This window comes from Telopea speciosissima, chromosome 6 (genome assembly GCF_018873765.1).
Source record: "Telopea speciosissima isolate NSW1024214 ecotype Mountain lineage chromosome 6, Tspe_v1, whole genome shotgun sequence".
NCBI classification, from domain to species: Eukaryota; Viridiplantae; Streptophyta; class Magnoliopsida; order Proteales; family Proteaceae; genus Telopea; species Telopea speciosissima.
The window spans coordinates 45852406-46140763 of record NC_057921.1 but is presented as its reverse complement, the minus strand read 5'-3'; the positions used below and the strand labels follow the sequence as shown (position 1 = coordinate 46140763).

The 288358-nt window shown below is 39.2% G+C and overlaps 10 protein-coding genes and 1 long non-coding RNA gene across 16 annotated transcripts; 5 read left to right on the top strand and 6 right to left on the bottom strand.

Annotated features, from left to right (window-relative positions):
- Window positions 1-13120: 13120 nt before the first annotated feature.
- Window positions 13121-17021, top strand: LOC122664097. The gene is made up of 3 exons (XR_006333284.1): window positions 13121-13181; window positions 13398-13451; window positions 16971-17021. It is a non-coding gene; the product is annotated as an uncharacterized LOC122664097 (long non-coding RNA).
- Window positions 17022-17510: 489 nt separating this feature from the next.
- Window positions 17511-18046, top strand: LOC122665828. Its single transcript, XM_043861962.1, has 2 exons — window positions 17511-17519; window positions 17675-18046. Exons 1-2 carry the CDS (start codon window positions 17511-17513, stop codon window positions 18044-18046), a joined length of 381 nt encoding a protein of 126 aa, XP_043717897.1.
- A 9358-nt stretch (window positions 18047-27404) lies between these two features.
- On the top strand, window positions 27405-29272 carry LOC122665827. Its single transcript, XM_043861961.1, has 3 exons — window positions 27405-27538; window positions 27692-27778; window positions 29000-29272. The coding sequence occupies exons 1-3, from the start codon at window positions 27413-27415 to the stop codon at window positions 29270-29272; spliced, it is 486 nt and encodes a 161-aa protein (XP_043717896.1). The 5' UTR covers window positions 27405-27412.
- A 9842-nt stretch (window positions 29273-39114) lies between these two features.
- Window positions 39115-53196, bottom strand: LOC122664659 (plastid division protein CDP1, chloroplastic). 2 transcript variants are annotated; one of them, XR_006333367.1, is made up of 13 exons: window positions 52606-53196; window positions 47020-47133; window positions 46750-46887; window positions 46433-46537; window positions 46217-46339; window positions 45493-45861; window positions 44931-45026; window positions 44704-44823; window positions 43212-43277; window positions 42342-43124; window positions 41537-41727; window positions 39929-40136; window positions 39115-39413 (listed from the first exon to the last, which is right to left on the bottom strand). XR_006333367.1 is itself a non-coding variant. In XM_043860583.1 (12 exons), exons 1-12 carry the CDS (start codon window positions 52879-52881, stop codon window positions 40052-40054), a joined length of 2466 nt encoding a protein of 821 aa, XP_043716518.1. In that variant the 5' UTR covers window positions 52882-53196; the 3' UTR covers window positions 39115-40051. The 2 variants fall into 2 exon arrangements, 1 of the variants encoding a protein (XP_043716518.1); XM_043860583.1 differs by having other exon boundaries at window positions 39115-40136.
- Window positions 53197-73882: 20686 nt separating this feature from the next.
- Window positions 73883-140988, bottom strand: LOC122665826 (lysine-specific demethylase JMJ25-like). Its single transcript, XM_043861960.1, has 13 exons — window positions 139834-140988; window positions 139628-139743; window positions 105079-105178; window positions 104837-104978; window positions 104204-104267; window positions 103278-104112; window positions 97158-97487; window positions 93563-95092; window positions 91894-91966; window positions 91721-91806; window positions 82645-82764; window positions 80113-80174; window positions 73883-74158 (listed from the first exon to the last, which is right to left on the bottom strand). The coding sequence occupies exons 1-13, from the start codon at window positions 140986-140988 to the stop codon at window positions 74047-74049; spliced, it is 4725 nt and encodes a 1574-aa protein (XP_043717895.1). The 3' UTR covers window positions 73883-74046.
- Window positions 140989-154594: 13606 nt separating this feature from the next.
- On the top strand, window positions 154595-155354 carry LOC122665825 (vascular-related unknown protein 4-like). The gene is made up of 3 exons (XM_043861959.1): window positions 154595-154969; window positions 155058-155123; window positions 155238-155354. Exons 1-3 carry the CDS (start codon window positions 154595-154597, stop codon window positions 155352-155354), a joined length of 558 nt encoding a protein of 185 aa, XP_043717894.1.
- A 10052-nt stretch (window positions 155355-165406) lies between these two features.
- LOC122663882 (early nodulin-like protein 3) lies at window positions 165407-166472 on the bottom strand. The gene is made up of 2 exons (XM_043859548.1): window positions 166158-166472; window positions 165407-166057 (listed from the first exon to the last, which is right to left on the bottom strand). Exons 1-2 carry the CDS (start codon window positions 166366-166368, stop codon window positions 165627-165629), a joined length of 642 nt encoding a protein of 213 aa, XP_043715483.1. The 5' UTR covers window positions 166369-166472; the 3' UTR covers window positions 165407-165626.
- Window positions 166473-168703: 2231 nt separating this feature from the next.
- Window positions 168704-215762, bottom strand: LOC122664543 (prefoldin subunit 6-like). Its single transcript, XM_043860398.1, has 8 exons — window positions 215750-215762; window positions 206649-206654; window positions 201101-201110; window positions 189456-189562; window positions 189247-189317; window positions 189034-189158; window positions 188878-188938; window positions 168704-168887 (listed from the first exon to the last, which is right to left on the bottom strand). Exons 4-8 carry the CDS (start codon window positions 189538-189540, stop codon window positions 168831-168833), a joined length of 399 nt encoding a protein of 132 aa, XP_043716333.1. The 5' UTR covers window positions 189541-189562; window positions 201101-201110; window positions 206649-206654; window positions 215750-215762; the 3' UTR covers window positions 168704-168830.
- On the bottom strand, window positions 200448-210543 carry LOC122664542 (thiocyanate methyltransferase 1-like). 2 transcript variants are annotated; one of them, XM_043860396.1, is made up of 8 exons: window positions 210389-210541; window positions 206848-206978; window positions 206494-206580; window positions 205948-206048; window positions 205726-205825; window positions 201602-201648; window positions 201022-201100; window positions 200453-200544 (listed from the first exon to the last, which is right to left on the bottom strand). In XM_043860396.1, the coding sequence occupies exons 1-8, from the start codon at window positions 210504-210506 to the stop codon at window positions 200497-200499; spliced, it is 711 nt and encodes a 236-aa protein (XP_043716331.1). In that variant the 5' UTR covers window positions 210507-210541; the 3' UTR covers window positions 200453-200496. The 2 variants fall into 2 exon arrangements, with proteins under 2 accessions (XP_043716332.1, XP_043716331.1); XM_043860397.1 differs by lacking the exon at window positions 206494-206580 and having other exon boundaries at window positions 200448-200544; window positions 210389-210543.
- LOC122664541 (protein FAR1-RELATED SEQUENCE 5-like) lies at window positions 211299-218230 on the top strand. Of its 4 annotated transcripts, XM_043860393.1 has the most exons (7): window positions 211299-211480; window positions 213587-213662; window positions 214030-216439; window positions 216532-216618; window positions 216721-216831; window positions 217000-217082; window positions 217482-217551. In XM_043860393.1, exons 3-5 carry the CDS (start codon window positions 214034-214036, stop codon window positions 216796-216798), a joined length of 2571 nt encoding a protein of 856 aa, XP_043716328.1. In that variant the 5' UTR covers window positions 211299-211480; window positions 213587-213662; window positions 214030-214033; the 3' UTR covers window positions 216799-216831; window positions 217000-217082; window positions 217482-217551. The 4 variants fall into 4 exon arrangements, with proteins under 4 accessions (XP_043716328.1, XP_043716330.1, XP_043716327.1 ...); XM_043860395.1 differs by lacking the exons at window positions 211299-211480; window positions 217482-217551 and adding an exon at window positions 217960-218230 and having other exon boundaries at window positions 213422-213662; XM_043860392.1 differs by lacking the exons at window positions 211299-211480; window positions 217482-217551 and adding an exon at window positions 217850-218230 and having other exon boundaries at window positions 213422-213662.
- A 4018-nt stretch (window positions 218231-222248) lies between these two features.
- On the bottom strand, window positions 222249-271208 carry LOC122665823 (lysine-specific demethylase JMJ25-like). The gene is made up of 12 exons (XM_043861958.1): window positions 271078-271208; window positions 268739-268838; window positions 268502-268643; window positions 267874-267937; window positions 266948-267782; window positions 238286-238612; window positions 236392-236580; window positions 236092-236223; window positions 234714-234786; window positions 234541-234626; window positions 223575-223694; window positions 222249-222345 (listed from the first exon to the last, which is right to left on the bottom strand). The coding sequence occupies exons 1-12, from the start codon at window positions 271206-271208 to the stop codon at window positions 222280-222282; spliced, it is 2265 nt and encodes a 754-aa protein (XP_043717893.1). The 3' UTR covers window positions 222249-222279.
- Window positions 271209-288358: the final 17150 nt, after the last annotated feature.

The window sequence follows — 288358 nt, the reverse complement described above, 5'->3', positions numbered from 1 at the left end:
AGATCTATCATGAACTCCGTCTCACGATCCAGTGGCAACCATGTCAGGTCTTTCGGAAAGACGTCTGGAAAATCTTTCACCACATTTACCTCCTCTAGTGGTCTAACTTTCACTTCAGTGTCTACCACAGATGCCAGGTAACACTGATATCCCTTATCCAATAACTTCTGGACTTGGAGAGCAGAGATAATGGCCTTCTTGAGCTTCTCCCATCTAATGCCCTTGAACACGAATCCTTCACCTTCTTCTGGTTTAAATGGGATCTTCCTTTCTGAACAGGTTAGATTGGCCCCATGGGTGGATAGCCAATCCATACCCAAAATAACGTCGAAGTCCTTCATGTCCAGAACTATCAAACTTGCTTCTAGCCCGTGGTTACACAAACGTACAGGGCAAGGATCATAGATCATACTAAGTTCTACCTTACTACCCGTTGGTGTACTGACTACCAGGTTTTGGGCCATTTTCTTTGGGTTGATCGGGATTTTCATAGCAAAAGAAGGGCATATAAAAGAATGTGATGCCCCCGAATCAGACAACACATAGGCAGGTTGAGAACAAATAAAAATCATACTTCTAATAATGCTGGGATCAGCCTAGGCTTCCTCATTGGTGACAGAGTACACACGCCCTTGAGTTCTGTTGGCCGGGGAAGGGAGGAGAGAGTGAACGGCTGCCTTAGGAACTGCAGAAGATGGAGGGCCTATCATCCTGGGATGCGGGCAATCTCTGATCATATGCCCGGACTCCTTATAATTATAGCATATGAGGATCTGAGTTCCATAGTGAGGGTTTAGTGCGGGCTTGGGTGTTTGGGCTGCCTCAGGCCTGCGGTACCTGGTTGGGGATGCAGTAGAGTAAGACCCCCACTGAAATTTGCTGGATCCCTTGAAATTAGAAGAACCCATTGGCCTTTTGCCTGCTTATATAGCCCGATAGTTCTCTCTTTACTGGTCCTCTACGATTTGGCGGCCTGGACCACCTGTGCATAAGTAGGGTACTCATGCAACACCACAGAGGTACTGATACTGGGCCTAAGACCTTTCTCAAACTTTCTGACCTTGACATCATCAGGCTTCTGGTGTGCAGGTGTAAAGTAAAACAGTTCCTCGAACAGAACTCTACTTCTTATCTCGAAAGTTTTGGGGAAAGTAGTTCTTAAGAAATACTTCGGTGAACTGAGCTCATGTTGCATTTAGGTATGTTGCCCAAAAGTTTTCCTTGGAGGAGCGCAACCAAGCATCAGCCTCACCTCAGAACTGGAACACTGCACATCTTATCTTTTCAGTGTAGGTGCATTGAAGCACATCAAAAATCCTCTCTAGATCCCGGAACCAGTGGGCTGGGAGTAAAGTATCATTAGCTATCCGATCAAAGGTAGGAGGGCGATGCTTCTGAAACTTTTCTGAATGCTTGGAGGGATCCGTATAAGATAGTGCCGCTGCTGGGGCTTGTGGAACTTCTAGAATAGGAGGGGGAGTACCATGTACAGTACCAGCTGCGGGGACTGGTGAAGAAGGGGCCTCATGAAGTGCCCCCTCACCCTAATAATATCTTGTAGCTGAGTGGTCATGGTTTACATAAACGCGCATTGTTCCTATTACGCATTACTGTACTCTTGTTGTGCCTCGCGGTGCTCCTGTTGCATGGCACGTAACATGTTCCCCAACAACACGACAACATCCGCATTATTGCTGATAGGAGGAGGTGCCGGTAAAGTCGTGTCCAAAGCATCTTTGACACCTTCCCGAGGAGGGGAACACTTCATGCTTGAATGGGTGTTGACCATGGTGGATACCTATCCAGGTTGAAGACCGTTAGTGCATCTAAGCATTGGATAACTCCAGGGAAAGTGATCCATCTCATAGTTTGTGCACTTGTATGGTCGAGGAAATTTTAAACAGCGAAAATATTGTAAATGCTTCTGTAGGAGGTCGTTGTAGTATCAGTTGGGGTTACTAACAGAAGTTTATTTTCTCGTTACTATGTTCCGTTCTCTTATTATATTCTACTATTCTTGGCTTTCACACCTAGCTAGTCTTCTCCCTAGGTTTGCACACACTTCAGTTATTCTCTTGAAGTTTTTAACTTAGAACCTAGTTATGGAGAGTAAATCAAGTGCCTTCCGTTAGACTGTGACCAGTGCAGGGCATCACGCTCTGATACCACGCTGTCACGCCCCCATCTCGACAAGGAATAAAATATAATAAAGGGGTGACTAGGACGACATGTGTCATCTCAATAAGCTACCAGGATCACAAATACAGTGTCCTGATACACAGTCATTAACTAACATTGATACACATTAATATCAGAGTGCGGAAGATAGGGAATATAATATTCCAAAGATAAGGAAATACAAGCGGAAGCTTTTACCATAAAAGTTACATCAAGTGCCTTCCATCTTGTTGTAACTACAAAAAACTTTAAGTAAGACAGACAATGTTAATATAAGGCTCAAGGCCCCAAAAGACAAAATATAAAGGGACCAAGTCCCAGCCATTAGTATGCCCCGAAGGCACATTCATCATAAGGACATCCATCGTAGTGTTCCTCAGTTATCGCTTCTAGATCCTCAGTACCAATGTCATCGTAATCTGAGGACTGTACCTCAAGACCAGCGAGATAACCATCACCTACATCAACATCTAAAAAGGTGCGCACAAGGGGGGGTTAGCTCCACCGAACTAATGAGAGAGAAAAGGGGAATGCACAAACAACAATCACATAGTTACCATTGGTTCATGATGCATGCACATGTTAGATTCATTTTTTCCACCTAGCACATAAACTAAGTCAATGGTGTATGCTACTTGTGACAACTCGGGAGTCACTATGGGTCACTTATCTTATCGTCATAATGAAACCTCAATTGTCACTAGGGGGCCTACGTAGGTCGAAGCCACCAAAATCACCTAGTGGCAGACCCCGATAACCATTACTACCATGACTGGCCTCTCTCACACTCCACAGAATCCAGAGCTTTGGTTACCCAACACCTAAACCCCTGTTGGTAAGGGTCGTAGCATAAGGGAACAAAGATCCTAGCCACAGATATACTACATGCTAGTCCTTATTATCCCAAGAGGTATTCCGAGTGCATCAACGTCCCATTCGATCTATCACCCGGGTACCAGCATGGCACGACGCATACAGACTAATATGATAAGAAATAGAAGGTAATGTAAACATAACTGGGGTTTCAACACTGGTGCTTCCCGGCACCGTCACCCAATATAAGAAAGAATACATTTCGCAATCACATTCACATCAATCAATTAAATTTATATAATGCAAGTATGCAATTTGCTTAATAATGATACCAGTAACATGATAATAAATAATAGTATATTCAAACCCAACCAGTCACCCAGAACCCGCTCACCTTGGCTAAGATCTATTTGCTCGAAGGACTGCCGGTCCTCAAAAGGACTCCGATACGCTTCAACGGACAAGTTGTTAAAGCCTAGGGTTAATTAAACCAAGCGCAAACATTAATAGATATGTAAATGGCTATGGAGTCCAGGGGTATCCTTGGTTTAAGTTTTAAACCAAGGCGAAACTCAAATCTGGAAAGCCAATAGCAATGGTCGATTGGTGCTGGTCCATCCAATGGACCAGTGGCAATGGGCCAGTAGGGCAACAGCAACAAAATCAAGGAAGGGTTCATGGTCTCACACCAAGGGGGTCCCTAGGTACTGTTCTAAGTAATTCCCTATATTAAGGTCAGGTTTTTCAATCAAGGTTTATATTGCTTGATTGGACTGGTCTATCCAATGGACCAATGGCAATCAACCCAAAGTTCAAAATACAAGAACAGGATTGGAATGGCATGGTTCACAACATGGATCACACAAATGACTCTTAGCAAGATGTTCCAAACCTTGGGGTAGGTCAGAGGCAACACAAGTCCAAGATCCCTTAGTGGTCGATTGTCGGTCCATCCAATGGATCGCCAATGGACCGAGGATCCAGAAAATTGAAAGGGTTTATGGGTTCAACATAAGGCCAGCACAGGTTTACAGCCATGGGTTGACCAAGCTTGCATTTAGGCAAGGTTTTGGTAGTGGTATTGGTCAATCCAATAGACCGAATCAACCGACTGACAAAAAATTTATATGGTTTCAGTTTTGGCTTAGTTTTACAAATCCAAAGCTACAATTAAAGATCAAGAAGTATAGGTAGGTTACTTCTATGACAAATTTCATAGTCCAAAGGAAAAATCGAACATGCATGGGGGAAAAAGACTAATTCCATGGCTGCAACTAACATACATGATAGGTTCAAGTTCTAGAAATTAAAGAGAGCAAACAAAGAGAGGTTTTGGGCTTGCATACATGGGGGTTTGAGGTTCTAACTGTGGGATTAACATATAGGGAGCATGAGCTGCCATTGCTATTCACAATATCATTTTAACATCTGAATATTAATGTGTTTCATGTTCTGGAACCTTAGAGAAAAGGATTTACAGCAACAAATTGGGTTGCATCTTCATGGGTTTGGGTTCCTAAGCTCATAAATATGAAGGATTTAATATGGGGGCCAATAGATTGGTAAATCTATGGTTTAAACTTCAGAAAAGATACAAAACAGAACCAGTAAGAGTCCAAGAGAGGGGTAAATCATGGGGTTAGGGTAATACCTTGATGATTTCAAGCACAATAAAGGAATCCAAGCTTCCTTCCTTCCTATTCTCCTCTTCCTCTCCTTCTTTCTTTTCTCTTTTCTCTCCTCTCCCTCCAACGAAATGAATAGGGTTCTAATTCTGGAATTAATATGGTTTATATATGGGTATAAGACCTAGGGTCTATTTGGCTAGGTTAGTTTTAAAGAAAAACACATTTTATGGCCTATTCCTAAGCACTTAAGCCTATAAGTGGACCCCACATGGTCACATTGCAGGGGCAATATTCCCATGGGTCAAATTAGGTGCGGAGAGATGATTCGGGGTGCGAGACTCTGGGCCCCACACACCGGGTGTGAAATTTACACAAGACAATAACACTGGTCTATCGAAGTGGTTGATTCGAATTGGCCAGTAGTGTAACAGCAGTAAAATTTGGGTTTGAAATGGAATTCCAGATCACCTGGAAGTAGAATTGAACAATGGTTTCTTCTAATAAAATTAAGCTCTATGAATCTAGTTTCTAACAAAATTGGAATCAAAGAAAATGATGTTTGGAAGAAGAATTTATGCTATTTTAATTAAATAAGGGTCAATTTGCCAGAGTAGCAGCATTTGACCAGTGGGCTTACGTCCTTATCTCGACCCTTCTATCAAAGTTCCACAGGCTGGCCCGGACCTCCAGAATTATGAGAGGGTTGTAACAAGTAGTAAATAGGGTCAGTAGCTTACCCCTCGCCCGTCATGGTGTGTCCCCCATGACCCCAAAGAGTTTCCTCACAGTGATGCTAACTTCATCAAGAGACGAAGTGTCGATATGGCACGACACGGGGTGTTCCCTTCAGTACTCTTTGCTCTTAGGGCTTGTTCTGGGGGGATAGTCGGTGAAGTCGCCATCGACAAATTTCTCCCACTCCCGATTGAGAAACCTCTCCTTGATGGGCAAACCCGTGTCAAAGTCATTGATCTTGTAGCTGGGTTTGACCATCATCGAGAACAACTCACCAGAATACATGGCAGCACCATCTACATGTCACGAGGTTAGAGATAAACCATTAGAATCTCGGGTGTGGATGTAACAATAGGTAAGTGAAAGATTTGCCACAACGTGCTTTTATATAATAGTAGTATGATATATATATATGTATATTAAAACAGGATTGTGGGCCAGGCTCAATCCGAGGTCTCAACCTTGGCCTGGTCTGACCCTGATTCAAAGTCAAAAAATTTCAGCCCTAAACCGCCCTCAGAGCCAGGGTATCTCAGCCCAGGTCTTGTTCGGCCTCATGGCGGGCCAGGGCAAGTTCGGTCGACAAGGCCAAATTTGCACCCGTGAATAGAATACATGAAAAGTATTTATGATTAATTACCATATATTGGATTTAATAAATGTAAAACAAAAAAAATACAATTCATTATTGCTTCCTTCTACAAACTTCTTGTGTATATAAGTAGTCCACTAATTCTGTTGAATTGACCATGTAAAAAAGTTTTTCCAATTGACCATGGCTTTTTTTTGGGTGGTTACTGGTGTTTCAATGAGAAAAGGTTTGACGGATACCATCATACTGTTTCTTATAGTTATGTATCTTGTGGATTTGAAAAGCAATGGGGTAGAAGCAAAAAAGAAGGTGGATCAAGTTGAAGACGATTTGGAGCTGGAAAGACAACTCAAGATTCTAAATGTGCCTCCTCTCAAGACCATTAGAGTATGGTATACTTTTAGATCTCCATTGAAAATCCATGGATTTTTTATACACACTGTATTGAAGATCTTTGGGTGTTACAAAACTCTGTTTGGTTGATTAGAGCATTGGAATTGTGATCCTTCTCAGTTATTTATTTTTTCTTCTCCTCTTGTAGACAAAAGAGGGTGATATCCTTGACTGTGTTGAATTCTTCAAGCAACCTGCTTTTAGTCATCCATTGCTTAAAGATCACAAAATCCAGGTATGTCATTTCCTCTTTGATATAAATAAATAAAATATATATATATAGTGAGAGAGAGAGAACAAACGTTAATCAGTCGTGTAGCCCCTACACCAGCGTGGTAGCCAATGAAAGTGTGTAGAGAGGCATTGGTACGTGTCTAAGCATTGGATCCACACTAACTATGCGACCGGTTAGCGTTCTGTACAATGAAAGTGTTCATAGAGGCATTGGTTTAGATGCAATTTTTTATTTCATTTATTGGAGATAAAATCTCATGGCTGATCTCTTCACTAAATCTCTTGGGGAAGATTTATTTCAACCGAGATTTTATGGTTTTGAATAGTTTTGAATTTGATTTGCTTGGTTGTATAGATAAGGTCAAATTAGCTGTAAATAAACTTTCTCCAGTAGAATTCCTTAATTCTTTCATGTAGATAAGGTTGCCTTGCTGGCTTTCCTTGATTTCATTCTTTTGATTTGTATAAATATATCTCAATTTAATAAGACAATTATCCTTCTCCAAACAATTTGAATACCTTCTTAACAGGTTGAACTATCTTTTTGCACATAAAGGCATTGGTTTGTGTCTAAGCACCGGAATCATGTTAACCATGTGACCAGTTTTTTTTCCTATATATATCATACTATTATATAAAAGCACGTTGTGGCAAATCTTTCAGTTACCTATTCTAACCTTCATTCTTATCTAAAATTCTATTCTTCAAATCTTAATCTTTATCTGATTATTTCTTATAATTTCATAATCTTAGGTACCCTTTGTATTAATTACTGTTTTTAATTAATATTAATATTAATATTATTTATTATTATTTAAAGCAAATCTATCAATTACCGCTTTTATCCTTCATTCTTATCTAAAATTCTAATTTTCTATTCTTAATCTATAGGTCATTCCTTTTTATAATTTCATAATCTTAGGTACCTTTAGTATTAATTAGTGTTTTTAATTAGTGGCAAATCTTTCGGTTACCTATTCTACCCTTCATTCTTATCTAAATCTTTCTTATAATTTCATAATCTTAGGTACCCTTAATATTAATTACTGATTTTAATTAATATTAATATTTATATATTAATAATATTTATTATTATTTAAAGCAAATCTTTCAATTACCTCTTTTATCCTTCATTCTTATCTAAAATTTCAATTTTCTATTCTTAATCTATGGGTCATTCTTTTTTATAATTTCATAATCTTAGGTACCATTAATATTAATTAGTGTTTTTAATTAGTGGCAAATCTTTCAGTTACTTATTCTACCCTTCATTCTTATCTAAATCTTTCTTATAATTTCATAATCTTAGGTACCCTTAGTATTAATTACTATTTTTAATTAATATTAATATTAATATGTTAATAATATTTATTATTATTTAAAGCAAATCTTTCAATTACCTCTTTTATCCTTCATTCTTATCTAAAGTTTCAATTTTCTATTCTTAATCTATAGGTCATTCTTTTTTATAATTTCATAATCTTAGGTAACCCTAGTATTAATTATTGTTTTTAATTAGTGGCAAATCGTTCAGTTACCTATTCTACCCTTCATTCTTATCTAAAATTTCATTCTTCAAATCTTAATCTTTGTGTCATTCCTTCTTATAATTTCATAATCTTAGGTACCCTTAGTATTAATTACTATTTTTAATTAATATTAATATTAAAAATATTTATTATTATTTATAGAAAATCTTTCAATTACCACTTTTATCCTTCATTCTTATCTAAAATTTTAATTTTCTATTCTTAATCTATAGGTCATTCCTTTTTATAATTTCTTAATCTTGGGTATCCTTAGTATTAATAATTATTTTTAATTAATAATATTTATTATTATTTAAATTTAAAAATATTCATTTTTATGTTTGTTTTTAATTAAAATTCATGGTTTCAAAATTGAAAAAAATGGGAGAAAAAGTATATCTAAAACTATATCTATCTATATATATATATATATATATCTATCTATCTCTCTATCACTCTAACACTCTATCAGTCTATCACTGTTTACAACGTAACAAAGGTATACAAGTGCATATATTATTGAGTAAATTCTGATTTCATTAGTTCCACTCTCTAATATCTCTACTTCGAATTAGGGATGTAAATGGATATTCGTAAATCTGTATTCGATCCGTGTTCGTATCCGTTTAGGAAAATCCGAATTCGTCCGAAATTAATCGGATACGAATATGATAATCCCCCTATCCGACTGATTGTTATCCAATTCGTTTAGCAGTCCGACGGTAATAAAATATCTAAAATATAACTCTGTGTTTGTCTATCCTTTTAAGTTACCTTATTGGATTTTGTTATTTTATTTTTCTAAATTGATAAGTTAAGATAATGTGATTCTTTTTCTAGATTTGCTATTGGTTTATATATATATTTTTTTTTATGCAATGTGATACATGGAATTACATATCTATTAAAAAATCAAAAGTAAAAAACGTAAGATAATAAAAGACTAAGAAGAGTAGAAGAAATGGTAGTTATTGAACTCTCAAGTCTCAACCCTAACCCTCATCATAAAAACAGTAAGTATGTCAACGGATAGTCAAAAAATCGTATTCAATCCGTATTCATATCCATTTAGGAGAACCTGTATTCAAAAAATCACTATCCGAAAATTATCCGAATTAGTCCAAAAATCGATAGGATATTATCCGAATCCGTCCGAATATAATCGGATACGAATATGATAATACCACTGTCCGACCGAATTCGATCCATTTACATCCCTACTTAGAATCCACGTATGGTCACACGTGCATTCTTACTAGTATATAGATAGATAGATAGATAGATATGTATGTATGTATGTATGTATGTCTTACTTTTTTGCCCCTTGTTTTATTCCTAAAATTTATTTAAAGTAGTACTTAATTTAGAGTTAAAAAATGGCATTTAAAAAAAATTGAAAGTCATCTAATGCAGTTCCTATGTGAAATGGCAGATTTACCCTCATCGAGAAAAATTGCATTAATTTTATTTATAATAAGGCAAGGGAAAATTAATTGAAAGTGTCAAGTTCTAAATACATTAATAGAGGTGTTATTTCGAAACTCCCTATATATATTTCACCTTCTTCCCATAAATAATCAGGGCCACCTTCACGAACACATTTTTTAAAATTTCATTAATTCTTTATCTTGAAATGGAAGGAAGTAGATTACTTTTCAAAAGTATAACTTAAAATCATAGCAAATATACTAATCGGACTTTTTAAATAGATTTATTTGTACCCTTATCATATTATACCATTCAAATCCAAGAATTTTTGTGGAAAAGTAAAGTAAAATTTGATAGATATGTAATAATTTTTTAGTTAGTTACACAATCACAGTAATTGTCAAAAAAAAAATCATTTTATTTTATTTTAATATCATTTCCCTTCGTTTGACTTTAATTGCAACCACACGATTGTTGGAATACATCACAAGTTTCCATATCAGCATATCATTGTTGGGTCCATGTCATAACTCATAGTAGACCATAAAACCCTTTCACTCATCACATTTCAGCATAAAGTATGTGTCAAAACTGCTGTACAAAGTACACACTGATCAAAAGTACTAAAAGAAAATTAAATTGCATATAATAAAATAATATTTTTATAATTATTTGAAGGACAGTTTTCAACCACCCATAGAGGACGGTTCAACCACCTTCGTAGGGTTCACAAGCCCCTCGGGTTTTAGTATATTCTAAAATACCCTCCTGATATACATTCGCGCCCACTCACGCCCCTTAGTGAATGGGATTCCATTCACCCATGGGTGGAGGGAAACTCTATTCTTATTTGAAATTTGAACTAATCTTTCTGTTATTACCACTTATGTTAAAATGAAAGTTTCACCTAACATGTCACCAAATTTTTTTTTTTTTCATTATGATTTCTTACAGATGAAACCTAGTTTTTTCCCGAAAAGAGAGGCAAATAATACTTCGTCCGCAACTGAACCTTTGCAAATTATATTAAAGCACAAAAAATGTCCCCAAGGAACGGTTCCAATTCGAAGGACTACAAAAGAAGATCTTTTATGGGCTAGAGCTTTATCAAGAGAATTCTCTACTAATATGAGCCAAAGCAAGAGACACTTCCCTGGACAATTTGTAAGTAATAACTAACTTATATTTTGAATAATTCATGAATCAACTAAGACTTATCCTAACTAAATGGTTTCCTCTGCACTAATATTGTCTTGTCATTCAACTCTATTAAGAGACTTTACAATGTGGATTTTCCATAGATAAGCATGGCTAAGAAGATATTTCTTGATGGATGGTGTAGTTATATGATACATGTACAAGAGAGGGTGAAGAGAAAAAGAGAGAAGATAGAAGAGCTAAAAGAGAAAATAGAAATTTTGTTGTGACTTTACGATCGAAGCCGGACGTCCTGGCTTTGGTGAGAAAGCCTACCTCATCTCTTAAGAGCTATATTAGTAATTTCAAAGACTTCTTTATTCCTTTCCATGCTACCATTAAATAGGCAAAAAAATCAATGGTTACACAAGTAACACAACTACTACTAGTTTAGTTCTCATTCACATTACAAGTCTTTCCTACACCTCCATACACATTGCTTAAGTACTCCCCAATGCGACTCCTATATTTCCGCCTGCCCGTACTACCGTGTTTGCCCCACACACAAGCAAGGCGGAATGTACCGCCTTACCCCTGCCCGAGCGCCTTGCCAGAGTGGGGGTAAGGCGGTATTGTCCGTCACGCTTGTATGTGGGGGCGCACAACAGTACCGGGCAGGCAGAAGTAGAGGAGTCAGATCCAAGTACTCCCATTACCCCACGACACAACACTAGATTTAACTTATCTATAACTAGATAGCTAGATAACTAGATAATTAAACAAATAACCCATGCTAGCTAAAATACCCCACCTCACTAACATAACAGTCTTCAGGCCTATCAATCCATCCCCCTAAAATTGGTCTTGTCGTTGAGATCATTCATTGAAATTTGAATTGCCTTGGACTCTAGATCTTTCCATGTTGTTTCAGCCAGTGGTCTTCACTTGGCTTAATTGAGAAAGTCATGACCTCCTTTCTCAAAAGAGAAAATGTAGAAAATCCACTGGTGGCACCTGCTTGGGCTCTAATACCAGATGATACGTGCATGAAAGAGGACGAAAAAAAAAATAGAAAAATAAGAGATAAAATAGGGATTTTTTTTGTTGCTTTACGGACGAAGTTGGACATCTTGGCTTTGATGAGAAAGCCTACCTCATCTCTTAAGAGATAGATTAGGAATTTCAAAGATTTCTTTTTTCCTTTCCATGCTGCTATTAAATAGGCTAAGGAATCAGTGATTACAAATCTAGGTACTACTAGTTTAGTTTCCATTCACATTACAAGTCTTTCCCACACTTTTATATACATTGCTTAACTACTCCCACTACCCCATGACACAACACTAGATTTAACTTATTTACAACTTTTTTTTTTTTTTTTGTTAAAGATCAGCAATGTATTTAGATTGAAGTGAAAATGAAAATGTTCCATGAAGAACTACAAAACAGAAAAGACAACAACCAAAAAAGGCCAAAGCCCTACAAACACCTTAGGTGAACCTATAATAAGGCCTACCCATAGCATCCCAGCTTACATTACTTAACTACTCCCACTACCCCATGACTTATTTACAACTAGATAACTAGATAATTGAACAACTAACCCATGCTAACTAATTTACCCACCCCACTAACATCACAATTTCAGAGCCGTATCATTATACCATGTGAAGGGCTGATGTGACACTCAGACTATTGGACAAATACTAGATAGAGCATTTTATGGACTGTTTATATGTCAAATCTCATGGTTAACCCCAACCATTGGACCTGTCCCCTGGTGGGTTTTTCTCCCCTTGCATTTTTATCTTTCAAACCAATGGAAGGCTTCTATGACAAATTTAACCGTTGGATAAGGGTCATTAGGATTGGAAATTCACATGGCTCACCATGCTCTGATGCTGAAATTTACGAAGAGTTAAAGATGATGCGGCATCCTTACGTGTTTAGAAAATTTGGATTCTTGCTAAGCCACGATATGTAAAAAAACATATTCCAAAGGGTGCTCGTGTAGAGAACCTATACAACATTTGAAGCCTGTGATTGCCACCAACTTGTTTTAGGAATTGAGTCCCCCCACTTTTCTACATAAAAATTATTTTGAATTAATTAAAACTAATATTTCTACAAATTTCTCTTTTTATATAGTTTTTCCTCAAAATCAAATGTATCCAAGAAAAAGGAGCAAAAAAATGTTGGATTTTTTATAGCCTCCAATTAATGTGAAATAAGCACATGATCGGTAGCATAAACTTGTGTTTCTTTGAATTATGAAAATAGCAATCGATTGAATCTTTATTTCATCAATGCCAAATGTTTTTTTAACCACAAGAATTGATTATCATTCAGATTGCGGATATTAATTATGGGAAGAAAGACAGAGTAGTTCATGGAGCTTCTGCAGACATTAATGTATACAATCCAACTATAGAACCTTCTCAGTCTACAACTACTCAAATTTGGATTAATGGTGGTCCAAATGAAACCCCTAATTATATAATGGCTGGATGGACGGTATGTATATAACAATCTGGATTTATTCCCACAGTTGAATTTATGGTCTAGTCTACGAGAATTATCCCCACAGTTGAATTTATTGAACCCTCCATCAACACCCCTAAAAAAGGTTTTGCCTTTGTCTTTCAAAAGGGGTTGAGAGAGAGAGAGAGAGAGAGAGAGAGAGAGAGGTAATTGTTTTCTAACTTAAATTTTTACATTTGGCACAATCAGGTTAATCCAGGCTTATACGGTGATCACCTTACTCGGTTATTTACATTTTGGACGGTATGTTTCAAACCCTTGGGTTTTCTAATTTCTGTGAAACTAAACATGACTAGGGTTGGTACACATTATATCATAGTTATCAATTCATGGTCTCTTGCTACATGTTAGAAATTGATAGACTATAATAGGTGACTATGGTAGAGTATGTCATCTAATATGTTGAATTTTAGCCTAAAACAAACACAAAAAGTGGTCAAAAGTAAGTTTTTAAAGTACCATATTGTTACATGAATTTCATTTAACTTCAAGAATGAAATTATATTCTTGTTGTTAATAATCTTAAAGTTTTGTTAGACTAAGTTGTTCCCTATTGATGGCATTGCCGAAGGTGGAACTTCATAGTCGAAATTGTTTCTTGTATTCATCTATATATGCTTGGATGTAAACTTTGTATCTCATTTTTTATTCTAATTAAATTTGTGCTGACTTTTAGTTTTAAAAAAAAAAGCTACTAGTTTTGCATTGAAACTTGACTAATCAATTGGTTCCTCTATCATATGGCTTAGAATCCTCTGTGGATTCTTATCTAATGGAAATCGACGTAATCCATTATGACTGACTTCTTTTTATTTTTCTTGTTTCTTAAACTTCACACCTTGTCAGTCTCAACCAATGGGAGGTTATTCCAGTCATTTCTATGAGATCAAAATTCAAAGAGGATGGCAGTCATCACATGGACAGACACTTGACTACCAATGTATTTTGTCATATGACCATTTTTTTTTTTTTTGGGGGGGGGGGGAAATAAACTTTATTAAAGAAGCAAGAAGAAGGGGAGGGGGGAAAATATACAATGGAAAGGGGAAGGAGAGCCAATTACAAAAGCCTTACATGTAAACCTTAAAAAGACACAACATGTCTGCTTTAGCACAATCCGAATCCTTAGCCATAAAGATGATAAATCTGTGTCTTGACTTTGAACTCAATGGAGCACAAGATTTTATTAAAGGAATGAAAATTAGAAGTCCATCTGTGCTTTTTTCCTTTCTCACAAACTGTGATAGATCAAGGCACTAAACACCAGTTTAACAGCCAGATTATAGGGCGACTTACCCTTGAATTCCCGCTTGTCCAATTCCATTCACTTTCAAAAGAAGACAGAGGGATGTGGGAAGGCCAGTATTTCTGAGTCACACCTATCCAAATAGTTTTGGAGAACGAGCAACTTAAGAATAGGTGGTGAATATTTTTAGTAGCATTCCAACAAAAATAAAGTTAGGGAGACTAAGATTCCTATGCATAAGGAATTCCAGGGTCGGGAGAAAGTAAGATAGTGCATGCCAAGTGATGGAGCTATGCGCGCCTTGGAATGTGATGATTGAACCAAACCACTTTCCATCAAGGCACTCTATTCCTCTTATACTACATCACCACTACTAGGTGAGAGAACTTAGTGTTAGAGGTAGGGTTTCACACTACCAAATCACCACTACCAGAAAGTCTTCTAGGAATATGTTGCAACTAGTCCCAAGCAAAAATAAGATCTTGGGAAATAAGATGACCAGGGCACCGTAAATGATGATGGAGGATAAAAGAGCCATCTTATCAGATCCAGCATCATATCTAATCCTATCATCAAAGACTGAGAGGAGAACTCCACAAGCATGCCAAGTATAGAGCCAAAGCCTAGTAGAAAAGTCATCATCAATCTGGGAAATAATAGCACATTGAACAAGATGCCTAAGCTATAGCATTTTCCTCCAAGTCCAAGAAGCATTGAGGGAACACTTCACAATACATATTGAATCCCTTTTGAGATATTTATCATAAATCCATTGAACCCATAAGCCTTCTTTCTTCTTAGAAACTCTCCAGAGAAGTTTAATTAGCCCCCCCTTATTAACATCTTTAAATATTTTCAAACCAAGGCCACCCTCCCTCTTAGGAAGGAAAACAGAGGCCCAACTGATAGTATGTAGAAGTTTGTTGTTGTTACTGCCCTTCCATAAGAAAGCATTCATATTGGCCTCAATCTTGTTAATGATACAATTAGGGAGACCATAGATTCAGGTCCAATAGAGGTAGGAGGCTTGCTTAACAGCCCTAAACAACTCCAATCTACCTATAAAGGAAAGAAGTCGGCTCTTCCACAACTGGAGCCTCTTCTTGAGCCTAACTAAGATAGAGGAACAATATTGCAAGGAAAGCCTAGAGGAAATCAAAGGAAGACCCAAATAGGTAATCAGAAGTTGGCTGATCTAACAACCCATAATATTCATCAATTGTTCTTTAGCATTAGAGGAAACCCCAGAGATGAAAATAAGGGAATTTTGGGGATTAATTACCAACTCAGACATGTCTGCAAAGAGCTGCAGAGCACCATATTAGCTTGACAGGAAATTGAGGAGGCTTTAGAGAAAATGAATATATCATCAGTGTGAATCAAATGAGTCAACTTCAAGACTTTGCATTTAGGAATAGGAGAAAGCAGGTTCTGGTCCAGCTTCCATTTAAGACAATAGGATAGGCCATCCACTGGAAGAGTGAACAGCACGGGTGATATGGAACAACCTTGTCTAATGCCTCTCCGAGAGGGAAAGAATCCCACTGGGGCTCCATTCACCAAAACAGACATATGAAGAGTAGAAATGCAGATGTTTATCCAATAGATGAAAGAGGGGGGGGGACTGCATCTAATTTAAGGTCCTCAAAATTAAGTCCCAACTCAAAATATCAAAGGCCTTCTTTACATCAATTTTCATCATAGCGGGAAAGGGGGGGGGGGAGTTGGCTCTCCCATATCCTCTAGCAATCTGATCACAAAACAATATATTATCAACAATACTTCTACCAGGAATGAAAGCAGACTAATTCAAACTCATCGGATCACCAATGGTAGGCTTCATCGGGTTAGCAAGCACCTTAGCAATGAATTTATAAATTAAATTACTCAAGGAGATAGGCTTGGAGTCACTAACCATAGAGGCTTCATCAAACTTGGGAATAAGACTGATAAAGGAATGGTTAGTGCTGCTCAACTGGGATGGGTTGTAAAAGAAGCTTTTAATAGCTTTAACCCAAGACCTTTGATGATATCCCAAGAGGCTTTATAGAAACCCATGCTAAAGCAATCAGGTCATGGGGCCCTCTGCACTTTGTGGGAGCTGACAGCAAGGCAAATTTCTTCATCAGAAGGAATGGCGGCTAATGCACTTCTCTGCTCCCAAAAATTCTTTCAATAGAGATTAGGCATGTAGAGATTTTGGAAGTGTGCCAGAACTTCATGCTTAATGGCAATAGGATCATCAATGGAAACATCCACAGAAGTGGAGAGCTTGTAGATATAGTTGAAACTGAATCTAGACTTCATAGATCTGGAAAGAATGAAGTGTTGGCATCTCCCAAAGTAATCCATTTCTCTCTATATTTTTGTTTATAAAAGGACTCCTCCTGCAAAAGAAGAAGACCCAAACTTGAGATAGTTTGCCATATGGCATGTTATGTTTAGCAGTCCTCCCCTTCCAAGAATTTTTAATTATGTATTTATCTAATTGAATAAAAATATTTCAAAATTTACAGGGTGATAATTATCGGAATGGGTGCTTCAATACTCTTTGCATAGGTTTTGTACAAGTTCATACATCAATAACTCCAAGTAATAGTTTATATCCAGTTTCTACAGTTGATGGACCTCAATATGTGATCAAAGTCTGTGTTTATCAGGTATAACTTGCATTTTTTTTTTTTCTTCCTTTCATGTTTTAAATTGATATGAAAAAAAAAATTGGAAGTGATGTTTTCATCTCCTTTGTGGTCTGGGATATCAACCTTATATATTATGAAACCAAACCTCACACATAAAGGGTTAGACTAAGAGGATTTGGAAAAATTTTGGATGCAACCCAGGTTGTAGTCATGTTCCTACTGCCCCCAATCGTAGGTGCAAACTTGGAATAACACCTTTCCCTTTTGGGTTCACAAATACCCTCTTAGGTTTTAGCATTTTTCAAAATACCCTTCTGGATTTCAAATCGATGCCTACAATTGGGGCAGCAGGAACATAACTGTAACCCGGGCAGCGGTCAATTTTTGTTCCTAAGATTCACAATGCCACTATGAATGAGTAGAGTAAGAGACTTACATCGAAGTCCAAAGTCTTATGAATTATGTTTCCCACTTGGGAACATTAATAATCTTTTGATACTTTGGATCACATTTAGACCAATTTCACTACATTTTTTGGACTGACTAACTAGGTATTTATTTTGTTTTATCACTTGTAGGATAAAAATAGCGGGAACTGGTGGTTGGTCATTGGAAATAATAATGAACATGTTGGTTACTGGCCAAAGGACTTATTTACTTATTTAGCAGATGGTGCTAAAGGTGTTTCTTGGGGAGGGCTTGCAATGGCTGGTTCTGATGGTGTTAGCCCTCCAATGGGAAATGGTCGCTTTCCGCGTGAGCCATCTCCATGTTTTTTTAATAAGTTGGAGTTTGTGAATGCGGAATATTATATCGCACATCCTTCAAAGCCAGCAGACATAGAAGTGCGTGTGGATGGAAATCATTGCTATGATATAAGTTATAATGATTATGAACCTGATAAAGGAGATAGTTTCACATTTGGAGGAATTGGTGGCAAGTGTGACTAGTTTTTCCTTGGAACATATAATTTTCCCTTAGCTAGAAGAATTTTGTTTTTGTTAATTTTTATCATGAATAAAAGAATCTCTCTCTAAGTGTGTGTATGTGTTCATGTTATTTTCATGAATTAGGTAATGCAGAATCTTATCCCAATTTACTTTCTATTTTTTTTTTTAACTAAAGGTCAGCAGATGTTTGTATTAAAGAAATAAAATAAAGTTACAGATACAGTGTTCAACCAATATGTTGGAGAACATTCCTCACCTTTGGCATGGCCATCAATAGGGAAGCTCCACACTCAACATACAAGGATCTCCCCCAATCACCTAGAGAATCAATATCTCGGCCTTAAAGTTGCATCCCACCTCATCTCATTGACAATGAAATCTGGAGCAGCATCCCAGGTACTAGATATCCTTGTTAAAGCAGCCCTCTTCGCTAAAATATCTGCTACCCCATTAATCTCTCTGTAACAATGGGTTATCCTCCACCCCATATTTACAAGGTAGCCACTGTAAAACCTCCATCTCTGCTGGAATTCCCAAGGAAGCGAATTATTGTACTCTTTCTATTCACTCTATCTCAAAATTCCAACAATTTGTTTGTTAAACAAATACACAATAAAATAAATGGAGAATATAAGAAAAGAGGAGAGTGTACACACAAATTTATAGTGGTTCGACACGACCTACCGTCAACGTCCACTCCTAAACCCCTTATTGACTTGAAATTTCCGCACACAATGATCTCCTGATATCAACATACTCTCTTTGCAAGGTAGGAGAAACACATCACACAAGGATCAAGGCCTCAATACCCTTCACCTCACAACCACTAAAAAATATTACTCAATGGCTCAAAGGCCAAAACACAAACTACCTCTGTTATTGGCAGATTTGCAAGTTGTAGCTCAATATTTTGATCCCTTTGCTTAGTGACTCATACTCAATGTCTGATTTGATCTGCAAGTTTTAACTCTTATAGCCTCTTTGTGCAATGGTTCATTAGATTTTCAAGTTGAAGCACATAAGCAATGGAAGTACAAAGAGTTTGTTGTTGGTGAAGCTTGATTTGGTCCAGAAAGTGCAGTTGAGATCTTCGGAGGGCCGTTTCGGCCTCGAAATGACCTCGGAATGCCGAAAAATGTCTATTTTCATTTTTCTTCTACAAATCACCATTCTGGGCATTGTTTTTCTTAACGACTGGTATCAGACCTTCGGTTCAAGAAGCAGATCAAAGGTTTTTCGTATTTAGCTTGAGTGGGAGCGATGACAGAAGATGGAAAGACTAGGATTGAGAAGTTCAACGGTCAGAACTTTCAGTGGTGGAAGATGCAGATGGAAGACCTTCTTTTTTAGAAGGATTTGTATCAACTACTTGAAGGAAAGAAACCAGAGGCGATGAAGGAAGAAGAGTGGAAGATTCTTGATCGAAAAACGTTGTCGATGGTGAGGTTGTCGCTCACGTCACAGGTGGCCTTCAACATCACAAAGGAGACAACTACCGCCGGAGTGATGACCGCTCTAGCTAAGTTATATGAAAAACCCTCTGCTTTTAACAAAGTATTTCTTATGAAGAAATTGTTTAATATGACTATGTCTGATTCTGGATCTGTTGTTTATCATTTGAATGAGTTTAATATGGTCACTAGTCAATTGCAATCTGTAGATATTAATTTTGATGATGAGCTTAGGGCTTTGATGTTCTTGTGTTCTCTATCAGAAAGTTGGAACAACCTGGTTATGGCAGTGAGCAATACTATCACTGGAAATTTAATTTTCAATACATGATGTTGTCAGTCGCATATTGAGTGATGAGATGCGTAGAAATAGTTCTGAGGCAACCTCATCTGCTACTAGCCTGTCAGCAGAAACAAGAGGAAGACAAAAAGAAAAAGGAAGTGGCTCGAGTGGGAGAAAGTCCAAATCCAGAAGAAGATCACAGTTGAAAGGAAGAGAAAAAGGGAAAAATGATGGGAAGTTTAGGAAGTGTTGGAACTGCGGCAAACTGGGTCATTTGAAGAAAGATTGCTAGAAAGGGAATAACAAGGATGAAAAGGGCAAGCAATCAAATGAGAAAGAAGCAAACTTGGCTTCTACAAATGATCATGTATACAATGATTTATGTTTATCTGCATCAGTAGATGTTAAATCTAAAGTTTGGTTTATTGACTCTGAAGCATCCTTTCATTGTACTTCGCATAAGCAATATTTTTGTGATTATGTTCATAGTGATTTTGGACATGTCACTGTAGGAAATGGACAAATGTGTAAGATTGCAAGAAAAGGGATAATTTTTCTAAAATTTTCAAATGGTGGACACCTAAATTGAAAGAGGCACGACATGTCCCGGATTTGAAGAAGAACCTCATCTCGACAAAGAAGCTGGACAGTCAAGGGTACAGTGTTGGCTTTGGTAAGGGCCAATGGAAAATTACAAGGGGGTCTCTGATTGTGGCCAAGGGTAATTTGCATGGTACCTTGTATATGTTTACCGGTACTAATGATAAAACTGTTTCAGTAGCTTCTGCAGATGAGAATACCACACTCTGGCATCCTAGACTTGGGCAGTTGTGTGATATGAGCATGAAGAAGCTTCACTCAAGGAATCTATTGCCTGACCTGAAGAATATTGACTTTGAGTTCTGTGAATACTGTGTGAATGGAAAATAAAAGAGAGTCAATTTCCACAAAGGAGGAAGAGAAAAGAAATTGGAGAAGTTAGAACTAATTCATTTAGATGTTTGGGGAGCAGGTCAGGTAAAATCTTTTGGTGGTAAATCTTACTTTGTTTCGTTTATAGATGGCGTAACCAGAAAAACATGGGATTTTACTATCAAAAATAAATCTGATGTTTTTGATGTTTTCAAGGAATGGAAAGCCCTTGTAGAATCTAAAACAGAAAACAAAGTTAAGAGTCTTAAGATTGACAATGGTGGGGAGTGCAGTGATAGAGGTTTCAAAGAATACTGTGCCCTTAATGGAATAAGGAGATTGGAAAAAGTACCAAGGACACCACAAGAAAATGGAGTTACAGAAAGAATGAATAGAACCATCCTGGAACGTGCAAGGAGTATGAAGATCCATTCTGGATTGGCACTACAGTTCTGGGCAGTAGCTATTGACACAGTAGTGTTCTTGATCAGTAGAAGCCCATCTAGTGCATTAGATGGAGGTATTCCATAGGAGGCCTGGACTGAAAAACAGGTGAATTATTCTTTTCTGAAAACTTTTGGTTGCAATGCTTATGCTCTTGTTGATAAAGAAAATAGGCAGAAATTAGATTCTAAATCTGTTAAGTGAGCTTTTATTGGATATGGTGGAGATGCTTTTGGTTATCATTTATGGGATTATGAGCATAACAAAATCATCAGGAGTAGAAATGTTATATTCAATGAGAACTGCATGTACAAGAATAGGCAGCAACAGAAGGGAAAAGAAGAAACAGAATTCTTTGAACTTGATGAGACTATAGGTGAGACCATACCTAGTGCACAAGGACTGCCAGAAAGTTTGAATGATGAATCTGGAATCTCAGATGGTGAGTTTGAAGATTCAGATGGTGAGTCTGGGAGCAGAAACTATGATGATGATAATAATCATGATGGTCTTCAAGAGCAAGAATTAAAAACTCATGTTCTGAGAAGATCAGTAAGGACAATCAAACCTCCTAGAAGATATTCTCCTTCTTTGAAATTTATTTTGTATACTGATTCTGGTGAGCCAGAATGTTTTAGCGATGCAGGATAAGTCCAAGGTCAAGTGGGAGCAAGCTATGAAAGAAGAGCTGGACTCATTAAAGAAGAACAAGACTTGGAATCTGGTGAAGTTGCCAGCAGGAAAGAAAGCATTGCACAATAAATGGGTATATAGAGTGAAAAGTGAAGCTGAAGGAACAAAGAGGTACAAAGCAAGGTTTGTAGTAAAGGGGTTTGCACAAAAGAAAGGTAATGACTTTCAAGAAATTTTCTCCCCTGTTATTAAGATGACTTCAATCTGTATTCTGTTGAGCATTGTAGCTGTAGAAGATTTACATCTAGAGCAATTAGATGTTAAAACTGCATTTCTCCATGGAGATTTGAATGAAGAGATTTACATGCATCAACCTGAAGGACTTGAAGTGAAGGGCAAGGAGAAGGTGGTGTGTAAACTAAATAGGAGCCTGTATGGCCTCAAGCAAGCTCCAAGGTAATGGTATTTGAAATTTGACAAGTTTATGCAGGACAAGAAATTTGCAAGATATCAATTTGACCATTGTGTTTATTTTCAAAAGTTTAAAAATGGAGATTTTATTATTCTTGCATTGTATGTAGATGATATATTGGTTGTAGGAAATAACATGCAAAGAATAAGTGATCTCAAGAAAAATCTGTCCAAAGTCCTTGACATGAAGGATTTGGGTAAAGCAAAGCAGATCCTTGGCATGCAAATAAGGAGAGAGAAAAGAGAAGAAGTTGTGGCTATCCCAAGAAGAGTATGTGGAGAAAGTGTTGAAGAGATTCAACATGGACAAGGTAAAGCCAGTTACTACTCTGTTGGCCGCTCATTTCAAGCTTTCAAAGGATTTGTGTCCTTTTATAGTTGAGGAGAAAGAGTTCATGGCAAAAGTGCCATATTCATCAGTAGTTGGGAGCTTGATGTATGCAATGGTGAGTACAAGGCCTGACATTGCACATGCAGTGGGAGTTGTTAGTAGGTTTCTACAAAACCCAGGAAAGGAGCATTGGAAAGCAGTCCAGTGGATACTTAGGTATCTAAGAGGTATGTCCAACTACTGTTTATGCTTTGGTTGTACTAATGTTGATGTATAAGGCTTTGTTGATTTAGATCATTCAGGAGACAGAGATGGTGGAAGGAGTACTACAGGATATGTTTTCATTGTAGGTGGAACCGCAGTTAGCTGGATTTCTAAGCTACAGAAGGTGGTTGCTCTTTCAACCACAGAGGCAGAGTACGTTGCTGTAGCTGAAGCAAGTAATGAGATGACTTGGCTTCAGAAGTTTATGGAGGAGTTGGGTTGGGTGCAAGAGAATAGCATATTATGGAGTGACAGCCAAAATGCTATTCATCTCACAAGGAACTCAGCCTTTCATTCAAGGACAAAGCACATTCAGTTGAGGTATCACTTCATTCGGTCTATTTTGGAGGATAAGACCCAAGTTCCTAACAAGTGGAATGAGAGCCGGGGCATGGAAATTTTCATTTGGTCGAGGGTTCTCGGGGTTTGATCTCAGGCTCCACGTCAGCTCTCGCGTGGAGGGGGGGATCGGGATCTCAAGCTCCACGTGTTTGCCATCCGCGTGGAGGGGGAGATTGTTAGGATATCCACGCATAAGGCAAAGAAGAATAGTCTCAGTGTCCCACATCGGATATGAAAGAGGATGTGGATGGATTAATAGGTACTTGGGCACCCTCTCCTTAATGGCTATCCTAACAGAATTTTCATCTGATTTTTCCCTCCATCCCCTTTTAAAACTCAAACTAACAAATTTCACACAATTTTGAACAGTATGTTCCACATAAGACAGTGTTTTAAAGGGATGCCGTTTAATGGGAAACCTCGTTGTCCTAGCATTTTTGGATATTAAGGACGACCGAATGCATTAGGAATGTCTGTGATGGAAAAATGCTTAATCCTTTTATTTATTTATTTATTTATTTTTTAGAGAGGGTTTCTTACACGGACAGTGTAAGAATAAATCTTCACACTACAAGAGCAATCGGAGATTAGAAAATGGTATCATCCTTATGGGGCCCAGATGATCAGAATAGAAGAGAGAAATGTCACTGTGGGCCGCATATTTTATAACAATTGAGAGACATTCAAATATATACAACCCTCAAAGTCCATTTGAGGGATCTAAATACACTCTCATAACAAGTTCAAATTTATGAATATCCCAGATTTGGCACTGTAACACTTTAGCTCTTGCTTCTCACTCTCACTCTATGCTTTGGGTACTTAGATTACATGCCAAGTATGGTATAATGAAGTAATCCATAACCAAAGGAGGGGGAGGGGGGTGGGAAGCTACCCCCATCGTTGGAATGTTTCATCACATAAAAACAACCCCTAACAAAAGAAAAGAGGTTGGGATTTCCAGTGCGTCTCTGTTGTCACTCAGTTTTATGGATGTGTTGTTGCATCATCATCCATTCATCACATTTCAACCTAAACCCATTCTATTGTAACAAGATATTAAAAGCTTTGAAACTTTAAACTTTGTAATTTAGGATAGCTTCAGTTTAACCTTTGAAAATACTAGGGTAGGCTGGTGAGTCTTACAATTAAGATTGAACCCAAAACTTGATAAGTGGCTCCAAGTAGATGGCTTCCCCATCCAACTATGGGTTTGCCCAAAGAAACCACCAATGTAGCTCAAAAGGCCAATCATTGAACAGAGAAGGTTAAATATTTGGTTGGGTTATATATTTGTTGATATGTTCTTTTATCCATAGGAACTTAGATATTTAGCCAAACCCAGGAACAACTTTAAGTCGAATGAACAGTCCAAATGGAATCCATTTTCAGGTATCAATGTTGGATCCATTTTGCCCAAAGAGAATCCTTTTTGGAAGCCACCCACCAAACTTGGTTCAAAACTCCAATGATATTCGTATCTTTAATACGCCTCACCCCTAGACTCCCTCCTTTTTAGGCTTATAGCTATCATCCCAAGTTATATAATGAATTTTTCTCTCCAAGGACGGCCCAGACCACAAGAAAGTTGATAACATTGATTCTATTTTTTTTATTACATGCCCAGATAACCCAAATAATCCAAACCAATAAATGTATCCATGTTGAATAACAAAATTAATTAACTAAAGTTGGCTGGAAAAAGAGAGGAACCGTGATTTCCAACCTTCTAATCTCTTTCTAATCAAATCAAATAGAGGGGCACAATCACTAGCTTTCAGTTTCCTTGAGATCAAAGGAATTCCAAGATATTTTATAGGAAGGTGAGATTCAATAAATCTTTTTATCTGACCTAGGTTCTCACGAATCATATGATCCACCCCTCCAATAATGATAGAGGAGAAGATAGTGAGAGTATCCATCACCGCTGATATAGATTCATAATCTGTTCTACCAAATATCATCAAATCATCTGCAAATACCAAATGGGAGATCAATAAAGGCTTACATCTAGGGATAAGCAGGACCCTCCTATATTCAACTGTCTAATTCAACAACAGATAAACCTTTCATGGCAAGAGTGAATAAATAAGGGGAAAGAGGATCTCCATGTCTAATAACCTTCCTGCTAGCAAAATAATCTACTAGACTTTCATTCACAAGGATAGAAAACATAGGAGTCATCACACATTGTTTTACCCGCAAGATAAACCTCCCAGGAAATCCCATAGACTCCATCATATAGAAGAGATAGATCCAACTCAACGAGTCATACGCCTTATGAATATCAATTTTAAGGACGACCGAACGGGAGGAGTTATTGTTAGTAATCCCCCTGACGACATCATGACAAACCAGGATATTGTTGGCGATGGATCTACCTTTAATAAAGACAGATTGATTAGGAGAGACAAGGAAACCTACAACCTGCTGAATTCTATTGGCCAAGATCTTTGAAATGAACTTGTAGAGAAGATTTCACAACACAATAGATCTTGGAGAAATACTTCCTTGTTTTCACTACTAGCAGAAGGAAACTTGGTTGCGTTCTGTTTTGGAGCATTTAAGCAGGGGACCAATGGGAGGATCCCCATAAGTAATGGAAGTAGCCGCAATAAGAAAATGTGCATAGGTAGGTTCTATACCCTAATTGAGGTGGTGACTCTTTGTCAACTTTTAAGAGTTAGTCCCTTCAATGGATTCTTTGCCAAAATCCTGTTCTGAACATTTTCTGAATCAGTATAAATGGGCTTTAAACTCTCATTTGTAGTCTTGCCACTCTAGTTCCTCTTCTCTAACTGGGGAAGCATATACGGGAAAATGTTAAATAAGGACTCTAAAGTGATTTTGATGTTTTAAAGGAATGGGAATTTATATTGTAAATAAATAACTTCCGCATATCACATATAGGAAGATTTTCTTTCTTACTTTCTAGATTGAATACATGGTAAGTCGTATATGATTATTTACCATATATATGGTAAATAAATAACTTTCGCAGATTATATATGGAAGCTTTTCTTGCTTACTTGCTAGATAGAATATATTGTAAGTATATGATTATTTACCATATATGAAAAATAAATAACTTTCGCAGATTATATATGGAAGATTTTCTTGCTTACTTTCTAGATAGAAATATCAGGGCGGCAACTAGGGTTGGGTTGGGCCAAAATTTTTAAAATCCCATCCCAACCCTGAGTCTCCTTGGGTGGGCCCAAGCTCGGCCCACCCCTGACTCAGAGCTTGAAAAATCCAATCATGATCCACCCTTAGGGTCGGGCGACTCGGGCCAGGCTGATCCTGATTGGTCTTGATCATGGGGAGGGGGAAGGGAGAGATGCATGGGCTAGGTTGGCCGAGGAGAAAATGATCAAATTTACATAAAATAACACTATAATAAAATATATTATATCAGTTATTATCTTCATACCCTATCAAAAAAAAAAAGTTGCCATCTTCATATATACTATATTATATAACAAAATGTGTGTGACGTTTAAAGTTTTATATATATATGGGAAAAAGTTCTCTGTCCAGGAATGTGGCCTACGCCAGCACTCCCATGAGTCTATCCCTCTCCTCCCCATGTGAAAAGACATCTCTGCCTCCTTGTTTTAAGGAGGAGAGAGATAGACACATGGGAATGTTGGCGTAGGCCACACTCCCGTGCAGAAAACTGCTTCCCTATATATATACAAGAAAAAGATCTCTACTTGGTGGTGTTTCCTATGCCTTCTCACAGGGCACAATGAATTGACACTTATGCCCCCTGGATAGATACCCAAATGTGCTCCCCCATTAGCCCAGACGCTTGTGTAGATACCATGCGACCAAGTAGAGATCTTGTGGGCCAGGCTCACTATGAGGTTTCAACCTTGGCCTGGTCTGACCCCTCAAAGCCAGGGTATCTCAGCCCAGGCCTTGTTCAGGCTCAAGGCGGGCCAGGGCAGATTCGGTCAACAAGGTCAAACTTGCACCCCTGGATAGAATACATGAAAAGCATTTATGATTACTTACCATATATTGGATATAATAAATGTAAAACAAAAAAAAAATACAATTCATTATTGCTTCCTTCTACTAATTTCTTTTGTATATAAGTAGGCCACTGTATGTGTTGAATTGGGCATGTAAACAAGTGTTTCCAATTGACCATGACTTTTTTTGGGGTGGTTATTGGTGTTTCCATGAGAAAAGGTTTGACGGATACCATCATATTGTTTCTTATAGTTATGTATCTTGTAGATTTGAAAAGCAATGGGGTAGAAGCAAAAAAGAAGGGGGATCAAATTGAAGATGATTTGGAGCTGGAAAGGCAACTCAAGATTCTAAATGTGCCTCCTCTCAAGACCATTAGAGTAGGGTGTACTTTAGATCTCCATTGAAAATCCATGGATTTTTTATACACACTGTATTGAAGATCTTTTGATGTTACAAAGCTCTGTTTGGTTAACTAGAGCATTGGAATTTTGATCCTTCTCAGTTATTTATTTTTTCTTCTCTTCTTGCAGACAAAAGAGGGTGATATCCTTGATTGTGTTGATTTCTTCAAGCAACCTGCTTTTAGTCATCCATTGCTTAAAGATCACAAAATCCAGGTATGTCATTTCCTCTTTGATATAATTAAGTAATATATATATATATATATATATATATATATATATATATATATATATATATATGTATGTATGTATGTATGTATGTATGTATGTATGTATGTATATGTGTGTGTAATCTTGCTTTTTTGCCCCTTGTTTTATTCCTAAAATTTATTTAAAGTAGTACTTAATTTAGAGTTAAAAAATGGCATTTAAAAAAATTTAAAGTCATCTAATGCAGTTCCTATTTGAAATGACAGATTTACCCTCATCGAGAAAAATTGCATTAATTTTTTTTTATAATAAGACAAGGGGAAATTAAATGAAAATGTCAAATTCTAAATACATTAATAGTGGTGTTATTTTGACACTCCCTATATATATTTCACCTTCTTGCCACAAATAATCAGGGCCACCTTCACGGACACATTTTTGAAAATTTCATTAATTCATTATCTTGAAATGGAGGGAAGTAGATTACTTTTAAAAAGTAAAATAGAAATGCTAACTTAAAATCATAGCAAATATACTAGTTGGACTTTTTAAATAGATTTATTTGTACCCTTATCATATTATACCATTCAAATCCAAGAACTTTTGTGGAAAAGTAAAGTAAAATTGTAAAGTAAAATTTGATAGATATATAATAATTTTTTAATTAGTTACACAATCACTATATCATTTTATTTTATTTTAATATCATTTCCCTTCGTTTGATTTTAATTGCAACCACACAATTGTTGGAATATATCACTAGTTTCCATATCAGCATATCATTGTTGGGTCCATGTCATAACTCATAGTAGGCCATAAAACCCTTTCACTCATCACATTTCAGCATAAAGTTTCAAAACTGCTATACAAAGTACACACTGATCAAAAGAACTAAAAGAAAATTAAATTGCATTATAATAAAATAATATTTTATAATTATTTGAAGGACAGTTTTCCACCCACCCATAGAGGACGGTTCAACCACCATCGTAGGGTTCACAAGCCCCTCCTAGGGTTTTAGTATATTCTAAAATACCCTCCTGATACACATTCCCGCCCACTCATGCCCCTCAGTGAATGGGATTCCATTCACCATGGGTGGAGGGAAACTCTATTCTTATTTGAAATTTGAACTAATCTATCTGTTATTACCACTTATGTTAGAATGAAAGTTTGATCTAACATCTCAACAATTTTTTTTTTTTTTTTCATTATGATTTCTTACAGATGAAACCTAGTTTTTTCCCGAAAGGAGAGGCAAATAATACTTCGTCAGCAACTGAACCTTTGCAAATTATATTAAGGCGCGAAAAATGTCCCCAAGGAACAGTTCCAATTCGAAGGACTACAAAAGAAGATCTTTTATGGGCTAGAGCTTTATCAAGAGAATTCTCTACTAATATTAGCCAAAGCAAGAGACACATCCCTGGACAATTTGTAAGTAATAACCAACTTATAATGTCAATAATTCATGAATTAACTAAGACTTATCCTAGCTAAATGGTTTCCTCTACACTAATATTGTCTTGTCATTCAACTCTATTAAGAGACCTTACAATTTGGATTTTCCATAGATAAGCATGGCTAAGAAGATATTTCTTGATGGATGGTGTAGTTATATGATACATGCACAAGAGAGGGTGACGAGAAAAATAAGAGAAGATAGAAGAGATAAAAGAGAAAATATATAGAAATTTCGTTGTGACGTCCTGGCTTTGGTGAGAAAGCCTACCTCATCTCTTAAGAGCTATATTAGTAATTTCAAAGACTTCTTTATTCCTTTCCATGCTGCCATTAAATAGGCAGAGGAATCAATGGTTACACAACTACTACTACTATAGTTCTCATTCACATTACAAGTCTTTCCCACACCTCCATACACATTGCTTAAGGACTCCTTTCGACTCCTCTCTTCGCCTCGCCTGCACACACAAGAGGATGTACCGTCCTGCCCTAGCGGTGCGCCCCACACACAAGCACACGGCAATACCGGGCAAGCGGAAGTAGAGGAGTCGGATCCAAGCACTCCCACTACCCCACGACACAACACTACATTTATCTGATCTATAACTAGATAACTAGATAGTTAAACAAATAACCCATACTAGCTAAAATACCCCACCTCACTAACATAATAGTCTTAAGGCCTATCAATCCATCCCCCTAAAGGTCTTGTCGTTGAGATCATTCATTGAAATTTGAATTGCCTTGGAATCTAGATCCTTCCATGTTGCTTCAGCCAGTGGTCTTCTCTTGGCTTAATTGATAAAGTCACGACCTCCTTTCTCAAAAGAGAAAATGTAGAAAATCCACTGGTGGCACCTGTGGGCTCTAATACCAGATGATACATGCACGAAAGAGGACGAAGAAAAAAATAAAAAAATAAGAGAGAAAACAGGGATTTTTTTTGTTGCTTTATGGACGAAGTTGGACGTCTTGGCTTTGATGAGAAAGCCTACCTCATCTCTTAAGAGATAGATTAGGAATTTCAAAGATTTCTTTTTCTCTTTCCATGCTGCTATTAAATAGGCTAAGGAATCAGTGGTTACACAACTAGCTACTACCAGTTTAGTTTCCATTCACATTATAAGTCTTTCCCACACCTTTATATACATTGCTTAACTACTCCCACTACCCCACGACACAACACTAGATTTAACTTATTTACAACTAGATAACCAGATAATTGAACAACTAACCCATGCTAACTAATATACCCACCCCACTAACATGACAATTCATAACCGTATCATTATTGGACAAATACTAGATAGAGCTTGTTTTGGACTGTTTATATGTCAAATCTCATGGTTAAACCCAACCATTGAACTTTTCCCTTGGTGGGTTTTTTTCCCCTTGCATTTATATCTTTCAAACCAATGGAAGGCTTCTATGACAAATTTAACCGTTGGATAAGGGTCATTAGGATTGGAAATTCACATGGCTCACCATGCTCTTATGCTGAAATTTACGAAGAGTTAAAGATGAACCTATACAACATTGAAGCCTGTGATTGCCACCAACTTGTTTTAGGAATTGAGTCCCCCCACTTTTCTACATAAAAATTATTTTGAAATAATTAAAACTAATGTTTCTAGAAATTTCTCCTTTTATATAGTTTTTGTTCAAATCAAATGTATCCAGTTGAAAGGAGCAAAAAAATGTTGGATTTTTTATAGCCCCCGATTTATGTGAAATAAGCACATGATTGGTAGCATAAACTTATGTTTCTTTGAATTATGAAAATAGCAATCGATTGAATCTTTTTTTCATCAATGCCAAATGTTTTTTTAACCACAAGAATTGATTATCATTCAGATTGCGGATATTAATTATGGGAAGAAAGACAGAGTAGTTCATGGAGCTTCTGCAGACATTAATGTATACAATCCAACTGTAGAACTTTCTCAGTCTACAACTGCTCAAATTTGGATTAATGGTGGTCCAAATGAAACCCCTAATTATATAATGGCTGGATGGACGGTATGTATATGACAATCTGGATTTATTCAAGGTTTTATGGTCTATTCTACGAGAATTATCCCCACAGTTAAATTTACTGAACCCTCCATCACCACCCCGAAAAAAGGTTCAAAAGTAAGTTTTACATTTGGCAAAAGGGGTTGAGAGAGAGAGAGAGAGAGAGAGAGAGTAATTATTTTCTAACTTAAATTTTTACATTTGGCAACATCAGGTTTATCCAGGCTTATACGGTGATCACCTTACTCGGTTATTTACATTTTGGACGGTATGTTTCAAACCCTTGGGTTTTCTAATTTCTGTGAAACTAAACATGACAAGGGTTGGTACACATTATATCATAGTTATCAATTCATAGTCTCTTGCTACATGTTAGAAATTGAAAGACTATAATGGGTGACTATGGTAGAGTATGTCATCTTTTAGCCTAAAACAAACACAAAAAGTGATCAAAAGTAAGTTTTTAAAGTACCCTATTGTTAACTTCAAAAATGAAATTATATTTTTGTTGTTAATAAACTTAAAGTTTATTTACCAAAAAAATAATAATAATAAACTTAAAGTTTTGTTAGTCTAAGCTGTTCCCTGTTGATGGCATTGCCGAAGGTGGGGCTTCTTAGTCGAAATTGTTTCTTGTTTTCATCTATATATTCCTGGATGTAAACTTTGTATCTCCTTTTTTATTCTAATTAAATTTGTGCTGACTTTTAGTTTTAAATAAAAATAAAATAAAAAAACAACTACTTGTTTTGGATTGACACTTGACTAATCAATTGGTTCCTCTATTATATGGCTTAGAATCCTCTGTGGATTCTATCCAATGGAAATCGACGTAATCCATTATGATTGACTTCTTTTTAATTTTCTTGTTTCTAAAACATCACCCCTTGTCAGTCTCAACCAATGGGAGGTTATTCCAGTCATTTCTATGAGATCGAAATTCGAAGAGGATGGCAGTCATCACATGGACAGACACTTGACTACTAATGTATTTTGGCATATGACAATTTTTTTTTGGGGCGGGGGGGTAAATAAACTTTATTAAAGAAGCAAGAAGAAGGGGAGGGGGGAAAATATACAATGGAAAGGGGAAGGAGAGCCAACCCCAAACAAGAAGCAACCGAGGCCAATTACAAAAGCTTTACATGTACACCTTATGAAGACACAACATGTCTGATTTAGCACAATCCAAATCCTTAGCCTAAAGATGATAAATCTGTGTCTTGACTTCGAACTCAATGGAGCACAAGATTTGATTGAAGGAATGAAAATTAGAAGTCCATCCGCGCGTTTTTCCTTTCTCACCAACTGTGATAGATCAAGGCACTAACACCAGTTTAACAGCCAGATTACAGGGCGACTTACCCTTGAATTCCCGCTTGTCCAATTCCATTCACTTTCAAAAGAAGACAGAGGGGTGTGGGAAGGCCAATATTTATGAGTCACACCTATCCAAATAGCTTTGGAGAATGGGCAACTTAAGAATAGGTGGTGAATATTTTTAGTAGCATTCCGACAAAAATAAAGTTAGGGCGACTAAGATTCCTATGCATAAGGAATTCTAAGGTCAGGAGAGAGTAAGACAGTGCATACCAAGTGATGAAGCTATGTGCGCCTTGGAATGTGATGATTGAACCAAACCACTTTCCATCAAGGCACTCTATTCCTCTTATACCAAATTACCACTACCAGGTGAGAGAACTTATTGTTGGAGGTAGGGTTTCACACTACCAAATCACCACTACCAAAAGGTCTTCTAGGAATATGATGCAACTAGTCCCAAGCAAAAATAAGATCTTGGGAAACAAGATGACCAGGGCACCAAGCACCGTAAATGATGATGGTATACAAGAACCATCTTATCAGATCCAGCATCATATCTAATCCTGTCATCAAAGACTGAGAGGAGGACTCCACAAGGATGCCAATTATCGAGCCAAAGCCTAGTAGAAAAGCCATCATCAATCTGGGAAATAATAGCACATTGAACAAGATGCCTAAACTTTAGCATTTTCCTCCAAGTCCAAGAAGCACCAAGGGAACACTTCACAATACATATTGAACCCCTTTTGAGATATTTAGCATAAATCCATTGAACCCATAAGCCTTCTTTCTTCTTAGAGACTCTCTAGAGAAGTTTAATTAGCCCACCCTTATTAACATCTTTAAATATTTTCAAACCAAAGCCACCCTCCCTCTCAGGATGGAAAACAAAGGCCCAACTGATAGTATGTAGAAGTTTGTTGTTGTTACTGCCCTTCCATAAGAAAGCGCTCATATTGGCCTCAATCTTGTTAATGATACAATTTGGGAGAGCATAGATTTAGGTCCAATAGAGGTAGGAGGCTTGCTTAACAGCCCTAACCAACTACAATCTACCTATAAAGGAAAGAAGTCGGCTCTTCCACAACTGGAGCCTCTTCTTAAGCCTAACTAAGATAGAGGAACAATATTGCAAGGAAAGCCTAGAGGAAATCAAAGGAAGACCCAAATAGGTAATCCGAAGTTGGCTGATCTAACAACTCATAATATTCATCAATTGTTCTTTAGCATCAGAGGAAACCCTAGAGATGAAAATAAGGGAATTTTGGGGATTAATTACCAACTCAGACATGTCTGCAAAGAGCTGCAGAGCACCATAATAGCTTGACAATAAATTGAGAAGGCTTTAGAGAAAATAAATATATCATCGGTGTAAATCAAAGAGTCAACTTCAAGACTTTGCATTTTGGAATAGGAGCGAGCAGGTTCTAGTCCAGCTTCCATTTGAGACAATAGGATAGGCCCTCTACTGGAAGAGTGAACAGCAGGGGTGATAGGGAACAACCTTGTCTAATGCCTCTCAGAGAGGGAAAGAATCCCACTGGGGCTCCATTCACCAAAACAGACATATGAAGAGTAGAAATGCAGATGTTTATCCAGTAGATGAAAGGGGGGGGGGAACTGCATGTAATTTAAGGTCCTCAAAATTAAGTCCCAACTCAAAATATCAAAGGCCTTCTTTACGTCAATTTTCATCATAGTCGAACAGGGGGGGGAGTTGGCTCTCCCAAATCCTCTAGCAATCTCATCACAAAACAATATATTCTCAACAATACTTCTACCAGGAACGAAACCAGACTGATTCAAACTCATCAGATCACCAATGGTAGGCATCATCGGGTTAGCAAGCACCTTAGCAATGAATTTATAAATTAAATTACTCAAGGAGATAGGCCTGGAGTCACTAACCATAGAGGCTCCATCAAACTTGGGAATAAGACTAATAAAGGAATGGTTAATGCTGCTCAACTGGGATGGGTTGTAAAAGAAGAGTTTAATAGCTTTATCCTAAGACCTTTGATGATATCCCAATTATAGGCTTTATAGAAACTCATGCTAAAGCCATCAGGTCCTGGGGCCCTCTGCACTTTATGGGAGCTGATAGCAAGGCAAATTTCTTCATCAGAAGGAATGGCAGCTAATGCACTTCTCTGCTCCCAAAAATTCTCTCAATAGAGATAGGCATGTAGAGATTTTGGAAGTGTGCCAGAACTTCATGCTTAATAGCAATAGGATCATCAGTGGAAACATCCACAGAAGTGGAGAGCTTGTAGATATAGTTGAAGCTGAATCTAGGCTTCATAGATCTGTGAAAGAATGAAGTGTTGGCATCTCCCAAAGTAATCCATTTCTCTCTATATTTTTGTTTATAAAAGGACTCCTCCTGCAAAAGAAGAAGACCCAAACTTGAGATAGTTTGCCCTATGGCATGTTATGAGTGATGATGAGAAAATTTCATCTAATCATTTATGTTTACCAGTCTTCCCCTTCCCCTCCCTCCAAGAATTTTTAATTATGTATTTATCTAATTGAATAAAAATATTTCAAAATTTACAGGGTGATAATTATCGGAATGGGTGCTTCAATACTCTTTGCATAGGCTTTGTACAAGTTCATACATCAATAACTCCAAGTAATATTTTAAGTCCAGTTTCTACAATTGATGGACCTCAATATGTGATCAAAGTCTTTGTTTATCAGGTATAACTTGCATTTTTTTTTTTTTCTTCCTTTCATGTTTTAAATTGTTATGAAAAAAAAAATTGGTAGTGATGTTTTCATCTTCTTTGTGGCTTGGGATATCAACCTTATATGTTATGAAACCAAACCTCACAAAAAATTTTGGATGCAACCCGGGTTATAGCTATGTTCCTACTGCCCCCAATCGTAGGCGCAAACTTGGAATAACACCTTTCCCTTTTGGGTTCACAAATAACCTCTTAGGTTTTAGCATTTTTTAAAATACCCTTCTGGATTTCAAATCGACGCCTACAATTGGGGCAGCAGGAACATAACTGTAACCCGGGCAACAGTCAATTTTTGTTCCTAAGATTCACAATGACACTATAAATAAGTAGAGTAAGAGACTTACATTGAAGCCCAAAGTCTTATGAATTATGTTTCCCACTTGGGAACATTAATAATCTTTTGATACTTTGGATCACATTTAGACCAATTTCACTACTTTTTTTGGAATGACTAACTAGATATTTATTTTGTTTGATCACTTGTAGGATAGAAATAGCGGGAACTGGTGGTTGGTAATTGGAAATACTAATGAACATGTTGGTTATTGGCCAAGGTACATATTTACTTATTTAGCAAATGGTGCTAAAGGTGTTTCTTGGGGAGGGCTTGCAATGGCTAGTTCTTATGGTGTTAGCCCTCCAATGGGAAATGGTCGCCTTCCGCGTGAGCCATCTCCATGTTTTTTTAATAAGCTGGAGTTTGTGACTGACCAATATTATATGGCATATCCTTCAAGCCCAGCAGACATAGGAGTGCGTGTGGATGGAAAAAATTGCTATGATATAAGTTATAATGATTATGAACCTGATAAAGGAGATAGTTTCACATTTGGAGGACGTGGTGGCAAGTGTGATTAGTTTTTCCTTGGAACATATAATTTTCCCTTAGCTGGAAGAATTATGTTTTTGTTAATTTTTATCATGAATAAATGAATCTCTCTCTAAGTGTGTGTATGTGTTCATGTTATTTTCGAGAATTGGGTAATGCAGAATCTTATCCCAATTTGCTTTTTATTCACTTTTTCTCAAAACTCTAACAATTTGTTCGTTAAACAAATACACAATAAAATAAATGGAGAATATAAGAAAAGAAGAGAGAGTGTACACACAAATTTATAATGGTTCGACATGGCCTACCATCAACGTCCACTCCTAAACCCCTTATTGAATTGAATTTTCCGCATACAATGATCTCCTAATATCAACATACTCTCTTTGTAAGGTAAGAGAAACACATCACACAAGGATCAAGGCTTCATTACCCTTCACCTCACAATCGCTAAAAAATATTACTCAATGGCTCAAAGGCCAAAACACAAGCTACCTCTTTTATTGGAAGATTTGCTAGTCGTAACTCTATATTCTGATCCCTTTGCTTAGTGGCTCATACTCAATGTCTGATTTGATTTGCATGTTTTAACTCTTATAGCCTCTTTGTGCATGGTTCATTAGATTTGCAAGTTGAAGCACATAAGCAGTGGAAGCACAAAGAGTTTTCATATGATTTTGCCCTCCATCCCCTTTTGAAACTCAAGCTAACAAATTTCACACAATTTTGGACGGTATGTTTCAAATCCTTGAGTTTCCTAATTTCTATGAAACCATATGACAAGGGTTGATGACACATTATATCATAGTTACCAATTCATGGTCCCTTGCAAAATGGTAAAAATTTATAGACGATGATGAGTAACTATAGTAGAGTATGTCATCTAATATGTTGAATTTTAGCCTAAAAATGCACAAAAAGTAATGTAGACATTTCTGAAGAACTTTTGGATCGGTTGGACTGGTAGAAGTCCACCTAATTAGTTTGGAAGTACTTATTTGTCAACGCAACTTATGAGAGCTATAACTTTAGACTCTGGTAGAGTTATGGGAGCCATAGTACCATTTCGGAAACGTCAAATAGTGCTCATGGACCAATAGTTTGAGGGTCAAATTCCATTGTTTAAGGGGTCTACCTGGCCTCTTAAGTTTTGCACGCCATTTAGAAATTTTAGTTTCCCATTGTATTTTTTTTTTTTTTTTTTCTATATTAATTTGTTTTCCTGTTTTGTTTTAGGTTTCCTTTGGATACTCCATTGGCTGTGATTGAATGAAAACTCAGTCTTATTTAAAATAGAAAATTAGTACTCATATGTATTTCAGGCCTAGTCCAGTGTATAGTTCTAACTCTGGCCAGGTCGGGCTATTGATCTAGGTTGATATCAGCTTAGCCTGGACCTAAGAGACATGGCCTTAAGTTTTTCTGGACCTATGTCGGGTTGGGCTGTTTGGGCTGAATTCACGACTGGACTGATCAACCCAACACAAGCATCAACCCTAGCTCCACATAAGACACTGTTTTAAAGAGACGCCGTTTACTGAGAAACCTCGCCGTCCTAGCATTTTTGGGTATTAATGATGGCCGGATACATTAGCAATGTCTGATGGAAAAACTCCTAGTCCTTTTTTTTTTTTTGGAGAGAAAGAGGGTTTCTTACATGGACAGTGTAAGAATGAATCTGAACACTACAAGCAATTAAAGATTAGAAAATGGTATCATCCTTATGGGGCCCAGATGGTCAGAATAGGAGAGAGAAATGTTACCGTGGGCCCCATATTTGATAACAACTGAGAGACATTCGAATATATACAACCCTCAAAGTCGATTTGAGGGATCCACATACACTCTCATAGCAAATTCAAATTTATGAATATCCCAGATTTCGCACTGTAACAATTTAGCTCCTGCTTCTCACTCTCACTCTATACTTTGGGTACCTAGATTACATGCCGAGTATGGTATAATGTAGTAATCCATAACCAAAGAGGGGGGGGGGGGGAGAAGCTACCCCCAATCATTGGAATGTTTCATCACATAAAAACAACCCCTAACAAAAGAAAAGGGCTTGGGATTTACAATACATCTCTGTTACTTGGTTTTATGGATGTGTTGTTGCCATCATCATCCATTCATCAAGTTTCAACCTAAACCCATTTTATTGTAATATTTAAGATATAAAAAGCTTTGAAACTTCAAACTTTGTAATTTAGGATAGCTTCAGTTAAACCTTCGAAAATACTAGGGTAGGCTGGTGAGTTTTACTATTAAGATTGAACCCAAAACTTGATAAGTGGCCCCAGGTAGATGGCTTCCCCATCCAACTATGGGTTTGACCAAAGAAACCACCAATGTAGCTCAAAAGGCCAACCATTGCATAAAGAAGGTGAAATAGTTGGTTGGGCTATATATTTGTTGATCTGTTCTTCTTTGTCCTTAGGAACTTAAATTTTTCTTTATCATTAGAATCAACTTTTTGCCTCTTAGCATCCATTGATTCTACCCAGTTGTGTATTGCTGCTGGAAAGTTTTAGCATACTTTACCAGTCATGCCTGGCCCAAGAAAAATATCAGAACCTGGATTTTCTCCAAATGAACTTCCAAGTTATAAGCTCTTAATCTTCTCCAACTTCAAACCGCTTATCAGATTCCAAACTCAGTAGACAAGGACAAACAAACATATATGAGGGAACGATTTGGAAGGTAATGTCAACACTACTCTCATATTAGAGATAACAATGACTGAACGATATAAATCCAAAGTAAATTGGGAAAATTTTAAAAACAAAAAAAATTAAAAAACGGTGAAGGATATCCACTTGCTGCATAGTTTGGGTCGCCTCTTCAGTTGGGGATTGATCTGGATCAACTGCACAATAGTTAAAACCTTCATCATCTTCAGGTGAAACTGAGTCTTGATCAATGACAAGAAGTGCTTATTTGGATCCAAAACAGAAGACCTAGTCTGCTGGAAATTATCTAAAAGTCCAGGATACCAAACCAGAGATCTGGAAAATTATCAACAGTCAACGGTGTGGTTAATAAAACCTCAGCAAAGAATAATAATCAAGACAGTCATCACCAACATATGGCATAGACAAAACAGTGATTGAGCATGCAACTATACTTTTCTGCAATCTGCTGTCTCTGTAATGATCCAGGATGCAACAGGAACCTGTATTGTGGCAAAAGAACAGCCAGTTCAGCAGAAACTACAGAGGATGCCAGGGTGAAAGGGCTTCTGGTGGGTACGTAACTAGCTTTCTTGAAAAAAATGTGATAATGAACTGAGGGGGATGTTCATGAGCCTTTTCAGATTGCGAAGAAAGGAGAAACAGTATGGCACTTGCATCTTTTTCCTATAATGGTCAAACTTTTATGCAACATTCTGATGTAAGCTCATCCCGTACAAACCAAGCACAAAAACTAATCTTTCTTGTATGAACAGACATCAAATGAAAATTCTTCTATGGAATGACTAGGCCAGCAAGGGAGCCAGATGGACTTCTCTCATTCCCGTCCATTTAGGAACCTGTGATTTGTCCATCATAAACAAAGAAAATGTAGGTAATCCCATCCAAGGCAGATTCACATATCTGAGCTTTCTTTAGAAACTTTGTTCAAAAACACCACCTGATGATAAGAACCTCAACCACCACCAGATATGCCCCTGGAATGAGAAAATTTAACCAGGATGCGAAGAAAACTAATGCCACAGAGCAATAAATTGTGTTCCATCATATACACAGCTTCCAAGATGAAACAGAAACACTCTCTTATCCTTTGACTCAGAAGTTCCATGCCCCCAAGTATTCACAATAAAGCATAGTGATAACACAATAAATAAGGGAGCCGAGGGAACTAACTCTGCTGCTTAACAGTCATGTTCATGATTAGGATGAATCATCTTGTAGTTTGGATGTGGCATCTACAGAATTTCCATGAGCCATCGCATTGTCTTCTTAAAGCATAATGAATTTTGTATGTGCTGCAATAAAACCATTAAACAAAATAAATTGAACAGCTTCATACTCTCAAATAACCAAATCACAGCTTGCTCAAGCTTTATGTAGTTTATATGCCACAAATAGGGCATGAACCTCCTTCATCAACAAGATCCAAATGCTGGACCCACCTCAGACACATGCCCATTATTAATATAAGTGTATGATCCTTATTCTTCAGGAAATGGGACTCTTAATTCTAATTTAATCAAATGATTCTACTTTGAAGAGAGTTAAAGACAAAAATAGGCATCAATATCATGGCCTTAATTCCTCAAATGACTGCACTTTCATAGGGAGACAAAAACAGAAGGGAAAAGTGTGCATCACAAGCTTTTTCGAACTTTGACTTCGTCGCAAGGGAACAGTCAGGAATTCTGTGGTAAGTCTCTCTTTGTCTAGCAGCTACTTCTACCATATGAGGGGCTGATTTTGTGGTTCTAATCAATTGATACATCAGATATTCACTATATAGGTCATATATCAAATTTAGTGGTGCATCTCCAGTGTGAAACCTTTATTCCATAGTTGTCAGGCAATGCCTAGGTGCCTTGTTGGTGTCACCTTGACACCTTGGGTCACCTAGACACCGTGAAAACTATGCTTTACTTGGATACATAGCTAAATCCAATTTGGCTAAGACTTGACAGATGAAGGGGAAACGTGGACATTTCCATGGTTTACAAGCCAACCAGACATGGCAAAGAAACCCAAGAATAGCTTCCTTATCATCATCATTATTATTAGAAAATGGATTCTATATGTAGGTTTGCAATGTGCCATGTGGAAGCTTAGTAGGTGCTCAGATTTTGTGGACAAATGGCCCACATTCTACTCCATATGGTATAACAGTAGCATCACCACAAAAGGAGCTCACAATGTAGCAGAGTAAACCTTTTGAAAAAAAAATTCAATCCAAACCCTACTGGATCTTAAAATGGATTTGGTATTGGTAGGATTTGGAAAGTTCAAGGCTACTCTTTGTTTACTTTTATACCATATAAGCACGTTACCAAGTCTGGGTCCAGATAATTCGACAAAGATTTGACTTGCCTAGTTAAAACCGATTATTAAATTGTTTGATATTATGATCCCACCCCAGAGTAATGGATTTGGATAGGAGCAGATATCAGATCTCACCTCCTCCACTTTATGCTCTAGTTAAACAGGTAATAGTTGAGGAGGAAAAGTCCAGTCTATGGTGGGCCATACCATTGCATTGGTACACCAAACTTTACCTGTGCAAATCAAATGGATCCCACTGACGGTTGGAATAGCCACATCAGCCATCCCATCAACGGTTTCTAAGCCTTTTAAATGTCCCACTTAGAAAACCTTTTCCCCTTGCTGTACCATTCATAGAACCTATTTTTACTTCATTCACCTGTAATAATTTGGGTTCTTTGCCTGAGATTCATCAACAAGCTCCGCTGCTTCTTCAAGGAGAGCCTCGATTTCTGCCATCTCCCCACCAGTCCCATCCGGAAAAATGTCAGCCCTCAAGATAGACAAATGCAACAGAACGAATCTCCAATAACAAGACCTAGATTTTGCTGCATCAGCCAAATCCTGCCACTGCACACCATACATGCACATAAAAACATCAAACCATTTAAAAAGAAATAGGACAAACATCACATGGCCATTCATGTTGTCACATGTATGCGGAGGCAACATAGAACGGAATGATGAAACAGGACACCTTTGACCAATCAGGATCATGTTTTCAGCTTTCCCAACATCAATTCATAAGGAATCCCAGTAAGATGATTCTTACCATAGAAGATGCAGTTTCTTTTTCCTAGAATGTTCACTGTTTATAATTGATGTTTAACAGATGGTTAGCCAACTAACAGAATGGTAAACCTTTCCCCTTCACAGATACAACATTAAAGGTCAGTGGAAAATTAAGGTGGATAACAGATGGTTGGCCCACTCGCTTGAGTGGTATATAACGGCTTCATGGTCTGACCACCTCAATGAAAAATAGGGGCAAAAAAGGAGGGGAATTCTAATGGGCTGGTGAAGATTTACAATCACCAAGATATTTTGTTTATTCACCTGAGTAAACGCACTAATTCAACAAGGACTTCAGTGAGAAAGAAAATCTCACTGAAAAATAGGAAATGCAGAAAAGGGGGGAAGAAAAAAGTGGGTGAGAAATAGTTAATAATATTTTTTACATTCACCTGAGAGAGCATTGATTCAGCAAGGACCTCAGAGAGGCTCAGAATACTATGGCTGGGCCCAAGAGCTTCAGCTTTGAAGGCTTGCCATTGTTTAACTAGGGCTTCAGCTTCTTCAATGGGCATTGGTTTCTTGTTTTGTGCCTCATGTAAGGGACAAAGTTCATCAGCAGGCCATGAACTCTGAAAGGTTCCCCCACCAAAGGGATTCTTAAACTGATTCCTAAACATCAAGAACAGCTTTCCGAGTCTTCTGCCAATATTACTCCCATCAATACAGGCAGGACCTGCATGATGATCCAGAGAAGGATTTATGGTCCAAGAAAGGTAATTCATGTCCATCTTTGGTTTATTGGAGTTCCACCTAGACCCACTTCTGAAATGCCCAAACTGCATTCCGAACACTTTGAAGGTTGCAAACACAAAGCATCCTAATATCGTAGAAAACATGATCCTCGCAACCACATTATCTGAGACCCACCAGCTTTCCGAAACTTTCTTATGGTGTGATCCCAGGTTTCTCTTCAGTTGAACAGATGCAGTATTGCCTCCAGTAGCATTCTTGCTTCCCATTAACGAGCTCTCTGAGTTAGTCGGAGCCAATTGCTTTACTGCCAGACCCAGGTGTCGTGTATGGTTCAAATGTTGAAGAGGTTTTCCAGCAGTTATGGGATCAGGCGCAACAACAAAAGTTTTTCTATGGCTTCCACTAAGCATAGTTTGGGGAGTTCCTTTACTGTGCTTGCTTGTACCAAGTGACTTCTTTTCACCACCAAAAAAGTTGACCTGCAAAGATGATGCATATGTAAATCAGAATATAGTTTCCTGTCAAAGTTTCTCGTTTAGTTTCTGATCCACCATTGAATATCTCACCAAAGAAGGAGAGCAATCTCGTGTATCTGGAAACAGACCAAGTACAGCATCCTTCAGCCATATTTCCTGGTCAATTTCAGTAGGCCATCTGGCATAAGAAGATATCAACCTTAAGGAAAATATAAAATATTAAAATTGCAGTGAGTTTTACATTAAGATGAGGTCTAGCCCCAAAGAGGCACCTCAGAACTGATGAATGGAATATCACCATCTTTACCAAACACGATGGTCTTTTTCAAACAAGTAGTTTCAATTTTTTTTTGAGTTTTTGAGAGACGTGAAAAAGGGACTTGGGTAGAGTTGGAGCACCAATTTGAACCCCAGTATCCCTATGATTTTAGAGGAAAGTGTTGAATAAGCACTTAAGCCTTTTTTCTGTTTTTAATGGATGCCTTTTGAGTGAGTGAGCCTTGGCACAATGGTTAAGTTGAGCTAGGGCAACCTGTTGGTTGCAGGTTCGAAACTTGGAAATAGCCTCTCCTGCGAAGCAGGGGGTAAGGTTGCGTACATTTGCCCCTCCCAGAGCCTGCACTAGCGGGAGCCTCGTGCTCTGGGACACTTTTTTTTTTAATGGATGCCTTTTGGTCTTCACTTATTTGTGTTTGTACAAAATTATATACAGAAGAAATAGGTTACATATAACCAATGTGCCCAAGGATACGACTGGACAACTACAGACCAGGACCCTAATAAAATCAGTGACAGGTTTGCTTTTATCAATGGAGTGCTTACCAACCAGGATTATCACCGAATGAAAATTCCTTGCCACCTAATCAATCATTCACTTTTGGTAAGTCAGGCACTGGAGGGGTACAGAAGAAATGAGGAATTCAACAATTGACATCAGGCCAAAAAAAGTGTTATTCAGATAGTGCAGATCTTTTTGTCAAGTGTGACTAACAGAAAGGAGCTGTCATTGATTGATGACCTGTACAATGAATCATGCAATGAGTTGCACTTGAAGCAAGGTTATAAGATCCCATCATTCATGGTAAGGCACCAACATATACTTCACATTTTCTATTGCTTTCTAAGATTTACTACTTTATGCTGCTAAAGCACGTAAACTGCAAATAGTTACTGAACAGTCCACAGTAAATTTTTATGCATCTGGAAGCAACAAAGGAGATGCTAGAGTGATAGGAATGACAAGGTCTGAAATTCTATGGGGGTGAAGTAGTTCCAATCATGATTCAAAATTTCGGCGACCTATTTCGGTTTCAACATTGGTAGAAACGATATGGAATGGGAATTGAGAAGTCTTTTTCACCAAAATGGACCATATTTCGACCATTTAGGTGGTATATTTCAGTTTTGACCAGGGTTGAAATCCCAGTCAAACCCGAACTCTTGAACCTTGGGACCAATATTGCAGAGCTTAGCAAGAACCTTCCTGCAATAGATAGAAACATTTGTACCAAATGCATCTGGCTGAGCACAGAGATTTCAAGATTCCAATAACCAATGATTTGGGAAGTCATACACAACATACCAATGAGGGGTTCACAGTGCAACCATCTTTGATTTCTTTTCCCAGAACAAAATTTTGTGAAGCAGGACCTGAATTAATCTCAAGCTGCCGGAGCTTTTCAATAGCCTCGAACTCGTCTCCCTGTACACCCAATATTTAATTTCTAAATATTCTAATATAAAATTAGAATGCAAGATAAATAAGAAAAGAAAAAGGGGAGGCAGAGAGAGAGAGAGAGAGCAGTATACCTGCCCAAGAAGGAAAGAGCAAAGTGCTTCCTCAAATTTCAAATCAATACTTTCTGATGCTACTAAACACTCACAGATGGTCTTTGCTTTGTTGATCTATAAGGCGACAATACGAATAACATTAATAAGGAAAACATTAGTAAGGAATGCACAGTAACAAATATTATCTCAGGAATAATATGGAAAGTGAAAACCTCAGATTTTTCTTTTGAGCTTCACTTTTTGTTCTTCTTATATATTTAGGAAAGTATCTTTTTCAAAAAAATTAAAAAAAAAAAAAACTAAAAGACAATATGTGATTTAAGTTAAAAGTTTGCAAACCTAAATATTTGACTTTATATTACAAATGTCAAAATCTTTTGAAATTATTTACACCATCATTATGATATGTTTTAGAAAGGTTGACAGTTTCCGCTTAGATGTCCACTCTATTGCAATGGATAAAGAACTTTATTTTATTAAAAACTGCAACTGATATTGCTATATTTTTGAAAAAACTTGAAGATATTCATTACAAATATTAAGAAAACAAGCCAACAAGTCCAGGCATGAAAAAGAATACCAGCTCTGTTTGTTTGCTTGAAAACCCCACAGCAATATGAGCTATCATGGCCATGTAAAAGCAACTAAAGTCGACTACAACCCTTTGATTCTGTGACTCGAGTGATTTCTTGTTCTTGCGAATAGCAGCTACGTTGTCCCATAGAAGAAGATCTACTATTTCTGTAGCCATAAGCTTGTTCAGCGACTGGCTCAAAAAGCAAGGCCAATCTTGAACTCGACAGGCTGTCTCCACATCAAGGCCCTGCCTGAGCAATTCACGCAAGGCTGCAATTGCACCCCGTCTGCGTTCTGCATTTTCAGGTGTGTGAGGCATGCCTAGTAACTCCAATGTGCAAGCAGGTGCAAGCTCCTCCAAAGATTCTTCTATCTAAAACCATGGCCAACAAAATACTTTAAACAACAAATAAGTAGAGTGTGTGTACCAAACAATGGCATCCTATCTAGTGGATCTCTAAAGCAAACTGAAGTTGATAATGATCCTAACCATCAGACTGAAAGGATCATCCCATAATTTTTCGAACCAAAAGAATGAAACAGGCCAGACGATTAAAATCATCATCATCACCTCTGTGCAGCCACGGACCCCCAGATATTTCGACAGACAGCAATCTAAATGCCGCCTTAGAGTGTGTGCCAACCGCACATCACTAGTAAATTATTCCCCATTGGACAGGTGCAGAGAAGCATAGATTGGAGGCAAAAACAATAACAAGGGTTATTACCTGAGATAACAGTGGCATCTTCCCTAAAGAAATTTTGCTCCTGAGTAAGTACTGAGCACGAGCAAGGGCTTCAAATCCTTGGGATACTTTGTTTTTCTCGAAACCAATCTTAGCAATTGCACACTTCAAGAAAGTACCTACTATAAGAAAGGGGAGCATAACAAGACTCCAAGAAAAAATTAGTGCAAGCCATGATTTCTTGCTGATTTATCTCACCTCGGCTAGTGCCATAGACAGAAGCAAATCATGAATGTATGGCTTAGCATCTGGATGTTGAAGAGCTGCTCGGCCAATTTCTAGAACCAACTTTTCTTCTCCAACCTGGAATACAACCCAGATATGTGAATACCCAACTTAAAGAAAAAATTTTAGCATGTCAAACTGAGGCTGCCTGACCCATGAATCAAGTTAGGAAGATGCCAAAGCCAACCTAATGAAAACAATTCCTCTACACAAGCATACAAAATGAACTTGTCTAAACAACTAAAAAAATTTAGAAAAACTATATTCCCAGTGTAGACAGATAAGTATACCTCTTGGAGGAGACAAAGAGCACCAGGCAACCAAGCCCATGGAATTCTAAGCGAAGATTTAGGTGGGATCTTTTCCCTTGCATTACCAGCATACTCTGGTTCAAAAAGAAGCTTATCCCTCACATCCATTAAAAGGTCCTCCAAACCCAACATAGAAAACCAAAAAATATATATATATCAATATAAAAGCAGCTTTGTACATAAGGCAAGCACAAAAAAAATTGTATAAACTAAAATAAAACATTGAAATATGCAACATTTTCTATTTACCTGCCGAGATACAAGAACATCCAAGGTGTACCCTTCTTCAATCTCAGCACTTTTCAGATCCATTACTGACTTGACAATTTTGTCTTTCTCAGCTTTATCAGGTATCCCAATGATCTACAAAATCATTTGAAAATGACAAGGAATAAGTAGATCAATACAAACCAAATCAAAGAAAAATCATGAAAGAAAGGTAGACATATTTGCGCTATTGGTTAAAAACTTCTCCATTTCCAATCAATACACAACTAATTGCAGCAAAAATCTTAGATTGTCACCTCAAGTTGCTTCTATCGTACATGTATAGGATTGTGTCAGAATCCGACACAAGATCTCAGATACTATGAAAATCAAAAACGGGATTGGGGGACTGGGAGGAGTATATGGAATTTATTAATTTTAAATATTTTAAAATTATGTTTACATCTTTTGTATAACTGTATGAGCATATTACCAACGTCATGCTAGGGCATGCCCGCCAGAATAAGCAACATGCTACAGTATGACCTAGGTGTAGTGAAAAGTGAGCAAAAGCGTAGGAGGCAAGGGTTCTCGCACCGTGGACTAGTGTGGATAAAGAAGCTAGTCCAAAAGCATAGGATTAGATTATCATCTTAGAACATTGGATCTTTAACGGGTAAGAGTCTAGAATTGATAGATGTTATGAGGAGAAAAAGGATTAAGATAGCGTGTATTCAGAGACTAGATGGAAGGGTAAAAACCCTAAGGAGTTGGATGACTTTAAACTTTGGTATATGAGGGATAAAAGTAATAGAAGTGGAGTGGGCATAATAGTGGATAAAGATTTAAAGAATGACATGATAGATGTTAAAAGATTTGGAGATAGGATTATATCCATCAAGCTTGTGTTGGAGAAAGAGGTTGCTCATATAATTAACGCTTACACACCCCAAGTAGGATTGGATAAAAGTAGTAAGTTAAAATTTTGGCAACACACGGATGGATTAGTGCAAGGTTTAAGTAAAGGAGAAAAGATTATTATAAAGGTTATCTGAATGGACATTCTAGGAGAGATCGTAGAGGCTATAAAGGTGCACATGGAGGATATGGTTTTGGAGAGAGGAATGAGGGAATCTCAGTTTTAGATTTTGTTGTGGCTTATGATTTATCAATTGTAAACACTTACTTTAAAAAGAGAGGAGCATTTAATTACCTTCAAAAGTAGGAATCATAGTAGCCAAATAGATTTCTTCCAAAGGTTTGATAGATTGTTATGTAAGGACTGTAAGGTTATACCAGGGAAGAGTCTAAGCACACAATATAGATTAGAGGTCATGGATATGTTCCTCAATACGCAGAACCATAAGAAAGGTGAGCTTATCTAGGATAACGTAGTAGAGCTTAAAAGGAGATACCTTCAAATCATTTACTGATAAAGTGGTCTAACAAGGAAAGTGGTATTTTGAGGGAGCACTAATGCGATGTGGAACGAGATGGCTACTTGAGCTAAGAAGATTGCTAAAGATGTCCTAGGAGAATCGAAAGGAAAACGGCATTCCTCTAAGGAGAGTTGGTGGTGGGGTAATGAGGTTCAAGCAACCATTAAGACTAAGAAAGCTAGTTTTAAGCTATGGCAAAGGACGAAGGATATAGAGGATCTAAAAAGGTATAAATTTACCAGGAATGAAACTAAGAAGATAGTGGTAAAAGCAAGGACAAAGAAATATGAAGATCTTTATAACAATCTGAGCACAAAGGAAGGGAAAAAGCTATCCATAAATACCTAAAATCAGGGAAAGGAAGAGTAGAGAGATCTTGACCATGTTAAATGTATTAAAAGTGAAAATGATAAAGTACTAATAAGGGAAGAGGACATTAAGGAGAGACGGAAAGATTATTTCTACAACTTACAAAATAAGACATTTCGAATAATATACATCAAGACACCACATGCCGTAGATACATATATGAAAAATTAGGGTATCTGAAGTAAAACAAGCTTTGAGGATGAAAGTAGGCAAGACACCCTGCCCAGATGAGGTCCCAATAGAAGTTTGGAAGAGCCTAGGAATCTGTGGTTTATCTTGGCTAACCAAGTTGTTTAATAAGATTATGAACACAAGGAAAATACCAGATGGAAGAGAAGCATTGTGGTTCCGATTTACAAAAATAAAGAATTTTCAGAGCTGCAATGACTATAGAGGCATAAAACTAATGAGTCATACTATGAAATTATGGGAGAGGATTATTGAAACCCACTTAAGACAAGAAACTACTATTATGGAGAATCAATTTGGTTTATGCCAAGAAGATCTTTGACGAAAGCTAGTTATTTGCTTAGGAGACTCATCGAAAGATACAAAGATTGCAAGAAGGATCTTCATATGGTCTTTATTGACCTAGAAAAAGCTTAGGACAAAATCCCTAGAGAGTTAATCTGGCAAGTACTAGAGAAAAGAAGTATTTCAAGTAAATATATGGACACAATTAAAGATATGTATGATGGTGTGGTGACTAGTGTGAAAACTGTGGAAATTCAAGGTAGTGATTCCCAATTACAATTGATTAAATCAAGGATCAGCTTTAAGTCATAATTTGTTTGCGCTTATCATGAAAATTTTAACCAAAGACATTCAAGATGAGATTCCTTGATGTAGGCTTTTTGCTAATGATATTGTTTGGTGGATGAGACAAAAGCAAGGATTAATACCAAGTTGGAGTTATGGAGATCAATCTTGGAATCAAAAGGTTTTAAGATAAGTAAAACGAAGATGGAGTATATGGTGTGTAACTTTAGGTACACTAGGACGGATAATGAGGTGGTGAAAATTGATGAGGGAGATTTCGCAAAGTGATCATTTTTGGTATCTGGGTTCAATCATAAATAAAGAAGGTGATATAGAGATGATGTTTCACATAGAATTAAAATAGGATGGATGAAGTTGAGAAATGCGTCTGGAGTGTTGTGTGATCGACGTATTCCTCTAAAACTCAAAAGAAAATTTTATAGGACAGTCCAATGACCAGCTATAATGCATGGTGCGGAATGTCGGGCAATGAAGAAGCATCATTTAGATAAACTCAGTATCATGGAGATAAGGATGTTGAGATGGATGAGTGGCTAAACCAGGAAGAATAAAGTCAGGAATAATCATATTAGAAATGATTTGGGAGTAGGTCCAATACATGATAAGCTACGAGAAAGTCGTTTGAGGTGGCATGGCCACATTCAATGGAGGCCTTTGGATGCTCCAGTATAGAGGAGTAATTTGATTTAGATTGAAGGAACTAAAAGAGTTAGAGTCAGACCTAAAATGACCCTAGAAGAGGTGGTGAGGAAAGACATGCATAGCTTAGGCCTTGTATCAAGTATGATCTCAAATAGAGCTGATTGGAGGGAAAGGATCCATGTGGCCAACCCCATTTATTTGGGGTAAGGCTGAGTTGTTGTAGTTGTTGTATAACTTTATTAGTTAACTGCACTTGGTTGAAGTTTAAGGTTGATCTGAACCCTAGATAGGAAGTTAATGATAATGAATACCCTGCTGATTTGAGTTATGTTATTCTGCTTGTAGGTGGGATGGTGTAACCTAACTGTCGTTGGGTCTTATTCCATTAAATACCCTCTACCTGACTAAATGTCAGACAAGTATTTAACCATCCTTTCATGAATAAAAATTTTTATTAAAGCTATAGTAGACAGCCATGGAGCATAACTTTTAAACCAATAAGTGGGCAACTGTACAACAACAACAATGTTCACATGGGACAACCCAATCCGCAAGTTCAAGTTCCAAACAGACCAAAGAAATTCTCTCCCAGCCAGCACACCACTCCTTATTATAAGAGTCCACAAACAGAAAATCTGTCACAGAAAATCTCTGTAAACCTTCCTCCACTGAGTTTCTAGATCCGAGGCACCACCGGAAAGATATGATTTTCTGAATACAAAGAGAGGTCGCTATCCTAATTAGGTGCGCATATCTCTATAGCCCTCACTGGTGTGATGTGAACCATTCGTAACTGCAGCTGAATCTCCCATGATCAACTGCTCACTCTGAAAACCAAATGATAACCATGAACCAGTGACAACTCCTTTAAGTTTCTCTGGTATAGAACTCGCCACACCATTCAGTTCCGAGGAGAGAATAAAGTTCACCTCATGATCCCATAATACACCACCAATCCCAGCTGGTCTGAAACACCCCCATACTGCTTACATGAAAATTGAGGTTAATGGTTGTGGGAGATGGAGAAGTCAACTGATGAACCTGTCTGTCCACTAATGGTCCTTAGCTCATAGCACCGCATCTCCCATCAACACACCTAAAGGAATGCCATGAAGCAATGGAAAGGTCCAATGAAAGGCCCCACCATTGCAGTTTCACACAAATGCTGCAATGACCTTGTTGAAGTATCCAACCCAAAAGCTTAAGCTATTAGGTGGAGAGGCCCAACTGGTATATGAAGTCATCCAAGGTCCCAGAGTTAGCCAAGGAGAACATCCTGTTATTCTTCTCCTCCCAAATGCTTCACAATATGTCGTCAACGTATAACTCCATACTCCATAGAAACGACGTAAGGTCGAGAGTATCCAGGCAAAATGTCCAGAAAACACCAAACAACCAAAGGAAATGGGTCCATACCTCTCCCACAAATACTTGTAGGATGAAAAAGTGAGCAACCGTCTCTCCATACACCCAGCGTAAGTGTCCTGTTTAAGGGAGCAAAGTCCAGATATCCCTCCTCTTTCACAACATGACAATTGTGTTTACTTCTTCCAGCCCAATCTACTAAGTCAGCTAATAAAACACTCTAAATCCAAGTAGCGAACCTAACTAGCTTGATCATGAACTTGTTTGATATGCTTTATAAAATAATTAGAACCTAAAAAACAAAGGATCATCATTCCAAAGTTGAATCGATCTTTGAGAGATAGATTAATCCTCAAATAGTCTATCGCTCATCTCTTTTTCTTTTTCTTTTTTAACTTTTGCCGGAATTTGGACTTCCAAACCATCCCAAGCTTTCTCTGCTGCAAACCTATGTATCAGAATCAGGTATTCTCCTTGTAACACAATGTAAAAACAGACAAGACACTCCTTGTCCTTGCCTGACAATATCAGGATCCACATGAAACCAATGAGCAAAATATGATCCGGAGCACAAGTGAAATGGACCACACATGAAGGTGCAACAAAGGATATTTGTGCACATAGCCTAGAAAAAACCAATAGCATCTTTGAGTCTTCAATGAGCCACTGCCCAAGTTATCACATCACAATTCAATGGATTGTCTTAATGGTAGCATCAAACCTACAAAATCCTGTACTTATTCAGAACCACATTGAATATATCATTACACAGGTCTAGGGTGAGTAAACAATCTAATACTAATCAAGACTATTCCACATTGAACACCCACCAGCCCCCAATTATCTATTTAATTAACATGCCCTGCCAACCTTAATTTGACTGGCAACTTAATAGCTTATCAGACATTATAAAACTATCAAAAATTTGGTGACCTAGTTCTCGCAAACAAATCTAAAAGGAAGAAATTAAGATTAACAAACAGGACATTTATACCAAAGTTAAGCACGACAAATAGATAAAAGAATCACAAACCTGATAGCAAGTAACAGGGATTTCAACACCAGTCCTAATCTGATCATTCTCAACCGTCTGCAACTCGGTCATATTCAATCTGCCATGCCGGTTAACACCTCTATGCCTCGACCGGAGACCTTCGCGAAAAACCCCGTTTTGGAGTCTAGAGATGACACTTCCGGTGCCCGAAAGAGAGACAGAAACACCCAAATTCGAGTCTCTCTGCTCCTCGAGAGCGATACTGCGACAACCACAGAAGGAAGGGAGGCTCAGAGTCATATGGGTCAATGCCATGGCAGGAACGAAACCCTAACCTAATTGTGTTCATTCTACCAAGGGAACTACAGCCATTACAAGACAGCTTTGACTCAAAGATTAGAAATGAAGAGAGAATGGGAAGAACAAGGAAGAACTTGGCCCCATTGGATCACAAATTTGAGAATTCTGAGCTAATCGTTGATGGAAGAAAGTTCAATGTTAGTAGTTGAGTTTTCGAAAAAGAAATGTAGAACTCTCTTGACTTTTTCAGTGTTTCTTCAATAACCGTTAGCAGTGGGCCGTTTGCTTTCGAAAGGAGGAACTGTATAGCACATCGATATGTGGAGCACACTAAGGCTGTGTTTGTTTGCCAAGAGAACACGAGAGAGAATGTGCCAAATGTTCTGTGCCGGGCCGGAGGCTGCCCCAAGACACATGGGGTGGGCAAAATGACTGTCTTACCCCCCTACCTTAAATTGCGGAACTATCACCCCATGTGTCTAGGTGCAGCCTACGCTGCGGCATAGAGAACATTGACCCAAGAGTGGTTGTACGTGTGATTTTTTTTTATTTGGTGAATATGTATGAAATTAGGGTATAGGACATTGAAGTGGAAAAGAGTGGCTTCTGCCCCAGTGCGAGGGCCAATGAGAGTATGCATAGAAACATTAACAAGGATAGGATTTCCACCTTTCATGGGGTGTGGTGGTCATTTCGCTTTATACTATGTTTGAACACGTAAGTTACACTTTAATGTGCAATTGTTATCCTCTCAAGTGCGATGTACTGCCCAATGCACCTTTAAAGTACATCCATCACACTTGAAAGGATGAAAATCCCTCCAATGTGGGGATCTTTTTTATGCTCTCTCACATCCTAATCATGTAGTTAACGGTTTTACGCTGACATTCTCTCTCCTTTCTAAATATGTGTAACCGTGAGAAAATCCTCTCTCTTAATTGTATGAAGCAATTGTTTAACAAAATAAGTATGTGCGTATGTAAGGGAAAAGTTCTATTCCCAAGCCCGCCATTTTCTCAACAAACCAAGCAACAAGAAAGAATGGAAAAAAAAAAAACCAAAAAAAAAAAAAGGAAAAAAGTGATGCTTGCACATGCTATCCCACAAGTGCATAGAATGCAAACAAGACCTAAAGGTTCATTTCGTTAGAAGCAAAGAAACACTAATAAAGAACTTAATTTTATGCTCTCCCCCTTCTTTTTCACCTTTTTTCGATTCACCATCTTTTTGTCATAAGGGATTAATCCCTCCTCTAATATATGTAACTTCTGTTTTTTTATACGGCCAGGATTTCCCCCACCTCCCCCCCCCAACAAAAAAAACCTTGTAAATATCCCTATCCTTGCAATATAAGTTTTTTGGTACCCTAAAAAAAAAAAAACTTCCATTCGTTTCACTTTGGTTTTCCAATTTTGGATATGTCAGTTAAGGGTTAAAGAATGCTAACCGGTCGCGCTCTAGGCATGGCTCCAATGTCTGGGCACGATAACTGCCTAACTGCCTTGAAAATGACCACCTTGCCACATGAAAAGGTAGAAATCTTATGAGGTAGAACATTCATTTTCAAGGCGATTAGACGATTATGTGTCTAGGCGTGGGAGCTACGTCCAGAGTGCAACCGGTTGGATAGAGCTCCTCTCAAGCGCACTTGTGCTCCACATGGCGTGCAGCGCACATCGTGCAGCTAGGGAGCCTGGATCCACACCGCTGCACACTTCCCAATGCATTGGCATGTGGATCGAGGCCTCCTTAGCCGCACGATGTGTGCTGCACACCATGCCGCTCTGGAGAGGAGCTCAATCCGCAACCGGTTAGCGTTCCTTTTTCTGTCATTTAATTATCAAACTCAATGCCAAGTTGTTTTTTTTTTTTTTTTTTTTTTTTTTGGGGGGGGGTGGGGGAGGGTTAAGGAATCTGTGCGGACTATTATCCTCTCCAATTCTTAAAGTGTTGTAGTGCAGCAGTGCTAGGTGGAGATGTCGACACCTGGCAACTACCCATCCAACGGTCCATATCAATGAGCTCGGACAGTTGGATGCGGCAGCTGCCAGGTGTCGACATCTCCACCTACCACTGCTGCACTGCCACACTTTAAAGAATTGAAGAGGATAATTTTCCAATCAGTGCCTAGTGGAGTAAGATGCTAGATGTGGTTCATAGCTCCTGAATTCTTGTTTTAGCAATGTGGTATGCCAATTACACAAATCCGAATCAATGAATGTCAAGAGGATACTATACATTGGTGACGTGCTAAATTTGGGTCCTAATTCAATCGAATGACTCATTTTATATTGCAATTCATTTAAACTTTCAATGGTCCAAAATTCTTTCAAAGATTTGTGATTTTTCATCATTTTTCTTTGCTCATTTAAGTAGGAGAGTGGGACTTATTGTTGGATTTTATTGCATGTGACGTATGTGTCTATCAAATCTAATTTAATTTGATTAATTTAATTAAAGGAAAAGGAACGCTAACGGCTAATCGGTGTTGTGTGTGGGAAAATTATTGCCCCCAGCACTGGGGGCGGTCCAGTGGGCGTGTACCTAAGCTCAAACACAGTCCAACACGAAAAGACCGTCATATCCTTGGACCTTTCCACCTTTCCAAGGCGTGTGGCGGTCTTTACATATCGGGTTGTGTCTGGGCGTAGGTACATGCCCACATACAGCACCGGTTAGCGTTCTTTCTCCCATTAATTAATTATATTTCTCATATTTTGTACTTGTTGTAATTGTTATACTTTGTGCACCTAGAGTTGAAACAAGGCCGGATTGGGCTGGGCTTTTTAAAACCCCAACCCAACTCTGAGTCCTCTTAGCTCAGCCCAAGCCTAACCTAGCCCTGAGGCCGGGCTGAGATATCTAAGCCCAGGCGCAACCCTGTCGGGCTCAGCCCAACCCAACCAAGCCCTGATTGACCCTGATCAGGTCAGGCTGGGCCGGGTTAGCCTTGATTGGCCTTGCTTTTTTTTTTTTTTTTTTTTTTTTTGTCATTTGCGTCCAAAAAAATGGCACACATGATTAGTGCTACCAAGTTTTCGTGTCTTGCTGTTTTTGGACTAGAAACTTAAAATATTAAATACTTTCATTCAGAAAACTTTTGCACAACTTTCTTGATTCACAATACCCTTAATAAATAATATTTAGTTTGGTTCTTCTCTTTGTTCATCATAACTTGTTATTTTATGTGGGATACAAGAAACAAGGTGTTATTTGAAAAAGCAAAGGTTGATCCTTTCAAGACCATGTTTTTAATTAATCGTTGGCTTTCTGAGCTTAAGATTTCATCTTATGTTTCCATTCAAGATCCTAATATTTGTTTGGGGCGTATGTTTAGTCCTCAATTTGATGTTAACAAGTTACCTCACACTCACTTTTCTATTTTATTATGTGCAGGAATCTTTGAACCAGGTGTAGACTCATCAACCTGGGTTTTTTGCATCTTGATACAGGGACGTGTCCTTTTGGCAGTTGCAGGATATATGTCAGCGCACTATATTTTGGAGCCAAAGATAATAGCAATCATCAAAGGCATTGAGCAAGCAAACACAATGGATCTACATCTGAAGGAAATTTGGGTTTCAAACACGGACTTGCTCGGCTTGGTACCTCAACCTCTCAAGGATGCTTGGTCGCGGATTATTCACCCTTCATGTCTTAAACTGAAGACACTTGTTCAGGATGATACAATTGTTTTATTAAACAAGGCCAATTCTGTAATTTTTTGGTTGACCAATATTGCACATCAGGCAATTATAGGTCACAAGAATCTCCAGTACCCAAAGGATTGTGTATATTTTTCTTCTCTTTAATATAATATTTTCTTTTCATAAAAAAAAAAAAATTTTATTCATTTCATTATGTTAGACAACACAAGGCTGGGTCGAGTCGGGCTCAACCTGAGTTCTTAACCTTGGCCTGGCCCGACCCCGACCCCGGGCATAAAAATTTCAACCTAACCCACCCTCAAGGTTGATATCTAGTGCATGCTATGTTCGGGCTCAGGGTAGGTTCGGACTTTAGGGCCAAACCTACACCCCTATGTGCAACACTCCAAAAAGTATCACTTATTGTTTACAACTATGGCCAGACTTGGACACATCTAAGCATAGTGTACATGCACTAAAGAAATGGATTTACAGCTCGAGTGTGCGCATCCATCCTTGTTTTTCAAACAACACCTTGACCATGTGTCGACTTTTGGGGGTGCGTTGGACGGAGAGGATCCAGATCCAACTCTCTCTCCCTATATAAATCTATCCATCTACTAAGACTTGAATCCTCTCCAACGCGTCCAATACGCATCGAACGGCTGGAGCTGTCCTTGGGGCGCGTGCCAACCTGCCTAGCCATCCGATTCGCTAGACGCACTGGCGCTCCGGAGAGGATCTGAACACATCTAGTAATCGGCTCTTTTGTGTCTCTGCAAATCAGAAGTCCGAACACTAAAAGTCATTGCTGCAACTACCGGATTCTCTCTCTCTCTCTCTCTTATGCACATTTTCTTTCTAGAATTGAGCACAAACAAAATGGAACTTTTGAAGAGAGAGAGAGAGCTCAGAGAGTATGAAGGAGTAGAAATTAGGTATCCTCTTCCACCTTGGGCTCTCCTCCTTTGCTTCGTTTCTTCACTTGTCCGACCCTCCCACGATGATCTGATATTATGATCAATCGCCTGTTACACAAACCAAACTATCAGAGGGGAAGGTCCTTCCAGAGACACGCACATTAGAGCTACTTCCCAAAGAAGTTTCTTTCTGATCAGGTTTGTTGATGTCTACTTAAGTCTCTTATTTCAAGGTGGAAAAAAAATCCCTAAACCACCCCAAGGGGTCAACTCAGTTGGCAAAAGGCCAACTCCTCAAATAAGAGGTCATGAGTTCAAATCACCTTAGGGCCTACCCCATCCCCTATCCTTAATGGTGTCAACTAGTCCGATTCTGGGCTATTGATCCGGTTTTCTAGCGGTTTCGGCTCTAAGGTGTCAAGATCAGATCCGGACCAATTAGCTCACTGGTTCCAAATCTGAGATCCAGGACCATTATCTAATGGGTGGCCCGGTTCCAATTCCTAATTGGATCCAAACATGCCCTTGTTGAGTAGCCAAATGTAAAGCATTTTTCCCTTTGGAACTAGAAATCTCAAGCAAGCTAGAATCTTTCAAAAGCAATTCATTAACTACTGGTGTGTGTCCTCTATATGCAACAGATATGAGAGGGGTAGATTACTAGAATTTGAGGGGCCAAGTGTCCTGTTTAGTCTTGGGTCATGTTCTAATAGCAACTGGACAACAACTATATAATAAAAGTCACTTTAAATGTATGTTAAAATAGCAAAGATCATCTGTTAACATTTTAAAACAGAAAAAAATGGTGCAAGACAAGTTCAAGTGTATGCATTTCTTTCGATTCCAACGGTTCCTCAACGGTTTCGGGGACCAGACCAGATCCGGACCAATAAGCTATTGGGTGGGTTGGTTCCGATTCTTAGCGAGACGGTATCGGACCGGTTACTGGTTCCGGTCCAAAATTGACATCCCTACCTATCCCCCCCCCCCCCCCCCCTAGTAAAGCTCTCAAATTCCCAAAAAAAATTTAAAAAATCCCTCAACCTAATTGTGCTGATTTTTATTTATGGGTTACTTGTTTTCTTCCTGAGTTTTTTTTTTTTCGGTAAAACTGCTTATAACCAACCCGGTTACAACAGATTCTGTAACCTCTTTTTTCTAGCCCTTTCCTTCTTCTGTTGAATAATTTGAAATAGGGACAAACTAAATTATTTTACTTTTGATTCATAAGTCTTAGCTTAGATAAATGGTTCAATTTGAGCCAAAGCCATAAAACATGGATGGCTTGACTTTTAATTTGATCTATTATTGTTTTTTTTTATGCTAAAAGTCAACGGTACATATATATTTTTTTGGGGTACGAAGCGGTACGTACATATATTAATATAAAAGAGATATACAGATACATCTGAGCATATTTAAAGACGCATACCCAAAGACGTAAATAATATATTCTAAGTTATATAATATACTATAAGGGCAAGAGATCTCTGCTTGGTGGTACCTTGAGATGACGCCATTGCCCCTTGGGTAGATACCTAGGCGTGCTCACCCATTGCAGAGCGTAGGAAACACCACCAAGTAGAGATCTTTTTCCCTATAATATTATCTATAATATTGGTAGTCAAGTGTATGTGTGAGAGAGAGACAAAAGGGGAGAATGGAACATCTGCACGTACCAACAGGTGAACGTACATCTCAGAGCCAATCACATTTTAATTTTGTTTCCATAAAAACCCCTTATTCCCTTGTAAATGGCAAAAATAGGATAGGTGGTTGGCTCTCACATGTACGTTCTCCTGTTGGTACGTGCAAAGGAACCGAACTCACAAAAGGGAGGCTTTGTTTCTAATTTTCGTTAATTTTACCATTTTTATCCTTACTTTAGTAATAATTGTGCACATTCATTAATGGTACCAGCATAAATGGCCAAAAACTATTTTTTGCCATAATAGATTAATGGGTCTTGAGTCTTGACCCTATTATGGTTTTTTATATTATTTTGATTTCTTTTAAATAGAAATAAGGTCCAATACCAAAAATTTATAAAAATGTTTTTGTTAAAAAAAAAAAGAACAAAATAAAAATGATACGAAAGAGAGCCTAAGTGATATCCTTTGCTTATCAAAAACTCTTTTATAATAATCTTTTGCAGCAGTCCATTATAAAAATGTTTGTGCATCTTTTCTTGTTTTTTTCATTTTTTTTAAGGGAAGATTTACGAAACACCCCCTGAAAATGGGGCGATACTCAGATCACCCCCTCATATTTGAAAATACTCAAATCACCCCCTCTACACTAACAGTGTTAGTCTGCTGTTAGTTATTGTTGTAAAAGGACTATTTTAGCCTTGTACTAAAACTTTAGAATTAAATTTACAATACTACCCTTTCCTTCATCTTCAACCTAAAATACCCCACCCTTTCCTCTCTCTCTCCAGAGGTGGCAACCTCTCTTCTCCCTCACCGGCTAGTAGCCCCCCACCCCTCCTCTGCTCTGCAACTTGCCCTTCCCCAATCAGCCTCCTCTGCTCTTCAATTTACCCATTACTGTTTTACCCTTTATCAAAAAACCCCAAAAATCAAGTGTGGTGAAGAACTGAAATGTTTCACCTTCTCTAGCACCGGCACCAGAGCCGTGCCAATTGCAGCTCTAAGCTTCACCGCCTCCAAGCCTTGCCCTCTATCTCTGGGATCCATGGTGCCGCCGCCATCGCCCAGCGGAGCTTGATTGGTACATTAAGGGCAATGAAGGTGGAGAAGCCACTGGAAGAGCAAGCAATGGCTCTGGTTTTTGTCGGACGCTGATGAGGACAATGTACAGTCTCTTCCCCTTGTTATCGTCAGACCACACTTCAAGGTAGGAAAAATTTCTCTGGAATTTTTTCCTTGGGGTCTCACAACTCACCAGCTCACCCATGGTATCCCCCTTCTCACCCTCAGACAAATCTTCAGACATGTCTTCCGTAGCATCCCTCCGTCCCTGCTCCCGCTCCAATCTCCTGTTTGCTATTCGTTGTAAATCTTCCCATTCTAACTATTCAATCACCCCCACAAACAAACATTCTCAGACTTGGATTGAATTTTTATTATATTTTTTCACAGAAACAAACAATAAGAACAGTCTTTCTAATCATTTAATAAATAGGTAGAAATGGAGAGTTGTGAACCTGTTTCTTCTTGCGGGCGAGATGCCAAATTTGCCAACACATGTTCTCAAGCCTAGAGCTGCGTTCATGAGTGTTGTGGGTGGCAACGACCTTGATCCATGTACGATGGAGGTCTGTCTTATCAACCCCTGTGACCACTTCCTCCACAAAGTACTTGGTTGGGTTGAAGTGGCCTCTCTCACGCAGGTTAACCTGCGATGGCTTATTTTCCTCGATTGTCGAAGCCCCACTATGTAGAATTGCTTCCAAGTACCCATTAATCCACTCATTCCAGCCATTTTCCACAACCCAAAAGAATCAAATTATTTCCACAGAATTCGCCTGTAGTGTCACTATATTCAGAAAATGCTGGTTGCAGAAGAAAACACAAAATATTACATGAGCTTAGATGTCCAAGTATGTCTCTAATATGCAGAAAGAAAGACAGACAAGAAGAGAAAACCAATTCAAATTTGTACATTTATTTTTCTGTAGACTTGAATATGAAAATGCTTATTTCATTTGATTTGGTGGTTGCTGGTTGAAGCCCACGCCCCTGATTTCCTGAGTGACGATGAGACGGACAACAGTTTCGCCATGCTGGTTCCATGCTATGACCGTGGCCGGAGAGAGCTGGTGGAGGTCAACAGCCCCAAGACTTAGTTTTTGGGTGCAACTAAAAGCCATTTTTTGGATTACGAGGAAGAAGACCATGGCGACTCGTCTACTTGAGATTGAGTTGCAGGTCATGTGAGGAAAAAGATAGATTTTGGGGTTTTTAGATTAAAGGGTAAAATAGTAAATATATACAGGTCAAGGGCAGTTTAGGATTTTAAAAAAATATAACTAGTTGACTTCATCACTTAACTAACGGTAGGGACTAATATGAGTATAGGGCTCTAATGCAGGGGGTGATTTGAGTATTTTCAAATATGAGGGGGTGATCTGAGTATCGCCCCATTTTCAGGGGGTGTTTCATAAATTTCCCTTTTTTTTAACCAATAGAGGAGCTTTATTATACTATCTAAATCATGACTCAAACCAATACTCTTCTTGTATGGAACAAATGCATAGAATAATGCTAATCCTTTTCAGTAACGCAGCTTAATATTGAGCACACCTCATCAACAATATTAGGGCTTCAATAAATCAAGCATAGTAATAGAGTAGTGTTTCCTAGTTCGAGACAAAAATTGAATTGAATGGCAAGTTTTCAGCTTCAAACCTAGATCCAGTGTTACAATATGCTTTAGATCGTAGTCAAATCGCTGAAAATAAGGTCAAGGAATAGGGGGAGAAAAGAAAAGATGCTCACCAATGGAAAGCATAGAATTTTCTTCAAAATGCACTTTCTTAGAGTGATAATCTCATTCTTAAAGATTATTTTATTCAAATTGTTAGTACTGATAGAATAAAACTCATGCAGAACACTCATGAGGATCAATGAGCATACAAAATAAATCTAGAGGTGTTCTTAGCGTACCTGGATCCATGGCTGTGGAAGCCAAACTCTTGACGATCCCTATCGCACACGGACTGTGTTGGTCTGGTCTGCCCTCTTTCACTCAACTTTAGGTTTTCTCAGAGAGGTCACTTAATGGGCCAGTGATAACTATTTATAGTGGTGAGGGCAGGGACCAACCCTGCATAAAAACTAGGGTTTCCTTCCCATTAAGAAAATAATACTTTAGGTCCACACATAGTAACTGGACTCATACCATTAAGGCAGCTCTCATCAACACAACTAAACCAATTTTATTAAAAACAAAAGTGGAACTATGCAAGCCCACCTTATGAAAATCTTACAATCTCCCACTTAGGCTGCATATGTCACAAGTTTTGATTTTGAAAATCTTTTAAAATGACTCTCCAGTTTAGACAAACTAATTGTGGCCACAAAAGATAGTGTTGACTAGAGTACACTTTAAACCTGATGCCTTGGTCCGAATGAAACTACAAACACCCAATAGTGCAGATCGTCACATCTAAAGAGACATGGGACCTAACACGTCAAAGTGCTTATGGCCTCACCGACTTGGGCTGTACAGTATGAGAGTGTGGTATGAAAAATGCATGATATAATGATCAACATGCCAATTTTCAAATTGGTCCAGGCTCGAAAACCGAATGAGCCGCATAAGACAAATACTGGAGGTCTCATTTACCATAAGCGTCACCCAAACGTAAACTCTTCACATAAGGAAGCTCGTTGGGACTGGGTCCGAATGTCCCAACATACTAGTTCACTTCCTCAAGACCGAATGAGGCTCTTCTAGTGAACAAAATGTGCGTGTATTTACTGAAGGCCTCAGACACCATAGGAGATAAATACACCACATAGCCTCAAATATTTGAAGGAGGCAAATAATCAAGTGTACACAATAAAATCTGCATGCATTTACTTAATAACTGGATGTGCGTGTATTGACTGGAACCTCGTATACCGAATGAGGTAAATACACCACATATGACCTCAATTAATTCTCTATGAGGCAATTAATCAAGTGTATACACATAAACAAATGGTCATAATAAAGATGTATGTATATTCTCGAGAATAAAATGTCATAAAAAGACAAGAATCTGAAATCAGTTGCAACTGTATACATAAGCAAAACTCCCACTAATAAAATGCATCAAAAGAACTAACAAGTTCCATATTACTGTCATACTCCTGAAAACTTTTGGAGTCAGGTTCTTAGTGAGAGGATCAACAATCATATTATCTGTAGTAATGTACCCAACTGAGTTTTGTAACTCACATACTTTTTCTCTAACAAGGAAGCATAAATATCGAATTCTCTGAGTTAAAATCTCAGCCATAGAGCCTAAACAGTGACATCACAATAGGTCACAAAACTCTGCTTGCATAGAGAAAAACAGTCGGTGTCCGTAAGACACCCTCTTAACATATAACACCGTCTGTCATCCCAAACAGATATCCACATATGGTCTTTTAGGTCATCTTGGCAGTTACCTAATGTGCTACTCCAAGATTATAAAATAAGCAATATCAATCCATATGTATTCTTGAATTTACATTAAACTACCAACATTAGATGCACAAAGAGTATTATTCACTTAAGTTCATTGAGTGTTAGTAAATCTGTTTTCTTTCATAAGAGGTCTCTTGAAACAACCCAAGAAAACACATAGTTCTACTACGGTGAATCTTAATGCCTAAACATAAGAGGCTTCACCAAGATTTTCTTATCAAAAAAATTATTACTTGCAGCAAGAATATCATCACTATAAAATACAAGAAAATGTTATCTAACCCCACTGATCTTTAGATAAATATTGTCAAACTAAGATTACTGAACAATATACCATACAAGAAAACGTATTAAATATCTTATTTCCATTTAACTCGATTTGTATGACATGATTTATAATATCTATTCACAGAACACACTCACACTATTATAAGAACTGGGTGTAAGCAAAATAAAATTCATGTAAGTGTTCTTTAAAGCTCATCATAAACAATGAATCTTCTGTTTACAGGTATTAATGAGTTTCTGTTCCTTAGCACTCTCAACCAGAATGTTACTTTTCTTGATGGTCATGTCCATAATATATATTATGACTGTCAGACATAACCGATTTGACTCCTCCCACTTTTCATAAAGACCTTTATGTTTAATGGAACTATCAGCCAAAGGCTGGGGAGGTTTGTCAACTTTAAAATGGCAAAAACCATACTCACTGTAGCCACATAAAATATTAAAGAATCCGTTCCATTCCTTAAATTGGAACCATTCAAGATTTTGATAGAAGATAATTATGAACTTAAAATTGGTAAACATGATCACAAAAAATTTACTAAAACATAGAATATACAATAACTGAAGGCATATCAATATCCCAATAATATGACTGAAACTGATTAATTTAGACTTATTAATCAGATTTATCCTAGTTTTATTTTCAGTAACTGTAGGAAAATAGAAAGTGGGAAAAGATCCGGCGTCATCAGGGTCAGACCTGTGGTGGCAAGATCGCCCAACACGCAGTGGAATCTCTCACATGCAAGGCGAGACGCTTGCAACAACAGCACTCTAAAGATTCTATCACCTGTGGTGGCAAGACAAGAACCTCTAAAATAGTGAAGTCCAAAACGTCACCCTCACCCCATCAAGCGAAATCAACCAAATAATGACTCACCTGTGGTGACAAGAGCACATCATTCGCCATATGGTTTCCTTGACTGCAATCCATCTGAATAGTCAATGATGATCTCACAATCCAAATAACTAGCCCGCTGAGTGGAAGCGTAACCATTTAAATCATAAATCCCATAGACTTGGATTGCTACTGAATGCCCATTTTATTTCAATAATTTCCATCAATATTGCTTTTATCATAAAACACACATAGTCAATATATTACAGAAATGTCACATAAATTAGCATTTTCGTGACATTCAAAATTATCATAGGATGCCAACATCATGAATATGCTACATGCAATTCCACGTGACGAAATCGAATATCATAGACTGTATAACACCGATGAGTAAGTCAAAATACATTAAATTGGCTAAAAAATTCATGAAAGGCCAGTATAATGCATCCATCACCCATAGTAGGATAGAATTCTATCTTCCCATGGTGACACCATAATAAAACTTCATATAAAATCAAAAACTTGTTCACATTTTGAACTAAACAATCTTATTTGAATCTCTGTCTTAAACCAAAAGATCAAAACGGGTCAAAATAAAAAATAAAAAAAAATATACTGACAATGAGTCTACTGGTCCAAAAATCAACGGGTCGAATTATTGAGTCGACCCAACCAATCGGAATATGATGACAGAAAAACCAGTGCACAATAGCAGAATCAACAGGTCAATAGATTCATAATTACGTCATCGTAGAGGTTTCAAAATAATGATTGTAAATACAGAAAGTAATCCACAAATGTTTATTGATAAATATTTTCAAGACCAGAAATGATATATGAAACCAATCAACAAAAATAATTTCTAGAAAAGAAGCCAAACTCAATAATCATAAGGTTAAATATATAATTATTTCAATAAAATAAACTTAAAACCGTATGATTTCTGATTCACTTCCATAAATAATTTATGGTCAATCTATTTATAAGACTTTTCAAGTAGGTTTCAATAAAACTATGATGGAAGTATTTAATCCGTAACTTTATAAGCCCAAACTTATTACTTAAATAATTCAAAAACATCAATTCTATGCAGACATCATCATGTTCATCTTGTACGCAAATTTCAACAAATTAAAATTTCAATGTCTTCACATATTTATAGGATTGCCTAAAATAACTTTATGGAATATAAAATGATGGAACATGTGACAACAATATCCCCTCAATGGCAAATTTGTAAATATCAGACATTAAAGATTGTATTTTTCTAAATATCACCAATAACCAAAAACGCACATCACTGATTATAATACCACATGACAATACAAAATATCACGAGTTCCTTATGTATTATAACACACGTGTGATTTTATTTACCACCTTGTGACTTACTTAGATGTCACAACCTTAATGGCACTGAATCCATACATAGAATAGTCCAAAATATGATATTAGAAAAGTACATGTATGTGACATAATATGAGGAAAAATAAGACATAAATGATTAACCAAATAAACAACCAATATGCACTAAAATTTACTTTATGTATCCAAATAACACCTTAAAAAGGCCAAAGAGATACTTAATGAAGTCAAACGGACCCTTATGTGGGAGTTTGATTTAATGTCTCTCAAAATGAGAATATACTTTAACATGTTTCTGATACTGTATGGAATATTAAATTACCCTTGATCTAAATTTTATACTCCTTCTGGTCTAAGGTACTCTCATAATTCATGATAAAAACGGCTCAAAAATAGCTTAAAAAATAGCCTTAAAATAATTTTAAAAATCACTATTATTAAAACTGTTTCTAAAATAGAATTGTTTCCCTGAAGTAGAAGTGCATTAATGGTATTCTGAAGGAAAAATATTTCTCTGCAATATTTTTATGAATTATATCAACAAAAATTACTTCTGTAAATAGGATGAACCAAATCATTTTCTACAAATATTTCATAGCCTGAATTGAATAAAAAACAAATTAAATTGAGTCAAAATCAGAACAAAGTTCATAATTACATTGTCCCACTGGTCGAACCATACAACCGACTCAGAGTACATAATTCCATCCTCCCACCGGTTCGACCAATCAATTTGACAATATGATAAACATGGCATGAACCGATGATAAGCCTTTAACAAAAAAAATTAATACAGGCTTATATACTTATTACATATTTTCAAATTTAATGGACTTTATAATAATAATAAGCCACCAAAAGATCGAATGGACTCATTTTATTTCTGTTAAAAGTCTTCTTTAGGCATGTAACAAGTATAATAGAAAAATTTTCCAAGTGTTACCATGCATACTAGTTCTCTATTGTGCCAATTTGAAATATAACGAGGTACAAATCAAACACATAAGCGTGTTCCTGTTGAAACACCACAATGTACAAGCATTGTCTCATGGTAACAATAACAAAGAGTCAAGAGATTCGTACTGTATTATGGAACACAAGAGTATGAAACAATTAATATCTATATAAGGTGTTCCATCATGCCATTACTAGATCCAACAAGTAAATAATTTTCTATCATAATGGTAATCACAAAATCACATTATGTAAAAATTGAAAACATATAAAAAATTTCTAAGTATTAGAAGTTATATGTTCTCTATTGTGACAGTTCAGAACAGCACAGAATATAAACAAAAACAGAAAGGTAAACCAAACTTTTTTTTTTTTGTTGTTGTTTCTGTTTAAAAAAAAACGTTTTTTTGTTTCTGTTTCACCTATTTTTTGTTTTTGTTTCTAAAACAACAAAAAACAACCAACAACAAAACAATTTCTGTTTTTGTTTTTGTTTTTCTGTTTCATCTGCTTTTCCCTTTTTCTTTTTTTTTTTTAAGATTCTATTTTATAAACTAGAACCGAAACCGGGTCGAACCAAAACAAATCCGGAATAAGCCAGAGCCGAACCGGCCAAACCAAAATCGGTTTGGTCAACTCGTTGACTGGGTCAGTTGAACCGGATCGGGTAAAAAATGTGTTGACCATCCGGGTCGGGTTGTCGGGTCGACCCGACCTGGGTGCACGTTAGCACGGTTTGGTGGTGCACGATAGCAAACCCCTATCAACTTTATTAAACCTTTTGTTTTTTTTACTTTTGACTTTTGAAATTTTTTTTTTTAATAGTTTAATTGGGGGAATCAGATGGGGAATATTCCCCCATCTTCTTCCCTGAAACACACAGAAACAAAAGAAGGTTTTTTTTTTTTTTAAGAAAAGCATTCTGCCACCCCCATCGACGGCCAAAAAATGGACGTTGGAGACGAAAAATTTGCGGGCGAATGATTGGCAGTCTCCGACGAGTAATATCCCGGTGTCGGTTTGCCAAAAAAAAATATGAGATCACCATACCCAGATGCAAAACCGAGATTGTATTTTAGGGTTTCAAAAACAAATTGCCGCCGCCGATGGTGACCATAGCCGTGGCTCATGGTGCCAAAATTCCCGACGAAGGAAAGCCTTTCACTAGCGACCAAAAAACCCCAGCAACTGTGGCAGGTAAAACCCCCATCAGAAAACAAAGAAAACGGTTGCCAAAGGGGAAGAAAATGGGTTTTCAAGACAGCCACTGCCGCCCCTAGTGGTGGCCAAAACAGAGGGCCAGTGGCTCCTAAAAGCAGGCGAAGTACCATCACCCTCCAGCAAATATAACCCTGGCCTCAATAGCCGGTAAAAACTCCAATAGCCACAAAAAACTACCTCTACAAAAAAGCCACCTCTATAGGGCATTCTGGCAAGGCAAAACCAACTCTGCCAAAAATTTTTTTTTTTTTTTTTTAAAAAATATTCATTACCTTTTTTTCTTTTTTTTTTTGTTTTTACGGCTGCCAAAAAACAAAGAAAACACAGTCGATTGCTGAAACAATGAAGGGAGCGAGCAAAACTGCGGCCTTGGTTTCAACCATGGCCGATGCAATTTTTTTTTTTTTTGGTGTGTGTGTGTGATTGATCCATTCACATAACAACAAACCAATTAAAATTGTAGCGCCATTGATCACCCATGACCAAGCTCTGATACCATTGATAGAATAAAACTCATGCGGAACATTCATGGAGATCTATGAGCATACAAAATAAATCCAAAGGTGTTCTTGGCGTACCTGGATCCATGGCTGTAGAAGCCGAACTCTTGACGATCCCTATCGCACACGGACTGTGTTGGTCTGGTCTGCCCTCTTCCACTCAACTTTAGGTTTTCTCAGAGAGGTCACTTAATGGGCTAGTGCCAACTATTTATAGTGGTGAGGGCAGAGACTAACCCTGCATAAAAACTAGGGTTTCCATCCCATTAAGGAAACAATACTTTAGGTCCACACATAGTAACTGGACTCATACCATTAAAGCAGCTCTCATCAACACAACTAAACCGGTTTTATTAAAAACAAAAGTGGGACTATGCCAGCCCACCTTATGAAAATCTTACAAGCACATCTTCTATTCTTTTAAATTCATCCACTCTTATAAGTTAGTATCTTACATTATTTACAGAGATGGATTTTGATATGGAAGTAGTAGTGAAAGTAACTAGAGATGAGTAATGAAGAGTAAACAAACATCAAAGATTGAACAAATTGCATAAGAAAGAGAGAGAATGGATGATATCAATTATGCACTTGTTTCAGAAGAAGCTCAAGATTTAGAATATGAGATTTCATCAATCGGCAAAGACTTTGTTTCTAACGAACAAGCTTATGATTTTTATGATTCATATATGCGAACAATTGGTTTTAGCATCTGAATAGGCCGATCAGGAAAAATACAAAAAAGTATGGTGCGACGCAAAGCATTTGAATGTGTTGGGATGAATGTGCAACCACAAGAAGAACCCAAGCAAACAATCACACACAACGCAAGGAATTTATCATGGTTCGGCAAGATTGCCTACATCCACCCAAGAGAACCAGATATTTTTCATTATTTTCTGAAAAACTAGCTACACCACTCTCCCCCTTACAAAGTGTTCCCCATTGCTTGTGACCAAAGTTTTCCACACATTAAATAGGGAAACCTAAAACCCTAATCCCACACAATTACAATTCTACCGCCTGCATGTAATGGACCCAAAACCCTTCACAATTACAAATACAGATCATTTACAATTATGTGGACCCACAGAATATAAGACATACTCAACCCCAACAATCTTCACCTTGGCTTGGATTTTGCAAGCCACCCTGAAGAAGATCGCGCGATGATGTCGACTCTACAAACTCCGCCTTTGTCTCTGCCTATCCGCCATGCCCGAATCAAAATGGCCCATACCCCCACCCGGAGTTTCCTTGCCTAACCGCCATACCCAAACCGGCATGACCCACACCCCCACCTGGGGTGTCCTTGCATGTCCACCATGCCCAAATCGACATGGCCCACACCCCCACTCGGGGTATCCCGTACAACTCATTGTCACCACACGATGTGGTGAGGCTCCACCTCTCCTTCCGTTGCAGCCTGCTTCAAGAGATCATCGCCAGTTACCAAATCTGAAGTGAAAGACACCTACTTCTTTCCAGACCTACACTTTATTTCCTACACCACTTGCAACTTCTCTCCTCCACCTGTACCTCTTGCTTGAGTTCTTATAGGAGCTCCGCCTGTTTCAATACTCCCTGCAAGACTGTATAAATTATCAATCATCCGTCCCAGCATCACAACCATGGACCCCTCTTGAAACCCTGAGAACTCCACCTTCAGATGAGCATTGAAAACCTCTCGAATCCAGTGTTCCCAGTGAAATCAGATTCTTCCTTAGATCTGGCACATGTCTAACCCCATTTAAAGTTTGCACAACCTCATCAAACATGTGAATCGGTACAGTCCCAATCCTGAGAACCTTGGTTTCCGCATTATTTTTCATTTTGACTGGACCACTCTCAGATGCATGATATATAGCAAACTCACCCCTGACTGAACACATATGAAACGAACAATCAGAATTCAATCAGAAATATCCATACCTGATGATTTAGTGAGAATGATATCTCCATCATCACTCCACAACTCTCTTCCATGAACTAACAGTGGATGATTTACCTTTCTTCTCCTCCTCCTCTTTTCTATCCTCCTTACGTCTTGGACAACAAGCTATTTTGTGACCTTTAGACTTTGAACGACCAGTTTACTTGTTGAACTACTTGTTTCTCACTTCATCTACCTATACCCTGACCGCCACCTACAACCAAGGCACTACCCTCCTCTGATGTCCATCACTGTTATTTTTCCGTCATGTCTCATTCATCGGCAAAACAATAATAACCTCATCAAGTTTGAGAGTATCCTTTTGATTCCAATAGGAGAAGTGTCTTGTCCTCCTCTTCGATCTTCACATCAAGAGCCGACAATTCTATCAATATCCTGTTGAACTCATCCAAGTGGACTTCGCTCCCTCTAACAACCGAAGGCCATATAACTGTTTCTTCAAAAACAAATGATTTGTTAATGACCTAGACTTGTACCTGCTCTTTAGCTTTGCCCAGGACTTCCTCTGGATCCGCCAACCTGATGATCTCACGAAGAGTGTTATCCATAAAATATAATTGGATCGTACTGTTTGCTAAATCCCTCAACTCTTAACACTTATCTTCCCTCATCTTCTCTGACTTTTCTGATTTCTTCTTGAGAGCCTTGATTATCCCCTCCCACGTAGGAATATTTTCCACTCATTATTGCCACAAGGTGAAATCATTATGGCCATCGAAGCGTTCAATGGAGAAACTTGAACCTTTCTCCACACTCATCCTTCTCGAGAAGCACGCCTCTGATGGTCCCTCTATCCATTTCAGTGCTTGTAACCCCTCTTTTGCCCATTTCGGAGTTTTTCCCTACTCCCGCCTTGAAACCCACACCCTCTTTACCTTGTCCGCAATCCGGGTCGCTTGGATCCACCTTTCTAAACCCATTTTTACCCTCTCATACCTATATCTTTCCCCATAAATCCCATTAAGCCCACATGATGTTGTTATTTTGTCTAAGAATGGAGCAATAGGCTCCCAAAACTCTCGTGACGCCGTTACTCCACCCAATGTCTTAGTAGCAAAAGTCTCTTTTGTAACCGTTACTCCGCCCGAGTCTAAGTAACCCAAACCAATTCTATATAACTATTACTCTGTCCGACATGAGAGAGGCAAGCCGGCCAATCATTCGTCTCCACCTGAGCTAGGGGACATCCCGTAGCTCGCATTTCTTATGTTTTCATTACTTTATCGGTTATGCGTTCAAGTATATATTTCTATTTTCCCTTTTATTTCGGCACAATGTAGACTATTAAACCAGTCCGTTTAGTGTACATAGTACTTTTTAACTCATAAAAGTAACATACTTGTTTTTTTCTTTTCCTCATGTTTGATACATCATAATTAAGCATTGTATGTTGGTATAGGACATGTTACTACGGGAGAATGTTTAAAATCTAGCATCTAGTAGAAAGACCGGTTTGACTGGACAAGATGGGATGCTAATTAATACATTCCCCCTCTCGTAACATGACTACTTACCCAGACTCTCTAACTAGACTATATGGAATCACGCGTAACCCTTCCCCCTCACCAGGGATAGGGCTACCATTCATTGGGTCCTAGGCCCGAATCCTAGATAATGACTCCATTTTTAATACATGCATATCACGATCCCAAACCCCTTTTGTCGCAAAGAGACCCCAAAAACTAATTCGGACTACGGTATCCATACTAAGGTCAGTCTACAGCCAAAGGTGAGCACCGGGTGGTGGAGAGCCATGGGGCCATGTCGATCAGCACAGTTAGGTGATTACGAGTGGGATCAAGCATGGTGCGACATACCTTGATTGGGTAAGGAAGGCTAAAGCCGTTAGTTCTTTAGCCTACTATTGGGCTCTGAAACAAAGTTGTAAATGAGAGAATAATTCGACTTATCTAGAATGTCAGATGTCTTTCTTATGGGTAAATTACAGATCACCCCCTGATTTTCAATCGAAACTTAGATCGCCCCCTGGTTTTTGGAAAAATTGAAATCACCCCCTGGTTTAAACCCCAAAATGACAAATTAGTCTCTAACGTTAGCTTTATGCTATTAAGTGATGATGTCAGCTAGTTAAATAAATTTAAATCCCTAAACTACCTTTGACCAATGTTGAAGATGAAGGAAGGGTAGTATTATAAATTTAATTCTAATGTTTTAGTATAAAAGTAAAAATAGTCCTTTTACACCAATAACTAACAGCAGACTAACACAGTTACTGTAGAGGGGAACATTTGACTTTTTTCAAAAATCAAGGGGTGATCTATATTTTATCCCTTTCTTTTTTCTTTTTTTTTGGTAAAATTTACCCCTTTCTTATTTATAGAGGATTACAATTGATGTTTGTTAATAAAAGATGAATCACAATCCTTATCCTAACATTCATACAATGAATCTAGACATTCTCAACACTTTCTCAACCCTATAAACTTGAGCTTACTTAGAGATCTGAGCATACCGACACCTTACCCATTGGAATTCTCAGTCTCTCTCTCTCTCTTTCTCACTCCCAAGGGAGAGATATTTATGTACTACACCCTTATCTAGGTGGCGGTTCCCAAAAAATACCTTTTTTCTCTCCTCCAACCCCACGTGTTGTCAAGGACATTATAGGAAGAATCTCCCCACAAGTATAAAATCTGTGTACCTACACATACATTGCTGTATCATTGGTCCCATATTTTACAAATCAAAACATTTAAAATCCAGATTTTTCATTTTCGTATATTTTCCATTTGACCAACTTTTGAACTATTCCATTCACATTCAGAGCCGTTTTAAACTCGTCCATTCCGAACTTTTTCCCATACCCATTTAAACCAACTATGATCGAATCCTCTTTTGAAGAATGGAAAACTCCCATAATTGAGAGATCATTCAGACGCATAACGCACAATTTTTTCATGAAATCATCAGATCGTAATCTGGACATGCTGAACAGGTATTCCTTTCCAATATAATTTTAGGAACTGTTACATCTATACATTATAGTGTCAGCGTTACAAATCTATTTTCCACTGGTAGAAAAACAGGGAACAAAAGGCCCTCAACCCTTGCTGTTTCACACCCAGAAAAAAGTTATAACAGAAGATATGGAAGCCAGACATTCTACACAACAGAAACTTTGATATCCCAAACAAAGAGGAGAAGGAAATTCCGTGACCGACCTTTACATTTGATTTGGCCTAAAACAGATAAAAGCTAAAAAGAGAACCCATCATTTCCAAATCATCATTGATTATCTTCAATTCAGTTGGATCGGCTTCAAGTTTCACAAGATTCAGCAGTACAGTCCAGTTCTTTAAGCTTGTAAATCTGCAGTAGTAAGTCAAGCAGATGAAGCAGATGGTGATGCAAAATCTTCAGAAGGCCGTGATGGCTCTTGACTTAGTAGTTGCTTAGTTTCAAGCAGTGGATTCTCGCCCTCATCTGTTTCACACCTGAATGTATAAGCATTAAGACGAGTGAAATTTTAAATTACATACCTATCCATCAAAAGTTCTAGTGATATGAGTAATACCTGGAAAATATGTTCAAATCATTTATCTCATAAAAAACACATCCATACCGAAACAAATTTTCTGTTTTGGATCCCTATGAGTGCGGCCCACAATGGGAACACTAGTGCTCTGAAAAGGTCTAATTCACAATGCCCGTAGTTACAGAACCAAAGGGAACCCGCTCTCGACTCACAAAGTATAACTATGAAGCACAAAATTAGAACCTGCCTTGCCAGAAAGTGAAATATCCAAGAACTTTGAGTTGAAGAATCAAATTTAAAGTTGTCAAAGCAAAAGCTCCACGGACCTGCAATGGAGAAAACCCTCTATCCCTTGTTGAGGAGGACCATGGCCTACAGCTTCGAGTGGACACTCACAGTTCACAATCTCACTGCTCACTATGGAAGAGCAAAACCCTTTTAAGTCCTTAGCCATCCAATCTATTCCCCAAATGAGCAGAGAATTGCCACACAGAACAAGGGATAGGCATCTACTCCACCAGAAAATGGTGCAAGGCCTGATCCCATGTATGAGAATTAGCTGCGCTGATGTAGCTCGAAGTATGAAGAAGGAAAGGAGGAACAGCAGTATTCAGCCAGCCCTTGGTCCACTTTTGTGGGCCAGATTGAGGCCCACCAATATGATTTAATTAGATTTTCATGGAAGATTTTCTGGTGGGTTACAACTGTTAGCAGCTGGAGTATCTAGGGATCAGATCTATACACTTTAAGATCACAGCTCTTGTGCGGTGAAACAGCTAGTTACAATAATTTTAATTTATTTAGTCTTTACTTCAGTTATTAGGTTAATTAGATTTTAGTTACTAGATATTATTTAGATTTCAGTTGTTTTCCTTGCTTTTATTATTATGTTACTTGTTGTACCTAATTAAGAGACATGGAAAGATTTAGAGATTGCAAGAAAAACCTCCATATGATCTTTATTGACCTAGAAAAAGTTTATGACAGAGTCCCTACAGAGTTAATCCAGCAAGTACTAGAGAAGATAAGTGTTTCAAGTAAAATATTTGGACATAATTAAAGATATGTATGATGGTGCGGTGACAAGTGTAAGCACTGTGGGGGCCAAGGTGTGAATTCCCAATTACAATTGGGTTACATCAAGGATCAGCTTTAATTCCTTATTTGTTTGCGCTTATCATGGATGATTTAAGAAGAGACATTCAATATGGAGTTGATGGAGATCAACCTTGGAATCAAAAGGTTTTAAGACAAATAGAACGAAGACGGAATGTATGGTATGTAACTTTAGTTATACTAGGATGGATAATGAGGTGGTGAAAATTGATGAGGGAGATTCTGCGAAGTGATTATTTTAGGAATCCTGGCTCAATCATAAATAAAGAAGGTGATATAGAGGATGATGTTTCCAGAGAGTAAAAATAGAATGGATGAAGTGAAGATGTGTGTCTAGAGTGTTGTGTGATAGTCGTATTCCTTTAAAACTTAAAAGGATAATTTTATAGGATAGTCATACGACTGGGTATGATGTATGGTGCAGAATGTTGGGCAATTAAGAAATATCATATAGATAAACTCAATGTAGCGAAGATGAGGATGTTGAGATGGATGAGTGGCAAAACTAGGGACAAAGTAAGTAATGTAAAGCTAGGTTAGGGTTAACCCAGCTCCAATTAAACCCACAATAATTCACAGCAGACAACTGATATTAACCCCAACAGCAGGATACAAACCAAGCCCAATCAGGTAATGGGATTGAAATCAATATCGAGTGCAGGCCTAGGTATGCTCAGCAAACCTTCCAAGTAGGGGCTGATTTGAATGGCCAGAAACAAGACTACCAACAGACACCAAAATTAGAAAGTATAGATCAGTGTGTAGAAACCAAACCAGTCAATAGAACAGAACAAAACTCAGGTCGAGTGGTGTTGGTATAAAGGAGAAGCTATGCTGAAAGTTTCATTCAATTCTGATGGTGAGGTTGAGAGATATGGCAGATTCTGATGGACACAGCTAGAGTTATGGGATGGGAATGAAATTAGAAGGTTTGATGTTATGGAACAATCCAGCCAAAAGAATGGTCTGCAACAGGGATCGAGTAAGATGATTGGTGTTGTGATTTGGCACTCAAAGTCTCAACAGGTTCTGGTGGATACATGTGGAATTATGAGACTCGGAGCTCGTAGGAGCAGCACAGGGGTCTTCAATCGATAGGTCACAACAGGAACAGATCTGAACCTTGTTTGTTACTTGATTCTGATCTTCAAGAGGTCCTCACAGCACTTGCAAGGCAGCAACAATAAAGGGGATCGAACAGGGTAAAGAGAATAGGAAGATAAAATAAAGGGGGTATGGGGAATGGATCTCTCAGCCTGGGTTTCTCACCCACTGCTATCCCAGCTGTTGAAACAAGGAGGTTCTCCCATAATTCGATGGCAAGCATGGCCAGCAATTTTCTATCTCAAACTTGTGTTCCTTCCTTACAATAAGAGGCCTATTAATTGCTTAGGCAAGCTTACAATAAAAATAGAAACTTCTAAAATAGAAAGTAAGGAAAATAGAAACTACCAAATCCTAACTAAAATAGAAGGTACTAAAAATTAGAAGCTACTAAGGCTTTATAATCCAGCCTTCTAAAACAAAAAAATGTCACTAAAATAGAAACTAAGGAAATTAGCAACTAAGCAGTTGGGGAAGGGACTGGTCAAAGACCAGATCTTCTATCAAAATCATGGCCAACAAAGGTCCCTTCTAAAAGTCCAGCTGGCTGGCTCGAGCTGGTCTCCTTGGCTGGTTTGAACTGGTCCAAGCTAGGCTGACTCGAACCACCTTGGTTCTTCTTCTGGCCAGAATCTGCATCAGTAAGGAATGATCATATTAGAGCTGGTTTGGGAGTAGCTCTAATGCATGATAAGCCACGAGTAAGTTGTTAGAGGTGGCATGGCCATGTTCAATGGAAGTGATGTAGGACAAGTTTGGGATACCACATCTTTCATAACAATCAGTCCGATTCCAGCCAAACAAGTATGAATTATTAGGGTTTACAGGCTGCTGTAGTTAAAAGAAATAATGGAAGGGACTTAAGAAATGAAAATGGGGCTGGGAGAAATATGATAATTAAATAGGGATAGTTTGTTGGAGGCATAGAGTTTGAAAGAGAGGAGTGAATAGAAGAAGAAGAAGAAGGTAGAGAAGAAAGAAGATCATCTTGGCTTCACACCATCCAGAATTGCATAGAATCACTCATGCTTTCATTCCTTCCTTGCTTGCTTATCTTCCATCTCCAAGTACAGTCTTTTTAAACCCCAAAAAGACAAAAAAGAACCTAATAACTACTTTTCCAGCAATAACTACTCCCTAATAACAACTACTACAGCAATAACTCTCTAATAACACCCTTACAACATTAGTACACAACAATTCTGGCCCCAAAAAAAAATGCAACAACTTAATAAAAAGAACTACACATAATGCTGGTCATTTATGCATAATGAAGTGACTTGCGGCTGCATAAATCCTTGAGTGATGTCCTCATTAGGAAGCCTTTGGAAGCTCTAGTACAGAGGAGTGATTTGAATCAGGTTGAAGCAACTAAAAGAGCCAGGGGAAGACCTAAAATGACCTTAGGAGTAGTGAGGAAAGACAGGCATAGCTTAGGCCACGTTTCAGGTATTACCTCAAATAGAGCTGATTGGAGGATAAGGATCCATGTAGCCGATCCCATTTAGTTTGGATAAGGTTGAGTTGTTGTTGTTGTTGTGTTACTTGTTCTACAAGGCCCAACACCATGCGTGGGGTTTCTAATGTAGTCCTAGATTGGTAGGAGACCACCTAAGAGCCAATCAACAAGGATCTGTTATGAACAGGTGAATCGGGTAGGTCAATATAGGGTTTTTGGTGAAATTAGGGTTAGGGTTTGATGTATGGGTTACGCCAAGTTCAGATAGGGGACTCTATCAGTTAAGGTCCTACGATGTTTTGATGGATGGAAGTGTGTAAACTTGAATGGGCAGCGATTTAGGTTGTGGGGTTTCGAGTTTTGGAAAAGAGGAAAATAGGATCTAGGGTTTGGATCGATTATTCCTAGTGTAGGGAATGAAATTCAATTCAGGTATGGAGTGTTTCTGATGGTTGGATTCGTCTGTGAAGAATTTGAGTAATGGGACGATGTCCAGAAATAGGTGGGATGTTGTGGTCTGATGGTTAAGGTCCTAAGAATTTGATTTTTTTGTTTCCCCTCTTTCTAACCGATTATTTAGCATGCTACAATATATACCTTATATCATAAAAAATCAACATTAAGCCACATAAAAAAATCAACGTTAAGCCACATCAAGTTATCAAAAATCAAAATTGAGCCACATAAAAAATCAACATAGAACTAAAAGACTGCAGAACTGATTAAGCTAGCTATTGGAAGTTTGAAACAATCAAACTTTTTTGAACACTAATGGATTCGAAATTTTAGAAGTAAGGAATCACCTCACAGATCTCTGAAAACCACCAGATCACAGTCCAAAACAACAACCAGAAATAAATTAAAAAAATCACTGAAATTAGAACTGAAGGTAAAACAAAACCAAGAATAGTTTCTACTCTGTAACTCAACACAGAAGGGTCTGTCTAGCATGATATTTGGGGTTTGTATCACATATGAAAACCATACTCTAGACCAAAAACTCGTGTCAAATTATTCAGTTATGGTGAAGATCGAACTCGACAATTGGGACTACAAGTACCGCCCAGAAACAGAGAACAGAATAGTTTTAAAGAAAACTGAAACGAAAGAAGTCGCAGAGGAAGAAGTATAAGATTTAAAATAGAGCTCAAACCTTGTAGAAGAACCGAACTGCTTCAACTGAAGGAGAGAGAAGAAGATTTGAAGAGAAGAGAGAGATAAGCGAAGCTCATGATATCCATTGCTTTCAACCCAAAATAAATTTTCATTCCAAAAACTGAAATAGAGTTTGACTCAATCTTCAACTCAAAGTAAAACACACTCTACTCTAACTCTATCTACGACTCTACCAAAAGATAAATTAATAAAACAAAAAAAAAAAAAAAAAAAAAAAAAAAAAAAAAAAGACAAGTCCTAATTCCTACGCTTAACTACATCAGTTATGTTCTGGTCAAACCTTATTTGGTGTGCATGAATGCTGTCAAAATCGCTTTGAATGAAAATAATTTTTTAAACATCAAAACAAATGAATATTTTACCGCTCTTTTGGTTTTTAGCAATGTTTTAACATATTGAGATTTATGGAAATTTTAAATTTAAGAAAAACCCTAGCATTAGGAAATTGAAAATTTCACCTACCACTAAAAATTCAATTTTTTGTTCTTGAACTAGGAGGTTGACATTTTATCCTTTTGGAATTTGATTTTTTAACTATTTTTATTGGTTACCAAAAAGAGGGTTTTTGCTTATTTATGAATAATATCTTAAGTAAATGAAATAACAAACATTTACTGAAATGATATTTTGCATAAATAAGGGCTAAACTTGGATCGATACAACCAAGGCGACAGTCGCCTAGGCCCCCAAAAACCGGATTGAGCTCCTCTCCAGGGAGCATCCAGCCGTTGGGTTGTGCCGCACACATCCCCAGGCGTGCGCCGAGATGTGTGCGGCACAGCCCAACCTTGGATGCCCCCTGGGCACTCCCTGGGTGCTGAGCTCCCTGGAGAGGAGCCAGACCCCAAAAACCTGCCTGGACGCCTAGGCGACACCTTGACAACTATGTAGCTTATAACATGCTTTGCAGAAGCAACAGGGCATTTTATACAGCAACATTTTTTAAAATACTAAGGCTTTGCAGAACACACTGCTGGGAATCTTAACAATTGCCAAACATGTACAGTCAATATTATTCGCAGCAGAAAAAAGTATCACAAAAAACGTTAAATACTCACCCCGAATGCTTATCCAAATGCTTCACCACCTGGCTTATTGCATGGAGAGTCATCTTCTTTACCTGTTTCACCGAAGGAAAAAACAAGAATATGACCATAAAATGATACAACAAATGTAAATTCGTAGTTCCAGAAATAAATGTTGAAGCACCCATTTCAATTTGAAGTGGACTGTCAAAAGATTCTTTTTTTAGACCTCCATCGACAAAAAACTTATGCAATTTTTTTCTTGGGGAGGGAGTGGTGAAGTTGAAGCCTCCAGGGAAAACAGTTTTCAAATGCTAATGGTGGCATGGGAGGCACTCCACTTGCCAAAAGATAGGACAAAGTTTAATATACAAGGCCTTATTATGTGTCTGTATGAATGAGTATAAGGTGTTTGTGTATGAAAAAACAATAAACAAAACCCAACTTATATACCATGTTATATGTTTCAATATCCATTTTTACCCACTAAAAATAGAGATTTTGCGGGCTTTGGGAAAAATAATATCTTGTGAATTTATCCATCTGATTTGTGTAGGAACTGGAAAGTTATCTAATATAGCCCTGAGGTAAAAGCTCTGGCCTTAATACAGTATAGAGATACCTTCTGTTTCTTACTTTCTTCTTTGCAGGGTGTTTTATGCCCCTTATACTAAATTCTTTTCAACTTATCAAACTCCCCCCCCCCCCACCCCAAAAATAAAAAATTAAGAATTTGAAATAGACATAATACCTTAGAAATATTTTACTTTATGTGTTCTATAAATTACATAACCCAAACAGAGGAAGTACGTTGATGTAGTAGACAAACTGTTTGGCAAGCATTATGCTAGCCGCAAGCACAAGAAGAGGGCTGGTTCACTTCATCAATCAGTGAACCGACCCAATAGGCCATAGGGCCAACCAGCCTTGAGCTGGAAATTTTTCGGGTCTCTCAAACCCAATATTGTGGGGGGTATTTTGGTCTGTTTCTGTTGTCTTCTTCAAGTACATAAGCTGGCCGATGGGTTTGCTTCACAAGTGGGGACCACAAGACTTCAACACATGACAAGGAATCTAAAGTGGTGTCCACAAAGAGAGAGAGCCAGCTGCTGCACTTCTAGAAGGCTTGAAGATCTTAATTAGTTTCTATTTTAGATTTTAACAACTTAGCCAAGTAGACTTTCTATTTCAGTTTATTACTTGTAAAGCAAGTCTCAACCTTATCAGAGACTGTTATTTTATTTCTTTCGATTTTTTACTCAGCCATTGAGTCTATATAATTGTAATGGCTTTTAGAAGCCTCCCCCACGATTAATGAAGATGAATTGAGATTGCTTTTGTGAAACAATTGTCCTGGTGAGAGGATGGAGGGCTGAGAGAGCCGAAACCCTATCCCCCTTTATCTTCTATTTTATCTCCTTTCTTCTTCATTGCCTCTTCTATTCCCAATCGAGTACTACTTTCTCTGTTGTTTTGTGACTGCAATTGAATGCTGTTGCTGCATCTGTGAAGAACTAGAAGACCTCCCAACATCAACGAGACCTGCTGCATCCCTTTCTAGTTCTCTGCTGCTGCAATCAAAGGACTTGTTCTCAGCACCCTTTACTCCATCGACAGTGATATTTGGAGGACTGTTTCAGACCCCTAAGAGGCTACTCGATCCCAGTTTGAGACCCTGTTGCTGGCTGGATTGGTCTGCAGCACTTCCCTTCTAAATTTGAGTCCTACCTTCTATTTTCTACTCCAATTCAGATCTCCACTTCTGTCCATCAGAATTGGCCCAAACTTGGAGCAAGTATTCACCCCATCAAGACTAGCAGTCGATCAGCCTTGGAGTCCATTCCCACCGCTGGTTTGCTCAGAACTGATTACTTTCTAATTTTCAGCCTTTCCTTCTATTTTGAATTGTGGGATTGTTTTGGGGCTAGGTTAACCCTAATCTAGTCTTACATTGCATGTAGCCATAGTTGTCAAGGCATCGCTAGGCGTCCAGGCGCCTTGGACGCCTTGATTTTGGACACTCTCCAATGCTTTGGGTTGCCTAGACGCCATGCCTACTATGCATGTAGCTCACGGATGATGAAACACAGTGTGTCCATGTCAAAGAGGTCTGTATACTCTGTTAGAACTTGAAAGATTCATATGCATGCACATGTTTAAGCTTCAGGAAATTCTTATGGTGCCTGTTAACTGCTGATGTAGCAGCACTACCACTCAACAAGCAGGGGGAGAGGATAAGGGTAATGAACTAACCCTCAGCAGAAAGCAATATAATCAGTCTGTCTAACAATAATGGACAAAATAACAAGGAAAACATAACGCATCTGGAAAATCTTAACTTGTTTTATTCCATGTGGATCATCAATCAATTGGCAAAGTGCAGCATATGTGTCATTTCGCCAAATGTAAGGTAACTACATATATATTATGCTTTCTCTACCAATCATTCAACGCAATAACCTACTTTTCTATGAAATTCATGATAACATGACAAGCATGCAAAAGAATGGAAGGAGTTAAGGATGTAATACATAAATCTCTTAAAAAGACATCAGACTATAATACCTCAAGCTTGTCTTCTTTGGCCCTGTGACTCTGGGGAAGTAAACGAAATTCCTCTGTCAAGCGGACGCATTCATGGACATTTTCAGGTGAGACAAAGTCAAGCGCAACCTTTATGCATGACTGCAAGTGATACAGTAAGAGCATAAGATGCTACAATCATTTTATGCAATTTTTTGGTTGTGTGTGTGTGTGTGTGTGTGTGTGTGGGGGGGAGAGCTCAGCTCTATTTATCCTTATTGATGGCATCTTCCAATACAAGTAAAAAAAATTAAACTCCTTACGAGGTGACCTGCTTCCACAGCTTACAATTTTATCTCCAAGCTAAACATTACTTTCGTATACAATTATATATCTAGTATATCGTGTTGGTACTGTTGATCTTCTTATCCTTTTATTTTACAGCTTTGCTCCTGCCTACATAGTCTAGTCAGAAAACCTCTAACAATTTTCCTAAAATTATGCCGGGTAAAAGGAATGAAATGCATGCAACTTCAGTCACTTGTAGACTTGTAGTGATGCAGTAACACTATCATGCCTGGACCGATATGAGCAGATCTGGAAAACCAGGCCAAGGCAGAACCGACCCAACCCGAGTTTTTGCACCAACAAGGTTGGTAGGGGTTAATTAATTATACGGTGATATTTTAGTAATTGCATTTTATTTTGGTAGGAGTGAGCAACATAGGATGGTTGTAATAGGATTGAGTCCATACACTAATTTACTTTCCAATTCTGATTACGCGCTATATTAACAGTTTGTTTTCTTTTATATACGTAAGCAAGCATTAAACTAAAGAATAGAATGAATTGAAGATAGTTGAGTTGCTATGTAGTGTTGTGAGTGCCTACTGTCTGGCTGTATAGTTGAGTTGTTGTGCTGTGTTGCGAGAGCCTACTGCCTGGCTGTATCTCCTTTCCCCGTCTCTCTTATTCTCGTGTGCTGTTAATTTCCCTTCTTTTTTACCATTCTTCCAATCCAAAGGCTTCTTATCTCAGTGAATCTCTTCTGGTCCTCCTTCCCTGTCTCATCATTATCATCCCTTATTGCCTCTTCCCTGTTCTGTTACTTCCTATTTAGTGTCGAATGACAAATTTGTGGATTGAGAAACGAAGCATTGGAACTCAACAACTCCTTCGGAGTTTGAGTCCATACATTAGGGTGACGTAAACCATAGACTCCTAGACACAGATCAATGAAACAACCAACAATAGGTCAATGCAACATAACAACAACTCAGCCTTATCCCAACTACATGGGGTCAGTTACATAGATCCTTGCCTTCCAATCAGCTCTATTCGAGGTCATACTTAATCCAAGGCCAAAGCTATGCATGTCTTTCCTTACCACTTCTCCTAAGGTCATTTTAGATCTGCCCCTGGCTCTTTTCCTTCAAACCAAATCAAACCAGTCCTCCATACTAGAGCATCCAAAGGCCTCTGAGAACATGGCCATACCACCTCAAAAGACTTTCTCGTAACTTATCATGTATCAGAGCTACTCCCAAACCAGCTCTAATATGATCATTCCTTACTTTATCCTTCCTAGTTTTGCCACTCATCCATCTCAACATCATCATCTCCGCTACACTGAGTTTATCTATATGATGCTTCTCAACTTCCCACCATTTCGCACCATACATCATAGCCGGTCGTATTATTATCCTATAAAATTTTCCTTTTAAGTTTTAAAGGAAAATGCTGATCACACAACACACCAGACGCACCACTCCACTTCATCCATCCTATTTTAGTTCTCTGTGAAACATCATCCTCTATATCACCTTCTTTATTTATGATTGAGCCAAGATATCTAAAATAATCACTTTGCGGAATCCCCCTCTCATCTTTTCACCACCTCATTATCCGTCATAGTGTAACCAACATTACACACCATATACTCCGTCTTCGTTCTACTTATCTTAAAACCTTTTGATTCCAAGGTTGATCTCCATAACTCTAACTTGGCATTCATCCTTTCTTTTGTCTCATCCATCAAAACAATATCAATAGCAAAAAGCATACACCAAGGAACCTCATCTTGAATGTCTCTGGTTAAATCATCAATGATAAGCGCAAACAAATAAGGGCCTAAAGCTGATCTTCGATGTAACCCAATAGTAATCAAGAATTCCATACCTTGCCCCCCCCCCCCCTCAATAGTTCTTACACTTGTCATACCACCATCATACATATCTTTAATTATGTCCACATTTTAACTTGAAACACTTCTCTTATATTTGCCATATTAACTCTCGAGCAAGGTTTAAAATCTCATTTCGTATCGTTTTGGTATTTCGGTCAAAATATTGTATTTTTCTGGTAAATTTCAGTAAGTCATTTCGGTGGGTTTTAGGCCAAATTAAGGCTTGAAACTTCATGGAAACTCCTCTATTTTAGGCTATATAAACACATGTATATGTTCAAATTGTAAAAATAGTCACCCAAAGTGGTGTTTTGGATTTCACCCTTGATTGACAGTATATGGTCGAATCCTAATGTATAACTTAGTTAGACATAATAAATTAATAAACAATTTAAACAAGTAAATTCACTTGGAAACATAAAGTCAATGACTCATAACTTAAGTCATAATATTAAGTACAATAAGTCAATAACAAGATGACATCAATATCACAAATTCCCAATACAAGTCAAGTAGTCAGAAAGTGACTCAAATGTGTAATAATAATAATTACTCCGGTCCAATGGAGCCGACGTGCATTGTTTTCTGACTGTAGGACATATGAATGCCACGTCATAGTCTAGGAGAAGAAACGAGTGTAGTCATCCATAGTTGCCATGTAAACATCATCATCAACATGTTGAAGCTAACCTATCCTAGGATATGGGTCACCAAAGTGTGAAGAACCACGACTACCCACTGATCCACTGTGATATGACGGCTCTGGGAGCATGTACGAGTACGACTGGTGGGTTGGGTAAGAGAAGATGTCATCCACAAAAGACGATCCATTACGTCCCTATGAGTGGGAGTCGTACACAAAACTAGTAATGGATGGAGAAGAAATATGCTCCCCCCCCCCCCCCAAAGTCAACTGCCCATGGCCATAGTGGAAAGGCTTCACAGATGTGCTAAGAAGGTTCAATCTTGTGTTCTCCAAGTGCTTCCAGCAGAGATGCAACGAAGATTCGTAAAACAAACCAAAAATGAATGAAGAATGAAGAAATAGGACCAAAAACTCGAAAAACAGCAGTCTTGTGAACTCTCGGTCAAAATTTCGACCAAGAGTCACAAGACTTGGTCTTTTTATAAGCCGGGTTTGTAACATCTTGGCGATATTTTGGCGAAATGTTACAAAGGCTCGAAATCTCACGAGATGACCGAAATCTCGATCGAAATATTGCATTTTTTTTTCGTATCGAACTAGCATTTCGTTTTGAGAAGGTCGAGATACTAGAAATTCTCGAAATCTTGACCGAGATATAACGAGTTTTTGTACTATGCTCTCAAGGGACTCCGTCATAAGCTTTTTCTAGCTCAATAAAGACCACATGGAGATCCTTCTTGCAATCTCTAAATCCTTCCATAAGTCTCCTAATTAGGTAAATAGCTTCTTTCGTGGATCTTCCGAGCATAAAACCAAATTGGTTCTCTGCAATAGTAGTTTCTTGTCTCAAGTGGGTTTCAATAACCCGCTCCCATAATTTCATAGTATGACCCATTAGTTTTATGCCTCTATATTTATTGTAGCTCTGAATATCACCTTTATTTTCGTAAATCGGAACCACGATGCTTCTCCTACATTCATCTAGAATTTTCTTTGTGCTCATAATCTATTTGAACAGTTTGGTTAGCCAAGATAAACCAAAGATTCCTAAGCTCTTTCATACTTCTATTGGGATCTCATCATATGGGCCTTGTGCCTCGCCTACTTTCATCCTCCTTAAAGCTTCCTTTACTTCAAACACCCTAATTCTTCGTATATATCTACGATAAGTGGTGTCCTGGTGGATAATGCAATCTTCCGGAACCCTATTACTTGAAATGTCATCATTTAGTACGTTGTAGAAATAACCTTCCCATCTCTTCTTAATGTACTCATCTCTTATCAGTACTTTACCATCTTCACTTTTAATACATCTAACATGATCGAGATCTCTACTCTTCCTTTCCCTCGCTTTAGCTATCTTATAAATAGCCTTTTTTCATTCCTTTGTGCTCAGATTGTCATAAAGATCTTCATATTTCATCGCCCCGGCTTTTCCCACAATCTTCTTAAGTTCATTTCTGGCAAATTTATACGTTTTAGATCCTTTACATCCTTAGTCCTTAGCCATGTCTTAAAACTAGCTTTCTTAGTCATAATGGCTGTTTGAAACTAATCATCCCGCCACAAAATCTCTCTAGAGGAATGATGTTATGCTTTCAATTCGCCTAGGATATCTTTAACAACCTTCTTAATACAAGCAGTCATCTCATGCCATATTGTATTAGTGTCTCCCTCAAAGTCCCACTTTCCTTATTTAACCCCTTCATTAGTAAATAATGAACCATCAGCTCCCTTGTCCAATTCCTCTAGATTCACTCAAAAAAAAAAAACATTCCTCTAGCCCTCGGAAAATATACCATCTCCACATTTACAATCATGATAAGTGAAAATCATGTTTACCCTCCATCTTAGTGACATTTCAAGTATTCCTTTAAGCACCATCTATCCTAGGGCAAATAAACTACCTTTCTTATGATTTTGTGTAGTGCACATATCCATGACAACTAATCTATGTTGTGGTTAGCCGTATAACCATATAGTCCTTACAAAAAAATCTATCGGACCTTATCAATAGATTCTTTTTCGGGAGCGATTCATCCTTCCTGAACACAACATACAACTCTCCGTTGTACTGCGCTATCCAAGTGTGCTTGTTCCTCCCTTCTTCCTTACCATGGCTGGGCAAGTCTTTGTGAAATAACTCCAATGAAAAGAAAAAAGAAAGCGTTAAGAGACCCTCCTGGCCCAACCCTAGACAGTTAAGAAGAAATCTATTTGGCTACTATGATGTCCACTTTTGTAGGTAACCAAATGCTCCTCTATTTTAAAAGTAAGTATTTACAATGTATAAATCATAAGCCACAGCAAAATCTAAAATTGAGATCCCTTCTCATTCCTCACACCAAAACCATATCCTCCATGTATCATAGTTGTCAAGGCGCACAGGTGACCCAAGGCCGTGGAGGGGTGCCTAAGAGCTTAGGTGACAAGGCGATTGCCTACCTAACCAAGGCGCCCAATTTTATTTTTTATTCCCCCTTTTTCTAACATTATTTAGTATGCTACAATAAATACCTTATACCATAAAAATTAACATTAAGCCACATCAAATTATCAAAAATCAACCTCAAGTTAGGGTTGTAAATGGATAACCAAAAATCCGAATTTGATCCGCATCTGTATCCATTTAGGGGCATCCGTGTTCGATTAGAGATATCCGGAAAAAAATCCGAATACTCGATAAAAACCCGAATCCGAATACTTAATTATAAAAAATTAAGTAAATAACAATCTTGAGAGTTTTTTAAGATTCACCAAGTTCTAGAATATGAGGAGAAGAGAATCATGATCTAAAACTATGGATTGAGAGTGAATTGTATCCACTAGAGGGAGGAAGGTTCGGGTTACACAAGGCAGAGGTGTAAACGGATGGTCGAAAATCCGAATTCGATGCGCATCCGAATCCATCCGAATCCGTTTAGAGGTATCCGTATTCGACTAGGAAATATCCGAATCCGATTACATCCGAGCCGAATCTGATCCGATTACAGGCCTACCTTAAGTCACATAAGGTCATCAAAAAACAATATTAAGCCATATCAAGTCATCATAAAAAATCAGCATAGAACTAGAAGACAACAAAACTGAAGAAGCAAGCTATTGAAAGTTTGAAACAATCAAAACATACATTTGGTTTATACTGTTATTGGCATTGGTCATTGTCCTAGTATACCTAGTCTCACATTTGGTGTATACTGTTATTAGAAAATATGATATCATCTTTAAGTAATTAAATTGTTACCGATTTAGAGAAATGTTCTTGTTTTCTAAGAATTTTGACTGGCCAAATGATTTTATTTTTATATGAGACTTTTTTTATTAGGTAGAGCATAAAACTTTCTTTTTTTATTTGGTGTGTGCGACTATCAAAATCATCGTGACTGAAAATATTTTGTGTAGATACCAAAACAAATATTTTACCACTCTTTTGGTTTTTAGCAATGTTTTACCATATTAAGATTTACGGAATTTTTAAATTTGAGAAAAAAATCCCAATATTAGAAAGTTGAAAATTTCACCCATCGACGAAAAATCTAGTTTTTGTTCATGAACTGGGGGTTGACTTTTTATCCTTTTGGAATCTTATTTTTTAACTATTTTTATTGGATTCAAATATGGGGTATTTGCTATTTATGAATAATATCTTAAGTACTTACTTAATTGATATTTGACATAAATAAGGGCCAAACCTGGCCCGATCATAGTTATCAAGGCATCCAGGCTCCTTGGTCGCCTTGGACGCCTTGGTCCCCTTGTTTGTGTCACCTTGCTTTAGGACCCCTCCAGTGCCTTGCTCACCTTGCCGGCTTGATAACTATGGGTCCGATGCCACTAAGGCGACAGTCGCCTAGACCCCAACAAATGCGCCTGGACGCCTTGACAACTATGCCATGTACACCTAATTGCTAGGGCTGTAACTGGATAACTGAAAATCCTAATTCGATACGCAACCATATCGTTTATGGACATCTGTATTCATTTAGAGATATCCAGAAGAAAAAAAATTCGAATACTCTGATAAAAATCTGTCCGGAAAAAAATTCGAATACTTAATAATAAAAAATTAAGTAAATAATGATCTTGAGGATTTTTGAAGATTCAACAACTTCTAGAATATGAGGAAAAGAGAGTCATGATCAAAGAGAGAGATATGGATTGAGAGTGAATTGTATCCGCTAGGGGGAGGAAGGTCCAGGTTACACAAGGAAGAGATGTAAATGGATGATTGAAAATCCGAATTCAATCCTTACCCGAATCCGTTTAGAGGTATCCAAATTTGGTCAGGGAATATCCGGATCAGATCACATCCAATCCATTTACAAGCCTACTAATAGCCTCTATGATCTTTCCCAACATGTGTTCCCAATATAATAATCTTTTTTCCTTGACAAAAACCTTGCATTAATCCATCCATGTGTTCCCAAAATTGTAATTTACTACCTTCACCCAATCCTAGTCGAGGTGCGTATTCCCCAACACAAGCTTGATGGATATAATCTTATCTTTGATTTTTTTAACATCCACTATATCATTCTTTAAATGCTTATCCACTACTATGCCCACTCGATTTCTATTACTTTTGTCCCTCGTATACCAAAGTTTAAAGTTGCCCAACTCCTTAGCTTTTTCACTCTTTCATGAGTTCATCTAGTCTTTTGAATACAAGCTATGTTAATCGTTCTTCTCCTCATAACATCTATCAATTCTAGACTCTTACCTGTTAAAGATCCAATGTTCTAAGATTTCTAATTTAATCCTACGCTTTTGGACTAGTTCCCTTTTCCGCACTCATCCATGGTGCGAAAAGCCTTGCCTACTTGTCACCGCATATGTGCGCCGACGTGGCACGTAACTGAAAGGGGATGACCTAGCTAACCCTTGCTCACTTTTCACTACACCCGGGTCATAGTGTAGCGCATCGCTTATTCTGTCGGGGAACACCCTAGCATAACATTTAAAACACAAAGTTGGCTAGGTTTTTTTTTTTTTTTTGTTGTTGCCGGTTATCGACCTAACACACCAACCCTCCCCCTTTATCCGGGCATGAGACTGGCAGCAAACACTTGCGGTGAAGTCAATGACTAAACACTTATGATGTAATATTTTGAAATTTAATAATATTAAATGATTTTCCTCCATTTGTCACTTGCAATTGCATATTTTAATCGGTTTCACTATATTATGTATGTTAAAGTACTAAATAATGTAACATAGGATATCTTTGAGAATTATACAACAAAGTTGTCACAGCATCTAGGCGAACCAAGGCAATACCAACAACTCAACAAGTAAACCAAGTAGACCAAAGCGACAGTAGTTTTCCAGGTGGTCACCAAAGTGAGGCCTAGGCGACGCCTTGACAACTATGTTATACAAGCAAGGTATGGCGTACACTGCCAACCTATGGTACCCAAACAAACAATTTGTGTGTGATTTTAAACAAATCTAAAGGTTCAATTGTGTTTATGGATGCTTAATTAGGGTCCCCGCCACGTTTCAGCCCAAAATATGGTCATTTGACTATCGACATGGCCAAACGAAACCTGCTGGATTTCGGCCAAGTTATGATCGAAATCCAAATAATTTCGGTTTTAACCCCGACTTCTTTAACCTTGCTATTAAAGTGCTGCAAGGACAAGAAGTGTTTACCCTATTAAGATAGAACGTGCTTATTATCTACGAAGTAACACCAAATACTACCTCCAAATCAGAGAGGCATATGAAGTCCATGTGCAAATGGTAGCACCACTTTAGAGGACATAATCACTGATGGCCCACCGGAAACGTCAGGCAGGATACCTACTGTACTGCCAAATTAATTTATATTGGTGAGGACCAGTTCAATCACTTCAATGGTGCATCTTCACACATGTACGATTAACTGCTTTCCAATTTCATAACTACAGCATGAAAAAAATAAGAAAAATAGAATATATCACTTACATATAAAGTACAGCTAAATGATTCGTATTTTCTGAATATGCATGCCTCCCAAGCCTAAACTGGAAGATGATTCAGCATCCAAATCATATAATTTATGGGGAACTCTCAGTCCATCCATCTTAATTTCTACAAGAAAGAAGGGCCTAATAAAATGGGTCTTTTTCCCAAATGGCATTGCCATCAGCTTTAATTATTTGCTGTTTAATCAGAGTAGCTAACCTTCCACATATAGTCGAAATTAAAATATAAAAAGAAAATATAAACAATCATATTTACAATGACAATGTTCACCAATAGCAAAGAGCAATTCTTCAAAATAACACATAAAAATATGAACATACCTTAAGATTTCTAACTTGATGAGGACAACCTGCTGGAATAAATACAGCTTCTCCAAGTTTTTGCACAAACGTCCATGGTTCAATTCCTATAAAGAAAACTCGGGTATCTGAGATTGAAAACGATAAAAAACTGCATCTAGGCTGCACAAGTTCCAATGAGTTATAAAACAAACCAAATTCCTCTTTGAGCTTCCTTTTATGCTCTATGGTCAAGTAGAAACTCTGGTCATGAATGGGGTGAAAAACCTGTATCAAAAATTACGTTATCTTACAAATTAGTTGACAAGGATAAAAAGTTATGATGCTTAAATATTGATGAATCGATGATTATGGACAAATTTTGATGCATACAAATTACAAAAGTGGGCTTATTCTAGTGGAAATAAGCCTCTTGTTTGATTACATATAAGTTGAGCCTTTTGTCCAAGGGGTTTTGTTGCAATAGTCCACTGTATGGGTCTAACATATGGGTAGGAGTTAGGAATATGGAATTTATTAGTTACTTAAGTTGGGGTCTCACTTTTGTTTTCTTTTAAATTCTGTTATTATTTTTTATATTATCTTAAATGGATTAGATGAGACATTACATTTCCAGCCTATCTCAAATTCTTAGTGCAATCTTTTAGTAAAAGGGTTTTTGTTTTCTATTATTCTCTTTTAGACAAGGACATAAGGTTATCTGTATCAGTCCTTATGCAATATTATTTTCTGTAGCTTACACTATACATAGATCATAGAGGTGAAGGTGTCCTATGGCCCCCCGAAAATTTGAAGTAATATATTAGACGTGCAGGAGGGTGGACCTTGGTGCAACGGTAAAGGTTGCTCCATTGTAACCAAGTGGTCACAGGTTTGAGTTTGGAAACAGCCTCTCTGTCAAAGCAGGGGTAAGGCTGAATACATTAAGACCCTCCCCAGACCCTGCAGTGGCGGGAGCCTCGTGCATTGGGTACAACCTTTATTTTATATTAGTTCAACTTTCTGAAACTTTGCTGCTATGGAATCAGTAGTTGCTCCTGTGGATTCATTAGTGTAGACTAAGGTGGATTCCTTAGTAGAGTGTGGATTCTCTCCACAGGTTTTTGGTGGATTCCAAAACTACTGCGGATGACTTCCTGCTCTATTTATCCCTTCTATCTTTCTGTTCTACTTCTCTTATTCAAACAGGTCAGAGCAACCCTTCTACTACCCGTGATACCTTTGTTTAACATTCTACTCTGTTTATGTTTAATCATATTGCTGATTGTATTTACTTCTAATTTGCTACATCAATTTCTCTCATATTGCCTTCTGAAATTCTGTTCTCAGACCCGAGTTGTGTTAGTCGACTGGTACGTAGTAAATCTTCCCATTTTGCTATCAGAATTGGCTCAAATTATGCAGGCTGAATCTGTTACTGTAATAGAACCAACAATTTGAGTTTGGGTATGTTCCGCCTTTTCTGTCTTAATTTATCAAGTTTTCCCTAGCTCTGATTTATTTATCTGTCCTGTGATTTTGCTATATTGCCTATACTAGGCCTACGTAGGGCAGGATCTTGTTCCATTTTCTAAGATACTCCGCAGAATTGTTCCACCATTTCTAACCAGCACTCGACTAGAATTGTGTAGTTCTGATAATTCTAGCTTGTTATCTAAGATTCCTCCTTTTAGTTGTTCTGTTTACCGTAAGTGTGATCCTGTTCAGCCTAAACTCCTAGTAGAATTCTCTGGTTCGATTTCAGACTCCATTAGTTTTTTCTTATTCATGTTTTTTTTCTAAAACCATGTACATCAGTGGTAATCACCAATAACGCCTACATGAGATTCCCACACAGAAAGTTCAAACCAAATCCAACATTACCTGCTCTACAGGATTACAATGGATGTGTCTGAATTCCCTACTGTGCTTCCTGAGATAAGCTTCTAGCTTAGGGACATCTTGCCTTCGAAAAATGTCCCAAAGAGCACCCCCGTCTGCCGGTTCAGGCCCCTCTTTGATTCCATTGACTGCATGATGTATAGCTCTTCCATCATAAGTTTCGATATTGACGTCCGTCTTGATTTCAGCTTCACCTTTGGAACCAGGGGACTCTATCTTTTCCTTTGGTACATCAATTAAAGGTGCTGCATTAGTTAAAGCCTTGGCTTCAGAGATATATGCATCACTTTCTTCTTGTGTCCTGCTCCTTTTATATTCTTCATTAGCTCCAGTTTCCCCTTCATTCTGATGTTCTCTCAAAGCAATCTCAGTTTCCGGTCTCCTCAACTTATCACGCAAGTGAGAATGTGATTTACCCCCCTTCCTCTTTCTACCCCTGACACTTTTAGCCTTCTCCATGCTCTTACTGGTCTCCTTTGCAACATTACTGTCCACTTTCTCTTCCAATGGTGAACCAGAAACCACGTTTTCTTCATCTGCATTCTTCATGCTTTTTCGGGTGTCTTCTGCAACATCACTGTCCACTTTCTCTTCCAATGGCAAACCAGAAACCAAGGTTTTTCCATCCATTAAATTATGTCCCCCATTAAGTTTCGTTGTAAAAGCAGATGAACAAGAATCTGAATCTTTACCTCTATGTAACATGGTACCATCAAGTTCAACCTTCTCTTCATTTTTTCCTGCAAAAGCACAAGTATTCACTTTCATCTGTTCTTCAATCCCAGTTTGTTCATCATTCTTTTCAGATTTGACATTCACAATGCTATATTTATCTTTCTCATGAACTCTGAGATCCAGAAAATCGATTTTTGGCTTTACATCATGGCCTTCAACATACTCATCCTGAAGATCTAGGTTGCAACCAGGCAGGTCAATAGTTCCAGACAGCATTTGACACACATCAGATTTCACAATGGAAGGTTTTACCGGAGTCAGGCATCGCTCTTCAAGCCACTCTCCCTTGGACAAATGTGGACCATTCAAGCTATTACAGCCATTTTCTCCATCATTTGAATTAGCCACTTCAGTATCTATGCGATCTTGCTTGCTGCAGTCCTCTGCATTTATAAAACTACCGAGTTCATTTTCTTGTTCTCCATCTGCAACATTGGACATCTCAACATGATCTTCAACATTAAAGGAAGCAAGACATTCATTTTTCTCATCAAAACTACCATTGGGTTGTTTATTACCTCCAGGCAAGGGACAGGTAGTATTTGTCATCAAAATCTCAGACAGGTTTGAACTCTTTGTAGTAGGAATTCCACTTGAATTAGGATCAGCTAGTGCTGGAACAATTGACCGAAACTTCTCAACTTTTTTGTGTTTTGTGCGAGGTTGACCAAATATTTCTATTCGATCTTGAGCCCGGTGCTTCATTTTTAACTCTTTAATCTTAACAAGCTGCTCGTCACTCGGGACCACATCAGCAGTATGTGTCAAAACATTCACCTGAGTAAGAACACAACAGACTTTAAAAAGTTTCTTCCACAAGAAATAAACAACATTAAGAAATCTCTAAAGTTCACCACAACTTTGTTCCTTAACCCCGAAAAAAAAAAATTTGCAATCATAGTTGTCACGGCACCTAGGCTAACCAAGGCATTGGAGGGGGGGACTGGACGCAAGGCGACCAAAACACGCACTAAGCAACCAAGGCAACGTTAAGTACCGAGGCGCCTAGATGCCAAGGTGGTCATCTAAGCGACACCAAGGCAACGCCTTGGCAACTAAGATTGCAATTATACAATAAACAATTAAATTGATAGAGGTAAGAAAAAAATAGAAAACCAAAATATTAGGAAAAAAAAAAAAAAACTTGTAGAAACACTCTTTATAAAAAAAAATAGAATATTAAAGGACCAATTTATAACCCATATAATGAATATTTCAATTTCATAGTTGAGTTATTGAATGTTGTAATTAAATCTCCATAATGTCTTGCTCACTTCTAGATTTCCTCCTGTGTTTCCTGTAATATATCTCTCCAGGGTGAGGATCATAGTATAGGTGCATTACCATACAAACATTTATTTATATCGATCACCTCTTCTCCCATTTTTTTCAAAAAGTGGATACGAAGGATAGTTGTCATGGCCCCTAGGCAAACAAAGCAGTAGCTAGGCGCATAGGTTCTCGCCTAGGCAATGTTTTATTGAACAAGGCAGTACCATAGGAAAGAGGGCCACGGGTTTATATGTGACGTAAAGGACTCAATTTCCTCAGTTGTAAAAAAGAAAATGGGTTTATAGGTAAAATTCTATTTTTGATTTGTTTTCAAATACAATGATTAAAAGGATTTATTTGTACATAATTGATTTTGTAAGCTGATGAGTTTAGCCCGTTAGGACTTCGGCAGAGAAGAAACCGAGTTGCAGCGACCTAGTATTCTTCCTCTTGACACCATCTGAAGAAAAGATGAAGTCGTAGGATATCGGATGACACCTGAGCAGGTACAGCCCTGTTTTAAACCCCTTTTTCTTTGGGATTTCGGTTGTATTCGTGACCCATTCAAAATAAGCAGGACGCTTTGACTTTGATTAGCCAATAGAACGCAGAGGTGTTGTGCTCCTCTTCATTTGCTCTCATTAACAACCGCAAAGGCAAGCACAATTTCCAGTCCTATTTCTTGAGGGTTGGTGCCTTAAGGGTAAAGCAACTGAACGACTTAGCCTTCCCAAACCTGTGGATTGAAAACAACTAATTGCATTTTCTTGAAAGAAAAAAAAAAAAAATTTGTATATATAGTGGTATTGGACCCGCTCCTCATCTAAGGTACTGGCATTGAGAAACTACAGCCAAGGTGAACTTGAAGACAGTGTTTGGGCAGATTGCAGAAATACAGTCTTTGTCTTCATCCGCAAAAGTCTGTGTTTGCTGCTTCGTCAGGTAAGTAACTAGGTTCATTGTTAGCAGAAGAGGAATCAAAGTCGAGAAAGTCCAGATTATTACACTGCTTACTTACCTAACATATATGCTTCTACGCTTACTCACTTTCTTTGAAGACAAAGAGGATAGCGGTAAAGCAACAGAACGACTTGGCCTTCCCAAACTGCCGAGGAGATGCCTTGAAAACTATGCCAAGGAACCACTAAACCAACTGACCTACCACCAAAGGGTGGGAGGGACAAGGAGAAGCAAAGCAACATAGAAACAGGATGAACCTTGTCTCACAAATGAAAAAATGTGCATGAAAAGACTTGCAGCTAAGTCAGCACGACCAAGGAGACCCAAAAAACCACGAATTAGCAAGTCCGATTCTCTCAAAACTAATTAATCTGACTTATCCCCTTTCTTCACCCGGACCATCCAATCAAAATGGGTGATGAGATGATCAATAACATCAAATGGCACTAACTTTGGCTCAGAAGTTTAACTAGGAGGAGAACAAACTAAGATGGGCCTGAAGGATTAAATAGAAAAAGCATTCACTTCCTGCTCTCAGATTCTAGTGCAAGTTCAACACCAGAAAAGATAAATAAATAAGTCGTTAGAAATAAATAGAAACTGACCATACCGCATCAGACATGTCACAATGAAGCTTGGTAACCGAATCCCCACGACCTAGCTCTTCAGGAAATCCATAAGCAATATATGTCTTTGGCCCAAGGTCTGGCTTCAAGCACTTCTTGGGCAATTTTACAGCAAGATTAAGAATACCAAAGTTGGGATGGGTGTATTCTTGAAATGGTAAAGCACTGACAAATTCTGCACCATGCCTTGGTAACCGCTCCTGAAAAAAATCTGATGGGGGCCAGTCTTTCAGTTTCAAAATTGTAGGCCACAGGTTGTCATATGTTCGACCCTCTGTGTATCCCTTGAAAAATTGGTGAATATTGACTTCAAACTGCATATTATCATAAGGAATAATAAATAAGTGACATGACAAGACAGATTGGAACTCTTACAATTAACATCCAACAAAGACAAGTATATTCTTAAATTTGGACACATGAACCCCATGTCAAACCCATCTCAACATCCCACAGAATTATTCAAATGTAAACTAATATCAATCAAGCACAACACCAAAACTGTTAGTCCCTGTCATTGATGGCATTGCCGAAGGTGTCAGGGGCTTTCTTGGTTAGGTTGTAGCTGTCTTTTTTGTCTTCTGGAGTTTTTTTTCTTTGTAGTTTATTCTTTCTTTAATACAACTGATCTTTAGCGGAAAAAAAAAAATCAAGCACAACACCAAAACTGCTAATTGTCAGATTGCATACAATAGTTCTCAAGTCAGCTAATTTTTTCAGAGAACAACCTTATTCATACAAGATATATAGCTTATTTACATATGTAATTTCTACATTGCAGAGAGATGTAGAAAATTGTACCATATATTTGTACTCAAGGTTAAAAAATTTGGCCCTAATCTCAAAAATGAATATACTTTTTTTTTCTTTCTTTTTTTAGTATTTTGTATATAAGAGAGATATGTGCCTCATCAATCGGGAATACTTCCCACCGCCTGAATTAGGACCTGAAAGAATCCGGTGTACCGATTCTAAAGATGCGGATATGCATATCAGTGCTGAAGTACCAATTCCCATAACTCATTCATGTTGTTCTTCATTCACCCGTATTGTTCGTTCACGGGTCCATGACCACTTCAATATAGGTGGTCCGGTCGCCGATAAGATCTCAGAGATTGACCAGCTGGCTTTTTACGTCATAGTTGAACAAGGAATCTAAAAAAAGGAAGAATAGACTGAGTCAATGAAATGAAATCTTGGTTGATCTTCACTGAGAACTTGAGTAAGTAGTTCTTTTGGGGGTTTCTAGAACAAAATTTGGAAGTGAGAACCCCTTTCTTTATCTTTATTTGGTGCAACTACTTGATCGGGATGAGAGGAAACCTTCACGTCCGATTTTGAAGGGGGAAGATCCTATAGGAACATATCCCAATTTTTCAAAAACCCTACTTTCTTACGATTACGAGGTTCATCCGAGTATGAAATCCAATCCTGGAAATACAGCATCCCGCTTTTTTTTACTAACCAAGGCGAGCTGGTTAAATGTGTGGGACAGTGGGCTCATAGTGCCTGCTAGCACAGCTATGTAATGGAAGGAAAGAAGCCTAAATCAACCCCCTTCTTTCTTTTTATTCAAAAACACAAAAGCAGTACAAAGAGATTGGACTCATTCCGACTAGACCCACTGCCTTCCAGTTTTTACAATCCCTGAGAACGTTGCTTAAACCTTAGAGAACATAATCAGAAATTCCTTTTGCTCCATCTGGTTGCAAGTAAAAGGAAGGGAAGTGGAGTGAAATTGATTTAAAAAAGAAAAAGGAAGTGAAAAGGTTTAGTTTTGTAATTATGATTGTGTAACCTATTTAAAACTCTTCCCATATTTAGTAATTATATTTATCGGATGTAATATTTATTTTTTTTTTCAAATCAAAGGGATTTGGTTGCAAAGCAAACAAACTTTAATAACCATATTCGGAATATTTTGGAGTTAGTAAAATTAACATGCTAGGTAATACATACAAAATGTTTCCATTTTAGTATTGATTTGAATTCCTTCCCGTCCATTTATTTCACTTGCAAACCCCAACGGAGCCTTAGGGGAATCAAAAAAATAAAAGGGATTGAATCCGAATATCATGTGAGATGGTTTGACTTTGTAGGGAAGTGGTTAAGGCAGTGGAAATATCTTGTTGAGAACAAGGTTCAAGAACTCGGTATCGAGGCCGGTTTCGACCAGTCAGAAACTAAGATACACCAGATTTCGACCATATCTCGGTCAAAACCTAGTACTTTTCCAGGCCAACGCGAAACCAAGGTCTCAAAGTCCAAAAGTTGTGATTTTGCGCTGATTTTTTGTTGTGTTGCCTAGTTTTGGGATTTTGAACCCATCCACGCATTAGTTTCACAAAAAAAAAAAACACTCAAAATGGTACTTGTGGTTTTGACCCAAGTTAGTAGTGTATACTGTTCTTGGAAACTTGGGCTCGAAACCAAGACAGGCACTTATTTACGCCAAATGTTTTTATATTTGTTATTTTATTTACTTAAGATATTATTCATAAATAAGCAAATACCCCATATTTTAGTCCAATTAAAATAGTTCAAAAAATAAATTCCTAAAGGATAAAATGTCAATTCCTCAATTCAAGAACACACACACTTTAAAATCGCTATGAATGGAAATAATATTTTACACATCAAAACAAATGAATATTTTATCGCTCTTCTGGTTTTTAGCAATGTTTATCACATTAATATTTATGGAAATTTAAGATTTGGGAAAACCCCAATATTTAAAATTTAAAAATTGTACCTACAACCAAAAATTTAGTTTTTGTTCTTGAACTGCGGGGGGGTTCATTTTTTATCCTTCTGGAATTTTATTTTTTAATTATTTTTATTGGATTCAAATAGGGGGCATTTGCTTATTTATGAATAATATTAGCAAATCAACAATTACTTAAATGATATTTGGCATAAACAAGTGTTTGTCCTGGTTTCGAGCCAGGTTCCTCAAGTTTCGTTGTGGATAAGTGAATTTATAAAGGTGTTCAGGTCAAAACTTGCAAAATTACCAAAATATGGCCGAAACATGTTGAAACCATGCAACATGTGATTTCAACCCATGGTTTTGTCTCGGTCTTTGGTCTTTTGCAAAACCGAGATATCTCGATCAAAACTGTCATTTGGTCTTGGTTCACCTTTGAACCAATTTTTGGCCCTGGTTCAATCCAGGGTTAGATCAGCCTTGTATGGCTTATATGTATTATTCTCTAGAAGATTCTGTGGGCCCCGCTCAGAAGATATGTGTGGATCGTGGAATATGATGGCTGGATATAAAGTAATTAAACAAACATTAAATCCAAAACTCAAAAAATAGAAACTTTGAGAGAATTTGAAGGAGCAGAGAGACAATTGATCAGAACTCCTCCAAGTCATGGTCGAGTGGCTCTCTAGGGTAGTTCTTCAATATCCCAAAGTCTTGTGTGAATCAGATTAACAGATTAGATTCAGAAAATAAAATACTATATTCTCAAAACAGACTTAAGACAGAGTAAGCCGCAGGTCGATAAATCAGTCTATTCTGTTATAGATTGATTAGATTAGATCATTGGAGTATATCAATGGATGGAGAAGTCAGCAAGAAATCAAGAGAAAACAGTTCAGCAATAGCTTAGCACATGATTAGTAACTCAGACAGTACCTTTCTGACAGAAAAACAGAGGAAGGGGAAGAAGAATGGATTGATTAACCTCTCTCAGGTCTCACATCTCTCACCCTTACTGTCTCCCACAGGTCTTAGGCCAAAAGCAACTCAGCTATCATGCATTAATTAAAATTGTCTGTGGCTTTTGAGCCTTAAAATGTATTTATAGTAATTAAAACACACTCCTACTGGGACTACGACAACTGAAACAACTCCTATCCTGACAAGGAGTATTAAGTAGCTATTACAACTTAAATGAAATAAAACAGGAATTAAATAAACTATTCCTACTTGAACTAGGAATAAAAATAAAGCTACTAAAGTATTACTGATGCGATTCATCATCAAAATGGACTTATTTCTTTAGAAATAAATCTAAGGTTGGGATATATATATATATATATATATATATATGTTGGGCCTTTGATCCCAAGGGTTTTTTATGTAATAGACCACTTTTATGGGCCTAAAGTTGGGGTACATGAGTTGCATACAGGATTAGCCCTATACTTAGTTTATTTTCATGTCTTTCATGTTTTAAATTGAACCGGTCCAAAGGTGGTTTGAACCAGTGGTTCAATTTAAGTGATTTTATTTTTCTTTTAGTTGTTTAGTTTGGCTGGATTAGGACTCTATTTTGAGTCTATTTCAGTTTCCTAGTCAGTTTAAGTTAGCGAATAGGTTAAGGATTGGGTTAGGCCTTTCCTTTTTAGTGTCCAAGTCTATTTTTGAGTCTTCTATATAAGTTTGTAAGGGAGGCCAGCATTGAATACGAATTTAATTATGAAAAAGCTTTTGTTTGCTGCCATAGCTGCTCCTTTGTTCCTTGTGAGTGTGCATCCTTGTGGATCTCAAGGTGGATAGGGTGGGTGGACTCCTGTGACTCCTCGCATCGAGAAGATCGAAAGGTTTCTTCAATTTTCATGTTGCTGCCTTTGAGTTCTTCAAACCAGTAAGTTTGATTCAAAGTTTCTCTTTACACCTTCAATTTCTTACCCTCTAACCTAGATCTACCCTCTTTCCATCGATCCCAATCAGATCATTAAACTAGCCTTCCGTCCCCCTCCATTAAACCTGCAACAAGTAAGAAGTTCTGCAACTATTCTTCTTCCTTCTAGAAGGTCACATACAAGGTGATTTTTGAGATCTACCAAACAAGCCATCCGATTGAACTCAGATTTTCACCACACCTATATTAACCCTAATTTGGAAAGTGATTTAAATTTGACCTAATTCCTGTGGCCTGATTTGAATATCTTCTCATATTTCCCATTCTGCCCTTACCTCTATTAAAGCACAGTTTCAGACCTTCAACCATACTCAATTCTGATTTCATGCTCAGAATAAGTAGTTGATTTCATGACATATTAATTCTGAAATTAGTAACCTAATCATATCTCTTAACCCTAGTTCCAATACCCTATTTACCATAATATCCTCAATCCTACCCTAACGAGGATTCCTCCATAACTTCAAATCTGTCCATCAGTTTCAAACCAAACTTTTGGCATACATCCCTTGCATCATTATTGACACTCGATCCAAGTTTCATCAGACCCCCACCACCCTAAACCCTAGAATCCCCTTCTTCTACCTCCATTGGGAATTGTCTCAAATAACCTTATCTTGCTGTCCAACTCACCTAACCTACTTCCATTCACTCAAACATCATAAAACCTATACCATTAGACTTCCCTACACCTGCCTATCATTACCATATAAGACAACCCTAACCTAAACCTAACTTTAAAGCTAATTTTGACCTAAAACTCAAGTTTGACCCATTCGAATCACCTGTTTAGATCAGATCCTGGTTGAACTGGCTCCTAGTAGGTCCCCTACCTATCTAGGACTACATTAACTACTCTAGCCCTGCGAACCGGACAACTCAGCCACAGCTGGCTGGTTAGACACACCCATGAAGCAGGTCTATTGGACCTCAGTTCTTGCTGCCTTCGCTGCATCATAAGTTGATGGTCCATATCTAATCTATGCCAAAAGTAGAGCTGAATTCATGAATATAGTACCCTTCATAGAGATACCTAGGCGGCCCTCTGACGCTATTAAAAACAATGGGATCACTCATGTTTGAGTCCCTCTTCCAACAACCAATTCTTTTCTTACCCATCAGAAGAAAAAAAAATGTCTTGCGGGTCATCAACCATTTCTATGAACTAATTAGAAATGTAATAGAAATAATAGAATCATGATTGAACAGTTGTGCAGAATGCTTGCAGTCAACTGATCAAGTAAGGATTCAGCTTAAGAGATCAATTCTGGGTGATAAATGCCAATGAACAAGCCACTGACAGTTACCTGAAGTGTATCAGATGACTACAACAATTGCTCAGAAGAAGTTTGATATAGAAGAACTGCTAGAATTCAAAATCTTCATAACAGCATATGTAGGAATTACTCTTAAAATATACCATAAAAGAGGTTAGGTAATTGAACTAACCTCACACCAATCCAGACAATCCATGGCTGTCACTGACAGATGTGCAGAACGTTTCTTCTCACTTGTGATCTCACGAAATGCACGCCACATAACCATAGGCTCCCAGCTCAAGCCAGTCGTGAGTTCAAGCACATTGCGAACAATCGTGGGTTCACCCTTCATCCAGTGCTGCTGGAAATGCTCCAGGGCCCCATGTTGGACATCTTCAGCAGTTGGAGAATATAAATAATTGTCACTGGAATCTTCTCGAGATGCAGCTTTCCTTACATTTATGTTAGCATGGTCAATCGGCCGGTCAAAGCAGGAGCAATACTGTGTAGAAGTTCCACCCACATGTGCATGGTTGTATTTCTCAGCTATTTCTTCTGCTTTTTTTTCCAGTTCTGAAAGCCAATTTGGGTCAAAAATACACTTCAGCTTCAGCAGGCCACAACCACAACCGCCCATTTTCTTTGGGGGACAAGGAATACTACTATTTTCATTTGCCTTCCACACTGATGTTGATTTGCTAAGGTCTCCATGGTCCACTGAAGCAGGTTCAGTAAGATCGTTATGGTCCACTGGTGTTGGTTTGATAAGATCTTCACCATCCACTGATGTTGGTTTAACAAAATCTTTTTGTTTCAACCTTAATGACCGCTGTGGACGTGAAGACGTGGAGGGAATGTCCCCATGCAAGTATTCTGTCCCTCTGTCACAAAATTGCATTGCTACTTCTTCCTCACCACCCTGCAGCCAACCATTGCGAATCTCCCCGCAACAAGTAAGGCAGAGATCATACGAACAATTTGAACAGCTTCGGTGGAAGTCAACAATAGAAGTTTTGCAGTTGTCGCTGCCCAAAACAAGCTTGATGACACTAGGGTTTCAACAAGTTTAGTGAATAATGACAATAAAATAAGAAATTATCTAGGAAAAGACCTTACCAATACATACGCTCATTCTTTCTACAAACTACCTTTTGTATTTCTAGATCCGCCAGCATCAAACCTGTCCAGAGCTCACATCCAATTAGAGCATAAAATTGCTCTGTTTAAGGAAATACTGTAAATCATCAACTTAGTTCAGTGCACTATGGGTGGCCAGTGGAACCATCTATCTAGATTATCACAATTGGTGAAACAACCTCTGGAATTAACCACTGTAAAAGTTTACTCATTGGTCAATCACCATGATTTGATGTCTTACTCTTAACTGATGCTCAAACCACACAAAGTTAAACTCTTTATCAAATGTTCATATGTCATCCATTAACATCCTTAACTGATTGGGCAAGCCCAATCAGCTGATCTATGAGCCAATCTTCTGGATGTAAATTTCTCTAAATAGTAAATACCTGAGGCATAGCACCTCGTTCATTTGGTCTTTCTATCATAGGCATCCTATTATTTGAAGTCTAGTATCAAAATTGCTTCCTAATGGATACCAGGTCAATCAGAGAACGTAAGAAAATACAACTTTGATTGACATAATAACCATATTGGATAAAGCAGTTGCATCCCTAAAAAATTAAAAAATCTACCCAATAACAACAATGGCAAATGTAATGTACAATATACCTTGAATCCTTGCCTCAATCTCCTTTTCCTTTCTTTGTTCTTGAACAAACCGTTTCAGAAATGGAAGTAATAAATGTAACAGATACTTAGAGTGCTGAACCTTTTCATTTTCAGTTAACTTAATTTTTGAATTCCTCAGATCCTACAGGTGAATCAGGTATTGGATGTCATTCATGAGAATGGAAGCCAAATGAATAAACCAATAAATAATGCAAAAAGAGAATGGGAAAAAAAAACCCGACCTTAACTCCTTTATCTGAACGTAGACATGACTTGCAGTTGCAGTTTCCACGACAAATAGGACAGAGATTTTCAATTGAACCCTCAGTCAATGTAGGATACCTACAGTAACAGTGAAAAGAAAATTTTGAGTAAACAAAATCATACTACACTAAACAACCCTGACACAAGTTAATCTGGTCAATAATAAATCTTATGGGATAACTGAAACATACTTATCCCGCAGCGAAGAAGATTAATATATTATATATATTGACATGCAGTAACACTGGAAGCAGAAGAGGATCCACTATATTTGATCGTTGCAACCTATCAAATAAAATTCTTAATCTAAAAACTCTGGTTGATTGGATTTGGTAACTTGATAATTTGACTGAATGACAATCTAGAAAATCTACTATAATGCACAACTCGGATGTCGGATCTGCTGTTTCAAGGTCATCGTCATTCACACTCGATCTCACTTATACCCCAATATCTAACACACAGTTGTTCAAATTAAACAGTTATGGAATTAAATCTTAGTGGCTTACATTCAGGTTTCCTTTTATCTTTGATTCCTTCAATTTCCAAGGAAAAATGCCAAAAGTCAAATGAATGGGGCTTGCATCACTGCACCCAAAGGAAGAGTTAATCTTTCCTAGTTTCAGCTTTCACAACCCCCCTCACTATTCTCATTTCTCAGGCCCACAATTTCATACAAATTACTAAGATCTCTCTCTTTCTCTCACCCAGAATCAATCTCTGACAAGTCACAACTTGATAAACTTTCAAACACTCTGCCAATTAAAAAAATGTAGTTTGTTTCCATCACAGCCAGCACTACAAACCCAAACACTGTGGAAACTGTTTCAGCGATATGCTCTGAAGCCTCTCCTGCAATTGGAAGCTTAGAGCTTGCCACCATGGAAATGTACCATTTTCAACAGCCTGACTCAAAAACAACCTACATTTTGCCTACCTCAAGAAGAATTTTGCCTTTCTCCAGAGAATGGATTTGGATCGACATGACTTTTGCTGGCCACTCTTTATGCGATACAGTGGGAAAGCTTGCTTTTTGTGCCACCGTGAACCACATTTGGATGGAGCGCAATATTAGGAAATGGACCCCCAACTCTAGATCTTACCAGCAGATTTGGGATTCCATCTCCTTTGATATAAAGGCGAAGTTATCGTCAGCTCCTCCTTTTTGCCCTAACACCCCAAGGAACAGACTCATTGTTGTCTCCTGGGGCCTCTCCTCTGTCTCCCTTGTTTCCCCCAGCCCGCAAAGCTGAGGCTTGGGGTCTTTTTATTTTGTTTTGTTGCTCCCCTTTGAGGGCACTGTAATTCTTTTTTCCTCCTTGGTAATGAATTTCTTATTCACCCAAAAAAAAATAAACAACCTACAATAACCTCAGCTTCTTGTCCTCGTAAGAACAGAAAGCAGCCTCATTAACTAACAATAGGAGAGAATCCTCCACTTTCTCCACTTCATCAAAGCATGGATATTCTTAATCTGGACAACATTCCCCTCATGAACTGGTTTAACCAATTACTCATTGAAACAATATCTGAATAGCAAAGCCAGTAAACAAGAATGGAGAGGAGAGATGAGACATATCACCAACCTGATTGACAAAAGAAACAAACGGAGTAGTAATCAATTTCTTCATAATAGCATCTCTCAAAAAATGACAATCAACTTCGATGTGTTTGGTCCTCTCATGAAACACTGGATTGCTTGCAATATAGATGGCAGCCTAATTATCACAAAACATCTTCATGGATAGAGTGATTTTAATGGAAGACTGTATAGTTAGTGTATACCACGGGTAACAGTCCCAATAATAGCCCTCAAACTAAAATAAACTCAGGTTTAGGTAGGAGAAATTAAACAATCAATTGTGAGATTAAAACCTGAACAGAGAGATAAACCAGATTACTCACAGTAGGGCTTTAAGTAGAAGTAGCAGCAATTAGAAGGACTCAAAATAACAAGGCTGAGCCAGAGAATGCTTAGCTGGCACATTATGTGTAACGTGGGGTACAATTTCATGTACCACGATAGGGGGCGTTTTCCCTCTAACGTGGATAGCTTTTCTGGTTAATTGGGTAATTAGATGATTAGATAAAATTGGTTTTGAGTGTTTTTTTTTTTTTTTTTTTGACAAAAATAGGAACAGATCAATTAAAATAAATCAAACACACAAAGATCCAACATATTGTTTAGTCTAGCATGGTTGGCCAACCGACGGGCTGGCCTAACGAGAGATCTAGGTTGTTTAGTAATAGTTACAAACCCAAAAGATGAAAAAAGCATTTGATTATCAAAAAGAAAATGGAAGAGTTCCCAAGGTCTGGGGTGTTTTGTCTGTGGATCCATCAACCAATGTGTCACCTCAAGGGAGTCTGTCCATATGATTAAGTTCCTACAATTCATTTGGAGTACCCTTTTGATTCCTTCTTTGATTCCTCTGAGTACCGTTTCCTGAGCTTAACCTGCATAACCATAATTCATACAATAATCCACAGAACCGTTTGGACTTAAAATAATAGATCCCCAGCCTTCCTTGTTATTGGACATATTAAAGCTTTCATCAGAGATGATGAGGGTGCAATCAAAAGGGGCAAAGTTCTGGTAGAAGCCGAGGCTATGCCTAGTCTCCTCAAGGGTGTCAAGCTCATCACCCTCAATTTCTGTCGAGGGCTCATCCATAATCCCATGGCTAAAGAGTTTATTTTCCCTGAACCATTGGTCCACTTTCTACATGATTGAGTGAGGATAGAAAATCCTTTTATGAAAAACCACATCATTCCTAGTTTGTTTAGGTTGTTAGTCTTCAGTTGTAGTATGTTTATGATTCCTTCTATAAGGAGGAAATCTGTTTTGTATTTCCTGATAATAAATAAATAGAACACGATGGGGCTCTCCAAGTTCGCAGGCTTCACACTCAAGACGAGGAATAGATCTGCAACAAGGAACCATTAATTGAAGCTTGGATAGGGATGCGTGACCAAGACGAAGACGCCATAAAAAAGAGAAGATTCGGTAGTAGTGGTAGCAGCCATAGAAGGTCTGGTGCCATTCAAGTAGTTCAATCCATCCTGCTCAAGCCCTCCACCAATCGTCCTCCTTGTCTGAAGATCCTAAAGACACAATAAGAAGGATAAAAGGTAATAGAACAATTACGTGGTTTAGTAAGTTAACTAACAGATAAAAGACTTAAAGGTAATTTGGAAAAATGAAGAACAGGAGAGAAATTCATGGAAGGAGTCGGATAGACAGTACCATGACCAGTTACCTGAGTAGAGGATCCAACAAGAAGGATAATTAGAGATGAGTTTTGAACTTGAATCATAAAAGAAAACAAATCTGACTTACCAGTCATATGACAAGATGCAACAGAATCAATAATCCACGAGGTAGATGAGATATGGAATGCAGAGTTACCTGTGTGAGCTAAAGTAGGTGTAGAGGATGAGGCGGATGGAGACTCAAGTTGTTGGACACGTTTGAGTATCTGGTTATAAGCATCTCGAGGAATCATAAACATACTACAACTAGTAGTAGCAGTAGCTGATCTGAATTAGCAACCGGCAACAGATAGATGTGAAAACAAACCATGAAAAAACCATATTTGGGTGATTTCAGGTTTCAGATAATCAGAAGGTCAGCGATGCACCAAGGACTCTCGGTTAGGCCAAGGCAGGGCTGTATCTGCCTCAAACTCTGGGTTTATTCAAACCCATATCAAGTAGCACTATGCCACCGCCCATTCTGCCATTCGTCCACCAGCATAGAAGGGGATTTATTTCCAGAATTAAAATAGGTGGTCGCTCAGTCATATTCGGGAGATTTAATTGCAATCAAGTTTGCTGATTTGTAGGAAGATATTTTCCAGATTTATTTCTCAGATTTCCTTGCTCGTTCAGGAGGAGACAATGATCATATTTGGTGGGTCCCATGGCCAGCTGGTCAAGATCAAGCTAAAGACCAATATTGCTGTTCATGCTGGCTTTCTTTTCAAGGCAAATCCAGCTGTCAAGATTATCTGAACTAGGAAAAAATCTAGAAGTCAGTTGTTACTTGTGTAGGGTTTTATTAGCTTAAGGATAGTTTTTATTTTAAATTAGATTGCTTATGTAATTAGGACTTTATGACCCTCCTCAGACCCCGCAATGACCATGTGGCCACGGGTTCAAGTCTGGAAACAGCCTCTATGCGAAAGCAGGGGAAGGTTGTTTACATTATGACCCTCCCCAGAATTCACAGTAGCGGGAACCTCGTGCACTGGTTACGCCCCTTTTTTTTTTTAAATGCTCAAGTAATTAGGACTTTATCCTGTAACCAACTAGGATTAGATTTATTTGGAATGTTTCTAGAAGATTTAGGATGTATTTGGTTTTATAAATAAAGGAAATAGGCTGCACAGAATAGCCAACAATTTACAGAAAAGAGAAAATTCTGGTTTGATAGCCATGAATGCTGTGAGATGCAATGAGGGGAGAGATTCCTTGACAGGTGAGATGCCTTCTAGTGGGTGAAAAGCTGAAAGGCTCAATCCAAACTATCCTTCTACATTCTTCATTTTTTTTTTTAAATCTTCTATTCCAATTTATTTCAGTGAGAATTCTGTCCAGAAAGTTAATGATCTGCTGAAGACCATTCGAAAGACTGAATCAGCCACTGGAATTGGCGTTCAATTGGTACATAAACTCCTGAGAATATCAGTACATCGATCCAACTGTAGTGCTGGTTCTCAGTTGAATAACCTCTACGTTATTTGGTGTCGGAGCTTATCATCGCCAGCCATGAAGACGGATGTGCACAACAACAAGCATTGTCCCAGAATGATCAAAAATCGAGGACGAGTTTTTTCTATGTGGGGGGGAATTGATGCAGCAAGGACTCTCGGTTGGGCTAAGGCAGGGCTCTATCTGCCCAAAATTCTGGGTTTATTCAAACACATATCAGGTAGCACTATACCAGCCCATTCTGCCACATTGTCCAGCAGCATAAAAGGGCATTTATTTCTACAATTAAAATAGGAGGCCGATCAGTTATATTTGGGAGATTTAATTGAAATCAAGTTTAACGATTTGTAGGAAGATGTTTTCCAGTTTTAATTCCCAGGTTTCCTTGCTGGTTAAGGAGGAGATTGATGCAGTTAGGCGTTGAGTTAAATAGGGATATATATCAATTTGCTAATTATTTGTCTTTATTTTTTTGGAGTCGATCGTAGCGCTTAGGGTAGGAGTCCAAAATCTATGTTAGTAATTATCACCTTCTTCTCTCCTTTACTTTCCGTTTACCTTCACTGGTATGCTCTGTTCTGGCGAATCTAACATCCCTTTTCAGTTTGATCAACCCCTTTTGAAGGCCATCTATTAATTCTGAAATTTTGGGAAAAGGGTATACTCACCAGGACGATCAAAAATCATAGGATTTTGTTTGCTGAAATCCTGGCTACTGAGAATACCAAACTCCAAATCACGGCTGTACCTGCAACTACTGCTAGTTTTAGTTCCAGAAACCTGTAACTTGAACACCACGTGATTTTTGGGATTGATTTCTGTGGGGCCAGTTCCATAGGCCTGGGCGATTCTTGCTCTGGAATTCCAGGGTTGTTATGATTTCGAACGCTGTTAACGAGTTCCTACCCTGTTTCTAGTTTTTACAATTAAGCCCTCTATTCATTAAATTCTTCATTGAATTTCCCCACTCTTTTATTGGTTTTCAAAATTACCTTCACATTACACTTTAAATCCACATTGTCCCTAAGCATTTTACCTTTTTATAAGGAATCCTATATTGTTCACTTTATTTACCAGATTGTCATTCCTCTTAATAACTCCAATATATTTATAAAATTGTCATCACCTTTAACAGATGAGTTGTTTAATACTTGTGTGGGCCCAATAACGAATCCATCTAGGGTTTTGAACCCCAGATCCGCATCACAGTGGTATTGAAGCCAAATTTCTGGCAGTTACTAACCATGACATGTCACATCACCAACACCGAGTTGCACAAGCTATATCGGGAATTGGTTGAGAATCAACAAAAGACTGATGCCAGGCTTGAGAGGAATGAGCCCAAGCTTGACAAGTTTATGGAAGAGATTCTTGCTTTTATGAAGAGAACCGAAAAATAAGTTGAAGTAGCAACACTACATCACCTCCTCAATTTCATACCTAATGGATAAAAGATACACCCCAAAGGCATCCTGATCCAGCTATACCCAAAGATGTTACACGGCAATTTTCTGACAACGATTATGGCATCAAGATTGAGGTTCCAAAGTTCAGTGATGAAAAAGGGGCCAGAGGACTTTGTTGATTGACTAACCAAGGCTGAGAGGATTTTCGCTTATAAATCCTTTCCGGGTGAGAAAAAGATTGAACTCATCCTCACCAAGTTTATTGGCTATCCATGTTCATGGTGGGATGACGTACTACACTCGAGGCTTATTAGGCGACTTGGACTCATTACTAATTGGGAGGTCATAAAGCCGATTTTGAACGAGAAGCTTGTTCCTCCAAATTATGAGAAGGTATTGTTTCACGAATTGCTTATTTTTCAACAAGGCAACAAGGATGTGGATACCTACACGATAGAGTCCCCACAAATTCTCTTTGAGGTGCCGACTTCAGGAGACAGATCAACAACAAGAAATGAGATATATCAGCGGGCTAAGTACTGAGATCCGACTATATTTGGCTATCACTGATTTCAGGCCGTTGATGTAAGCTTGAATCACGTAGAATGGAAGAACAGAAGCCGGATGTTGTCAGAGGAAATGATTGGTTGAAAAGCATTGTATGTCATAATTGTGGCGAAAAAAGATCACTTTGTCAACAAGTATCCTAAATGTACTCATCCTCTGACTGTTGGTGTGTTGGAGCAGTTGTTGGCTAATATGAACAAGGAGGATGTGGAGATTAATGATGGTCTTCCTCCTGAGGAAGATGATGACCCCAATGATGATCCTGTGATGAAGTTGAAGCTCACTTTGGTAGTCTTACATCATTCTCAAATAAACTAGTAGGCAAAGCTCCCCTCTTCAGACAGGATCGAATTCTTCTGTACAGTGTTGGATTTATAAATGTTCATTCAGTTGTTGATATCCGGGCAGAAGCCAATTTCATCTCCAATGATTTTGTTCGAGAACTCAACCTCCCACAGAAACAGCTTTCCAAAAAGATAAATGTGTGAGGTTTTGGACCTACAGCTCGAAAAGAGGCCACTGCACTAGTTTTGAGTACATCTACAATTTGGGCCATTAGGCCCATTACAGTACCATGTACCTTGCTTAGTCACCTTGTTGGCACACTGCGACATTTCTTTGGTGACCATGGCAATGACATGTTGGCATTCTCTACGATGGCACACGAAACACCATCAAGGTGAGGCAAGGAGACCTTACATACTTAATGACGCCATACGCGTTATGAAACATGCCTTGCAACGACAGTCTTCTCTTCCAGTGATACATCAGCCTACTCTCCCTCCTCTTGGAGTTTTGTTCCAGTCATCTACCTCGAGATACATGCCACCCTAGCATTGACATAATTACAGAGGCATCTTAGGTTAGCGACCAAACTCGACAGAGTCGAGTTCTTTTAAGACATGGAGAGTTGATGCAATTAGACGTTGGGTTGATATACGTAAAGTGGTTAATTTTATTTGTCTTTATCTTTTTAGAGTCTGTAATAGCACATAAGGTATGAGTTCGAAATACATTCAAAGTCTATTTGGGATTATGTTTATGATTTAGGGATTACTTTGAACACTATCTTTGGTTAGTTTCAGGATAGCAATATGATTGCTTTTGAGTCTTTAAATACTCTTGTAACCATTATATTTTCAGACTAGGAAAATTGAATGACAAAGTTTACCTCGTTGTTGCCCAGCGCTGTGTGCGCATCTCTCACAAGTACTCTCTCATCTCTCCTTTCAGCTAACCTCGTAAGTAATTATCACCTTCTTCCCTCCTTTATTTTCCTTTAACCTCATAGTTTGAGAACTCGCAAGATCTCGACCAAGATCTCGTTTTTTTGGGAGGTCGAGTTGAGTTGGTATATGAGTTCAACAATTACATATTCTTGGTCAAGATCTCGAGTCGACCCAGATCTCGACCAATCTACTTCTTTAAAAGTCACCAAACTCGACAAAACTCGATATTTCTCGATCGATCAACAGAACTCGATATTTCTCGAGCGAGTTCTGTCTAAAAGCTGTTTTCTTCCCCATTTGAAGGTTGTGACTTATTTTACCTCTGGATTTCAAGTTTTAACCTGTGGGAGGGTTGATTCAGCTGCACATTTATAGGATTCAGCTACACATCTTCAAGATTCATCTCAAATTTGAAGGATTTTTCAAAGGTAAACTATTTTTCCCCAAATCTATTTTTTTCAAAAAAATATTGTTCAAACCTTGGTAGATTCATGTCATTTTAAGACATGTTACATAACTTTGGACACTCTATCACTTGATGGAGTGCAAATTTTTTGCCTGTTATTATTTTTTTATTATATTTTCTGCCAAAAAAAATAAATTCTTTTAGAAAAAGAAATTGGGAAAATAGGATGAATAGTGATTGTTTGGAAATGATTTTCATGAATGTTGGACAACTTTGGATGCTCTATAGCCTTTTGGAGTCATTGTGATTTTTCACCCATTAAAACAATTATTTTATTTTTTGAATTAATAAAAATATTATTAAAATTTTTTTTAAAAAAATAATATTAAGGAAAATACATGTTTTTGTTGAACAATTATGTACAACATACATACATAATGTCCAACTTCAAATGGTGTCAAATACAACATTACATTATAATGTTTTATATTTTAAGATAAAAATATTTTTAATAAAAATTCAAATTTTATTTTAAATTAAGAAATAAATACTAGGGTTAGGGGATAAATATGAAATAACTATTTGATTGTTCTAGTAGCTTGACATTATGTTTAATAGTTACGAATACAATACTTTAAGTATTTAATACATTACTTTGAGTCTGTAATAGTTACTAATACATGCTTTTTTATGTAACAGTGTAAAAAGTAAGACATTTGATACACAATGGGGGACCGTGTTGATATAGCATGGCAACATGGAGTCCCGATGTCTGAGGATAAAAAAAAGTCTAAGTGTACCTATTGTGGAAAGTTGCTATCTGAAGGAGCTACTAGGTTAAAGCAACATTTGTCTGGTACAAGTACGGACGTTACCAAATGCGCATATGTTTCTTACCGAGTACAACAGGCCATGGCACAACACTTTAAAGGAGGACGAGCAAAGAAAGTTGAGAAGGAAAGGCAACAAAAAAAGTTTGATGAGGCAGTGCTAGAGAGGCCTGGTGCAAAGATACGCGAGATGATACTGAATATAGGCCTTCACCTGGTGAATTCGAATCAAAGGCTGAGTGGAGAATTTACCAGCAGACTTTGGCAAAGAGTAGACAAAGTTTGCATTTTAAGAATATGAGAAGAGATGAGCAGGCAAAAAGAACTAGTGGATCTAGCTCAGCTGCACCAGTGCAACAAGATGAGAGCAGGAGAAGCACTAACAGAAGACAGGATCCATATATCCCACAGCCCCCAACCCGACCACGACTACATTCCCCAGATCCCATTTTTTAGCAGGATCCATCTATTTTTAAGCAACAAGATGCCTACCAGCAAACCATCCCGCAAGTGTTTGGTGGTAAATAAGAAGAAGCACAAAATGCCTTTAGCAAATTCATGTTCTACAATGGCATTCCAGCTAATGTAGCACAGGGAACATACTATCATGCATTCCTCGACGCAGCAGGGAGGGCTGGCCCATGATGGAAGGGGCCCACACCACACGAATTATATAATGTATATTTGCCTAAGGAGGTAGATGAGCTAAAAGCGTACATTAAGGGTCTGAAGCCAAAGTAGAAGATGTATGGGGTTACCCTTATAGCTGATAATTGGACGGGACCTATAAGACAATCCATTATCAATTTCATGATGAGTTACAATGGGAAGACAATATTCTTGAAGTTTATCGATGCATCAAAGCATATAAAGGATGCATCATACTTGTATAAGGAACTGAAGCAAGTGGTGGATGATATAAGACCAAAGAACGTTATCCAAATTGTGACAGATAACGGTTCTAACTTTAAAAAAGCTATATTGAAGTTGATAAACAAGAAGAGTAAGAGAATCCGCCTCTTTTGGACTCCATGTGCAACACATTCCATTGATCTAATGCTCAAGTACATGGGGAATAAAACATTGGTGGCAAGTGTGGTCAAGAGGGGAAGAAAAGTGACCACATTTGTATATAACCATGGTAATGCTTTAACTATGTTGAGGGAAAAATGCAATGGCAATTTAGTGAGGCCTGGTGTCACTCGATTTGCCACCAATTACATTGCAATGAAGAGCTCTCAAACGAAGAAGATAGGTCTGAGGTCTATGTTTGCAAGTAAACAATGGTTTAGTTGGCAAGGGTCTAATTTAGAAAAAGGGAGGGCAGCACAAGAGACCATTGCAAGTGACCAATTTTGGAAGGACTTGCTTAAAGTTGCTGTCATATTAGAGCCAGTGGTGGGAGTACTAACATTGGTTAATACGGTGAAGAAGCCTACCTTACCCCACATTTATGCTGCTCTTCAGAAGTTGAAGGAAATGGTCAAAGTTGCGATACCCCGAAGTGCAAAGTCATACATTAACATCGTTATTCGTTGATAAGCGATGGGAGAAGCACTTGAGTCATCCATTGCATAAAGCTAGTGAGTTCAACACTTCAACATACTTTACACTTTACATGATTTTTACATTTAGATTTTCAAAACTCAAAAAGCATCCAGTCACTAATACGTTACATTTGTGGTTTCCACTTTACCAGCATACTATCTGAATCCAATGTATCAATACTCGCATGATCTTAGGCTAAACACAGATTTGATAAATGCACTTCAAAATGTTATTAAGAAGTTGGAGCCCAATGCGTTGACACAGGCGGAGTGCAATGATGAGGTGAGAGTATGGAACTTAGTACTTTGGTACTAAGTAAAGGAATGTAATTACTAAATAGTAATCATATATGCCTCTAACAATGTTTGAAATTTGAAATAAAAACAGATCCAATACTCCAGAGAGGCCACAGCAAGTTTCGGTCGACAAGCTGCTGTGGAGGGTAGACAAAAGTCAGATCCTGATAGATGGCATAGCATTTCATTTATGAATTATAATTTTATCCCTTTAAATTGTACATATGCTAATATTCTATATTTGTAATGCAGCCGACTGGTGGGTGCTTTATGGTACAAATTCACTCAACCTGAGGAAGATAGCAGTGAGAGTGCTCTCACAGACTTGTGCATCCTCCGGATGCGAGCGCAACTGGAGTACATTCTCATTAATCCACTCGAAGAGGCAGAACAGATTGGGTCACGAATGACTGGAGTAGTTGGTGTATGTGCACTACAATATGAGACAAGGATAAGGCACATATGTGAAGGAATGAACACCAATGATAAAGAACTCATCGAGCTAGCAAACATCTTCCAGGAGGACTCCGACGATGATGAGGAACCCCTATTCCAGTGGATAAGGAATCTTGGTGCACCAGATATGGATCAGCCTGGGGGTAAGCCCGACCCCACCATTGCATCTGTAACCGATACAGATGTTGAGGACTATATGTCGCAACAGGAGTGTATGCATTCAGAGTCACCGAGACCTTTTGAGTCTGCAATAGGAAGTGTTGATGATGATGATGATGGTGATGACCCTGCTAGTGGCGGTGGTGGCATGCAAAGTGGTGGTTATTTTGATGATCGTTATGAGGGGATGCGTGAGCAATACCAACATGAGGTGGGGACGCAGGCGGACCCTATGTGTTACACAGGTGAGTCTCAGTTTACGCATGCCACACAGGATCAAAACCATGATGCCCCCGCTACATACAAGAGAAAGAAGGGTCGCAAACAATCACAGGCTCAGGATGATGACATGAGCATGTCCACCATGCTTACAAGTTTCAGAAGCATGAGTATAGATACTACTAGTGAGCATCAGCCGTGGCATTCATCTCTCTCTCATCATGACTATGATTATGGCCAAGAGAGCATCGATTCCGAGCAGCCAGCCTTTGAGTTCGACAATCAAGGACTGGGTTAGGTTTTGGGCCCCTATTCCTAGTCCCAAACCAGCCACACCCATACGTGCCTCAATATGATGATAGCAGTGGATCTCATCCTTCATGGAAACTGCCTCCCATAAACCCTAGGATAGGGGATTTGGCATATGTTGATGACAACACTTGTATGAATGTTATGGCAAACTATGCGCAATACTACATCAACACTATGGATATGGGTATTCTATGTGGATAGTTTGGGGACTGAATTCATTAGTCGATTACATTTTATGTAATGTAACACTTATACTGTACACTTTAAAATTTCTAATGCTTATTTAAGTTGTTTAGCTATTAATTGAATGTTTTGCTCGCTTTAATGCTTTCTATTACTAAATTATGGGTAGAGTAGGGTATTTTAGTACGCCGTCGCCTACCAACTTAGGGTCCGAAGTTAAACTCCTATTTGGAATTTGTTTTTGCAAAATTTGATAATGTCTTTGTGTTTAAATGGCCTATAATAAGCTAAATACCAAGTTTCAGACCCAAACTAGGTCTAAACCGAGTTGAGGTTTCGAGTTGGAAAAAAAAAATGCACCAACTCGACCGAGATCTCGGTTTTTCCCAGGATCGAGTTTCGAGTTTTAGTTCCTTGGTTTACCTTCACTAGTATGCTCTGTTCTAGCGTATTTAACATCCTTTTAGTTTGATCAAACCCTTTTGAAGACCATCTATTAATTCTGAGATTTGGAAAAAGGGTATAATTACTTGGACAATCAGAAATCGTAGGATTTTGTTTGCTGAAATCCTTGTTACTGAGAATACCAAACTCCCAATCACGGCTGACCTTGCAACTACCGCTAGTTTTAGTTCTAGGTAACCGTAACTTGAACACCACGTGATTCTTGGTATTGATTTTCTAAATGAGCTTAAGGATCCCGGCTTTGTTGGAGTCCTGAATGCGGCGAATGCCTAATCCTCCTTCAGCCTTGGGAAGGCAGACGGATTTCCAGCTGATTGGATGCAGAAATTTTGAGGTTTCTTTCCCTTTCCAAAGGAAAGCACAGAAGAGTTTCTCAATGGCTTTGATGGTGGCTTTAGGGATGGCGAAGATGCCACACCAATAAATGTAGGAAGATTGGAGGACCGATCTAATACATTCAAGCCTACCCGCATAAGATAAAAGTCTGCCTTCCAGAGCTGGAGGCCCTTGCGGATATTATCAAGCATGGGGGTGCAATGATGACTGGAAAGCCTGGCGGGGATGAGGGGCAAGCCAAGATATTTAACAGGGAGGGAGCCAAGGGAGAAGCCAGTGAGACGAAGGAGGGAGTCTTTATCAGACTCAGGGATCCCAGCGAGGAAGAGTTTGGATTTAAGGAGATTTATTCGGAGCCCAGAAAGGTCTTTGAACAGACGGAGGGAGCACATGATGGCAGCGATAGAGGAGGGGGAGGCCTTAGAGAAGATCAACAAGTCATCAGCGAAAGCGAGGTGGGTTAGGTTGATGTGCTTGCATTTAGGGATGGGCGAAATGAGATGGAGATCGGTTTTGGATTGGAGGCTCCTGGAGAGGACTTCAAGAGCAAGGGAGAAAAGGAAGGGGGAGAGGGGGCATCCTTGGCGGATACCAACCGAAGAGTTGAAAAAACCAGCAGGGGAGCCATTAACAAGGACAGAATAGGAGGGGGAGGAGATGCAAGTGTGAATCTAGCGCACAAAGGCATTAGGGAAACCCATTTGGATGAGCACATTGCAGATGAAGTCCCAACGGATAGAGTCAAAAGCTTTGTGCAGATCAATCTTCATGAGAGCAGCAGGGGAGTGAGATTTACGGTCGAAGCCGCAAACAATCTCAGAGCAGAGGATGATATTGTCCGCAATGCTCCGGCCCAAGATGAAGGCAGATTGATTGAGGCTGACCAGATCAGGGATAACTCGCTGGATCCTATTAGCGAGGATCTTTGCAATGAACTTGTAGAGGGGGTTGCACAGCGAAATGGGTCTGAAATCAGACAAGGAGGAGGCTCCTTCCAATTTGGGAATGAGACAGAGGAAGGTTTGATTGATCTGGGCAAGTTGATTGGGTTTGAAGAAAAAGCTACGGATGGCTTTGAAGAGCTCGCCTTTGATCGAGTCCCAGTAACTAAGAAAGAAACCCATACTAAAGCCATCGGGACCAGGGGCTTTGTTGGATTTATGGGAGAGAATGGCTTTGGAGATTTTGTCATCCGAGGGGATGGACAGAAGGAACTCAGAAAGAGATGGGGGAACAAATTTGTTGATGAGATTAGGGGGAAGGGTGGAGACGGAGTGAGGAGGGGGATTGAAGAGGGAGGAGAAGAAGGAGGCAGCTTCAGCCTTGATCTCAGAGACGGAGGAAATAGGGGTCCCATCAGAAGAGATGAGTTGGGTGATGGAGTTGGAACTAAGCCTGGCTCGCAAAGAGCGATGGAAGAAGGCTGTGTTCGAATCACCCAACTTGAGCCACTTAATTCTAGATTTTTGACGAAGAAAACTTTCTTCGAGGAGGGAGAGAGGAAAGCTCCTCGGAAAGCTTTTTCTCCTCCAAAGCAAGATCCTGGAGGGAGGGATCTTGATGAAGGGAAGATTGGTCACAGGCCAGATCAGAACGGTAGGAGGAGAGGCGGGAATTGATGTTGCCAAAAGTGGAAAGATTCCAATGCTTGAGGGCCACTTTAGTGCGACGGAGCTTGGAGGCGAAGGCGAGGAGGGGAAGGGAGGGGAAATGAACAGGAGAGCGCCAAGCTTGGAGAATAGTGGATTGGAAATCGGCATGGGAGGACCACATGTCGAAGAATTTGAATGGCTTAGGGCCAAAAGAAGAATAGGGCTGGATAAGGAGGAGGCAAGAACAGTGATTGGATAATCCCTGAGGGTAGAAGGTAGCATGGGAATGAGGAAAGGTAGTGAGCCAGGAATCATTAATGAGGAGGCGGTCGAGCTTACAGGCTACCCGCTCAGGGCCAATCCGTCTGTTGTGCCAAGTAAGAGGAGATCCTGACCACCGAAGATCTTCAAGACCAAAATCTTCAATGCAATCATTGAAGGAGTTGACAGAGGGGAGGTCAATGGGGCGACCTCCAAATTTTTCGGATTGGTATCTAACCACATTGAAATCATCGCCCACCCCCCGAGGGAGGGAGTTAATTCCAGCTTTGAGAAGAGAGAGGTCATTCCAAAGGGCTAAACGATCGGCAGCCAAATTGTGAGCATAGACCACCGTGAGGAAGATGGAGGAGGAGGAATTCGGAAAGGAGAGACGAAGGTGAAGGAATTGGGAGGAAGAGTGAGAGATGGAAATGTGAATTTTGGAGGGATTCCAGAGGAACCAAATGCGGCCAGTAGGGGAATGAGTGTAGTTAAAAAGCAGGGACCAAGAAGGAGCTAAAGAAGCAGCAATACGGGAGGAATTCTCTTGGAGGACTCGGGTCTCCAGGAGATCGCAAAAGGAGGAATTAGAGGAGTTGATAATTGATCTAATTTCATGGTGCTTGGCTAGGGAATTAAGGCCCCTAATGTTCCAAATGAAACCAGCAGACATGACTACAGGGTAGTGGGTAGGGAGGACCTAGGGGGGACACTCCGGTATCGTCTGTGGGAGAAGACAATAGCCGGGTCGCGAACAAAAGGGCGCTAAGGGGGGAGGGTCTGTTAAGACCAAGGGGTTGGGAGGCGAACGGCAGGAAGAGGTAAAGGGATCGGGATAACTAGAGGGGCTAGAGGAGGGTCCACCGGAAGGGTGGGGAATTGGGATTCAGAAATGGACCGGGTTAGAGGAGGCCTGGTAGATGGATCAGGAAGATGGGCTGAAAGGAGATGGGCTGGGGGGGTGATAATGGGGAGATTGTAGGCAAAAAAAGATTTGAAGGGGGGGAGGAGGGTTCGGTTGAGGAGGGAAAGATGAACGAAGGTTGGCATGGGTGGGCTTAAGAGGGATGGGTTTAGGGGAGGTTTTAAGATTATTGGACCTGGTGGCATTGGACGAAAGGGTGGGCTTGAGGGGGGTGGATTTAGTAGAGGTTTTAAGTGTTATGGGCCTGGTAGAAGAGGGGGAGTGGGTGGGCTTGATGGGGGTGAAGTTCGTGGAGGGTGAGTGGACTTTGGGACTGAAGGGCCTAGGAGAAAAGGCAGGGGGTTGATGGGCCTGAACGTGGGTGGGCCAGGTGGGTGATAAAAGGGTTGATGGGCCATAAAGAGAAGGGGATGGGGGATTAAGTTGAGAAGGGGTGGGATTGTTGGAATTAAGGTAGAGAGGACACTTGTCGAGAGATGTTAAAGTGGGGACAGGGGGGTTGAAGGTAAGAGGAATAGGAAGTAAGGATGGCATTCCCAAATCTGCCTCGTTGTCTCTCATCATTTCCCTAGGTTCCTAGTCCCCCCCTTCTCCTCTTCCCTCTGTCCTTTCCCAGATCTGGCCCACCCTCCCCCCCCCCATTCACCTGCAAACTCCGTCCCTTGCGGATAAGGCAATTTGGCTCCCCTCCCCATCTGGCTGTTTTACCACCAGATCTGCTTGGAACTTTGTCCGCAACCCTTCCACCCCGTCCCCTGGCACAACCTAGTTTGGTTCAAAGGATCCATCCCTTGCCATAGCCTTACAGCCTGGAGATCGCCTCACCTTTGCCTTCCTATGCAAGCCTTTCTCTTGCACCGTTACATCCCTGTCCACCCCTCTTACACCTTTTGCTGGAACGGTTTAGAGGACACTTCCCATCTTTTCTTTGCTTGCCCTTTTTCTGCTACCATCTGGAAAAAAGCCCTCTCTTCCATCTGGTACCGTAGTAGGAGACACCTTCCTTTTGACCGAGAATGCATCTGGTTGACCAAAGCTTTTAAGGCAGCACCATCTGTGACAGTATTGGTAAGCTTGTTTTTGGCTCTGCTATCCATCATATTTGGATGGAGAGGAAATTAAGGAGATGGACTTCCAAATCTAGATCTTTCGACTTGATTTGGAAAGACATCTCCTTCGAAGTTTCTTCTAAGATCAGCACTATTCCTCACCGGTCCCTCATGGATACCTCAAGGAACAGGCACATTGTTGTTACCTGGGGTTTGGATAGTAGTTTGTTGCAGTCCCCTTCTATTTAAAGGGGGACTTGTCTCTGATTTTCTCTCTCCCCCCTCCTTCTCTTTGTTCATTCCCCCTCCCCCTCTTTTCTCCTTCCGGCCCCCTCCTGGGTATTCCAATCTATTCAATCTGTCGAATATGTTGGTTACAAGCATATAAATAATAAAGAAACTGACTTCAATAAGGAAACAACAATACTAGGACTCTTAACAATTTAAAACTTGCTAAAACTATTCCTAAGTATCCTACCCAAATTAAAGATTTCCTTACATAATTATCCCAATAAAATAAAAAATAAAATCCTAAATATCTACCAGAATAACTCCCATATTTGGACCCGGTTCTCAGTCAGGTTCCCAAACGGCTTTGGTCGGTCCAAGAAAGTGCATCTACATCAGTTCTACACTGAAAGTTATCGGTCTGCTGAAGACCATTCGAAAGACTGAATCAGCCACTGGAATTGATGTTTGATTGTTACATGAAGGCCTGAGAATATCAGTACATCAATCCCGCTGTAGTGTTGGTTGTTAGTTGAACTAACCTCTACATTAGTCAGATTGACCTAAAACTGGGATTGAACAACGGATGTGCAGAGAGGAATAAAACCCCAAAAACTTGGCTCAATCAGGAGGGTATAACACAAATAGTTCTAGTAGCAAGTAGTCAAAAAAAAAACTCAAAAACAAAGCATCCGACAGCAGCTAGGAGATTGTGAATTAAACAGAATCAAACCAGTACACGGTCCCCGGCTTTGGATCGAGTGTACCTAATGTAGGACAGGATTTTAGCATAGTTATCAAGGCGGCAAGGAGACCACGGCGTTTGAGGGCCTTCCTAAGCGCCTTGGCGATAGGGCGGCTGCAAGGCGTCACGTTCTAGTGTTCTTTTTTTTATATAACCATTTTATTGGGCACAAATAGCATATTAAAAATTATATAATTCTATTCTTTGCCAAATAAATATTAAAGAGTCAAACCAAGATATCCATCAAAAAAACAAATTAACAAACTAAGTTCATCATATTATCATAGCAATATAGCATATAAATATGAAACAACATTATAAATTATTAAATATAAAGAATAAAAGGTTGGTAAAGAATATATTAAAAACAGAAACTAATAGAAGTAAAGAATACTAGAATGGTATTCCAATTTCCAATCATGCAACAAAACTACAAAACCATTCATAAATATGAAATAGTTACAAGTTCTGATCTTGTGATCACTTCATTTTAGTCCAATAAAGAAATCATTCAATTCTGTGAAAAAAGAAAGACAAGATCGAATGAACTCAATGAGGTTAAAGGAACTGGTAACAAACTCCACAGTCCTCTTTAGAAACAAACAAAAGAACATACAAGGCTGGAGATGTCGGTGGAGAGTGGACTGTGGAGAGGTTAGAAGGAAAAAAGAAAAAAAAAAAACACAATACTTACAAGGCTGGAGATGTCGCCAGTAGAGGTTGAGGCTGGAGATGTCGCCGGTGGAGGTTGAAGATGTTGTCGGTAGAGGTTGAGGCTGGACCGCTGGAGATGGAGACGTCGATGGAGATTGGAGAGTGCAGAGGTTAGAAAGGGTTTAGGTTCAGAAATTAGAAGCAAAAAACAAAAAAACAAAAAAAAAAAAGCACAATACTTACAAGTTACAAGGCTAGAGATGTCGCCGCCTCACCGGACGTCGGTGGAGGTTGAAGATGTTGCCAGTGGAGGTTGAGGCTGGACGGCTGGAGATGGAGACGTCGATGGGGGGTGGAGACTGGAGAGGTTAGAAGGGGTTTCGGTTTAGAAGGAAAAAAGGACAAAAAAAACACAATACTTACAAGGCTGGAGATGTTGCCGCCTCGCCAGAGTCACCGGATGTCGGTGACACCTTCTGGACCGAGGAGTCAGGTCGCGACAGTTGTGAATCGTGAGTCGCCGCTACTTCTTTCTCCTTTTCTCTTTCGCAGATTCTCTTTTTTTTTCTCATTTCGGTCAAATGGGTTATGGGTGAGTGAGAGTGAGACAGTGAGTTGAAATCAATTTAGGTTTTGTTTTTTTTTTTTATTAAACATATGATTCCATGCTTCTCAGAGCATGGAACCAAACCATACAACCAATAACAGTAAGGCAATTAGAATAACTTAAACAACATAAAAAAAGTAAAAAATAGAAAGTTTAAAAAAAAAGACACTAAGACGCCCAGAGGATTAGGCATCCTAAGGCGACGCCTTAGAGACCAAAGCGCTCGCTTCACTAACATACCATAAGGCGTCCAATCGCCTTGCCCTTATAAAACCGCCTTAGCGCCATGGCGACACCTTAATAACTAAGGATTGAAGCTTCAACCAGTCCCAAAATAGGATCTGAAATCAAGGAAAGTTGGTTCAGGTCGTTGAGTTAAGGCTGGGATGGTTTGATAGGGTATGGTTTAGTTCAAGGGTGAGGTTAGTCTGGAGGGATAGGTCTGGGACAGTAGAAAAAATAAGGGGTTAAATCAAACAAATCTGCAGAAGGCTTTTCTTCTCTGCCGATTTTAGTAGCAGACTAGGAAATAGCGATTTAATGGGTTTTGGGGAGATATCTTGTGGAGGCCAATCAACAGATCAGAAGGGGCTGAAAGGGGGATCCAGTGGAGCTCTAGGATGGGGGAAAAAGGTGCTCAAAAGATGGAGGAAAGGTGATGGTTGGATTGAGAAAGGGAAGGGTGTAATGGAATTAGAAGGTTAGGCTGAAAATAGAAAGTAACCTGAGAATGAAAATCTGAGCAGCAGTAGAAAGCTCGGTTGAAGGGATGAGGGCTTCTAATGGCTTGAGAACTTGAAACAGAAAGAGAACAAGGACTTAAGAGTAACCTCCTGGGCTTCCCATCGCAAGGAGTCAGCTTGGATCAAACACCAACTCCATCACCAATGATTGAACACCATGGAAATAGCTTCATTGAAGAAACATGCAAGCAGCAGTATTTTGGAGAATAGAAATCGTGGCCTGTATGGCCTCTTGGGTTGTATTTATTGACTTTAATAAAGAGAAAAAAGGCAAGGGAACAAAATTAGAAAGTCCTATATTAGAAACTTCCAATTTTAATCCTTGACTTGGATTACAAAATTATAAAACACAATCAGCTTCTAACTGATGTGACTACTAATTTTAATCACCTACTAATTATGAAAATAGAAACTAACTACTAACATGAAATTAGAAAGTAAGTATCCTAGACTACTAACTTAGCCCATATGGCTGACCATAACTTAAACTAGACCAATTGAACCAGCCGGTTCATTGGTTTATTACATGACTCAAAAATTAAAACATAACAACCCAATAGAACAGCACTGTTCACATGAACAGTGTTACACCAGCAGTAGTTGAGACTCAAAATCGTGGCTAGCTACCAAGGTAGGCAGCAGCCGCCTTCTTTTTCTTCCGTTAGTACACCCTTGGTTCTGCATCAGTACCTCATATATGCAGCAATCTGACTTCAAAACATAAGCCACATCAAATGGCTGAATAGAAAGTAATTTCAGATCTAAGATTGGAGAAGAAATTTTCCAGCAATTGAAACCGCAGGCATAATGGAGGTCAACGCTGATTGTTGTGCTCCAATATCTCCATGTAAATAATGTAGACTAAGTAGTATGCCCTAGTTTACCTTCGTGATATCACTACCTAGGGCAGAATCAATCAAATAGAGGCAACATAGCTCCCTCTTCCTTGCATGCCCCTTCACCTCCACCATCTGGAAAAAAACCCTTTCACCAATTTGTCCTCGCTGCAGCAGACCTGCCCTTCGATAGAGAATGGCTCTGGTTGGACAAGACTTTCCCTGGCTGCACTACTTGTGACACGGTCGGAAAGCTTGTATTTGGCACCGCTATTTACCACATCTGGATGGAGAGGAATCTTAGGAGATGGACCTCCAACTCAAGGTCTCTCGACTTGATTTGGAAAGCTATCTCCTTTGATGTTTCCTACAAGCTCAGTTTTATCCCTTGCAGGGCCATTTATGATACCCCAAGGAACAGGCATATTGTTGTATCCTGGGGTTTAGATTTTTCTTCTTTGCAGCCTCCTCCTCTCCTCAGTTAAGCTTGAGGCTCAAGGATTTTGTTTCTCTACCCCCCCCTCCTTCATCCTTCTGCTTGCATATTATCCCCTCCTTTTTCCCGCCCCCTCCTGGGGTTTGGTAATAGAATTTTATTCACAAAAAAAAAAAAAAGAGATTGAACAGAAGATCTCTGTACTGGTTTTACTGCTCTGATACCATGAAACAATATCTGAATAGCAAAACCAGTAAACAAGAATGGAATGGAGAGAAGAGGGGACCGTCAAGAGTCTAACAGTCGACAGATCTCAGCAGTCCCCCATTGTGTTCTATTAGTTATCAGCAAATACAAAACAGATTTCCTCTTTATAGAAGGGATCATCAATAGATTACAACTGAAGACTAACAACCTAAACAAACCAGGAAACTAATAACCCAAACCAATTATAACTATCAGCTAATTATCGAACTAACTAGGAAAGCTATCCACGATAGGCGGAAAACTCCCCCAATCGTGGTACATGAAATTGTAGCCCCACAGTACAAATAATGTAAAATATTAACACTCATCATATTGAAGTGTTATTCAAATTTAACTAGAAACTCTCCGGGAAGTTCTTTTACATAACTTCACACAACTGGGTTCACTGGATTTCTCGCTAACCACACTGTTAGGCTTGCCCACCTGAAAACTGTCTTCAAGATTTATAACTGATCGTCATTAAGATCAGAATCAGATCCTCCCCCTCCCACCCAAAACTAAATTTCACTGGGCAGTTCTTCTATAGACCTTGGCAGAAATATTGGGCCTGATGGAGATCTTACAAGGCATCCTGTTAGGATCACTCATCCACAAATTAGACTCTTTCTCGCATATTCCTGCAATGGTTTGTACTCTACTCTACCCATTCCCACGCACCTTGGCAGGATATCAGCATGGATTTCATACTCAGGTGATCAACAATACGAGAACAACATAACTCGATATTAGTGATGGTGGATTGTATTTCAAAGATGACACACTTCATTCCATGTCAGAAGACCTTTGATTCAAGTCACGTAGACTCTATCTTCTTCAAAGAGGTTGTGTCCTTACATGGACTACCCAACTCAATTGTGTCCGACAAAAACATCAAATTTATGAGTTATTTTTTGAAGACATTATGCAAGGGTCCTCACACTATGGACAAGTGCAGGTAAAGAAGATAGTCCAAAAGCGTAGGATTAGATTACCATCTTTGACCATTGGATCTTTAACAGGTAAGAGCCTAGAATTGATAGATGTTATGAGGAGAAGAAGGATTAACATAGCTTTTATTCAAGAAACTAGATGGAAGGGTAAAAAATCTAAGGAGTTCGACAACTTTAAACTTTAGCACAAAGAGGATAAAAGTAACAGAAGTGGTGATGGCATAGTAGTGGATAAAGATTTAAAAAATGATGTGGTGGAAGTTAAAAGATTCGGAGATAGGATTATATCCTTCAAGCATGTGTTGGAGAAATAGGTTGTAAATATAATTAGCGCACCACAAGTAGGATTGGATGGAAGTAGTAAGTTACAATTATGGGAACACATGGATGGATTATTGCAATGTAATCATCAAAGAGAAAAATTATTATACGAGGTGATCGAAATGAACATGTTGGGAAAGATCATAGAGGCTGTGAAGGTGTAAATGGAGGATATGGTTTTGGAGAGAGGAATGAGGAAGGGATCTTAATTTTAGATTTTGCTATGGCTTTTGATTTATCCATTGTAAACACTTGCTTTGAAAAGAGAGAGGAGCATTTAGTGACCTTCAAAAGAGGACATCATAGTAGCCAACTAGATTTTTTCCTAACTAGAAGGTCCAATAGATTGTTATGTAAGGAATGTAAGGTGATACCAGGGGAGAGCCTAACCACACAACATAGAATAATAGTCATGGATATGTGCCTCACTACACAAAACCGTAAGAAAAGTGAGCTTATTTGCCCTAGGATAAGATGGTGGAGCTTAAAATGAGATACTTTGAAATCATTTAGTAATGAAGTGGTCAAACAAGGAAAGTGAGACTTTGAGGGAGACACTTATACGATGTTGGATGAGATGGCTACTTATATTAAGAAGGTTGCTAAAGATGTCCTAGGCGAATCAAAAGGAAAACGCCATTCCTTTAGAGAGACTTGGCGGTGGGATGATGAGGTTCAAACAGCCATTAAGACTAAGAAAGCTAGTTTTAAGACATGGCAAAGAACTAAGGATATAGAGGATATACAAAGCTATGGCTTTGCAAGAAATGAAGCTAAGAAGATTGTGAGAAAAGCAAGGACAAAGAAATATGAAAATCTTTATGACAATCTGAGCACAAAGGAAGGGAAAAAAGCTATCCATAGGATACCTAAAATGAAGGAAAGGAAGAGTAGAGATCTCAACGATGTTAGATGTATTAAAAATGAAGATGGTAAAGTACTAGTACGGGATGAGGATATTAAGAAGAGATGGGATGGTTATTTCTGCAATCTACTAAATTAACACATTCGAGTAATAGTGTTTCGGAAGACTGCATTATCCATCAATACACCACGTCATAGATATATACGAAAAATTAGGGTGACTGAATTAAAAGCTTTAAGGAGGATGAAAGTAGACAAAGCAAAAGGCCCAGATGAGATCCCAATATAAATGTGGAAGAGCTTAGGAATCTGTGGTTTATCTTGGCTAGCCAAGCTATTTAACAAGATTATGAGCACAAGGAAAAGGCCCAAGTGCAGGGTGTTGTTCCATTAAAATCCATCTCCCTTTCAGTGGTCCTCCACCACTCATGTGCTGGTCCAACAAGTTTAGTACGAACTAGCTTCATCTTCCTCTCTTTAGACAGATCATACCAGTCAAAATAATCATCCAGGGCAGCAAGCCAATCATAAAATACCTAAGGGTCATGATCACCATCAAATTCTTTCAGCTCAAGCTTCGCCTTCTGATTGTCAGTGTATTAGGACCTTGATCTACAGTGAAGTAGGATCTCATGTACTCCTCAAAAGTAGGTTGGATACCTCTATTTCTGTCCCAGTCTTCTCTATCTCTATCTCTGTAGCCTCTGTTTCGATCTCTGTTTTCCTGAGAAGGCTCACGAGGTACCTCTAATTCTGTCTCGACGATCTCTGTAATGATCTCAGTCATCTCTGTGACCTCTGAATCCATCTCTGTAATCTCTGTAATCATCTCTGGGATCCCCATCTCTGTCAGGAAGTATCTGTATGACCGAATTAAGCTGGCACTTGTCTTCATCTATGAGTACGTTGCTGTCTCTACCAAAGGTGACTCTCTGTTCTTGTATGAAGAAATGACTTCTCGGATTCCTTTAAAAATGAAATTTTAGCGATCCGGTCGATCGGTACGATGAAAGCGGTCGACTGGTTGGGGCAGAAATTCTATATTTTTGAATTTTTTGAACAAAGACTGATTTTTCAGTCAAAAAGGAGTATTTTTGGATGCTTTTGTTCAAAAAGGATTGCAGATACCCAACTCACGTCGAAGAGTGCAGAAACGCTCTTCCGATAGGGGTTTTGTGAAAATGTCTGCGACTTGCCTAGCAGTGTCGATATGTTCAAGGACAATTTCGCCCTTTTGAGCAGTGTAGCCAAGATTGCATCAGTTGCAGCCCTTTGGTCAGCAACAAGTTTCTGAAATAATTCCAACATAGCAGCCATAGAATCCGCTGGTGGATTCAATACTTGATTACCATGCTGATCCATGGCTCTGACACCACTTAATGTAGCTCTAGATAGGAGAAGAATCCTACTAGAGAGCAAGCAACAGGATCAAAAGGGGCTGCTGGTTCGAATGGGCAGAATTACGGTTTTTAGGTCAATTTCTCAGTATCTCACCCATCCTATCTCAGGATTTTCAGAAAGGCTCAAGCCAATATTTCATTAATCAAATTCATGTCCAATGTTGGCCTCCCTTACAAACTTATATAGAAGACTCAAAAATAGACATAGACACTAACAAGATAAGGACGAACCTATCCTTAACTAATAAGGTAACCTAAATTGACTAGGAAAGTGAAATAATAAAGAAAACAGACTCCAAATAGGACTCTATCTAAACTAATGAAGCAAATCCCGGTTTCCTACTTTCTACCCCTATTTTAGGCTCATTAAATTGGCCAATTACAAAGTAAACCCATGGGATCAAAGTCCCAATACATATATGACCCAACCCAAAGCTTAGTTTCAATAAAAATAAACCCTTTAGGTGACTTATCTACATCATTATGACCCTGCCCCGACCCCACAGTGGTGGGAGCCTCATGCATTGGGTACGCCCTTTTTTATTTTTTGAAGACGTTGTGGATTAAAATTACTAAGCTTCTATTTTCTACAGCCCATCATCCACAACTGCTAGACAAACTAAGATAGTCAACCGTGTTAAGAAAACAATACCCAAAATGGCGATATGCAGAAGAAAATGCAAAGAGAAAGAGAAACACACAAGCACAAGACAAGATTTGCGTGGTTCATCCCCAAGAAGGAAGGCTACATCCACGGCCGAGCGATAGTACAAATCTACTAATCTGTGAAGCAAAATACAAAACCCTCTCCTACACCTCTCAAAGAGATAACAACATTATATAGGAAAACCCTAACCCCATAAAGCACAAAACTGTCCCCCCCTTTAGAAAACCATCCGGTTCAGACCTGAACCGAAATAGGTCGAAATGCATATCCAATCAAAGCTCTCAACAAGCTCTACAAGGGTCAGGGCCTATGATGCTGATGTATGCACGTTTTGGCCATTCTGAAGCATTTCGAAGGCAAAACGGCCTGCCGAAGAATAACCGCAACACTTTCTGGACTGAGATCAGGCTTCACCAATAACAAACCGAAGCTTGGGTAATTAGCTACGCTGTCTAGTTCGAGATTATGAGAAGAGTTGGATTTCTATTTTGCATATAACAGAATTTGCCTACAATAGTTCTGTGAACCGGACAACTGGCCCCATAACGTTCAAGATTGTTCTTGGGATCCAGCCCAAGAAGCCCATTGATTTAGTTCCACTTCCGGCTGCACATGCACGCATCAGCGTTGAGGCGGACGAAGTCCTATGTCATATCACAGAGATAAAAACTATATAAACAGACAGCCCTTAACAATGATGCATGTAAGGGGGCAGCCGACCATCATCAATATGGTATGTGGAATTTAAACCGGGTGACATGGTGATGGTGCGTATTACTCTGGTGAGGTTTCCCCCAAGTGCAAACACAAAATTTAACCTGCGACGTATGGGTCCCTATAAGATCCTCAAGTGAGTAGGGCTTAATGCTTATGTGCTAGTTTTACCCGAAGACATGGCATTAAGTAATGTGTTCAATGTGGCTAAACTGACTATCTATTTGAAGTATCACTCAGATGAGGAAGATTCTGAACACATATTGAGGCGGCCCCAAATGACAACACCAATTGAGGACCAGATTAATGAGGTGTTGGACCATAACTACGCTGTGACAAGTTATGGCAGAGGACACCATTCATTCTTAGTCAAGTGGAAAGGGCATCCAAGGACGGATGCTACTTGGATCCACGCTGACCCAGATTTAGCCCCATGGCTTAAGTTAAAACCAGGCCCATATTTGGTTGTCCCATAACATGACCTGTGATCTGTAGTTTCTAGAAGATTGTATGGGCCGGCTTGCTGGAGACTCTTGGCAGGTTGTGTGGGCCCCATATTGCAACCTTTGCGTGGAGATTGTTTCTAGATAATAATGTTGGATTGCTTCTTAGTAAAGGATCTATTTGGTTTCTATTTTGTAGCCATTCTTAGTTACTAAGTCTTTACTAAGTAGGAGTTTCTGTTTTCAGTTTTCCTTTATAGACAGTAGATTTTCTATCATTGCAACAGCATCTTAGGAGATTCTAAGCTGCTAAAGCCCTTCCATGCATGGAAGGCTCAGTTATGTAATGTCTTATGCTGGAATTTATAAATAGAAGAGAAGGGAGACCCCCCCACGATTTTGGCTATTGAAGAAACTAGGTTCTCTATGTGAGAAGCATGCTGCTGTGGTGAATCAGCAGCAAACCTAGGTGGTGAAGTCTAGGTTGGGCGGTGATGAAGCCGCCCATACGCCTTGGTGGTGAAGCCTGGTCATATCCCCTCTTCCCCCTCTCTCCTCTCCATCTTCTTCTCAGTTTCAGCAAGCTACAGGTGAGTGTGTGAAATTCTAACAAGGTAAACTGAATCCATTTTCTTGCTTGAATCCACCTTCCTTGTGTCCATTCTCTTTGTGCTGTTTTAGTTTTATTCTCTCTATGATCTACTAATCTTCTTCCTAAGTTTCTGTTCCTGCATATCAGTTCTGTCCAATTGTATTCTCAGTCTTCTCTTAAAGATTCAGCCCATCTGACCATCTGATTAAGCCCAATTTTGTATGTGATGCAATCATGCTACTCCATAATAGGACTACATCCTGTCCAGAATTGCAGCATCATCAGATATGGAACTTGGGAGATCTACATGTTTTAGAAACATGCTATTCTTTGTTTTCACTTAGGCACCGTTTGATAACGTTATGTTGCTGGTCTGTGCTATTTGTGTTCCCACCGTACAAATGGCACGGAAAAAGCGTTTGATAAACCTGTTTTGTTTCATGTGTTTCTATTACCATAAATCAAAATTTATAACAATTTATGCCAACAAAAACTTTATTGTAGAAACAACAATTTCTTGTTTTTACTCTTTTGTGGTCCAAAGTGACAAACTGTTACACGATTTTACATGAAGGAAAACCCTCTAATCAAAAGTGTTGCCTGATAGGTTTCAACATATGCAACTCTTCTGAAAGCCCTTCTCTCTATTCGAAACGCTCCAACCTGCAACCTCCATCATCGTGGAAGGATCTGCCACAATCACCCACCTCTCGGTTTTTTTTGGATCTGTTTCCTCCTCCCCGCTACCACCGCGCACCAGCACCACCTGAACGGAGCTATGAACGCCTAACACCCTCCAAAAATCTTGAAACCTTAACACCCACCGAAAGCTTTAGATTTTGGAGGGGAAAAAATTATCTTGAAACCCTAACACCCTCCCAAAATCTCTAAGCAAAACCCTAGATTAAATAGTTTTTGGCCCATGTTGAATAGGTCTGATTTTAGGGATGATTTTAGTTGCAGAACTTAGGGATTTTACTCCAAGTCATCTTGTTGAAGCGGACAATCCAGTGTTGATCCAAGTTAATCTCTCATTCTTTCTCTCTCTCGCTATCTCTCTGTCTCTCTCTTTCTCTCTATTTTACTGGAACTGGATGTAGATCTTCTTTCTTATTGTCGTATCCATGGAAAAAAAATTTAGTTCTCTCTTTTGTTTTTCTTTTGTTCATATCTTGTACAGTTTCAACCCAGAAACTGAAATTCATTATGAAAGCTTGTGCAGTTGTGCCTCCATGCTTAACATTGTCTTTACTCTTTAGCATATAAATTGCTTAAAACGTTCTGCACCTGAAGAGGTTTCTTTCCCTTTTTGGTCCTTGAAATATGGCTGTTGAAGAGCCTTTCCCCTCAAAAGTTTCGTCCATGAAAAGAGATCGGAGACATAGAAGACACCACTATCCAGCACAGGGAAAGGCACAAATCTCAGGATGCCTCCCATAACTTGCAACCTAACACCCCTAACCAATGTTTCAAAAATCAGAATCTCAATCAGCCAAATTTAGGGTAAGCTTAAAGTGAATTGATTTATTGCAGACCATATCTGGAGTCAGATGTTCTTATTGAGGGTTGGAAATTGGAATTGATTGGTTAGATGTTCTTATTGAGGGTAAGATTAAAGTGAATGGTTGCAGACCATATCTGGAGTTATTGGCCTAAGGTGGAGGAGATTAAGAGGTCTAAGAAGTCATCATTTGTATATTGCTGGCCATCTGCCAAGAAGGGCTGCAAGAAATTGTTAAGAATTGAGAGGTGGGTACTGTTGCCTGAAATACAGATAGGTACTTCTCATTCGGTAATCGAGTTGGGAAAATGCCAAATTAGAGAAAGATCAAAGAAAGGCTTGGGCAGCTTTGCTCAAAATGGTATAATTTTGGATAACTAGGAATTTGAGTTCATGTGGATAATTTGTCATCCATGAGGGCAAGTGTGTGTTCATGACTGTTTGGCTAACAAACAGCCATGAAACTGCTAGATTCAAACTCTGAACTAATTAAAAACCATCCTCCCTGCACCTGTTCGCATTCTAACAAAACCATTGCCCGTAACAAATTTTAAGGTCAAAAGGGTGGCAGATTACCATGAAATACCATTTCAACTATCTTGAGTTCTGGGGCTTGTGTCATCCATAAGGATATAATTCTATCTTTAGAATTAGGGTGGGAATAATGATGAAAAGATGTGATATCACAGAGCTGATACAAAGATACTGACTGAGATACATGGTGGACAGGGCTTGAAAGGATTTATACAAGGAAAGATAAATGCATCACTGCAATAACTTAAGGGTTTCACCATCAAGCAATGGGTGACTCAAATCACTTAAGGGCAAAAAGATACAAACGAAAAAGGGAGACAAGACCCAGGAAATGTTAACATCAACTACAACAAAAACCGACCAGCGTGCATGAGTGTGATGGTGTAAGGAAGGTTCAAGGAAAGTCTCCATATTTAACAACAAGAGAAGATTAATGATTTAAAGGGTCATATCATATCTGACCTATAAGATAAAACACACAAAATGCAAGAGGATCTAAAGGGTCATACATGACCTATTGCTTATGTATAGAAATGTAGAAGTAGTAACCTTCAAGCCAGAAAAGTTGCAGCCTGTTTTTTACTGTCAAAAGGGTAGAGCATCCCACATAGCTTCCAACCATATGCTTGGAAGGAAAAAAAAACATGTGATAAAATGATAGATTGCACTGTGTGATCATCCCATTAGCTGATCAGATCAAATGAGTCTGTCAGAGATATTATTCTCCATGAATGCCAGGGATAGACAAACCAAAGAGTCTTAGCATGTATAAGACTGAGCAAAGCCATCAGCAGCAACACCTTAGTGGAAACATCAAGGCACCAAACCAGGCCCATATTCACTCACTTGAAAGAAGGAAAATTACTCAAAATGAAGCCAACAATCAGAAACTGAAAAATATTTTCTGAAATTTGCCGTTATAGTTTGGTACCCTTGTTGCTCTATCACTATAGCCTGTTATGTTATGTCTTTGAGAGCATCCTTCTTTATTTTCTTCTTCCTTTTTTGAGTCATGTGTTGGTCCCACTAGGGTGTCACCAAGAATGAGAGGGGACAAAATTGCTAAGGTAGTGCATCTGCCACAAAAGGCATAGCACCTCTACCACCAATTCAGTGATTAGTTTAAATTATTTCTTAACCCAGAATTCCAAAATTATGTTGATCAATATCACTAGACATACTGACCAATTTTGTCTTTTTTATTTTTTAATCCAAAGCCAGAACATTCCAAAGAACCCAAGTTCCCATCTCTCCTTATTTTAAAAATCTGAGAATAAAGTCTCTACAAAGGTGCCAATCTCTATTATTCCCCACGGTACTACTTACCACTTTTAGTTAAACAAATCCATCCTCTCATAGAGATCTTCAGTAATGCATGAATTAATGCAAGTACATCAGTAATTAGTAACTTGTAGAGAATAGAAATCAAGGGAAGTAGTACTGTTGTAACAGAACATAGAAAAGGGGCAGTGAATTGTCAATAGAACTTGAGATCAATGGGATGAATCTACAGCCATTCCGGTACTAATAATCTGGTCTGAAAACTAGAAAAGGTTGAAGAAGATGAAGAAGAAAGTTAGAAAGAATAGGAAGAAGGGAAAGGATAGGAGGATATAACCTTGGAATCACCACCAAGGCCTGCAGGAAAGGAAAAAAGTATGAAATGAGTAGTAGGGTGTTGGTAGAAGCAGTTGGGAGGTAGGGGATTTATATAGATAAGAAGAGTAGAAATGTGGAGGGAACAGAATAATATAGATTTGAAGTGGGTTTTGAAGCTCAACAACTTTAACTAACCAGATGTTAATGGAGTGTCCAGTCTTTCACTGTGATACTGTTATTGCTTCCCCCTTGCAGTCATTACTATCAACCCTCTTCCCCTTGTAGGCTTTAGCTAACAACTCACTCACTTACCCACTGAATAGACTTCCTCAAATTCCAATATTACCCATTTCTCTTTCATTACTGTTCTTTTCTTTTTTCCCTAAAACAGTAAAGGTTTCCAGTTATTTGAGTGGGTAGTAGATTGTGATATTGAGTGGCCTAGTAATAGCACCATCAAGTCTTTATTATGAGTTTTGGACAGCAAGAATTGTACAGGTCTCCTTGTGTCGTGTACAGGTGAAGGGTTTTTCAGTTTTAGGGAGAGGAAATTCTAGGTATATGGATGATGGGCTGGTAATGAATGAAATCTCCATTAGGCTCGAATTCCCGAAATGTAACATGCAGTACCTTGAAGTTGGTCATCAATGTTTTAGCCTCTTAGGATGGCAAAGTCCCCACTGGGTATAATCATTGAAGCATGGTTTGTGGCATGGTCTCATGGTTACTTGTAAATTTCAAACTTTACTTGTTGGGTTTTTAGCTCAAATTGGTAGAGCACTTGGAACATGAGGATGTCTCAAGCATGTCCCAAGGGGATAATGGTTCGAATCCTTTAGTCAATTGTTATAGAAGACAATCACGAGAATCATACAATGTCTGCTTCTCGACGTTTTTTTTCTTTCTTTCTTTCTTTTTTTGATGATAGTTTGAATGAATTTTGTTGCGTCTCTGGTTCTGAAGATGCAAAAATGAATGAGACATTTCCTATTTGTATCCTTTAAAATTTTTGTATGTCTAATCGATCCATAAATTTTTGCAATTTAGAGTGTTAATGGCATTTCTGTAATTTATAGTAACCTATTAGTGCATCTGTCTCTTTTTTTTAAATTTACACTTTATTTGAATTTTTAATAATTTTTAATATCCTAGCATCATTGATTTTATATGGATTATAGCATTAATGGCATTTTTGTAATTTATGGTAACCATTACAAAACTATTGCAGAAACAGGTTTTATCAAACACCTCTACAGTACTAAAAGTGGATTCTGGAACAGGTTTATCAAACACCATCTTGCAACCCAGAACGTTATTCTGCAAACAATAACACCAAAATGTTTTGGTGAGAACGAACAGAAACACACGTAACGTTCACGGTCCTTAGTTTCTAATTTCTGTCCCTCCCATTACTTCCTATCTAACCCTTAGATCTTTGTGATATTTTAAACGCTAGACCAGTACGTTTGGGACAAGCTTTGAACCACCAGAATTTCAGCCCCATCGGTTGGCGGTATTGGAGGATATCTGACCTTCTATTTTTCTACCCTTTTGCTACTTAAGCCTGTTCATTGCAGTTCTGCCCTGTGGCTGTCTTTGTTCTTAAAATCTTATTTTATTTTACTAGAACTCATCACAGCCACAGTTGTCAAGGTGTCACCTAGGCATCCAAGCACCTTGGACACCTTGGTCGCCTTATTGGTGTCGCCATGCATCCACCCCCTCCATTGGGTAGCTTAGACATCGTGCCAACTATGATCACAGCAACTTAAAGATGGTTCTACTTTCTCATTCTATCCCTCCAATTCTTTCTTATCATTCTTCTCCATGGATGTAAAATCTGTCGCACACCTCCAATGATTGAAAATAAATAAATCCTTCCACCCAAATTAAGAAAAGTACTTAAACTAGCATGCACCCTCCATTGTGTTGCCAACAAATTCAACAATTGCATCAGTAGCCTCAATCTGATTCACCATGTACAAGAACTCCAATAAAAACACGCACCCACTAGAGATGTAAATGAAAAGCTTTGGAGAAGGTATCACCAATCCTAAACCGACCCTACTAAATATTGTAAAACCAAAGACGACCTGCCCCACAAAGGACTCACGATGCATGACACCTAAACCAGGGCAAGAACCAGCAAGGTCGGGGCAGGCCCCTTAATAAGGCAAGGTAGGGCCAGGTTTGAGCCACCATTGCATCTTTAGCACCGGCAAGGCTGAGCTCAAAGAGTCTCAAGGATGTGGCAAAGGATAGGTTTCAAGGATCCTTCCCATCTGCATAACTCTAAAAGCTTGACTTGGGGCCCTTCAGGAGAAACACCTATCGTATCAGAGGAATGGACACCCTTTCTGGAGACCATGCTCACATCAAGTAGAATCTCTTCTAAAGATGTATACACATCATTTGAAGATTCACTCTGACCTGCTTCAGATAATTTATTACAACACTCCATCAAAATTTGAAGACTCAAGGTACCAATAAGGAACAGTCCAAAATGTTAACAATTTTTTACTCGGTGAACCTCGGCGCAACGGTAAGGTTGCTCCATTGCGACCTACTAGGTACGAGTTGGGAAACAGCCTATCCGCGGAGCAGGGTTAAGGCTGCGTACATTATGAACCTCCCCAAACCCCGTAGTGGTGGGAGCCTCATGCACTAGGTATGCCCGTTATTTATTCTCTTCTCCCATTATTTTACATTCTCTTTCCTTCCATCCTGGAATTTGTGCACCTCTGTTCCAAGTGTCCTCAGGGCTGGAACCACCTTGCAATTCTGAAAATTCCAATACAATGTTATTAGGAAATAGCTTTGACTGCCAGAGCTCCGCCAGTGATATACTGCCAGCTTCAAGCCCGATAAAGAAGGAGAATCAATGTGTCAGGTAGGCAGCCGGCACCATAAAAATATGTAACCAAACCTTTAGCATGGATTCTAAAAATATTGCTATTGATCCATGTAGCTGATCCCATCAGTTGGGAGAAGGTTTTAATAGCCACAGTTTCATCACTACAACCAACTAAGAAGTAAGAACCCAAGCATTGCAGCAAACTGCAACACTACTAAGGGATTTGCTAACCCACACTCCAACCCCACCAATGACAATAAAACGGCACACAGAGTAACAGAAAGAGGGCCTAGGCTGTTAGGATTCCAAAGTTCCTAACATCTCCTAATCATGTCTCATTGTAGAAAAAAATAATGGACACTCGGTACATCTGCACCACCCAGCATTGTAAATAATGAACCCAGTCAATTGCATACATAATAATAACAATACAAACAAATACACTAGCAATTACAAGGAAATCTAAAGTCCATTTCATTTTTACAAGCAACAACCAATTCAGGGACGATTGAATTACTCAGGCATAAAGATGCAAGCTCAAAAATAGAAACTCGAGATCAAGATACAAACAACCGAAAATAGAAACCCAGGAAAGTAATATGAAAGTAGTGGGGGAAAAAAAGATGGAGATAAGAATCAACCATCTCTGCATGCACGGGACACAATATCGTTTCCTTCTACAGTTCTTGCAGAGAACAACTCTTCCTTTATCATTCCTTTGGCACTGATGGCACATGGTGGACTCCTCAACTAATCCCTGTTCCTCCAAAGAAATCAATAAATTGAAACCAAATTCCACTGAAAAAAAATGAATTTTTAAACTGCCACTAGTTGAGAATTGACTTACATCCTTATTCCTCTTTTTACTCTTCACCATTATATCGGATTTCGGAACCTCCTGATTCCTGGCTCGCAAACTTATCTTCCTCTCGCACTGAATCTCTCCTCGACATGCATTGTCCTCCTCTCCGCTTTCATTCTTAACCCTAGCAACAGAATCTGACTTGCTCGCACCAACGAGCTCCTCGTCTTTTTCCGAAACCTCATACTTCACCTTTGCCGTATCAGCTTTCCTCTCACGAATCAAAATCTTCTTCTCAGACTCAGTTCCAACCTTGAAATGTTTTCCAGTTCTATAAGACTTTTCAGAAACTTCACTCTTCTTCACACGCTTCCTCTTCCTCTTCCTCTTCCTCTTTGCTCGAACCTCTTCCTCACTTACTTCTTCTTCTTCTGATTCTACTTCTGCTTCTTCATCTTCTTCTTCACCATCGATACAACTTTCTTGTCGATTTGTTTTAATCGATGAATCCTTATTCTTTCGCTTGTTCTCCTTCTGATTTACCTTTCCCTTCTTCCGTCCCCGTTTCTTGGAAGCCGAAACCCTAGAATTGGACAAACTAATCAGATAATGATCTTGGCATAAGTTCTGATCTTGGATTCTCCAGTTCTTGCACCGCCAGTTTTTCCCATCATTTCGATTGCAACGAAACTCATCGTCAGGCATAAAGTCCAACTTAACCTCTTCACTTTCTTCCTCCGAAGACGAACTAATCTCGTCTTCTGAAACCCTAACCCTCGACTCATCTGTTTTCGTTCCACGACCAGGCTTGAAATGTTCTTCGCAGAAGATATGTTGCCCTAATCTCGGCTTCCTACAACGCCCTCTCCCGATCGTCCTAAAGCAACGCATCCCATCTTCTTCCTCTTCTGCGGCCTTAACAGAAGCAGCCTCAGCTTCAGCTTTCTTCAGTCCCTCAGTTTTGTCGTCTTCTTCGCTTTCTTGAGATGAGTTTTCAGAAGACAAAGGAGGCTTAGGAAAAGACTTTGCTTTTTTACGACGTTCTGATTGGCTATGTTTGTCGCAGTAACTTCTACCGTCGAATCTCTGCTCAGGGCAATGCCACTTACCGTTCTTGCGAGTACAGCGAAGGTTATCAGGAGGAAGAGGAGGCGGACTAAGATCAGTACGATCAACATCGCTGTCTTCAATGTCGGACATACCGGAATCCGACAATCGAATCGGTCGGAAAACCCCTCTCTCTCTCTCTCTCTCTCTCTGTGGATTTGAAAAAGAGTCCCGCCAAATGGATAAACTCTGCCTTGTCGCTTGTTTAACTCAATTCTTTGGGAAAGAGAGAAGATAGCTCTCGCTATATACAAATGATAGAGCGGTGATAGAGCGGTCTCGAAATCGAACCGAGTTGACACATTCCCATCCTTTGTCTCTGTCCGTACAGAAACCCGTATTGATATAACTCAACAAAAGCGCTAAATTGGTATGTTTGGAAACCAAGAAAAGAAAGGAAATAAACGGGATTCTAGCTGGTCCCCACTAAATTCTGTACGATACTTTTATGCTTTTTGAACTTCGGACCATTCCTAGTATAACAAGAATCCGTATTAGTGGTTCTTACCCCCAAAAAAAAAAAAAAAAAAAATCCGTATTAGTGGCCAATCAAAAAGGGACACGTTAGCATCATCTCAGCCTGATGAGTTTCGACTTTCGAGCGACAAAAACCAGCGACGATACATGGTTTTATGGTGGGCGGTTTTGGGCTACCTCATCGGCTGTGATGCTCACGCTTTTACGTGAATCCCTAGTCTGTCATGCCGTAGTGGTGTCTGGTGTTGTGGGCTTCATTACAGTTTTAACCCACGCTGTGTGCACCTCTACGTGACGTTTGGCTTTGCGCTGCCAGTCAGACAAAGACCCACAATTCTTATTTAATTGAGGGGGTAAATACAATTCTTATAAACGAAGCACACGTGACGACTACTTCTCATGTTATTATCTTTAACTCGTGTTGTATGCACGAAAGCATGCCAGAATTGAAACTGAAAAAAGTTACTAAAACAATAACTTCCAATTGAAACTGAACATGGATCAATGCATTAATTGAAACTGAAAAAGGTTTCTAAAGCACCTGAACATGCATCATTAATATTGGATGTTTTGTTGTTTCGAACATGACATGCAGGCATTTTAAGTAATAATTCCTGAATTTATATCAATATACTATAATTTTTTTTTAAATCTACATTTTCAAAATTCATACCATCTGTTCTTCGTATTTTTTTTCCCTTGCCCTTTGTTATTTTATACTATTTAAAACATGTATTGCTTAATTTTAATTTTTTTTTTTTTGTCGTTCCCCTTTTTGATAACTGTAGTCCCTACCAATCCACTTATATAGGATCGACCAAGAATTTGTATCGGCCCTTATTGATACCAATACGAATCACCGATTTGATCTATTTGATACTGATTACTAAAACCATTGGTACCTCCACATCTACCCATTGTTTTAAAAATTGAAATCGATTCGTGATTTAAATAAGAATCAAATAGATCAATCTATTCAAATTGGTGGAGCCTTAATCCGAGTCTTTTTGCCCCCCATAATGGATGTGGATGGATCGATTGTGGATAGTCGATCCAATTAGAAAGATTGTTCCAAATGTTGCATCAACTCTCCTCATGCTTGAAACAGCCTCAATAGTTGCTGAAAATGGGCAACCTCTCATACTTCACCAAAATTAGATGTTGAACTCTTGATCTCCTCTTAATAGTAATGGATGTGATCCAAAGTAATATCAAGCCAAACATAGACATGGAGGAATCGCCAACTTTGGCCAAGGTGGCACCCATCGATGAGCATAGCCTTTGACGAAGGACCGACCTTCGATGCAAGCCATATCGCTTACTAAAGGTTCAATAACTCTCAGGGGAACTGAATGGAGCTGGATCCAAATCTCCACCCTACTAAAGCTCCAAGTTTTGCCTCACTCATCTCTCCAGACTAGAAGGTTCCCACACACGGACCATGGGACTCAGTTAGCACATTCTGCAAATCCAGGTCATGCCTGAAATGGACGAGGTAGGTGTCTACATTGTATGAGGTGATATCTACTCTGTGACGAAGGTTCCATGCCGCAACCAAAGCCTCTGATAATGCTTGCCTGCAGTAAGGTTTGCATGCAGTAACGTTATTTATGAGGGTGAGTCACCAATCATTCGCAATGGTATCCTCGGTATTATCATCCAAAAATGAAAGAGTCGTCTGACTTCTGATTAACATAGGTTGAGGTGGGGTACTGATGATGGTTTGTCAAGGAAGGGTACTAATGGTGGTTTGATGAGATGGGGGTGCTGGTGGTGGTTTGATGAGGTGGGGTATTGTGATGAGGTTTAATGCAGATGACCTAAAGGTCCAGGCGAAGTAGAAGAAGGATGGTGGCGGAAAGCAATGTTAATAACATGTGAGGGAGATTGAGAGCCGGGTCGTGATGGCGGCATAGGTGGTGGTGATGAAAATTCGATGAGTGCCGAGTTTCTAACCGAAATAGTTACTGTGTTCTAGGATGAAAATTATAGTCAAGGTGAAGACGATACACGCTCAAGGTGAAAGAAGAACCATACATAGAGCGGAGAAAATGAAATGGGGTGTTATTTTTTGTTTCTATTGAAATCCATAATGTTTTCCTCTAAATGATATGAATTGGATGAAAAAAAAAAATTTAAGAGGTTGTGGTCTAGAGCAATATATCATGTAATTGATATAATTAATTCCTCTATAATAAAAATTAAGTATTTAAAATACCTTTAGCGTTATAATTGTGTTTCATCTAACTCTTTATAAAGATGGTGATTTTTTTTGGTCGAAAATGAATTTACTGATAATGATAGTCATGTGCACAACCTATGGTTTCAAACTCACAAAATCTAGAGAACCACGGAATGAAATGCGGTCACTCTATCCTACCCATGATGGACAGTGCCTTCCTAACTAGGGCATCCGCAACATTATTCATAGGCCGTGAAATACAAGTAAAAGAGATAGAATGAAGCATAGAAATATACTGTTTAATGTCTTGGAGCATAGTCTGTTGGACAAGTGTGTGTCCATCAAACCCGGTTCGGTCCGATTCAACCCGGTTCACCTTTGTATTGAACATTTATACATTTTAGTTTAATAGTGTCATATGCGCTATAAACTTTTTGAGCATTATGTGTTCGTAAGTTATACTTAAAATGGTAGTCACGACTAGGGTTTGGGTTGGGCACCCTTATCATATGATCGTCGCATTGGGTATGCCTAGACATGTGATGTCAGGGTACGAATGCGAGTGCTCACATGTTTGATGTGTGCATTGGCGAAGAATCTACTTTGTCAATTCCCTCATGTATTACTGCCAGATGTAGGAATGGATAGACATGTGTCACCGACACCCTGTACCTGAGGGAACCATGTCACTGCAAAGTGTGATCGCATTCTTTGGTTCATCAATGACTGAGACTCAAGCGAGTCAAAGTCGGTGTTCTGGGAATGCGTGAACACTTTGTGAGTGAAGGAGTTATCCAACACGGTCACCACTGCCCGATTGGGGAACACCAAGATAGAGACTATCTATTCATGGTCGGATCAGAATCTGGATCCAGTACCGTTTTGGAAATGGTTTTGCAAATTTTATTTTACATAAAATGATACATTATTTATAGTTATTTCAAATAAAGTGTTTTATCGAGTTTTGCGGGACCCGATCGGATGCACAGACGCTCTTATATGGACATGTACTATGGATTGGGGTTTGGCAGTATATGTGTACATGCCCTAGATTCCATAATGATGGTGTTGATTAGTGGGGGGGTTGTATATGATAAATTGTTATCATATAGGGAGTTATTTGGAATTTGCTAATTTAATTGGTTCTTTATTTAATTAATGGATTTTATGCTAATTGTAATTATCCATTAATAATTAAATAAAGATTCTAATTAATACTTTCCCTATTAGATTCTGCTTCTTCACCTATGTAGCACTTTGAGTTTAAATAGAACTGTCAGACTGAGAGAGAGAGAGTCAGACTCTCACTAGGGCTCTATTAAATCTATCTAGGATTTAATTAAACCCTATTATTATAAATAGGGGACCAAAAAACGCAGAAGAGTAGTTCTCCACGTTTTTGGAGCAGACACTCTCTCTCCTACGTTTTTGGTTTCTCTCTCTCTCCCTCTTGTGATCTCTCTTCTTCTTCTTGCTTCTCTCACCTGTGTTTGAGAGTTAGGGTTTGTGAAACCCTAAATCTGTGCTGAGGAGTTTGAGGGCATCTGGGACTGGCGTGTAGAACCTTGGTAGCACCATTGGAGGTTTAGATCTGTTTGCTTGGAGCGCTCGCTGGAGGAAGAACCACTGTCTATTGGAGGAGCAACACTTGAGGCTCACCAGGTTAGCAGTTCTTCATTAATTCCTTTAGTTTATTAATTATTAATATATATGGGATGCGAAAGAAACTCGAATCGACCTTTTTCGCTGCGCATTCGAGTTAGGGATGGATCCCCCTTGCCATGTGATGGACTAGGGATGAGTTTCTTCGTCCCTACTGTGATAATAAATTTTATGGGACACATGAGGGAAGGAGAAACCCTAACATGGATGCACCAGGGTTCCCATGGGCGACCATGGGAAGCCCTAAAAATTAAAATGGGGCACCCATGAGACACCATGGGCTAACCCAAGGGGTGCAAAATCCTAAGAATAAATATCTTGGTCTCTCTAGGGAACCATGGTTTGATCCCTGGACCATTGTTTGGCCAACATAGTCGACACTTCCAAAGGTGGCAACCTTGTTGAATCAAGAAGTAGATCAACAACCTGTAAATATCTATAATGGGATAGGTTTAGTAAAATATATAGACCCCCCCTTTTTTTGTAATGAATAGATAGCCCCCAAGGCATGGTGGTTAGTGACATAAATCCAAAGCTTAGGGGTCCTGGATTTGGAGGAAAAAATTAATAAACAACTTGACATGTTACAAGGCCTTGCATGCGGAAAGACCTTGGATCCCAAAACTGGAGAGAATCGAAATAAAGGCTCAAGAAGAAGAAAATATATTTATGGGATGTTAGAGAAGAGAACATTGAGGTCTTGGTTGGGTCATTGGGTAGCTTTGTTGAGGATTGATGTCTTGCATTATGTACGTAGTTTGGATATCTTGTTGTTTCTCTTTAAATTATTAGTGATGTTGAGTTATTAGGGTTACGTGGAATTCTTTGTAAACATAAAATGTACAAGGAAGAGAGACTTTTCATCATTGTTAATGAAGATTGTTCTCATCTCTCCATGGACTTAGGTACATTACCGGACCACGCATATCCTTGCATTGTTATTGCGTGATTGCTTCTTTTATGTTTCGTTGTGTTTTTCTACATGATAAATATATTTCGATTTATACAAGTTTTTTCATTTTTCACTACAAGAAATATGCTTTAGCGACCGTCGCCAAAAATACATTTTTCTCACTAAAAATAAAGGTGATGGTTAAATTCCATCGGCTAAAGTGACGTCGGGGAAAATAGTGACAGTAAAATTGCTACCGTCTAACAAAATCATTTTTGGCGACGTTTTATGATTCCATCGCTAAAAATGTATTTGTGGTGGCATTTTATGGTTCAGTCACCGAAAATAGGTTTTCTTGTAATGTTTGAAGTTTTTTCTTTATCTTTTAACCAAGTCCTTGTGTGCCTTGTGGAGGACCAACACTAGCCTCATACAAATCTTATTGGTTAGATGGAAAGGACTCAAGGAGGGTGGGTGTTTAGACTGCGGTGAGGTAGGGTGGGAAAGAGTTTTAGGGGGAAGCACACCAATAACCCCCCTCCTAAATGAGTGTACTCTATATACAACAGCAAAATCTCATGGGGTCCCCCTTGTTTCACCATTTGTGGGGTCTTCCTAACATTGAACTTCAGTCCATAATAGGCCTTAATACAAGAAGGTTTTCCTTCACCATCCAGTGAAGGTTCACCACACCATCCTAGGGTTCACTAACCCCTATAGGGTTTTAGTATATGTTACCCAAAATACTCTCCTATTAGTCTATTACCCTTTAACATGCATTTGAAAGCCCACGATTTCCATTCACCGTACGTGGTTCAAGGAAAACTTGGTCCTTGGCCTTATGTTCCCTATTAGCTGGTAAAATTTGGATTCATTTCAAAGATTAAATAATTGATTAGAGAGATAGGAATTAAATAGTTTCGCAATTGACAGTATACGAGAAAATGTCTACATAGAAGATAAATCATATGATTAAATAGATAATCAAATTTAACATGTAACCAATATAGGAGATATGTTACCAAAAAAAAAAAAAAAAAACTAATATAGGAGATAAACCTACATTAAGTGATTGAAATTGGATATACATTTTCCATGTCACTCAATAAATGTACCCTGATTAAAAATGCTTCCATATAAGGGGTTTTCTTATTGACACCTCTCAAGTTGTCAAATAATTTATATGCTCTTTTGGTATGACAAACAATTTTATTTCCACTGAGGTTAATGGTGTCATTTCATATTCGCACTCGAAAAATGTGCATGATATCTCAATTTCAATTTATTTTAAGAAACCTTTTTGTATTTCTATCTTAACAACCTTTTGGAAATAAGACAACGGACAATTAAAAGAATGAGCTAAGTTCTAAATAAACCTATACAAATGTCATTTAGACACTCCCGTCAACCCAAGGATTGTGTGTTGTTATTCGCATGAAGGCACAAAGGGCATTTTCTATGGGCCCCCAGCCCAATCCACGTGAGTACTCAAATTCCAACATGAGGCCCAAATAGATTGCACACTAGCAACAGAGGCAAAATAAAATTCTCTCAATTTTCATGGTAGTTGTTTTGATTAAATGAGCTATGGATGAACCAAAGCCAAATTAGCTTTTGGAAAGATAATTTAATTCAGGGGAAAATAAAATGTAATTGAAAGTATCAACCGAAAGAAGGGAAATAGAGAAGATGAAGATTTATTGCGGTTTTGAGTTTTATTACAATTTATTGCCCTTCGATATATGCTAAAACTTTTTTTTTTTTTTTTGACAAAAAAGAAAAAAAGAGAGGGCAAAATCATAGTTTTACCCTTTTAGGAATAGTTATCAGATATGCTGTATCGGCCACTCTACATTGGATATCGGATCGGTGTTACAAAATTTTGGGAGCAAAATAGTAAATAAAAAAGTATTGGAATCTTTGGGGGGGGGGGGGAGGGGAAATGGGACGACGAAGAAGAAGCGGTGGGTCCCACCTTTTTTATTTTATCCTCTCAAGGGAAGAGTGGTCATAAAAAGTATTAAAAACTTCTACTGTGAGTAACTAAATAGAATCCACTAAGGCTATGTTTGGTTGGAACTTGGAAGGGGAATTATAGGGAAGGGAACTTACATGTAAAGCCCAAAGTAAGTATTTTTTTTAGCCCATATACGATCTAAGATAAAATTAAAAATTAAAAAAAAAACTGCCCATGGACTCAATGGCCCATTTAAACATGAGTATACTTTGCCAAGAGAGTGAATAGTGAGTGAAAAACATGAACATCCCTAAACCCCCCACAAGTAGTACCTAATCTGTGCTAATTGGTTAATTAGTTCAGTTCGATTATGACTCTCACTCTTAGAACTGACTCATTAATACTCGGATTCCAACTACAGGTAGGGGGTGTCAATTTGTGATGGTTCGAGTTAATCGGGACAAGTCCGAAACGGTTCAACCTTCATGGAGGTAGGACTAGATTTGTATTGATAACAACAAACTCAGCCTTATCTCAACTTAATGGGGTCGGCTACATGGATCCAAACAAAACAAAGTAAGGAAAACTGAATTTTAACCAAACAAGGGAAGGAAAAGATGGAAAAAGCGGGGTGGGGAAGGGAAGAACAATGAAAAAGGAAATAGATGGTAAGAGGGAAGGGGCACATACCAGATTTGTATTTATAAACTAATTAATCTGTTTCAAACTTAGAACCAATATCAATTAATAATGGGATGGTCCAGTTTCGATTCCTAATCGGTCCTAGTTCTTGTTCGAAGATCCCCCCCCCCAAAAAAAAAGAAGTCAATAAAAAGCCCAAGAAAGTGTGCTTACCCATATGCTGAGCCCATACACAATCTATGATAAAAATACATAAAAATTTTTGAAATACAAAGCCCATGGACTCAATGAGCCAATTTAACAAGATAATACTTGGCCAAGAGAGTGAATAGTGAGTGAAAACCATGAACATCCATATGACAGGATTATCAACTTCTCCAATTCCTAAAGTGTGGAGTACGGCAGTGCTAGGTGGAGATGTCGATACCTGGCAGCAATTGGATGTTGATACCATATCAATGAAATCAGACCGTTGGATGCAGCAGCTAGCACTTGGCAGGTGTTACCATCTCCACCTAGCACTACCGCACTGCCACACTTTAAGGAATTGGAGAGGATTATTTTCCCCATATGGCAAGGCTTTGCTCACCTCTGAGCAAGGCCTTGTCATAGGGAAAATAATCCTCTCCAATTCTCTAAAAGTGTGCACTGCTACGACAGTTCAAGGTGAAGATGTCAACATAAGGCAGTAAAATGCGGTCCTAACTCCACCTTTTTTTGGAAAATAGCCAAGCATACTCTACAAAAGAGAGATTAAGAAAATCATCGAAAAACCATCAAACAATAGAGAGACCCCCAAAAATTTAAAAAAGGGAGACACCTTGAAGGCTTGAAATGTTTCTCTTCATCTTATAACCCTACAACAAATAGATTTCAATTTTTTTGTTTCTTCCTTCATGATCTTTCAACAAAGTTGTTTTTCGCATTAAAGATCCTTGTGTTCCTTTTTTTCCAAATAAGCCAAGAAATAGCGAATGGGACCATCAGCCATAAAAATTAACGTTTTTTTTTTTAATTAGTTGCAACTAAGGCTAATTGATGAAAATATATTTCGGTTCCATGACATGGATTGAACCCAAAAAATTTAAAAGAACATGTCCCATCCAATCATTTTATTTTCTTTTGAGCAGAACCAAAATGGATTATTCCCTACGTGTCCTTTTGTTTGTAGGGAAAAAGGGGTGGGATACTTAAGGAAGTGGGACTCATGTGTGGTGAGGTGACAGGGATAGGAAAGAAAGGGGAGTTGGATCCTAATCAGAGAGAGAGAGCCCATTTTGTCACCTCCTTTGGCCCTGGACGATGAGGAGTTCAGAATCTTTTTAAAGTATGAAAATGATGTCTTGGTTTTATTTCATCTATATCTTCTTAGCTTTTGTTTGTTTCCATGACGGAACTATGCTAAAGAATATATTGTAACGGTCAAATGTTCTCTGTGTTGGGGGTGTAGGCTGAGACATGGGGTGGGTGAAATGATCACCCTGCCCCCCTAATGGCAGGAATACCCAACCCATGTGTTTAGGCACAGGCTGCATTGCGGCACAGAAAACATCAGCCGCCCTATTTTCATTATGGGCATGAGATCTCTACTTAGTGGTGTTTCCTACGCCCTCTCACAAGGCACCGTGAGATGACGCCTCTGGCCACTGGGTAGATTGTGCTCACCCAATAATCTTACTCTCTTGTACTTATCTTACATTCTTACTTGTATTTTAAAAAAAAAAGATTAACCTAAAAATAAATAGAACTGAAAAAAATTTGTGATAGGTCAGTTTCCCACATGCACTTATTTGAACCCTAGCCGTCGTAGTTTTTCTGCCAAAAACATAAAAGGCCATCGTAGTTTTAAATTGAAAACTAGAAGACTCCCCAAGTAGCTGATTACGCAATTGTGCAATGCCACTATAATTATTATTTTGCTTGTTTTCTTATGAAAAATAGGCTAAATACTTAGCCTATACATAAATAAAGGAAAAAGAACGCTAACCAATCATGTGGTTAGCGTGGTTCCTATGCTTAGACACAAAACAATGCCTTTGTGTATGAAAAGACCGTTCAACCCCTAATGAAATCAAAAATTGCATCCAAACCAATGCTTTTATGTGCATTTTCATTGACTACTGCGCTGGTGCAGGGGGAGGAGCTAGCCATATAAATAAATAATGAAGTTGACAAATAATAGTAGGAGGTTGGTTAGATAATGTCCTCCTAGCATTGCTCAAATTTAAATATTAATTCATCTGTTAGATTTTGGGAGAAGGTAATTGAATTAAAGAAGCCATGTAATCCTCATTAGATTGTAAGACCCCACCACAAAACAGGAGTCCCTATGAGGAAACGTGTTAGATTGGATCCCACAAACAATTACACAATGGGAAGCTCTAATAGTGGCCTCAACTCATCCACACCTCCCATGTCGAAAAAGATAGTTGCAAAGTCAATACGCATTAGAATAGTGATTAATGAAGGATTAGATGGGTTTTTAATTTTGTTTTTCATACTTAATTTAATCATAAATGGAGACTCTAAAAGAAGATATTGAGAGTGGAAACGCAGAAGCTTAGATTACAAAAGGAAAATGACAGTTTGGATGTTAGTTGTTGGGCTGCAACAAGGCAAGGATCAGCACTTATAGCACATGAAGGAAGAGATAGTGGACATGAAACTCCCCCCCCCCTTTCCCTTCCTTAAGCTTGTCCTATCAAGGGCTATAAATGGATAATCGAAAATCCGAATTTGATTCGCCTCCGTATCTGTTTAAGGACATCCGTATTCGTTTAGAGATATCCAGAAAAAAATCAGAATACTTCGATAAAAATCCATCTGGAAAAATCCAAATGCTTAATAATAATAAATTAAGATATGGATTGACAGTGAATTGTATTCTCTAGGAGAGGAAGGTCCGGGTTACACAAGGCAGAGATGTAGATGGATGATCGAAAATTCGAATTCGATCTGCATCCAAATCTCCATCCGAATCCGTTTAAAGGTATCCGTATTCGGTTAGGGAAGCAGGGAAGATCTGGATCCGATCACATTCTATTCATATCCAAACCAAATCCAATCCGTTTACAGGCCTATGACACTCCTATGCCTGCAACAATGGGGAGTGGAGACAAAGAGAGGGAGGGAGACTTGAATACTTGAACTAATGTGCAACTCAAAAATATAAGAAATGGCCGGCAAACCTTTCTCCCTTGTATTTTAATCCCTTTGGATTGGCCCAGTTAGGGGATTTTAGTGTGAGGTTCTCAACTCACAAGGCCAGGACGGCATATACATGAAGCTGGCTGCATTCTTTGAGTAAGTTCCCACGTTCTATAAGAGGTAATAGTTTGATAGTTTTTCCTCAGGTGGAAGATTGAAAAAATAAAAACAAAAAACAGAAGGAGCCCACCAACAACTGTAGAAAATAAGCAAAAGAAATAGAGAGTAAGTTAGATTTTCTTAGTGGCAATCAACTTTTTCAATCGTTTATGAGTCATAATAGTCATCAATTTCTCAATAATCAAGTAGCATTAACAGTAAATGCACAACTGGTCAATGGTATGTTAAATGTATTCTCTACAAGTAATGACTCAATGGCCGTTACAGTTCATTTGACATCTACTTTGAAATAATCTAGTTTTGTTTTTATTTCAAAGGAGGAAAACAGTGTGCTGACTCTCTTTTCTGGAGGGCCCTGTCCTTGACTTATGGATCTGTTTAGCCTACATCCATTCTATGGTTTCATGAAGCATGTACTTCAGAATCCATGTGTACTACACCTTCTTATCAGTAAAGCTTTGTTTACCAAAAAAAAAAAAAAAAAGATTTGAGAGAAATGATACAGAAATTCCAAGATTAAAGAATAGGGGAGGTAACAATCTATTGAATATGTTCAAATAAAATAAAGAAAAAAGTTACAAATAAATTTTTGGAAAAGTTTTTTAGATCCACGAGATAAGAACGAAAATTACAAGATAAGTAGGTTTCAAATTTGTTTTACATCCACTACTTTCTTTTTAAAAAGATTTACTTAATCCCCAAAGTTGGTTAGTACTCATGCCACGCAAGAATAAAATAAAAGCAAACTTCCAAAATTACCCCAACCTCATGTAACTATTTTAAAAACTGTGAAATCCGATGAAAGTGCACCTTAATTGTAAGAGTAGAATTCAAAGCTCCTATTACCCCCTCCAAAATGAAAATAAAGAGGGGGATCCCTTATCCGGCTGCATGGCCACTGTGCCAGCATGGACGTTGGTACCTGACCAGAAGATGGCGTGGCCATTTCACTGCACCCGTAAGGGAATACTGCCCGGCAGCTTTCTTTTTCCTAAAAAATATTTACCTTTCCAAACTTCTGTGGATTTTCCATGGCTCTTGTTAAATTACCAAATGACCCATAACGCATTTGGCCATACCAGTTTGCAAAGAAGGCTTGCTTGTTTTTCGATAGAACTTGAGAGGAGAGGAGAGGAGTCTTATACATCACATGGTTGGCCTGATGCTTACGCACAAAGTATAAATTAAAAGGGTTTATCATGAACAATAGGATTTAAAAAAGAGTTGAGAAATCGTTCAAATGAATCTATCCAAAATAAGACAAAAGAATTTATAAAACTTTATTACTATTTCTATTCAGTTTTATTTTTAACCATTTTGTGCTTTGCAATATTATAATATAAGAATAATACCATTAATTTCAATTTATTTCTTAATATTATGTATCATATTATTCTTTGGATATAATATTTTTAATTGTTGTTATCTTGATGTTGATATTAAATGATAGTTACTTTTTATTTCTTTTCTTAAATTTATTAGTCTTTTTTTTTTTAAGGTCAGCAAAGGGATAATTAAAGAAGAGATAGGATGTACAAATACAAAAATCCAGACATAAGCAGACAATAAGACACTAGAGAAAAATGTCAAAGCCTTCCATGAGACTTTACCTTCACCATTGTCATCAGCAAAGATATCATACTAGCACAAGGATTAACTAATAGCTTTAAGCATCCACCTTCGGCATTTGAGATCAACAGATGACTTAAAGCAACCAACTAATTCCCATAACAAAAAATTCTATTCATTGGAACCGGTCTTTCTTGGGCATCCTAGACTACATCCAATTGAACAAAATTTGGGCATGTAGACCAAACGTTGGAGATTCTTACAGAGGCTCTTTTGATGGCTAGCTAATGCATCTCCTATAAAATTCTTTTGTTTTTTTTTTGGTAGAATCTCCTATAGGATTCACTTCCCTGTAACAATGAGATATTTTCCACTTAATTCTAGAGATGAAATTCGTCACGTGCCACCACTGCTGCCGGAAGAACCACGGGATTGATAGATTTGTAACTCTCTCCGTCATTTAAATCCACAGGTTTATTATGTTTTTCTCCTTAGCCAATTCCAAACCTTGGAAAAAAGTAAAACAGTAACTAAAAAGTCCTGATATCAATATACGACAAGAAATAAACAATCGAAGCACCTTCGTTATCTCTAAAAATGTAATTAACACAGGCATGATCTGGATTACCAAGAGAGCAGCCACTTATCATTGTCATATTATTTGAATATTAAGACAAATATAAGTAGTATGTATTATTTGATGGGACATGGTACCCACCATGTATCATCAAATTAACTACCATTTTAGAACTAATTTAAAAATGTATATAATCAGGTCTGCTACCAACCCATTAAATAACAATATCAAAAGCTTCTAATTTTTTTTTTTTTTTTTTGGGTCTTTTGTTTGTAGCTAGTGCTTATAGATTTCCTAACTCCCTCTAGGCCTACATTATATATCTAGCTCCTCTTCCCTCCCTCAAACATGCTAAAACTGTTTCATTTTCTTCTTCATTTTCTTCTTCATTTTCAAATCTTAATTGTTTGATCAATGGAGAACTCAATGATGTCTTCTATTAACAAATCCATGTCTTTTAAAGAAGAAATGGATTGCCCTGAGGAGAGTGGTTGGACAGAATATTTTGAGGACTTCATGAATGTCAATGGAGAGAATAATACTAGTTGTTGTTCTTCTGATTTTGGGACCTCTTCATTGGTTTCTGATGCTGCTTCTTGTGCTGCATGGAAGTTCTCTCATGATCATCATCATCATCAACAAGTTATTAATGGCTACTCTTCAATGATGGGTCCCCACCAGAGCTTTAAGAAATTGAATTTCAAGAAGAAAATAGCCAGAAAAGTTCTATTGGATGATAATAATGATGATTTGGAGGACACTGCCAGTTCTCCTTGCAATAGTCCCAAGGTACATTCGTCACCTACTTTTCAAGAAGAAAATGAAAATATTTCAGGATCTATTTTAAAGATGAAACTCTAAAAATTTCTCTTAATAGGTTAGTGAGCTAAGTCCATTCCATATGAACAGAATAAAAAGAGAAGATGGCCTAGAAAGTTCTAATGTGAGTTTCAGTTTCTCATTTTTTATTCTCTAGCTAGCTTCTCCTTGTTTTATTCTGGATTTAGACTAGTTTGCTTTGCTTATCAATTTTCTTGTTTTTTTTTTTTGGTTGTAGGAGAAGGGAATAAAACAGATTGATGAGAGAAATGAATTGGGCTTCATTGGTACAGAATTGAAGAAAAGAGGGCTTTGCTTGGCTCCCATGTCCTTGCTAATGAACCATCTTGGATAAATTCATCAATCTCTCTCTCTCTCTTGCATACCTTGTAAATCTATCTTTCATGTACGTGAAGTGCACAAGGCCTATACTTGTATGGAGAATCCACATGAAGTGCAAGGCCTGTACTCTTATGGTGAATCCCCATCTCTCTCTGTGCATATCTTGTAAATCTTTCTTCCATGCATGAAATTGTATCAATAATTCAAGTCTTTTTTTTTTTTGGCTAATGAAGAAACCCTTGAACCTGCCTGGGGTTTATGGTTCAGACCCTACGGGAAACCCAGTTACCCAAAGCCTCCCCTCATCATGTGTAACGCTTCATTCGTGGGGATTCAAACTTGGGACCCCATAACCGAAGCAAATTGTCCTAAACCAGCCGAGCAAAAGAAAGAAAGCTTAGCAAAATACAGCCTTGTAATGTATCAATCTTTGATTATTTGTTTTTGTGCTTTTGAATTTCCCTTAGGTTTGTCTTTTTGGTTTCTATGTTGTAGTTTGTTCTTTCTTTTTCATTTATTTTTCATTCAAATCAAATGAAAAAATGGAAAAAGGACGATGCTTAGTCACATGGTTCCTATGCCTAGACACAAGAGAGTGCAAATTTATCATCCCACCCCTTGAGAAATCAATAAAGCCATTCATGTTAATAACCCTACATGCGATCTCATTGGCCCCTGTGCTAGTGCACCATTAACATCCCTTGCCTTCTATTGTGCTCATCAAACCATTCTTCGAATTAAATTATTTCTTCCATCTTTCTCAAGCAATGAATGATTCAAAAACTGATAACTGTTTGTGTTTATGTGTGTGTGTGCACGTATGCTATTAATAAAGCATGGCCATGTGGGCTTTCTTCCTTTGCTTGCTATATGTTGCTTATAGGCCGGCCTCCAACAATTTCTACATTAAAGAAAGTTCTCATAATTAAGCTTATAAAGAAAGCCATTGTTCCGATCTCCATATCTTTGGCAAGTCACTTGAGTATCTCTCCCTCCTGTTATAAATAATAAGAAAACTCCATAAACAAATACAAAATAAGGTAGGCAGAATGGACAAGGAATGGCCTAGGTTCAGCCAATCATTGGCTACATTCAAATGGTTGCTATAATATATATTCAATTCCAAGTCAATTCAAGGTCTAGAGTCTTAGAGATAGTCTTCTTCCATTGAGCAAAACATTTTTTGCCACGCTGAGGGGTGTCAATTCAAAGCCCGCACTGGTAGGATCGATCTGTCCCGTTCGGTGAAAGCCTAAAACTCACTTGACATGTCAATTAAATGTGTCGTTTACGGTGCAAGGGGATGGATCGACGGGCGCTCGATCGAGGCCAACACATTTAATTTTTTTTTTTTGCTAAAGGTCAGCAAAGTTTGTATTAGAGATTAAAAAATATGGTACAAAAATTTAATTTTTGCAAAAAAAAAAGTTATTAAATCAATATGTAAATGTTTGTAAATCCTTAAACATAAACCACCACTCTTGATCCAAGTTCACGAACCTCAACACAAAGCAAACCAAGCATTACTTAAGATGTACTCAGGAGGTTGACCCAGGCAAAAACCAATAAATGTAAATTTTAAAAACTCACATAATCATTAAAACCATTTATTTTTTAAGCTCATTTATGAACGTTTGCTTTAGATATGCCATCATATGTATGTCCATTGAGATTGAGGCACATAGGGCTCTCTAAATGCATTGAGATTTACTTATTTAGTCGTTAGCCTAGTGATGAACATTTTCTTAAGTAAGTTCTTGTTTCATTCCAAATAATTGAATCTCGTTAGGAAACTATATGGACCAAACTTGCATAGCCCGATTGCGGACCATTTAGTATGATCCCATTTATAGACACGTTTAGCCCAATTATAGACGATACCCGACCGACCATTTATAATTGAGACCATGCCTAGCCTATCGGGAACAATTACTTAAACGGGCCGATCACAGTGCGGCATCCTAAAGTATGGGGGACCGATTTGGCATGACCAAAATCAGAATGGACCAATCGATTGACACCTCTTTGGCCACGCTTATTTCTAAACTAATCTTGCTGCTTTATTCTAAGATAACCAAACTATCCACTAAAAATAAAAAACATGATCAGATTCTTAAATGAAAATAAAAATATCTTAAACCTAAGAAATCTGAACCAATGAAAAGTTTGTGATATGCATAAAAACAACCCATCAATGGATGGTTGACACGTGGCAGAAGACCAAGTCAAAGTGAAAGATTAGGGTTGAAGCTATTGTGATCCACTGGGATCGAACTCTCTCACCGCAGTGTTATTGGTGAAGCTAATCATAGAGCCAGTGTGGTCACGAAATCTTCGGATGCTTTCGGCCTCAAACGCGCTCAGAATGGCCTAAAAGGTGCATACATCGGATGCCAAAGGTAGTGTGTCATGTAGAGTTCATCAAGACCTTTGAAATGATATGTATTTCGACATATGTTTAATTCTGATCCGACCTTGACAATGTGGCTTGTTTTGAGTTATTAGGGGCATTTTTGTACTTTTACCAGGTTAGGGCTTCTTTATAAAGTCTTCTTATCTCGTTGAGAGGGTAAGGTGAGATTTGAGGGTTTGTTATATTCTTGAGAAGTAGTGAAACCTAGTTCTATCGCTGGCCGTGGATGTAGCCTACCTTCTTGGGGGTGAACCACATAAAATCTCGTGTTGTGTGTTTGTGCGTTTGATTCTTCTCTTCTTTTTGTTTTTCTTCTTCAAATCCCATTCCTAGGCTTGTTTTTTCTAACACGTAGGACCGCCACAAAGAGATTATGGACTCTCCATATGGACAACTATCCTTTTTTGCCTCCTACTAAAAATCGAACTTCTCCACTGGTCATCCTATAAATAGGAATAAGGTAGGGTACAAGGTACGATACATAATCACTCTCATAGCTTGTGCTCTTTCGATTTCCTATCTTATACTACTATTGCTCGGAGTTTTGGCTTAAACATCAGAGAGTCCTCCTAGGAGTTCGCTTTGACCCTTTCTCTTATCCAGCTTCGTTCTTGGTGCACAAGTCTCCCCACGACATGACGATTCAGATATCGTATGTGACAACAATTAGGAAACTATTATATTTCTCCAAATTAGAAAAAAAAATTGACTAGTGAGAACTTCCATATTTGAGATATCAAATAACGACGGCGAACAATATAATTAATAGCAAAGTTATATAGTGCCAACCATAGCCTAAGGTGTATCTTCTTGCCCACTTCTCGCTGATATGAAATGCATTTCTATAGTTAAAAAGTATAATAAAATGTAAAAGATAGTGATAGCTTTTAATAATGACATAATGATAAATTATTTTCAAATTATTTTTTGAAAATCCTCTTTTACCCATAACTTAAAGAACATTAAAGAATAAGATAAGGAGCAAATTAAAAGAAGTGTAAAATAGGAATTCACGTTGAAGGAATTGAGTGAGTTTATTCATTACTCTATGTGGGGTTAAATACCCAAATAATACAAGATATGTATCCCTGTGAATGAGGGATAAGATTTAGGACATTTACAATAAAAGGAAATAAGAGACACAAAAGGAATGAAATACAATAGATAAGGATAAAAATCCTAGAAGGCAAGTATGATATGGATTCCTTCTAGTGAATCCGCTGACACTCCCCCTCAAGTTGGAGCGTGGATATCCAGAACGCCCAACTTGGAGAGCAAGAATCGGAAAGCATCGCGACCCAATGCTTTGGTGAAAATGTCTGCAATCTGCATGCGAGAAGGAACGCGAGCCGTGGAAGTGCAGCCAGACTAGAGGCGTTCACGCACAACATGATAATCAATTTCAATATGTTTAGTGCATTCGTGATAGACCGGATTAGCCGCAATGTGGAGAGCGGCCAGGTTGTCACAAAAAAGACGCATTGGGCCGGAAGAGGGAACACCAAGGTCGTTGAGAAGACCACGTAGCTAGACTAACTCACAGGTGGCATTACCCATAGCACGATATTCTGCCTCAGCCGATGAGAGAGAAACCGTGCTCTGTTTCTTGGATTTCCAGGAGAGAGGGCTGGCACCAAGAAAAGTGACATAGCCAGTGATGGACCGGCGTGTAGTGGGGCATGCATCCCAATCAGAATCACAATAAGCCAAAAGCTACAGATTACTCTTAGAAGAAAAAAATAAGCCAGTGTCAGGAGACGACTTGAGGTAGCAAAAGACACGGACAGCGGCGTCCCAATGTGGTTGGCGGGGAGCATGCATGTACTGACTGAGGGTAGTAATGGCATATGCAATATCTGGTCTAGTGATGGTTAGGTAAAGTAACCGTCCAACCAAACGCCGGTAAGGAGAGGAATCATCAAGCAGAGGACCTGAGTCAAGTGATAAGCGGTGATTCTGTTCCATGGGAAAATCAACCGGTTTAGATGCCAGAAGACCAGAAGTCGAAAGGATCTCCAATGTATATTTCCGCTGGTTAATAAAAATCCCAGTTGGGTGGCGGGCAACCTCAATACCCAGAAAATACTTGAGGCGACCCAGATCCATGAGGTGAAAATGCTGATCAAGAAACCGAACAAGGCCCTGAATGGCAGTAGCATTATCCCCAGCGAGAATAATATCATCAACGTAAACAAGAACCGCAGTGTAGCTAGACGGTGTGCAGCGAGTAAAGAGAGAGTGATCAGCCGAAGACTGAACATAACCAGCAGTGATGAGAGTCTGGGATAAAGTTGCAAACCAGTTACGGGAAGCCTGTTTGAGGCCATATAAGGACTTCTGAAGCCTACAGAACCTGTTCTCCCCCTGCTTGGGATAACCTGGTGGAAGTCACATATAAATTTCCTCATGTAGGTCACCATGCAGAAAAGCATTATTAACATCTAACTAGTGAAAGTGCCAACCACGAACAACCGCGATGGCAAGAAGGCTACGAACAGTGACTAATTTCACAATAGGAGCGCAAGTGTCAGTATAGTCCAAACCCTCCTGTTGGGTATAGCCTTTGGCGACTAGTCGGGCTTTGAGCCGCTCGATGCTACCATCAGCCTGACGCTTGACCTTATAAACTCGCTTACACCCAATCGGCTTCTTACCTGCAGGAAGAGACTGCAAAGACCATGTGTTATTCCGTTCAAGTGCATTAATTTCATCCGTCATGGCATTACACCAGTGGGGATATTTAGATGCCTCAGTGTAAGTAGAGGGCTCATGATCATGACTAATTGTAGAGAGAAAAGCACAATGGGAAGGGGATAAATTAGAATAATTGACATAATGATGAAGAGGATAAGAGATACAACCTGCCGCTGAAGACGTGACTATGGGTGAGGTGGATGACGTGACCGAAGTACAAACATAGTCATGGAGACGTACGGGTTTGGAATAGGTGCGGTCAGAACGCCAGAGGGAAGGTGGAGCCACGGGTGAGGAGGGAAGGGCTACAATGGCAGTAGTGTCAGGTATGGAGGGAGCGTCCAGGGGTTGTGATGGTGGGTCCGCAAGCAACAAGAAAGGAGAAGAGTCATCGGGCATAGGGTTGGGGAGAACGGTGGTGGAATGGGTGGGTGAGATGGAAGAAAAGGGAAAAACAAACTCGTGAAATGTGACATCACGAGAAACAAAAGTTTGGTGAGTGGGGTGATCATAAAGGCGATAACCCTTTTGATGAAAAGGGTAACCAATGAAGATGCAACGTGTAGCACGGGGGTCCAGTTTAGAGCGACCAGGGGGTGGCTATGAGCATAGCATAAACAACCAAACACACGAAGATGGTCATAAAGGGGATTGCCCACAAGGTTGGGGGTGGGTGTGTGGTTAATTAAATAAGCCGCAGTAAGGACACAATCACCCCAAAATTTTAAGGGAAGATGGGCTTGAAAACGGAGAGCGCGAGCAACCTCAAGAAGATGACGGTGCTTGTGCTCTGCCACACCATTCTGTTGGGGAGTGGCGACACATGAATGCTAGCGGATTATGCCATGGAGGGAATAAAACTGTTGCATAGGGCTGGAAAAAAATTCTAATCCATTATCAGTCCAAAAAGTGCATATTTTACAATTAAACTGAGTGTGGATCATGTGATAAAAATTAGTGAAAATGGCATAAGTTTCAGATTTATGTCGCATAAGATAAACCCATACACAGCGGGAATAATCATCCACGAGGGTTAAAAAATAATGCGTGCCAGAAAGGGATGCAGTAGGGTAACCCCCCCATGTATCGCAATGAATTAAAGTGAAGGGGTCCGTGCTACGATTATTGCTTAAATGAAAAGGTAGATGAGTCTGTTTAGATAAATGACAAACATTGCAAGGGGATGGGGAAACAAAATTATTTTTAATATTTGGAATAGTAGGAAGCAAAGGAAGTAAACGACGAATACGATCTGGAAAAGGATGCCCGAGACGAAAATGCCACGGCGGAGATGGTGGAGGATGCCCAACTGTAGAAGCAATGGGAGAAGGTGATGAGGGAGGGGTGAAATAGTATAAGCTATCACGCCTCGTGCCCACCCCAATCAGCCTCTTCGCGGATAGGTCCTGCAAAACGTAAAAAGAGGGAAAATATGTGATAGAGCAATTGACAGAAGCGGTGAGCTTACTAATGGAAATTAAATTAAATTGAAAGGCTGGAACATGTAAAACCTCATGCAATGTAACAGTAGGACTAAGAGTTTTAGATCCATGGTGGGTAATAGGAAGACTCGCACCAGTGGACAATCGAACAGGTGAAGCAGCGGGGAGGGGGCGAGGATGAGAAAGACCTGAAAGGTCGCATGACATATGGTCGGTAGCCCCACTGTCGAGTATCCAAGACGAAGAATGCATACCTGAAATGGAAAAGTTGGCTGCACTACTTGCCATATGAGCTCCGGATGGGGAATCAGTAACGTGCACAAGGTTCAGAAGTTGCTGAACCTGGTCGTGAGAAAGGCCAGACAAAGGCGTGGAAGGCACTGTAGAAGCTTGGATAGATTGCTGGACTGGTGGAGTAGCAGCAGTATGTGCGTGAGCCTGTGGTGCAGCAGCAGCTTCAGTTGGAGCATGGTTGGGTTCACGGCTAGAAGGAGATCGCCGAGAAGGGTGCTACTGCCCTGGTGGAAAGCCATGAAGGACATAGCAAGTATTGCGCCAGTGACCATGGCGTTGACAGTGGTCACACCATGGTCGTTTTCGAGGCAGGCCAGATGATGACGGAGAGGATCGAGCATCCTTAGAAACAGCCATAGCAGCAGTGTCGAGCACAACAAGAATGGTGAGTGCACGCTGCTACTCTTCTTGAAGAATGAGATGATAACTGCGATTAACATCGGGCAAAGGATCCATGGTGAGGATCTGAGAATGGAGAGCAGCGTAACCGTCAGAAAGGCCCATGAGAAATTGATAAACTCGCTCCTCCTGAGCAGTCGATTGAGGAGCAATAGGAGCCCCACACGTGCAAGAGACGGAAGGGGCATGAGAGGCTAACTCATCCCACAATACTTTCAGCCGAGTGAAATAATCAACCAAAGAGTCCGTGCCTTGCTGGATCGTGGCAATTAAACGTTTAAGGTGGAAAACCCGAGGAGCATTTGTGCGAGAAAAACGTTCCTCGAGATCTTTCCAGACAGAAGCAGCTGTCTCGACATAAATGACACTGTCAGCCAATGGTTTGGAGAGAACAGTTAAGATCCAGCAGAGAACCATGAAGTTGCAGCGGTCCCAGAGTTGAACAGTGGAAAGCGGGGATGATGGCTTGACGAGGGAACCGTCGACAAACATCATTTTGTTTTTCGCATAGAGAGCCATACGCATTGTGTATTTCCAAGTAGGATAGTTATCTCCAGTGAGAGGAGACGACACAAGAATAGTGCCCGGATTATCAGAATGGTGAAGATGATAAGGAGAATTGGAATCGATGGTAGAACCAGACGAAGAAGAGACATCAGCGGAAGAAATATCAGTGTTCTCCCCCATGGTGATAAAAAAAAAAAATTGAAAGATGGATAAAACCTGCTCTGTAGACAGAGCAAATGAAGAAAACGTTGAATGGATCTATGAACCTACTAAACTGATACCATGTAAAATAGGAATTCACGTTGAAGGCATTGAGTGAGTTTATTCATTACTCTATGTGGGGTTAAATACCCAAATAATACAAGATATGTATCCCTGTGAATGAGAGATAAGAGTTAGGAGATTTACAATCAAAGGAAATAAGAGACACAAAAGGAATGAAATACAATAGGTAAGGATAAAAATCCTAGAAGGCAAGTATGACATGGATTCCTTCCAGTGAATCCGCTAACAAGAAAGTGCAAAGTTGATGTGTCATTTAGACAGTCCCTAACTCCCTATATTAAAAGGATTAAAAAAATTTACAATTTCTTACTCAATATTTTGGTTACAATAAAAATTGGATCGAGTTTTCTCCACCCACGGGGCGGGAGAGGGTGGGAATGGATATTGAAAGAGTATTTTGGATCATACAAAAACTCTAGGAGAGATTTATGAACCCTAGGACGCTGGGTGAACCATCCTCTATAGGTGGAGAGGAAAACTTTATCCATAAGATTTTTCCAACGTTGAAAGTTCAAAAGAAGAAGTGCAATAATGGTGGCCCGTACATTGAATTACGACCCCAAATTTAACTCCTAACTAGCCTGACGCCCTGACCTCTGTCCATCCAACATTTTAGTCTTGCCTACTTGACAGATCACATGGCCAAAATTACCCTTAGGACCAGCCGTGTTCATCTATGTTTGGATTTAGTTCTTATTCCTTCTAAGAAACTATCATTAAATTATGGAAACATGGTTCTTTTGCCCGTAGTGGGAACCCTTTGCACATGCCCTCTGGTTTTAGGGTGTAGATAGAATGAATAAGCATTTTGACCACAAAAAAGTCATATTTGGTTGATCAATCAAAATCATCGTCCTCTGTTTTTTCGATGAGCAGTGTTATTCAAACTATTTATTGGCACATCCACCTTAAAAGAAAATACCGCCTTACCCCTGCTTGGGCAGAGGTAAGGCTGTATTTTCTGCCTTGCTTGTGTGTGGGGTGTACACGGCAGTAGGGGCAGGTGGAAGTAGAGGATCTCAATTGCTAATAAAGTAGGTGACAAATGTTCTACTAACATTTAATTTTTCAAATTTATGATCTCTATTAAAATTTTCTTTTAACCCTCATATGATTGGGATCAATGTTTCATGGCTACTACCCCGGTTGCAGCCATGTTCCTGCTGCTCCAATCATATGTTTCGACTTGGAATTTCTTAGGGTATTTTAGAAAATACTAAAACCTAAGGGGTATTTGTGAACCCTAAGGGGAAAGGAATTATTCAAAGTTGCCTCTTGCGATTGGGGACAGCAGTAGGTTGCAACCAAAATTTTCCGTGTTTTTCATTCTACATTTGATAGATCGGGTATCCAAATATCTCAACTTGCCTTGCGATAGTTTTCATTAAATTCCCACGTGAAATGCAACTTCTAACTAAGGCTGCAATAGGGTCGGGTTGGGCTGGGTTTTTTAAAACCCTAGCCCAACCTTGAATCTCCTTAGCTGGGCCTAGGCCTGACCGGCCCTGACTCAGGGCCTGAAAAATCCAACCTTGACCTGCCCTCAAGGCCGGGCCAGGACGTATCATGATTGACCCTGACCATGGAGAGGAGGAAGGGAGATGCAGGGATTGGGCCAGGCCGGGGAGAAGAAGAAGATAGGGCCGGATGGGATAAGCTAGAGGCCTCAACCCTAGCCCGGTCCGACCCTAACCAGGGTTTTTTTGTAATTGGAATCGATTGATCTGGATCGGACAGATTTACCATTGTTTTCTTAAAAGAAAATCAGATTTTTTTTACATTTTTACCCTAGTCCATACCGATCCACCAATACGGGATCGGTTAAGAATCGGCTGATTCGTACCAATTCCTCAAACCATGGCACTGACCCGCCCTCAGAGCTAGGGTATCTCAGCCTAGGCTTGTTCGGCTCAAGGTGGGTCAGGGCGGTCTTGACCTGATAGGACCAAACATGCACCCCTACTTCTAACCTTGTTCATACCAACTGAAAATTCACTTGTACAAAAGAGAGAGAGAGAGAGAGAGAGCTGATTTTCACACGAACAGAAGAATTAGTTTATTTCTTATACATTTGTCCCATGTACAGCCAAATAACTCAAGTACTATATGCGTGTATCCACCAGATCTTATTTTCCAACCGCAGCAAACAATACTGAAAAAAAAAGCAAACCACTCGAAATCTGTGGCAGAAAAATTATGAATAGAATCTTTTCAAGGAGAACATGAAATCTTGAAAAACCACTCAAACGAATTACAGAACTAAGAGCATAGATGAACCAGCAAAAGCTGCAATAGAAGCAATTGCACTCACGAACACCGAAGAAGCTCCACTGGGAGTAGTGGGAGACTCCGCACTAGGAGTGGAAGGAGCAATCTCTGTAACAGGAGAAGGAGCTGGGGCATTCTCAATGGAACTTGAAGGTGAAGGAGGAGATGCCGAGCTCGTCTGATTCGTAGTAGAAGATTGGTTGCTTCGATCTGCCATGACCACAACCACCATCTTCTCATTCTTCTTGCAGTTCTCTGGGACTCCACTTATGAAGTAGTAAGGACCATTTTTATCAAACTTGATTGAAGTGTGGCCATCTTTAAATGTTGCAGTGGGTGATGTTGAGTTGCAGCTTTCGTATTCCTCTTTGTTTACTTGAAGCACCGAGTCCTTGTCAGCTGAGTAAACAAACACTGCAATAGAAACAATTGGTATCAAAGTCAAGGTTGTAGGTTCAAGTCACTAGATAAGTGTTTGATCCAAAAGATCAACAAAATCAAATATTCAACTTACATAGAGAGTCTCCAATTTGGAACCGCTTCATTTCTGCCCATTGATTGTAGGTGTTTGCATTTGAATCAGTGGGCACAGTCCATCCATTGGCTTCTCCAACCTTGAACTCAAATGCACCAACTCTTTGCATCACCAGTAGAAGAGTACTAAACAGACCCAAAGCATGAAATGCTTTTCTATGGTGTTTCAATCTTAGAATTGTGTTGGCCATGGCAAAAGAACAATGGATCTTTAGCTGATGTGGTGGAGACTTCAGCCAAAGCTTATTGTGCTAGCTACTTGGTTCAAAGGTAAAGGTTTGACAGGAAAGGGACCATGGTTGTGGGGTTTTATAGCCACTTTGCATGCAAGAGCTTTGCAAGCTGTAGCAGTGAAGCTTTTGTTTCTTTTAGATATTCCTCTTTACTAGAATATCTTAGCTTCTAGTGCAAAGCATAAGCCGCTTTATGATAAGAGAGAGCCCGACTGTTCTTGAGCACTTTTGCATCTACTTGGTAACCTTCTATATGAGGTTATACTTTACTTGACAACATTAAGAATATTCATGTCTTGTCTGTCAGGTTAGAATTTTTTCGATGCTGGCTAATGAGGTAAGTAGATACAAACACTTTTTTCCCTTGCAGCTTACAGTCAGGTTTGTAAGAATTAACAGAAATTTCCCTCTTTTTTATTCAGATCAAATTAACTTAAGTTCAGATCAAAGGGTTCATAATCATTCCCACCATTTTGCCATTAGAGTCTACACTGCAATTGCAATTGCAATTGCTGGGCTGAGCTGAATGGTAACCCAGCATTCGTTAAGCTCAAGTATGCTCAGGCCCAAAATCAGTCGCACTCATGCTTATAGGTTCACTCCCAAGCCCAGCCAGGGATGGAGGCAGCTAAAAGGACATCAAAAGGGACATCATTTGCTTGTGGGGCTTGTACCATACCAATTCAACTCCTCTACTTCCGCCTGCCCCTACTGCCATGTGCCCCCCACACACAAGCAAGGCGGAATGTACCGCCTTACCCCTGCCCATGCGTCTTACCCGAGTGGGGGTAAGGCGGTACTTTCCGCCGCACTTGTGTGTGGGGGCGCACGGCAGTACCGGGCAGGCGGAAGTAGAGGAATCGGATCAGTACCCTACATGGGTTCACTTCTAAGAAAGTTGACTTCTTGGAGAACCTTTTTACTCTTCTAATAAGAGAAGTCTACCAGCAGAATATAGGATTCAGTACCTTCAATTCAGCAGTAATATCCAGATTTGAATAAAAGGATTATGGAAAGTCTTTGCTTTAGCAGTAAAATTTGCATCCCTAAATTAAATGAAGATGTAGAAATATTTGTTTTCAGAAAAGCTGGGAATTTTTCTGGCTCATTGATTTATTTCCAACCTACCATTAACAATACTAGGGGTAAGAGAGAACAACACTGGCAGTAAGGGAGAGTGGCATTATATTTCTGTGGCTTGGTTTAGGTGGTATGAATACTGATTATATTTCTGTGGCAGCAGATAACCATGTTGAATCTATGAAGAGACATAGGCTACTAAGTACTTGTTCTTCCCCAATCCAAGAATAGTTATATCCATCTGGTATATATCCATCTGGATTAATTAGGATAGGCATAGTCAGAATGTCTGAAACAATCTCTGGTGTAAACATGGAGGTCAAAAGAGAGAGATTCCATTGCCTACCAGTATGATCAGATTAGTAACCCTGCAGAAACCAAGTTTAGGTGAAATTCAACCTTTGGGATCCAGGGGTCAGACCAAATGTCAATGTCATCTCCTGCACTCGATGCTTCGCCAGACCCATGATGCAATCCTTCCAGGTTTGGAGTCGAGGAAAGAAGGGAAATTTGCTCATTTGGATTTCAATTCCCAATTGCAATTGAAATATCTAAGTGTCCAAGCAGTCTATAAATTGAAGTATTGGCCTGGAACCACTCCTCAATGCTCAACTTGGGCGGTCTCACGGGGCTTTTGGTAGTTTCCAAGTTGCAACAGGTGGATTCCTGCACCCTTTCAATTACACCTTTCAGAACACAAATCGGTGCTAGAAAACCAGAAGAGAGACAAATAAGGATTTGAATCATCAACCAAACCTGGGAAGGTTATGCAGCAAACATTCACTCAAAACATCCATATTGAGATGCCCAGCAACACAATTCATGATCTAATTAATCTGTAAAAATCAAATGTAAATTTGGACCAGACCCTTATTTATGGACATAAACTAAACAAAACCCCTAGTTCATATTCATAACATGATTTTGAAAATAAAACCAACCAAGAGGAATTTCTAATTCTAGACTCAATATTTAGTTCGCTACTCCGCCATTTTGTATCATACGAATTGTTCAACTGAATGAATCCTAGGCACCAGATTTCAGTACCAATGAGGCTTAAGGAATTCATGTGTAATGAACCTACATGCTATTCTATCTTAACAAAATGGGGAAATGAAATAACTGTACATTTATGCTATTCGATCTCAACAAAATGGGGAAATTCTGTCATTCAAGTACAAGCCCACATCTAAGAGTACCGTCAATACATGCACGAAACAAAAATAATGATCAAGAACCACCCCATGTTATAACTTATAAGATAGTGATACGAGATTCCAATGCCAAGTTGCTCACAGAGCATACACTGCCAAATAAAAGCCCACACCCGCAAATTAAAGTTATGCCTTCACTTTTCCAGCTTGTAGAGCTTGAATTCTCTGTTGTAGCTTTAAGATCTGTAAGACAAGAATTACGCAATTAGGAAGCCATTACCAATGTTATCACAAAGCAATCCATCAAATACATTTTGATATAAATAAAAGCATAGAGAACATCACAACATCACAGACACTGGAAGGATGAAATATTCAGAATTCACAAGTTTGTGCCGGTCTGGAGATAACCTCTCGACTTGCAAGAGTAGAGGAACTTCTCCTGGTTTCTTTTACTTGCAATTCTAATGTTTATGCTAGACAGAGCAATTCTGCATAGTTTTATTATGAAGGTAAGAGCAAGAAAATAGATTTATAACTCTAATAAAGGCATGAAGCTTCAGCTAACATACACCAAAGGGTTTATAAGTGAAATAGTGAATCAACAGACTTTCATGGTTGCAGCCTTTTTATTTAACAATCTTCTCTCAGAATCTGCTCTGGAATATACCCTTGCACAAAATCCCTAGATTCTTAAGAGTCTTACACTTTTACCTCTGCTGTCTGAGCAAGAACAAGAAGTTCTATCAACCAAAAATGCTAGCACATTAAAATGGTAAAGCTTGTGGGGCTTGTACCATACATGGGTTCAAAACCTCTCTTCACCAACATCTAAGAAGGCTAACTTCCTGGACAATATTTTTCCACTTTCAATAAGAGAAGTCTATCAGCAGAATATAGGAATAAAAAGGATTATCGGAATTCTCTGATTTAGCAGTCAGTTATGCCTGCCAAAACTAAATGAAGATGACAAAATATTTGTTTTTAGAAAAGCAGGGTATTTTTCTGGCTCATTGATTCATGACCAACCTACCATTAACAATTCTAGGGCTAAGAGAGAACACACTGGCAGTTAGGGGCAGTGGCTTCTGATTATATTTCTATGGATAGAGTAAAGAAACTGTAGGCTGTCTGAGTTGAGTGATGCAGAGCCTGAGTTCATTGGCTGAATAGTGCTTCTTAGTGTAAACATGGTGGGGATGTCTTTGAATTAAGAGAGCAAGAGAGTAATCATGGTGCGTCTGTTTAGAAATATGACAAGTGCATAGTTGTCAAGGCGACTAGGCGACCCAAGACATTGGACGGGTGCCTAGGAGACAAGGCACGCACCTAGGTATTGCCTAGGAGTGCAGTATATGACTATATGTGATATAGCAATGATAAATTTATTTAATTATGCTTATATGCAACATAGAAGCCATAACAATGTAATATAACATAATTATGCTAGTAATGACCTAATATGAGAAAATCAACATAAAATAAACAAAGTCTAGGACATTACATAAGAATATTCATCAAAAAACAAAGGAATAAACATAAATCAACGTAAAATCATGAAGTGTCAACAAGGCATGCTATCGCCTTGGACCCAAGAAAGAGCCTGGACACTGAGGTGACACCTTGACTACCATGGAAGAGCCTGAGTTTGAAGGGTAAAACCCAATGTCGGGTGCATGGATGGTCCAAAAGTGTATTTCATTCTGTCAATGGGGAGGGTGATGGAAACTGACCAGCAAAACTGAGAAAGAAATATGGGAGCCTAAAGTTTTGTTTGAAATTAATTCTCAATACGACAATCAAACTTGCAAATCAGTAATAGGAGGGCTGAGTTAAAGGATGATGCTGACTTCCCTGTGTAGGATAAAAGCATAGAACCATCAACCATCTGATGGCTTATTTCATCAAGCAGCTTCTTCTTGATAGGGTTCTCCTCAAGCAAAAACCCCTGATTTTTTATTTTTTCATTTTTGTTCAATAACTAAACATAGATTTCGTCATTTAGGCCATGTTTGGTACCATTTCTGTTCTGCAGGAATATTTCCAAGTCAAAATATTTTTTTCCCTGTCTTGGGGAGTATTGCTGCAAGTTAGAAATGTGTTTGATAACATGGAAACATTTCTCCTTCCTCCTATTCTCTCTCCCATTTTCACCATCACCCTCTCCCATCTCGCGATCATCGCCGCTGGAAGTAGGAAATGTTAATGTGAAAAAGAAGATGAAAAGAAATAATTGAAGAAAGATCGGTTGTAGATTGTTTATTTGGATTGATTAGTGGAAAGTAACAATAAATTAATGTAAGCCGGGGAAACACAAAGAGCTCAGCCTTATAAAGCTGAGGAGAAAAAAAATAGGGAAGAGTAAGAACACCGAGAAACAAATGCTCTGTGTGATAACGTGCCATTTCTATTTTTTCCATTTTGTGGAACAAAAACAGGGCAAAACCGGTACAGTAGCACCAATCCGTTTTTCTATGCTTTTGAAATGAACCGCAGTCTTGGCACGGTATTGATGACCATTTTCGGCACAACAATAACTGATGCAGGAGCACCATCATCCCAAGCTAGTCCAGCCAACAGTAGGCCTAGCCCCAGCCCAGACTAGACCAAGGCCAACAGGATCAGCCCAGGCCCACGGTCAGCAAGCCTGATCAGGGTTCTGTGGGTATTTGCTGGTCAATCCCAGCAGTGACTCTTCAGTTCCAGCAAAGTGTCTTTTTAATTTTCCTAGTTTCTAGTTAAGTGTCTTTTCGTATCCCTAGGTAGAGTTAATGAGATTGTTTTAAGTTCCTAGGTGTAGCAAATGCCTTTTAAATTTCCTAGTTAGAAGTTTGACAGTTGCAGTCAATATATTTAATGTTTTGTTGGGCCTATTTTCTAGGTATGGGGAAACCCAAAGTCCTTTTGTATTCTCAATGTAACTTGAGGCTTTAGCCTCCACATTTTCTATATAAAGGCAAAAATGTGGGGAGGGTTCATATAACCTCCAGAATTTTGAAATTGCTCCCTTTTGTGAGACTTTGCTTGTGGACTCAAGTGGCTGTGGATCTCAGCGTCTACATCCAAGGTGGATCTCCTTGGTGGTGGCCTAGGTGGGACTTCTACGGCTGGTAGACTGGTGGGACTCCAGTTCTACATCTATCTATCCATCCATCTCCATCATCATCCATCTTCATCATCACCACCACCAACCTTCATCATTCCTACCCCTATTCTCTTCTAGATTCAATCTTGGCTTGCTTACCCTCTCGGGTCTGCATCATTTTGGTATCAGAGCTCAAACTGGTAAAGAGAATGAATCCAGATGTTTTTTACTTTGCTGGACAAAGAAATCCATGTCTATTCCTTGATTGGATAGATTCTTTGGAAGAATATGTTTATCGGCATGGTTTGATAGAAGCACGGAAGATCAGATTTGCTTATTTGCAATTGATTGATCATGCTAAAGCTTGTTGGAGATCCCATGAAGAGAAGCTCAGAGTCAGGCGACGTGAGCCTAATGGGGGGCCAGAAAGGAGAAAAGAGAAGCTTGAAAGAAATCAGAATTGCAGAGAGGAAAAGAGAAGAAACCGTGAGAAGAAGGGGGGGGGGGGGAAGGAGTGGCTAATGGGGAACCGGAAAGGAGAAGAGAGAAGCTTAGAAGAAAACAGAATTGCAGGGGGGAAAAGAGAAGAAACCGTGAGAAGAAAAAGAGGGGGGGGGGGGGAAGGAGTGGATAATGGGGGACCGGAAAGGAGAAGAGAGAAGCTTGGAAGAAATCAGAATTGCAGGGGAAAGAGAAGAAACCGTGAGAAGAAGAGAGGGGGGGGGGGGGAAGGAGTGCACACACACAAATTCAATTTTCAATTCATTCTTCATTCTTCCCAATACGTTGGTTACAAGCATATAAATAAGAAACTAAAAGACTTAAACAAGGAAACAACTATTCGAGGATTCTTACCAAACAAAAAAAAGACAATTTAATGCTTACTAAAACTCATCCTATGAATCCTACCCAAATTAAAAGATCTCCTTACATAATTATCCGAATAAAATAAATAATAAAATCCTAAATATCTGCTAAAATAAAACCATATTTGGATCTGGTTCATCTCCATCTGGATACGCAACTGGGTTTGGGTCGGTCCAAGGTAGTGCACCAGTTGAGTCGGCCCGGTCCAAGATTCTCCTACATCATCTTGTAGTCGAGCTCTGAATGTCTACATTAGATACTTCTCCTTAAACTTTCTTTCATCTCCTCCCACGTAATGGATGCTTTGTCACGACTCTCAAGCTTCTTCTCATAAGTACTCCACCATTCACGTGCTGCACCGATCAATTTAGTTCAAGCCAACTTCATCTTCCTTGTTTCAAAGAGTTCGAACCAGTCAAAGTAATCATCCAAGCTTATCAACCAATCATAAAATATATGTAGATCATGTTTCCCACTGTATTCCTTCAGCTCGAGCTTGACCTTTTGTATGTCATCAAAGCGTCGTTGAACTGCACCATTACCACCATTAAAGTATGCTTGCACGTGGTCTTCAAAAGTTGCTTGAGGTGTGAAAACCCTCTCTGGACCTATATCCATAAACCTTTGAGCATCGTTGTTAGCTGTAGACTGTGTCGGATGCCTTGCCTTACCTTCATAAGGTGCATAACTGCCTTGTATAGGGGCAGCAATTCAGTTCTCCCTAGCTGCCATTCATTCATTCATTTCATTTTTTTTATCCAAAGTTAACTGCTCTAACATCTCAACGATCTTACTAGGCTATTATAAGGATCAGATGGTGGGTCTGGAGTTCTTAAATTGTTCTCTGCCATAGTTCTGATAACACTTAATGTAGTACTGAATTAAGGGTTAAACCAGGGTTAAACCAGCACTAAAAACAGAATCAAAACAGAGACAAAAATTCCAGAATTGGGAGAATTTTATAGAATGGAATCAAGTCAGTTCTGGCTGAAAGTCTGGTTGAGTTCTCCTTATAGAGGATAGGAACCTTGCTGAAATTCTCAGCTTCATCCAATGGTTGGATCTGAACTTATAGGAGATTCCTAGTGACACTACTAGGATAAGAGTAGAATTGCCAAACTAGAATTCAGGTCAAAGAACAGATTACAGAATTAATAACACAACAGAAAACCAACATATGGTACTAATTTCAGGCTCAACAAAATAGAAAAAACCTTATATCGAATTCAGGTTTCAAGTCTTTAAGAGCAATCCTACTCAAAGTAGGACTGGGTCAGATACTCAACAGAATCAGCAATTGAAAACAGAATATGGAAGAGTTCAATCTCAACTGAAGATTTCTGAAAACAGAATTGGAATCAGCACATCAGAACGCCCTCAAATTAACAATCCTAGCAAGGATAGGATCCCTGTATTGCAGGAACCAAATCCGGACAGAATTGCAGGAAATAAAATGGCAGAACAGTACCTTAATGAAGATAAGAGCATGAACAAAACACCTGGGCTTCCCACCGCAAGGTGTTGACTGGATTAACACCAATCACACCTTGATTCTCACAAGGAAGAAGCATTCCACACTAAGAGGCAGCAACAACAGTTTTCTTTTTTTTTTTTAAATCAAATTGCGAGTGAATACGCTTCTTATTTATTGAAGTCCGCAAAATAGAGTTGGAGTTGGGCTAGGAAATCCCCTAGCCAACTCCTACAACCTGGCCGTCCACAAAATAGAGTTGCAGTTGGGCTAGGAAACCCCCTAGCCGACTCCTACAACCTGGCCAAATCCTCTTTGAAGTCTAAATGCCTTTAAGACATAGTTCTAAATCTCGGTGAGATCTCAAAAAACTCGAGCTCCTCGAGACGAGTTATAGTGCGAAATCTCCAACATGCATTAACTCGAAAATCTCGACCCGAAATTTCGGCAAGATTTCGGTACTTTTGTACTGTCTCAACGAAATGGTACAAATTCGTTACAAAAAGACAAACTCGAACCAGACTTCGAAATTTCGAAGTAAACTCGACAAAGAAGGGGGTTTGGAGCTAGAGAAGGGGGAAAAACCTTGGTTCTTGATTTTTTTTGCCACATCATCACTCAATACTAATAAGATACACTACTGGGGGTTGCCACATCACTACAAAGAGATAGATTGCTGCTTATTGTGGAAGATTTGGCTACAATCAGTGTATTGTATTGTTGGGAGTTGGGACGTGGAAGACTAGGGTGTCTATGACTTCTGTATTGTTCATTGTACTTGGGTTATGTGCCTACGTAATATGCATTGTTCACACTTCACTGTACTTTGTAGTTTGTAGTAAAAACTTTAAGTCTTTAACGATTTCTTAAATAATAATTTAATATTATGGGTCTTCAACCATTATTGCTTAATTTACTTATTTACTTGCCAATTATGTCTCACAACACTGAAACAATGTGTAGAATAGGCAATATTACATCAAGGGCTCGACGTTTATTGCCAACCAAGGGTGCAAATCCAAAACACCAAATCGGTTGTTTTTTTTTTTTACAATTTGAAGATTTAAATATGTTTATTAAGCCTAAACAAGCTTCCCTTAAAGTTTCAGAGCCAACTATGGCCATTTGCCCACTGAGACATCATTCTGAAACCCAAAAAAATGCAAAACTTGCCGAGATCTCAGTCATCTCGACCTGGTCCCGAGACGAGTTTTCAAACTATGCTTTAAGAGGAGGTAGACCCAACTTAAAGATAATAACAAATATCTAACTTAAATTGGACCAACTAAACCACCGGTTCAACTGGGACTGACTCAAAACAACTTAAAACATAAAACAAATCAACTATACTTATAAAAAACATAGACCCAAGCCTTAAAATAGGTTGGGCCACGTCGCCACGCTAAGCCTGTCCTTTCTTGGACCTCCTACACTGGTATGTCTTCAATACTGTATCAGGAGGGCAGGGGCAGGGCAGGGCAGAGTTGCAGAGCACAGGGTGGGGGAGGGGGAAGATGAGATAGACGAGATAGATGGGTCTCATGCGACGTTTTTGCTCATTTTTTTCTCTTGATTTGTTTTTGGAGTAACGAAGCATGTTTTTTTGGTTTGTTATCTGTTTTTTTGGTGTTCTATGTGCCAGATTCACTTCGGGAGAATAGAAAAACAATCTGAATTACCAAATGCCTTTCCAATATTTTTTGTTCCCGCTGAACAAACAAACGCTGGAAATACTTCTCCAGAGTTTTACCAAAGGGGGCCTTAAGTTCCTCGTGTTTTAATTGATGCAGTATCGCTTCTATGGACAGGCACAAATCCATTTGGGAGCCCAGACCAAGAATCGGGTACGATTTGAGTTTTGGGTCTAGTAGGCTATTTAGGATTTATTTCTATTTTCAGATAATCATGTAATCTTTTATTTTATTGGATAAATTAGGAGATAGCTACATAGGACTTGGATTCTTAATTATTTTGAGTTTCCAAACTAGAATAGGTTTCTTTTGTAGTTGGGTTTTTTCTTTAATTTATATGCATGTAACCCTACATTGAAGATTGGTTGAATATGGAATAGAGAATTGGTTTCAATATTGCCGGCATGGCCTGTGTTTGTACGCCCTTCCAAGTGATCTGGTTTCCTCCCTCATCTTCTCGCTTTCAATCTAAGGTACAAACTGTCCTCTCCCTCTAATTATTCCTTCTGCAGCTTTCTTTTCTTCTACTGTTATTTTCTCTTTCTTATACTCTCAATACTCTCCCACCTTTCTATTCTACTTTCCCTTCCAAATCCTTCTCTTGTACTGTCGAATATTACTCAATTGTTCATCCTTGTTGTGCAGTACTACACCCCTATACTTTGATTTCATTCTACCTGATGCCCAATCAGTTGGTTCTAAAATTTTGGGTATCAGTTTCCCTCCTGTGGGCAACCCTAATCTTAAGGGTTTAGTTCCAAAGACCTTCCCTACCATGAAGAACACGACCTGCAACTAGAGCAGGTTTTGAGTTCCGCCTGGTGTAATTTCAGGGAGCTTACCTACTTTCGTACCCAATCTTTTGATCTGATACCAGTTGTCAAAAGGGCTTTCGATGGCAACTCCTCTCCTGAAATTTCAGGCCCATCGAAGGATTTTAGAGTGAGTTATCACTCCTGCACATAGTTGTCAAGGAGTCGCCTAGGTGGCATGGAACAAGAACTCGCTGAGATCTCGGTTTCTTAAAAAACCGAGACAAGATGCTAGGCAAGATTAGAAGATTGCATTGTCTCACCGAAACCTCAAACGGTGGTCTCGGTGGGAAACCTTGGTATACAAACACTTATGTATGCAACAAATCAGGACAAACAATTATTTATGCCAGAAACCAAGACAGACACTTGTTTATGCCTAATATCATTTAAGTAAATGTTTTTATATTTGTTATTTCATTTGCTTATTGATGAAATACCAGTAGGTTTCTCAGGATACCAAATAAAATATGCAAGTAATGAAATAAATATGCAAGTGAAAACTTGAAAGAGGTCAGCGGAAATAAAACTTGTGTGTGTTTAGCAGGTGCTGCAGTCCTTAATTTGAACCGGTCGCGGCACTCGGAGGGGTAACCTCGGCGGTCTACCGTTTTGCAGTAGCCTTCTGCAGAAGGCGGCTGAGCCGCCAATATTTGAAGATAAAAGAGAAATAAAATCTTGAATTTTATATTACTTGGAGAATTTGAATTACACTCTTGATATACAGGACTCTTGAAGAAAGCTTGAAGAAAACTATTCACTTACGGGTTTACTTGAAGGAAACTTGAAGCTCTGAGATAAAGGCTTAAACTTGTAGTTCTGAGACTTGACGAACACTTGATGAAACTTAGTTACACTTAAGAACACTTGATGAAATAAACTTGAAGTTACACTTGAAGAAATAAAATTAAAAATACTTGAAGTAACTTGGTGTAAGAACTTGAAGAGCGAGCTACAGAGCTAGTCTGCGTGCTTTCTATTTTCCTCTTCAGAGATTCTCCTCCTCCTCTTGGAGAAGACCAGGGGTTTTATAGAGCTTTGGAGGCCTTGGATGCTTCACTTTTCCACCGAAAGCAAACCTTATCTTGAAGGAATCTTTGACAGGGCGAAGAAGCATGTGGTTGTGGGCCCGAGTCTTGACTTTGGAGGCGGGGCGCGCAAAGTAGTCTTGGTCCGTAGTGCTACAAGAAAAAGTCATTTTTACTATTCACCACTTTGTTGGTAGAGCTTGGAATCTTTGAGAAGATACTTCAAAACCGCACTGAGGCATTCCACGTGTCGAGACAATCGTTTTCCTCATTGGTTTGGTTTAGATGGTTCACCGTATTTGAATGGGCCCAGTGGTGGCTTGACTATCTAGGACCGAGATAGTGGACCGGACACGCCTTTGATACAGCCGCGTGTCGCTTGCCGTGCCATTCTTTTGATGTCGTCATGGTCGACGATTCTCCAACATTAGGGTTTGGAGACTAACCCATGGGCTTAAAGGCCCACTCTTTTTGATGTTTGGCTAACGGACCTTCCGGTGGACCTTGTTGAAGAGAACGTGGTCGATGAGGTCCAGCCCATCATTTGGATCTTGGGCATATTGGCCTTCATGGAGGTGGGGGTCAATGGACCCAACACTTGAGTGTTTCTTCTTTTTCTTCTTCAAATCGAGGCAGCCAGTGGGCCTCGATCTCTGCTTGTTTGGCCTTTAGCTTGAGTCTTCATCATTCTTGGACTTGTCCGATCCTTGATGAGGGCCACTGAGGTTTGGCTTTTGTGAGGGCTTGAGTAAGGGCCTCAGGGGTGCACCTTCTTAGATCACACTTGTCCCACCACTGACTCAAGTTTCTCGTAGAAAAGGGGTAGAGCAATCGGGGCCTTGGAATGTCCAATTGCATACTCCCAATATACGATCCACGCCAGGCGGCAATGGATGAAGAACCTCGGGAGATCTGGCTGTTCGAGGATTTGTTCGGTGTCTTGGCAAAAGTGCTTAGAGCATCGAACACTTGATCGGTAGGATGTCATTAATTGGCCCAAAGGCGGCCCACCAACGAGGGAACCAATTAGGAATTGGGCTTGAGAACTTGAAGTCGAAACAAAAGAACCAGGAATGTTGATTCTTACTATTTTGGAATAAGAAAGCATGGTGCCAAGCGTCCATGTAGTCAAAATAGTGAAATTCCTGGGTGGTAGTTTTGAGACAACCTCTTTGTAGAGAGGGATGTGTACCCCAATCTTTTGAACCGATAATTTGTAAAATGGTTATCAAGTATGGGTAACCAAATTAGGATCAATTTTGTCGAATTTTGTTTAATACGGATGGAATCCGTATCAACGAGGATAAACTCATAGAACTCTTGACTTTTTGAACTATTTGGGAATAGAAATCCCAACCTTGGAAAAAAGCCCTTCGAGCTATTTCCACAGGAGTGTTGCGCCTTTGGTGGCGATCATCAAGGGCAAAAATATCTTGATAAACTTGTTTGAGGATATATCGACTCTTAGGTAAGTTTTGGGAAGAAACTGGTTTGGACACTGTTGTGGAAGAACTTGGTTTGGAGAGCTGTTGGGATGACCTTGTGTTAGGAACTATTTGAGTGGACCGACTAGCCACGACTTGGGTGAAGGAATACTCTCAACTACCTTGCTTTTGGAAGGGGATACTTTGATTAGTTGGCTTGAGGAAGTTGGTTTGGCATAGGAACCTTTTGATTTTATACTTGGTTTGGGGGCTCCTTTGGAGCCATGATACCAGAAATTGTTTTAGGACCTGCAAGAATTCACGTCAAGAAATCAGAATAGAATTCATTTCTCCCTTTATATAAGTTATGTCAAAATCAAAACTCGATAAAAGGGCTTGCCATCTTAAAATCTGTTTTGAAGCAATATTTTGAACATCATTTTTAAAACTTGTTTCTTGACCGCAATCAACCCTTACTAAAAATTTTTTGTTTAGAAGATCACTTGAAATTTTTGAATGCAAAGAACTCATAAAGGATTTCTTTTTAATGGTACTATAATTTTGCTTGGTGGGTTCCAAACTCCTGAAGCAAATCGACTAATTGTTCTTTATCATCTTGGACTTGTTTAAGGATACCTCCGTATCCAAGTTCGAGGCATCGGTTCAACAATTTTGAAAAGTGCAGGATCTGCAAGTTTTAGACATGGGATTTCCTTGACTAATTTTTTAATATCTTGAACTGCTTTGGTATGGTTTGAAGTCCATGGACTTGGTTTTTTCTTGAGCCTAGAGTAAAGATCTTTACATAATTGGCTTATTTGAGGAATGAAATCTCTGACATAGTTTAGGCTTCCTAGGAACCTTTGTAATTGTTTTTTGTCTAGGATTTGGTCAGGGAATTTATCTGCAAAAGCTATAGATCTTTCTATAGGGATGACTTGGTTTTGGTAAATGTAATGACCTAAAAATCTAACCTTGGTTTGGAATAACTCCATCTTTTTCTGGGAAAGAACTAAACCACTGCTTTTCATGGTGTGGAAGAAACTCCTAAGATGTTTGAAGTGTTGTTCAATGGATTTGGAAAAGACTAGAACATCATCAATATAAACTATTATGAACTGGCCGTATGGGTTTAGGATGTCGTTCATAATGTTTTGGAATTCACTAGGGGCATTTTTTAAAGCAAAGGGCATTACGTTCCATTCATAATGCCCAAATGGTGTGGTGAAAGCCGTTTTGTAACGGTCTTCTTTGTGGATTTGAATTTGCCAATATCCAGACTTGAGGTCAAATTTTGAGAAGATTGTGGCTTGGTAAAGTCTTTGAAGTAACTCTTTTTTATTTGGTATAGGATATCTAATCCATTGTAAAGCTTCATTTAGGGGTTTGTAGTTTATGACAAGTCTGGGTGTCCCTCTTTCTATTTCAGCGTTCTTATTAACGTAGAAAGCCGCACAGCTCCAAGGTGACTTGCTTTTACTGATTAGATTTTTATTAAGGAGGTCTTGAATTTCTTTTTTACATACTTCTTGTAGTTCTTGGGTCATTTGAATAGGCCTGGCTTTTGTAGGGATATCCTTATCAGAAAAGCTTGGTTCATAGGGAAGATGAACAATGTGCCTATGTCTGTGCCAGAAGGCATCAGGAAACTCCGAACAGAGTTCCTTTTCAATTTGGACTTGTGTTAGAAATTTGTTTTTGAACTGTTCTTTTTGGAGTTTCGCTTCAATAGTCCTATGGTTAACTTCTTGTTTTAGATATTGTAGATGTTTTTGTTTACTTTGAATTTGACTTATAGTTATTCTGCTCAAATGGCTATTGTTTTGAGCAGTCCATCTCTTTGTTTTGGCTTGTTCAAAAACTGAAATGGACTTGTTTACCTAGGATAGTTGTTGTAATTCCTTGATCCAAAAAGTTGAAAGGTTTTATGAGTTCTAGGAAAGGTTGTCCTAGAATAACTTCATGTTAAGGTCTTTTACTAATATGAAAACTTGTTTTAAGCAAACTCCTTGGTTGCGAGATGTGAACATCGAGATAATTTATAATTTACGTTTAGTCTTGAGCCATTTGCTCCTGTTAATTTTTGAGTTGTCTTTTCAAAATACTGGGTTGGGACTAACCCTTCTTGTATGCAATTCATTTGTGCTCCTGAGTCAACCAGGGCTATGGTGCTGATTTTATGGGCTGAGGATATGACAATAGTAATATTGACATACCATTGTTGGCATCTGACTTTGTTAATAATATCAATAAAATCTTCATTATTGTTTGGTAAAGTTTGTATACTTGTTGTCTTCTACTTCTTCTAAATCGATCTTTTGCTGAAACTTCTTTAAACTTGCTATGTCTGCTTTTATATTTTTGATTTCAGTCTTTAGATCATTTGTAGTAGCTTCTAAGCTGGCAATTTTAACTTGATCCGGATTTTGTGAGGAAGTAGGGGTTTTGTCAAACTTCTTATAAATATTTTTATGTTATAAGGGGTTGCCTTAGTTTGGGGTTTTGTTGATGAGACTGTTGTAAGAGTTCTTGGGCATGCTTGAAGGTATAAAGTCTTGGTATGTTTATCTTTGATTTGATCAACAAAGTTGAGAAATTCTTCCGGTTTGTTAAAGGTTTTAAGTCCTGAACTTGATTGTATCATGTTTATAGATTTTGATGATTCCGAATCATCACAATTTTTGCAGAAAACTCCTTGGCTACAATTACAAGGAGAAGCCTGTTCATCACTATCACTGTTTGACTCAATTTGGTTCAACTCATTTTCTTGGGTTTCTGTTTCACTCTCGGAACTGTTTTGACCTAAATCGGCTAAGAGTTGGATTTTGGTATCATCGGCATTATGAGAGAGTTAATCTTTTTGCTAGTCTACATGATTGGCTATGTGGCCTGGTTTACCACATAACAACCACTCTTGGTGTTTTGAGTTGGTCTTGATTTTTGGAAAGTTCTTTTGTAAGGTCTCTGCTTCTTTGGGCTAGATCTATTGTCTAAATTTTTATCCGGTTCTTTTCTTGTCTTGTACTTACTTGAGTATCTATTTTCCCTTATGCCTATGACTTTTATGTTTCTTTTGAGCGAAGTGATTTTTGAATCGAAACCAAACCGCTCACGTAATCCCCCAATTCTTGTTTGTAGGACTTTGATTCTTTTCTAATTTGTTTTCTAAGTTTGATATCCGTACATAGGGCTAATCCTTCCTCGTGTACGAGGCTTATGAGGTCACCATAGGTGAGGGTTTGATAGGGTATTTCACCATTGTTTTCCTCTCTTAATTTTTGTTTAAGTTTTTCGAAAATAAACCGGGTAACCCAAGAAGGAATTTTTCTTTCCAACAGGGAGATTTGCATCTTCCCTAGTTAGAACCTTGGTCATAAATGTGTCTTTATACCACTTGAAATCGTGTAATTTTTACATTTGAGGTTTGATAATTGTTCGTAAGACCTATCCTTGAGTCTTGTGGGATCTCCTAAAAATACTTTGTTATGCTAAAGATTAAAGTGTTTATCGTGATCTTCAACTCGTTGGTCTTCTATCATAATTGGTAGTCCTTTGTTCATTAATTTGAATGGCATTTAGTATGGATTCCTTTTCAGCTTGGACTGAGAACATTATCCCACCAACCTTTAAGTTGTCTCAAACCCGAAATGATTATTTCTGCTATGGCTTCGATCGGTATGTTCTTGATCCGATGAGCATTGCTCACCATGGTCATTTCTTGGAGTTTGTTAGCCGATTATAATCCGACATACCATCTATGTTCCATTCATATATGGTACCACTTTGTAATTTGCTTGGGAAAATTCCTTCTTTGTTCAATTTGAAGGTCCGGGTAAGTAGGTCTAGGATAATAATTATTGTTCATATATGGGCTAGTAATAGCATTTACTTGTTCTGCTCCTCCTCATCACCGGATGATTCGTGAGGAATCCATTTGTTGGATGTTCGCACATTGAAGCAGAGCTTCCTTGTGTTTCCTTTTGAGGTGTATCGGGACAATCAAATTTTGCAATCTTGTGGAAATTTGGCTTACTAGATCTCTTTTTCTTGAGTATTTAAGTTTTTTAAACTCTTGTTCAAATCGTGAAAGGTTTGAATGCGAGTTGTTGTTGTTGTTGAGGAAGTACTAGCTTGATTTAGAGACGTTGGTTCAATAGAGTGTCTTTTTGAACTAAGTTCTCTATTCTAATTAGTTGACTTCCTATGGTTTGTGTAAATACTTGGTTTGTGTAATTTGTTTGTTCAATAATTTTCTTGGACCCATCGTAAACACCTTCAATGGATCTAAAAGGTGTTGCCAAGATTTCTGTGTTGTTAATTTTTAATTTAACATTTGAACCAGGAGGGTGTATTGTCTCTATGGTCTTGTCATCAGCCAATTTCCAGCGTGGTACACCTTCACTGGCATTGATGTTTGAAAAGGGATAAGGAATGTTGTTATTACTTGTATAGATGTCTAAATATGTAAAGAACATAACATCTACTTTGATGGTTCTCATTTTGTCATACCGCAGGTTCTTGATTTCTTGTTGTTTTTCTTTCGAGAAGTAGCTAAAAACCATTCTCTTTTTCGCGTTCCCGGGTGAATTGAAATCTATTCTCGAGTTTGGGTTTGTCTATCTCATAGTCTTCATCATGACAAAGAACTCTTGCTTCGTGTTGCATGCCATTGAGTTGGTGAAGCTGGTTCATTTGAAGGAGAAGACTTGTTAGATCATTGCTCATAAATTCCTTGGGTACATTACTGTTAATTTGAGTATGTAATCCTAGAATATGTAAGGACCTTATTTGTTCTTGTAACCTTTGATTTTCTAAGTGAGACTTGTTAGAGAACTAGAGGTTGAAGCTCTACTTGGGACTTGGCGAGTTTTTCAAACTCTTCAGGATTTGGTTTTATTTGTTTATCTTTCCTCCGGAATGTTATAGTAACCATTCCGTCCCGATCTTGGTTTATGGATTCAACGTCACCGTTGGGTTCAACAAGTGACTCGGGCAAGGTGCCTGAGACACCATTTTGTCGGAAACTTAATGTCTTTCCACTCACGCTTTAGGGTGAATCGTTTCTTGAATGGACAAAGTCCGCTTTTACGAACGTGGTTTGTCCTTTGATAGTTCTTCTTAGAGCCTCTGGGTCTTAAAGTTCTCATGGCCTCAGATCTGGATTCTATGGATTATAGCAATTGGTATAGAACCTTGTTTCATCTTGTAACCACTTGTAAGGATGTTAACTTTTAAGGTATCCGTAAGATTTGCATCATTTAAGGATAAGTTTATGTCCGGGTAACAATTGAAATAAACGGGCCTTTGCGAAGACTTGTTTCTATCATCCCTAGAAGGGAATCATCAAATGCAGGAACCTTTGATCCCCGAGAGCAAGCAGGAGGGCTACGTTGAGCCCTTCCCGTGCAGGGTTTGATGGCTACTTGTATAAGTCCTATATGGATATAATTAAAATCCTTTTTAACTTGTTAAGATTTGAAGGGTCTAAGAGTTGGATCTCTTCCATATCTGGAGAGTAATTGATAGTTTGTTCTACGGTCTTGATAGTTTCAGTGAAACTATACCATTCTTGTTTGTAAACTTCTTTGGTTGGGACCTTAGGTAAGGTCCAGTTTTGAAGGGACTGATCAAGGTCACTTGTTAGAACTTCATTACTAATTATTTGACTTGGCGAACTGAAGTCGCCGACTAGTCTCGAAGACATGGTTCTACTAAGTCTACTCATAGTTATCGGAACATATCCCCCTAACTAAGGTATACTTCCATCCACCAAAGGGTGAAGGAGATCTTAGTTGCTAATTAACCGCAAACTGGGTCTTACCTCTTGCCCAACGGCCCTAAAAGCCAACTAATACTCGCAACGCAACTCCCAGAGGACTGCCGGAAAGTAAAATAGAAAAGGAGAGAAGATCTTAGAACTAAGGGTAGCCTAAATAGAGTTAGGCTCTGATACCAGTATTTCATTTGTTATTTATACCAGTAGGAATTATACCTTAAGTAAATGAAATAACAAATATAAAAACATTTACTTAAATGATATTAGGCATAAATAAGTGTTTCACCTGGTTTCTGGCATAAATAAGTGTTTGTTACTCTGTCCTAGTTTCCCACTAAGTCAAATTCCTATTTGGACTTTAATTTTGGAAAATTTGACAGTGACATTGTATTTAAATAGCCCAAAATAGGCTGCATACCAAGTTTCATGACCAATAAGGTCAAAAACCTACCGAAACCATCAAACGAGTTCCAAAAAAAAAAAAGGTGCACCACCTGATGCAGAAGCCGAAACCATGATTAATTTGGCTGTTCTTTGATTTTTCGTTGGAGCCTTTTTATTTGTTTGTTCTTTTAGCCTAGGGTTAAAACAGTCTTTTTCATGGTTTATCTTCTTCGCTCCCCTCCACGATTTTAGAGGGATTAGTATTTTATTTTATTTGTTTTAGTTGTTTACACTTATACTCCTATTTAGAGTATAAGTCTATTCTATGTTTTATAATTAGGATTCAGATTAGGAATCCCAACTCCTAATCTGATTAGGATTGCTTTAGATTGATTATTTGTAAGGCCTTTAGGCCCCCCTTATTATTATAAATAGTAGAATCGTGGGAGGCTCCCCACCTATTATGTTTGAAATTTTGTTTCTTCTTCTTCGCCATGATCCGGCTGTTGCTTCTCTGTCTTGTGTGTCATATCAAGACCCTCTGTGAGTAATATCAAGGGCTAGGGCTGGAGTAATCCGCGACTCCTTGCATCTTGCAGATCGGGAGGTTCGTTTTCTTCTTCCTTCAAGTTCTTCAAGGTTGCTCGCTGCTGAAATTCTGCAATTCCAGTAAGAGTTACAATTTCCTGCAACTTTATCATCTCTTCTTCTTATTTCCATCTAACCTAATCGACTCCCCCAAACCCTAGCTTCATCTACATTCATTACAGCCCTATTCCCTCATCAGATTACACTCAAAACCTAACCACAGGTCCATCACAGTAACCCTCCCACTCGATCTCAGTTGCAGCCTCACCTATCCACTACAAACCCTAAATCCCTCCCTCAACATAAAAACCCAGAAACCCTAAGATCTGCCTAGACCTAACCAGCCATCAAAACCCCACCAAAGTCCAGCCGAACCACCCCCTCCCTGCTAGGAAAAATCGACCTAAAGCCTAGCCCCTAAATCTGCTCCTAAACCCTAGTTTCAGCTTAGATCCTAAATCTGAAAACCCAAAACCCTAACCCTAATATTTCTGAATTTCTATTTCTTATTCAAACCTCATTAAAACCTATTCTAATAGACTCCTAAAATTCTGCAGACCATTACCCAATAAAACCCTAACTCAATCTCCCATTCCTAACCCTAATTTTGCCCTAGTTACCCTAAACTGCCCATTCGGCCAACCCTAAAACAGAACCTGGTCCTAAGTGAGATTTATTTCACCTAGGCTACATTACCACCTCGCTAAGATCTTGGTCCAACTCAGTTTTTGGCCTGACCAAAACTAGGTTCAAAACCGAGTCCTCGAACCATGCTAGGCGGCACCTAGGTGCCTTGTTGGCATCGCCTTGGTTTTTTCCCTTCTCAATTGCCTTGGATCGCCTAGCCGCCTTGACAACTATGCTCCTGCATTTTGATGGACTTCCGCCTCCTGGTTCACGTCAGGATGTAGAAGACAACACCTCTGCCCCCCCCCCCCCCTTCTATTCGATATATGTTTAAAGTTTAAACCCTTATTCCTTTAGTTGACAGTAATGCCCCTCCCTTTATCTCTAATTCCTTCAAGTCTTTTAATTAATTTCACTTCCTAGTTTGCCCCTAGTCATTATTTCACAATTCCCCTCGTTTGCCCCTTCCTTTATTTAATTACCAATCTTCCCTTTTAAAATTCTGCCTACTTACCGTCCTGCCACTCCCCCTATGCAAACTTCAATTTATTTACAGTTTTGCCATTTCTCTTAGGCAGCGCTTAGGCATCTAGGCGGTTTTCTAGGTGTCTAGGCGGCCGCCGCTTGTAGGGCGCCTTGAACTGGTTTAATTGGTGTCAAACCAAGTTCAGATACTTATTTATGCCAAATATCATTTAAGTAAATGTTATTTCATTTACTTAAGATATTATTAATAAATAAGCAAATACCCCCCTATTTGAATCCAATAAAAATAGTTAAAAAATCAACCCCCCAATTCAAGAACCAAAACTAGATTTTTGGCAGTAGGTGAAATTTTCAACTTTCTAATATTGGGGTTTTTCTCAAATCTAAAAATTCCATAAATCTTAATATGGTAAAACATTGCTGAAAAATAAAAGTGCAGTAAAATATTCATTTATTTTGATATCTAAAAAATATTTTCATTCAAAGCGATTTTGACAGCATTCACGCACACAAAATAAGGTTTGACCGGAACATAACTCCTTCAATATACATCAGATTTAAGCAATCTTGGATTTGTTGGAAAGCTGGTTTTGTGCTCTACCTAACACAAAAGTCTCATGTAAAAATAAAATCATTTGATTAATCAAATTTCTTAGAGAACAATAACATTTCTCTAAATCAAGAGCAGGTTAATAACTTATTTATAAGATCATATTTTCTAAGAACAGTATAAACCAGATGTATGTTTTGATTGTTTCAAACTTACAATAACTTGCTTCTTCAGTTCTGTTGTCTTCTATTTCTATGTGGATTTTGATGACTTGATGTGTAATATTGATTTTTGATGACTTAATATGACTTAATGTTGATTTTTTATGACTTGATGTTGCTTAATGTTGATTTTTGATGACATAAGGTACATGTTGTAGCATACTAAATAATGTTAGAAAAGAGGGAAAATAAAACATAACACTAGGGCTCCTCGGGCGCCTTGTCGCCTAAGCAGTTAGACACCCCTCCACCGTCTTGGGTCGCCTAGCCGCCTTGACAACTATGATTAGTATACACGTGGGTGGGCCAATAACGACCCAAATTTAGGGTTTTCGAACCCTGGGACTGCATCAGTTTCTTTAACTTAACAATCTTGTTTGTGGAAAACTGGAAGAATGTCAGCAATTTGAAACCACATTATAATATTAACACTTTTGTCGTCATCACTGAAGCATCTTTACAATATGGCCTAAAACTAATAACCTGAATGAACTTAAGAAAACACACAATCAATCAGAAAAACCATGTAATGTCAAACCAAATGGAAATTCGACTTCTCCCATATGCAGATTATACTTTCTCCTTGGAAAACATAGTAGCTAGAGTTACACTTTTAAAAGCACAGTAACTAGAATGTCCTGATTGAACAGCTAATAAACTGCAGTGATCATTGAACCATGGATACCTTACCAAGTATGCAGTCTTCCATTTTGTCCTACTAGGTTATATTGCCCAACGGTAATGTGACTATCAATATATGGAGGCTTATAGTTTGATTGACAAAAAGAAAATGGGAGAAAACATCAATTCCTCAAAGCTTGTCCAAGGTTAGGTTTTTGTCCTTCCAAAACATCAAATGCCTCTAAGCTTGTCCCAGTACAGGTTTTTGTCCTTGTCTTCTAAGGGCTTTGCCCTTTCAATGGAATTGTTTGTTCCTCATTCGAAAAAATTAAAATATCCATGAAACATGATCAATTACATAACTAATCAATGAAGCAAGATACAGAATAAGAAGATTAGATGGATATCACTAATGATGATCAATTACATAACTAATCAATGAAGCAAGACACAGAAAAAGAAGATTAGATGGATTTCACTAATGAATACGACTAACTGAGAGTAATCATAACCAGTTATTGTGAAGAAAAAAGTCATTGAAAATTTTAGTAACCACAAAAGTATTCCATAGCACCATTTTAATGGTGAGGTAAAGTACTTACTGCATCCTTCTTGCTGTTCTGTTTCTCTTCCATATCTTGAAGAGTACCATCTAGGCGTTTCCTGTCAGAATTCAAGCACAAGAAGAATAGAATCCCATGTAAACTGGTTATAATCAAGGAAATGAAAACGGAAGACCTAAAACAAAGTCACCATACAATTCAGCGGAGATATAGTCAATCCGCTTGCGGACATGAGCATTTGCCTCTGCCAAATCTTGCTTCACTAAGACCGGACCCATCAACTTGAACACATTAGCATTCTCATTCAACAGATCCAACTCCTATTAGACAGAAATAAATAAATAAAAAGAGGAAAAGAGAATAAAGTGGAAAAGAAAAAGGGGAAGTTGAAAAGGAAATCAAACTAACTTTGAGAACAAGTTCATTTTCACCGAGCTGGATGGTGTACTTCTTTCTCACTTGATGGTTCTTCGCAATATCTGAAATGAGAATGAATCTATGAAGTTGTTAGACTTCCAAAAGTGGAAGAAAAACAAGATGGAAAGCTAGGATAGAGTTTCGAGATGCATAGAAAGTAATTTAAACGAAGAAGAAGGAGAGGAAGGAAAAGAACTCAACTTTTTGGAGCTTATTGAGATCGTTGGCTTTCGTCTCGAGCTCGTGCTGTAGTTCTCGAAGAGCAGAAGAAGACAAAGATGCCATTTCTCTCACCTAGTCCGTGGTGAAGATAATGAATGGTATAAAGGGGGAAAAACTCATTGGCCGGCCAAAGCCTAGTTAGCAAAAATGCGTTTGGAGTTCTAAACACGTTTTGCCGTTTGTTTCCCAACCGAGAAAAAACGGCAAACATTTCCATTTTAAACTAGTTTAAAATACGTTTCTGTTTTTTTTTTTGGCGTTATTTAAGACATTGGACTTGTTAAACAATAGTCGACTTAACTGATATATTTCTCTATCGAACTTCGATTAACCTGATTCATTTGCTGACGTAAAGCTAACTCGAAGGGCTACACTTTTCATGCTATCACACTTGACTCATCTTCAATGCAAGGACCCCGAAATTGAGCTACAAACTGATGCATCTACTAAAAAGGGTTTCTAAAACGATGACTCCCAACTCCAATCGAACATGCATCATTACAGGAGTGTGTTGGTTGTGTTGACAATAATGAACAACACCATCGCCAAGCAAAATTGTTCAACAAGACTTTTGACATTTTTTATTTTTAGTGTATGAATTTGGAATTGTATTTTGGATGATATTGGATGATGCCTTGGAACATATCAGTTTTGGAATATATATATATATTAGATACAAGTATTCAGTTAATAATTCCTCAATTTATGAGTCTACAACCATTTTTTTTGTCCCTTTTTTTTAATATAAATCTACCCGTTTAAAACCCGTACTGTCCGTTTTTATTTTTGTTTTTAGTCTTTTTTTTTTTATAATACAATCCAAAGTTTTACAACGTTTGAAACCCGTACCGTTTGTTTCTTCTTTTTTTTTTGTTTGTCGTTCCCGTTTTTGCTAACTATGGTCTCCACCTCACTTATCCATGGCAGGTAAGATCTCTTCTCCCTGTCCCACTCCAATCCCTCTCCGGTAAGATTTCACATCTGAGGGAAGTCGATTCTTTACATTGTTTTGAGCCCTAAAATCCTTGAGGGTTTCCTTTGAACGATCTATTGCCACCCAATACTACATTTTTATTGGTTATTCTACGCACATTGGCTCAAGTGGTTGCCCCCAATGTTTCTCACACTCTTTCGAAGCTAAATTCATTTTTTGAATGTAACCTATGATTAATTGCCTTCCCCCCCCCCCCCCATGTTGATGCCCTTGTACCTACTCTCATTGGTCCCCGTGCTGGTGCAGGGGTTACACAACCATACAACAGTCTCTTGCCCCTTTTTGCCATTTCTTACGTGTGAAAAAAAAACATAGAGACACGTTTGGTATGTATGACTCCTTTCACTGTTCTCACAAAGTGAATATGGCAAATGGAACATAAAAAACAGAAATAACCAGACATGAAATATCAAGAGGAACAACATGCAATCGCGCGAGACCAGATTCCTCAGTCCTCACGAGCTTCACCCAACTCCTCAGTACACGACAGTTCATTCGTACCAGAACCACCATCGTCTTTCTCGAGAGAGGTAGCAGGAGTCACCATAGTCTTCCCCAAGAGCCGTAGCAGGAGACACCGTCATCTTTCCTCTAGTATATGTACAGACCTCTGCTTCTCTCCCTCTCTACCTTAATGTCTCGGTCCAGGTCTTTACGATGAGTTTGGGTCTCAAACCCTAACTCGCCTGATCAGCAATGGTCTCCACCTCACTTATCCATGACCTGGTAAGATCTCTTCTCCCTATCCCACTTCGATCCCTCTCCGGTAAGATTTCACATCGGAGGGAAGCCGATTCTTTCCATCATTTTGAGCACTAAAATCCTTGAGATTTTCCTTTGAACGATCTGTTGTCTCCAAACCTGCATTCTTATGGTTTATTCTACCCACATTGGCTCGTGTGGTTGCCCCTAGTGTTTCTCATCCTCCTCTGAGGCTAAATTCATTGTTTGAATGTAACCTCTCTGTTTAATCGCCTCCCCCCTCCCCCCATGTTGATGCCCTTGTACTTGCTCACATTGGCCCCCGTGCTGGTCCAGGGGCTACACGGCCATGCAGTAGTCTTGTTCCCATTTTTTCTGTTTCATACATGTAAAAAAACATAGAGACACGTTTGGTATGTATGACTCGTTTCACTGTTCTCACGAAGTGAATTGGGCAAAAGAAACTCAAAAAACAGAAACAACCAAACACGAAAAAAGTCGAGAGGAATAAAATGCAATCACGTAAGACCGGACTCTTCAGTCCTCATGAGCTTCGCCCTATTTCTCAGTTCTCACGAGCTTCATAGTGGTTCATTCGTAGCAGAACCACAGTCGTCTTTCTCAAGAATGATAGCAAGAGTCACCATTGTCTTCCCCGAGAGCAGTAGTAGGAGACACCGTCATCTTTTCTCTGGAATGTACACACCTCATCTATCTACCTTCATGTCTCCATCTAGGTCTCTACGATGAGTTTGGGTCTCAAACCCTAACTCGTCTGATCAGCAATGGTCTCACACCTCACTTATCCACGGCCAGATAAGATCTCTTCTCCCTCTCCGGTAAGATTTCACATTGGAGGGAAGCCGGTTTTTTACATCATTTTGAGCCCCAAAATCCATGAGGTATCCCTTCGAACGATTTGGTCTCTCCTAAACCTGCATTCTTATCGGTTATTCTATGCACATTGGCTCATGCAGTTGTCCCTAGTGTTTCTCACCCTCTTTCGAAGCTAAATTCATTGTTTGAATGTAATCTCTCTGTTTAATCGTCTTCCCCCTATTTCTCCCACGAGATTTATGCTAATTATCCTTATATCTTGAATTCCTTCCATAATCTTTGGATTTGTTTCCAGGAAAAATCTGAACTTCTTGTTGGGTTCGGGTTATTCGTTTTAATGAATGGTTAGGATCCACAGCTTCCTTCTGCATTCAGTAGATTGCATTATAGATCTGTGCATGCTTAAGATATTTCTGTACTTGCATGATTTTATTTAAGATATTGTTGACAAACGATGCTCTACATTCAGTCTGGGATAATGCCTTTTTTTTCTCTGGGGGGGGTTATTTGTGTTTAACAATAGCATTGCTTATAGAGGGTGGGCCTTGGTGCAACGGTTAAGGTTGCTCCATGACCAAGAGGTCATGGGTTAGGGTCTGGAAACAGCATCTCTGCAAAAGCAGGGGTAAGGCTGCGTACATTATGACCCTCTCCAGACCCCGCAGCAGCGGGAGCCTTGTGCACTAGGTGCTCTTAGGCTGCGTACATTATGACCCTCTCCAAACCCTGTAGCAGCGGGAGCCTCATGCACTGGGTACACCCTTTTTTAATAGCATTCCTCATAACTCTTTCTCTCTCTCCAATTTTTCTTTTCTTTTTTTTCTCTCTTATTCTCTATTCTGTTACACTTTATCTTTTCCTACTCTCCACAGTTACCTTCCGACTCTCTACTCGTAGTCCCGTTTACCATCCCTGCTAATCTCTTACTCTATAGAGCCTCTATGTGGTCACTCAAAACCCAATACCTCCGTAACCCCTCTTATTCGAATGCACTTGATTACCTAATGAGTTGCCTCAAACATTCACAGCAAGTTAGGGCTTTAGCTTCAAAATTTCTTCAGTTCTTCCAAAGACAGGAGCCAGTAAGTCCTCACAAAGAGGATACCAGTGACTGTAACTACATAACCGACGTAAATTACTCTCAAACCAAAAAGGGATTGGATAACTTGTTTTACCCAAACAGAGAAAGAGATTCTTCCACCGAATCTAATCTCAATTTCCTGTTTCCCTATTTATTTATTTATTTTTAAATCCAACATCAAACACATTGGTGGGACGTCCAGTACCCTAATTGGAGGGAATTTTTCATTTGATGCAGATTTAATGAACTCAAACATGAATTACAGATGAGAAGAACATAACAAGCAATAGAAGAAAATGAATCAGATAAGAGAAAAGATGAACGAGCGAGAAAGCAAGAGATTTTCTTACCGATTTAGCGATTTTCTTCTATTTGGGGTGTGCAAAATTGCAGGAGACGAGGTGAGGAAGAAAAAAGGGTGAAGACTACAATGGAAATGAAAGCGTAAGTAAAGTTAGCAAAAAGGGGAACCATAAAGAAAAATTAAAAAAACACGAAAATCGACGGTACAGGTTTTAAATGGTAAACAACGGATGGTCGAAAAAGCTGAGAACGGTAAAAAAAAAAAACAGGTATAGCACAGGTTTTAAATGTTTATATTTAAAAAAAAAATGTATTCTTATATAAATTGAGGAAGTGTTATTTGAAATACATCCTTGTGATGTCCAAAAGAACTAAACATCCAAAATTAATTCATATATATATATTCCACAACTCATTGTAAATTCTTTTATCAAACAAAAAAAAAACTCATTGTAAGTTCCAAGACATGTCATCTAATATTAATTCCCAATTCATACACCATAATGTCCAAAGTTGAGCAATGTGGCTTGGCTATGCTGTTGTTCATTGTTGTCAACACAGTCAACACACTCATGGAGTAATGCGTATTAAGTTGGAGTTGGGAGTCATCACTTTAGAAACCCTTTTCAATAGATGCATCAGTTCTAGCTTAATGTCGAGGTCTGTGCATTGACCTTGTGTTGAAGGTGATATAATGAGAAATGTAGCCCTTCGAGTCATTTTTACGTCAGTGGAAGAATCAAATCAATCAAAATTCAGGAGAGAGAGAGATGGTCAGTTAAGTAAGTCATTATTTAACAAGTCCAAGGTCGTAAAAAACGCCAAAAAAAAAAATGAAAACGTGTTTACATGCATTTAAAAAGGGAATGCTCGTTATTTGACGTTTTTCCCCGAAACGTGTTTAAAACGGTTGATTCATCCCAAATTGAACCGAATTCTTATTGATTTGGTTTCAAGTTGGGATTTTATGGAACCGGTAGAAACCAGAACCAAAACCTATCTGAAAACAAGACCAAGCTCGATTAAGAACTGAGATAAAACCAATAGTAACCTGATAAGAAAACAAGAACCCAAAAAAACCAAAAGTTTCCCATTGACTTCCTTTTTTTGTTGGGTATGACCATTAACTTCCTTATGTATACATGTAAACAAGAAATTGGACCATACCGAACCCAATAATAGCGCAATTACAAACCGATAACAAAAATTGATAAGACATTGCACCAAACCGGACCAAAATCAGAACCTATCTGAAAGCTACCTTAACGGTATGATTTTGTTGGCCTAGTAACTTTGCAAACCAGACCAAACAATTGATTGACACCTTTACGTGGTCCATGATTGTCTCTCTCCCCTCCTCTGATCTTGTGGGCTATAATCAAGGGGTGTAAGTGAAACCCCTTTGCCAATTTATGCATTTTACCCAAGTCCTTGACCCTTATTTGGAAAGTGAGGGTAAGAACTTTACATTGTTTAGCTTAGTTGTGAGTGTAAGGGTAAGAGTTAATTTGATGCACTTTACATATTTACCTACCCAATAAAAGTTGTAATCTTTTTTATTGTCCCTTATTTTTTTTCCTTAAAAGTTCTTTAAGTTAGGGATAAAAATATATATTTAAAATAATTTAAGAAAATTTACTATTATGTCATTCTCAAGAGCTGTCATTAACATGCACGTTTTTTCAAGTACACATGTGGAATTACAAGATTTGACAATCGTTGAAAGAAGTATATTGTACTAAAACGGTAAAAAAAAATGATGTTACCACTTCTTTTTCACCAACTTTGGTGTGAGGGTAAATCTTGTTGTAACCAAGGCTGGTTACACCAAGATTGTAACTTTACTTCTTTGCCCTTTAAGTACAACACACTTGTTGGATTGAGGCAACCCAAGAGGGGGTGACTTCACTTCCTCCTGAGCTCGATGAACCATGAACATAAAGGACCCATACAACTTGGTTGCTTTGTCCTTATTCTTTTGATGTCATCTCATCGGGTAGTGTCATCTCCACTATGAAATCCGCTTAGGCTTGAGCTTTTAGTGCAATGCAGAGTTTATAGTGGAGGTCAAATTTTATGAGCTTAACCAACTAAAAGTAAAGCCTGAGCTTTCGATCGACGATCAGCAGAACATAGGCAAACTTCTCTTCCTTTTTGTACCTTGTTTCTACGTCCATCGACACCTTGCTTATATAATAAATGGGGCGCTGGGATTTTCTTTCCTCGCTTATCAGCACCGCGCTGATAGCCATTGTGGACACTGCTAGGTATAATTGTAGCACGTCTCTTAGCTCTAGTTTCGAGAGTAAGGATGGCAAAGCGAGGTAGACTTTGAACACCACCTGACTTTCTTCTGTCCACTTAAACTTTTTCATGTTCTTCAATATCTTAAAGAATGGTAAGCATTTATCTCCTGACCTTGACACAAATCTCTCTAGGGCAACTATCTGCCCCGTCAACTCCTAGACCTGCTTAATCATCATTGGTGGGGTCATGTCTAGGATGGGCTTAATCTTCTTTGGGTTTGCCTCAATTCCTCTTCTTGAGACCATGAAGCCAATAAATTTCCTGGAGCTGACTTCAAAGGCACATTTGGTTGGGTTCAATTTCATTTGATAATTCCACAATGTTTGAAAAGCTTTATGCAGGTCGCCTATGTACTACTCAGCTCGTACGCTCTTAACGAGCATGTCGTCCACATAGACCTCCATATTTTGCCTGATCTACTCCTTGAAGAGCTTGTTCACCAATCTCTGGTAGGTTTTGCCCAGTGTTATTCAACCCAAAGGCATTACCTTGTAATAGTAGGTGGCCTGATCGGTGGTGAATGTTGTATTTGGTACATCAGGCTCGTACATAGGGATTTGATTGCAACTTGTGTAGGTGTCTATGAAGCTCCATATTTCATGACCTGCGATAGCATCGATGAGCAGATCTATCTTTGGTAAGGGATAGCTATTCTTGGGGTAGGCCTTATTCAGATAGGTATAGTCGATGTAGATGCTCCACTTCCTGTTGGACTTCAGCACCATTACCATATTGGTGATCCAGTGTAGGCAGTGGATCTCCTTTAAGAAACCCACTCGGAGCAGCTTGTCAGCTTCTTCTGTAATTTTATGCTGCCTCTCGGGAGCAAAGGTTCATTTCTTCTACTTGACAGACTTGCGCATAGGATCCATGCTCAGTCAATGCTCCATGGTTTCTCGAGCTATTCCCAACATGTCAATAGCCGTCCATGCAAAGACATTAGAGTTTTCCTACAGGAATTACATCAGTGCTTCTCGTAGAGATGCTTCTAACCGTGCACCAATCTGAATAGTTCAACCGCTATCTCCATCGACTTCAACCTAGGTGAGATCTTTTGCATGCTCACCTCTTCACTAATTGGAATTGTTGCAAAGGTTTTCTAATACGATGTGAAGAGCTACAATCGGTTTTTTTGGAGACTCAGAGTGTAGTTAGGTAGCATTCCCAAGATACCTTCTAATCTCCTCTACATTAACCCATCCAGTTAGGCGTAGGGAACTTCATCTTCATATGCAAGGTAGATACGATGACCATCAGGAGGTTAAGGCTAGTTCTACCTATTATGGCATTGTATGCACTGTCAACCTTCACCACCATGAAATTAACCATCACCATGCCTTGGTTTGTCTTCATTTCCACTGTCATAGGTAGCTCTATGGATCTCTTAATGTGAATTGGGGCTCTAGAGAAACCATATAAAGGTGAGTGGACCGCTTCAATCTATTTGCTCTGAAATTTGTCTTCTCAAAAGCATGGTAAAATAGCAGGTTGATTGAGCTACCATTGTCTACGAAGACCCTTTGCACTTCAAGGTCGTCGTCGGTGAAGGAGATAATCTGGCTCGTTCTGACTCTTTTGCTCGGCTACTATGGCGTTGATACTTTGGACATTGGCCTTAGACTTTCTGTTAGACGAGTTCTCTACGGTGATGGGTCCATTGATTGTGGAGATTACTCCTGCCAGGGTGTCGTTGCCAGCTTGTTCTTCACGTTGGTCTCTATTCTCTGGGGTCCTTGCTTTGTCTCGTCCCTGACCATCTTACCTCTAATTTTCCCTTTGTTCAACATGCCTTCAATTATCTCCTTGGTTAACTCTACTTCTGTAGTCTACTCTTCTCGCTGTCGTGGTAGATCAACCGCTTGATCGTTCTTTTGGACATAATGATCGAGGTAGCACCTTTGAATAAGGCTCTCAATTTATCTCTTCAAGTGCTTGCATTCATCGGTGTCATGACCATGATCTTTATGAAATTTACAATACTTGCTTTGTTCGCGATTATCTGAATTGGACCTCATTTTATCTGTCCATCTGATTATATCTCGGTCTCTTATCTGGTATAAAATTTCTAAAGTCTGATGGGTGAGCAAGGTGTAGGTCTTTTTGGGACTTCTCTCATGGTCTAAACTCTGATTTGGGCATTGCCTCTTACTATGGTCACCCCAAGCTCCGTTATCTTCCTGACCCGACCTTTTCTTTTTGGTTTTTCATTTCCTTATTCGCACTGTGCCAACAACACCTTTGCCATATTGTCATACTTCTCACATAGAGCTAATAGCTCGGCCATGTTCTTAGGTGCCTTCTTTGTCAAAGATCGTTGGAGATCGTGATTGGTTATACCGCTATGTAAGGCTACAAAGGAGACTGTAGGGATCAATATCTTCTACCTACAAGGCTTCGTGATTGAACCAGCTAACGAAATCCCAAAGAGATTCACCTGAGCACTACTTTATAGTCATTAGAGTGTCCCAATTCTTCTCATACTTTCTCCTGCTCTGAAAGTTGATGAGAAAATTCTTACTAAGTTCAAGAAGCTATTCACTGACTTGAATGGAAGGCGCATGAACCACATTCTCGTTGGCCCCTTGAGCATTGCGGGGAATGCTCTACAAACTATAGGGTCTGACTCTCTGGTCAACATCATAGTCGACTTGAAATAGTTAAGATTATCCATTGGATCTCGAGTCCCATTATACATTTGAACCTTTCCTCTAAGGGAATGAGCATGATCTCATCCAAGAGTGCATTCTCGTTTGAGAAGTTGAGCTCGTCTATGCTTGCTTAATGGAGGATTATCTTTTGCATTTTCTCGTTGATTTCTTTGAATCGGCGATCAATATCCTCTTCGTCTTCCTGATGGTGTTCACCTTTGTCCTTTGATGAGGTTCTAATTGGCGTGGGTTGTGGCCTTGTCTTTCTCCACTCCTTCGACCTCACCTATTTTGGTTAGAGCCCTCAAAGGGCGATATGCACCTTGCATGGTGGTCTATCTCTTTGACGACTCTCAGGCCAGGTTGAGCAACATGATTTGGTATATTTTCTTGAGGGCCAGTGGAGCTTGATTGGCTGAGGCTGTCCCCAACGTTACGAGGAGTATGCCTGGAATGTTTTGAGGGCTCGGGAGCTCGACTAATTTGTCAGACGGTATTTATGAGAAGATCAAATTATTAAGAATCTGCTTATGAAGGTCATCGAAATGAGGTTGGTGTCTGAAACTTCCCGATGTTGGAGATTGGCTCAATTTCTGGCATGATCTACCGAGGGATCTTCAGGGGGAGCTACAATCGCAAGAATTGGGTTTCCTCCTTGCAGTGGTTGGTTTGAATTATAAGAGTTCTTGTAGCTCTAGTTCTCACCATGGTAAGAAGGATGCTACTATTGTTCTAGTATGAAGGATTGCTATATTACTTCGACCATTGTTCTTGGAAAAGTGGTCGTGAGAGTTCAGTTAAGGTAGGAATCTTCGAAAGGAAGACAAATCTTTGTGGGGAGACTATAATGGAATGTAGATTATGAGGGAGAGTCCTTATGTGGAAGGTTTCTTTAAACCGTCTAGTGGTAGAGTTTGTTCTCTGATAGGAAAATACCCCAATAGTAGGGTGTTATAGATGGAAGATCCTAGTATGGAAGGTCATGATAAAAGGAAAGATCGAATATAGTGCGAAACCTCCGCGAGTTAGAAGGGGAGTCCCAATATGACAGGGTGAGTTAGCGTATCTTGCGATTAGGGAATTATCCTTGCCACGAATCACGAACTTATTGGAGGGTTATATTTATGCATATTAAGTAGTTAAGGGAAAAAGATTGTTATAAAGCCAATGTAGTTTCCCTCTCATCACATGATAAGGGTAAGAGATTGTTGTCTGGTCATGTAGCGCCATCACCAATACGAGGGCCAACGAGAATGCACGCATGAGCATCAACATAGTTGTTATCTTTAATTTTATGGGGGCACGCCGGTACTTTTGTGTACTCTAGTGTCTGGGCGCAATGCCATAGACTAGGTAGCGTTCTTTTTCCCTTTTCCCTTTTCTTTATTGTCATGAAAATGTGGCCCCTTTGTTAATGATACCTTTTTCAGGTTACCCATTGGTGTGACGTGCAGACTCCTCCCAACAATGGCAGTGTAGGGAACCCTCTCCCATTAGTTAAATAAGTTTTCTATTTGCTTATAAATTAATAAGGGGGAAAGAACCTATGGCCAAATGTTCTCTGTGTCGAGGGCACAGGCTGTGCCCAGACACATGGGGGTCGATGAAATGACCATCCTGCCCCCTGAATGGTAGGCCCATGTGTTTGGACGTAGGCTGCACTGCGGCACAGAGAACATCAGCCTAAAAACTATTTATGAGTTTTTTTTTTTTGGGGTAGAAATGTATTTATGAGTTTTAATATTGCCTGAATAGGGTCTTAGCGTCTTTCTATATCATGAGATTTAATTTAACATCACTTGCCAATTTGGTAGACATGAAATTGTATTCATATGTTTACCAAAAAAATTGTATTCATATGATAAGTGCCACTAGATTTCATTCTTTCATGATAAAAAAAGCCATTAGATTTTTATGAAATTGTAATATAATCGTGATAAATTATTTCACCCCTTCCTTGCCCTCCCCCCCAAAAAAAAGAAGAGAAAAAAAAATAAAAAACTATTAGTTCATAATCATAGCAAACAAAGAAATTAATAGTGGAAAGCATAACTGCATAAACATGTTTCTTCAATAATAATCGATTTCGTTGACAATCTGTGACGTTCAAAGAGTCATCTAATTTGAGAAAATGGTGTTCTTTGTAGTTAGGAGTGGTCTATAGACTTCTTCCACCTCCCTAACTTCTCTTTTCCCTATAAAAAAAAAACCATGAAGCTTCGTTAGTATGAAACAGGGATGTAAATCATATAACTTGGGTTGGGGCCAACAGAAGGCCCAATCAACATCAACACTGGAAGTAGCCTAATTTTCTGGCCTGACACGATTGGATTGAAAATTTTTAAAGATCAGACTGGGCTGGCTTCCACCTAGTCCAAAGGCCGGACTTATGTTACAAGGACATGTAGTTAACATCATCATTTTTTGCAGGTTGGTTTGAGTCTGTCGTAATGGCCATAATGTTTTGGGGTGCCTAAAATCAGGTCTCAGCCTGCAAAAACTATTGGGCTGCTCTAGCCATAAAGGGATAAAAAACTTTGTCAGGTTATATAACATAAGCTAGTGCCTACCTGTGTCTATCTCTCTCCTTACTCCTATGAAATGACATATCTATCCCTATAGATTAATGAGCTGAGCTTTTATATGCCTCAGTGTTGGACATTTTTATATACCTTGCGTCGGTCAACCGCAAGTTCATTATCCACTATAGAGAGTGCCTTGAAGCCCATTGGATATAAAAGCTCTTCATAACTGCAAAGCCATGACATTGATGATTGATCAATCAATGAATAATAAAAATTTTAGCGACAAACAAGAAATAAAAATGACTTAAATTGAGTTCGAAAGTGATAAAATTAACACAACTACTACATCTAATTTCATTAATATGACATTCTAATAATTTTATGATTAACTTTTTAATGATTTCTTCTATTCTAGTTTCTAGTTGGGATTTGACAAACAGGATGTATTTTTAGGATTCCTACCCTAAGTCACATGGTTTGCTCACCATACATTCAACCTTTGTCAAGTCTTCCAAATCTTGACCAAAATTAATATGCTAAAGTAAGTTAAATTTAAACTTACTAGCATATGAGTAAAGAATGACATGGACTACATGTCCACGAAATATAAGTGCAAAAAAAAAAAACATGAAAAATATTCTAGAATATTTAACAGCCTAACAAGAAAATCTTCATCATTATTATTATTTCATCATTAACTCTACTTGTGGTGAATATAAAGACTTACTCAGCTATTGAAACATTAAATGGAGGTCCACCAACATGATCGCTAATCTGTCAAAAAAAATATGAGTGCATTTAAGTTTTATTGGCATATCAAAGGTGTCTGGAATCTTAAAAACATTTTACAATGTGTGAGAAGTTACTGTTTAGTTGAAAAATTAAAATTATGATTTCTCCCTCAATTATCAAAGAAAATATTTTTCTTTTCACTGTAGCAATTGATAAATTCTACTGGCAAAATAGATTGTTTTCATTAGCATTGTTTATAGTGATGATTTATTTACATAAGAAATGTAGAAAATTAACTAAAGTTTCCTTATACATACATTCTAGTAAACTAAATGCAGTAGAAACTGGAATGTATCTCCATTAGGACCCATCAAGCTTGTTGGTTTGTCCATCTTTGTCATCTTCTTTGTTTTGGTAACGTCAGCGACAACAGTGACAACTTCTAGTTTCAAGTTTTCTCAAGTTATAGAGTAAGATGGATATCTACACTTTTTGAAACCAGGGTCTAACTTATTCTTTAAACCGCCCATTCGTATGATCATCCATCAAGGTGATTACATGGTAGATTCAAATTGAAATTCTCCACTAACCACAATCCATAGTTAATACTGATGTGGCAATGTGATCTAAATCAACACTTATATTCTCCCACTTGGCCTATATTGCCGTATATACGGTGATGTCTTAACTTAATGTATGACCATAGTAAACTGAAACATTTAAGGAGTACTGTATATTTGGAATGTAAAACTTCAACTCATGAATCATGGCAGTACATGTCTAAACACTTTCTTCCATGTATTACTATGAGTTATCCTCCTCAAAATGAATCTTTATGTGTAAGTTTTAATTTTATAGAATCAAGCAATGGTCAATTCTGAATTAACTTTGTTTTTAAGTCTAGGTCTAACTTTATTCCATTCAAATTATAGACATTTGTCATTTAAAAATTTGCACATGTACATTATAATAAAGGAAATGACAAAATTAAAAAATTGACAGAAATATTTAATTAAAAATCATAAAATGTATATTACAATATATTAAACATTAACTTTAAGCACTCAATGATTTAAAGTCTCATATGAACCACATCTTATACAAACACTTTAGGCACAAGCCTTTTAGTGAAAAAGGTTAACATTCACTTCTTTAGTGCTGATATGTTCGATTGAAACTCGATGATCCTAAACGTCCATTTTGAAAAAAAATATTTGATCCTAATGTGTCACAACAACGTAATAAACATGTGTTTTTGAAAAATGAAACTACTGTAATATTGTCATAGAAAATGTGAATCGATTTCCTAATAAAATGTATAACCTTGAGATCTGTGACAAATTGTCTTAACCAAGATGCCTGGGAGATGGTCTCATAGCATACTACCACTTCTGCTTCTATAGTGGAAGAGAAAATCTTTGGTTGCTTCATGGTCCTAGATATTGCTCCTTTAGAAAGCCAAAATATATAACTTTTGGTAGATCTCCTTATCACCACATCCAACGTAATATGAATTTAAGTAGTCTATTAGCATCAAATCTTTAACACGTCTGTATGTAAGCATGTGGTTTTTATTTCTCTTCAGATATATCAATGTCTTCTTTGTCGCTTTGCAATGTGACGTTCTTGTATTCTTTTAGAATTTAATATCAGGAATTGTACAAACTTGAGCATACATTAAATTTCCCATCATTGAAGCATATGGAATACTTTGCATTTTTTGTTGCATCAAATCAGTCATTAGACATTGTTTTAGATTGAGTCATATTGAAACGACTTTCTTTAGTCTTGATGTAAATATATTGATCTGCATGATTCTCCACAAAATCAAAAGTAATCATATAATCAAAATTTAAGTGCCACTGTCGAGAAACTTGTTTCAATCAATATATGAATCTCTTAAGCTTGCAAACTAGATGATTTCATTTGTCCAATGAAAAACCTTCAAGTTGATCTATATATATGTCCTGTATTAGATCATTAATGAAGAATACCTTTTTGGTATCCATTTGATTTAGCTCAAGGTCAAAATGAGACACTGGTGTCATGACAATACACAGAGAAAATTTTTTACATACTAGTGAAAATGCTTTCTTGTAATCTATATATTCCTTCTGATTATACCATTTCACTACTAGACGAGTCTTGGATTGCTCTATACTGTCTTTGGAATCCTTCTTGATTTTGAAAATCCATTTACAACCAACGGATGTAGTCCCCTCCAGTAATTCAATAAGTTTCTAAACTTAATTATTTCCTATTTACTCCCACCCATCCTTCATGACATTAAGCCATTCTTTGGAGTTTGACTATCCATGACATAAGAGAATGATATTGGATCTTCCTCTTTTCCAATATCAAAATCATAAATGTATTAATCTGAAGGTATGGACAGCCTTCTTATTCTAAAAGATCACCTTAAATTGATTGCTCATTACTAGTACCATAATGTGAGTAATTGATTCAACAACAATTCGATTTTCTTGTGGCAACTATTCATGAAGAAATTCATCATGAGTCATAGGTAATGGATTAAATATCATAAGTCAAGAAAGATCCGAGATCCTTCATGTTAAGACATGGAAGCAATAACTGGAACAATTAGTTTATTAAACTATACATTATGTGTTTGCATGTTCCCATTGTTGTTGCCATCATGTAGAAACTTGGTGTTTTTAACTCTATTATAGTAGGTATGTGTGTAGGGGCAATAGAATTTGTAAACTTTGGACTAACTGAATAATTGATGAAATATTCACTTATTGTTCGAGCATCAAATTTCCTTTCTTATAGATTATACACCCTTACTTTAACCCCATACACGTGTTTGACTTAAACTTGGTTTCTATTATTTCTAAAGTTTGAAAGATGCTTTTGGAACGACCTACTGGTGTGGGCTAGGGCTGCTGCTAGTCCTAGTTGTGCTTATAGCATGACTGTAGCTGCTATTGTGCTTGTTTGCTACTAAAATAGGAGTTCAAAACAAGAGGACAATAGAACATGGGTTTTCTTTGATACCACCTGAAGATTCCTTTTACATTCCAATAAACTAAATGTGGAAGCTAAAAATTGGAACATACGTCCAATGGAACCCATCAAGTATTTTGATTTGTCCATCCTCTTCTTTTTCTTTTTCATTGTTCTGGTGATGGCAATGACGACAACAATATGGTGCTTCTAGTTTCAAATTCTCTCAGACTGTAGAGTAAAATGGATCTCCACTTTGTGAAATCAGGGACCAACTTAATCTTAAAAGCTCCCATCTGTAACTACCATACCACCCATCAAGGTGGTTACATGGTAGGTTCAAATTCAATTCCCACTAACTATAATCCATAGTTAATATTGATGCGGCAATATAGTGTAAGATTTTCATAAGGTGGGCTGTCATAGTCCCACTTTTGTTTTTAATAAAATCGGTTTAGTTGTGTTGATGGGAGCTGCCTTAATGGTATGAGTCCAGTTACTATGTGTGGACCTAAAATGTTGTTTCCTTAATGGGTCTATGCAGGGTTGGTCCCTACCCTCACCACTATAAATAGTTGTTACTAGCCCATTAAGTGACCACTAATGAGAAAATCTAAAGCTGAGTGGAAGAGGGCAGACCAGACCAACACAATTTGTGTGCGACAAGGATCGTCAAGAGTTCGGCTTCCACAAACATGGATCCAGATATGCCAAGAACACCTCTATGTTTGTATGTTCATTGATCTCCATGAATATTCTGCGTGTTTTATTCTATCATATATGCCACATCAGCGGTTATAGTAATAAGTTAATCGATCTAAAAAATTAATGTGTCTCATAGAAAAGTTTAAAATTCCAAAATTAGGTATGAGATCAATTTCTATTGATTTTGATCCAAGTCCAATTCAAATCTTCCTATCTGCCAGAATCATACTAGAATTGGTCGAACTAAACCAGGTTCGGCCTCACTCGATCGGACTCACGAAACAAAGGAACGACTTAATCAAAATTCGAAATTCTCATCTATCGATTTTGAGTCAAATCAACCGATTCTAATCAGATTTTTAAAATCATGCCTAATAAAAGCATGCAAATATAGAAGTGACTATGGGAGGGTAGGGTTGAGTGCAAAAAGAAAGGGTCAATATTCACCGGAAACATTAGTGTTATTAGCTCCCCGTCTGGTTTTAGGAGATCTCGAACTTGGCGCGCCCAAGCTAACCTCATGTATGGTTCAATGGCACAAAAGAACCTGAAAATTTTCAATTCTAACATCAGCATCTAAATCAATTATTCTTATAATCTTATATAATGAATTAATTTAAATTTTTTTTAATAAACATGAATTAATTTGAATTCATAGTTATGACTTACGTATAATCGAAAATGAGATCAAACAACTCAGTCGGGTGCCAACTGAAAAAATCCTCCTTCAAAAAACTGACATAATTTGCATTTGGTGATGAGGAAGAGATCTGGATTAGCCATTTTTTTGACAAAAATGTTAGAGAGAATTTCAAAAAATTAACAAAATTATAGATTGATAAGAAGTTAAAACTAGAAGCTTAACTGAAATTCTATGACAATAATCCAAATTACGTAGCACTAATCAACTACTTGATCTATATCAACTATGAAACTCTCTCTCACCCCGCCCTTTCCCTCCTCCCCATCCCAAACCCTCCCCCCTCCCCCCTCCCGTGACCTCCCTCTCTCCCCCTCCCCACCCACACTTCCCCCCTCCTCATCTCTGCATGTCCCTCTCTCTCTCTCTCTCTCCTCTTCCTCACAACATGCTCTCGAAAATTTAGAGTACACATAACACATAAACAAATCATACTTTCTAATCTTGTTTCTCATGAATTTTTTTTATTACATTTTGTTGTACAAACAAGAAATGGCCTCACATTCTGGTTTTACCTCTTTTGCTCTCTTAAGGGCAATGTCTGATATATCCAAACCTACAACAAAGCGATGAGGACCAGAAATTGCAACCACATCATATCCCTGCCACATGAAATTGTTATATTTATTGATTGAGGTAACAAATAAAGCCTATGAAACAAAATTCAAAGTGAATGCTAATGTCTTTTGTAGATAGGTAGTTATTTCAGAAAGAGAAAATAGAAAAATAATGCTAAATAGATGAAGACTATATCTCACATAGCCCAAGATCTTAGCCTATGATGAATCAAATTGGGTAAAAAATGGTTCTAGAGAAACTGATAAATTAAACTCAAAAGTCATAGAAGCATAAGTGTATCATAGACTCACACTGCCACATCCAGGGACTAAAATCCTTCCTTTTGGTAGCATATCTTTGAGAAGAAGATGCATAATCATAGGTGTTGGCTGTCCTAAATCCCATGGGGTTACTCCTTGCTCCCAACATTTGTTCCAACCACCTGATTGAATTATTCAGAAGCTATTGATTTCAGAAAAGGAGAAACACTTGAATCCAACCACTGAAAAGGTATTGAAAGCTATATAACTAAATTCAACAAGTAAGATAAACAAATAACTAATAAATAGTTAATGAAGCCATCTTTCTTCAGCTACATAAATGGACTACTCAAGGAGAATAATAATGGTTGCTCAATAGTCAAAAAGAAAAAGGACTTTGAAAAAGTCACACATAAAATGATATATGACTATTTGAATGGACAAGTATGAATTGACAGTTTACCCCGCCCAATAACAAAAAAAAAAGAGAGAAAGAATGCTACCTAGTTGTGTGCGCCATGCAGGCCCTACGCCCAGACAAGGTCGCGCACTGTACGCGACCAGGTAGCGTTCTCTTTCCTTCCCCCCCCCCCCAAAAAAAAAAAAAAAAAAAAAAGAAAATAAATATCAGGCTGCAGTTGGAGTGCTGGACTGAATAGTGCCTGGCTCCTATGCGAAGCCCAATTTAGATTTTCACCGGGTTCAGTTGCCCAGAGACTAGGGTTTTAAGCACTAGTAGGTATCATATTGTATATTGATACGATACCTACAAATACGATATTTAAATTTCAAAAAAGGTTTGTATCGATTGATACGGGACTGATATGGCCCGATACATGTAAGATGCACTTGATACACCTCTTTTAAACCGGCAAAACAGAAACCGTGAATGAGATACGAAACTGAGAACCACCAAAGGCCTTGAAAACTTGTTTTTCTCTTCAATATGAGTTTGATGAAATCATCTAACATAAAAACGATCCTAATCTTCATAATTTCAACAAGTTTTGAGGACTTGCAGTGCTCAAATCACGAATTGAAACAAATTTAGATGAAAAAGTGGTAAAGTTGTAGATCTCTGTTTTTTTTTTCCCCTGCTCGAATCTCTTTTTTCCTTACATTTTGTTTTGTTATGCACCACTAGATTAGGTAAAAATGACTCATACCCTTGCATCAAGCTGATATATATTTACATATTACATATTACATAATAAGGTGTTCTATGATTCAAAGCTGTATTTTACATGAATCATTATTCGATCATAAAATCCCGTTATTGGTAACACTCTGCAATTGTAGAGGATAATATACAGTTACAGCCTAAACATCTTGAGTGTAGACTTCTATATATAGAATGACACTGTTACACATGATATAAGAAGACTCAACTTTGGACTCTATAACATGTGATATAGCAAACTCCTGTGATAGAGATAGAATCAAACTCCTGTGAGGAATATAGGATTCAAAGGAGATAGACTGAATATAGGATTTCCAGTATAGACGGAACCCTATGATCAATTGATACGCCAACCTCAAGATGGAGATTCGATGCTTCGAATACGCAGCTTGTCTTGAAGAAATTTGAATTGGACAGTAGCAAGACCTTTGTCATAATATCACCAAGTTGATCTTTAGTGGAGATGAACTGAACCTGGATCTCTCTCTTTGGAACCTTATCACAGAAAAAATGAAAATCTATTTCAATGTGCTTTGTCCGAGCATGAAAAACTGGATGGGCAGAAAGATAGGTAGCCCCAATGTTATCATATCAAAGAATCAAAAGCATAGACGGAGAAACCCTAAGTTCGAGTTATAGAGATTGTAACCAGGTAATTTTAGCTGATGCATCAGCCAGAGCTTTGTACTCTGACTCTATGGAAGAACATGCTACAGTCTTCTGCTTTCTAGAGGACCAAGAAATAAGATTATTACCAAGGAAGATGACCTAACCCCCTGTAGACTTACGATCATTAGAATTTCCAGCCCAGTCAACATCTGCAAAAGCTTAGAGTTGTAGAGTAGAGGAGCGGGAGATGAGGAAAGTGAGAGTACTAGTGGCCTTGAGGTAACACAAATTGCGCTTGACCAATGGCCAATGCTCCTCTATAGGAGCATGCATGAATTGACAAGAACGATTCACTAAAAAAGCTACGTCAGGGTGAGTCAATGTAATATATCAACACTCCCCTGCACGTTTATCCAGAGGACCAAGAAATAAGATTATTACCAAGGAACATGGCTCTAATACCATGTTCCCTAGTGTTTGACCTAAAAGCTTGAACTATTAAGGAAGGGCAGCGTCAATGTTTACATCAACACTCCTCCGCACGTGCATACCAAGATCTCATGGTCCTTGCACGTGAAGCTCACACGACATTTCCCAGGAGTCGAACACTTGACCTCCCTGTTTTGATACCATGTTTGATCATGAAATTATGTTATTGTTAAGACTCTACAATTGTAGAGGATAATATATAGTTGCAACCTAGCTAAACATCTTGAATGTAGACTTCTTATAGATAGAATGACACTATTACACATGATATAAGGATACTCAACCTTGGACTCTATAACGTATGATATATCAAACTCTTGTGAGGAATATAGGATTCCAAGGAGATACACCTAATATATGATTCCAAGTATAGCTGGAACCCTATGATCGGTTGATAATCATAAGCACATCCATGCATTTCTTCACCATTTCCATGTTTATCTTTAGTGTATCATGCATCTCTCGATGTGATACAATACGATATGATACGTCTCTTAAAATCACCCTTCAATACGATACCCGATACCAATACTTAAATCCTTACTAAAGCCAAACCTGCTATGAAATCCTAGGTCTTGGCCTGCACAAACATGCTTTAGGCATACAACGTACTCGCTAATCTGGGCTGGGCCTCCAGTTGTTAGCGCTTAGAAGGCATCATGGTAATTAACATTCCTGGTTAAGCAACTCCAACAAAAAGGAATGAATAACTTGGCTGTTTGAATAAAGTCACAGAAAATTACTGCAGCAAAAACAAGTATTAACAGAAAAACAGATATTAGAAAAGAAAAAAAAAACCATATTTGATATGAGAAGAAATTGAAGGATCAATGGTGAAAATTACTCCCATATTAGCCACAGTGATATAATTAAGAGGCTTTGCTAACCTCACAGAAAGTCTGCTTTAGCTTCTGATAGAAGATGCATAAGTGCAATAAATGAGAGCGAGAGAGAGAGAGAGAGAGAGAGAGAGAGAGAGAGAGAGAGAGATATGGAGGTTGGCATAAATTTTTAATTTGCACAATTGGCCATGAGCATTTGAGAGTACAGTGTTGAGAAGTAAATTTTTTTTCCTTCAAATCCCCAAAAAAAATCCCCTTCTCGTGAAATTTTGCTGCTATCCTGGTTGCAGGAACTTTCTTGCTATCCGGGCTTGCAGCCAAAGAAATGGAATTTCAAAAGGTGTTTTTGAAAAATATTAAGCCATAGGAGGATATTTGTGATCTCAAAGGAGAAGTAAATTATTCCATTTTTTTGGGCTGCAAGAGCCCGGGTAGCTGCAAAATTATTGATTAGCAAAACAGTAGTTATTACCATCCTGATCATCGCTGTGCAGCAGCTCCGGAAGCTTTGCAAAATCTGGGTCATCATAACCTTTCTTTATCATAAAAGGGTCTTCATAACCTTTATCTGCCACTGAATCGATCGCCATTCTTAGCTATATGTGCTCTGGAGAAGAACACTGTAATAGTCTATAGCGTATGCCAATAAATAAGGATATAACAACCCCCCTAAAACAGAAATAAGGAAGACAGAAAAGAGAATCCAAGAGATAAGTTCCTCTGTACCACAAAAAAGTGTGGCACTAATTTTTTATTGGACCACTTCGTTGACGCGATGGGGCCTACTTGATGGAATTTAGAAGCTTGCATCTTATTTCTTCAACTTTAGCTAGGTACTGTTGGATGTCGCGCCTATCAGGTGTTAACTTATTCACGTTGAACTGCACCGAATTGCACCATTGAAGAATTGGAGACGCTTTTTTTCCTATAAATTCTGTTTGTTTTCTTACCATCAGAAGAACCCTTCTTTCATATACCCTTGGAAGTTGGAAGTAAAAAGTGCCTTAAAAACTATAATTAAAATCAGAAATCTGCTCTAATTGGGCTAGATCTAACGCTATATGGGCCGAATCCGAATCAGATCCAGGATTAATAGCCCAAGATCCATCTGATGCCGTATGCGGTATACCATCGAGAGATACACAGGGCAGCGCTACGGGGCCCGCACATACGGCGTATGCTCTTGGGCTCCTGTGACCTGTCCCTTCTCCCTTGTGTATTGTATTGGTTAGATCACATATCCGCATAGAGTAGGCGCCGCAGAGGGTGTCCCCCCCCCGGGCTTCTCCAACCCTAACCGCAACCGACTGCCCCTCTCTCGTTTCTCCGGCGAAAACCAGCTAGTCCGGTGAAAAACCGTCCTGTCTTCTCCCTTCTCTCACTCTAGTTCTCTACCCTAACCCAAGTCCTTAAGCCGCCTTTCTCTTTTCATAACAGTTCTGGCTACGGGAACCCTAATTTCCGTTCCCTGCGGCAAGTTTCAGATCCGGCCCACGGAAGAACTGACAATTCTTTTGAAGGGACTCCTCTGGTTTGAAAGTTTCTGGCTTTTCCCTCTCAAATGGTATTTCTTTTCTTTCCCTTAAAGGACTGATGCAGAGATGTTTTCTTATGTTCATTTTTTTAAGCTTTTTTGTGATCATAATCTGTGATGCTATAGATGCTATCAATAGTAGGCTCTCATGGAATCATGTGCCTAATTTTAGTTCGTATGCACTATATGTACTGGAGTTTGAAGCTGCACCTTGCCCAGAAGGAGCATTCATTTGGACTTCTGTTACAAATTCAATTTATACCATTTAAAAAAATAATAATAATAAATTATGAACCTGTTAGTGATCTATAGAAACTGAAACCAATTCACGATCCAAAGAACACAATAAACAGAAAGAAGAAGTAATTACACAAAATAAGGATTTATGTGGTTATCCAAGGTGCCTCCGGCCTAGGAGAGATGAGAACAGTTTTCACTAACAATGGAGAAAGGGTTACAAACTCTCTTCCTTATGCCTCTCTGTGTTTCCAAAGAATTCCTAGTAACCCTAATAACCCCATCGCAATAATTTACAGGGAAACAAAGAAATACAAATTTACCGAATTACCCTATGTAAACCTTAAAATTTTTTCTCGGGGGCTGCCTCCCCTGAACTCCCGCATGGACTCCTAGTTTGTGGAGGCCCTAGTAATGAAGATAAGCATCAGGGTGTACAGGACATCCTACCGCCACCAATCTTGACTAGTAAAATATAGTAAATTGAGCTATAAGACTAAGCTCCATCACTGTGTTTCAATAATCTCAACTAGTGTTTTACTTCTTGTGGATTCATAGTTCGTGAAGCTTCTAGGGATTGAGGGTACTTAACTGCTCATGGGGTTACATGAGATATGTGACGTGAATTGCAACCTTTTTTCTTTTATTTGAAATGTTGACTTCATAAGGAATCTGTAATGTAATTCTAGATTGGTAGAAGAATATGTGAAATTGTGAGATTAGGGTTAGGGTTTGATGGGACCTAGGGTTTGGGTAAGTTGATGTAGGGAAGTCTTCCAGTGAAGGTCATGAGATGCTTTGTTGAGGTTAGGGATGTAAACTTGAATGGACAATGGTTTAGGTCTAGGGTTTCTGGGTTTTTGAAAAATGGAAGAAGAGGGAATCTAGGGTTAGTAGTGGAGTTTAGGGTAGGGGCTTGGATCAAGTTTCCCTAAGGGTGTGAAGGATATTCAGTCCAAGTTTGGGTGGATTCTATGGGTGGTTTGATCTGGACAGAATTTAGGATATGGGGAATGATATTCTGAGATAGGGGAAAGCTAGGGTTTGGTTTAGAGGATTAGAAGAAGGGTTTGGGGATTGGGATGTGTACTTACTTGTTGATTGAATGATTCTTGAACTTGCAGCAGGATCCAGCAGTTGATTATGAGTCTTAACAATATTGGCTATGGCAGAACTGAAAACTGAATGAACACTTGAATGCAGATCGATGGAGCGAGGCAGTGAAGGCTATCTCAGCCTGGGTATCTCCCCCTCACAGCCTATCTCAGGACAGTGATGTTTGCAGAAACAAAATTCTTTATTCATCAAATCGTGGGAGCTCAATTGGAACTCTTACATATTTATAGCCTTATGGCTGAAAAGAAAACACTCTTAACAATGACGTAGACTTAAAACAGAACTAGGAATACTAACTAGGACTTCTTACTAGAATTCAAACTTGCACTAGGAATCCTAATTAGAGTTACAACTCAATAAAAGACAAGTTAGCGGTGCTTTTGTTCATTAGACTTGTTTTCCATCGGTATTTGTCTCCAGATCTTCTCATTGCTTCTGATTTGGTGAGGAAGATTATTGTTCATTAGCTGTGCTTTTGTTCTAATCTGCATTTTATTGGTTTGTTAGGTGGTGGAATTTTTAATTTTTTGCGACTTTTGTCATAAAACAAGTTTTTTTAATTGTAGCTGGTATTTCATGTATATAAACGTAATGATATTCTGCTTTCTCAACCATATAGCTTTCAGTTGTTTGCTTGATAAGTTCTTGTTACTGCTGCTTCATTAGACCCAGATACTGAGCTTAGGAGCTTGGAATTTAGGTTTTGATCCCTACTTAAGTCAAATTATTCATATTTACAATACGGAACAAATTCTTGGTTCATTCATATTACCTCTAAGTCAGGATTAGGAGAAATTGTGCGGTGAAGGAAAGATCCTGGATTACCTTGTTTCTTCATTATAGATGCAACGCAGCAAATGTGAGTTCTGTGTACAGTTGGGTTCTCTCTCTTGATTTTTTTTAATTCATCTTTTAATGAGAGGATTTTCTATCTTCTTATGTCCTTGTTGAAGTGGTGGTGGCTGAAATAATTTGCTTTCCTTTTCATTCTTCTTCTTTTTTCTGTTATTTCTCTTGTTATTTATCTTGTTGGTGGTCTGCTTGATATGGTTATAGCATGTCACTATAGTTTGTAAACATAGGATCTGGTAATGGGTTTTGACTTTTCTGGATATAGTGTGGTTTGATCTTTCTCTTTCATAGAATATGCATCTTAACTTCCATTTTGATTTTGTATTGTGAGAATCATTAAAAAACTTTGATATATTTTTTTTCCCCTTTTGAAGATCAATGGAAGTTGGGAACAATAGTAAGTTGGTCAGTCCACAAAATGAAAATGTGGAGACTGAAATTCAAACATCACGGAGGTTGGAAGTGGACCAAGGGGAGGATGAATGTCACACAGAAGACCTTTATGATGATGGTGGGTTGGTCGAATGCCCTAATCCATTTGAAGATACAAGCAAAGATTTAATTCATTCAAAAGTTTCGAAAGAATGGATACCAGAAGTTGGTATGGAGTTTGATTCAGAGCTGGCTGCTTATAAATTTTATAGTAGATATGCTGGAGCTGTGGGTTTTAATGTTAGAAGAGATAGCGCACATAGAAACAAAGATGGTGCATTTAGAGATAGAGTATTTTGTTGTTCCTGTCAAGGCCAACGTCAACCAGATAAAAGAGAGAAAGATATGAGGAATCATCGGCCAGTTACAAGATTTGGTTGTTTGGCAAAGATGAAGATTGTGCTTCAAAAGAACGAGAAATTGCGTGTTACCCAGTTTCTACAAGACCATAGTCATAAAACTGAACCCCCTAGTAAGGCTCACTTGTTCAAATTGCAAAGAAATTCAAGTGTTGCCCATGCTGCTGAAGCTAATTTAACAAATGAGTCTGGTGCAGCACCAACTGCAATCTTGGAAGGGACAATTGATCTTTATCAAATGGATTACAAAAATTACTTGCATTCTAAGCGGATGATACAAATGAGGGTTGGAGATACAGGAGGTGTCTTAAAATATCTCCAACAGATGCAATTGGAAGATCCACCCTTTTTTTATGCAATACAAGTGGACGAGGATGATTTAATGACCAACATTTTTTGGGCAGATTCGAGGATGGTGTTGGATTATGCTCATTTTGGTGATGTGGTTTGCTTGGACACAACATGTAGGAATACTAAAGATTGTCGTCCTTTTGCACTATTCTTTGGAGTGAATCATCATAAGAAAATTGTCATATTTGGTGTTGCAGTGTTGTATGATGAATCAATTGATACTTTTAGCTGGTTATTTGATACTTTTTTCAAAGCAATGTCAGGGAAAAGGCCAAAGACCATACTTACAGATCAAGATGCATCGGTTGCTAAGGCAATATCAACCCAGCTACCAGAAACCTATCACCGTCTCTGTGTATGGCAGGTGCACCAAAATGCCATTAAGCTTCTTAAACCATTTCGGACTTCCAATACTTTTGCCAAAGATTTTAGTAATTGCATGTATGACCATGATGACGAGGAGGACTTTTTGAATGCATGGAATTTGTTATTTGAACGATATGAGTTTCATCCTTCAGAAAAAGAATGGTTGCAAAGGTTGTTTGAGATAAAAGAGAAATGGGCTTTAGTCTATGGACGAGAAAGCTTCTGTGGGGACATAACCTCTGCACAACAGAGTGAATCCATTAGTAAAAGACTGAAGGAGTATGTTAGCTATAAGCATCATATGTTGCAATCTTTTTGGAATTTCCAGAGGTTGATGGAAAAGAGACGATATGAAGAGTTGAAAGACGACTTGAGAGCAAATCGTAGTACCCCTACATTGGCATTTTCAGTGGAGACGTTGAAGCATGCAGCAAGATTATACACACCTGAAATATTTGAAAATTTCCAGTATCAGATTGGGCAAACTTGGTCTTATGATTTGCACAAGTGTGGTGAGGTAGGGACAGTGACTGAGTACAAACTAATCCATCATGAGAAGCAAAATCAGTACATTGTTACATTTGACGCTTCAGAAGACACAGTTGTCTGTAGTTGTAAGAAGTTTGAATTTGTTGGGATTTTGTTTTCCCATGCTTTGAAAGTTCTTGGCTGTAGAAATTTTAGGAGGGTCCCACCCCGATACATATTAAAGAGGTGGACAAAAGGTGCAAAAGCTGGAGTTGTTGGAGTTACAAATGGCTTGACCACCCGAGGTGACCCAAAGGTAGAATTTGGAAGGCGTTACAAAGATTTGCTTCAAATTTGTGTTCAATTGGCATCAAAATCTGCAGAGTCTGAAGAGAGATATGTAGTTGCTGTTTCTTGCGTCGAGAAGGCAATAAAAGTAATGGAAGGAATGGGATATAAAGCTGTACAGAAACCTTCAACTGGTAGTACAGATGATGCAGAAAGTGTGTGTGACCTAAATAGAGCTGTACCTGTTGAAGGTATAGATGTTTCTGTTGATTGTATTGAGAGAACCCATAGTGATGATGACAGCAATACAGAAGCACCCATTATAGTAACAAGCATGAAAACTAAGGAAATAGGTGCGAGTGGTTCTAATAAAAGGCCAAAGAATTCGGCAGATAAAACTCCTAGAGGGAATATAACTATGAATGAACCCACTTCTGTGCCAAGCTCAACACATTCTGTGCCCTGTTTTCCAGTTGAGTGCTATTCAAGCTCATTGCCTCCACCAACTCAATTTATTCAGGTGGTACTTTGACTTTTCTGTTGAAATTGTATTGTCTATGTTAATGCTATTTTAAATTTAGTAACTAATCCTTTCCTTTAAACATCACATAGGGGCTTCATGGTTTCAAAGCAAATCTCTCAAGTGGTCATTATATTATTGGTACCTCATATCCACCATCCATGACTCCATTTATTCAGGTGACTATTGTTTCTTTATTAGCAACAGCTGCACTTAAGAAGTTGTTAAGACAAGTTTAATGCATGACTAAATTGGTGTTATATGTAATTCTATGTATGCAGCCATCTGATCCAAACATTGTCTACCACCAAAATAATTCCGGCGCTGTCTACCATCAATCTAACCAAAGCACTGATTAATTTGAGTTTCTTGCCATTAATCGAGTTGCCCAGGTAATTAGTTTAAAGATTCATCATGTGTGATAAATGGTTGAGATTGTGGGTACTATTTGTACTAGGTTTATTATGCTGCCTACCAGTTCCTCCACCATTAATCTCACCTGGGTCATAGGAACACCTACATATATTAACATATGATTTTATCTTCTTGCTTACCTCTAGGTAGATACCAACAGTATCCTTGTAGCAATGGGGAACCTTAGCATCAAAAGGAAGTACAAGGAAACCAAAGCCTTGCTATACAGGTAATGTAGTTATTCTAGTTTAACTTTGGATAAAGAAGAAGAACACACAGTTGGAGTTGGCTATTGATTTACATAGGCCATAGGTAATTAGTGTTGCACACAGAGAAATGTGGTTATTCGCTCATAGTCTAAGTTGGTTTCCCGGTCTTACAGGAATTTCTACCATGTCACATGCTTTGATCTAAAACACATGGCAGTTGTATGGACCGCAAACCAAGGTTCTGGTGTTCTGCAAGAACTTTACAGGACACGAGCAATGATACAAAATATTTGTTGAAGCTACTGAAAGTTGCATCACATTTGTCAGAACTATCCAAATCTTTGCCTACCTTTTGGACTGATTTAAGTCATGATAAAATCTGAATGCTTACTCCAAGCTTTAATTTCTGATATTTTCAGACTATAACTTATAGCACAGTTGATCTGGAAGTCAGGACCTGCCAAGTGCTGTGGCATTCTGAGGATGGACAAAATATAAGGTTTGTGGAGTCTGCATGAATTTTGTTTGAGTAGGATAGGAGCATGGATTCAAAATCATAGTGGTTCCTGACAGGTGCATTGATTCTCATCAAATCAGACAATTCAGATGTACCTCGTGTTCAGGTTTATGGTCCGGATGAAATCTGAAGGTTGCGAAGTTTTTTGGGAGGTCTGGCTTTGCATCCACATTTACTCCATGAGAAGAAAAATGGGTGTAGGCTGGTTGTTTAAAGCTGGTCCATATCTATGTTTTCTTACTGAACTTGATATCATTTATGTGCTTCCAGATATTTTAAGGGCTTGGCCGTTGTTGCTATGGTTGTGAATTCTGCATCTTCTTTGTTTGCTTATGTTGCTGACTGCACATGCTTCTGGGCCTTTTCTTATGTTAGAAAAGGTGCAGGACCAGAAGAGGTAAGAGAAGCTAGACCGAGTCTGATGAGTTAGGAACCCTGAAAATGAAGCTTGTGGGATTAAAAGAGGCCTACCTCTGGTACAATGTTGAGATTCACTCTCAAGGCGAAGACTTAGCCACAAGTTCAAATTTCAGAGAGAGGTTAATCATCCTTAGCGATGTTATTTCCTGATGCGCAGTCTGAATGGAAACTGGTAGATCCTAATTCTGACATACCATTATGTAAATAGAGCTTATGTTGCTTTAAAGCACATTTAATACCAATAATGTGACTTATGAGTTAATTGAAAAAACATCACAAGGTTTTACTTTCACATAGAAAAGAGGGGAAATGGATAGTGGGACTGGATTTTTTCTTCTCTATGAACAACCCTTCCCCCAAGTCTCTTCTTCACTTGTACACTTTGAAGTTGTTTGGTTGTTTATAGCAGGTGTCTGCCATGACAACCGATTCAAACCACTCTGATCTGGAATCTTGTTCATGAAAGCAGGTATCCTTCTACTGACTAATTAGCTTCTGCAGTGTCATGCTCAAAATGATTTTAGTAAACTATGGTGAATTGCACTTGCCCCTCTTCAGTAAATTGATTTCCAACTTAACACTTGGTTATTGTTTTTGGAAGCTCATGACTGATACTAATGCTCATATAGTTTTAGATTCTATGAATGTGAAAACAAGGAAATTTTTTTTTGGGTGAATAGATTCTATTGCGAAACCTCAGGAGGGGGTGGGGAAAAAAAGGGGAAGGGTATATACAAAAGAGAGGGAAGAGAGAGAGAGAGAGAGGGGGGGGGGGGGGGGCGCAAAGCCACAGCCAACCTACGCAGAGGTGGTGAGCTGCAAAAGAGAAATATCAAGGCCCTAGGATACAACAACGTGTTTGTTCCATGGGGAATCTAAAATAGACCTATTAGGGATGAAGCTGAGTTTGGAGGAAACATCAAAGGAAATGGCTTTCCAAATCGAATCAAAAGATTGAGAGTTGGAGGTCCATCTCCTAAGATTCCTCTCCATCCAAATGTGATAGATAGCGGAGCTGAAAACTAGCTTTCCAACAGTGTCAGAGATAGTGGCTCTAGAAAAAGTCATGTCCAATCAGAGCCATTCTCTCTCAAAGGCTAGGGGTCTCCTGCACCTGGGCTAGATGGAAACAAGGGTTTTTTTCTAGATGGTAGAGGTAAAAGGGCAAACAAAGAAGAGATGGACAATGTGCTCAGAGACATTCCAGCAAAGGACACAAGAAGGGGAGACGGGGATGTTGCGGTGGAAAAGGAAGGCTTGGGTTGAGAGGCAAAGGCTAAGGGTATGCCAGGCTGTGAAGCTATGTCTAGGGATGTGACCTTTGAACCAAACTAACGTGTGTCAAGGAACCAGGGAGCCAGGGGTCCGAGCAAAATTTCAGGCAGAGCTAGAACTAAAGAGACCATTGGGAGGAAGGGAGCCAAACAACCATTTCTATTATTTCATGTAGCATTGTAGCACTTGTACCTTCTTATCAGTTTCCTTTTCTTGATTATCTAGCCCTTCTCTTAGACAACCTTTTTTTTTTGTCTGTTTTAATGTAACATAAGTAGGTTACAAATTCAGTTCTAACCTAATTTATAATCCTTTAAATCTACCTCTTTTACAATAGAATCTAATTTGAACATTAGGGTAGATATGTCATTTGACTTTTACCATTTGTGCAGTCTTCTTCATCACCAATCAAAGAAACAAACGTCAAAGTTTGCTCGCCACTGAAACTGTGGTCTTGATCCATGGCTTTGGACTACTGTTGAGTAGAAAAAGTGGAAGAGACTATCATGGAAACTCTTCCCTACCACGTAGTGTCGCAGTGGTCCTTATGATGCATCAATGATAAAACTAATGGGGTCCACCTCCCTCTATTAGAGAAATTGACAAACAGGCAAATTGAGGTGATAATTTTTCCTTCTTCACCACCTTGAATCGTTATCGTCTACGGTTCCCTGACTGATGCGGTTCCCTAGTGCCTCTCACAAGAGGGGGGTGGGACCCACCCGGGGCACCTGACCAAACACTCTGCCCGGGTGAGGTCCACCCTCCTCCTGTGAGATGCACTAGGGAACCGCATAGGAAAAAAATTCCCTTCACCCTCTCTATATTTCCCCTACCCCACCTCCTCTCCCCGTCCTCCTCCAAACTCTGCCCCACCTGCCCCCACCTCCGCTCTCTTGCCTCCCTATTTCTGTCTTGAACTTTTTATAAGTTAGATGTCTGGTGACATTGAGAATGATATTGTTGTTGCGACCTTTGCTCTCGACCTGCAAACCACTGAACGTTTGTCTCGCAGTGGGTATCCAAATCTTCCTTATCCTGACTTTTCCGCTATGATGGAAAGACACTTTAATTATTTTCTTCATGCATCTCGCCCCTGATGAAACAAATAGACCCGACAGATTATTCGGATTCGCTTCTGATCTGGAACCTGAAGCAGAAGTAGAAGGGAAATTTGCATTGGAAAACGAATAGCTTATTCTGAGCTTACCGGTGACATCCGAAGGGTTTTGAGAGATTCTCAAACTGTTGGAGTTGAAACGAAGAAAGGGAGTGACAATAAGAAGAGGATAACTGTAAGAACTAAAGAGTTGTGAAGGATTTCATGTCCTAAAAAAGGTCTCCATGGTAATTTAATTCCATTTGAATCCTCATTACATATGGCATTATTCTAATAATATTACCCACTCATTAACTTTTGAATTTCTTTTTAGTTTTTTCTTCAACCAATCATGTCTCTGTCCTTAAGGGTATTTTAGGTAATAAAAAATAGGTTACAACAACTGTCACTTAGGTAGGTTATAATTAGGCAAACCCCAACTTTGTCACTTTGGTAGGCTACAATTAGGCAGACCGCTTCCCGATGCCACACTCTCCTCTCCCCTGCCCCCTCCCCACCAAACCAGCCCCTACCCCAATCACAATGCCCACCCTCACCAGTCCCACCCTTTGCACAACCTGCTCCTCCCTGCCTCCCCTCCCATCCCTTTCACAATACATTGAAGATGGAATATGGAGGAGAAACCAAAATTTCTTTTCTTTAATTTCTGAATTCGAGGGGTTATACCTTTTCTGGTTGACCGATGGTAAGAAAAAATAAAACAAAAGGGAGGGTGCCCCTTTGAAAAACCAGAACCTTCTCTAATTATTGGGTAAGAGAGCCACACGACCTTTCTGTGAATGCAACATTGAAACAGATTAAAAGGGTTCATGCCCATGGAGGATAAGGATAGGAAGTACTGGAGGGATGAGTTGTGTTCTCAACAGGGAGACAAATCTTGGGGAAACAATCAATGTCACTATCATCACCTTGTTTTCCGAACCAACTGAGGAGATCTCGCTCCTCCCTTGGCTATTGGTTCATCTTCTCCCTTGACATCAGGTCCATCTCTTTGTTGCATTCAAAATTCAAAGTACAAGATTCTTAGGGGCACAAGAAAAAGGAGGGTAAAAATCTCATTAGATGTATTGTAAAAACTACAATCGACAAAACAAAAGGATTAAAAGGGCAGGGGAGATGGAGAGGAGAGGTTAACAGAGGTTAAGGGATGAGTTAAAAAAGAGAGATGAAGATAAGAACGAGTATTGAAGAAAGCATGAGAAATCAGAAGTAGCAACAGGGAAAATTGCTATAAGAGAGCTCACATGATATACTTTTTAGTTGAAGAAAGGGCATAAGGCAACTAAAAACAACGAAAACAACATGAGGCGGGGATCTCGTGTAACTGCCTTCTCTGGAAAATGATCAACTTGTTTGAAGCCTTCTCGTCTAAGAAAACCCATAGAGATCGAAACTTTTATTGAAATAACCAAGAAGAAAAAGTTTTCCTTTTTTTCGGCTGTAGGGGAGGGAGGGTAGGGGGTGGGGCGGGGTTGCAAGATCAGTTCATACGTAAAAAAAGTTTCCTTTTTTTTTTTCTTTCAAAAACTCATTACTCATTTACCTATTCTTTTTTCTCTCGGCTACCTCACCTAGGCGAGCCATTCCCTTGATGATACTGCAGGGCAAAGTCAATACAGAAAGAAATCTGTTCAGTGAGCAAAAGGAAGCAACATAATCCATTGCAGCCAATTTCAGATGCCTCCACATGATACCCCTCACCAGTAACAGCAAATATTGTAGCTGATAACAAGCTTTGCAGAAGCAACAGGGCATCTTTTACAGCAATATTTTTTAGAGTACTAAGGCTTTGCAGGACACATTGCCTGGCATCTTAACAATTGCCAAATATGTACAACCAATATTGTTCGCAGCAGAAAAAGCTATCACAAGAAATGTTAAATACTCACCCCGAATGTCGATCCAAATGCTTCACCACCTGGCTTATTGCATGGACAGTCATCTTCATTACCTGTTTCACCGAGGAAAAAATTAAGAATATGACCACAAAATGATACACCAAATGTAAGTTCATAGTTCCTGAAATAAATGTTGAAGCACCCATTTCGTTTTTGAAGTGGACTGTCAAAAGATTCTTTTTTTAGACCTCCATCCACAAAAAACTTTTGCAATTTTTTTTCTTGGGGAAGGGAGTGGTGAAATTGAAGCCTCCAGGGAAAACAGTTTTCAAATGCTAACGGTGGCATGTGAGGCACTCCACTTGCCATTAGAATAGGACAGAGTTTGAGATACAAGGCCTTATTATGTCTGTATGCATGTATAAGGTGTTTGTGTACGAGAAAACAGTAACCAAACCCAACTTATATAACATATTTTATGTTTTGATATGCATTTTTACCTACTAAAAATAGAGATTTTGCGGGCTATGGGAATTTCTTTGGGCTCTGGGAAAAAAAATATCTGGTGAATTTCTTTATCTGATTTGTGTAGTGACTGGCAAAGTTATTTCGTATAGCCCTGATGTAAAAATTCTGGCCTTATACAGTATAGAGATGCCTTCTGTTTCTTTTTTGCTGGGTGTTTTATGCCCTTTCTATTAAATTCCTTTCAACTTATCAAACCCCTCCCCCAACGCCAAAAAAAAAATAATTTTAAAAGAATTAGAGCCAGACATAATACTTAGAAATATTTCACTTTGTGTTCTATAAACTACATAACCCAAACAGAGGAAGCATGTAGCTCATGGATGATGAAACACAAGGGTGACCACCTCAAAGAGGTCTGCATATTCTGTTAGAACTTGAAAGATTCATATGCATGCACATGCTTCAGGGAATTCTTATGGTGCCTGGTAAGTCAGGAATGCTGATGTACCGGGGCTATCACTTAAGGAACATTGGGAGGAGATAAGGGTAATGAACTATCCCTCAGCAGAAAGCAATATAATCAGACTATTAAACAATCAAAAGGACAAAATAACAAGGAAACATAACGCATCTGGAACAGCTTAACATTTTTTCTTCCATATATGGATCATCAATAAGTTGGCAAAGTGCAGCATATGTGTCATCTCACCTAATGTAAGGTAACTACATAAATATTATGCTTCCTCTACTAACCATTCAACGCAATAACCTACATTTCTATGAAATTCATAACAAAATGACAAGCATGCAAAAGAATGGAAAGAGTTAACGATGTAACACATAAAGCACTTAAAAAGACATCAGACTATAATACCTCCAGTTTGTCTTCTTTGGCCCTGTGACTCTGGGGAAGTAAACGAAATTCCTCCGTCAAGCGGACGCATTCATGGACATTTTCAGGTGAGACAAAGTTGAGCGCAACTTTTATGCATGACTGCAAGTGAAACAGCAAGAGCAAAAGATGCTAACATCATTTTGTGCGATTTTTTTGGGTGGGGGGGTGAGGTGAGAAGAAGTGAACAAAAAGATTTTCTTTTCCTAACAGCTCTATTTTCCCTTAATGATGGCATCTTCCATAGTTCCATTATAAGTAAAAAATTGCAAACTCCTTAGGAGGAGACCTGCTTCCACAACTTGCAATTTAACCTCCAAGCTCAACATTACTTTTGACTAATATTATTATATCTAAGTATATCGTGTTGGTACTGTTGATCTTATCCTTTTATTTTGCAGGTTTGCTACTGCCTAAATAGTCTAGTCAGAAACCTCAACGATTTTCCTAAAATTATGCTGGATAAAAGGAATGGCATGGATGCAAATTTGGCCACTTTAGTGATGCAGTAGCACTACAAAGGTTGGTAGGGGTTAATTAATTATACGGGATAATTTAGTATAATTGCATTGTATTTTGGTAGGAGTTAGCTAAGTAGGATGGTTGTAATAGATTGAGTCCATACTCCAATTTACTTTCTAATTCTGCTTACTTGCTACTGTAAGAGTTTGTTTTCTTTTATATATGTAACCAAGCATTATGCCAAAGAATAGAATGGATTGAAGAAGATAGTTGAGTTGTGGTGTGTTAAGAGAGCCTACTGTCTGGCTGTATCTCCTTCCCCCTCTCTTATTCTCGTGTGCTGCTAATTTCCCTTCTTTTCTCTCATTCTTCCAATTCGATCAAGGCCTCTTATCTCAGTGAATCTCTCCTGGTCCTCCTTCTCTTACCTATCATTATCATCCCTTATTGCCTCTTCCCTATTCTGTTACTCCCTATTTTCTGTCAAGTGGCAAAATTGTGGATTGAGAAACGAAGCATTGGAACTCAGCAACTCCTTGGGGGTTTGAGTCAATACATTAAGGTGACTTAAACCTTAACATCGTAGACCTGATTACCTTCCCTGCTGGAAGAACAAAACCAGCAACCAGGTTAGGTTTCACTAGCTCCGCTGGGGTCAGGTGCAGAAATCTTTTGTTGTTTATTTACCTGACAGAAAAATAGGGAGTAAAGACATGCATAGCATAAGCCTTGTATCAAGTATGACCTCAAATAGAGCTGATTGATGGGCAAGGATCCATGTAGCCGACCCCATTTAGTTGGGATAAGGCTGAGGAGTTGTGTTGCGTTGATCTATTGTTGATTGTTTCTAATAGATTTGCGAGTGCAGAATCTTACCTCAAGGTTTCAGGTTGATTGGACTCCTGTGGTGTGAGTTCCTTCAACTGATATGGGGCTTAGTTATCACTGTTCTGTTGCTTTTGAAATTAGGTTGTCAATAGGTTGAACAAAGAAGCAGCGCTGTAATTACCAAAGTCCTTCAAGTCGCCTTGTTGTTGTTGCTTTGCGTCTAGGCCCCCTCCAACGCCTTGGGTCGCCTAGATGCCATGACAACTATGGTTATTACATAAAACCCTCCTATTTATACATTGTTTCTGTTTAAACACCCCATTCCAACTTATAATTCCAAAAAAGCCCCTCTTTCAAAGTTCTATTTACAACTTGATTTTTTTCAATGGGTTACTTATCTTAAGATGTTCATTATTATTGAAATTACAAAATTGCCATTACTTTGAATTGTTGAGCCATTTATTACGTGGTTGGGCCCATAGGACCCATTATCAGGGTTTTAGGACCCATGGTCGCATCATGTAGCAGTTATCGTACTTTATTGGAATGAAGAGTGTTGGGCAACTGGCAGTGAATGGCAGGGTATTGTAATTGTGGACAACCCTTCTGGGAGTTCTGGGTGTACAGATGAGGTGGTAGAGCTTCTATATGAGTAGGCAGGCCTCTGGCAGTACAGACAGTGATTTGGCAGTGCATACAGTGTCAGAGGTGATGTGGCAGTATTCTGGCAATATCTGAGGTGGTCTGTTAGTGCCAAGTTGCTCAGGCAGTTCATGTAGTGGTAGACAGCATGCCCATGGGGCAGATGGTGAGATCTGTGCAGAGTCAAATAGTGGTATGGCAGTGAGCAGGAGGGAGAAGGGAGAAGGGGTTTGGTTGAAAAGGGAGTTCCAGAAATTAGGGCCAGAAGAGGGGGAGGGAGGGGAAGGGGAAGGGGAGGGGGAGGAAGGGAGGGGGAGGGGTGGGAGGATTGGATGGAACTGCCGGACAGTGGCCGGAGATGGGGAAGGGAGGATTAGCAGGGGCGGTGGTCGGACATGAGGATTGAGCAACTTTCTTTAGCAGTAGACGATAATAAAGACCAATTCCTGTATGTTCTTTCAGTTCTACTGTTGATTAGATTCATTCTATTTGTAAACCCTGAAATTAACAACGCTGACGAGTATCAGAAAAATTCAACCTCAACCATTCCAAAATAGTTTAAACTTTTAAGCCTCAAGTTTTCTCTAATCCTGCACTTTTTGGACTAGGTTCTTAACACACTTGTTCACTGTGTGTGAGCCCTTGCCTACTTGACACCGGATTCAGGTGAGATAACGCCCTAGAAGAAGGTTGATATGCCATGATACTATAGTATTAAGTACTCATTAAAAAGGATCCATGCAATAAGTGATTGGCTGAATAAAATAAGTTGGTGCCGGCTGCCTACCTAACACAAGGAAAATAGATATAAATATATAAGGATAATATAGGATAGTAGAGAGAAAAGGGCACTAAATGCATTAAATAGATTATCTCAACACTTTAAAAATGCACATAACCAAGTGCAAAGTCGCCAGGAAATCAAAAAAAGATATCTCACAACTAATGCCAATATATAAAGAAAAGTGTAACCTCCTGCAAGGTCTAACAAATATGCACTTAAGACCAATGATACAGCTTGCCCAAACTAACAAAGCAAGTAGAGATAATGCAATACAAAGGAAAAGAAAAAGCAATCTCAGGCTTCTCACATATAAATGAATAAGCAGCTAAACACAAACAGAAGTGTATTAAAGGGTACAGCATACTAGTAGCAACTAACAACAAGAACCAGTACTACAAACATGGGGAAAGGGAAGGGAGGAAACAAACCACAGAAACCCGTCACAACTAGGACAAAGAAAGTGGTTACCAGAGTTCCTCCCAAACTAAGTTGAGGATGATTTTAACGGAGAGGCAACGTGGAGCCGACCAAGTTGCCTGTATAATCTTACTGCTGAGGTATACCAGCATGGCCATAACTACCGCTGTGGACTGAAAGGACGTGCTGGCCGCTGGTCTTAGGGATTGCTTTAGTTGGGCCGGGGATGGGGAGGGACAGTGGTAGCTTGGAGCTGGGGAGAGGAAGTGGAGAAGGTTGGGGTGGGTAGGGGGCCCATTAAAATGTAACGATATAGGGTGGGTGCTAGAAAGTCGGGGGATGGGGGGCAGTGCTGGTCAGAGGGTTTGGGGGCTGGGGCAAGAGAGTTTGAGAGGTATCCGATGCTGGGGTATATGGGGGCTGGGGCGAGGGAGTTGGTTGGTGGGAGCTAGAAGGTCATGGGATGACGGACATGGAACTAGGGGGGGGGGGGAGGGGGAGGGTTTAAGGCAAGGGGGTGAAGATTTGAGGAGAGAGAAAGGGTTGGGGAGACCAGGCTGAGAAGAGAATGTAGGGGTTGGGGAGACAGGGCATGAGAAGAGAGGGTCGAGGTTGGGGAGAGCATACCTAGAGCCTCGGTGGATAAGGAGAGGGATTGCTGCAAACTACAAAATGATCATTGGTGGTTCAATGGAGGAAACTCTTTCTAATTTTTTTTTTCTCTCTAACCTGCGCTTTTGGTGACAGAGTGATGGAGTCGAAGCCTTTGATCTCTGCCCTTGGGTGATCTCAGAGGCAGCAAGGGGGTGACAGGACTCAGAGGTTCTCGAAGCGCTAGAGGTGCAGGGTAAAAATATTGTGTGATAGTCGACGGAGGGAAATCCCAAGAGTTAGATTACAGGGGAATGGTGAACGATAATGTTCCGGGAGAGTCAGAGGGGAGTTGGGGGGCAGGGGGGAGATCCCGCAGAGATCATTGCGGGAGAGTCTTATGCACAAAAAGTGAACTGCTCCAATGTAGTAATGTGGTGTCTTCACTCTATTAATATTTTGAAATTTAATAAAAATACAGAAATATACGGTATAATACATTTTTTTTTATTTAAACGTTCAGATACGAGTATAATATGCGAATTATACGGGCATTTACTAAGGTCCTACTCCTAGTCATCTCTCTGCTAAGCTTACTCCTGATCCTAGTCTTGATTTACCCATTGCAATTCGAAAACCAAAGTGGAGTTGTACACACCACCTAATTTCAAATTTTGTGTCATATAATTCTTTAACTCCTTCATTCCATGCCTTTGTTTCTTCTTTGTCCTCTGTTACTATCCCAACAATTGGCAGGAAGCAATAGCCGAACAGAAGTGGAAAGAAGTGATGAATGAAGAAATGCATGCCCTGGGGAAAAATAAAACCTGGGATTTGGTGGTTCCTCCACCAGGAAAGAAACCCGTAGGCTGCAAATGGGTCTTTGTTGTGAAACACAAATAAGATGGATCAGTAGAAAGATACAAGGCAAAATTGGTTGCGAAAGGATTCACCCAAACCCATGGAATCGACTATCAAGAGACCTTTGCTCCTGTGGCAAAGATGAATATGGTGAGAGTCATTATTTCTTGTGCTGTAAATCAAGGTTGGGATCTCCAACAACTTGATGTCAAGAATGCCTTCTTGCACGGAGAATTGGAAGAAGATGTTTATATGGAGATACTTCCAAGATTTGCTACTCCAGAGGCTCAGGGAAAGGTATGGAAGTTGAAGAAGGCCTTATATGGTCTAAAACAATCACCAAGGGCCTGGTTTGGTCGCTTCCATAAAGCCATCATTGCTAATGGGTATAAGCAAAGCAATGCTGATCACATATTGTTTGTCAAAAGGGTGGGACAGCATGTCACAATTTTGATCGTCTATGTGGATGACATACTGATCACTGGTAGGGATGCACAAGAAATTCAGAAGTTGAAGACTTATCTGGGTATTGAGTTTGAAGTCAACGATTTGGGAAGATTACGGTATTTCTTGGGAGTCGAGGTTGCCTATTCAGCCAAAGGTATATCTCTTTCTCAGAGAAAATATACTATTGACTTATTATTGAGTGATAAAGGGATGCTTGATTGTAAACCAGCTGATACCCCTCTAGAGTGCAACACACACTTGAAGAGTAAGGAAGGCAACCCTGCGGATAAGGGTAACTAACAAAGACTAGTTGGTCGTTTGATATATCTCTCCCATACCCGACCAGAAATTGCATTTGCAGTGAGCGTCGTGAGTTAGTTCATGCATGACCCTTACTCCTCTCACTTGGAAGAAACATTACAGAATACTAAGGTACCTGAAGTCATCTCCTGGAAAAGGAATCTTGTATTTTCTACATGGTCATCTTCAGATAGAGACCTATACTGATGTAGATTGAGCAGGCAGCCCTGATGATAGAAGGTCAACATCTGGATATTGTACCTCTATTGGAGGTAATTTAACTACGTGGAGAAGCAAGAGACAAGCAGTGGTTGCCCCTATCATAGCCGACTTGGCTGTACACATAATATAAAGAAGAAATGTCCAGAATACCCGTGGGGGTATTCTGGCCCATACTACAATTCAACACTCCCCCTCAAGTTGGTACATATATGTCATGCATGCCTAACTTGACTAAAATAGGATGAAACACTTTGCCACTCAATTCCTTAGTGAATACATCAGCCAACTGATCAGCAGACTTCACAAAGGGAACACAGATGAGTTCGGCTTCAAGTTTCTCCTTGATGAAATGTCGATTAACTTCCACATGCTGGACAGGGTTATGAGCAATGCTAATGGCAGCTTTATTATCACAATATAGCATCATTGGAAGATGGACAACACCACCAATATCCTGCAACAATCCTCTAAGTCACAAAAGTTCACAGATTCCTTGTGCCATCGCATGGAACTCTGCTTCAGCACTGGACCTTGCCACAACATTCTGCTTCTTGCTACGCCATGTGACAAGGTTTCCACCCACAAAAGAACAATAGCCAGAAATGGACTTCCTATCAGTAGAGCCAGCCCAATCGGCATCAGTATAAGCTTCAACCCTTAGATGACCATTGGGAGATAAAAGTATTCCTTTTCTTGGAGCAGACTTCAAATATCGCAAGATGCGAAGGACTGCCTCCATATGAGAGGAATAAGATCATGCGCAAACTGGCTCACCAAACTTACAGCAATGGCTATGTCTGGTCGTGTATGAGCGAGGTAGATCAGTTTGCCCACCAATCGTTGATAACGACCTTTGTCAACAGGTTCACCTTCTTTCTCCTTAAGTCTTCCATGGGAGTATCTGAAGGATGACACCCTAGCAGCCCAGTCTCAGACAACAATAGATCTAAGACATATTTTCTTTGAGAAAGAAAGATGCCCTTTGAAGACCGGGCAACCTTTATCCCTAGAAAATATTTTAGAGTTCCCCGATCCTTTATTTCAAACTCACGGCCAAGGAAGAGCTTCAATTTGTTGATCTCATCACCATCATTTCTGGTCACAACAATGTCATCAACATAGACTATGAGGATAGTGACCTTATCACCAACTCGTTTGATGAACAAGGTATGATAATAATAGGTGTCCCCAAAAATCAGCAGCAGCAGACAATCAAATCCCCTAGATTGATTTTTTCAGGGTTTTGAAAAAACCCCTGATTGTGTTGAGATCGATGGAGGGGGAGAAGCCTTCAAAAAAACACTGGATGGAGCTGAAACTTGCCTCGAGTGTGGTTCTAGAAGGGCCTGAGCACTCCTCCAAATATCAGCACCAAAAAAAGATCAGCAGCTCCTAGATTGATATTTGTCAGGGTTTTGAGAAAACCCTGCTTTTGGAGAAGAAATCAATCTAAGGAGGTCTTCAAAAAAGGTTGGAGATACAAACTTATCCCAAAAAAGGCCTGCTGCAGTTCTTGATGTTCAGTAAGGTAGATTGGTTCCTTGTAGTTGATATGGAATCAATCCAAAAAATTTGAAGCTTCAAATATTGCAGACAGGGTGCTGGATCCTATCGAGAAGGATTATGTAGCATTGAAAGAGGTGATGAAGGGCAGCAGCTGGATCTATTTTGATTACCTCATCAGTGCTGCCCTATAGGAGCATAAAAAGCAAAAGAAGAAAAGAGAGAAGAGGAGAGGAGATCAAGAGAGAGAAGAGAAAGAAGAATCTGAAAATCGAAGGGAGGTAATACCCTAATTCGAAACTTGCTTTGATACCATGTTAACAGATTTAGAATTAGAATAAGGCTTGTATGGTCTAAGGTAGACCCCGAGCAATGTATTTATAATGAGTCAAAATTACAATGTTAAGCCTTCCTTTGTTCCGCTCTCAAGTCTTTGAACTTATGAAGTCTCGTTTCTGTAGTGGACCAATTTGTTGACATACCACCGAGCCATTTTTTATTAAAATAATGGCACCGAGCCCTTATTGCGGCCGATGCTACTAAATCAGCTGCTTTTTTTTTTTGTACCAACTATTAAGAATTGTTTTCCCCCTATCATAGCCGACATGGTTGTACACATAATATAAAGAAGAAAATGCCCAGAATACCCCCACGGTATTCTGGCCCATACTACAATTCAACATAGGGAAATATAGAACATAAAATATGAAAACAAAGGTGTCCCAAACGGCGGTGCTAGTGATGAAGCTTTGTCAATGCACAATCAGAACGGAGGGTGTAAGCAGAAGATGGGACCGGGATAGTTGGTGTAGAATTCAAATAGTAGAGACCATCATGGGTCCGACCATACCCAATCGTTGCGCTCGTCACCAGATCTTGAAACAAGCAATGAGTAGAGAAGAAGTGAATAGAACAATTTAATTCACTGGTTAAACGATAAATAGATAAAAGATTAGCACACAATTTTGGTACATGCAAAACTGAGGAAAGAGAAAGATGGGAACCACAAGAAACGGAACCTTTACCCGAGATGGAGGACACATACCCATAGGCAACATGAACCTTATCCCGGCTGGAACAGGGAGAATAAGTATGAAGTAATAGTCATATGGTTAGTAGTGGCAGCATCAATTAACCACAAAGGACTCGTAGAGGAAACATGGAAATTACCTGACTGGGAAGGTTAGAAACAAGAGAATGTGAGGAACTAGTAGTCAGTTGTGTCACAAATCTTTTGAGAGCAGCCATTTGATCCGCAAAAAAAGGTATCGTGGCAAGAGGACTAGGGCCTGTGTCAGATGCTTCAGAAAGATGAGCCTGGGATCATAGTTGTCACGGCGTCACGGCGATCCAAGTCGGTGGAGGGGTGTCACGTCGATATATCGACATGTCGCCCGCCATGGCGTTGCCATGGCGAGCATGTCGACCATGTTTTATTTTTTATTTTCTCTATTTTTAATGTGTTAATAGATGTATACTCAAGCCATGTTTTATTTTTTCTCTATTGTTTCTCAAGTTTTAAGAAGAAAATTCAGAAATCGAAGAAGAAATCGAAGAGGGAAAGAAGAAATCGAAAGAAATCGAAGAGGGAAAGAAGACAGAAGAAGAAATCGAAGAGGGAAAGAAGACAGAAGAAGAAATCGAAGAAGAAATCGAAAGAAATTGAAGAGGGAAAGAAGAAATCGAAGAGGGAAGAAGAAATCGAAGACAGGAAGAAGAAATCGAAGAGGGAAAGAGAGTCAGGAAGAAGAAATCAAAGAGGGTCGCCATGGCGTAGGTCGCCATGCAGCCCTCTCCAGCGCCAGGACGCCATGACAACTATGCCTGGGATTGAGTACTACCTGATTTAGGATTGCGTACACCCTTGGGGCGCCTATGGAGCTTCCAACAAGTTTGGCGTGTGTGACGGGGCATTATTACATTTCGCAGGTTCCCTTGCAGTAGGAGGAACCTTCAAGGAATCCATAGGAAGAGATGCAAGTGGTGTGGTGAGCAAGGCAGACCAGACGGGAACAGTGGAAGGCATGATAACAGTCCAGTGATGTTCTTCAGGCTGAACCAAATTGTAAGCCTAAAGGAGAGGAGGAAATGTCTCACGCCCTAATATCTGCACTCAAACTTGATCATACTCTGGATTGAGACCTGTCAGAAAAATCACACACGTTCCATCTCCCTCTTCTAAAAAGTACCAGCATCCTCGGGGTGAACCATGGGAACATGATGATAGAAGTCCAATTGTTGCCAAAGTGTAGTTAGGGCAGTGTAAAGGCAGTGAGAGATAACTCCTTCTGAGAAGTATTGCGAACCTGTCGACGAATCTCATAAATGTGGGCATAATTTCCTGCTTGCGAATAGGTCTGGCGGACTGCATCCCATAGGTCCTTAGCGGAGTTAAAGAGGACGAAGCTGGGACTAAGAGGGAATCAATCAGGAAGGACATTACCAAAGCATCATTGGATGACCATGTAGCAGCTGTAGTAGGATCCGTAGGCTTGCAATATCTCCTGTAACAAAGCCAACATAATTGTGTCCTCCAAGAGTGAGAAGACAGGCACGAGACCAAGTAATATAATTCTGGCCATTCAACTTAATGGGGCCAGGTTGGAAAGTGTTAGAATGCCCAATGTAGGTACTAGAACGTCCAAGGGGTGGTATTGGAGTGGTACCCGTGGAGATGACACTTGCAGTCTCGTCAGTCATGGTAACGGCAAGGTAGGAAGATCACCCTGCAACTGAAAAATGCGGCAACGACGAGGGGCACGATGATCTAGGTATATCGCGACGGCACCAGCCAATGGAAATCAGTCGCGGCTAGAGAGACCGATAAGAACAATGCAGCGACTGGCAGTGGCAGCGGCAGTGAAGCGTCCGGCAGATAGGGGGCACAGCGACTTGCGGGTTGTGGCGGCAGCATAGGTGTCTAGAGGAGTCTACAGATGAGGCACGGCGACGTGTAAGTCGCGAAGGTGGCGGCACAAGACAGAGAGAGTCGGCGGAGAGGGGAATGATGACCTATGGGTTGCGGCAAAAGTGCCAGTAGAGTGAGAGAGCCGGCAGAGAAAGGGCACGACGATGTGATGTCTCGGCGGTGATTGCGTGAGAGAGGCGGCATCAGCAAACAAACACCAGCGGGGGAAGGTTGGCGGACAAGGAGGTGGAATGCACGGTGATCAAGTCGCGGTATAATGTGAAACTAAAGAGTACATGGTGCGGTGATCGTCTACCATGCTAGACGAGGAGGCTATGACCTCCAACGAGCAGTGGTGACCGTGGTAGAGAAGAACAATGCGAAAAACGAGAAAGATTTCCTAGGGTTTTGGGCTCCCTCCATTACCAAGTTCAGAATCAGAGTTGGGAAAATACTAGGACTTGTCATTAAAGACAGAGGTCCACCTTATTTATAATGAGAATTACAAATAAGGGCAAACTAGTCAAAGAGGGAAAATAATAAAACCCTAAAGTAAAGAGATAATATTCCAATCCCACAATTCTCAACAGCCTCCAACCCTTAACTTGAAGATGATTCTGCATCCAAACAATATAATTTATGGGGAACCCTCTGTCCATCCATCTTATTTGCATGTTCAACTCAATTGTAAATATAAGCCCCCCGAACATCCTCGTATTACACTTTTGCTCCCAAGTCCTAATAGCCCTTCAAAATTCTTAATTTCTAAAAGAAAAAAGGGCCTAATAAAGTGGGTCTTTTTCCCAAATGGCATTGCTGTCAGATTTAACTATTTGTTGTTTAATCAAAATAGCTAACATTCCACATATAGTCATAATTAAAATGTAAAAGGAGATTATAAACAATCTTATTTACAATGAAAATGTTCACCAACAGCAACTAAGAGCAATTCTTCAAAATAGCACATAAAAATATGAACATACCTTAAGATTTCTAACTTGATGAGGACATCCTGCTGGAATAAATACAGCTTCTCCAAGTTTTTGCACAAACGTCCATGGTTCAATTCCTATAAAGAAAACTCGGGTATCTGAGATTGAAAAAGATTGAAAACAGCATCTAGGATGCACAAGTTCCAATGAGTTATAAAACAAACCAAATTCCTCTTTGAGCTTCCTTTTATGCTCTATGGTCAAGTAGAAACTCTGGTCATGAATGGGGTGAAAAATCTGTATCAAATATTACTCTATGTTACAAATTAGTTGACAAGGATAAAAAGTTATGATGCTCAAACATTGACGAATCGATGATTGTAGACAAATTTGTATGCATATAAATTACAAAAGTGGGCTTACTCTTGTGGAAATAAGCCTTATGTTTGATGACATATGTGTTGAATGAGTAGGAGTTAGGAATATGGAATTTATTAATTAGTTAAGTTGTAGTCTTAGTTTTGCTTTCTTTTAAATTCTATTATTATTTTTTATATTATCTTAACTGGATTAGATGAGATGTTAGATTTCCAGCCTATCTCGAATTCTCAGTGCATCTTTTAGTAAAAGGGCTTTTGTTTTGGATAAGGACATAAGGTTATCTGTATTAGTCCTTATGCTATCATATTTGGTGTAGCTTACACTATACATAGATGTGAAGGCCTGCTATGGCTCCCCAACAATTTGAATTAATATATTACTTCAGTTTTCTGAACCTTTACTGGTACAGAATCAGTAGTTGCTGCTGTGGATTCATTAGTGTGCTTGGTGGATTCCTTAGTAGAGTGTGGATTCACTCCACAGGTTTTTGGTGGATTCCAAAACTACTGCAGATGGATTCCTGCTCTATTTATCCCTTCTATCTTTCTGTTCTACTTATCTTATTCAAACAAGTGAGAGCAACCCTTCTACTACCCGTGATACCTTTGTTTAACATTCTATTCTGTTTGTGTTTAATCACATTGCTAATTGGATTTACTTTGTAATTTGCTAGAAATTCTGTCCTCAGACCTTAGTTGTGTTAGTCGACTGGTACGTAGTAGATCTTCGCATTTTGCTATCAGAATTGGCTCAAATTCTGCAGGCTGAATCTGTTACTGGAATAGAGCCAACAATTTGAGTTTGGGCCTGTTCCGAATTCTCTGTCTAAATTTATCAAGTTTTCCCTAGTTCTGATTTATTCATCTATCCTGTGATTTTACTATATAGCCTATACTAGCCTATATAGAGCAGGATCTTGTTCCGTTTTCTAAGATACTCCGCAGAATTGTTCCACAGGTTCTAACCAGCACTCGACTAGAATTCTGTGTTTTTTAGATATATCTAGCTTGTTATCCAATATTCCTCCTTTTAGTTGTTCTGTTTACCCTAATTGTGATCCTGTTCAGCCAAAATTCCTACTAGAATTCTCTGGTTAGACTTCAGACTACATTAGATTTTTCTTATTCATGTTTTTTCTAAGATCATGTGCATTAGTGGTTATCACCAATAAAGCATACATGAAATTCCCACACAGAAAGTTCAAACCAAATCCAACATTACCTGCTCTACAGGATTACAATGAATGTGTCTGAATTCCCTACTGTGCTTCTTAAGATAAGCCTCTAGCTTAGGAACATCTTGTCTCCGGAAAATGTCCCAAAGAGCACCTCCCTCTGCTGTCTCAGGTCCCTCCTTGATTCCAGTGACTACATGACGCATAGCTCTTCCATCATAAGTTCCCATATTGACGTCAGCCTTAATTTCACTACCATTGGGTTGTTTATCACCTCCAGGCAAGGGGCAGGTAGTATCTTTTGTCGTCAAAATCTCAGACAGGATTGACCTCTCTGTAGTAGGAACTCCACTTGAATTAGGATCAGCTAGTGCTGGAACAATTGACTGAAACTTCTCAACTTTTTTGTATTTTGTGTGAGTTTGACCAAATATTTCTATTCGATCTTGAGCCCGGTGCTTCATTTTCAACTTTTCAATCTCAACAAGCTGCTTATCACTCAGGGCCACATCAGCAGTATGTGTCAAAACATTCACCTGAGTAGAGAACACAACAGACTTTAAAAAGATTCTTCCACAAGAAATAAACATTAAGAACCTCTCTAAAGTTTACCACAAACATTGTTCCATAACCCCCGAAAAAAAAAATGCAATCATAGTTGTCACGGCGTCTAGGCGAACCAAGACCTTGGAGGGGGACTGGATGCAAGGCGACCAAAACGCCCACCTAAGTGACCAAGGCGACACTAGTTGTCGAGGCACCTAGATGCCAAGATGGTCATCTAAGCAACGCCTAGGCGACAACTATGATTGCAATTATTCAATATACAATTACATTGGTAGAGGTAAGAAAAAGGTAGAAAACCAAAATATTAGAAAAAAAAAACTTCCAGAAACACTCTTTCTATAAATAGAATATTAAAGGACCAATTTTTAACACATATAATGAATACTTAAATTTCATACTTGAGTTATTGAACATTGTAATTAAACTTCCGTACTGTCTTGTTCACTTCTAGATTTACTCCTGTGTTTCCTGTAACATATCTCTCCAGGGTGAGGATCATATAATAGGTGCATTACCATCCTAACAGTTATTTATATCAATCACCTATTCTCCCTTTTCCTCACAAAATGGATACCAAGGATCATAGCTGTCATGGCACCTAGGCAAACAAAGCAGGAGCTGGCCACATAGGCTCTTGCCTAGGCAATGCTTTATTGAACAAGGCAGTACCATAGGAAAGAGGCCCACGAGTTTATATGTAATGTAATGGACCCAATTTCCTTAGTTGTTAAAAAAAAATGGGGTAAAGTAGAAATCTATTTTTTTACTTGTTTTCAAATACAAAGATTAAAATGATCTATTTGTTAATAAAAGATTTGTAACCTGATGGGTTTAGCCCTTTAGGGCTCGAGTAAAGAGAAAAATGAGTTGCAGCGACCTAGAATTCTTCCTCTTGATGCCGTATGAAGAACAGATGAAGTCGTAGGACGTCGGATGACACCAGAGCAGTTACACCCCTGTTTTAAACCCCTTTTCCCCTGGAGTTTTGGTTGTATTGGTGACCCATTCAAAATAAGCTACGCCTTGACTTTGATTAGCCAATAGAGTGCCGAGGTGTTGTGCTCCTCTCCATTTGCTCCCGTTAACGACCACAAAGGCATACACAATTTCTGGTCATAAATATATATATATATATATATATATATATATGGGAGTTAGGGAGCCTGGATGGTAAAGCAACTGAATGACTTGGCCTTCCCAAACCGCCTAGGAAACACCTTGACAACTGTGCCAAGGATTCACTAAACCAACTGACCTACCACCTAAGAGGGGGGAGACAAGAAGAAGAAAGCTACATAGAAACAGGATGAACCTCCCATCTCACACATGACAAAATGTGCGTGAAAAGACTTGCAGCTAAGTCAGCACAACCGAGTAGATTCAAAAAACCACGAATTAGCAAGTCAGATTCTATCAAAACTAATAATTTGTTGGCCTTCTGTCTGACTTATCCCCTTTCTTTACCCTGACCATCCAATCAAATTGGGTGATGAGATGATCAAGTTTCATCAAATGGCACTTTGGCTCACAAGTTTACCTAGGTGGAGAATAAACTAAGATGGGCCTGAGGGATAATATAGAAAAAGCATTCACTTCCTGCTCTCAGATTCTAATGCAAGTTCAACACCAAAAAAGATAAATAAGTCATCAGAAATAAATAGAAACCAACCATACCACATCAGACATGTCACAATGAAGCTTGGTAACTGAGTCCCCACGGCCTAGCTCTTCAGGAAATCCATAAGCAATATATGTCATTGGCCCAAGGTCTGGCTTCAAGCACGTCTTGGGCAATTTTACAGCAAGATTAAGAATGCCAAAGTTAGGATGAGTGTATTCTTGAAATGGCAAAGCACTGACAAATTCTGCACCATGCCTTGGTAACCGCTCAAAAAAATCTGATGGAGGCCAGACTTCCAGTTTCAAAATTGTAGGCCACATGTTGTCATAGCTTCGACCCTCTGAGTATCCCTTGAAAAATTGGTGACTATTGACTTCAAACTGCATATTGTCGTAAGGATTAATAAATAAGTGACATGACAAGACAGATTGGAAGTTTACAATTAACATCTAACAAAGACAAGTATATTCATACAAGAAATATAGAAGTGCATATATAGCTTATTTATATACATAATTTCTACATTGCTGAGAGATGTGGGAAAAATGTACCGTATATTTGTACTCTAGGTTCGAATTTCAACCTTATTCCATTCAGGAAACTTATTGAGTCTACCTTTTGTAATTTGTCCACTCATTCCCTTCCAGTTTTTAGGATCCCTGAGAAAGTTGCTTTAACCATAGAGACCATACTCAGAAATTCCTTTTGCTCCATCTGGTTGCAAGTAAAAGGAAGGGAAGGGAAGGGAAGTGAAGTGAAATTAATTTAAAAAAGAAAAAGGAAAGTGAAATGGTTTAGTTTTGTAATTATGAGGAAAGCTTCTTGCACCAGAAGGCCCGCATCAAGTGGCTTGAGCTGGGAGACCCTAATTCTGCCTACTTTCACAGATCTCTGAAAGCTCGTCTCAATTCTCACTCCATCACCCTTCTTCACTCCTCTGATGGTTTCCCTCTCACTTCTGTCCACGACATCACGCCTCCATCTCCTTCTTCTCTAATCTGTTCAACCCCCCCCCCTTTTCAGCCCCTTCGATCCCCCCGGACCTCATCAATAAGTTTCTCCCTCCCCAGCTCGCGGATTCCCTCATTAGCATTCCCTCCGATGATGGATTCAGTATGGGATTCTTCCTTAGCTGTTGGAATTCCATCAAAGGAGACCTCTTCAAAGCCATCCGCAGCTTCTTTTATAAGCCCAGCCAGCTGGCCCAAGTCAATTAGACCTTCATCTGTCTCATCCCTAAAAAAGAGGGAGCCACCTCTCTCTCGGACTTCAGGCCCATTTCCCTCTACAACCTCATCTACAAATTCATTGCCAAAATCCTTGCCAACAGAATTAAGGCTGTGATCCCCTCTCTGGTCAGCCCTAACCAATCAACCTTCATTTCCGGTCATAGCATTGCGGATAACATTATCTTTTGCTCCGAGATTGTGCGGGGTTTCGACCACAAGTCCCATTCTCCGGCCGCCCTCATGAAGATTGACCTCCATAAAGCTTTTGACTCCCTTTGTTGGGACTTCATTTGCAGAGTGCTCTCTCAAATGGGCTTCTCCCCTGCCTTTGTCCGCTGGATTCATGCTTGCATCTCTTCCCCCCTCCTTCTTCGTTCTGGTCAATGGTTCTCCAGCTGGTTTCTTCCACTCCAAAGTGGGTATCTACCAAGGCTGTCCCCTTTCTCCCTTCCTTTTCTCCATCGCCTTGGAAGTCCTCTCCTGTAGCCTCCAATCCAAAACGGACAACCATCTCATCTCTCCCATCCCTAAATGCAAGCATATCAATCTCACTCATCTCGCTTTTGCTGATGATCTTCTCCAAGGCTACTCACTCTTCTATTTCTATGATTATGGATTTCCTTCATCTCTTTGAATCCCGCTCCGGCCTCTGCATCAATCTCCCTAAATCCAAAATCTTCTTCTTTAGTATTCCCCTTCCACAAAAAGACTCCCTTCTGCTACTGACTGGCTTCTCCTTGGGCTCCCTCCCAGTCATATACCTTGGCCTTCCCCTCATTCCGGCCGGCTTTCCAAGCACCATTGCGCCCCTATGCTCGACAACATCCACAAGCGTCTTCAGCTCTGGAAAAGCAAACTTCTTTCCTATGCAAGCCGTCTTGTTTGTATTCGCTCTGTCCTCCAAGCTACTTATATCTACTGGTGTGGGATCTTTGGCTTTCCTAATGCTATCTCCCAGGAGATGGAGCGCCTCTTCTGCGCTTTCCTCTGGAAAGGGGCCGATACCTCCAGGTTCCTCACCCTGTCTCGTGGAAGTCCATCTGCCTTCCTAAATCTGAGGGAGGTCTTGGGATTCGCCGCATCAAAGATTCCAATACTGCTGGCATTCTCAAATTAATCTGGAAAATCTCCACCCGTCATGATTCCATCTGGGTTAACTGGGTCTACTCTCACCTTCTCAAGTTCGACTCTTTATGGACTGTCTCCTCTCCCTCTGATGCTTCCTGGATTTGAAGGAAGATCCTTGCCCTCCGCCCCTTGGCCCTCAGAGGGATCTCTTCCTCCATTGGTCGTGGCTCCTCCACCTCCCTCTGGCTTGATCCTTGGCACCCCCTTGGTATCCTCTTCAGCGTCCTCAGTCCTAGGTCCATTTACTCCTCTGGTCTTCCTAAAAATTGCCCCCTTTCCAGCCTCATTTCTACTGGCTCTTGGTCTCCCCCTTTGTCTCAATCCCGCCATTGTCACTCGGATTTGTCCTGCTCTCCCCCCCCCTCCCCCTCTCCCCTCCCCCCCCCCTTGCTGATAGACTCTTGTGGTTGCCCTCCCCCAATGGCCTCTTCAGCACTTCCTCAGCCTGGAACTTTGTCCGCCCCTCCGCCCCTTCTGTCCCCTGGCACACCCTTGTCTGGTTCAAAGGCCACATTCCCCGCCATAGCCTAACCTCCTGGAGAGCCTTCCGCCTTTGCCTCCCAACCCAAGCCTTCCTCATACGCTGCCATATCCATGTTTCCCCTGCCTGCTCCCTTTGCTGGAATGGCCTTGAGGACATCCCCCACCTCTTCTTTGACTGCCCTTTCACCTCTACCATCTGGAAAAAAGCCCTCTCCTCCATCTAGCACCGAAGCAGGAAACCTCTTCCCTTTGGTAGAGAATGGCTTTGGGTGGCTAAATCCTTCTCTGGGACCTCGATCTGTGACACTATCGGAAAGCTAGTCTTTGGGGCTGCTATTCACCACATTTGGATGGAGCGTAATCTTAGGAGATGGACTTCCAACTCTCGATCTTTCGATTTGATTTGGAAAGCCATCTCCTTTGAAGTCTCTTCCAAGCTCAGCCATGCTCTTCTCCGAGCTGTTAGGGACACCCCTAGGAACAGGCACATTGCAGTCTACTGGGGCCTCGATTTGGCCTCTCTTTCTCTTGCCTCCTCAGCGTAGGATGGCTGTTGTTTTTCCCCCTCCCCCCTTTTTTGCCCTTGTATATTCCTTTTCTCCCTGCCCCCCTTTGGGGTAAGGTAATACATATTTATTCACCCAAAAAAAACCTATTTAAAAATTTTCCATATTTAGTAATTATATTTAATTATTTATCGAATGTAATCTTTAGTTTCCTATTCAAATCAAAGGGATTTGGCTGCAATGTGCCAATGTAAAGCCAAATTTAATAACCAGATTTGGGATATTTTGGAGTTGATTTTATTTGATTTCCGAAGATTCCATATTAGAATTGATTTGATTTGATTTCCTTCCCTTCCCTTTATTTCCATTGCAAGCAGATGGAGCCTTGGGAGAATCAGAAAAATAAAGGGATTGGATCCTAATAAGCTGTGAGATGCTTTGACTTTGTAGGGAAGTAGTAAGGCATTGGAAATATCTTATTGAGAAATACCCTTGATGCAGATCGTGGTAGAAAGAGGAAGAAGGGAAGAACCTGCGGTTGGTCTTGGTTCACCTTTGAACCAATTTCTTGTCCCAGTTCAAGCCAGGGTTAGAGCAGCCAGTGTATGGCTTATATGTCTTATTCTCATGAGTCAAGAAGATCCGGTGGGCCCTCTTGGAAGATCATGTGTGGATCTTGGAATATCTTGCTGGAATACTACTTGGCTAAAGATTTGATTTAGTTTCCATTATCATAATTGATTCTTAGTTATTCGGTTATAGCTAGTGTTTAAAGTATCGGTGTGTATCGGCCGATACGTTTCGGTATCGATCGGTGTCGATTCGATACCTACTGATACGTCTCGGTATTGGTCGGGTCGGATCCACGTCGCACTTGAATCCTTAGAATACAAGACATACTCAACACTCGAAAGGGAAGAGGTAGGTTTTTTTCAAAAAACTTGATCTTTTGCTTCAAATCTTGCATTTTGGTTCATTTTTTTTTTTTGGCTATGATAAGTTCAACTAACTATTAGATGCATGCTTTGTATACATTTGCAAAGATTTGAACTCAAATCCACCATTTTTCATCGAAAACCAAAAATGGCTTCCTTAAGGGTCAGTATTGTGCTTATGTTCGGTCAGTACACAACATCATCCTAGTTGCTCTTATTCTTGAAGACCCTTACAGACATTAGTTTGATCCACCCCGACATTCTTCATGGCAATAGAGTGACTCTGCATGTAAGAAATCTAATCTTTTATAACAATTTAGAAGTGTCGCACTTGTCTGGTTATACATTATTCACAATTCTTAGTGTATATGTAGGATATATGACACATATTGCTTGTTTATATTGTTTTTTGTGTCCAAAAATGTATTTTCATGTGTATTTTGATCATTTTCATGCGTTTCTGCACCGATTGATACATATCTCCGATACGATAGGATACATCTCTTAAAATCGCCAGACCGATACGATACCCGATACCGATACTTTAAACCTTGGTTATAGCAATTAAGTTATCAAGTTTCTATTTCTTGTAATAGCCAAATTAGTAGGTCCTTATTTCTTGTAATTGCTAAGGATCTTTCTTCTAGAAAGATTCTATTTTTTTTTCTTAGAGGCTAAGCACTCTCCACGCATAAAGAGTTGCTAAATTCATAACAGACTACTTCAATATTATAAATAAGAGTAGCGGAATCCTACCCCAATGATTTAGAGTTTGAAGAAAAGAAGCTTTTGCTTTATTGTTGTGAGATTCAACTATGGCGCGAGACCAAGGTCAGTGAGAGACAGTTAAAACAGGTAGAAGACGATGATAATGGAGTTGTATTTGCTCTCTGCAATCTGCAGAAGAGACCGTGTATTGCTTATATATTGAAAGCAGGTTAAAGGCACATCGAATGAAAACGAAACTCTGCCTTATCAATATGGTGTAAGAATTTTCGGTTAGTCGGAAGGGGAGAGTAGTTGCGGAATCATTTTTAATGGCCAAAAAACTGACTTAGCGGTTGCACGGAATAAATGGTTCGGCCTTTGGGCCAATGCCACTGACTTTTTATCCATTTTCCGAAAAAGGCGCCCTCTGAAAGCGCCGGTTACATATGGTTACAACATGATAAAGAAGAAAGCAGGAGATAAAACGGATAAAAGAGTATGAGATAAAGTACAACTCTAGGATGATAAGGTTTGGTTATTGTATGTGATACGGTTTCTAACTGCTGATACATGTGGCACATAAGATAATGATTCAAACGATGCAGTAACACTCCCCTGCAACTGGAACTCGGCATCGCCGATATGGAGCTTGTCTCTAAGCAACTAGAAACGCACAACCAGAAGAGGTTTAGTTAGTGTATCAGCAATCTGATCCTTAGAGGACACGAACCGGACATCAAGACCATGTTGGACTTGATCACGAACAAAGTGAAAATCAATTTCAATGTGCTTGGTCCGGGCATTGAAGACAGGATTGGAGGAAAGGTACGTCGCTCCAATGTTGTCACACCAAAGCAAAGGAGGACGAGGAAGAGTATAACCAATATCCGTCAATAGGGAGTGAATCCATATGAGCTCAGCAGATGTATTAGCAAGGGCCTTGTATTCAGCTTCGGTGCTAGAGCGTGCAACAGTTGGTTGCTTACGCAAGCTCCAACAAATGAGGTTAGACCCCAAATAGATGCAGTAGCCGCTAGTGGAACGGTGATCATCAAGGCAGGCAGCTCAATCTGCATCAGAAAACACAGTGAGTGTGGCGGGTGGAGATTTACGAAAGAAAAGGCCAAAATGAATAGTGCCTTTCAGGTAACAAAGAATTCGCTTGACAGTGGCCCAATGATCAGTTGTTGGTTGGTGCATGAACTGACAGACCTTATTGACGGCAAAGGCAATGCCAGGTCTGGTAAATGTAAGATATTGTAAAGCACCAACTAAGCTGCGATACTCCGTAGGTTCAATAAGGATGGTGCCACTGTACTTGGAAAGAGCCTGAGTGGAAGCCATTGGAGCGGAGACCGGTTTGGCCTTAAGCAACTTGGCTCGAGATAGGAGATCCAGAATATATTTGCGTTGGGAGAGTACCATGCCATGTTGAAAATGAGCAGCCTCAATGCCAAGGTAGTAATGGAAGGGGCCAAAATCTACTGGAAAATCAACGTAGAGAGAGGTAAGCAGCCGAGTACTAAGGTGATCCGGATTAGAGATGAGCAGGATATCGTCGACATAAATGAGGACCAAAATGAGATGGCCATGCCGACGAAAAGTATATAAAGAAGTATCGGCCGTAGAAATTGTAAAACCCAGTTGGAGGAGGTGACTGCTCAGGCAAGAGTACCAAGCACGAGGGGCCAGTTTAAGGCCATAGAATTATGAAGGCAACAAACATGGGAGGGATACAGGGGGTATGAACAAAGCCTGGGAGCAGAGTCATGTAGACCTCCTCAGTGAGAAACCCATGGAGAAATGCATTTTGGATGTCAATTTGGCGAATAGACCACTGATGTGAGATCGCCAAGGCTAAAATGGTGCGAACAGAGTGGGTTTCACAACTGGACTGAAAGTATCACCATAATTGATGCTAGGTTGTTGATGGAAACCCTTGGCAACAAGGCGGGCCTTGTGACGTTCGATGGAACCATCGACAATGTGCTTGACACAAAATATCCATTTGCAGCCTGTTATATTCATATGAGGGCAGGGGGAAAAAGAGACCACGTCCCATTACATAGTAACGCATCAAACTCAGTGTTCAAGGCAGCTCTCCATTTAAAGTGTTTGAGGCCTTGACTGTGACAAATCGGTTCAGGGGTGGTGCGCTGGGCTAGCAGAGCCTGATGAGACGGCTTGGATAGGGGCCAGTGACGGTGCCATTAGTATAAACCTTGGGCTGATGGATTTCTAAACGGGACTTGGTCCGAAAAGGTGAGGCCGTGGGATTGAGGGGGGGTGGTATAGGAGCTGGAGGGGGTGACGGTGAAGGTGAGGGAGTGTCACACCCCGGCCCGGTTAGTAAGGGCAAGGTGTAACCGAATGCCAACTGGCATTCAATCGATCCCCCAGGATCAAATAGTACAGTACTCCATATCACAGTTCATAAACACAATGAATCATTGCAGCGAAAGAGAATAAACAGTAATAATAACAATAATAATAAAGGGATCAAATGATAACTGAGTATTTATATTAAGTGAAACCTGTGATACTATGTATAGCTCTCAAAAGTAGGCCTGTAAACAGATCGGATTCGGCTCGAATACGGATCGGTTGTAATCGGATTCGGATATTTCCTAGTCGAATACAGATACCTCCAAACGGATTCGGATGTATTCGGATGCGGATCGAATTCGGCTTTTCGACCATCTGTTTACACCTCTGCCTTGTGTAACCCGAACCTTCCTCCCCCTAGTGGATACAATTCACTCTCAATCCATAGTTTTAGATCATGATTCTCTTCTCCTCATATTCTAGAACCTGTTGAATCTCCAAAAACCCTCAAGTTCGTTATTTACTTAATTTTTTATAATTAAGTATTCGGATTCGGATTTTTATCGGAGTATTCGGATTTTTTTTCCGAATATCTCTAATCGAATACGGATGCGGATCGAATTCGGATTTTCGGTTATCCATTTACAGCCCTACTCAAAAGGCACCACAAATACAAAAGTAGAACAGTAACTACATATTATATTTCACAAAAAGTTTATAAACACAAAAAGATTAGCCTGCTCCATCAGGCCAGATCAAGTGAACGCGCATGCATCGCATTCACAGAAGGCTTCATGAACTTCAAACTTCTGCACCGCACAGTCTCCCTCGGTGTGAAAGTCAGAAACAGTAATATCAACATCATCTGGTTTCTCAAAACCAGCACCACTATCTGAAAAAGAAGAGGTACCACCGGGGTGAGCTCCACTGAGCCCAGCAAGGGAAACATGCAAACACAAGCATATAGTCCATGATGCATGACCTATATCTAAGAATGCTACTAACATCAATGTCTAGGTCTCATGAGATATAAATGCTACTGTAGTAGGTATGATATTCCCAGTCACGAAATGAACTCACCGGTCTTCCCAAGAATACCACTCTACTACGGTGGGGACCCGCCAGTTCCGGAATATACACATCAGACCTCGATGAACCCCCAGTGATAACCCTACTGTTGTTCCCATTCCAGTATGTACTCATCAGACCTGGGACAGTGAATGACATTCCGATATTAACCCTTCAGACCTGTCACGGATTATCCAACACCTTACCCCTGTTGGCAAGGGTGGTAGCATTTGGGTTAATGATAGCTTAACCATATGCATTTCTAAACATGATGTCATATGAGGTAGCGATAGATAGTAATTTAGAAGCCCAACATCATTTCTCAACACATCACAATAGATCATAGTAAAAGTATGCAAATGCGAAAAATGAGATGACACCTATAACATGCATACTTCTAATGCAAAGCAAAAGCTATAAAAACTACATGAATATACTATTAGAATGATGGATGTAAATGGCAGCCAACATAAATAAAAATTAAAGAAGAAACATTCCTAAGAAAGTCAAAATTCCCTTATCTGTACTGGAGAATATCCCTAGACAAATGAAGCTCCAATACACACCAAATACCTCACCACTTGATGTTATTAGACCCTAAATAACCAATATATAACAAACATTAGGTCTAATATTAGTCCTAAGTAAAAGCCTAAGGTACCCAAGAACCCAAACCAAGCCAATAGGTAGAGCCAGATTCAGAACTAGCTAAATCCGGTTCACTTTATTACTCAGGTGTGTGAATCCGGTTCAGCTAGGAATGACTGTTTTGGGATCCAAAGTCCATGGATCATTGAAGTATGGGGCTATTTTCCCAAAATTAGTTTAGGGCTTTGATAGATTACAGCAATTGGAAGATTTTGACCCATTTGCATGTAGGATCAGATTAGGGTTTCAAATAAAATTTTAATAATTATAAATTCTGCAAATTTTCTTAAGAAAATGGCTGAAATGAGAGAAGGAGATGAGGGATTGGTATTACAGCCTGGTTTTAGCAACCTACCAAGCTATAACTAAGTCTTAAATGGGGATTTTATCAAAAACCATCTAAGTTATTAGGTCTAGGCTGAAATAGGTCTTAATTCTAAGAAGAAATTAGCATAACATATAGAGAAAAGGTTAAAAAAATAGGGATTTAAGGTTACAGGTTGTTCCTAGAATAATAAATTGGTTAATTAGGTCTTCAATTTAGGGTTTTGAACAACCCAATTTAGGGTTCATCATGTTAGGGTTGATATGGATCAATGATTCATCCATTAGAGAAGAGAGAAGAGAGTAATTTGGGAAAAACAAGTTCAGGTTTAGAGGCTTTACCTGAATTGAGAGGGTTCTTGATGATGGCAGCCCCAATTTCCAATTCCAATTGAATCTCAAGGTTGGAAGAGAGTAATCCCAGCTTTCCTTCTCTTTTCCTTGGTTTTCTTTTAAGCTCCCAAGGCTGGAACGATTTCTATTTGATGTAGAAATGAAATCCTAATCTTAGGATTTCTTATATAGGAAGTCTACTAAAGGCTGTTTGTTTCGTGTTAATTAGAATCAGTTTTTAAAATGTAATTTCCTAATCTGTTTTTAAAGTAATTTAATTACTTAATTCTGATTTTTAAGGTGTAACTTAGGATTTTAAAGGTAATGGAAGTGGGCTTGGGTATGTTGGCACCTAAGCAGTCTAGATCTACAAAGGGGTGTGGGTCCCACTAGGTAAAATTTACCATTCTGCCCCCAGTATAGTAATTAAACAAGAATAGTATATATATATACATAGAATGGGGTTCTTACCTATATACCAGCCTAGGATCTGCAGAGGTTCCGCATATGCTCGACCCAGCATGTCTGGCATAGGAAACTGATATGCTGGAACCTGGCAGGATTTTCAGACTCAAGGATAGCTAGCTGTCCTAGCTCCTCGGAATCCTCCATAGGTGTGTCAAAGGATTGCTCTGAATCCACCACCGATGCAGCCCACAACATAGAGGCAAACATAGACACAGATCCAGAACCTGTAATCACACAAGTTCGAAAAAGTTCAAATTAGAGAACTATCATGGGGATGTAGTTGAGCCACAGGCTAATATATAGGAGGAGGTGGCAGTTCACCGTGAGACTGCAGTAGTGGAGGGGAACCAAGGAGAAAGGCCAATGGAGTTGGAGATGGCATAAAGGGAAATAGGGTTTCATCAAACACAGCATTCCAAGCAATAAAAAGCCGTCCCGAGGTATGATTGAGACATTTGTAACCACGATGGAAGGGGTTGTATGCAATAAACACACATTGAGCAAAGCGGTACTTCAATATTGAGGATTTATAACTTATAAGGCCTGAGATATGGGTAACATGCACAACCAAAGATCCTTAAAATAGTATAGTCCGGCGTAGTCCCAAATAATTTTTCCAATGGGGTCAAGTGACCAATGACAGCACTAGGAAGGCGGTTAATGAGAAAGCATGCTGATTCGAAGGCGTTATCCCAGTAGCGGAGCGGAACTGAACTGTGGGCTAGGAGAGAGAGCCCAATATCAATCAAATGCTTATGTTTCCATTCAGCGATTCAATTCTGCTCATGAGTATAAGGACAAGAAATGTGATGAATGATGCCAAGGCGGGATAATTCATTATATATAGGTAAGCTTGTAAACGGATCGGATTCGGCGATCCGGATATTCCCTAGCTGAATACGGATAACTCTAAACAGATTCGGATATGGATCGAATTTGGATTTTCGACCATCCGTTTACATCTCTGCCTTGTGTAACCCGGACCTTCCTCCCCCCTAGCGGATACAATTCACTCTCAATCCATCTCTCTTAGATCATGATTCTCATTTCCTCATGTTCTAGAACCTTTTGAATCTTAAAAAACCCTTAAGATCATTATTTACTTAATTTTTTATTATTAAGTCTTCGGATTTTTATCGGAGTATTTGAATTTTTTTTCCAGATATCTCTAAACGAATACGGATGTCCCTAAACGGATACGGATGCGGATCGAATTCGAATTTTCGGTTATCCATTTACAACCCTAGATATAGTCATGTATTCACCACCCCAATCAGACTGAAAAGCCTTGATTTTACGGTCAAATAATCGCTCAACATGAGTTTTGAATTGCAGAAAAGCAGTAAAAGCGGCAACCTTAGATGGTAATAGGTACAACCATGTGAAAATCATCAATAAATGAAACATAATAGCGAAAACCACCAGAAGATAAAACATGTGTAGGACCCCATAGATCCAAATGAATAAGGTCCAATGGAGCATGAGAGACAGATAATGTAGAATAAAATGGAAACCGGTGGCTCTTTCCCTGTTGACATGTAGCATAGACAAATGATAAAATCTTCTTGGACACAGGAAGGTGATTGTGCCGCACAATATAACGGGTGGTGCGTGATGAGGGGTGGCCAAGAGGACCATTCCAGCAATCCATAGAGGTATATTTGCCAAGGAAAGCTGATTTATTTGGAGCGGTAGACAAAGGAAGCTGATAAAGACCGCCACTGCTCTTGTCGTGCAGTCATAGTACTAAATCTCGTGAAATCTCGGTCGAGATCTCAAATATTTCGAGTATCTCGACCTGACCGAAACGAAACAGCAGCTCGAATAAAAAAAATGCAAAAACTCGATCGAAATTTCGACCAACTCGCGATATCTCGAGACAAAATCAAAATCTCGAAAGATATCAAGATTCCTTTTTCAAAAGTAGCTTCATAAATACCAAAACTCGTTAGTCTCGGTCAAAATTTCGACCGAGACTTAATAAGCTCTGGTTTTTTGGGTTTTTCTCTCCTTGTTCTTCATCCTTTCACTTCTCCTTGTCGATTCTTGCACCGGCCTTCGAATCTTCGCCGCATCTACACCGGAGAACACACCATTAGTACATTTGTGAAGCTTTTCCACTATTTCAGGTAAAACCAATTTCTACAAAAATGTTTTTTTTGAAAGAAACATGATCAATACTTGTTTGTTTGTGATGAAATTAATATATGTTAGACACTGGAGGCCGATCTATAACCTCACGGTGTCGAAATTTTTTTTCTAAATATATATATTATTACTTTTTATTTTTCAGCTTCAAAATTTTGATTTTCTTACAACAAGAATGTTAAAAAAATAGGGGTTATGTACATTATGGTGATCAATTAAATATCTTCTCCATCCATTCCCAGTTTTGAGTACGACTTCCACTCACAGGGACGTAGTGGATCATCTTTTGTAGATGACATCATTTCCTACCCAACCCACCAGCCGTACCCGTACATGCTCCCGGAGATGTCATATCATAGTGGATCAGTGGGTAGTACTTCTTCACAGTTTGGTGACCCATATCCTAGGATAGGTTACCTTCAGCAAGTTGATGATGCAATTTACATGGCCATTGTGGATGACTACACTCGTTTCTTCTCCCAGACTATGACGTGGCATTCATTTATCCTATAGTCGGAGAACAATGCATGCCGGCTCTATCGGACTATGAGTGGGGTCGATCTTGGACATCGAAGTAATTATTATTAGAATATTTGTAAACATTTGAGTCACTAGATGACTACTTGATTTGTATTGGACTATTGGGGATATTGTCATATTGATATCATCTTCTTAACTTGTTATTTAATTATTGTACTTAATATTATGACTTATGAGTCATTCAATTTATGTTTCCGACTTCCAAGTCAATTTACTTGTTTAAATTGCTTATTAATCATCAATTTATTATGTCATCTAGTACTTAAAGTCTTAAACAATGTGTATGTGTAATTAACTAAGTTATACATTAGGATTCGATCGTACATTGCCAATCAATGGTGCAAATAAAAAACACCACTTTGGGTGACTATTTTTGCAATTCGAACATTTAAATGTATTTATATAGCCTAAAATAGGGTTTCCATGAAGTTTCAGGCCTTAACTTTGCCTAAAACCCACCAAAATGACCTACCGAAACATAGCAGAAAAATGCAATATTTCGATTGAAATATTTGAAATTTCGGATATTTCGGTCAACCCGAAACACAGAAACGAAACAAGTTTTCGAACTATGCGTGCAGTAGTATCTCCCCTATAGTTGGATCCTTTACACAGAACCAAGTGGGGTGAAATTCAAAGTATACACCATCATCCCTAGAAAATTGACTGACAGAAAGAAGATTCTTCTGAATAGAGGGCACATGATGTGAAAACCGCAACAAATTTAAATTTTTGGAACTTGTGTGATTTCAGGTTCCAGTTCTGAGTCTATGGTGGCTTCGATGCTATGGGCTGCATCTGTCGAAGACAGATGAATTTCTCGACACACATATAGAGGATTCCAGGGATTCTTCCCAACTTGCCCTTCTAGAGTAAGAGGACCCCGATGGAACCTCGCACCAGAGTTACCTGTGTCGGCTCTGCTGGCTGGACCGCTTGCAAGACCTTTCCCTTAACTAAACCATGTAAGTGTGATTTAATTGTATTTTAGAGTGTATCGTACTGACCGATTAGAGGTATAGGGGTATTTTAGTAAATTTACCTCTGTGGGACCCACATCCCCAGTGGGGAATCCTATTCCCAACATTTACCCGAACTCGGATTACCCCTGAGGTTTTAAGACATTACTATATAGTTAGAATAATCTAATTAATAAGTAATTTTAACAAAAATCAGATTTAAGAAGTATTTCTCAAAAACAGATTTTACTTTTTTTAAAAACAAACAATACTTAATTAAACCACTATCTATATATATATAACTAATCTAATATACTATACACTATTCACAAATTACTAAGACCAAAGGGAGAAAACGATTTCAGCCTTGGAGAACAAGGAAGAAAGGAGAAAAGAGAAGAAGAAGAAGGGAAAAAGAGAAGGCTGTACTTGGAGCTTTGATCCTATACTTGGAATTAAAGCTTTGGAACCTCCATTGGAGACTTAGCTGCATAATTGAAGGCTGCCTTCACCCTGTTCTCACTACTGTATTCAGGTAAGCAAAAATTCCTGCTGTACCCATCTTTTTCTTCTAATTTCTCTATCCCTAATTGACCTTTATAACAAATTCTGCCATTAAAACTTAGTAATTATAGGTTTAATAGATCAAGACCCATCTTGTGACCCTGAATTTAACCCAATAGTGGTTCAGACCTTAAACTAAACTGTGTATTACATGCTGTTCTTCACTTATAGCTGAACCATCAAGTTGGTTCAAAACCCTAAGTGGCAATTGTGATTAATTTGTTACAAACCCCAAATTAATTGTGGGTTTTTAAAATTAAACTATGAAATTGTGATCACCATCTTAGATTAACCCTAAAACCTGCAACAGGATCCATGCATGTAAGGATCCAAGCAGTGGGAGCAAAAACCCCAATTCTGGCCAGGCAGCCGGATGCTGTTGCAGGCCTAGGGGCGGTCGTCTGGCCCACTGAGAGTCTGCATCCGGCTGCCTATTTTGGCACATTTGTGACCTAGACCCTATGGGACTTAACCTTGGACCATCACTGAACCTAATGTATGATGTTTGGTGTGTTGTTCAGGGCTGTATACCCTGTTCTTGTCTGTGTTACTGGGAATCTTTGGAGGGTAACTGACCTAGGACTAAATTCATGACCTAATTTCTATTATTGTCTCATATTTAGGACTGTCTTGATTTGTTCTTGCTAGCTTACTGGAGTTTATTCACCTAGGCTAGTCAGATAAGTCAGGTAAGGGAATTTGACTTAATTTCGTTGTGTTTGTTATCTTAATTGTTACTTGTTAAGTATGTCATGTCATGCATCATTAATACTGTACAGATCATGTAGTTTATTAGCTTTATATTCTTTGCATTAGACAGCATGTGAATTAGGTTGCATCGGCATACTGCATTGCACTGATATTTATTTGTTACTGTACAATTGATGATGATGATGCACTGTTTACTTTACAATTGGTCTGAACTTACATATGCCATCATGAATTAGTTTGCATTGGGTTAGGATATATATATCATTACCCAGTACTACGTCCCTTACCAACAGGGGAAGAGGTGTTGGACAACCCGTGGTATAACTGAAGAGTATGCCGGGATACCATTCACTGTCCCATGTTAGCGTGTGTACTCCGCTGTGGGAACAAACAGTAGGGTTGGTCATTTGGGAGTCTACTAGGGTCAGAAGTATGATGCCTGAATTGGCGGGTCCTCACCGTAGTAGAATGGTTTCGCTTAGGTGACCGATGTCTGGTTATGTGTTTCCGGGACCGAGGTTAGCATCTACTACACTAATACTTATACCCCATTTGACTTAGTTTCCATGTTAGGAGCATGTTGGATTAGAACATTCATCATGGATTATTGTGTTCTGTTTGCATACATTTCATTACTGGGCTCGGTGGAGCTCACCCCCGTGGATCCTCATATGTTTCAGATGAGACTACTCTCGGTGTTGCTGGTATTTCTGTGGAGACTCTTTCTGCTCAGGATCTTCCTACTGCTCATGGAGTTGATACTTCTCTACTGGTGGAGCACGAAGCTTCATGCTCATGTGACCACTGCGCCTTCTCCTGATCTTCCTGATTGATCAGGCTATCTCTACCCCCTTTTTGTTATAACACTTTTGTAAAGAGTACTGCATATAAGTCTTGTGGGTTTTTGGGTTACTTTTGAGAACTTACCTTGTAACTCAAAGTTTCTTTTGAATATATATACATACCACTGTTCAGTTTAGATCTTCTTTATAATTGCCTTATTCTTATATTAAATTGCTTCCGTTGCATTTAATTCTGTTATTTGTGAATAAGACTTGCGAATAGAGTAAAGCACTTGCGATCCTGGTGGGTTGGTTGGATGTGAGATACATCCAGTCACACTTGGCCCTTATAAACCGTGCTAGGGTGTGACACATGAAGTATATTATTCAATTGAAAATCCCTGTGAGATGCAGGTAAAATGGAAGAACCAGTATAATGTATAGGCAAACCTGAGCCATCGCCTACACGTAACGTATCAGTCCCACTGTACTCATTACTGAGAGTAAGGCGATTCAAATCAGCAGTGATGTGGTTTGCGGCACCTGTATCAGGGTACCAAGATAGGTCTGGAGAAGACGGAGTAGCAGGGGGGAAATGATTCCTCATAACGGGAATAACAATGGGCAGCAGAATGACCACCCATGTTGCAGATCTGGCAGACTACATAGGTCTGGCGAGAAGGTTGTTGATGTCCTCGGCCACGACTACGATCGTGACTACGATCAGTATTGTAATCTATGAAATCAGAGAAGAAGAAGAGAATGGAACAGCAGCCGCAACTTCTTATTGATCTCATAATGAAAAGAATACAATATAAATAGGGATAGAGACAAATCTGGAAAAGACCAGAATAAACGGAACATAAATCAAGACCCATAAGGGATCTCGGTATTAGCGTCAGACGCTAGTCCCGAGACCCATAGATGGGCCTCACTCGACACTTCTAACACTCCCCCTCAAGCTGGAGGCTGAAGCATATATATCTGTCATGCCCAGCTTGTTACAATTTACAAATATAAACGATCCGCCCCTACCCCAATGGCTTAGTAAATACATTTGCAAGCTATTCTTTAGTTCTGACATGACTTGGAAGAATCAGACCACTTTGCATCTTCTCACGAACAAAATGACAATCGAACTCAATATGCTTCGTCCTCACATGAAGCATAGGATTTGAAGCAATATAAACGGCTACTTGATTATCACACCACAACTGCATGGGAACCAAGGTTTTAAAACCCAACTCAGATAACAGTTGTTGTACAACACTTTGTTCCTTGCTTTTCCAAGAAACAAGATTTCCTCCAACAAACAAATAATACCTTGTAGTGGACCTCCTGTCCATTGGAGAACCTGCCCAGTCAGCATCTGAAAATCCCTCAACTCTGTTATGGCTATGATCTTGATATACTATTCCTCCACACAGAGCCTTCTTGAGATATCGTAACACATGTATAATAGCATCCCAATGAGTAGTATGAGGAGAAGAAAGAAACTGGCTCACCACACTCATAGGAAACCCAATATCTGGTCGGGTAACAGTTAAATAGTTTAACTTACCCACTAGTCTTCTATACCTCTAAGGATCATCAAGAACATTTCCCCCTTCAACGGTAAGCTTCACATTGTGATCCATAGGAGAGTCAATAGGCTTGGACCCAACCATGCCTGTCTCAGTAAGTAAATCCAAAACATACTTTCTCTGTGACAGAAAAACTCCCTTCTTGGATTGAGCCACTTCAATTCCCAAAAAGTCCTTCAACTTCCCCAAATCTTTAGTCTGACATTTTTGTTGGAGATATGATTTTAACTCTACAATCCCTGTTCAATCATTACCAGTAATAATAATGTCATCCACATATACTATCAGAAAAATCTTCCCCAGACTTGAGAGTCTATAGAAGAAATAGTGGTCACCTCCACACCTAGATAGACCAAATTCAAGAACCTTAGTAAAGCGACCAAACCATGCAAGAGGAGACTGTTTCAACCCATAGAGACTTTCAATCTACAAACCATACCAGACTCCCCCTAAGCAACAAATCCAGGAGGTTGCTTCATATATACCTCTTCCTGCAAAGTACCATGCAAAAATGCGTTCTTGACATCCAGCTGAAATAAGGGCTAGTGATTGGATGCAGTAAGAGATATCAAAATGCGAATTGAAGTGCTAGAAGGAGATGCTTGAGAAGCCAAAGCAGAATTTGTTGAAGATGATCCGTCAAGCACATAGAGACCACCGACCACCTTACCACTACCAATCATACGATCCGTTTCCAAGTCCTGAAACAAGTAGAAGGAAAAAGGTTAGTTTGCATTTCAAGTCCCCGATGAGAGTACTAATAGATAAGAGATTAGTAGAGAATTTCGGAATATGTAAAACAGAGGAAATATGCATAGAGGGCAAACATTGCACAGTCCCTTTCCTAGAGATGGGGGAAAGGGAACCATCAACAACACGAACTTTGGTATTACCAGGTAAAGGAGAATAAGTCAAAAAATTAGGAGAACCTGCCATGTGATACATTGCGCCAGAATCAATTATCCAAGAAGTGGAATCGACAGAGAAACAACTACCACCAAAAGAAGTACCTGAACCAAAAGTTTCGGACAAGCAAATGGCAGAGGCAGCCATAGAAGACGTAGAGGAAGTATTATTATCCAACCTAGTCATCAAAGTGCGGAGATGCTGCATCTCGTCCCGGGAAAGAGACCCAGTCGAATCAGAAAATTGATCATTAGAGGAAACTTGGTTGGCCCGGGCAGAACGATTGGAACCACGTCCCCGGGCTTCTACAGGGCGCCCATCAAGCATTTAAGTATCATTATTGTGTATCGTATCGGTCAGGCGATTTTAAGAGACGTATCGTATCGTATCGGAGATACGTATCGATCGGTGCAGAAACGTATGAAAATGATCAAAATACACATGGAAATACACTTTTGGACAATAAAAACAACATAAACAAGCAATTTGTGTCATATATCATGCATATATACTAAGAATTGTGAATAATCAATAACCAGACAAGTGCGGCACTTTGAAATTGTTATAAAAGATTAAAAGATGAAATTTCTTACATGTAGAGTCACTCTATTGCCATGAAGAATGTCGGGGTTCCTTTAAAGAAGTAATTTTCGGTTTTGGGTAAAAAATGCAAAGAAACATGGATTTGAACTCAAATCTTTGTAAATGTATACAAAGAATGCAATTTCTATGTTAGTTTACCATATTCCCTTTGATTCATACCAAAAAATATACCAAAAATCAAAGATTTAAGCAAAAGAATCAAGTTTTTTTCAAAAAACTTACCTTTCCCTTCAAGAACACCTTTTGATTTCGAATGTGGGCTATTAGATGCACCAAATAATGAGATTTCAGCTCCTTTAGGGTCGTTTTTGGCAAAGGAATGAAAGCCCTCAACAAATCTTACCCAAAAACCAAGTTTAGATATGTTTTTTGATGGGTTTCTCAAAGCTGGAACCAGGTTTTTTCCCCCAACCTGCTAGAAGCTCGATTTTCTGTTCTGAGAATGACTTGGGCATGTGGGTTTCAAGTTAACGATACGTATCGAGTCGTCTCGATACGTGTCGATACGTATCGCTATTTTAAATATAATAAAATAATGTTTTAAAAAAGTCTCATCTGTATCGATACGTATCGATCGTATCGTATCGTATCGGTACGTATCGGTCGATACGTCTCGATACAGTCGAGACATTTGCATTTTAAAAAAAAAAAAGATACGTCTCGACCTGTATCGTATCGACCACGACCGATACCGAAACGTATCGGCCGAGACGATACGATACAGTCCGAGACTTAATTCCTTGGCGCCCATGAAGCTTCCAACTACGGTCTTTGGTATGACGTTCCCTACCACAGTAATCACCCTTGACTGGAGGGCGATCACTGCTCATACGATCAGTCCCAGTACCACTAACAAAATTCCCTCGGACAGCAGATTGCGAGCCAGAGAGAAGAGCAGATCGTTCTTGACTAACAGGCTGAATCATTGTTGTCCGGTGATCATCTTCAGCAACAACAGGGGAATATGCTTGTTCAAGAGTTGGAAGAGGATCACGATTGAAACCTGTGGCCTGGATCTGATCAAACTCAATGTTGAGACCAACAAGAAAATCAAACACACGCAAGTCCTCTTCCCACTTTTGAAAAGTAGCAGTATCTACATCACCGGAAGCAGTAAATGTCCCATAAAATCCAGTTGTTGCCACATGGTACACAACTTGGAATAGTACTGGGAAAGAGTCAACTCCAATTGCTTGGTCTGAAGAATTTTTGGCGGAGCTCATAACGAGAGGCAGCATTGCCGATTTTAGAGTAAGCATCCTTGGCTTTTTTTCAAATCTTCGCAGCCGTGTCCAGAAGAAGATAATGCCTGGCGGTTTCTTGTTCCATAGAGTTAACAAGGTAGGACATGACAAGAAAATTAGAAGTCACCCACTTGTCCTGTGTAGAACCAGCATCAGTTGGTTTGGCTACCGTTCCTGTAATATACCCAAAGAGGCCACGGGAATCGTAGCGAAGAGGAAGGAGCGAGACCACAACAAGTAATTGCTACCATTTAATTTAATGGAGCTGGTAGGGAATAGAAGGAAATCACGCTGAGTCGTGCCTTCGTGTCCAGAGGATGCAGAGGGAAGGTCAGAATCTCCTAGCATGGTTGCTGGATTGAAGAATGCAAACAATAAAATCACCGGGAAGAGAGAAAAAAAATCGAACAAAGGTGTTTAAGGCATAGAGAGCAGAAACACCCCTTGGTGGGAGTTAACTCACCACCAGGGTGAAAAAGGGTGGGCGGTAGCAAAAATAGGCGGAGGAACCCTCCCGCGAAAAAGAAAGCGGGGGCGGAAGGGTCTAGGGGAGGCAGAAAGCCTTGGTGGGGAGCCGGAGGTGGTGGTGGTGGTGGTGGTGCTAGGTTGTAATCGCGAGACAGAGGGGAGAAGAGAACCGAAAAAATTTTACTTCCAGGATTCCCGGATGTATTCCGTTTCTAATGCCATGTGGAATTCTATGAATACTGGCTTGTGAACAATGTGCCCACAACCTCTTTATTTATAATAGGAGGAAGAACATTCCAGAATGGATACAATGACCATTATACCCTTAAAGATAAAATTACCCTTGTACCCATTACAACAACAAAGAAGAAAGCTGGAAATAAAACGGATACAAGAGTTATAGATAAAGTACAACTCTAGGATGCTAAGGTTTGTTATTGTATGTGATACGGTTTCTAACTGCCGAAACATGTGGCACATGAGATAATGATTCCAACGATGCCGTAACAAAGACTAACCAAGGTCATAGGTGAGAGGCCTTGGTCATCATCTTCTTCTCCTTCCCTACTTTCTTCTTTCAGTTTTTTTATTTTATTTCCTGCAACTGTGCTACTGTTTTGGAGATTACCAAGACACCTTTGAAGCTTTGGGATGTACTGTTGATGCTCCATAGTCTGTCCATCGAGTTCCATCAGAGGTTTGAAGATTGGAGACTGATATGCACCCTGCGGCATCTTCAGATCCTGGGGATTCGGCAGAAACTTCAAGCCGATGTAATCCAACCATCAATCGAAAGCCTTTGTCTAGTATGCTATTGATAATCACCCTACCTCCCTTCGACTATGATTTCAGGTCCATCCAACGGTTAGAAATCCCTGTGTCAGTGAGCTACTAACTCTGAGATTGAGTTTCCAATTTTGATTCATAGCCATTACTTTCAATCTAGCTGTCAACTGTGTCTGGTATTTTAAAGTGCTTCAGGTATCCTTGTTCCCTACCCTTTACCCTCGACAGAGATTTGAGACCCATCAGCAGTGGCGTTAGGCTATTACCTCTGGTTCTCCCTTACGATTTGGGAACCAGTTTGTATCTTCAGTTCTGGTAATCTGTTGTAGCAGAGAATTTAAGGGATCTATATTGGGGTTATTGTCTTCTGTTTCAATTAATTTGACAGTGTTTGTCATAGGGATCAAGTGGTTTCTTCCTAGTCTCTAATTTAGGCAGCAAGCTACCACTCCAGTGACATTACTGTTAGTGTTAGATCAATCCTTTGAACTGGGACATTCTTTGGGGTTTAATCTCAGTGTCGAGTCCCTACAATGTTGGCCCTATTCAGAGCCTTAACAGTGTCTTGCTGCTGCTGTTGAAGAGGAGTTTTACTTGCTGTAATCTAGTACATTCGTTCCTACTGTTGGTTTAGGCGTCTTACTTGCTGTTTAGTGGACTGAGACCTATCACCCTATTTTAGCCAATTGTCTTTAGAAACCTAGAGGATTCCAATGGGAAACAAGCCTCATGCCATTTAGAAATAAGCCAAAGTGCTCCACTAACTGAAGGATGGGACTTTGCCCCTCACCCATAGTTATCAAGGCAACGCCATGGCGTCCAGGCTCCTTGGTCGCCTTGGCGGGCGCCTTGCCGCCATGGCGGGGTCGCCTTGACTTTTGCCCCACTAAAACGACATGGTCACCTTCCCACCTTGATAACTATGCCCTCACCACTATGTTTACTCTCATGTCCTTGAAAGGGAAAAACATATTACCCATGATGTCACAACCGCTTAGAGATGGCATCGGGAATGGGCAGGGGTGGAGGTTTCGAAAAACCTAGGGAGGGAAGAAGCGCCACTGGAAGACTTATATGCTGAGCTGTATGTGTTTGGGGGGAGGGGTGTACCCAGTGCACGAGGCTCCCGCCACTGCGGGGTCTGGGGAGGGTCATAATGTATGCAGCCTTACCCCTGCTTTCACAAAGAGGCTGTTTCCAGACTCGAACCTGTGACCACTTGGTCACAGTTCAATTTACTTTAATGTGTAAAATGAAGCCTAGAGTTTAGACATGTTTTAAATCAACAAGGACTTCCCAATGGTGCATTTATTTCCAACCATTGGCAGCACAAATCATTGTTTGTTACACTCTGTAAAATAAATGAGATTGAAAACGAAGACCAATTGTGCATGGGAGTTGTAAGGGGCATGGTTCTAAATCTCGGGGACGTTTCGACCGAGATGAAACTGATATGCGGTACCAATCTGTACCTGGTTTCAAAAGGATTCGGCCATATTTCAGTAGTTTCGCAAGTTTTGACATGAACCACCCATATAAATTCACTTATCCCCATCGAAACTTGACGAAACCTGGGAGTTTCGACCTGAACCTGGTTGAACCACCTTATTTATGCCAAATAACATTTAAGTAAGATATTATTCATAAATAAGCAATTACCCCCATCTGAATCCAATAAAAATAGTTAGAAAATTAAATTCCAAAAGGATAAAAAGTCAACCCCCCCCCTCCTAGTTCAAGAACAAAAACTGGATTTTCGGTGATAGGTGAAATTTTCAACTTTCTAACACTGGGATTTTTTCTCAAATCCAGAAATTCCACAAATCTTAATATGGTAAACATTGGTAAAAAACAAAGGATCACTAAAATAATCATTTGTTTTGATACCTAAAAAAATATTTTCATTCAGAGCGATTTTGGCAGCATTCGCACACAACAAATAAAATTTGACGGAACGTAGCTATTTCAATTTGACGGAACATAACTCTTTCAATATAAATCGGATTTAAGCAATTGTCAAAACTACTTTCAATGAAAAAGATTTTTTTAGGTATCAAAACAAATGATTATTTTAGTGCTCCTTTGGTTTTTAGCAATGTTTACCATATTAAGTGATGCAGGGCATTCAGCCAGACCATAGTCCAGCCCAAGTTCAAGCTCGGTTCAAACATGGACTGATTTCATTTTGTGGCCCAGTTTTTACTTAGTCTCTTATATTTATGTCTTTTCATATATCTAGGTAGTTAAGTGTCTTTTCATATTCTTAGGCAGATTTATTATTTTCCTTGTTTGTAGTTCCAAAGTCTTGGAACAAGTCTCTAATTTTCTTGGGGTTAGTCTTAATGTTTTGGGGATTGGTTCAATGTATTTGGGGGTGGAGTTCAATGTATTGGGTTTATGTTATCTATGTATGGGTTTTAGTTTTTAGGTGCGAGAATCCCAATTAGTCTTGGAATTCCAACAGTCTTTTTTATGTAATCCAAGAGGCTATTAAGCCTCCTCCTAAGCTATATAATGGAATGGTGGGTTGCTGTTTCAGCACCCAGACTTTTGAAGAAAAAATTCCTCTTTTGAGAACCCTTGTGACAAACAAGAGCTGTGAGACTCAGCAACCCAGGTGGGACTCCTGTGGATTGGCCTCGGTGGGACTCCTACGGCTGGTAGACTAGTGGGACTCCAGCTCTACAACCTAGCTATCTATTTTCATACCTATCTATTCTCTTCCAAATTCGATCTTAGCTTGCTTACTCTCTCGAGATTGCATCATTTTGGTATATCAAAATCCAAGATTGGAAAGCTTTACAACTAAGCTTTCAAACAAATCCAAGATTGCTTAAATCAGATTTATATTGAAAGAGTTATGTTTCGGTCAAACCTAATTTAGTGTGCTCGAATATTGTCAAAATCATTCCAAATGAAAATACTTTTTTAGACATTAAAATCATTCCGAATGAATGTTTTACCACACTTTTGGTTTTTAGCAATGTTTTAACATATTAAGATTTATGGAGTTTATAGATTTAAGAAATACCCCAGCATTTAAAAGTTGAAAATTGCACCTACCACCGAAAATCCAGTTTTTTGTTCTTGAGCTGGGGGGTTGACTTTTTATCCTTTTGGAATTTTATTTTTTTTACTATTTTTATTGGATTCAAATAGGGGGGTATTTGCTTATTTATGAATAATATCTTAAGTAAATGAAATAACAAATATTATTTAATTTACTTTAATGGTATTAGGCATAAATCAGGGTTTGCCCTGGTTTCTGGCACAAGTAAGGGTTTGCCCTGGTTTCTGGCACAAGTAAGGGTTTGTCCTGCTTTCTGGCATAAATATGTGTTTGTATACCAAGGTTTGCATAAATAAGTGTCTATATACCAAAGTTTCCCACCGACATGACCGAGACAACCGAGACACTGTATTTCTCCATTCCGCCTTCAATCTCGTCTTGGTTTTTGAAAAAACCAAAATATTACCTAGATCTCTCCCGGCGAGTTCTTGAACTATGACCCTAACCTTTCTTCTTCTAATACTCTAACCCATCAAACCCTAACATCCCCTCCATCTCTAAACATCAATCCCGTAACCTAGATTCTACCCAGACCAAACCAGCCCACAAAATCCCTCCTTTTTTGGATCAAATTTCCCTCTCACCCTCAGGAGAACTCGATCCAAACCCCTGCCCAAATCTCTCATTCTAAACCCTAGATTCCATCATTATTCTTTTTTCAAAAACCCAAAACCCTAACCCTAACTTGCTGCCCATTCAAGTTTACACACTTCCATCCATCAAAACATCTCAGGATCTTCACTGATAGACTCCCCTACTTCAACTTGACATAACCCATACATCAAACCCTAACCCTAATTTCGCCAAAAACCCTATTTTGACCTAGCCAATTCACCTCTTTCGCAGAGGTGGAATAGAATAACCCGGTTGAAGCGTAATGATCATACATCTGTAATGCATTGTATGTCCCATAATAGGTCCCATTCATCTACCCTTTCCCGGGAGTCGATGACTATTCATAGCTATTACCTTGACACCAAAGAAGAGTTCGACCCAATGCTTTATTTCTGTCCTAGTTGATCCTGATTCGGCATTAGAAGTATATTGATTGTTCCCCAATAACTGAATACCTTTGTCTGTAAATACTGCATATTTGATTCCATCCATAAATCCATTTTCTTCCCTATAAGTTCCAGTATCGATAAGAATTCTAGTTCTTCCTGTTCATATGTTATGGTATGAATATACCATACCATAACAGATCCTGGTTGACTGGCTCCTAGTTGGTCTCCTACCAATCTAGGACTACATTACAGAAGTATTCAGGTCAATGTGAGGGAAGCGAACTCTATGAGGGCTGAACTACTCTCCCTAGCTTTTAGCTAGCATTATATACTTCTCTGAAGATTTTGATGATTTAGTAAAAGGTCAGCCAATATCATAGGATTGACATGGAGCTCTGGTAGTGGCCTGGGAAGACTAGAGACCCTACTATCTCATTAGGCAGTGCGGACATCCATCTTTTGAATTACTCATTAGAAGCATAGGTTGGCTACTGAGATGACAGATTTTTTCTGGGCTCTCTTTTGTAATTTGACTAATTTCAGTCTTGTGCAACTTTCTTTCAGTTGGGTTGGATACTGTAGCTAAGGGGTTGATTGATTATCGTATCAGATGTCTATTGATGGGATTGTATTTTATCTGTGTTTCTCTTTTCATCAAGAAAGGACTTGATTGATTGTCATAGTCACTGTCTATTGCTAAAATTGTATCCTACCTTCACTTCGATTCTCATCAAGAGAATTGGTGATTTATTAAAAAGAAAATTTATGCTGCACAACTAGGCATAAACTAATACCAATTAAAAAGATGATTTCATAACTACGTCAACAACCACTTAAAAACATGTATCTACTAAAGGAGATCCCCAGAGACAGCAGTCGCACATGAATTCATGTCATTGCCTGGTACAAGAAACATGATTTTGGGATCAAGACCTAGTTTCACTTTTCAGAATAATAAAGTAGATAATATCATGGCAGCTGTTTTTTATACAAGAATACGTAGGCCGTAAATGAAAGCCGCTAAAAAAATATATTATTGATTCTCCAAGAGGAGTCTAAACTCAAACAGAAACCAGATCAAGAATATGAGCATTAGTGCAGTTTGAAGTTAAAATTAATCAACAATATCCCATTTTCCTCCCTTCAGTTATCACTATAAGGACCACTCGTTCTTTGAAACCAAACATCAAGATCAGTAAACCAAAATCCCCTTCCCAGACAGGACAGTAATCAAAAAGTCTAAGAAGCACAGTATACCATGCTGCTCATATTTAAAACTGCTACAAACCTGACCAAAGGAGAGCTAACAAAAAGAGAGAAGATAAATCAGCTCTCTAGTAATTTCCTGCGGAAAGCCTCAGAAACTGTAGACACCTCAAAGTAATAAAACACATTTTAATGCAAGACCAGATCTGTAAGAGTCAACTAGACCAAATCTCACAACAGGATCTCAAGAACAGAGTCGAATCACTCGAAGGCAACCAAAAGTCAACAAGTCAACAGAAAAGACAACCTTCTCAGATGAAATCCAAACTCTAGAAGTCAATCACAAACAATGAGGACATACACTCTTCAGAAGATGGAAGAGAGATAAAGGATAGTTGGAGAGTCATTAGACCAATTCAAATCTGAAATAGAATTTCCAGAAGAAAAAAAAAAGTAAATCTGAAATTAAATCCAATCCAAGAGTTGGATTGAACCCAAAATTGGATCGAGTTTAGCTCTCAGTAGGATCAATCAAACCCCAAAATTTGAGACAAATCCGATGTCTGGATATTAAATAATTAAACAAACATTAAATCCAAAACTCAAAAATAGCACATTTGAGAGAATTTTAAGTAGCAGAGAAACTATTGATCAGAACTCTTTCAAGTCAAGGTCGAGTGGCTCTCTAGGGTAGTTCTTCAGTATCCCAAAGTCTTCTGTGAATCAGAATAACAGATTAGATTCAGAAAACAAAATACTATATTCTGAAAACAGACTTAAAACAGAGTATGCCGCAGGTGGATAAATCAGTCTATTCTGATATAGCTTGATTACATTAGATCAGTGGAGTATATTAATGGATGGAGGAATGATAGAGTCGGCAAGAAATCAAGAGAAAACTGTTCAGCAATAGCATACCACCTGATTAGGAAAAACAGAGGAAGGGGAAAAAAAATAGATTGATTAACCTCTCTCGGTCTCGCGTCTCTCACCGACTAACCCTCACTGTGTCTCCCACAGTTCTTAGGCCAAAAGCAACTCAGTTATCATCCATTACTCAAAATTGTCTGTGGCTTTTGAGCCTTACAATGTATTTATAGTAACCAAAACATACTCCTACTGGGACTATGACAACTGAAACAACTCAAACGCAGACTAGGAGTATTAAGTAGCTATTACAACTTAAATGAAATAATACAGGAATTAAATAAACTATTCCTACTTGAACCAGGAATAAAAATAAAGCTACTAAACTACTACTCTAAGCCCTGCAAACCGGACAGCTCAGCCACAGCTGGCTGGTTAGACACCCCCATGAACCAGATTTATTTTAGACCTCAATTCTTGCTGCCTTCACTTCTTGCGGCTATATTTGAGCCCTGTGAACTTATCTACATCATATTTTAAGAAATTTAAGCCTAATGAAGCTAACAGATAGATTACAATATAATCCTGCCCACACATTGGAATACATCTAGCCTCATCATAAGTTGATGGTCCATATATAATCTGTGCCAAAACTTCCAAAAGTAGAGTTGAATACATGAACGTAGTACCCTTCATATAGATATCTAGGCCATCTGACCTTATTAAAAACATTGTGGTCTCATGTTTGAGTCCCTCTTACAAGTTACAACAATCAATCCTTTTTTACCCTTCAAAAAAAAATTCTTGCTGGCCATCAAACATATCTATGAACATAATTAGAAAAGAAATAGAAATAATAGAATCATGATTGAATCGTTGTGCAGAATGCTGTTGCAGTCAACTGAATCAAGTAAAGATTCAGCTTAAGAGATCAATTCTGGGTGATTAATGCCAATGAACAAGCCAGGGATAGATACCTGAATTGTATAATCTGAATATAAAGATTGCTCAGAAGTAGTTGGATATAGAAGATCTACTAGAATTCAAAATCTTCACAACAGCATATGCAGGAATCACTCTACACATATATCATAAAAGAGGTTAGGTAATTGAACTAACCTCACACCAATCCAGACAGTTCATGGCTGTCACTGACAGATGCGTGGAAGGTTTCTTCTCACTTGTGATCTCACGAAATGCACGCCACATAACCATAGGCTCCCAGCTCAAGCCAGTCGTGAGCTCAAGCACATTCCGTACAATCATGGGTTCACCCTTCATCCAGTGCTGCCGAAAGTGCTCCAGCGCCCCATGTTGGACATCCTCAGCAGTTGGACAGTATAAATAATTGTTACTGGAATCTTCTCGAGATGCAGCTTTCCGTACATTCTTGTTAGCAGAGTCAATCGGCCGGTCAAAGCAGGAGCAATACTGTGTAGAAGTTCCACCCACATGTGCAAGGTTGTACTTCTCTGCTATTTCCTCGGCTTTTGTTTCCAGTTCTGAAAGCCAATTTAAGTTGAAAATACACTTCAGCTCCAGCAGGCCAGAACCGCAACCACCCATTTCCTTCGGGGGACAAGGAATACTACCAATTTCATTTGCCTTCCACACTGATGTTGATTTGCTAAGGTCTCCATGGTCCACTGAAGTAGGTTCACCAAGATCTTCATCGTCCACTGGTGTTGGTTTGATAAGATCTTCATCGTCCACTGATGTTGGTTTACTATGATCTTTTTGTTTCATCCTTAATAACTGCTTTGTACCTGAAGACGTGGAAGGAAGGTCCCCATTCAAGAATTCTTTCCCTCTGTCACAAAATTGCATTGATACTTCTTCCTCACCACCCAGCAGGCAGCCATTGCGAATCTCCCCGCAACAAGTAAGGCAGAGATCATACGAACAATTAGGACAGCTTCGGTGGAAGTCAACAATAGAAGTTTTGCAGTTGCCGCTGCCCAAAACAAACTTGATGACCTCAAGCCTTAAACAAATTTGGTGAATAATGACAATAAAATAAGAACTTATCTAAGAAAAGACCTTACCAACACATACGCGCATTCTTTCTACAAGCTACCTTTTGTATTTCTATTTCCGTCAGCATTAAGCCTGTCCAGAGCTCACATCCAATTAGCATAAAACGGCTCTGTTTAAGGAAAATACTGTTACTCATAACCTTAGTTCAGTTCACTATGGGTGGACAGTGGAACCATCTATCTAAATTATCCCAATTGGTGAAACAACCTCTGGAATAAACCACTGCAAAACTTTACTCATTGGTCAATCACCATGATTTGATGTCTTACTAGTAACTGATGTCCAAACCATCCAAAGTTTAGCTCTTTATAAGATGTTCATATGTCATGCATTAACATCCTTCACTGATTAGCTGCTCTATGAGCTAATCTTCTGGATGTAAATTTCTTTAAATAGTAAATACCTGAGGCATTTCTCTAAATGTAAATTTCATATGGTCTTTCTACCATGGGCATCCTATTATTTGAAGTCCAGTATCAAAATTGCTCCCTAATGGATACCATGTCAATCAGAGAACGTAAAAAAAAGACAACTTTGATTAACATAATAACCATATTGGATAAAGCAGTTGCATCCCTAAAAAAAATTAAAAAATCTGCCCAATAACAACAATGGTAAATGTAATATACATTATACCTTTAATCCCTGCCTCAGTCTCCTTTTCCTTTCTTTGTTCTTGAACAAATCGTTTCAGAAATGGAAGTAGTAAATGTAACAGATACTTAGAGTGCTGATCTTTTTCATTTTCAGTTATCTTAATTTTTGAATTCCTCAGATCCTACAGGTGAATCAGGTATTGGATGTCATTCATGAGAATGGGAACCAAATGCATAAACCATAAATCATGCAAAAAGAGAATGAAAAAAAACCAACCTTAAATCCTTTATCTGTACGTAGACACGGCTTGCAGTTGCAGTTTCCACGACAAAAAGGACACAGATTTTCAAGTGCTATCTCATTTAATCTAGGATACCTACAGTCACAGTGTGAAGAAAATTTTGAGCAAACAAAACTTCACTAACACTAAAAAACCCTCACACAAGTTAATCTGTCAATAATAAATCTTATTAGATAACTGAAACATATTTATTCCGCAGCGGATAAGATTAAAGGGCGTACTCAGTGCACGAGGCTCCTACCACAGCGGGGTTTGGGGAGGGTCATAATGTACGCAGCTTTATCCCCGCATTGCGGAGAGGCTGTTTACAGAGACCCCGTGACCACTTGGTCACAATGGAGCAACCTTACCGCAGCTGTAACACCCCTCATGCAGGTCATGAATATTTACTTGGATTATTTGTTAATATATTAATGTCTGCGTGATTATTTTATTATTTTGATGTTAGTTACTATACTTGTAGGAAAATCTATGGTTTCAAGTGCTAGGGAATATGAAAGTGTAATTGTTAAGCAAAAAACAAGGTGAGGAAAACATACTAATATTTCTATATGGTGTATATTGAAATGTATGATCATGGTCATGTGTTTTATGTTGTGTAATATAGTGTAAGAGCATGATATGGATTAATGAATGTTTTGACTTGTATGCCTGATTAATGAATGTGAGAGAATTGTATATGTGTTGCTATATGAGGTGTATTGAAATATTTAACATGACACATTTAAAATGATATGATTATCATTCTTCCAAAAAAAAAATGATATGATTATGAGGTGAATAATATGATGTTAAGTATATGTTAAGGTGTCGTATGACAAGTTGTATGAGTATATGTTTGTGTACAACAAATATGAACAAGTAAATGAGAAATATAAATATGTGTACGAGATATGTGAACAAGAGTACAAGTTATGTCAACAAGTGTATGAGATATGTGAATCAAGTAATGAGATTGATAATAGTAGTGCTATGAGAACATGACCATGTGAATACCGTCCCTTTCCAGTAGGGAGTTATGTACTGGTGAGGTTCTTACTAGTTATCCTTCGGGGCTACGAGTTGTCCTTCAGAACTACGAGTTATCCTTCAGGACTACGAGCCATCCTTCGGGACTACAAGAATATGAGCTATCCTTCGGGACAACTAGAACACAAGTACGAGTACGAGCCATGGCATTCCTCTCCCAGGCTGCAGTATTGGGATAAAGAGTTGAATAGATGATACGAGACCAAGCTAACCTCAACTGTATGTGCACAATCGGTATTTCATAATATTGGCTAAGACCTGACATAACAGTAAAACGTTGTATTTGTACACTATGATTGAAGCACATGAGCACTTGTTTGTAATTTTATTATGTTTTCCTTACTGAGCTGTTAGCTCATCCCTGTAATAAATCTTCTTTTTCAGATGATGAGTTCAGAGGAGAAGTGTGCATAGCTCCAGACTCTATAGGCTATGAGTGCATGTGCTGCACTAACCTTAGAGACAAGCCATGAAAACTTATGATGTTTGGATAAACAATGTGATAATACAATCTTTCGATGTAATATAACTTTTGATCACTATGTTGAACTTTAGTATTTGCCACCAGTAGAAGTATGTACAATGTGTAAACCTTAAAATCCAGCTTCAAATGTTGTTAAAGTCTTCCGTTGTATATGTATGTGATGTATGAGAGTTGGGTTATTATACAAAAGTGAATAGTGGTTTTTGACCAATGCCCATGAGGGCAGTACCTTATACCTTGTCTGGGTTTGGGACCGTTACAGCAGTAGATAATATTGATATATTATATATATTAACATGCAGTAACACTGAAGCAAAAGAGGATCCACCATTTGATCCATGCAACCTATCAAATAAAATTCTTACTCTAAAAACTTTGGTTGATTGGATTTTGTAAGTTGCCAATTTGACTGAATGACAATCTAGAAAATCTACTATAATGCAACTCGGATTGGTTGTTTCAAGGTCACCATCATTCACACTCGATCACACTTATGCCCAAATATCTAACACACAAGTGTTCAAATTAGACAATAATGGAATTAAGTCTTAGTGGCTTACGGTCAGTTTTTCTTTTATCTTTGTTTCCTTCAATTTCCAAAGAAAAAGGCCAAAAGTCAAATGAATGGGGCTTGCATCACTGCACCCAAAGGAAGAGTTAATCTTTCCTAGTTTCAGCTTTCACAACCCACCTCACTATTCTCATTTCTCAGGCCCGCAACTTCATACAAATGACTAAGCTCTCTCCTTCTCTCTCCCAAAATCTAATCTCCCCAATTCACAACCTCATAAAATTTCAAACACTCTGCAGATTAAATAAATGTGGTTCGCTTCCACCACAGCCAGCACTTCAAAGCCACACACTGTAGAAACTGATTCAGCAATATGCTCTGAAGCCTCTCCTGCAATTGGAAGCTCAGAGCTTGCCACCATGGAAATGTGCTATTTTCAGCAGTCCCTGACTCAAAAACAACCTACAATAACCTCAGCTTCTTCCTGTCCTCGTAAGATCAGAAAGCATCCTCATGAATTAACAATAGGAGAGAATCCTCCACTTTCTCCACTTCATCAAAGCATTGGATATTCTTAATCTGAACAACATTTCCCTCATTAACCGGTTAAACTAAGTCCTCATCATATTGAAGTGTGATTGATTCAAATTTATGTAGATACCCTCTGGGAAGTTCTACTACATAACTTTACACAAATGGGTTCACTAGATTTCCCGCTAACCACCCTGCTAGGTGTTACGATCACATTTAGCCCACATCGGTTGTATGGGAAACTTGATGTGGGTTGATAAGTTCTTGGGTTCCCTCACCTTGTAAGCCGGTTTATAGGGTTGAATTCTCCCAAGCTCGTATCAGTGGTATCAGAGCTAGCACCACGTCTCTCTGGTGCAATCGTGCAGCGCGGGTGGTGACGTCGGTATTGCAGTGTTCGGCCGGGACTAATAGCTAGTGCAAAGCCAGCCCGTGTAGCCGCCAGGCCTGCGAAGCATGATTGAATGTTACGATCACATTTATCCCACATCAGTTGTATGGGAAACTTGATGTGGGTTGATAAGTTATTGGGTTCCCTCGCCTTGTAAGCCGGTTTATAGGGTTGAGTTCTCCCAAGCTTTTATAGGGTTGAGTTCACCCAAGCTCGTATCACTAGGCTTGCCCACCTAAAAGCAGTCTTCAAGATTTATAATTAACGTCATTAAAATCAGAATCAGATCCTCCCCCCTGCACTCAAAACTAAATTTTACTGGGCAGTTCTTCTATAGACCTTCAGAGAAATATTGAGTCTGATGGAGATCTCACCAGGCATCCTGTTAGAATCAACAACAACAACAACAAACTTAGCCTTATCTCAACTTAATGGGGTCGGCTACATAGGTCCAAACAAAACGAAGTAGGGGAAAAGACAAAAGAAAGATGAAAGAGGAAAATGACAAATGAAGGATGAAAGATGAAGAATAACGGAAGATGAAGGTGATAGTGAGAGGAAAGAGGCACAGCCAAACAAGATAGGAAAATCAGCTAAATAGGGTCTGCTACATGGATCCTTTCCCTCCAAAAGGTTCTATCTGAGATCATACTTGGTACAAGACCTAGACTATGCATGTACTTCTTCACAAATTCTCCTATGGTCATTTTAGGCCCGCCCCCAGCCCTTTTAGCTCCTTCAATCAGGATCATATCACTCCTCCTTATTGGAGCATCCCTTGGCCTCCATTGAACATGACCATACCACCTCAAAAGACTCTCACGGAGCTTGTAATTGATCAGGGGCAACACCCAAGTCAGCTCTAATACATTCATTTCTTACTTTATCCTACCTAGTTTTTCCGCACATCCATCTTAACATCCTCATCTCAGCTACACAAGGCTCATCAATATGGTACTTCTTAACTGCCCAACATTCTGCCCCATACATCAAAGCCGGACGTACAACAGTCTTATAGAACTTTCCTTTAAGCTTTTGAGGAATACATCAGTCACACAGCACTCAGGATGCACCTCTCTCCTTCATCCATCGCACTTTAATTCTCTGAGAAACATCATCCTTTATGTAACATTCTTTATTTATGATTGACCCCAGATATCTAAAATAGTCACTTTGTAGTATCTCTATATCCTCAATTCGCACCAGGTCAGAATCCATCATAGTATCACTAAAATTACACATCATATACTCTGTTTTCAATCCACTAATCTTGAAGCCTCTTGTTTCCAAGGTTGATCTCCAAAGCTCTACCTTGGCGTTAATCCCTGCCTTTGTCTCATCTACCAAAACGGTATCATCAGCGAAGAGCATACACCATGGGACCTCATCTTGAATGCTGTTGGTGAGGTCGTCCATGATAAACGCAAAAAGATAAGGACTTTAGGCTGATCCCTAATGTAACCCAATCGTAATTGGGAATTCCTTGCCTTGACCTCCCACATATTTCACACTAGTCACCACACCCTCATACATATCTTTAATTACATCCACATATTTACTCGATGGCTCTCTCTTTACTAGAACAAGCCGGATTAAATCCCTAGGAACTCGGTCATAGGCTTTTTCTAGGTCAATAAAGACCATAAAGAGATCCTTTTTGTTATTTCTAGATCTTTCCATGAGCCTCCTCTATAAGTAGATAGCTTCTGTCGTGGATCTACTTGCCATAAAGCCAAATTGGTTCACCAAGATATAAGTCTCTCTTCTCAAACAGGCTTTAATAACCTTCTCCCAAAGTTTCATAATGTGCCTCATTAGCTTCCCGTTAGGATCACCTATCCACAAAATAGACTCTTTCTAACATATTCATGCAATGGTTTGAACTCTCCTCTACTTATTCCCACGTACCATGGCAGGATATCAGCTTGGATTTCGTACTCAGGTTGCCAACGACCATACGAGAACAACATCACTCGATATTAGTGATGGTCGATTGTTTTTCAAAGACGACAAACTTCATTCCTTGTCGGAAGACCTTTGATGCAAGTCACATAACCTCTAACTTGTTTAAAGAGGTGCACTTACATGGACTACCCAACGCAATTGTGTCCAACAGAGACATCAAATTCATGAGTTATTTTTTGAAGACGTTGTGCATTAAAAATACCAAGCTTCTATTTTCTACAGCCCATCATCCACAAACTAGTAAACAAACTGAGGTAGTCAACTGAGGCTTTGCTAATTTGCTACGGTGTAATGTTCGGGATTATGAGAAGAGTTGGACTTCTATTTTGGATATTACAGAATTTGCCTACAACAGTTCTGTTAACCGGACAACTGGCCGCACATAGTTCAAGATTGTTCTTGGGATCCAGCCCAAGCAGCCCATTGATGTAGTACCACTTCTGGCTGCACATGCACGCATCGGCGTTTAAGCGGACGAATTCCTATGCCATATCACAGAGATACATGCAGATGTACATAGACAGACAGCCCTTAGCAATGATGCATGTAAGGTGGCAGCCGACCATCATCGATATAGTATGTAGAATTTAACCGGGTGACTTGGTGATGGTGCGTATTACTCCGGAGAGGTTTCCCCCAAGTGAAAACACAAAACTTCAACCACGACGTATGGGTCCCAATAAGATCCTCAGGCGAAGTGCCTAATGCTTATGTGCTAGAGTTACCTGAAAACGCACAACTTTACCCGCGACGTATGGATTTCTTGAACAAGCTACTATATTACAGCCTCTTCCCTCCATTGATATCAACCAATTTTTGGGTTTTCTCAAACCTGACAATATCGATCGAGGATTTCTGGGCATCTGTTATTGCTGATTTTTGGAGGAGTGTCTCACCAACAACTTTGGAGAACTCAATATGATTATTGGCCCCTCCTGCATCTTTTTTTGTTGTTCTTTTACATCAACAGCCTCTTGCGATTTGGGGTTTTGTCACAACCCTAACAGGTATCTATCTCCTCAATGGCTTCGTTTCTTGAGCTGATATTTGGAGGTTATATTCATCTACCAGGGTGGGCAACTCGATCCTATTTTGAGGACTTTCTGCCGGCTGGTTTGTGAGAACTACTCCCATATTCATCTGAGTCGATTTCTCTTGACATCATGTCTGGCTCTGACATCTCTTCGGCAAACTCTGGTTCTGATGGACAAGGTCGTAATGACTACATTCCCTTTGCTGTTAATTGAATAAAATTGGATGGATCCAATTATTTAATGTGGTCCAGGTCTACATATCTTTCTATTGCTGGTCAAGGACTTACTGGACACATTACTGGTACTACTGAGAAACCGATTGCACTTAGTTCTGCCCAAGATCATTGGATCTCCAATGATTCACTGGTTATGTCATATTTATTTGGTTCTATGCAATCTGATCTTGCCAGTGGCTATCTCTTATTGGAGACTGCTTCTCAAACATGGTTTGCTGCAAAGGACACCTATGGACAGCTAGGGAATGATGCACAGGTGTATGAACTCAGGAAAAAAAAATTCATGACACCACCTAGAAGGATCTCTCTATTTCCAAATACTATGCTATCATGCATAGTTTATGGCAGCAATTAGACCATTACTCTGATTAATGATTATCAGCCCACCACTACAACTGATATTCCTGCCTATAGGAAGCATGTGGGTAAAATCAGGATTTATGATTTTCTGGCTGGGTTAAATGTAGAATATGACCAGTTTAGAGTTCAAATTTTGGGCAGAGTTCCTTTTCCCTCCTTGGAGCAGTCCTATGCCTTGATTCTTTCGGAAGAAAATCGTAGGGCAGCAATGTTACATACTCCCACTACTGACAGATCAACTCTACAGACTGCTGCCACTGCTGCTCCCATATCTGCTGCCACCGCTGCTCCTAGTGATTATTCTAAAGGGACTGTGAAGTGTGAACATTGTAACAAGTCCTATCACACCAAAGCCACTTGTTGGAAGTTTCATGGTAAACCGGCTGATTTTAAGGCTAAGAGTGCTACTCGTGGAAAATCAAAAAACAAGGCCAATCATACTGAGACTATCACCACGACTCCTACTACTGACAATGGTCTCTCCAAGGATGAGCTTTAGGCATTCCGTCGTATGTTACAAGCTTCTGCTACATCTACTACCTCGACTCCTGCTAATCCTTCCACCACTTCATGTTCCAATTATGCCCATTCAGGTATTTCGTTTACTGGTCATTGTGCATCGGTAATCTCCACTCCTTGGATCATAGACTCCGGTGACACTAACCATATGACTGGATCCTCCAGCCTCTTTCATTGCTATTCACCCACTTCTGGGAAAGACAAAGTTCGGGTAGCTGATGGGTCTCTCTCCTCTCTCTCTGGGAAAGGCTCTATCAATTGCTCCCCTTCTATCACTTATCCTCTATTTTACATATACCTAATTTTACTACTAATCTTCTATCCATTAATAGTCTTACTCGTGACTTAAATTGTAAAGTGACTTTTTTTCCCTTCCCACCGTGTTTTCCAGGTCTCAATGGAATGGTTGAAAGAAAAAACCGCCACCTCGTAGAGGTGGCCCAGGCTCTTATGTTTGCCCATAGAGTTCCCTCCCAATATTGGTGGGATGTTGTTCTTACTGAAGCCTACCTAATTAATAGCATGCCCACCCGAGTTCTTCACTTATGTACCCCCGTTAACCTTGTACATGGCTTCTCAGCATTTGTAGTTCTCCCTAAAGTTTTTGCCTGTGTTTGTTATGTTCGGGATACTCGGTCCCCTGGTATACTTGAGCCTGTGGCCTTCGCTGCATTTTTTCGGGTTATTCTCCCTCCTAGAAGGGTTATAAATGCTACTATACCCCCCGTCTGTCATATGGTGGTGAGTATGGATTTACTTTTCATGAAACCCTTTCCTATTATCCCACTACACCTCTTCAGGGGGAGAATTCCAATGAAGATGTGTTGACTCTTGGGGCCCCTCTTGAGGCTCCGGTGTATAACCAGCCTACACTCACTCCTCTTGTTCCTCACATACCGTCTACCAGAGAGGATCCCACACAGGGGAGACCTTGGATACTGGTAAAGATGCAGTTCCTGTTCAGGGGGGAGCTCACTCCAGTCCAAAAAAACATTAGAGAATTTCAAGGGAGAATTAATGACCCCAATCTCTAAGCATAACAGACAGGATGTTCCAAATATAAGCAACTTCCATCCATTGTAGAACCAGTACCCATTCAGTTGCCGACTCTAGATCCGGATCATCCTCCCACTCCACGTAAAACCCCTTCTCCTGAATTACCTATTGCTCTTCGCAAAGGTACTAGGACATGTACTCAGCATCCTATGTAATACCCCGTCCCAGAAAAGTATATAACATTGAGTTTTATTGATTAACATGCATAAGCAGGTTCGTTTTCACGGAATCCGGTGCAAATTAGCCCAATAGATGAATTTTTAAAGCAAAGGTAAATGTGATTATTTTAACTATTTACGAATATTTAGTAAAGTTAGAAAGACCTTACAGTGAGTGTGGACCTTACGGGTGTCCTATAGCAAAGACCAAAGAATAGAAATTTTAACAATTTTAGTCAAAAGTTGACTTCACGGGATCTTCTGAGGATCTTAGGGTCGTATTTCGGGAAAGCCCAAAACACGAGAAATGTAGACAATTGAATTATCTACTTTACCAGATAAGATGCGAATCAAACGGGCATAGGCTGAAAAAGTTATGGCCAAAATACCGGCCAGAAACTGCAAAAAACCTGCAGAAGGCAGCAACCGGCAGAACTTAAACCAGCCCTATTTAGTCTGTTTTAAGACTCATTTGGTTCATTCCGAAGAGCCAAAAAACCAGAGAGAAAAGATGGGAAAAAGGGAAACTGAAGGAGAAGTGATTTCAGCGTCGATTCACCGTTGAATCAAGTTGCAAACAACGTAGGATCATCGTTTGCACTGAGAAGATCGAAGATTCGAGATAAAGTTAGAGTTTGAAGCCCAGAAAATGTAAACCCTAAATGTTTTTTTGGTTTATTTTTAGTTTTTGGATGTTTTGATTGGTTAGAAAATTGCATAGTACAGTTGTTATGCTGTAGGAATGAATTTCGTACAAAGAGGATAAGTTTCCACAAAGCAAGGTTTTAGATCTCAGTTTCGGTACTGGTTTCGCCAGCCCACGAAACCGAGATCTCGCGAGATCTCGCCGAGATGATGTATTTTTTTTTTTTTTTAACTCGATGCTAGGTTTCAGTGGTTGATTGGCCAAGAAAGGGGCTGAAACTTGACATTCCTCCTATTTTAGGCCTTCTAAACATAGTGGAACCATTAGTTTTTACAAATTCAAACCCAAAATGTTACTTTGACTACAGACCCTAAGTTGGTAGTCTACGGCGTGCGTGAGGTCTACCCTAGGCTATTCCACACAGACAAGGTTAGATCATGTTTCTATGAAAAATATAGTTTTTGAGATGAATAGTTACCTTAGGTTCTTGAGATGCAGCTTGGAGGAGATTAGCAACTTCAATCTTCAATGAATCAAGCTTTGATTAGGTGTTGGAGGTGTGATTTGCCAAAAGAAATGAAAAAATACCCAAAGATGGAGTTTCCCCTTCACAGAGACGAGACAAGCGAGAGAGGCGAGATCTCGTTGAGTTATGGTATTTTATAAGCTTTAATAAGGTCGAAACTGAGAAATAGCTCGAGATCTTGAGCGAGATCTTGTATTATATACGTATCGCAAGGCATCTTGTCTCGAGTTTCCACGAAACCGAGATTTCAGCGACGCCGAGATCTTGAACCATGCCACAAAGTTATGTGGAAATAAGCAGTAAAAACCCTAACATTAGGGTTAGGTTTCCCAGTTTTAGCCATTGATTCGACTGTTGGGTTGTCCAGTGTTGCCTAGATGCCCTAGTAGGGCTAAATAGATGATTTTAGTTAAGTCTGGCTGATTGGAGATCATTTCCACCATTCCAATGTTAGAGTTATTAGAATTTATGTAATAAGGGTAGTTTAGGAACTAGCCTTTTGTCTAGTTGCCTTATAATGTATTTTCTCTTTTTTCTACTTTTTTACCTTTTACATCCCTAGGGAGGTCGATGTAATATTTTCATTATTATCAATGAAGTGATATGGGTGTGTGGAGAACACTCTCCAGCACAAGGCATTACCACTGAAACATTCTCTCCTCTTCCTTCTTCCTCTTCTCTCTTCTTCTTCCTCCTCTCTCTTCTTCTTCCTCCTTCAACTTCTTCTCCTTCTCTTACTTGTATTCCTAACCTAAAATCAAACTTCCAAGAGTATAAAAGAGGAGATATTAATACTGAAATGGTATTGTAGGGATCTAGTTTGATCCCCCGGTGATAGAGCACCAGTTACATTGCGAAAGTGTAGTAAAGAGATAGTACAGTTGTTGTAAGTACAATATAGACACCTACAGACAGATACACAAACACGGTGAGGGGAATCTTATTCATATCTTGCATGTTTTCCCAGTATAGATTACTTTATCATTGCCCTTATGATTCTATTGTCTTCTAGAAATGAAAATGTATGGTTTTATGATTGAAATCTTAGTGTGGCATGATACGTAACAATAAGATACAGAACCGAACTGAAACTGAAGGTTGCAAATGTCTGTTCCAACAATAGGAAAGAGAGGGATAGTATAGGGTCCCTCAATGTCCATTAAGGGATAGTAGGGGTTCTATCAATGTCCTATCCATCCTGGGGTTGTTACAGGTATTATAAAATAGAAGTGGAGGTTGGTAAAGAACGGTAAAGGAGCATCAATGCTCGAGTAAAGTATAGTAAAGACAGTAAAGGAGCATCAATGCTCGAGTAAACTACAATAAAGTAAGTAAAGGAGTACCAGTGCTCGAGTAAAGTAAAGAATAGCAAAGGAATCCCAGTGGTTTGAAAACAGAAAACAAAGTAAATAATAGAACAGTAAGATCCTGTGACTGCCAACCCTTTCCAGTAGGGGTTTAAGTACTGGATGAGGCACAGATAGGTCTCCCTTCCAGCATATGATAGCGATACGTAACGAAATAATGGGAGCGTGCGACGGCGATACATAATGGCACATGTGAGACAAGTCTTCAGTGTGCGACGGTGATATGTAACGGTACACTGGAGCTGGCTATCAGAGTATGACGGCGATACGTAACGGTACTACTGATAGCGAGATATAGGCCTCAGAGTTATGAGTTACAGAGTGACAGGTCACTGTGAGACAGTTGGCCAGACTTAAAAGGAAAAGTAAAAGACAAGTTAAGCATAAGAAAGTACATAGTGCATTGCTTTAAATGCAAGTATGTTAGTTATATGTTCAGATATCATATTTCAAGTTTATAGTTATCACAATAGCATGTTTATAGCATGAGATTACCAGTACAACATGATTTGCCAGTATAGCATGTTTGTTTTACACTCATGGGCATGATATGAATTGTGTTCTTTCTCACGGGGCTAGTTGGCTCACCCCACAGATGTGATTCTTTTTACAGAGCATGTGCATGAGGAGTGCAAGTGTGCAGAGTGTACAAAGAGAGCCAAGGGAAATATACCATACTCCTCGAGTAGATTATCAGAGTGAGAGAGATACCTCAAAGATTAGATATTTTGTGTAGATACACTTTTGTGTAATACATAGGTTTAATTGTCTTTTAATGTAATTGACAATAGAATATGTTATCGTGAGCTTGGTATTAGCGCAGGGAGCTAATACCGAGAGAGGAATGTGCAGGGTAGATTAGTAATTTCGGTTATTTAAGTTGTTTATTTTATTTTTTGTTTATTTCCTGTTTTGCCCTTTAAGTAAATATATATTTGAAGTTTAGAGGAGAGTTACACGATATGCAACTCCCCAATTTTCACATTCTCGTCTCTTCTTCTTCTTCTTCTTCTTCTTCTTCTTCTTCATTAATTTACCGAATACAAGTGATGTAACAAATGATACAGTATGAGATGGCTTATGCCAATTTATAGTTTATGAGATGTTGATTATGTTCCTGTTGCAATATTCTGATGTCTCCGATACATGTTTGTAGTTCCGCATATAGTAGTTCATAGATTCAACAGTTATTTAACAGCGGTCCATGAGGACCTGCACCATATCCTTAACCCGGATTTGGGGCGTTACATCATATATCTCATGATGTGTCCTATAATTCCCTTTCTCCAACCTTTCGTGCAATTATTTCTTCTCTTTCTTCTATTCGTACTCCCCATAATTGGCAGGAAGCTCTTATAGATGGAAAGTGGAAGGCAGCAATGATGCAAGAAATGAGAGCCTTACAAAAAAATGCTACATGGTATCTTGTGGTTCTTCCTCCAAGGAAAAGATCAGTTGTATGTAAATGGGTGTTTGTGGTGAAATAGAAGGTAGATGGCACTGTGGATCGATATAAGACACAGTTGGTAGCAAAGGGGTTCACTCATAAGTGATACGGGGTATCTTGTGGTTCTTCCTCCAGAGAAAAGACCAGTTGAATGTAAATGGGTGTTTGTGGTGAAATAGAAGGTAGATGGCACTGTGGATTGAGATAAGGCACAGTTCGTGGCAAAGGGGTTCACTCAAACATATGGGATTGACTACCATGAGACCTTTGCACCTGTTGCAAAACTAAACACTGTCAGAGTGTTATTATCTTGCGTAATAAATCTGGGGTGGGATTTACAACAATTGGATGTGAAGAATGCCTTCCTCCATGAAGAGCTTGAAGAGGAGGTATATATGGATATTCCACCTGGTTTTTCGAGTGACAAAACCAGCGGCAAAGTATGTAAGTTGAAGCTTGCTTTATATGGGCTGAAGCAATCACCTCGTGCTTGGTTTGGAAGATTTCATAAGGCTATGGTTTCTGGGGGGATATAAACAGAGTAATGTTGACCATACTTTGTTTTTCAAAAAGAATGGTGATAAAGTAACCATTCTCATAGTCTATGTTGATGATATTGCGGTGACCGGGAATGATGGTGATGAGATCAACAAGTTGAAGACTTTCCTTGGCCTGGAATTTGAAATAAAGAATCTAGGAAAGCAGAAGTACTTTCTAGGGATAGAGGAGTTAGAGTTTATTAATGGAAGGATCCAAGCTGTAGAACAAGATTCGCAGCAAGGGAAAGAGGAAGAAGAGAAGAGAGGAGAGGAAGAAGAAAAAAGTTAAGAGAATCGATTATGTGTGTTAAGTGATTCTCAACACACATATTAACTTCATTAATAAACTTCTAGAAATTACATAGGGCTTCCCTAGGGAGGAAAAAGGAAATAGGAAAAAAAAGGAAGAAATACAACTTAGTCATGGCTTATAATAACACAATAACAAAACTACCCTTACACACCAAATATTCTAACAACTCTAACACCCCCCCCCTCAAACAGGAGAATATATGTCAAACATTCCAGCTTGCACAATAAGGTACTAAATAGACCAGGAATGAGACCCTTGGTGAAGATATCTACTACTTGATCACCTATCTTCACAAAAGGAGTACAAACGCAACCAGAATCCAACTTCCCTTTGATGAAGTGTCGATCAACCTCAATATGTTTGGTTCGATCATATTGAACCGGATTGTGGGCAATACTTATAGCAGCTTTATTGTCACAATAGAGTCTCATTGGTCCTTCAGTGTCGAAACTCAAGTCTTGAAGTAATCTCTTCAGCCATAAAAGTTCACACACTCTATAAGCCATGGCTGTAAACTCTGCCTCCGCGCTAGATCTAGTTAGAACTGGTTGTTTCTTGCTCTGGTTGTTTCTTGCTCCCCCAGGTAACTAGATTACCACCTACAAAAGTACAGTACCCAGAAGTAGATCTCTTGTCATAGACTGAACCAACCCAATCAACATCTGTTTAACCTTCGATCCGCAAATAGCTATGCCTGGTAAATAGAAGACCCTTTCCTGGGCAAGATATCAAGTACCTAATGATGCGATACACTACATTCAGATGTCCACTCCTGGGAGCATGCATGAACTGACTCACCACTCCAACTACATAAATGATGTATGATCGAATCAAGGAGAGATAGATTAGTTTCCCAACTAATCTTTGATACTTACCGCATCTATGAGAGGAGAACCACATTCATCACCAAGCTTATGATTCGGATCAATTGGAGAGATTGCTTTGGTTTATAGCCCAACATTCCTGTCTCTTTCGAAGGTCCAAGACAAATTTCCTCCGGCATTTATTGATTCCTTTCCTTGATCTAGATACTTCAATACCCAAGAAGTATTTCAAGAATAGATTAGTTTCCCAACTAATCTTTGATACTTACCTGCATCTATGAGAGGAGAACCACATTCATCACCAAGCTTATGATTCGGATCAATTGGAGAGATTGCTGGTTTATAGCCCAACATTCCTGTCTCTTTCAGAAGGTCCAAGACAAATTTCCTCTGGCATTTATTGATTCCTTTCCTTGATCTAGATACTTCAATACCCAAGAAGTATTTCAAGAATCCAAGGTCTTTGATCTCAAACTGTTTAGCTAGATAAGACTCCAATCTGTTTATCTCAACAACATCATTCCCAGTTACTACAATGTCATCAATATAGACAATGAGAGCTGTGACTGTACCATTTCCTCTCCTGATAAACAAAGTGTGGTCAGCTTGACTCTGGTAATACCCATTCTTCAAGATGGCTTGTCTAAATTTCTCAAACCAGGCCATAGGAGACTGCTTGAGGCCATAGAGAGCTTTCTTCAAGAGACATACTTTCCTTTCAGCTGAGGGATACTTAAAACCAAGTGGGGGCTGCATGTATACTGCTTCTACTAAATCTCCATGAAGAAATACATTCTTCACATCTAATTGGTAAATTGGCCAATCTTTATTGGTTGCTACTGAAAGAAGAACCCTGATTGAGTTATGCTTGGCTACAGGGGCAAAAGTCTCTTAGTAGTCAATACCATACACTTGACTGTACCCTTTTACAACCAGCCGAGCTTTATATCTTTCCACTGTATCATCTGACCTATACTTGATGGTATAAGCCCATCTGTACCCAATTGGAATTCTCCCCCTCGGAACATCAACCAGTGTCCAAGTACTATTCTTCTCAAGAGCCACCATTTTCTCAGACATTGCTTCCATCCATTTGGATCCGATAAGGCGTCTGTGACATTTTCTGGAATGGAAGAAGACTCGAAGGCAGTGGAAAAGGAAATACCCGTAGAAGATATAGAGTCATAAGAGACAAACTGGGCTATGGGTTAGTATAGGCTCTCTTCCCCTTTCTCATAGCAATGGGAAGATCTAATTCAGGAGGAGAAGTGTTACTTTCCTTTTCCCTTCAAGCATTCACCTCTTTTGTACACAACATCTTTGAATCTTTCCTTGTGCTCTTTTTCCCTGCTAGCATCACCACCACTACAAGCATCAACATCAACAACACCATCAGCATCAACATCATCAACAACATCAACTTCTTTGTATTGTCCAATATCAAATAGGAATGGGAAAGTGGAGTTATAGAAAAGGAATGACATCAGCATCTTGTTGACTTCTAGTGCTGCTCTCCCCTTGAAGAGGATGCTGAGGAGGAGGAAAAGACTCAAAGAAGGTGACATCTTTCAAGAGAAGTCGCCTTCGGGAAGGAGGCTGGTAGCATTTATACCCTTTTTGTCGAATCAAAGTAGCCCAAGAAGATGCACTTGAGGGCTTTGGGGTCAAGCTTGGAGCGGGCTGATTTACTAACATGAACATACACACACAAACCAAAGACTTTTGGAGGTAAGGAGAAGACTGAGGGAGGAGAAAGAAGTGTCAAGGTAGATTTGGAGCCAAGGAGCGGAGATGGCATCCGGTTAATAAGGAAGGCAGCAGTAAGAAGTGCATCAGACCAAAAAGTCTTAGGCATATGCATACCAAAGAGAAGACTCCTGATGATTTCCAACAAATGGCGGTTTTTTCTCTCAGCCACCCCATTTTGTTGAGGGGTGTCAACACATGCCAGTTGATGGATGATCCCATTATCAGTAAAGAACTCTTAGAGGCCCCCATACATATACTCACCCCCTTATCAAACCTAGCAATTTGAATTCGAGTACCAAACTAAGTACTGATAAATTGATAAAAGTTCTTGAAAGCATCATAAACATCACTTTTTTGTTTCAACAAAACAGTCCAAGTGGACCTAGAATAATCATCAACAAACGAAACAAAGTAACAAAATCCAGACAAAGAAGTAGTGGGAGAAGGCCCCCAAACATCAGAATGAACAAGGGAAAAAGGTACAGTAGATCTATTACCATGATAAGGTTAAGATGTTCGACAATGTTTAGCCAAAATACATGATTCATAGGGAGCAAATCAATTACAAACTCAGTTTCCCTTGGCGGAGGTGGACTTGTCAAGTCATCAGGGAAAACATCAGGAAACTCCTTTACAATAGGAATTTCCGACATAGGCCTAACCTTGGTCTCTGTATCCATCACCGAGACAAGGTATCCCTGGCAACCCTTGTTAAGCAGCTTCTTCATCTGAAGTGCCAATATAACTATCTTCGTTGGCTTCCTCTTCTTGTCACCCACAAAAACAAACCCTTTTTCACCTCTGGGCTGGAACACGATCTTCCTTTCTGCACAAAGCACATTTGCTTTGTATGCCGCCAACCAATCCATACCCAATATGACATCAAAGTCAGTCATACCAAGTTGAATTAAATGTGCTATCATTTCTCGGGCAGCTATCCTTACAGGACATGGCTCATACACTGTGCTTAGTTTTATCACTGACCCTGTGGGTGTGCTAACTGCCAAGCCACTCGCCAAACTCTTTGGCGAAATCCCCATTCTCTTTGCAAAAGATGGAGACAAAAAGGAATGCGTGGCTCCGGTGTCAAACAGTGTATATGCTGGTAATGCACAGACAAGTATGGTACCTAAACGACAAAAACTTAATGAATGCATATGCATGTTACCAAATAATGAGTACATGGGACATGCATAGGTAGAAATTATACCTGTGACCACTGTCTGGCTCGCCTCAACATCCCCAGCGGAGACAGAGAAAATTAGACCCTGAGGCTGGCTGTCGTGTTGTCGATGAGGAAGCGGGGATCTCCGATTGTAGCAGGTCCTTGAGTAGTGGCCTGCCTGGCCACAATTGTAGCACTTGACTTCTTGACTGGCTACAGGTGCTAATCCTTCTATAGCCTTGGTATTAGGGTTTGCATACACAGGCTTGGGGGCTGATGATTCTGTAACCCCCCACCCTTTGAGGCTGAGAAGAGGCTGAATTGTAGTAGACGGGCTTAGGGAACTTGCTGTAACCCCTTTCTGCAAAAGGTATAGAACTTTTGTCAGACCCTTAGTTTGCCAGAAAGATGTCTCTCTACTTGTCTTCAATTCTCTTTGCGAGCTGTACCACTTTAGAATAGCCCTGAGCCTTGTGGGTTATCATCACTGTAGCAATGGATGCCCTCAGACCATCCTAAAACTTCTATGCCTTGGCTTCCTCAGTGTTCAGGTAGGGAGGGGCAAAGAAAAAGAGCTCCTCAAACTTCTGTTGGTACTCTAACACAAACCTGGGTCCCTGAGTTAGCTCCATGAACTCGATTTCCTTCTTCTTTCTGACACTACTTGGAAAATAGTTGCCAAAGAAGGCTTCCTTGAAGATCTCCCAAGTTAGAACGGGATGGGCAGCAGCCAGAATAGGCTTGGTGATCTACCACCAGGCTTCCGCTTCCTGTTGAAGCTTGTATCGAGCACAGGTAATCTTCTGCTCTTCAATGCAGCCCAAAAACTCAAAAGACCTCTCCATTCCTTGACCCACTTGACTGGTAGGAGGGAGTCTTTAGAAATTCCAGCAAAGGTAAGTGGCTGGATCTTCAAGAACCTTTCCATCAAACGGCAATTGGCATCATTTGCGGGTGCATCGGGAACAACAGGAGCCATTGGTGGAATGGGGGCAGCAGGAGCTACTTGTGGGGCCTGCATAGACCTCATGGCAGTTTGAAATTGGGTGGCCATGGTAGTCACGAACTGCTGCATCTGCTGTTGTTGACAGTCATCATGTTATCCACAATGGTGGTAACATCCTGGGCTGTAAGGCTTGGAGGATTTCCATGTGTGTCCTCCCTTTGAGGCTGATCAATATTTGTGGGATTGGAAGTGGAGGCCGCATTAATACGTCCTCGGGTGTTCATCCGTTAATAGGTGTTCGGATGTTGTCCTACCATGATTGATCAGCTGGGGAAAGAATCAAACTATTAGCATTTAAAACAATAGTTTGATATGCATCAATAACATCAAAGTATGGATGCAACAAGAAGTATTGAGGTTAAACAAAAACATACATTAAAATGCCCTATCTAAGACATTGGACTTGGTCCGCCCACCGATTAAGTATGCTTTCGATGCGGGTAGTATGAAATTGAAGGTATTCCACCCTTCGCTCGATGACATTGATATCTCTAGTCATCAAAGTTCGGTCGTTCCACAGCACGGATTGGAGATACTTCCAGTCATTGATAATCAATTTGAGTTTACAATTTAAATCATCTATGCTTTCGTTATTGTAAACATATTCTTCGTTTAGCCTCAGCGTATAACTCATTTGAGTCGCGGCGATGTATTACGCTGATATTCCCAAATCCTATATAAAACATCGCATTATAATAAATCTCTATTTCCCTAGTATATATGTAAACAATATAATTACAGAGATCATGCATTAATTCATTGTGTCTACATACAGGTATACAACTTTTTATTTAATCAAACACTTATGTCCTATTTTAATTTATTTTATTTTACCAATATAAGTGTTACATATATACTATAATATAGTATTTTAATTTATTTTATTTAATTTTTTTTAATTTACGGTTTAGCCCTCCTGGATTCGATTATGACTTGGTCCTACGCGACCATGGTTCAGAGCAACTTAAAATTTTTGCTCACGGATCCAGTCAACAAGTCGACCGGTTGGCGACACAGTAGCCAACTTTAAATAAGATCGAACCTTCATTTTCCTATTTCCCATTTTGGTCTCTCCCTCTCTAAACTATCTCTCTCTCTCCCAAGGAGTTCCTAGGGGTCTTCTATCATACTTTGGGCACTCAAATCATTAGATCAACCTTCCTAAACTACAAGTAAGTGATCTACTCACTACTTTTCTCAAATCTCATAATCATAACCTAGTTTTCTTGTCTTTTCTTATGTTCATATCGAATGTAGTAGTCTCTTTAGTGTTTCTTAAACTTTTGTTCCATTCTTTGTTTTTGTTTACCCATTTCTAGCATGCAATGCTACCCTCCTCTCTTTTTTCTCATTTTCAAGGGTTCGACCCACTTTTATGCTCTTTATTACACAATGCATAAAACTGTGAAAACCATATGTTTGTAAAAATGCCCAAATGGACCTCTTTGCATGATTACTTGTTTATTTTAAAAAGCAATGCACTTCTAATGCATGTAATCACTATTCTTCCATCTTCCTTTCTCATTCTTTTCATTTTCTTTATTTTCTCTTACAAATTGTTTCCTCTCCTATTGATATACAAAAATTGCCGACAATGTGTTTGTAAAAATGCATAAATGAATTAGGATTACATCTCTTCTCCTCTTCTCCACTTCTCTGCCTTCTCTCTTCTCCTCTACTCTTTCGTTCTCCATTCTCACATAGGGCAGCACTGATGAGGTGATCCATAGATCCAGTTG

Excerpts from the sequence above, each read along its gene's own strand:
- LOC122664543 (XM_043860398.1), bottom strand. The coding sequence starts at position 189,540 with ATGGCATCTTTGTCTTCTTCTGCTCTTCGAGAACTACAGCACGAGCTC. Across the intron at positions 188,939-189,033 it reads GACTATATCTCCGCTGAATT|GAAACGCCTAGATGGTACTC; the intron begins GTATGGTGACTT and ends GAATTCTGACAG. Across the intron at positions 168,888-188,877 it reads AGAACAGCAAGAAGGATGCA|ATCTTAAAGCTACAACAGAG; the intron begins GTAAGTACTTTA and ends CTTGTCTTACAG.
- LOC122664542 (XM_043860396.1), bottom strand. The coding sequence starts at position 210,506 with ATGGCGATCGATTCAGTGGCAGATAAAGGTTATGAAGACCCTTTTATG. Across the intron at positions 206,049-206,493 it reads CCCTTAAGAGAGCAAAAGAG|ATCTCTTCCTCATCACCAAA; the intron begins GTAAAACCAGAA and ends TGGCTAATCCAG. Across the intron at positions 201,101-201,601 it reads TTTAATGTTTCAATAGCTGA|TTATGAAGAGCTTTTATATC; the intron begins GTAAGTCTTTAT and ends ATGGCTTTGCAG.
- LOC122664541 (XM_043860395.1), top strand. The coding sequence starts at position 214,034 with ATGGAAGTTGGGAACAATAGTAAGTTGGTCAGTCCACAAAATGAAAAT. Across the intron at positions 216,440-216,531 it reads CACCAACTCAATTTATTCAG|GGGCTTCATGGTTTCAAAGC; the intron begins GTGGTACTTTGA and ends AACATCACATAG. Across the intron at positions 216,619-216,720 it reads CCATGACTCCATTTATTCAG|CCATCTGATCCAAACATTGT; the intron begins GTGACTATTGTT and ends CTATGTATGCAG.
- LOC122664659 (XM_043860583.1), bottom strand. The coding sequence starts at position 52,881 with ATGGCATTGACCCATATGACTCTGAGCCTCCCTTCCTTCTGTGGTTGT. Across the intron at positions 46,888-47,019 it reads ATGTTCTTGTATCTCGGCAG|GACCTTTTAATGGATGTGAG; the intron begins GTAAATAGAAAA and ends TTGGGTTTGGAG. Across the intron at positions 44,824-44,930 it reads GCTCTTTCCTTCTTGGGCAG|GGAGACGAGTTCGAGGCTAT; the intron begins GTATACTGCTCT and ends TTGGGTGTACAG.
- LOC122663882 (XM_043859548.1), bottom strand. The coding sequence starts at position 166,368 with ATGGCCAACACAATTCTAAGATTGAAACACCATAGAAAAGCATTTCAT. Across the intron at positions 166,058-166,157 it reads CCAAATTGGAGACTCTCTAT|TGTTTGTTTACTCAGCTGAC; the intron begins GTAAGTTGAATA and ends TTTCTATTGCAG.
- LOC122665827 (XM_043861961.1), top strand. The coding sequence starts at position 27,413 with ATGTATCTTGTAGATTTGAAAAGCAATGGGGTAGAAGCAAAAAAGAAG. Across the intron at positions 27,539-27,691 it reads CTCCTCTCAAGACCATTAGA|ACAAAAGAGGGTGATATCCT; the intron begins GTAGGGTGTACT and ends CTCTTCTTGCAG. Across the intron at positions 27,779-28,999 it reads TTAAAGATCACAAAATCCAG|ATGAAACCTAGTTTTTTCCC; the intron begins GTATGTCATTTC and ends GATTTCTTACAG.
- LOC122665826 (XM_043861960.1), bottom strand. The coding sequence starts at position 140,988 with ATGTCCGACATTGAAGACAGCGATGTTGATCGTACTGATCTTAGTCCG. Across the intron at positions 104,268-104,836 it reads GATTGAGGCAAGGATTCAAG|GTTTGATGCTGGCGGATCTA; the intron begins GTATATTGTACA and ends AGCTCTGGACAG. Across the intron at positions 82,765-91,720 it reads ATCAAGTTAGAAATCTTAAG|TCATGCATAAAGGTTGCGCT; the intron begins GTATGTTCATAT and ends TATCACTTGCAG.
- LOC122665823 (XM_043861958.1), bottom strand. The coding sequence starts at position 271,208 with ATGGTGGCAAGCTCTGAGCTTCCAATTGCAGGAGAGGCTTCAGAGCAT. Across the intron at positions 236,581-238,285 it reads ATTGTGACATGTCTGATGTG|GTGAATGTTTTGACACATAC; the intron begins GTATGGTTGGTT and ends TTCTCTACTCAG. Across the intron at positions 222,346-223,574 it reads CCAAAGAAGACAAACTGGAG|GTAATGAAGATGACTGTCCA; the intron begins GTATTATAGTCT and ends TCGGTGAAACAG.
- LOC122665825 (XM_043861959.1), top strand. The coding sequence starts at position 154,595 with ATGGAGAACTCAATGATGTCTTCTATTAACAAATCCATGTCTTTTAAA. Across the intron at positions 154,970-155,057 it reads CTCCTTGCAATAGTCCCAAG|GTTAGTGAGCTAAGTCCATT; the intron begins GTACATTCGTCA and ends TTCTCTTAATAG. Across the intron at positions 155,124-155,237 it reads ATGGCCTAGAAAGTTCTAAT|GAGAAGGGAATAAAACAGAT; the intron begins GTGAGTTTCAGT and ends TTTTGGTTGTAG.